The 252,680-nt window shown below is 42.1% G+C and overlaps 1 protein-coding gene across 11 annotated transcripts; it reads right to left on the bottom strand.

The window, feature by feature from the left end:
• Positions 1–17,522: 17,522 nt before the first annotated feature.
• On the bottom strand, positions 17,523–227,775 carry ACVR1 (activin A receptor type 1). Of its 11 annotated transcripts, none has more exons than XM_061608735.1 (12): positions 227,516–227,775; positions 152,882–153,040; positions 145,351–145,451; positions 65,698–65,771; positions 42,535–42,798; positions 40,834–41,051; positions 35,949–36,048; positions 32,650–32,796; positions 31,286–31,561; positions 26,993–27,190; positions 20,791–20,921; positions 17,523–19,332 (listed from the first exon to the last, which is right to left on the bottom strand). In XM_061608735.1, exons 4-12 carry the CDS (start codon positions 65,762–65,764, stop codon positions 19,198–19,200), a joined length of 1,536 nt encoding a protein of 511 aa, XP_061464719.1. In that variant the 5' UTR covers positions 65,765–65,771; positions 145,351–145,451; positions 152,882–153,040; positions 227,516–227,775; the 3' UTR covers positions 17,523–19,197. The 11 variants fall into 11 exon arrangements, with proteins under 11 accessions (XP_061464719.1, XP_061464722.1, XP_061464718.1 ...); XM_061608738.1 differs by having other exon boundaries at positions 227,562–227,775; XM_061608734.1 differs by lacking the exon at positions 152,882–153,040.
• Positions 227,776–252,680: the final 24,905 nt, after the last annotated feature.

The following is a 252,680-nucleotide window of genomic DNA, read 5'->3' as shown; positions in this document are numbered from 1 at the left end:
GTTCAAACAAACATCTTAGCTTTAGGTTAGAGTTTATTTTATTTTATTAAGACTATGCTCTCATCCCATATAACACAGTAAGATTTTTTTCTTAAACAGATTCTTACTGTTTGTTCTTCTTTTCCTGCTGTATGAAGACATGAGATTTGTGTTACTGTGACTGCAAAGTCACTTTCAAGAAAATCACATAATGGCTTTCTTCTTCTTCTTCTTCTTCTTCTTCTTCTTCTTCTTCTTCTTCTTCAACATCCCCTCCAAGGAGCTCTAGGTGGCAACCATAGTTCTCCACACAACAAGCCTGTGAGGTAGATTAGGATGAGAGGCAGTGACAGGCCCAATGTGATCCAGTGCGCTTCACGGCCAAGTGGGAATTTGAATCCAGGTCTCCCTGTTAAGAATACAAAACACTGTTATGTGAATGCTTTCGTAAAGCTTTCTCTGTTTAGGCTTCTGGAGGGATTCTTAGCTGTGCACCTAATCACCTGTGGCAACTATTCTCCAGACTGTTTTTATATATTAATATTACACTCGTTGGCAGAAAGTACACCTGCAGAATAGTGTAAAGGCTATTCATACATTACTCAGTAGCAAACCTGAGTATGCACATCTGATGGGGAATTCTATTGGTCTATCTGAATTCCCTGGCAAATGCAGTATATGTAGCTGTTGTTTGATTTCCTACCCCCAGTTTGTATTAGAATGCTCAAACCCATCTGTTACAGATAAGGGAACAACAGATTATAATTTGACTCTTGTCATACAGTTAGTTTAATTAGAAATCACAGGATCAACATGCCGAAGTCAACAATCACTGCCTTGATTTTTATGATTGTTTAAATGCAAATATAGAATTAGAGCACTCAACAATTCCAGATGTTCATTTTTTTAAAAAATCAATAATTGGCCCATTCAATTTAACATGATTTCCCTACAAATTCTCTTTTTAATCTTTGACACATCACTGCATGTGATCTTCAGAAATGACACACTTATATCCAGATGATGTCTGAGGTTGCATAGATCTGCTCTGATTTGGATCCAAGTTTTAAAGCATAAATCCATTGATCATTTCATCAGATCCTGCTAACGTATCACCACAAGTTTATTTTACACTGTTTTACAATGTAAATTGGCCACTGTAACATCAGTCTCAAAGGATCTCTGAACAACTTGTTCCCATCTCACTTTTCACATATTTAGAGGTTGTCAAAAACAATTTATTGCAGCCACTACTTAAACTATATTAAGCTCTTGGTAGCTCACTTGATATAACTAAACTTAATATCTCAACATTTTCGTATTTCTTAATAGTCCTGGTCCACTTTCCCTCCCTGTACCTGCTTGCTAGCAAAGGGCCCAGAATCCCATCCACAATGTGGCCCTCACTTACTGTGCCCCGGAATCCATGACTGCATCCGTCCCAAAATAGTGCTGGCTTTTCTTCCTCATCATATCATATCACAATGTATGACACTACATGCCCTTAAGGCCACTATATGTCTACACTGAGGCTGATGCAGATATCAACTGGGGAAAATATGTGAAGTGTGATTTCCAGTCAAGATGGCGCTCTAAAGCAGGAGTTTTTTACAAGCTCCGGTGCCTAAACTAATTTGTGTTGGTCCAATCTAGAGTTGAACTTATCCTTTTCTATTCTTTTTCATTATATTTTGGCTTTTTTGTTGGGAAGGGCTGTAGTGGTTGGAGTGCCGGACTAGGACCTCAGAAATGAGGATTCAGATCTGCACTTAGGCTGCAATCCAATACATATCTACTCAGAACTAAGCTCCATTGGGTTCAGTGAGACTTACTCCTAGGTAAATGTGTATTGGATTGCAGCCTTAGCCATGAAGTACACTGGGTGATCTTGGGCCAGTCACTGTTTTTCTGCCTAACCTACCTCGCAGGCTTGTTGTGAGAATAATATGGGGGAGACCAATACACCACTTTAAGCTTATTGAAGGAAAGGTGGGATATAAATGTAATCATAGAATCATAGAATAGTAGAGATGGAAGGGGCCTATAAGGCCATCAAGTCCAACCCCCTGTTCAATGCAGGAATCCAAATCAAAGCATTCCCAACAGATGGCTGTTCAACTGCCTCTTGAATGCCTCCAGTGTCGGAGAGCCCACTACCTCTCTAGGTAATTGATTCCATTGTCGTATGGCTCTAACAGTTAGGAAGTTTTTCCTGATGTCCAGTCGAAATCTGGCTTCCTGCAACTTGAGCCCATTATTCTGTGTCCTGCACTCTGGGATGAGTGAGAAGAGATCCCGGCCCTCCTCTATGTGCTACATGTGCGCATTGCTGCCATCAACCAAGATGGTGGCAGAGGCTTCAGCCCCTTAGGGAAACCTCGACCGCCATCTTGATTGATGGTAAACCTGCGCACGCAGTGCATGCAGCCACAAAAACAACACAGATAAAGGTAGGTGAAGCGGGGGAATGGCGGGCGGCTCTGAAGCTCCTGTCCTGCTATCTGCAGCAGCAATCCTGCCACAGATTGCGGAAGGGGAGCCCAGGGGCCCCTGTAGCCCCAGGGGCCTTCAGCCAGTGCCCACCTGGTCGCCCTTTAGAACCGGCCCTGTCTCCCATTATTCATCCTGGAAAACTATATCAAAATTATTTTTATTAATTTCAAAGCCTTTTTATTGGTCAATGTCATATGATGATGAAGACAGCCTTTGTGTTTCAAACTGAAGGTTATGTTCTATTTCTATTTTGGGTGCATTAACAGTTGAATCAAAAACTGCACTTTGATGTAAAATCAGACTGATTACAATATGTTGCTACTTAAGCAATGACTCTAGCTGTTGGAAAAAACAAACTTGGCCTGCCCAGAATTCATGTGTTCAGCCTGCTATGCTTAAACCACTCCACTTAAGGATGGGCATTGTCAATTAAAAACATAGAGCACGCATAGAATTTTGCTAGAACGTATTTCACCTCCTACTATTTTATCTTGTGCAAATTGAGACACTCCTCATGTCCATTGGAGACTACTCTGCAGAACAGTCAGTGCCATTATTCCACAATTGTTTTTGTAGTGTTTTTTAGTGTAAATTATGCAAAGTGTTGCTGTACTTCACATATTCACAGAAACAGAAGCAAAAGAAAATGTATTTACTATAGTAAACGTGACTAAAATTGCGAAGTAAATCAAACATATTTAAAGTGACTATTTGAACTATATCAACTGTCTTAATATTGTTGCTTCTTCCCTGTTAAAACAAGATCAGCACAGCACATGTCTTGTTTCTGTTATTTGGGCTGCTTACAGGTGTTGCCACCACTCACCATATTTTTCAGAGGCACGTTACCAAATTTTTCCAAGCTACACCGAAAGTGATAGAAATATCTGTTGGCTATAGGTATGCCCTTAAACCACAAGGGTTTTTTTTTGCCTCTTAGTGAATTCCTCTGCTTTTTAATCCAGGAGGTAAGAAATGAGATCATGTGCAAGTTTGCTGAGAATGGATTGATCATTTGCATGCTTATTGAGTTCAGTGGGATTTAGGATAGGTTAAACTGACCATGGGAGGAGGAGGAGGAGGAGGAGGAGGATGGAGGGATGGAGTGGGCAGGGGAGGAAAAGAAGGAAGAGGGGGAGAGGAGGAGGAAGGGAGAGGGAGGGGAGGAGACAGGCAGGCCTGATCATTTGCATGCTTATTTTCAGTGGGATGCTTAGGATAGGTAAAACTGACCATGGGGGAGGATGAGAAAGGGAGAGAGGGGAGGAGAAAGGGAGGGGATAGGGGATTGGAATGAGGGGGAGAGAAAAGGGTGTGGGAAGAGTGAAGGAAGGGGGAAGAGGGAGGAGAAGGAAGGAGGAGGGGAGAGGGAGGGGAGGAGATTAGGTGGGTGGGCACTGGGCAGAGGGAAAGCCCTTTTCCTTTCCAAAGGAAAACACTGTGAACAATAACATTGTTTTTCAGTGTTTCCCCCACCTTTTATTCTACAGCAGGCACATGTAGACTCCCAACCCAAATTTAAACCAAAGCTGTCACTGGCCACATCCACACCAGACCTTTATTCCACTTTCAGTCATGGCTTCCCCCAAAGAATCCTGGGAAGTGTAGTTAGTGAAGGGTGCTGAGAGTCGCTAGGAGATGCCTTTTCCCCCTAAGAGCTACAATCCCCGGAAGAGGGGCTTACTGTTAAATTACTCTGGCCACTGGAGGGAGTCTCCTAACAACTCTCAGCACTCTGCAAAAAATGACACTTCCCAGGAATCTTTGGGGAAGACCTGCCTGTTTAAAGTGGAATAAATGTGTGGCGTGGGTGTGGCCCCCTGATTAGCCCAGCCAAACAACTGTGAGTTTGGCTTTTGGAACACTGACAGTTGGTTCTTACTGAGCATGCTTGCGCTATCATAGAGTCCAATGTTAAATTTCTTAAATTAATTATAAATCAGCCATGCAGAATATGATTGTCAAAGTATGGGGCAAGGTCAGTAATAGAATTACTGTGAACATGGCTGATTTTTAATTAACTTCAACAAATTATGAAACCAATGACAGAAAAAAGTCCAACAGGGGTCTTGATTCCCCTCCCCCCTCATTTTACACTTTGAACTTTCAATTCTCTCTGACTGTTTTATGTATCACCATGAAAACTAGAGGGTTGTTAAGCAAGCGTTTCTGAGGAGAGGACTATAAGTTTTTTAAGGTTTGAAATGAGCTTATGAGAAGCAGCAGAATGGCATGGGGTTATTTTCTATTTAACATTGCAGAATGCGAAAAATCCCTGCTGGCTATAGTATACAGCCACTCTCATGGCTGTATAATGAAATGAATCATAATACAAGGAGTCATAATCAAGTACATAGCAAATTGATTAAGCAAACACCCTAAAACACTTTGGAAATGTAATGTTATTATACTGTTTGGTTTGTATCCAGTGGGTGTCCTTGCACAACCAACAGCTTTTAATCCAGCAGGAAGCATCTACTAACAGGAGGTGAGGAGGAGGCCACTTTTCCAATTCCCCTGCAGCCCCCAGTACCCCCCAAATATTTTTGAGAGGGTCTTTCCAGAACAGATTTTTTTGTAGGGGGGGCATTAAAAGAATTGGGACAAAGGGTCTCACTTTTCCTCCATTAGCAAATGCCTTCTCTGGAGCAACAGTGCTAGGAGGACTAATTGGATTCCTCCCTTTATATTTACTATCTTGAACCTAAGATAACTTAAGGGAAGAAAGATTTCCCTCATGGGAGGGCTGTTGCGAAAGTAAGGAGTCACCCCAGTCCAGGCAAAGGTCCACCTGATTTGGGGCAATTGTCCCACCTCCCAGCAGCCCCGTGTAATCTATCCCACATTGCTCAAGAGCCTCCAGAACCTTCAAGAGAGGGTCTGGATCAGACCAAGAATATTTATCTAAAAGATGAAATACAGAGTAAAAACTCAATGGAAATATACATGTTTACATTTCTCCCCACCAGACACCTTCCTGTTTTGTTTCCAATGTGCATTTTTGAAAGGAAGAAGTATAACAACATTAATCACCACTCTTTCAGTTTGCTGCTGTCAAAGCAATCTGTTCCAAATGTACATATTTCCCATGTAACCAGGTTGGTACCATGTAATTGACCTTTAACCTGATTACTAGAGAGTCTGATTTTACCAGTATCCACTGACATAGCAAAGGAGCACAGGTTGTCATTGTGTATCAAAGTTATTTTTCCTCACCGCCTTTCAGCTGTATCCATGTAATAATCAGTCAGCTACTATGACAGTTTAATGAATTTATCCTCTTTCGGATATAACAGACACAACTTTGCAGGTAGTTTACAGGCATATGTAAAATGTAAATGTACTGCCTTCGAGTCGATTCCGACTTATGGTGACCCTATGAACAGGGTTTTCACGGTAAGTGGTATTCAGAGATGCTTTACCATTGCCTTCCTCTGAGGCTGAGAGGCAGTGACTGGCCCAAGGTCACCCAGTGAGCTTCATGGCTGTGTGGGGATTCAAACCCTGGTCTCCCAGGATGTAGTCCAACACCTTAACCACTACACCACACTGGCTCTCAGAGGCATATAATGATGGTAAAAATGGTTGTTGCCCACTCTGAATCAGGAGCTTTTTTCTCTACAGCAGCCAAAATCCGAAACTGAGTCCTCTGAAAGTAGAGTTTAACTATATTCTTGTTCTAAAGCCTAGGAAATTGTGCTTAGTGTCTATGTATAGGTTTTGTTGGATGCAGAGTGGGCAACAACCATTTTTGACCATCACTATGTATCTCAAAACTACCTGCAAAGTTGCGTCTGTTAACTCCAAAAGAGGATAGATTCCATCGTACCTGACTGACTATAATTGCCACAGTACTACATGGTTTTACTCTGGAATTGCCAACAGTTAATGCAACTTTGTGGTGTTAGCAGAACTATGAAATTTGGAATGAAATTGAAAATGTGCAATGGAAAAAGGACTTGCTAAACAGGGTGAAACCCCAACATGCTTTCTGGGTTACTTAAAATGTATATTATGTAGTGGTTAGAGTGCTGGAAAAGAACACGGGAGACCAGAGTCAAATCCCAACTGAGGCATGAAGATCACTAGGTGACTTTGGGCCAGTCTCTATCTCTCGGCCTACTACCGTCCTCACAGGATTGTGAGGATAAAATGAAGAGGGGGAGAAGCATGTACACTGCTTTGAACTCCTTGGAGGAAAGGGAAGATATAAATGTAATAATAAAAACAAATGTGTCTATCAACATATGACACTGCCTTATACAGAGCTGCATCGTTGGTCCAACTAGCCCAGTGCTGTCTGCCCTGACTGGCAGAAGCTCTCCAGTTTTAAAAGATCTTCAAAAGCAGGACTAGGAAATACTTCTGCCTGAGATCCTGGGGGCTGAATCCTGTTTTCCTCTGTCGAATGCTAAATAGCACAGGGTGAACTCAGGTTTTAAGCTAGGTTTTGGCATGTACACAACTTAGGCAGAGTTTTCTGTAAAACTCATAAAAACCCTGACAATTTTATGGGGTCAATTTCTACCCCAAATTGACATCCATAGATCCTGGGGTACTAGATTGTCCCAGACAAAGCCATATGTGTTGTGTCAGGAGAAGGGCGCTTGCCTGAAAAGTCATATGGGGCAAGTTTTACTACCCTAATACATTAATTCTTAAACAGAAACTAAGAAATATATGCTTTTATGAAATATTTTTATACCCAAAGCTGAATTCAAATGTGTCTTAGAGCAGTGAAATATCCCAAAATAAAGCCATGTGCAGTGTATCACAAGGAGGACTCCTATCTGCTTCTCTGGGTTAGGTTTGCTTGAAAAACTGCATGGGACTTTAAAACACACACGCACACTCAAACACACACAATATAAATATATGTTAGCATAACATGGGATAAAAGAAAAAAGGGTGTTATTTGTAAGATTCAGTTGGTTTTCTTGGGAAATTTTATACCCTGGACACTTTTTGTTTACAGAAAGAAAACCATAAATGGTAAGTGACTAAAATTTGGAGACATTTATTGTCACTTGCACAGTAGTAAATACTTGGAAGGACTATACTATAGGTCTACTTCTGTGAATTAGGAAAGTATGCCCATTTGGCGGTGAGGGCTTAAAAGGGTCTAACATGCATGATATGTTTTTATGTACATTCCCAGGAGTGGCAAGATGCTTGGGAAGGTTGTTTATGTCCTGCCAAGAGTTTCTATCTATTTTTAAAAAGGTGTGCATGTGGCTGAAGTTAACATGGTCTATCAAGTGTCACCTAGTCTGTATCCTATCCTCACAGAACAGCAAAGGAAATGCACGATTGCCTGTAACACAATAATAAACACATGATCAGCAACAATCAACTGCCGCAGTTCATTGCACTTTGTAGCTCCTCCACCAATCAGGATGCTGGGCTGGACGTAATAGCATCCTTAGCAACTGTGCAGAGGAAGTGCCAGTCAGCAACCATCTTGGTTGTGTGGTGGGCTTCAGTTAGTTCTGCTGTGAGTTCTAAAGGAAAGGCCTCATAGCTATACTTTAGAAAACTCTCTCGTTTATTGACAATATTTTAAAATTGTGGGTGGGGACAGAAAATAGGAAATGAAAATATTAATATATTTGAAATAAATATGACGGACTTCCGGGAAGGGTGACTTCGCTTGTGCCTGCTTTTGGGACGGGCTCCCGCCTCAAAAGAAGCTTATTCAGATATAAATCAGTCAGAACATTTTTTTTTTTTGACTGATGAAATTTCTCCCGGGCAGGGAGAAACGTAGAGATCAACCTCAAAAGCCTGTTTTTGTTGGGAGGACTGGATTTCATTAATTTATGAGATAAGGTCCAGCCAACAATGCCGGACGGACTTCCGAACAAGCTGTATCTGCTTAAGCGATACATTTATCTTTTCTTTAAAGAGAGAACGGACTAACAGGCAAGCACCCTTCTTTCTATTATTTTTTTTACTTGGTTTAAATTGTTGCAGCAAAAGGAGATTTGTCAGATTGATTGGCTTTGGACAACTTCTGGGTGAGCTATAACTCTTCTCTGTTATTCACGAAATTAACAGCTTATCTCTGTTTCTGTCACAAAAAGCTGTCCTGGAAGTGCATTCTAAAGATATAAACAGAAGAGGGATTTCGATTCCTGATTTCTATTCCGAGGAATATTATATTGTCTGGGACTATTCTCTTTTTGGTCTATTTTATTTTGACGAATCTGCTTCTTCACGACGCCACTAACTGTTTTGATGCTGGGAACTAAATTTGTTTTGCATTCTTGAACATAGAGAGATAAGGCAGGTTGCTCTGTTTATACTGTGATGTCATCAAGCCTGGAATATTAACCCAATTGTTGCTGAAATAAGAAGTGGTTCTTCTTTATTTTTGTTTTGCTTTGTTTTCGTGGTTTTAAAAATGGCAATCAAGAAAGTGGCTGAGAATCTGGAAGTAACTATGTTTCAGAAAATAATGGATGAGATTGAGATAACGAAACAAACCCTGCGACAGGGTAGTAAGGAGTTGAAAATTGAACTGAGCAAAATGACGCAGGAGCTTAAAGAAATAGGGGATCCTGTGAGAGAGGAGAATGAGATCAGAGATGAGAAAAGAAAAAATAAAGGGAAGATACAAGCCCTGGAGATTGGAACAAATGTGGAATTGGAAAAAGATCTGGAGTTTATGGGTTTTAGAAATAAAATCTACTGTTTGGAATTTAACGTTATCTCTGAAGAAATTAATGAAGATATTAGAGATAAAGTTATCAATGGCTTGGATAATCTTCTGGACTGGAATGACGTGATGGAGCTTGATATAGAGAAAATCTATGGAATTAACTGCAGCCATGTGACAATGGAAAAACTCTTAAGAGATGAGCCAGTGCATTTTGTAAAAAAGAAGAACAGAGATATGACTTTACAACAGTATTTCAGCAACTTATTCAGAATGGATGGCAAGAAAATATTTGGGATAGAGGAAATTCCCATCAGACTCTTATTATATGACTATGGCTACAACAGCAAGATTATTATGGAATACTGATAATGGAAGATTGGACACTGAAATTACTGGACTTAACAGGACTATTGAAGATGGAAGATGGAACTAATAGGGATAATGGAATAATGGCTATTGAAATTATTGGACCTAACAGATTCTGATGAGATGGATTAATCGAAATGTTTATTTGGACTATGGTTATGACAATAAGATTATTATAATTATTAACGAGATGGATTAATTGACATGTTTATTTGGAGAAAAATTGATAGATATATTTCTTAAAGAATTGAAACCTCTCTTTGACTTTTTGTGGAAAGAATAAAGTAATGTTTATGAGATTTGATGATTAATTAAGATAACTACTGGAGGAAAGTGATTTTATAATATGATTTAAGAGACAGGATTGTTATATATTGTAGACCTATAACTGATTTGATATGTGACAAATGGGAAGTCAACATTTTATTTTTTTTGTTTAATCATTTTTGTTTTGTTTTGTTTTTTGTCTTTGAATGTTTTATGATTTTGTTTTCTATGTTTTATGAAAATTTGAATAAAAATTATTGTAAAAAAAAAAAAAGAAATAAATATGACAAGGTTAACTTCCAAAGCTTAATAAAATGCATTGTTTTAAATGGCAAGTCATTTAATAAATGCTCACAACTGCGTAAGTATTGAGTATAAAGGAACCTTCCCAAATAGATACAAGTCACTTATAAAAACACTCTAGGTAATATTCTGTCCCTCACTAAAGATATTATAGATACACTACAATCAAACTTTAGATTAAAGGCAGGATATAAATATTTTAAATAAATTGCACTCAACTCAAACAAGGTATTTTTAGCGTATTGAATACTTTTCCACATTGAAATGCATCATTGTACTTTTAAAGTAAATACCTCAGAAATTCAGCACAATAACAATGGCATTGTTAAACATCTAGCTTCTATATGGGAAGGGCCGTAGCCCAGTGGTAGAGCATCTGCTTTGCATACAGAAGATCCCAGGTTCAATCCTTGGCATCTCCAGGTAGGGCGGGATACTCCTGCCTCCAATCCAGGAGAACCACTGCCAGTTAGTATTGACGATACTGTGTGGATGACCCTGCAATTCTGTATTTATTACATTCACACTTTTAGGTGCATATTATGTTGTCCAAGGTTCTCGCTTAAAAAATTTAATGCTGTAGAAACTCTTGCAAAATGGAAGCAGGAAGCCTGAATTTTGGTCAAATCCTATATTAATGTACACTTCATACCACCCATTGCTTTAGAAAGTCAGGAATCCATGACCACCATCCATTCTGGGCATTCATCCCAATTCCCAGAAGATGCTTCTGCACTGCTGTGCAACTCAAGAGGCGTTTTTAAAATGCTGTCTCCTGATTGGTTGTTTGCAATCTTCTCTGTGTGAAAACTTCACTCCAAGATTTACAGCTCTGCCTATCTGCTCCAGCTTGCTTAGGGAATAAACCTTGGACTCTGGAGCCTAGAATGATATGTTTGACTGGCATCTTGAAAATAATGGTATATTGATTTTCCCTATGAGACACATTACTTATCAGTGTATTTGTTTTGGAAAGTTTCTGGTAGCCAGCTCATTTTATGCAAGCATGCTTTCCACATGCATGGGGAGGGATTTTGCAAGTGCCAATGCTGCAGAATGAACACAGAATGAGAGACAGAGTTTGACCACAAAACATTAGGTCAGCAGGAATGCTACGGTGCCTACCATAAATGAGATAGATCATAACTGGACATTCAAGTAAGACCAGGGCACTGTATAACCCAGAGGTGGGGAACCTATGGTTCTTCACATGTTTATGAACTACCACTCCCATCTGTCCCAGCCAGCATGACCAATGTTCAGGGATGGTGAACATCTGGAGACCCCCAGGTTCTCCACACCTGACATAACCCTTTATGAAAATGAGATGAAAGTATACCATAGATAATTAATGCCTATCATCTCAGTTAACAAATGACTAGCAGAAGCTATACAATGTATTAATTGCACTAACTATGCAATTAATCCAAGTGACCTCATTTAACAAGTTTAAATTATTATTATTTATTAAACTTCCATCCTGTCTTCCCTTCTAGAAGGAGCGCAGAGGGCAGCAAACAAAGGACAAAACACTAAAAACACCTCAAAAACAAAACATTTTAAAAATAAAACATCTTAAAAGCGTATTTTTAAAAAATCTTTAAAATATATATTAAAAAGCAATTACAAAACAGACACAGACTGGGATAAGGTCTCTACTTAAAAGGCTTGTTGAAAGAGGAAGGTCTTCAGTAGGCGCTGAAAAGATAACATGGTGCCTGTCTAATATTTAAGGGGAGGAAATTCCAAAGGGTTGGTGCCTCAACATAAAGTTCTGCTTCCTATGTTGTGTGGAGCGGACCTCCTGATAAGATGGTATCTGCAGGAGGCCTTCACCTGCAGAGTGCAGTGATCAACTGGGTATATAAAGGATAAAACTATATGTCAGATATCCTGGTCCCAAGCTATATAGGGGTTTGTACGCCAAAACCAGAACCTTGAACTTGACCTAGTAGCTAATGGGCAGCCAGTGCAAATTATTCAGCACCAAGATAGCATGTTGGCAATACCCTGCCCTAGTGAGCAGTCATGCAGCTGCATTTTGTACCAGCTGCAGCTTCTGGACCAACCTCAAGGGCCCCCCCACGTAGCACACATTACAGTAATCCAGCCTGGAGGTTACCAGTGCATGGATAACAGTGGTCAGGCTATCCCAGTCTGGAAACAGCCACAGCTGTTTTACCAGCTGAAGCTGGTAAAGGCACTCCTAGCCACTGAAGTTACCTGGGACTCTTAACTACAAAGATGGATCCAGGAGCACCCCCAGACTACGGACCTGCTCTTTCACAGGGAGTACAACTCCATCAAAAGCAGACAGCTGACCAATTATCCAGACTTGGTAACCACTTACCCATATTATTATTATTATTAAAGTATTAAGTAGTAGTGTTATTTGACTTGTAAACAGCACTGCGATTAGAACTGAAATTTGAAAGATAAGTTTTGGATGGAAGTTGCAATCGCCTTTAGAAATGAAAATAGGTTTGCATAATTAACGAACAAGGGCAACATACAAAGTGCACTATTTTATTATTCAAGGTGGATTTTGCTTGTTTCATTGACCCCCCCCCAACACATCTTGGTTCTAGACAATGAAATCTGGATTTTATGATTAGCATCAGGGATGTAGGCATCTGGGTTTTGAAGGGGTTCTTAGAGCCCCTTTTGGGGGAGGGGCCAGGCCCCAGCAGATCCCTGTATCTCCAGCATCCTATGAGCCAATCAGCTAGAAAAGGGAGACGAGTCTTCTACCATGCTTCTTTGTCCTTTCCTGTTGATTGGAGGCAATCAGAGAGAAAGGAGATGAGTCACCAATGAGAAGACTCTTTTCAGTAGCTAAGAAACTCCCCATTCTTACTGATTGGCTCCTAGGGAATCCGTTGTTGTGGGAGAAGGCATTAACAAGGATCTCATTCTCAACCCAGCAGCAAAAAAAAGGAGGGAGAGGCAGAAGATGGGTAGGTTTGTTCCAGCCCAAAGCCAGGAGGAGGAAAAGAAAGGAAAATGGGCAGGGGGGAAGTGTGTGTGTGATGGTGTTTCGCTTTCTCATTATGTTGTGTGTGTGTACGCGCACATAATGCATGGTAAGGTGAAATGCAAATGAGTATGCCTACAAATGTGTGTGTGGTGCAGACAACACCAGAAGAGGCAGGAATTTCAATGCTTACATTTCCTCATAAAACTCATTAGCTGAAATGTAGTTAGTCTTAGAATGGCAGCCAAGAAGGGGAATTCAGCAAAGTTCCTTACCTTATAGCATGATGATGAAAAACTACCTGAATGAGCTACACTTTTCTCTTTTTCTAAGATTCTAGGTATGTGTGGAAGGGACACAGGAAGATATAAGGGGTGGGGAAATCACTTCCTACCTTCTAGAAGATGACAAAAGTTCAAAAGGTTGCAAAATGTACAAAGTGCAAAATGAGTGCCTGGCCTGCTTAGAGTGTGTGAATCCCATCATTTTGGAAAACCCAGGCTTTGTCTTAACCCACAAAAAAGCCCCCAGAGAAAGTGGGGGAGGGGACAGCCTGTGCACACAGCCATTGTAAAAAAGCTTTTGTTTTACTTTATTGCTGTAGGGCTTTCTGAGTCAGTTATGTAGGCTTCAATGGAGTGTTAATTGCAAGCAAGCTTTTATTAGTTTCTACTTCAAAAAGCCAAGACAAGTTGTGGAGAGTGAGAGTTCTGTAACTGCAGAAGAGGCAGTGAATCCTGATGATAGCATCCCATCTGTATCATCAAGCATTTTGGTAGCAGGAGGAAATAAACATTTAGACACTGAATTCAGAATATCTCTGATGGCAAGAAAAGACAGTCAAATGGCGACAGTGATAGGGAAGCAGAAAGCAGTATTCAAGCTTGGCCAGATTATTCTATAATCTTAGAAAGTTGTAGAATTTTAGAAAGGGCATGGCTATGACTATCATGAAGGGACCTGGTACTAATGAATTTGCCACTACGCTACTGATTAGCTCTGACCAGCGATAACCCTCCTGACTGCCTGTAAGAATCTGAGCCTAACCACTTTTCACAGGGCTCTGCGTACGTGGTGGACTGCAAGGCAGCAATATAACACTTTTATCAGTTAATATACAGTAGCCAAAACTGAACATTGGCACTACTATATTGATGAAAAAATACTATAAAGCAGGAGTTCAAGAATCTACCTACCTGCTTAACATAGAATCATAGAGTTGGAAGGGGCCTATAAGACCATCGAGTCCAACCCCCTGCTCAATGCAGGAATCCAGCTTAAATCATAGCTGCCTCTTGAATGCCTCGTGTGTGTCTGTACACCCCCCCAAATGCATTTCAAGAACAATTCCTCTGCATCCCAGAGTCACTACTGATCCCCTGAAATGAGGAATTTCTTTGTTTGGGGGGGGGGGACTTGACAATCCACTCAAGGTATGGACAAAAAACATCACCAGCAAGGCTCCTAGGGTCATAGGAAAGGGCCTTCTACAGCCAGACTGTTGCTCCATCTAAGTCAAGTGTCATCTACTCTGACTGGCAGCGGCTTTCCCAGGTTTTCAGAGAGGAGTGCCTCAGTCCTCCCTAGAGATGCCAGAGATTGACCTAAAACGTTCTACACGCAAAGCATGTGCTCTGCCACCAAGTCATGCCTTTTCTCCTTTGGAAGTTTCCAGGCTAAGGTATTTATTACACTTTGAGATACTGCTTGAGCGGTCTAAGAATTCTACAGAATGGCATTTTAAAAAATGAACATGCAACTAACAGAACAAAATGCTACAGGGGGTGCCTAACTAGATTATACTATAATCTTAATAATTGTTGTACCTGTTATACATAGTATACATTTAACTTGAGAACTATGTCATACATGTAGCAGCAGGTTGTTTTAATTAAAAAAAAAACCTGCTAGCCAATCTTTCCCAATTCTGCCCCCCAAATTTAGCTTTTTATTTATTTATTTTACATCGCTGGTGTCAGGTTGAAATTGATGAAGAGTTATACTTCTCTTCCTTTCTCCTCTCCAGCTCAACTCATCAAAACTATTGTGGTCACGTACATATTTTGATTCAAATGTTCAACACCAAGGAACCAAACAGTTCAGCATTTGCAAAAACAGGCTGAAAGGTTACCTACTATATCAATGTGTGAAATGCAAGCTTCAGAGAGGTTTCAAAATCAGCAAGCCATTTTTGTGTTTTTCCCCCTCTGGGCTCCTTCCGGGAGGAAGGACGGGATGTAAATTTAATAGACAAATAAAACTGGTCCCAAAACTTAGTGACTTAATCTAGAATCTGAACATTATTTTCCTCACTTTCACAGGACTTTAAATTCTGTTTTTAAATCTGTTTTGCAATATGAGCAATTGTAATATCCATCTAGAGTAAATAGTACTGCAGGGAAAATTGCTTGACCAATTTTTTCCGCCACTGCTGTCATTTTGCAGCTTTTGAACATTGTGCTCTGGCAGAGTTTGCTTCATAGCAGTTTATTCATTTGTGATAAACTTTTTTAGTTTATTCCATGTATTGTTGCTATTTTCTAAGCATAAATCTATACAACCGAGGACTGTAATGTAACACACATTAACTATCACTAGGCAAATGTTCAGTCAATAGTCTGGTTTCAAGCTTTACTAAAATGTTGAAGGAAACACATGAAGGGGATGGTGGATATACAGTCAACTGAACAGTGGCTCCATCCCCTCTGTAAGTTTCCTCGCTTTCCAGCTCACAGAAGACTCCCGTTTGTCACAGTTTTTGTTGCCTTCCAGTTGGTAGAAGGCTGTTTCATACAACTACCATCCACAAGTTGGAAGGGAATGAAAACTGACAGAGGGGGCTAATATACCTGTAGAAGAGAACTAATATCACACCTCTATTGGGACTAATAGAAAGGGGGTGGGTGTTATATAGAAAACAAGGGCTTGTATCCCTCTGGGCCTACCCCAGCCAAGTCCATAGTTCAAAATGCCTTTGTGCCAGCCAATCCTATATGGCACAGACCTCCTTAAAAGCAACATATGCATGTTTACTTGAGAATAGTAAGTTTCTGTTCAAGTTAGCACAAGGTTACTATTCTGGTCTATGTCACTTTTCAATGTGTTCATGTGTCTGTTTTGTCCCATTTCTGCATTAATTTGCTATTTAAAAAAATACAAAGACAGGATTTTACCTGAATGTACACATTTCTAAATACTGAAATACACATTTTAACACATTTTATTATGATTTTTGACTGGAAAACTTTATTGCCAAATTTGGAGACGAGTGAAATCCGAAGGACGACTACATTCCGACACGCGTATTAGTCCAGGAAGTGTAGATCAGATCAGTTACATCGGAATTCAAAGAAACTGAGTTTCTCAAACATCCCTGATTCAATTAGGGCTTTACTCCCAAGTAACTGTACACAGCCTTAAGCTGACATGCTTTTTACTAGGATATGTGACATCAGATGGTGTACACTATACATACATATGAATGACAGTGCACAAAATAAAGGAGAATGAGTTGAAAATGTAACTGCTAACCTGGCCCACCACAGAATTAACCAGAATCAGGGTTTAATACAGTATTTCTGTTCACACACATTTTATTATTGCTGGAATCTTGAGAGCAATTGCATCTCTTCTAACCAGATCTGATTCTAACTCCTCCAACTCTGTCCTGCTGTGCCCATGCTGACTTCTTGGTGCTTCCTGTGTAGATACTACTATACCAGCAGTCTAGCAAACATTTTGTCTCGCTGCTATCCTAAAAACACGTAGCAGATCTAGTACTACTAAGCAGAAGCAGCAAACTTGTAGTATAGATGTTCCCAAATACCCACAACTCATTACAATTAAAAAAAATTATGTTCCTTGATAAGATCAGCAGAACATTAATAGAGTCTGTTAGAAGAGGAACTAATGATGGTGGTGAGAGATAATTTCTCCTTTCCCTCCCTTGATTTACTTATCAACATTTTTAGCAGAATGAAACTTATTTGGGCAAGCCATTCTCCTCTAAGAAAATACTAAACCATCTCAAACCCATGGAAATCTCGGGGACAAATACATCAAAAACAGTTTTCTTTCCCATATTTCTTTGGAACATGCGAGCAGATCGTATGATCATACAATTTTTCAGAACAGCAAATCATGGCATACCTACTCCATCTCAGGTGAGAAACTATGGGTTGTAACCAACATTAGTCATATGCAGAGTAGATCCATAGAAATTAATGGACACGACTAACTTAGATCTATTACATTCGGTCAGTCTACTCTAATTAGAACTCAGTTGAACCCCAATTTTTTTTTCTTTATTCAGTGACAGCAGCAGTGTTTCACAGAGCATAAGTACACAAATCAAAGCTCTTACACACTTTTCCCAGATGGGCTTTTGTTAAAGTGATTAGAAAGAGAATGGAGCAAAATGGAAGTTGCAACAATCCTGTCTTGTTTAAAACACTCAGTTCGAAATAAAGTTCAGTCAGCTTGTTTCATAACAGGCTTGGAGCATTGTGCTGGTTTTAATGGTTACACAGCAGCCACAGTTACATTCAGCATCCTTAGCTTTTACTATGAGGGTTCCATGGGGAGAACTACTATATAGTATAAGGCAAGGCAAGGCTGTACAGCACTGGGATCAAAACTCTTTACTCAGGAAATTCAAGATTTTTTTTAAAAAAGGTCAGAACAGCATGATCTGATTTGTTCATACATTATCACACAACAATTCATGTCCTAGTGAAGTTATAGCTCCAGCATGGACCCTCCCCAATCCCCAACGTCAGCATCACCTGTACAAAGGATCACACTCCGGTGTTCCTAAATGGCATTCTATCCACCACCACCTCTGCTCTGTTGACATTACATATGACTTGCAAAAAACAGCAAAGGGGCAGGGATAATAAGTGGATATATGCTGGTGATGCAGATTGTTCGGCATTTACCTTAAGCCATAAGAGGCACTAACAGAACTAGGGAACATTTTCTTCCATTGGACTTGAAAATATTCTTATTTCATTTATACAAATAACTGCTAAATACAAAAAGGAAATTAAAAAAATAGCTTCCCTCCCAGTAGAGTTTAAATGCATGTTGCGTATATATAAGAAGAAAAATGCACTTTCTCATAATAAGATTCATGATCAACCATTCTACCATTTTTCTCTGTTGCTCCCCTTTTCTAAATTAATAAGGTACTAGATGTGGCATCATTTGGATAATGGCTTTATATTTAGATATATATAATATATATTTATATATAAACGTTCTGCATATTTTGAACTGAAAAATATACATTACAGACCACACGCATATAAAATGTGAAGCACTTAAAAAAGGTGATTAAAATGTATAATTGATAATACAGAGGGAGGGAGAAGGGCCATTTCAGGTTATACCATGTTACAAAAAGTCTGTAAGAAATAAATGATAGAAGCCACATAAAAATAAGCTTTAACTATACGCACTTTCTTCAGTATTTTAAAACTGTTAAGTGCACTAGTAATAAATAAAATCTGTAGTTTCCTTATAAACAATAATTCCTAGTGTCCAGCATTATTGTAAACAGTACACATATGTAAAAGGCAGCTAAAAAAAAAGACAGTCAGTTACAGGTTCAGTTTCCCAAATTGGATTTCCTATTATTCAAAAAACACATATCAATGAGTACAGAGCCAATTATATTTTTGGCAAGTCATGTCTTTAAAATTAAACAGTAACAGTGCAAGTAAGGAATGCAAGGAATCCCTAGTGCAATAAAGAAGAGAAGCGCAGGCAATATTGCTGATTAGAATTGACCACTTCCATGTGTTTTGACTTGGGAGCAACAAGGAGACATTTTACTTTTTGTTTCTTTTTATGAAATAAGAAAGCCATTAAAAGCCATAGTTTTAATGCCCCAGTTTTGTCTTAGGACTTCTCTGTCTTCCTTCCATAGGCCACCATAAATTCAGCATTAAGTCTTTATAGATTGGCCATTTGCAAAATGCCACGGACAGTCATCAATTAAGGCTCATATGGGTCCATTTCCTTTCCAACAGTTGGCTAGGTAAACAACTTTGCCTATGTTTGAAGCCACTTGTGACTGAATCCTAGAATTCATCAAGCCATACATTTATGCTGGACACAAGCAGTGATGTCCTGTCAGCATCTTGTGTTGTTATCAACAGTCAGCTTTGAGTTTATCTAAGGAATTATCAATTTTGGTCAAGGTCTTTTTAATACGCAGAGCTGTTAATCTTGCTGATGGATTGTGATACCAGCATTCTTTCATCAACTTGGCAAGTGAAGTTAACGTCTGAAAAGAAAAAGACAAGAAATGTTTTGAAACATTGTCAATATTAGTATCATAGACTTCAAGCATCTATATAAGCTCAGTTCAGACACCACAGTCAATGAAGCTTAACAGTGATATGGCATCATTGTTGTGTATAGTTAGTCTTGGGAGAAAAATAATTTCTGTCCTCGGGGCAAGGATTAACTTCTGAGACCACGCCCCTCATGCCAGTAATAAATTATATACTTGTCTTTTAAGAATAGGTATGCTTTCTTTTTATTTTACTTATAAATAATTGTCACTTGGGATTGGGTGGGCTATAAGTTCCAGCAAATCATCATAGGACACCATTAGGAAGATTTTACCCTGGAGGGGTGGGAAGAAGGGATTTGCTTGTAAAAGCAAGGCAATCACTTTAAAAAATTGCACATCTCTGAAAGGCTTTAGAACTGGATTAACTTTTGACCTTCAGTTTTTATTAAGGTTAGCACAAAGCATGCAGCTGTTTTTTCAGGGTGCATATGCCCTCTTTAGGCATTCAGCCTGAGCACGGGAAGGCAAAAAGTGTGTAGGGAACCTGGGTCCCTTGTTCCACCCACTGCTTTCCTGCACTGAGTGCAAAGGTTTGAAGGTGGCTTCTATACATGTTTGGCTGAGCATGCTTAGAAGCTTCCTCCCAATCAAGAATCCCTACTGAACATACGAGTTCCCAATAGCAGGGCACTTTCTGAGCGTCTTCAGTGAAGCTGCCTTCAGACTCTCAGACTAAACACTATACTTATGCTGCCTTTGCACGTTAAGGCCTGAAGAGAGTGTCTTCCTCATTTCAATACAAAAGAGAGTATGAGTACAAAGCATATAAACAGGTAAAGGGGAACTGAACCCTCCCCATGGGCCATCACTGAAGCTCCTTTCTCTCACACAGCCTGGCTCTAATACCTCACGTGATTGTTGTGAGGAAAAAATGGAGAGGGAGGAGAACCATGGACGCCACCTGGAGCTCCCTGGAGGAAAGGTGGGATAGAAATGTAATAATAAATAAAGACTGAAAGTGAGTTTGGCTGGAGGAAGAAAGCCACGGGCAATGAACCACAGGGAGGAACTATGTAACATCTAGTTTATTCCACAGTCGAAACATGCAGAAGCTCGCACAGTGTTCTTCACCCAAACTTGCATCTTCCGATGTTGTTGGACTACAATTCCCATCATCCCTGACTGCTGGTTAAACTGGTTGGGGATAATGGGATTTGTAGTCCAATAACATCTGGGGCACCATAGCGGATGTTGTGTTTTTTTCCAAAAAAAATAAAAATAAAGATGATTGATAAGATACATTGTCCTCATGTACTCTGCTTATTCGGTTTTATTTGTTTGATACTGTAATCTGTTAAAAATTTAATTAAAAAAATTATATATATATATATTTAAAAAGATGATTTGTAAGAAATATGGCAGGATGTGAGGGACTGGGACACTTACAGGATCTGAAAACCATCTGTTGGGAATGTTTGGCCTTTGCTGATCCACACAGACTACTTTTCTCATGTCTTCGAAACTAGGGTCATTAGGCACTACATCATAAAATGGAGGTTTGTAGTCGTCGACAATGCCTATGATCAAAATGCAAAATACATTATGTAGCTGTATCACTGTATTTCAGAACCATCATTAGCATGACAAAGTTCAGTGTATTACTATATAGCACTAAGGCCTAGCCAATGCGAAGCATTTGTGACATCTCACCGATATTATGAAATGAAATCCTAATAGCACAATACAATCAAGGCAATCAGCCAGTCCTCCCTGTGGATTAAAAAGCAGTTCTTTACTCTGCAAAGAAAAATACATGTACAAAACGGAAACACAGTTAACAAACAAGGCTGCAGAGCCTTGGTAAATAATCTGAAGAGAGACAGAGGATAATTTTAGGCCATCGAAACCCAAACTAGCCAATGCAGCGCTTGCAGAAAGGCTGAGTGGAATAGTGTAGTACAGTCATTTAGAAAGCAAGAAAAAGAACCCCAGTTCTATGGCAAATTATCAGGCTGTACACTACTCTTTAAGCAGCTGGCATTCCAGAAAAGGGTATTTAAAACCATTTACCAAGTATTGGGAGAGTTTCACTGGTATGCTGGTGGCAACTATGAGATACATTTTGTACTACGTGCTTTAACCATAAGATTAAAGCAGGGCCCCTAAGAATATTGTCTAGTATATTGTTTAGCATATTGGATCTTTTATGTTACTGCCTTTCAGAACTTCACAACTCATTATATGCTCTATGTTAAAAACTATTTGCCAACCAAGTTCAACAAAGATACAATTTGTGCATTCAGGGATTTCTTTGTCCATTAATACTGGATCCTGAACGTTTTTGCCACCGAAAGAGTAATGTTCCTTCATATAGGGGAAAGAGAGGACACTAAGCTGTACTTCCCAATAAAACTTGGACATCTGGCAAGTCCACAAACACAAGATACTACCTGGGAATCAGATATACTGTTGCAAATACAGTCGGCACTGAGCTTTTGCATTAAAACAAATTCTGTGAATGTTAATAAAGTCCATTTTAATTATTCTACATGCCCTTCGCCTCCTTCACCAGCCTTTTAAATCTATTACTTTATTGAAGAGTCCTTTGGGGACAAGGGCACACCTATCTTTTTTTCCCTCCCCCCCCCAAACCTGCTGCAACATGGACCTTTAAGTCCACAGGATAGGATAGGCGATGTGCATAAATAAAATCCCCAAGGGCAGGAACCTGGCAAGTGCTATTGGTGACCCCTAGTGTCCCCAGCTGCAACTCCACCCAACATTGCAGCACACATACAATATGGATGAAGTTTCTGCCAGGTCAGTGAGGCCAGGTTTATCTATACAACATTCACATTCATCTGTCAGCTGTACTAGAGCACTGGATTCATGTCATTTCTCTCTATCTCTTTTTTGTAAAGTTCCCTTGTCCCTCCAATTCACCTACACATGCCAAAATCTTAGCTATCAAAAACTCTTTGCCTTCTTGTGACTTAGTAATATGTATTTTGCAACCCCTTTGAGAGAAGATTGTAGAAATGGAAGAGGTACTCTTTAAAACCAGGTGATATTCGGAAATTGATTTTCTGAATTTAGGTCTAGATTATCCAAATCTCTTTCTTTCTTTCTTGGACTGGCTACATTTTAAGCCCATTCTTGTGCATTCATGATGGCATCTAATTAGCTTCCAGCATTCATTCCTGCTTCCTAAGCAGTAAGACCTCCTAGTAATGGTGCTGTGCCAGAGGGAGAAGAGGCACCTTTGCAAAGATGAGAAGTGTCCAATTTTGCCAGGAGCTGGTGGGCTGCATCTGGCCTGCCAACCCACTGCCAGTTGCCATGGATTCATCTGCTACGAAAGACCTAGGCCACATCTGCACCATACATTTAAAGCATTATTATACCACTTTAACAGTGATGGCTTCTCCCAAAGAATCCTGGGAAATGGAGTTTGTGAAGGGTGTTGAGAGTTAGGAGTCGCCCTATTCCTCTCACAGAATTAAAGTTTCCACAGCTTCCTGGAAAAAGGGATTGATTGTTAAGCCACTCTGGGAATTGTAGCTCTATGATAGGAACAGGGGAATCCTAACAACTCTCAGCCCCATTAACAAACTAAAATTCCCAGGATGCACTGGGGCAAACCATAGCTGTTAAAGCAGTGTAACACTACTTTAAATGTATGGTGGGGATGTGGCACTGCATTTATACAACTGAATATTCCTACACATCTTATAATGTTTCCTGGTGACTGTATTACAGTAGAGAAAGCAGTTGTCTGGCTTTTACTCTAATATATATATATATTTTAAAAAATAATTAACAAAGCCAAAGCTTTAGGGATCCTAGGGGACTGCTTCTGGCTCCAGGCCTACTGAAGAAAGTCACCATAACCTATGATCTACACTGTCATAATACTGCCACTATGAACTCTTGACATACTTTCCTTCTATTTGACCAGAAGAAAATGCATTATTTTTAAAGACAAATGTCTTTGAACTCACAAAATACAATCTATAAAATCAGTAATGGTCAGAGAGTTTAAGGGGTCAATAATTTTGACCTAGATAAAACTTTCATACTTCTTGTGGGCAAATTGCTATTCCTTAAAATTGTCTCCGAAGATGTCCACCTGGCTTATGGATATCTCTAAATGTCAATCTTTCCCACTGCTCTGGACAACCTATTAATTAAATACAAAGCCAAGTTTAAGGGCAGGAGGACTGCAAGTTGAACCAGCACATTCTGGAGCCAAACCACCAAACCCCTGGGGTTGTGATTTTATGGAAGGGATGCTGCAATCCCTTCCATTAAAACAAAAACCCAAAGGGAGGAGGAAACTTCTTCCACCCCCAAAATTGGTGCAACAGGGAGAACATCAACCAGTCCCCTTCTCCCTCTGGGTTTTTGTTTTCATGGAAGATATGGCAGCTTCCCTTCCATAAAACAAGAACCACCTAGAAAGAGAGAGAGAGGCCAGGTGGGTGAGCAAGCCAATGGCTACTGCTGTCCTTCCTTCCTTCCTTCTCCCCTGCATGCTCTCTCACTTTCATTCTCTTTGGAGGCAAGGAGGTACAGTCCAATCCTAGCCATGGTGGCAGCACAGGAAGCCTCATCATTCAACTCTCACTCTGTTAAAATGAGACTGCTTTCCAGACTACTCCTAGCAGGAGGGAGTAGCCGAGATCTTTGATCATACTGCTTGCATTCAAATGGCTTTGGCCTCCTATCTTGTAGGAGAAGAGAAGAAAGACATCCTCACCCTTCACAGCTTCAAGCCCTGGTGCCCACTCTCTCCCTTGGACAACAAGAAGAGCGAGCTGCAGCTGCCACCTGGGCTAAAAGGTGCCATCTGAAGGTCCCAAAATCATAGCAGATTCTGCAACTTCCCCCATGCCACCAAATATATGGATCACCAAGGCACCACAAAGAGCTTCTGGGGTTCCTGCTTCAATTCATGCAGCATTGTACAGATTCTGCTTCACCTTGGACAATCCCTAAATCCCTCCAAGATACCCTGCCTTGGGCTCAGGAGTCAACTGAATCCAGTGCATGCTCCTACCTACAGTTCTTGGAAAACACTCTAAAAATCTCAGGGTTCTCTACAGCCAAATGACAGGTGAAACTGTGTTTCTTTGATTAAGTTAGGCACAAAGGAAGGCTGGCATTTAATGATTCAAAGAGGTCCCATGACAGTGTATAAGAGGGTGGAGATTCTCCCTTGTCCATTTCAAGAGAGGTTCTGGCAGGAACTTCCAAGTGCACTTTGCCCTAATTCTGCTCAATCCTTACTACTAGCTCACCTTCCCAGGGAAAACTAAATCTTTTAAAGCCAAGATGCTAGTAAGGGGCATGCAAAATGATGGCAGAATACCCAGTCTGGATCTACAACCTCCAATGTCAGCCTTAGAACTCCAGAGTTTCCCTCTATTTTTCTGGAAGAAAGTATGGTCTATCCTAGAAGATGTTCTGAAGGCCACCACCTTGCTGGAGCTAAGCAGGTTTGAATTTGGCCAATGCTTGGATGGGAGACCACTTGGGAACCATCTGTATGATGCTTGGGTTCCCTAATGAAAGAAAGCTAGGATAAAATGTAGGGAAAAAATAAATTGTGGCCATCTAGATTGACAGGTGCTCTGTCTACCATATATTCTCCATGGGCTTGGCTCAGCTCATTAATGCCATCCATTACTATCACGCTTGGTGCAGCGAGACTGCCATTGTCTCAGGAATGCCATGAGCTGCCTCATGTTCTTCTTTGCTCTCCTGTCTCCCATGTGTGCAGGGAAAATGCTAGATGGAAGTAGGTACCATATTGAATGGCAAATGGGCTTAGTGTGTTGGAGAGTCTGTTATTTCGACTGGCAGTAGGACTTTCTGATGGGGGGGAATCCACTGAAGTTACCATCATAGCTGATCAAACCAAAGAATGTGAAAGTTGCTCTGATCTTGCACGTCTTGTATTATTTCCAAAGTAAAAGGAAAAACTGACCTATCACATAATTTGAAAAAAGACAACTAACCATCACTCTCATTAGGAGAGAAAACAATTCAGCGTCCAGTTCCACAATACTTGGCTGACCTCAGACCTTGGGGCCGAATGCAGCCCTCGAAATCTCTCTACTCAGCCCTCAAACCTCTCTCCAGGACGTTCCCTCTCCCAAGGCTCCACTCCTCACCAGCCCTGCTCTGTGCTCACCTTAAGTGCTTTTGCCTGGCTGGAGCCAGTGTGGTGTAACAATTAGAGTGTTGAACTATGACCTGGGAGACCTGAGTCCAAATCCCCACTCATCCATGAAGTTCACTGAGTGCCCTTGGGCCAGTCATTTAACCTACCTCACAGGGTTGTTCTGATGATAAAATGAAGAGGGGAGAACCATGTACACCACTTAGAGCTCCTTAGAGGAAAGGTGGTATATGAATGTAACAAATAAATAAGCATGTCCTTGCACTATGATAATGCCGTGATGGAGGATGGAGAGATGTGAGTGGGTGCATAGAGATATATGACTTTGGTGTGGCTAGAATGCACTCTACTGTATAAAGGAAGAGTACATCCATTGCTCCACCCACTTTTGCCTCTGACTCCACCCACTTAATCATGTAAGAATGACATACATACTCCTTTTAAGTTTTCCAACAGGTGGTTGCTCTCATTGCTCTTAAACATTCTCACTCCCTCTTCCTTAGGATTCAGGACCTTAAACAGCTTTACTCTGAGAACTGCTATACCAAATAAGTAATTGAGATTGTGCTTACAATTGTACCAATGCAAAAATAAAAATAACACACATTGTTTAAAATGCCACTGACCCAATATTAGTGCTGATCCTGCCAAAAAGGCTTCTCCACAGCAAATCCATCTCAACTAATAGGAAGTGCAAGTAATTCACGAGTCATCGTATTCAGTCGCTCCACATCTCCACCTCATCATCCCCCTAACAGGGCATGCCTCAGTATGAAGGCAAAGGAGGACAAAACAATCCTTCTTAAACCATGTTGCAATCATCATGGGTTTCCATGAAATCCCAAGGCTGTTTTCTTACATTGCAGAGAACTCTTAACAGTGAAACATCATCAGGAAAAGTGTGTACTGGCTGGGGCTGACGGAAGTTACAGTCCTAAACATCTGGCTGGTACTAGGTTGGCTTTAGCTTTTCCCTTTACAAACATTGCTCCATCCTCCTGATCATTTAGGTTGCCCTTTTCTATACCTTGATTTGGCCCCATATCGAAGTGCCAATTAACTTAAAGAGATATTTTAAAGGCAAGTGGGAAATCTGGATAGCTCTGACCCACTTGGGCTAAGATGAGTTTTTTTTTCTGACCTGCGAGTTTCTTTACACTACTCTCACAAGTTTTAATGTGGTTGGAGATTGACATAATAAATAACATTGGAATTTTACTTGGAAATCCATCAAGCACCTGTTTCCACATACGCATAAAATTTGCAGTAGCATTTTTTGGCATGTCAAGAACAGTGGCAGTCCAAATCCTGTGAAGCAGGTTGGAATTCAGGCAATGTAAAGAACACATACATGGATAAAATACAATGAAATCACCTAGTACTAAGAAGGTACAAATAAATGCTTTTTCAATTTAGTGGCCTACAGATTAATGCAACCTATCCTAGAAATAAACATCTACTCACCGTTGCTAACCATACGCCTGGCTACTTCCCAAAGGACCAGTCCAAATGCCCAAATATCAACCCTTTTGTAAGAGTCAAAACAGTCCACTTGGATGGTTTCATCTAAGACTTCCGGGGCCATGTAGCGCTTGGTACCCACACGGGGGTTGTTCCCCACATCCAACTGATTGGTGCTTTGGGAGTGCATGACTGCGAGCCCTGAAACCACAGTGAAGAGTTGTGAAGTTAGTGTTGTTATTAAATCATGTCTGTAACACTTTTAGGGTGCAAAGCACAGCAGTTATTGAATTCATTTCTATAGTTACTTGGTAAGGTAGGTGATTGATATTCCTAGCTGAAAGAGAGAATGAAAAACAAGTCGTGTGTTGAGGTGGTGTTTTAAGTCCAAGTCTTTCAGCTCAAGGCAAACCCATCTTTTACTACTGTCATAAGTTTTTCAGCTAGAAAGCAAAGTTTACTGTCTAGAAAGTGATTATAGAACCACCAAAAAGCCTTATGGGACGATGGAAATATGAGAAAAAATTAAACAGTGCCCACCGCTAACGGCTGTTAGATGGGCAGGTACCAGGGAAAGGATCATCTCAGTGGTGGCCTCATGCCTTTGGAACTCCCTTCCTAGGGAAATACAAACAGCTTCATCATTGTTGATTTTTAAGAGAACTCTGAAGACATTGTCACTATTCCAGTTCACATTCATTGAATGTCCTCTCCAGGGAAGGCAGGGGGAGTTTTCACTACTGGTGGATTTTAATTTGATGGTTTAAAATTTTTATTTCTTAGTGCTCTGATGATGTTTTATGTTTTTAATTTTAAAATTCTGTAAACCACCTTGTGAGGGCATTGCACCCTGAAAGGAAGGTTAGAAATCTATTTTAACAACAACATTTCACATATTACAGGGTTCAGGAAAAGGGGTTTAGGAATGAGCTGCACTGAGAAGGACACAGCTGGCTGGGCTAAGATGGGAGGCTATCCTCTCTACCTCACAGCAGTGGTGGACTCAGCACAACGGATGTTTAGCAGGCTAAGGACAAAGGCAGTGCTCTATGTCTCCTGACTTGCTGTCAGCTACTCTATTACTGTCATTCTGAGGCACCTGTTGACAGTTGAAAACGACAACACAACAATAAGGCTTTTTAAAAGTCTTACATTCTCTCAAATTGGCATTTAGGTTTAACATATGAGCCATTAAAACCAAAAGTCCATCTAAGATTATAAAATGGCTTGTTTCTAGAGCAGGGGTGGTCAACATGGTGCCCCTCCAGATGTTGGTTGTAGTCCAACAACAACTGGAGAAGACCACATTGGTTATCATAGGAGGATGGGATACTGTCTTACACAGAGTCAGACTGTTGGGTCCATCTAGCTCAGAACTGTCTACACTGACTGGCAGTGGCTCTCTAGGGTTTCAGGCAGGAGCCCTATCTTGGAGACAGCAGGGATTGAACCTGGGACCTTCTGTGTATAGAATGGATGTTCTACCACTTGGCTATGGCCCTTTCCCTACACCTGTTCTAGAGGTTAGGAAGACCTTTGAAAAGCAGCTGTTCAAAAAAGCAGATGTAGTAAGTCCATGCAGCGGCAACATGACATCACCAGACTACTGTTTATGTCTGTCTTGAGTGTTATATGGTTGAAAAAATATGTTCTAGAGATTATGTGCTTCATAGCCATTATTATATTCACTATTGCAAGGGAAGGGGAAAAAATAAGTCTAACTCCTCAGATTCAAGGTTAGCTTTTGAGGAAATCAGTGCAACCAAAAATTGCTGTAAAGGCTAATGCAAAGCCAGAGGAGACTGCAGAAATGGGTCAAATGTTGCAGTGAGAATATATAAGGAAACCAACAACATCTTCCAAAAATAAATCCTAAGCACGGATGGGCACCAGAGAATAAACATCCTCAATAAAATAAATACAGTATGCAAACTACTCTACATGATTTGTATGTTGAGCTCCAAGCATTAAATGGCTTAATAATGAGATATATTACACTACAGTCCTTAAATAGTACCACTTTTAACTAAAGTAAACTAGCAACCACGGAAAAACGAACAGGTGCACAAGACAGTTTATAGCAAAGCGGAGCTCAGACAAATAGACCTTTCATGAGCCCATTAGTGAAATAAATATTGCTGGGCAACATGGACCACTTAAAGTGAAAACATGTTTACTTCAAATCTCAAATATGCCAGCTAAATCTTCATAGAGGGGAAGAATTGTACGTAATGACTAAGCAGTCCCATATAAGTTTCAAAAGAAGTGCTAAATCCATGCTTCATACACTATGTATCTGCAGATACATTTTCAGAAAGATACAATCCAGTACAGAACAGAGTGATCCAATCGACAGGCTATAGACGGGGCAATGACCCTGTAGCTCTCACAACATTCTGTACCTGGCAAAGCAGGCAGATAATAAACTCTTCTCTGAACTCAACACTTTGTGGCCAGTCTTTCTGGCAAGCATGTCACAATTCAAAAGAGCAAAATATCCGTAGTGGGGGTGTAACCTACTCCCAACCTACCACAGAAAGTACTTTGCCACTTTAGAGGGTAATTGTCCTTTTAAGTGTTGACACCAGTGACAAGCAACCTGTGGCCTTCCAGATTTTGATGGACTCCCATCAGCCCCAGCCAGACCAGCCAAAGCCAGGGATGATAGTCCAGCAATTTCTGAAGGGCCTCAGATTACCCATCCCTAGGTTACACTATTTCTTGCTTTCCAATTCATTGTCTATTTAAACATTTCTCTCTTGCCTGTTCTCACAAAGTGGTATACAAAACTATAGTCATTAAACACAAAAAAGTTAATGATTTGAGATCTACAACAGAATTTCCCAACCTTTGGGTTCTCAGATGTTGCTGGACTATAATTCCAATCATTGCTGACCATTGGCCATGCTAGCTGGGGCTGATGGGAATTGTAGTCTAATAACATCTGGGGACCCAAAGGTTGGGAAAGGCTGATCTACAATTACACACAGCCTCTCTTTGAACCTTCATATATAGTTGTCCTTAGCTGCTCATGGGATTGATTACCCAATGGGAACAGAGGTGGGGTCAAATGGAAGGGAGGTGTCACGCTGATGATGCAGACAGAGCTAAGGGATGTGCACAGCTGGAGGCTGCCTGTCCCAAGACAGTCCCAAACAGAGAAAGCAAAAGCAGACAGAGGGGTAGGGTTGAGGAAAGTGGGGCCAGAAAGGAGGGGGAGGGGAGATGGAGAAAGGACTATGAGGAAGGGAAGCAGAGGAGTGGAGACGAAGAAAGAAGCTGGGAGGTAGAAAGACATACCCGCAAGTTTTATATGTTACAATTTTTAAAAACAAACCAAAAGGTGAGATTACAGAGTGCAAATAATCTATCAGGGAAATTTTTCACGGTCATAATGTCCACAGGCTTATTCATTGTCTTAAAAGTGTCTGTCCAGAACAACATCTAAGGTTGTGGTGGTCTAGGAACACAGGGACTGAAATTCAGATGGGAGATAGAAGGGATTCCATGCTATATTTGATAGCACCGGTCTGCAGTGCCTATGCTGCCACTACCCCAAACCCCATGACAGTGGGGTGGTTTTGCTCATCATTTACTGATATTTTAAATTCTGTTTTTAATTTGTGGATAATTTATGGAAATCCGATGAGTCAGGGAACAGGCAGCAGTGCCGCCATGGGAGGGCAAAGCAGGAATGCAAGCTTGACAATCCGAGAGCCAGATTCAGTGGTCCCCCCTGCTTTTGCCTAGAAGCACCACAAAACCCTCATGCCTGTATCACAGTCTTGACCAATTTACACCTTAATTTCAGTAGCAGACAGTGTTGCAAAGGAAACAGACCCAAAGGAAACTGTAATCACAGTTGGATCCTTACACCAGAGCAGCACCCGGCCTCTAAGATGAATCCGAGGACCACCAAGTTAAGGTGATGACAGCTGTAACAGCTATTCCAGTTGCTATCTTAAATGAAAAAGGCCTTCATTTATTACTCCACTTTAGGACCTTCCCCTTCCAATTTTGGGTTAGTCTGACACATATTTCTCTAAAACCACAAGTAGTGGACATTTTTTACAGAGCTGTACAAATAACTTTAGAAAACAGTACATAAGATTTAGCAGACAGGAGTAAGGCTTAAAAATTATAAGCGCCCTCTAGAGGATGCTGACAACCTCCCCCCCCTTCAAATCAACTCCTAACTCACTCCAGAAAAAGAAAGGTCCTCAAGAATTGTGTTAGGTTACTTGAGGACTGCATATTTAAAATGCAGCGGAGGGGGGGGATAGGAAACCCACTTACCTAGGTCTGCTATGCAACACTGTCCATTCTTCTTAACCAGGATATTTTTACTCTTCAAGTCTCGGTGAGCAATGGCAGGTTTTCCTTGGGTACCAAATATTTCTATGTGCAAATGTGCAAGGCCGCTAGCTATAGACAAGACTATCCGTAGGCAGCTCACTGTGTCCAGTGTAGTAAGCTGTAGATAATCATACAAAGAACCCATCTCATGGTAGTGCGTTATTAGCCACAACTGAGTGCTGGAATTCCGAGAGGTCATGTCTGAGGCAATAAAGCCTGAAAGGAGAAAGGAAACAAATCTAAGGAAGGATCAGGTGACCTACCAGATGCTTCCTTCTCCCACTATCTAAACTTTCTATGGAATAAAGCCAGGCAAGATACAGGCTGCAGCTATTTTCCTCGGTGCCTATTTTTAAATACTAGCTTTTTTTTATCCCCAGTCTCAAAGGGCTAGAAGGAGAAGCTCTCCTCCATTCCCTATAAAGGACAAAGAACATACAAATTCATCACGGTGAACACTCTGAATCCAGGCTTACAAGGTCTCTTCTAAAGAACCCCACAGCAGTAGGGAACTTCAGGGAACATATGGCTCTCCAGGCCTCTCTATCGGGCTCTTGGGGCTCTCCCCAGGCTATAGCTCCTCCCAAGGCCAGTCCTCTCCAGAGCCTTGTCCAGTGCCCTCCTCAGTGCTGTCACCTAGCTGAACATGTCCTTACACTGTGATACTTTTTGCTTGCCTGGATGCATTTGCCTGTGAGAGAATATGGCTGGCAGGTGAAAAAGGTTCTGCATCCTTGATTAACTTGCATAAAGCAAGTAGAGCCTGCTTTTAGTCTACTAATAAATGCTTCATCATATTTGCAATGTAAATACTTGCTTATTTATGGAAGTAAACACTTGCTTACACACACACACACACACACACACACAGAGAGAGAGAGAGAGAGAGAATTACACAGAGATATTTAAAACATTTACATCATGGCACATGCATGGTTCAAGTGCGATTGTGCTCACGGGTATGGTATTTCTAATAGAAAATTGGACGTGTGTGGATATGTTACTACGGCAATCAAGTTTTTCTTGATTAAAATGGATAAAAACAAACTTGGTTAAAGAGACAAAGAAAGTCTTGCACCTCAGCAGGGGCGGGGAACCTGTGGCCCTTCCAATGTTGCTGAACTACAACTCCCAACATCCCTGGCCATTGGGTATGCTTGCTGGGGCTGATGGGAACTGTAATATAGCAACATCTGGAGGGCCAAAGGTTCCCCACACCTGTGCTACAGTGTTCAGTAGCACCTAAGTCTTTTTAATCCTCCCCCACCTATGTATGTACAAAAGGTCTAAGAAAGTATTCTTACCTAAAATGTTTTCATGCCTCAGCAACACAGTATTGTATAATTCTGTTTCCCTGAACCAGGACTTTTCATCTCTGGAAGAAAATATCTTTACAGCAACATTTTCTCCTTGCCACTGTCCTCTCCAGACCTCTCCGTATCGACCTTTCCCTAGAAAAATCAAACAGATACAAGGGATTTATGCAGTAATCTTCATTAAGCAAGAAGTAGGATGCTCCCCATCTAGACCAGAGCAGATGCGAAAATAAATCAACATTTACTCATAGTTCTGCCTGGTGGGCACTAGAAAAAGAGCCTCTGCCATATTGGCTCCTACTCTATTCCCTTCCAAGAGCTATACATCTCTGGCTCTTTCAGTTCAAAGTTTTAAATGACATTTTTAAATACCTGCTTTCCTTGGCTTTCAAATCAAAGGTTTCAGTGTATAGAGCCTGCCTGGGGATTTTATTGTTGTCTACTGTACAAGGTGGATTTAAACTGGCTGTATAATTGTGATTTCATGTTTGTCTACCAAAACTGTATGTTTGTTACTAATATAAGCTGCTTTGGGAAAGCTACAGTCTTGAAAGCTATCATAGAAATATCAGAAATAAATAGGAACAGCTGCCTTATACCGAGCCAAGTCAGACTACTGGTCCATCTAGCTCAATAATATCTACACTGACTGGCAGCAGCTCTCCAGGGTTTCAAAGTGGAGTCTCTCCTAGCCGTAGCCAGAGATGCCAGGAATTGAATCTGGGACCTTCTGCATGCAAAGCAAGTGCTCTATCATTGAGCTATGACCTTCAGCTGCATTTTCCATTTTAGTTTTTAGTTTTAGTAAGCAGGCATCAGCTTGGAGCACTGGAAACATTGAGATCACGGTTGTTCACTCCCAGCACCAGTTACTCCACCCCCAGCCACTGAACTCTGTAGCTCCTTCAAAGTGATGGTTGGCCTCTCTGTGGCTTCTCTTACAAGTCTCCTCCTTCTTCAAGCGCTGAGTTTTGAGGGATGGCCTTTACTTGGGAGAGCCTGGGTGGTGTGATGCAGCTTCCACTTCCTGATTATTGATCCAACTGTGCTCACTGGGATATCCAAACACTTGGATATTATTTTGTACCCTTTCCCTAATCTATGCATTTGTATTACATTCTCTCTCACTTCTGTAAAATGCGCTTTTTCTTCAGATCCACAGCCTGACCAATGATCCTTCAACAGTGGGTTTTTTATCCTGACAGTGTGACAGCAACTTTAATGGTTCACAGGTGGAGGCCAATGGTAAGGTAATTGTGTCCTCGATAGGGCAATTTCTTTCATCTGTGTAAACTGGGAGCTTCCACAGCACAGAGGTTGAATACTTAATCAAGCAACATGTTTCAGTTTTTTTATGTTTCTTACAAACATTTCCCAACATAAAACCAATGTCACCTTACAATAATTGATTTTGCGTTTCAGTGTTTCAAAATAAAATCATGCATAACAAAATTACAATGTACCATTTGTAATTCAGTAATATGAGAGCATTGGTCAGGGTCTGATTACTTTTGCAAGGCACTGTATATTTCAAGCAGTATCATACCACTTTAAATGGTCATGGCTTCCCCCAAAGAATCCTGGGAACTGTAGTTTGTTAAGGATGCTGAGAGTTGTTAGAAGTTCCCTCCTCCCCCCCCCGAGTTTCAATTCTAGAGTGATTTAACAATCGATCATTCTTCCCAGGAATTTTTAAGACAAGCCATGACTGTTAAAAGGAGTATGATACTGCTTTAAATATGTAGTGTAACTGGGGCCTTAAACACAAAAATAGTGGTGCCTATTTGCCATGTCAAAAAAAAAAATCAATTATGTCTAGCAAATGTGGGTAACACTGTACAAGGGAGTAGTACATGCACTGCATGCTAGGACCCTCAGTTCAACCTGAACAGCCCAATTCAAGTTTAATTCAGTGCAATGCCACCTGCTCTCTTTGGCAGCCACATATGACACAAGTTGGTCTCTCATTTCTTTATCCCATTTTTGGCACATGTTAATCAGCGACAGGTGTAATCCAGGGTAACTGGACACATGACACCTTTGAGGCTTTTGGTGATACATAGAAGGGACTTCCTGTCCAGAGATTCCACTTGCAATTCAATACAGGCTAACCATTTAACCAACTAGACTCTCTTTAAAAGAGACACTGCCTATCTTACTTGAAGACCCAGCTCCAAAACTCACACAAATGCAGTGGTGATTGTTATAAGGATAACAGATAATCATAAAAAGGTGAACACAACTAAAGATTGGCTGAGAACATTTAAGGATTATAGACATCTGACAACATATGGATTAATGAAAGCTTAAACTAGATTTAAATAGCTGCTTTATCTAATTGATGATATATTTTAGCCTGTAGTGTTTATTTTATCATTTAGTTGGTTGCTGTCATTTGGTATACTGTACCCTGCCCAGGTATCTGTACTGGGGAAGCACGGATTATACACATTTAAAAAAAAAGAAACCACAAAAATACACTGATAGTTCAACTGTACAATTTGCACAGGCTATATTTTTCATGGACTATTTAGTGGACAGATCAGTAAATTATCACTAGATTATCAAACAAATAATAAAATTAAAATAACACAATTGTTATTTCTAGTTAAAAACAAACTAAGCACATGATTTCAGAACTGCTCATCAGACTCAGAGAGAGCAAATTCCATATAGCTGAACACTGTGGAAGAGATGTAGGTGTAGGAAACACATATTGCCCCTCCCATGCGATCTGCCATATAAAAATATTACTAGAACGGCATCTGTCCTGTTTCTGTGTGATCTAGTTTTTAAAAAGATGTAATGACACCATGTTTTTCATTCATCTCCTATGTGGAAGCCCTTCAAACTATTGATCACTTTCCAATACAAATTTGTGTCTGTGTGTTTTACTATGATTTGGCTGCCTAACTTACACACTCCCAGAGTGGTTTAACAATCAATTTATCTTCTGGCACTGTGAGGGGAAGATGGCTCTCCTCTCAGCACCCTTCACAAACTACACTTCCCAGGATTCTGTGGGGGAAGCCATGACTGTTTAAAGTGGTATAACAGTTACTTTAAATGTATGGTGCAGATGCCTTAGTCTCAGCTCTTTTATATTCGTTCAGCATTTCCCACAGTCTCATTACTTAACTGTTTTACAATGCAACTCTATATATCAGAAGTAAGCCTTTTTGAGTTTAATGGGACTTGCTTCCCGATAAATTGCACCCTTATTCATGTAACATGCGCACAGAAGAATCCTCAAGTACTGTCCCCAGCAGAATAAGAAGGTTACTAACCTACACATTCCAGCAGCGTAATCTGCCGAGCCACTGTTCTTTGTACCAGGAAAGGAAGACCAGAGCCACTCCCCGATGTACAGGAATGGTCCAACAAATCCTGTGTAGAAATAATACCAAATATTTGGTACTAGAATTCAAATGAAGCAGGACATTCTATCACCTGTCTCTCTTCAATTTATTTAAGATATTTTTCTTGCATTTATACCCCACTTTTCTTCCATCACGGTATCTAAGGTGGCATATGAGTGGTTCCCGGTTGGTGTCCCATCCAGACACTGACCTGACCTGCTTAGCTTCCATACTTTGGGAGCCCATCTCCTAACAGAGGAGGCTGGAAATTACCAGTAGCATTTGCTGCTAGAATGAAAAAACAGTCAACACATGGCTTCCATACAGTAAAATAGATACATATTTTAATGGTTATGGTACTGTTAACTAATGATTTCAGATTAGTGCCCCTGACTTTCTATTTACAGTAGTCTTATTATTACGCAGGCTGCATTTCTACCTCTCCCGTTGCCTCCAATACTATACTGAATGATAATTTATTAGGGTTGTGTGTGCGTCAAATAACAAGGCCAATCACAGTGATTTGGGGTTCTTCCTTCCAAGTTGCATTGTGATGTTCATACTACACACTGTAAGTTGCATCAGGGCCCCCAAATGCCTCGTGTTGCTCTCTCACTCTATTTTGTATCTTACAGCTCTATGTTTCTCTATATATCTGTGTGAGCCATGGGCTTTGTAAGAAGTAAAGATGTCCAAAATGTATCCTGCAGAGCATTGAGTTCTAGGGGGAGGGGGTTGTTAAAGCACAGCAGTGGAGGATTTTCTACACCACAAAAAGGCAGTCTTCCTGCCAGTGAATGGGAGGCTAATATTTCTAAGCTTTCCAAAACAGTAAGTCACATCACTGCAATTATGGGAAAGTATACCCAGATTGGGTTTTTTAAAAAAATATAGTCATGCATCAGTCAAACTGGAATCCTATTTATTCCAGGTTACTTAAACATATGTACAGCTGTACATGCATTAAATGGAATGCATTCTAGCAGAAGCCCTTTTCAGCCATTACAATGCTGAATTTAAGCCACACATCATCTTCATTCACCAACTCATGGAGGTCAGCTATCTGCAGCAGGGAGCCTTCAGAACACATTTTCTTGGGTTCTAAAATATATGAAGAGCCCACAAGCACAGAAGTTGTCCGCTAAAGACCTTTACAGTTGGAAGGTGATGGAGACACATAGAGTAGGAGCCCGGCTAACACACTCCCCCACACACACTGCTGCCCCCTCATGTTTTCTTTAGCGTATTGTAAATCTTCCATTGCAATGCCTGAAGGCTTTTGTGAATGCTTAACTTGGAGATTACTGAAATGTAACCTCCTCTAACTGTCTATTCAGGTTTTAATGCAGAACATTTACCAACGTGGGAAACCACTCCTAACTCAGCACAATTTTATACAATATAAGCCACGAAAAAACCACAAACAAAATCTGATGTACCTTCTCAGTTGGGAATCTCATACTTTTATAGCTAGCTTATTGGAGCTTATGGAGAGGTGACTTCATAAAAAAAAAGAGAGAAGAGTGATATAAAGTTCAATGAATGCCATCTACCAGAGCAATTCAACTTGCCGGAGGAGGGCGGGAATGAAATTGGCGGAGACAGAGCTGGCAGAAGTGGCTGCCACATCCAGCTGTGGCTTAGAGGCCTCATGGAGGGGAGGAAGCTGGCTCTGCCAGCAGGGCACGGCGGGTGGAAACAAAAGACATGTTTCCTTCCGTTACCCCTTTTCCCGGCTTACTGGCTACCATGATGGAAGGCTGCGGGAGAAAACTGAATGGGACCTGGACACTGGGTAAGACCCCTCCAGCCCCTCCTCTGACATGCCCCTGGAATGCCCCTTTTGCAGGCCTTCCACTGGCTTCCACCAGCTCGCCTTACACTGAGCTGGGCATCTTGGGTGGACCTCCGGCTGAATCAGGATGAAGGACTTACACTCGCATAGCCCAGAGGTCTGCCATATCCAGCTCCCCTCAGCCCAGCGTAACTGCAAGTTCAATTGCGCCCTTAGTTAATAATTATATTTGTTTATATTATTATTATTAACCCTACCCCTGAGTAGAATTCATGTCAGAGTCCCCAAAAGAAGTGTTACTCTTCGATATCAAGCTTTTAATAAGATCTGATAAATAGTTATGTTTTGACTACTTTGTCCTATGCACGCTTACTGGGGAATAAGTCCCATTGAACTCAGTGTAACTTACATCTGAGATTAGGATTGCACTGTAAATGTTCCAGTTGTAAAAGCCGGAGAAGGTTACTGAAATTTAAATGTTCTCTAACTTTCTATTTTTTCTTAAGCAAGGAGTAGAAAACATTTCTTGAAGCTACCCACTGTTAGAATAATAACATTTTAAAAATAGTAACACACATACACATATACACGCACACGCACACACCCACACACTCATATATACACACACACATATATATACATATATACACATATACATACTCACACACACACACACACACACACATACTCACACACACACACACACACACACACACACACACACACACACACACACACACACACACATAAAGTTCTGCTATATGTCATGCTTTATGATTCAATTTCAATCATTCTGGTATGACCACAAGGTGGCAGCAAAACAATTTATTTGTTCTGTTTGAGAGCATATACCAAAGGAATTATGAGATCCTACTGATACTACCTTCAAATTATACAAGGCCGGGCCCTTGTGCCACCCCATTATTAACAGATATTCATACTATAAGATTCCACACACACTTCCTGCTTAACTCACTTCTAATAAAAGTACCAGAAGAGATGCAAGACTGAATAAACAACCAAAAGAACCCTCTAAGAGTACATTCCAATCAAGTTCAACTCGGAAACATAAGTATTTCACCATGATTTGAAGTCAGTTCATTAAATACTCGTCTGAGTTTGCTTCTAATCCATGCTCAAGCATCTGTTTCATGGAAATAAAATGTCTCATTCAGGATCCATCTTTACAAGAATACACACATGATGGCTATCCCAGGCCCGTAAACAAAATCAGGGCAATTCTTGCATTAATGTTTCCCCCACCCCCACCCCATTGGAGCATTTTTCCTCCTGGTTTGCTGTAAAGAGAAGTAAAACCACAGTTTGCCCAATACCAACCCACATTAACACTGGAAGTTCACCTGCACACTTACTTTAAAGTTTGTAGCCATTCTAGTTAGGGCAGAGCTGGGGAACCTGTAGTTCTCCAGATGTGGCTGGACCATAACTTCCATTAGCCTCGGGCACTGCCTTTGCTAGGTGGGGCTGGTGGAGCCCAATATCATGTGGAGGGTGACAGGTTCCCCATCCTTGACTTACTAGCCACTGACAAGTAAATTCCAATCAATAGGAGGCCTCCAGTCCCTTCTCACTGGAACCCAGCTCTTTGTACCATCCAGCCCAGAGTTTCCCAGCCTCCAAAATCCCCTCGGGTGCCCATTCCCTTTATAAACAGAACTCCTCTTAACAGGTTGTTTGCAAGATAAATTTTCCTTAAGTCCCACTTTTTCCATTGTTTCCTTCAAGCCTCTCTCTTCTTACACACACACCCCCTCTCTCTTAAGGGCTCTGCTTTGTCAGGAAGAAAAGGATTCTGCTGTGTTTGATGGTATGTGCATCTTGGAAGACTACTATGAAAAGCAAAGGAGCGGGGGTGCAAGAGTCCACTTGGAGAAGGGAGAAGTACTGTCACACCAGACATTCATTCCCCTCCACAAAAAAGTTATAGTAATTCCCTAGCCCTCGTTGAAAGCAGGTATAAGCCAGAGAGAGAGAGACACAGGCAGACGTAAAGAGAGAGCTGGTCAGTTGTAACCTGGGGCAGCTCAAGGCAAGTGTCACCCCAAGCAGCCTGGGATCCAGGACTCTTGAATTCCACAATGGTCTTATCTTCTCAGTGCTGCTCAAGGTAATACCGGCAAAGAGCATATGCACCACCCTAGCCGCTCTCACACGCACGCTTCTCACTGCTGCCATGATCACAAATGAATAAAGAGAGGAGGAAAAAAATGTAGTCCCTGAAGTAGACAAATCTTAACACAGATCATCAAAATCTTTTCACTGAGAGCTCAATTCAAATCTCCACTCATTCTCCCTCTGGCTTTACAAACTAGTGGGAAGTTGAATTCAGACCTCACCAATCCAAGGTCAGTATCACATGCACTTCATCAATCTGATGTCCTCACGTCTTACGATCAGACTTCCTCCCTCTGTCACATTTCTTCTGTAGGCATCCAATGAAGCTGAGTGTTAGAAGACTCAGGACAGACAAAAGAAAGTACTTCTTCACACAGCGCATAAGAAAACTACGGCATTTGCTTCTGTAAGATGCAGTCATGGCCACCATGGCTTTAAAAAGATGATTAGACAAATTCATAGAGGACAAACCTATATGGCTACTAGCCACGACCGATATTTTCTGCCTCCACTGCCTCAGGCAGTATGTCTCTGAATGCCACCTGCTGGGAATCAGAAGTGGGGAGAGCATTGTTGCTCTCAGCTCCTGCTTGTGGAATTCCCATAGGCACTGTGATGACAGGATGCTGCACTAGATGGACCTGTGGCCTGATCCAGCAAGACTCTTCTTATGTTGTTATGGGAGCACAGAAATTCCACAGAACATGGTAGTGGTGGGAACAGAATGTTTTGGTTTTTAAGAGAGTGGGCAAACTTATAAAAAGATAGCGGGAAAGGGAGACTAATATTCAATATTTCACAAATAACAATTTTGGCAGCCTGATCAGAAAGTAAAAAAGGGTAATGTTTTTATAGGAATAGCAACAGACAAGATTTACTTACTGCCAGGGTGCTGTCACCAACATTTGATGCTATGAGCCCCTCAATGGTTCCGTATTCTGCATCCCTTGAATTGAGCCTTTCCATATGGTACTGTTGCACTTTTCGGATGATGAGCACTGCTACTGCAGAAAATATCAGCAGCACCATAATTGGCGCTACTATAAAAATGATAAGTGTTTCCGTGGTATAACCCATGGCTTCCCCTTGAAGTGGGTGTCCTTCACAAGAGAAACAAAAATAGAAAGTTAGTCAAAGCTTAATACGGGGAACTTTGAGAAAAGTCCACTGAAGAGAGAGATCCAAGGGCAGTCAATACACACTTGTGCATATTTACTGTAAATCCGAAAAAACAACTGAAATGCAGTATTGAGCTGGCTCAGAATGACTCAGTGTGATAAACAGGGCTGGGAAGAAAAACGCCTAGGTACCTGGCCATCATGAAATGAAAAGCTAGAACCTAGAAGTGTGAAATATTTTTTTCTAGCTCTGGTGTTAACTCCAATATCCAGCAGTCCAATAGGCCAAATGGGAGCCAGAGTGCTGTAGCGGTTAGCATGTTGAATTGGGGCCTGGGGTCAAATCCCTGTTTGGTCATGAAACTCACTGAGTGACCTTGGGCCAGTCACTGTCTCTCAGCCTAACCTACCTCATAAAACTAGGAGGGAAATAACTGTTTTTGTATGCTACCTTGAGCTCCTTGGGATGTAAGTGTAATAATAAATAAAAATAAACCTAGCAGGAGCCCTGAAGTTTGCATGACCAGCTCTTCCTCGGGTACTCACATGCTGTGCTCTGACAGAAAACAATCCTTTACCTTCCTTCTTGTTTTTAATTATCTATTTATTTTCTTACATTTACATCCCACCTTTCTTCTGTCATAGAAGTCCACGTAGTTCCCAGGCGTCACCCATTCAGGCATTGACCAAGTCCAACCTGCTTAGCTTCAGCAAGGTGGTGGCCTCATGTACCTACAGACCATGCCCTGGGACCAAGCTTCTCTCCAACAACTAGACCCTGACGGTCCGACTTTTGAGTGCCTCACCTACTACATGACTGCCTCTTCTTACACATGTACCTCCTCTGGTTTGTTATTCCCTCCATTAACAGGTCTGACCACTCCCATCTTCAGATGCCAGATTGTTCTCCAATGATGCTGTTTAACTGTTTCCTGCAGTAGGAAGGAAGCCTTTTGTATCTGTGGCACCTCTCTACATGTGTTAAATCCCTCATTTTCCAGGGTGCTAAAAATGTGTGTGGAGCTTCCACAAGTACAAGAGCTTCCTGCTTCAGACAGTCACCCTCTAACTCAGGGGGAGATATCTAGCACACTCACCCCCTGCTACCCCCCTCACATGTTCACTTTCTCCTATTTGGAGTACCTGAAGACTGTTGCCTTAGTCCAGCACTAACTATGGGCCTGACGCTGTAGTTGGGATTCTGGAGCCACGTGTCCTTCCCACACATGGATTACAGTCCTAATTTTTCAAATCACTGCTGTTGGTCAATATGCTAAAACAGCTTGCTCACACACCACCAACCTTTCCTCCTTTTGCTTTCACATACTTCATTTCCAGAGGTCGTATCATGATTCAAGGCCACAGATTTCCACACAGTCCCCACATCTTAGATCTGGCAAATAATATGAAAACCCTGGCAAATAATATGAAGATTGGTTTAGAAACCATAGAATAAAACTTTCACCTTTCGTTGGCAGCTGTGCTGTGATGTTCATGTTACATAGGTTTCCCTGACAGCATTCAACCGCTTGATCAGGTGATGGAGGCGTTTTACAAGTCATTTTCCCCTGTTCGTAGACTTGGAAGCAACCCTTCTGATACACTTTAGCGCCATTATTGATGCTCAAAGAGGCAAAGCACTGGTGGCCTCTGCAACGGACACCATTCACACACGACGTCCCTTCACACACACAGTCATAGTTTATCAAAGTAGGTTTATGCTCTTCATCTGCATGGGGTGGGGGAAGAAGGAAAAGAAACACCATTTCATTAGGCCAGTTACACACTAACAAATACATTCTGGATTTTAAAAGAAGCAATAAATTTGGTTCAGTGACTCTGCCCACATTTTGTTCATCTTCCTCCCTCTGAGAGGAGCAGAATGAGAAGAAACTGCAAACTCATCAACGCGCTTACAAGGAGGATCAGTGTTTTCTGATGAGCTTACATTTTGAGTGTGCAAACTAAGCATTTGGGATTGGGAGTGTCCCTCTACATTCGGTGTTATTTCTACACAGACTTCTATCAAAAGTGAATGGACTTCAAATAGCAGAATTGTCACAAAGGCTTGATTTCCAAAACTTGCAGGTACATCAACCACTTTTAGAAAACTACAGAAGTTGGGAAGTGCACTCTGTAAAGTCTCAAGCAAAACAAGAAGGCCTCATCTCTCTGAAAGGCCCTCACCAGGAAAAATTGTATGGTCACACTCTTTAGAACAGAGTAGAGAATCTTTTTGGCTCCACAGGCTAGAACCTTATCAAGATCAGCTTCATGGGCCAAATTTGACAGGTGGGTGAAGTAGGCTACTTGTCAATCACTTGACATCACAATGATGCAAGATGTTTATAAGTCCCGAAATTGGGACTTCAATGCACCTTGCAAGGCACTGCTAAAACAGAGGGTTTTTCCTTAGTTTCCATGCAACCCCCTTCTTAAATCAGAAACGGTTTTGCATGGAATTCTGCTAAACTGAGCAAGTTTTAACCTCCACTCATCAGTTAATGAGCAGAGGATTAAATCCTGTTGCTTTAGCTGCACACCACTGTTCCCTGCTGGTAAAAGGCACACAAGCCAACAAAAGATTGACACCACCTTCCAACCATCAAATAATGTCATGAGTGCTATCATGGGATGAGCAGGAAGGCATAGTTGGTGGAAAATGGCCTCACAGGCCAACCTGAACCCCCTGGCAGGCTGAGATTGGAATATTGGCCAGAGGTTCCCCACCCCTTGCTTTAGGGGTTAAGGAAAATCCTAATGTTTTTATTCTGGTCTTCATTCAAGTAATTTTATGGTCATTTTTAAAATAATAGATACTGTTTTTACTGCTATTTTAATAATAATAATAATAATATTAAATTTATTAGTCGCCCATCTGGCTGGATGTCCAGCCACTCTGGGCGACATACAAGATAAAAACAATACATTAAAACGTTAACATTTAAAACCATAACAATAAAAACCTAACCCACCCCAAAAGCCTGCCTGAGGAGCCAGGTCTTCAAGGCCTGGCGGAAGCTCATCATAGAAGGGGCATGGCGGAGATCATTTGGGAGAGAGTTCCACAGGGTGGGGGCCACTATTGAAAAAGCCCTCTCTCTAGTCCTCACCAGTCTAGCTGTTTTAACCGGTGGGATCGGGAGAAGGTCTTCTGAGGCTGATCTTGTTGAGCGGCATCCCTGACGATGCTGGAGGCGCTCCTTCAGATAGACTGGGCTAAAACCGTATAGGGTTTTAAAGGTCAAAACCAACACTTCGAATTGGGCCCGGTAAACAACCGGTAGCCAGTGCAACTCCTTCAGCACTGGAGTGATGTGATCTTGCTGGCGGCTGCCTTTAATCAGACGAGCCGCCGCATTCTGTACCAGTTGCAGCTTCCGGACCGTTTTCAAGGGTAACCCCACGTAGAGCGCATTACAGTAATCTAGGCGAGAGGTGACCAGGGCATGTACTACCGGTGGGAGCAGATGGTTGGGAAGGTATTTTATAATATTGGAGTGATATCCAACTAAGTCAGAGCAGACCCACTGAAATCAATGAACTTAAGTAACTTAAGCCCATTGATTTCAATGAGTGGACCCTGAGTATGACTATTATTGGATATCACCCTCAAATTTTAATGTAATATTTTATTGATTTATTGGAACTTTCTCTGAGAGAGTATAAACTGTAAAAAGCTGACTAGAAACCCATTAAATAGTAATAAATAATACATAGCCACTCAGAATCTCTATCCTAGAAAGGTGTCAACTGTGCTAATGTAAAACCTAATTACCTAATTATATTAGGCCTTATTCTGTAGAATTCTAAAACACTGTCAATTCAGATGACATTCAAACTATATTTAGCAAAACCATTGTTTGTAAACTCACTTCAAACCATGGTTCCTGATTCTGGTTTGCCAACATGTCAGCTAAAGTATGCCACAGTTCTATATTCGCCCAGGCTCCATTTGTGCAAGTATACTCAAAACTCTAAAAGCCACCACAATCACCCCCTAGAGGAGATCCTCAGATCCTCTTCTATGCTCTCCCTTTCTACTCCATACCTTTCTGTAAGGGTAGTACCAGAAAACCCATCCTGGTAGGCTGGGCATGGAAAGAAGCCATTTTATCACTTAGCAGTGATTTTTGCAACAGGCCAAAGAGGCAGCAGCTGTCAGGTGTTACACAAGATAGAGCATGTGTGTGCAACAAATCTCTTTCCCAAAGGATAAACCAAGATCTTTTAAAAAAAAAATGTTTCAGGAGAAAAGAAGAAAGTTCACTAGTTTTTATACAAGCAAGCAGCTGGAATATATCTTGCAGAAGAGGATTTTTAAATAAAGAGTGCTTCAGAGTATGATACAGGAGGATTATTGTTTTTAAACCATATAGGGTTCATTACAAAGGACTTAAGACTCGCACAGAACAGAGAGAAGTAAGGAAATATCCATGTGGGGTTTTATCAGTTTAGCTCACCACAAGTCTAACCCTTGCATACCAGGCAGGTCCTCTAATTTAATAGAGATTAGTCAGAAACTCTATGGACTCTTGACCAGATTTTTATATATATATATACTTTTTAAAAAAATCAGTCTTGAGCTGATTAATATATTTACGTATTGAGAAAGTTTGTGAAGGTGCCTGAAAGGAACACTTTTCACTTAAAATTTCCAGGCAACAAGAGCTACTCTAAAATTATTAGTCTTATTATCTTTAGATCAGTTGTTAATTTTATTATTATTTAACCTATCATTATTAGATATATTTTTATACTGTTCCAATCCCTATTGTTAGCCACTCTGGGTTTCCCTTGGGAGAGAGAAGTTGAACACAGATATTAAATGAAATAAAAAATGACTGAAAAGCAAGACTGACCAAGTGCTTATGGCCACGATAACAAATTACCTTTAACAGTTATCCAGGACTTGTGGGCTCTAAATGTGCACGAGAGGTCAGAAAAATATAGTCCCATAAGTGCATGCCTTGTCATCTGAGTCATGGGCTTCCTGTGTGGGGTTTATATACCGGTGGTAGCTGCACTTGACTGCTGAGGTCCACCATATGGGATGGCTGGATGGGTGCTTTTTAATATTTTTTTAACATCCCTTTCAAGTCAATAGGGGATTTATTTTGGACCTAGGTCTGGGACTGTTGTAAAGTTGCACCATCTACAGGGTGTGACAACTGACTGGAGGGGTATTATACATGGCATGTGCTACCCATGACACCACCCCATTTTGGCAATTCTAATGGCATATCTTCACCAATAAAATGGCTCCACCAGCGAAGTGTTTTACTACTGTATCTGATGTGTCCCATCAGTATATTTTCCATGCCGACATCATATCTTGAGCTCAGCTGGCACAGTGAGGCTTCCACCAAATCCTACAGACCAGGGATGGAGGACCTGTGGCCTGGCGTCGTTGGCCTAGAACTCCTGTCATTCTTGACCATTGTGGCCATGCTGGCTGCAGCTGATAGGAACTGGAGACCAAAACCATCTGGAGGGCCAAAGGGCGGCCATCCCCACCAGATCTCAAGTACAGGATTTGCCCTAAAGCTCCAGCTGTCAAACCAACATCAATACCTCACAAGACCAGTTGCTACACCAACCACTCATATGTTTCTATTTTTTGTAATTTTTAAGAATACATTACAGTACTATATATTTCACACATTTAGAAAACACTATTGAGGACACTACTGGAAACAAAATAGCTATTCAGTACAATTATACTTTTACATAACAAGATTACTGAGCAACCTCTGGAAACAGTTAAAGAAAAGCTATTCAGTCATCTTGTTAGCAAAGCCGTACCATTTCCCCCCCACAATCTAGCTTTAATAGGAACCTTACTGGCTTAAACAGGAGGGGGAAAACAGCATATGGTCACTAAGCAAAACAAAATTAATTGCACAAAGCAGCATCTAAAAATAATTCACAGCAAGGACCATGATTTTCAGCTCCGGCATAAGTTTTATTTTTGAGGATACAGCCTGCAACTCCAACAGGGGAGTTCAGCTGCAATACCACCAATCATTCCAAAACACCTTCCATCCAGAGAAAGAGATTTGCCCATTTCATTACTGAAATCAGAGTATCTGCCCCAGGATGGGGACTAATTAGAACTCAATTCAGGAATTCATACTTTTATGGCTAAATTTCCAAATGGGAGCAGTGTGATCCAAGCCTTTTCATGATGACTGAATTCATGCGCAATGAATCAGATATAGTTATTGATATTTGGAAAGACTGAATATAGTCTATGTGAACCATAAAGCCAGGAAGATTCCGCCCAGTTTTTAATTCCCAATGCCAGCCTCTCAGCATCATTTCCTCATTCATATTATTTTATTTATCTTTATTCATTCATTGGATTTATGTCCCACACATCATCATATGCAATCCTGGGGCAGGTCATAACGATATAAAATACAATACAATACAGTCAAAAACAATTGAACCAATTTATTTGTCATGTAACTCTCAAGCAGCTTATCCAAAGGCCTGGAGGAAGAGAACTGTGTTCAGCTGGCATTGAAGAATGTACTGAGCTAGCCAAACTTTTTTTTGGGGGGGGGTGTTCTAAAGCAGGGGGCCATTGCCAAGAAGGCTCTCCAGCGGGCCAATTAATGTTGATTCTACCAAAAGGGCTTCTCCTGCTGACTTCAAAGAGCAGACAGGACAACATAGAGAAAGGAGATCTTTCAGGTAACAGGCTCTAAGCTGTTCAGGGCTTTGTACATCAAAACTAACACCCTGAAGTGGGCCCAGTGAAAAATAGCCAGCCAGTGCAGATCTTTAAGGGCTGGGGTTGCATGGTCCCACACAGACAATAACACTCTGGCTGCTGCTGCTGCATTGTTAACCAGCTGCAGCCTCTGGGCCTCTTCAAGAGCAGCCCCAGGGAGAGTGAATTACAGTACAGTAGGGCCCTGCTTTACAGCGCTTCGCTTTACAGTGTTCCGCTAATACAGCGGTTGTCAATTGCAGAAAGGCCCTGCTCCTATGGCGCTTGTTCTGCTTTTATGGCGGTTTTTGCTCATCGCGCGCCATTCTTGCATCATTTTCGCACAACGCGCACTATTATCTTCAATGCGTTCCGCTTTACAGCGGGGGTCCGGAACATAACCCAATGTATGAATGGGGCCCTATTGTAGTCTAAACAGGAAGTTACTAGATATGGAGCACTGTGGCCAAGCTATCCCTGCCCAAATACTGCCATTGCTAGCAAACTAGCTGGAGCTACCTGGGCCTCTAGTGATAAGAGTGATGGAGTACCCTTAGACCAGGGCTGGTTCTAAAGGGCGGCCAGGTTGGGCACTGGCCCAAGGGCCCCGGAGCTCCTGAGGGGGCCCTGAGGGGCCCTCCGCTCCTCTTCCGTGATCCGCGCCCCCCCACGCCCCCCACTTACCTGTCAGCCGGCTTTTTAGCATTGCCCTTAATGAAGATGGTGGCTGCAGCTTCCCTAAGGTAGTGAAGCTGCTGCCGCCACCTTAATTGATGGCAGAGATGTGCGCACGTAGCACGCACGTGTGCCATCAACAAAGATGGCGGCAGAGGCTTCATTCCCCTTAGGGAAACCGTGGCCGCCATCTTCATTAAGGGCAATGGTAAAGACTAGACAGGTAGGGGGGCCGTGGGAGGCCACGTGCGTGTGTACACGTGCGTGCACACCCACCCACCCACCCACTGGGGTCCAGGGAAAGCTGATGCCCAAGGGTCCCTGCATGCCTGGAGCAGGCTCTGCCTGATTCTTCAGGAGAGTACAACCCCAATCTATAACAGGCTTCTATTTTCTTGGACCCAGGAACCACCAGCTCATACACCTCCATCTTCTCAGGATTCAGCTTCAGTTTATTAGCACCTCATTCTGCCTACAGATGATTTATTACAGCAGCAGTCCACCTTATAGTAGCTGCAGGGATTGCATCTGAGTATGTAACGCACTTTATTTTCTCTCTCTCTCTCTCTCCGCACGCACACACGCGCACATATATACAGAGGGGGGCTGGCTTGAGGTCTGAAGGGGCCCCTGGGCAAAGTGCCCTGTGGTGGGGGCCCTGCCTCCATCACTGGGCCCTGACAGGCTTAAAACACTGTTGTCTTCACTGCCAGGTCTGAGCATTTTAATTTCTCACAATGCTCCGGAGCAAAGCAATATCAGGGGCATTGTGGGAAATTTAAAGAGTGGCTAAGGCAGGCAGCAGGAGTGAGCCTCTGCTACGGTGATGGGCCCCAGCGGCTGCTCAAGAAGGCTAGCTAGTCAAACCAGGCCCACTTATTCTACCCACCACTTAGTGGGTCTCAAAATGTCTACTGTTTTAATGGATGCCAGTAACCCAATCCTCTGGTCACTACAGCTGCTCAGCACAGAAAATACAGAAAACAACCCAATTCTACAACTCTCTTTGCCACACAGATGGAATTTAGAGAAGAGAAGGTTTCCTCAACATCAGGCAAGCTCAGTAAGAACCAACTGTCAGTGTTCTAAAAGCCAGACTCACAGCTGCTGGGCTTGGCTAATCAGGGGGCCAGACCCACACCAGACTTTGATTTCACTTGAGAGAGTCATGGCTTCCCCCAAAGAATCCTGGGAAGTGTAGCTTGTGAAGGGTCCTGAGAGGACACTCCTATTCCGCTGACAAAGCTCCAGTTGCCAGAGTGGTTTAATAGTCAGCCACTCTGACTGAAACTCTGTGAGGGGAAAAGGGCATCTCCTAGCAGCTCTCAGCACCCTTCACTAACTACACTTCCCAGAATTCTTTGGAAGAAGCCATGACTGTCTAAAGAGAAATAAAATCTGGTGTGGATGTGGCCAGGGAAAGCTTTGGTTTAAATTGGGGTGGGAGGCTACATGTGCCTGCTGTAGAATAAAAAGGTGGGGGAAATGCTGAAAAGCAATGATTCTGTTCACAATGTTTTCCTTTTGGAAAGGAAGAGGGCTTCCCCTCTGCCCAGTGCCCATCTACCCAATCTCCTCCCCTCCCTTCCCCTCCCCCAGGTAAGTTTCATTTATCCTAAACATGATTGCACAGAAATAAATCTCATTGAACTAAAAAAGCATAGGCAAATGGTCAGACCCACCCTCCCTTCTCCTCCCTCCTATCCCCTCCTTCTTGTCCCTTCCCTTGCCCCTCCCTCCCCATCCCCATCCCATTTTGATCCCCATCCCATTTTGATCCCCTCCCCCTCCTCCTCCTCCTCTCCCATCTTCCTCCTTCCCCCCTCCCCCAGTCAGTTTTACCTATCATAAGCATGATTGTATGGCAGTAAATCCCACTGAACTCAATAAGCATGCAAATGATCAAGCCTGCCCCCCTTCCTCCTTCCTCCCATCACCTCCCATTTGCCCCTTCCCTCCCCCTTCCTTTGCTCCTTCCCTTCCAATCCCCTCCTTCTCCCTCCCCCGCCTTCTGCTCCCCTCTCCCCTCCCTTTCCCCCCTCCCCCTCCCCCCCATGGTCAGTTTTACCTATCCTAATCATGATTCCATGGGCGTAAATCCCATTGAACTCAGTAAGCATGCAAATTATTCCCTCCTTCCCCTCTCCCTTCCTCCTCTCCTCCTCTCTTCCTTCTTCCTCCTCCCCTGCCCATCCAGGCCTCCCTCCCCCCCAGTCAGTTTTACCTATCCTAGGCATGATTCCATGGGAATAAATCCCACTGAATTCAATAAACATGCAAATTATCAAAACTGCCTTCCTCCTCCCCTCCCCATCCCCTGTGGTCAGTTTCACCTATCCTAAACATGATTGCAGGGGAATAAATCCCACTGAATTCAATAAGCATGCAAATGATCAATCCATTCTCAGCAAACCTGCACAGGATCCCATTTCTTACCTCCTGGATTAAAAAGCAGATAAATTCACTAATAGAGAAAAAACCTTGCAGTTTAAAAACGTACCTATAGCCAACAGATATTTCTATCAAACTTTTAAAAGCAGTGAAATTAGGCAGCTATAGTGAATGCACCAGGGGAGCAGGAGACCTCACCTCCTCTCTGCAATTGTATTGCCGTACACATTTGTCAAAATGCAAACACAATTTTTATTGGTCTTTCACAGTCTAATCCACTTCCTGTGTAGCTTGGAAAAATTTGGTAACATGTGCCTCTGAACATATGGTGAGTGGTGACAACACCTGCAATTAGCCCAAATAACAGAAACAAGACATGTGCTGTAGTCATCTTGGTTTAGCAGGAAGGAAGCAACATTATTAAGACAGTTGATATAGTTCAGATAGTCACTTTAAATATGTTTGATTTACTTTGCAATTTTAGTGACGTTTCCTATAGTAAATCATTCTCTTTTGCTTCTGTTTCTGTGAATATGTGAAGTACAGCAACAGTTTGCAACACTGAAAAAAAAGCTCCAAAAATAATTGTGGAATAATGGCACTGACTGTTCTGCAGAATAGTTTCCAATGGACATGAGGAGTGTCTCAGTTTGCACAAGATAAAACAGTGGGGGTGAAATATATTCTAGCAAAATTCTAGGTGTGCTAGAACCTGTGGGCTACAGGTATTCTTAAACTGCAAGGTTTTTGCCTATTGGTAAATCTATCACTCTGTCATCACTCCTGCCACTTCATGGCTCTCAGCTCCCCAGAAAAACAGGCTCTTCCAAGCATTGAGAGATCATATATGTGGCCCCAGCCATTTCCCCATTACAGATGTTGGTCATGGCCATGGCACAGCTGCCGGCCATAACAATAGGACCCTACCGCCAAGAGCCAACAGGAACCCACCCAGATCTATTAGTTTGCTATAGAGGCCGAGTCAAATGGGTATCCCACTCCTGCAGAGCTTTAGATGTTAAGCTTAGCAGATCATTGATGAGGTAGCAGTCAGTCCTTGACAATGGAACTATAGGCAGTTCCCTCCACATCCATGATCACCACAATCCCATCCAACAGACAAACAGTAAATCCAACATATGACCAGCTCAATGGACTAGACCAGATAACCACATAAATCAGTGCCACAAAATACTGAGCAGCTCTGCTGGATCAGACCAGCATTTGATCCTAGCCCAGCATCCTGTTCCCCTTAGCAGCCAATCAAATGCCAGAATGGGAAGATCACAAGTAGGACTTGATGGCAATGGTCTTAACAGAATATAACCATAGCAAACAATTAAATAATGAAATATTTTCTACTTTGCTCTTAGCCCTCAACACCTCACCTGCTCACCCACCCCACTACACCAAAAGTGCCAAAACATCTACCCAACAGAGGATCGATACGATCTTTCAAGAACAATCTTTTTATAACAAAAAAAAAATCACTTTTAAAAAATTCTATGTGAACTTTCACGGGATAGTTCTGATTCATTAGGGTGAATCTTCTTCTCTATACACATAAAGAAAGAGATGTGATGTTCCAGTTAAAGAGGGTGATGTTCAAATTAAAAGATACTTCTTTTACAGATTAAAGGGGCACAGTAGCCCTAATTGAAATTAGGCAGGACTTTCTACTTTGCTCTTCTGTTACTACATACCTGAGAACTCATCACTTTCAGTAAACACACAAAAATACAAGAGAGTTTGCCAAGACAGAAAACAAACATAAGTGAAAAGGCTAAATTTTCGAAGTATGTATGAATGTTACAAGCTGTGTCACAACATGACGGCTAGGGTAATGTGGTATTGCAGTGCCTGCTGAGTAATTTTGTATGACATTTATTAGTTCAGATGGTGGGTTGGAACAAGTTATGTGGCTGCTTGAGTTGTAGCATTCCATAGAGCAGTAATACAAAAAACACAAGTGGAAAGCCAGTAGCTTTTACAGTTTCCTGCCACCAAAGTTAAGAGACTTGTCCAGGTGTTGTTCTACAAAAAAAAAAAAAGGGGGGGGGGAGAAAAAGAAGGAATAATATATTTAACTTACCACCTAAACAACAGAGGTCAGAATATAGTACTACTTTTTTATACATGAAGATATTCATTTTTTTTACAAGTCTTCATTAGAACTCTAGAAATGTGAAATATCTTAATAACAAATCTGTACTGAAATAATCTATTATATAATAGCCATATTTGGGTGGTTCAATCTACCTGCATGTGAACAAACGTGAAATTAAATGGGGACACGCTACTAAGCCTTGACCTCTCCAGTATGTTATCTTTATCCCATTTACAGCTCTCCGTGAGTTTGAAGGTGAAGGTCCAAAGAGGTGAGCCCTCTTGTGGTCATGGAGGCTCCCTGCGTGATCTTGTATCCTAACTGTGCATGCTCCTGCATGAGTGGAAGGTGGCTCCCCGCTTCAGGCCTTCGCACTCTAATTTGTGAAGGGCTGTAAATAGGCAAAGATCATACGCGGGAGGGAGAGGGGCTTGGCAGCTCCTACACTTGCCCTCAAATGTGTTTTTACACACAAGTAGACTGAAGTACCAAATAGGCTGTTAGGGTAAACAAGTGCCTGCAAGAGTAAGAACAGGTTAAAAAGAGCTCTTCAATACTATAAATACATTTGAGGTTCTCAACAGGAGTTCACCCTGCCTAAGAGAACAGGAAAAGCCAGCAACACAGTCATAAAAGGATATTTTTGGACACCAATTTAATTTCTACTTTTGCCAGATTATAGTAACATATTATTACTGCTGCACAAATTTGAGTATGTTATTGTAATGTTAAATCTGTTTTTAATAATGTTTATATGGTTTTATTATTGCAGTCTTTACTTGGTTGTATATTGCTTCAGGACATTTCTTTCTTTCTTTTTTTACTGCGAAGTCATATATAAATTCAATAAACCTAGCCTAAATAAGTTGCAAGTGAAACCAAAGAAGTCTACAGAGAAGTATAATGTATTACGCAGGAGAGGCTACACTGATCGTTAGATATTTTGATGCCTTCCCATGGTACCTCAGTCCATATTTGTTTTATCCTGTCGTACAGAAATAGTGACACTGCAGAAAAGGGTACAGCACTGACCCCATCATTGAAAGTTAAAAACAGATCTGAAGAACCATTTTTGCTCTCAAGCAGTAGCAGATTTTTTTTAAAAATTGATGAAATATGCAAACAAGTAAGGGACTACATATAGTATTTTAAAAACTCTCCCCGTTAAATGCTAAGTTGAACCAGTCCAAAACTCTGTCTTGCAAGATCTGAAGAAGAGGATTGATATTTGCAAGTGCGAGGAAAAGAATGTCATAGGTATGGGGCAGTCATAGAAAGCTGCTCTTTACAGAACTTAAGAGGATGAATATTGCAAGAGCACCTAAGCCCATAATTTTAAGGCCCCAAAACAAAGGGCTCATTCACACGGGAGCTGAATTCCGTTTTAAAGATGAAGCTTTTTCCATCGCGAAGGCAGTTTAAAGATCACACTTTCCTTCCAATAGCTATTTTCCGTTCATACTGAAGGGAAAGAGTAAATCAAGCAGCTTCCTAATGACCACACCCTCTTAAGGTAAAACTATCGCTTCCTCTGATTACCTTGGCAACCAAGCATGCTCAGTTTGTTCCAGAGTAAGTTTCATAAAAAAAGAAAAAATCCTCAAGTTTGATTATTTGTATTTTCAGAATCCAGCAGAAATACAAATATTTATTTGAACAATGTTATGCTTTTTTGTACAAGTTGAGGGGAAAGAAAAAAACAGCACTATTTGCAGTAGGTTTGCAGAACGGGAGCTAGCAGGAAATGACATAACAAAGGAAGGAGTGGGGAGTGGGCGTGGACTCACAAAAGCATTGGAACTAAGTGTCTACAAGCCCCTAGAGATGGTTTTTCCTTCCCTTTTTGGATTAAAATTGGATTGATTTGCTGTGGATTAAAAGCTAAAAGCAGCAGAACGCCTTCCCTTTGCCTCCTACATCATGTGATTGCTGCGAATTAAACGGGCATGCAAGTAGAACCCATCTCACATTAAGTCGCCATGTGAACTGGCCCAAAATGTCAAGAAAGGAAGTGGGAAGGGGAACCCTACAAAAAGGGGAAGGGGAAGGAAACCCTACAAAATGTCACTAATCCAGCAGTCAATTTCCATCTTATTCTTAACACTATTGGCAATGGCACAACATGTTCCTCCATGTACCCAAAATGCACTTCTTAGAAAGCACTTGCACAAACCTAAGAGATCAAAGAAAAGACTAGGGCAATCTCCCTAATAGGTCAGTTTTCCAAGAAACTGACGTAGGCTCAAAAGCAATTCCTACTACATCTTGGAGCAATACAATCCCGTGAAATTTTACTTAAATGTTCATATTGATGCCACAAGAAGCATAGCTGTGTCCCTAATCAATAAGGATACTGGTGGGGAGGGAAGCAGGGCCACACTCTAGTTCCTGGACCAAATGCAGACATGTTGGAACTGGAGGAGGGGAAGTGGAGGAGCTCTTCCCATAGGAGCTGTTCAGCCCTACAAAGCACTTTATAAACAAAACATTCACACCTTAAGACATATGAACCCATTTCTTCAGGCTATTACTAACATATAGGTTTAATGTGAATAATAACATCTTTTATCCCCTAATAGTGGTCTTTGTCACATATTCACTCCTCTAAACTAGTTTGCCTGGAGTTGTCCCTGAAGTGTTTCTTGGCATCTTCTGTTATCAAGACTTTGGTTTCCCCCACCCACAGCATCCTTTACCATTGGCTATGCTGGCAGAGCTGATGGGAGTTGAAGCCAAATAGCAACCTGGGACCCACACTTGGGGAATTTTGCTTTAAAGAGTTGCAATTGTTTTTTTGGGGGGGGTGTTAATCCATAAAATAGTGACTCTTAATGAGGTCAAGTAATGCCTGGCCTTTCAAGCATCGAGAACCTATACAGATAACAGGAAGATTGTATAATGGGTTCCACGTTCTTGGACTGTCAAAGACTTTCACATGTTTGCCTCTGAATAAAGCAAGTCTGTACTGTACTCAAAGCAGAAATCTTATCACTAACTGAAAGGGAGGGGAGAAAGGAGACACAAAACTCAACACAAGAACTGAACGTCTCAAGACACAGCAAAACATAGAAGGGATGCTTGACTGACACTGATCCACATTTTCCATTTACTTTCCCCACTAACTTTAAGTACTAACCAACTGTTCACTGCTTCAGTTTTTTGGGACATGTTTTCCTCTCAGTTTTGTAGCTGAAAAAAATGGTGTTTGTCAGTGATCTATTTTTATACCTACACAGGCACACTGAGGCTGGATGACCTCATCTTCTCCCCCAAATGGTTCTCTTTCAGGAAAATCATTATAGCAGCAGTACTCAAGAGACCATAGCTATAATCCCCTCAAACCTGAGCCTAAATTTTGTCTGATAGAGTTTATATGATACTAGAACCGTCATTTACAGGAAAATTGAAAGAGGAATAATCTCATTCTTCAACTCTCTCAAAGCAAATAGCGATTACTCACTGTACATTTCAAAAAAAAATATTTAGAACATGAGTTTTTTTAAAAAATCCTCCTAAAAAAGTATCAGTGTTTTAATTTCCAAGTAATTAAACCACAAGACATAAAATCATTAACAATGATTTGAGTTTGTTTTTTAAAAAGTGTTTTATTTTTGTAACACATACAGTTCCTTCTGCTGAGGTCCATACAAAAAGATGCAGGAATTGGCCATAAAACCCTTTTATGTTTTTCAGCTTTTGGCCTTCCCACTTTAGCTGTTTAAAGCAGGAGGTAGAGAACTGCATCCTCTTTTTGAATTTGGCACCTTAATTTCTGTTGTTGTGCATGGTGACAGAAAAAGGTGTCAATTAAAAAAAAAAGTTCAATTCAAGCCACAGTTGCAAAGAAAAGAATCAGGAATCCTCTGACTCTTCCTTTTGAATTTGGCTCTTTACCAAGCTGTGGCTTTACCACCTGAGACGTGGGCATTGCTTTGCCAAAACAGCCTTGAGGGCTAATGGGGGCAGCCTGGTGGGGCTAATTAGGCTTGCAGGCCACAGGTTTCCCACTGCTGGTTTAAGGCAACATTTCTGAGGCTATACACAACTCCACTAACTGAATACCACTAGAGCCATAGGTACTATTCAGTGTATGATCATGACCATAAGCTTTGGAGCAAAGACACACTTTCCTTTTTCACAGAAAGAAGTAAAGTCTACGCTTCTCCATGATTTTTGAGCCTTACTGCCAGCATCTGAAAGCCAATGTGGTATAATAGTTAGGGTGTTGGACTACGACTTGGGAGACCAGGGTTCAAATCACCACTAGGCCATGAAGCTCACTGAGTATTCTTGGGCCAGTCACTGTCTCTCACAGGGTTGTTGTGAGGATAAAATGGGAGGGCAGAACCACATATACAATCTTGAGCTCCATAGAGGAAAGGTGGGATATAAATGTAAGAAATAAAATCTTCCAATTACAAATACAGAATCCATGAAATAATGTGATCGTAGCAGGGAGTTCCTCTAGAGAAGTTCATGTTACAATATAAAGTAACCCACTAAATCCATGATGAGGAAGTTCTGTGATCAGTGAAGCAGTGGTAATTTTTTGTAGCCTCTCTATCTGATGGAAGCAGAAAAGATTAGGAAAGTCTAGCAGAGATGATTGCTCAGAAAACCCATGCATCTCTCTCCTGACTCAAGTCAACAATTCCATACTTCTCCAAGGCTTCAAAAGGAAGGGAAAATCCTATCTCTACGCACTACTTAACACAAACCAAAACAGAATAGACAATAGCAACAGTATGTCATCTGTGTAGTTGTTCCTTCTTCACCAATTATTTTACTTGTTTAAACTATTTGGAGACCACCCTTAAATCCAATGGATTCCAAGGGGGTATAAAATAAACACAAGAATTAACAAACACAAAAACTAAAAAAAATAACATCCATCAAAAGATTTACAGATTGAGAAGACAGAACTATATTAAAAAAACTAAAAGCAGATTGAGTTTAGTAGATTAATACATGTGGCCATTTTAACGGTGTTACATTACACAGCAGAATTTCACTGTGTATACGGAAGCCAGAGGAAAGGCTATTGACAACAAAACCATAGCCTGCTGCACTATGAAGTGAACATACCCTTGGAGCAAAAGCAGGGAGATATTTCATTCAGAAATCGTAGCACATCTCAGTAAGAGTTTCAGCAACAGCTTTATAATAATCATACTTGGGAGCAACAATACATAAATAAGAAACTACACACTGCCAGCTTCTGCAAGTGGCCTTGTCAACAATTTACAACCACCATGGAAGTTCATTCTCATTTCCATTTTCCTCTCTTTAGATCTGGATTCAGTGTACCTACTCCTTCACCAACATCTCTATGTGAATACATGAATATAACACATACACATTATTATTTAATTTTAAAGAGCAGTTCAAAACATGAACAAGGGAAAAGACTATAATGAAGCATCAAACTGGAGCATGGGTCAGCAAAGAGGAAACATTTCCCCAAGGATTACTGCACACAGCCAGAGGCATCTTAGTGGGGGATTAATTTACTAATAGGCAAAAAATCTTGTGATTTAAGAATGTACCTATAGCCAGAGGTGCTCAGAGGCACATGTTACCAAATTACTTCATACTACACAGGAAGTGGATTAGACTGTGAAAGACCAATCCAGATTGTGTTTGCATTTTGACAAATTTGTAGGGCAGTACAATATCTCAGAGAGGTCAGGTCTCCTAATCCCCAGTGCATTCATTACAGCTGCCCAATTTCTCTGCTTTTAAAGTTTGATAGAAATATCTGTTGGCTATAGATACATTCTTAAAGTGCAAGGTTTTTTGCCTATTAGTGAATTTCTCTGCTTTTTAATCTTCGAGGTAAGAAATGGGATCCTGTTCAAGTTTGCTGAGAAGGGATTGATCATTTGCATGCTTATTGAATTCAGTGGGATTTACTCCCCTGCAATCATGCTTAGGATAGGTAAAACTGACGAGGGAGGGAGGGAGGGAGGGCTGGAGTAGGCAGAGGAAGAGGAAGAAGGAAGAGGAGAGGGGAGGGGAGGAAGAAGGGAAGAGGAAGGGAGACAAGAGCGGAAGGAGGGGAAAGGCAGGTCTGATAATTTGCATGCTTATTGAGTTCAATGGGATTCACTCCCATGCAATCATGCTTAGAATGGGTAAAACTGACCATGGGGGAGGAGGAGGGAGGGGGAGGGACAAGAGGAAGGGGATAGGAGGGAGGAGGAGGGGAGGGCAGGTTTGATCATTTGCATGCTTTTTCAGTTCAATGAGATCCTGTGCAATCATGCTTAGGATAGATGAAAATGACCTGGGGGAGGGGCAGGGAGGGGAGGAGGAGGGCAGGGAGGGGAGGAGATTGGGTAGATGGGCACAGGGAAGAGGGGAAGCCCCTTTCCTTTCCAAAATGAAAACACTGTGAACAGTATCATTCTTTTTCAGGGTTTCCCCCACCTTTCTATTCTACAGCAGGCACATGTAGTCTCCCATTCATTCATTCATTGGCAATCACTCGTGGCCGAGTAAGATTGTCTTCCAGGGTAAAGTCTTTAACAGTGGGTCCGTAAGTGACTGTAGAGGCCAATTCTGGATCCACACAGAAATTACTATGCTACCCCCATAGCTGGCATAGTTTCAGGTCCTTTTGAGAGCATGTTGGACGAACAGGAGAGACTAAGATCCTGTGGATTAAAGTCTCTCTCCAGCATCCCTTCTGAAAGTACGTGTTTTGTCCCCCACTTCTGATTAAACACTGCCAGCAGCATATCTACTTGGACTTTCAGCAGGCATACCATTCATTCATTTTCATTGGCGATCACTCATGGCAGAGTAAGATTGTCTTCAAGATAAGGTCTTTAATGGTGAGTCCGTAAGTGACTGTGGAGGCCAATTCTAGATCCACACAGCTTCCCACAGTGAGGAGATAGGTTTCCAGATGGAAGATGGTCACAATGAGGATTTGCTTGAAGTGCCTTCCACTTAGCTCGTTTGTCCCTTTCACCCTGTACTTGTGCTTCTTCAAAGTCCATAGCGCCTTTGGTAATAGTCAACCTCCAATTGGGGTGCTTATGAGCCAAAGCTTCCCAGATCTTGATGCTCATGTTACAATTTTGTAGATTATCTTTAAAAACATCTTTAAACCTCGTTTGCTGTCCACCGGTATTCCGTTTTCCATCCTTAAGTTGGGAGTAAAGTAGCCGCTTTGGAAGATGGTGATCAGGCATTTGAACCACATGGCCGGTCCAGCGAAGTTGATGTTGGAGGATCATTGTTTCAACACTGGTGGTCTTTGCTTCTTCCAATACGCTAACATTAGTCCGCCTATCTTCCCAAGTAATTTACAGAATTTTCCGGAGGCAGCGTTGGTGGAATCTTTCAAGAAGTTGGGAGTGGTGTTCATAGATGGTCCATGTTTCACAAGCATACAGTAAGGTCGGTAGTACAATGGCTTTGTAAATAAGCATTTTGGTCTCCCTGCGAATATCCCGATCCTCGAACACTCTACGCTTCATTCTGGAGAATGCGGCACTCGCAGAGCTCAGACGATGCTGAATTTCAGCGTCGAAGTCAGCTTTTACAGAGAGATGGCTGCCAAGATAAGAAAAGTGATCAACGTTCTCCAGCATCGCACCATTAAGCTGGATTGATGGTGCTACAGAGGGATTGGTTTGCACTTGCTGATGAAGCACTTTGGGTTTTTTGATGTTAAGTGAGAGGCCAAGCTTTTCACATGCTTCTGCAAAGGCATTTGGGATAGTTTGAAGATCTTCCTCTGAACGTGCGGAGACTACATTATCATCGGCATATTGAAGTTCTATGACAGAGGTTGTAATTACCTTACTTTTTGCTTTCAGCCTACTGAGATTTAAAAGCTTTTCATCTGTTCGATATGTGATTTTCACACCAGTGGGGAGTTTCCCCACAACAAGGTGTAGAATCATGGTGATGAAAGTAGCAAATAAGGTCAGAGCAATGACACATCCCTGTTTGACGCCTGATCCCACTTTGAATGGATCACTTTGAGAGCCATTGTTATCCAAAATTGTTGCTGTCATGTTGTCATGGAGGAGTTGCAAAATATTCACAAATTTATCAGGGCATCCAATTTTCAGAAGGATGGTCCAAGAGCAGTTCGATTTACAGTATCAAAGGTCTTAGTCAGATCAATAAATGCCATATACAGAGGTCGGTTTTGCTCCTTGCATTTTTCTTGAAGCTGTTGTGCAGTGAAGATCATGTCCACTGTCCCCCTGGAAGGGCGGAGACCATTTTGGGATTCAGGGAGGATGTCTTCTGAGATAGGTAGGAGGCGATTTGTGAGGATCCTTCCAAGGATTTTACCTTCGGTAGCTAGAAGAGAGATACCTTGGTAGTTCCCACAATCTGTTCCATCACCCTTCTTGAAAAGAGTGGTAATTATGACATCCGTAATGTCTTCCGGGATCTCCTCCCTCATCCAGATTTTTTCAATGAGTTTATGAAGTTGTTGTGTAAGTTCAGGCCCACCTTCTTTAAAGTCTTCAGCAGGAATCCCATCACGTCCACTAGCTTTGTTATTCTTCATTTGATTAATGGCTTTACTGACTTCATCCAAATTACGGGATACTGCAAGCTCATCTCTAATTCGTTGTTGCGGGATTTGCAAGAAGACCTCATCAGCCACAACAGAGTTACAGTTAAGGAGGTCGTAGTAATGCTCTTTCCAACGCAGTGCAATAGACTCTTTGTCCTTTAGAAGTTTGGTACCATCTATTGAATATTAGGGATTTGTACCATAATTTGTTGGTCCGTAGATGGCCTTTGTGGCATTAAAAAAGCCCCATGCATCATGAGCATCTGCCAAATGCTGGATTTCTTGAGCTTTCTTTATCCACCAGGCGTTCTTAAGTTCTCTAGTTCTTCTTTGGATCTCAGCCTTTGCACTGGCATACTTTTTTTCTTAGCAGCTCAGTTAATGTCTTTTTGCCATATCTGGAAGGCTTCCTTTTCTTGTCAATGATATGTTCAATCTCACTATCATTCTCATCAAACATCCTGATATTTCTTAATTTGGTATCCAATAGTTTGTACACATGCTGCAATAACGGAAGTCTTCAGTTTAATCCAGTGTTCCTCAACGTTTTCAGGGAGTTCTGTAGGTAGATGTTTCTTCAGAGTTGTTTGGAAGCAAGCTTGCTTAATAGGATCTTGAAGGGCGTGGATGTTCATTTTACGCCTTGGTTTTCTTCCTTGGAGCCTATGTTGAGGAACAATATTAATGGCCAGAGTGGATCGAATTAATCAGTGATCTGTCCAGCAGTCATCGGCACTCGTCATGGCCCTGGTGAGGAGTACATCACAACGATCTCTGGCATAGACAATCATGTAAACCAGGAGATGCCAGTGCTTCAACCGAGGGTGCTTCCACGATGTTTTAAATGTATCTTTCTGGTGAAAGAGTGTGTTTGCAATAACAAGATTATGCTCTGCACATTTAGTCAGAAGTAGAATTCCATTCAGGTTGCTGTTGCCAACTCCTCCTTCCCCAATGGTTTCTGACCATAAATCAAAATCACTCCCAACTCTTGCATTGAAATCACCCAGGAGGATAATTTTATCTCCTTAGGTATCTCTGATAAGATGGTGTCCAGCTGGGTATAAAAGTTTTCCTTGACGTCTTCATCAGCATCTAATGTTGGTGCATAAGCACTTAGAATAGTTGCCTGCTGGTTTTTAGTGAGTTTTAATCGGAGAGTTGAGAGTTGTTCATTAATGCCAGTAGGAACTTCTGACAAGAGTTTCACACGGTCATTTTTAATAGCAAAGCCTACTCCATGTATTTGTCATTCTTGTTCAGGCAGTCCTTTCCAGAAGAAGGTGTAACCTCATTTTTCTTCCTTCAATTGTTCCTCTCCTGCTCTTCAAGTTTCTTGGAGTGCTGCTGTGTCAATATTAAAACGTCTCAACTCCCTCACGATGATGGCAGTCCTGCGTTCAGCACGTTCACTATCTGTATTGTCCAGCAATGTCCATATATCCCAGTTCCAAAGTTCATTTGTCTTTTGCAACCACTAAGTGGTAACCCCACTGGTTGCAGTGATCCAGTCAGGGAGAGAGATGAGGCAGACTATGTTTAGAACACCTTTTCTAGCCCCCTCACCATACAGGGTGAGCAGAGTGGATCCTGAATAGGACTGCTCAGTCGTGGATACAGCTGCCGAACTACTCAACTGCCTCGGTCCTTGAGCCAGGATGACTGAGTCTGTATCCACCACCCATGTGCCAGTCCATGACTAAGGGCTTCTGGATTTCACAGTCCTGCCCCCGTTGCCATTTGCTGATCACCACGGGACTTCTGGTTTAGTTTGGCTGGAAGACGCCTGTGTGTGAATTTGTTTTGTGTGGGGAGATCGGTGCACGACGATCAACACACAATCTTGACAGAAAAAGGCTTTGATCCAATAGCATGAATACCACGACGATTGGAAGTCTTTTATCGGCTGCAGCCTTCATCCACCTTCACAGCTGTTGTAACATATACATTGTTATCCTCCGCTTGTTCTGCCATTGAGGACTTTCTTGGATCGTTCTTTGTCTGGTTCCTCTCCCTTGACCTTACTGCCATGGGTGACCCTGCTGGGAGTACATGACTCCCGACGACATCACTCACAGGGTTCACTGGAACACGCAATCCCACTCACCACTGCAAGGTGACGATCCAGCGAGTCTCCCACCCAAATTTAAACCAAAGCTGTCCCTGGCCACATCCACGCCAGACCTTTATTTCACTTTAGACAGTCATCGCTTCTCCCAAAGAATCCTGGGAAGTGTAGTTAGTGAAGGGTTATGAGAGTTGCTAGGAGATGCCCCGTTCCCCTTACAGAGCTTCAATCAGAGCTGCTCACTCTTAAACTACTCTGGCCACTGAAGCGGAAATAGGAGTCTCCTCTCAGCACACTTCACAAACTACAATTTCCAGGATTCTGTGGAAGAAGACATGGCTATCTAAAGTAAAATAAAGGTCTGGTGTGGGTGTGGCCACTTGATTAGCCAAGCCAAACAGCTGTGATTCTGACTTTTACAACATTGACAGTTGGTTCTTATTGAGCATGCTTCAGCTTATCACTGACTTCAATGCTAAATTTCTTTAATTAAAAATCAGCCAGGCATTTTTTAAACTTTTAAACTGCAGAAGATGAAGGTCAGAGAATGGGGCAAGGTCAGTAATAGGATTACAGGTGCTCTGTGAACAGGGCTGTTTTTTAATTAATTTTGACGAATTATGAGAAATCTGACAGAAAGAAGTCCTAAAGGGGTCTGGTCTTTTCTCTCTCTTTTTATACTTTGAACTCTTGATTCTCTCTGGCTCTTTTGTGTATCGCCATGGAAATTTAGAGGGTTGTTAAGCAAGCGTTTCTGAGTTCAGGACTATAAGTTTTGTCAGGTTTTGTTTTGAAATGAGCTTATGAGAAGCATCAGAAGTCACAGAAGGTCATAGACTCCATCTGCACTATGCACTTAAAGCAGACTTTAACAGTCATGGCTTCCCCCAAAGAATCCTGGAAACAGTCATTTGTTGTGATGAGAGGTGTTAGACCCTTGCTCCCCTCATAGAGCTACAATTCTCAGAGTGGCTTATCAATCAGTCCCACTTCCCAGGGAACTCTGGGAATTGTAGCTCTGTGAGGAGCATAGAGGTGTCCTAACACCTGTCATCACCATTAACAAATGACAGTTCCCAGGATTCTGTGGGGGAAGCCATGACTGTGAAAGTGGTATAATATTGCTTTAAATGTAGACTGCAGAAACGCAACCACACTCCATCTCAAAGTTCACCCAAAGGTCCCAGGGCAGGTTACAACAATTTAAAAATGCAACATTAAAAACAATTAAAAACACAAAATAGGATGGGTCCTAAAATATGTCTCAGGTGTCAAAGGCCAAGATAAAGAAGTATGTATTCAGCATTCACCAAAAACTATACAATGAAGTTGCCAGATGCACCTCTGGGGGGAGGAAGTTCCATAACTTAGGGCCTGCCGCAGAGAATGCCCTCTCCCAGGCCACCCCCCCCCAAGCTTCTGAGGATAGTGGAATCACCAAAAGGGCCCCCTCTGCTGATCTCAACACATGAGATGGTCTGCAGGGAAGGAGGCGGTCTTTCAGATAAGTAGGACCAAAGTCATTTAGGACTTTAAACACTAGGATAAGCATGTCAAATTGGGTCCGTAAATGAACTGGCATGCAAACGTATGCTACCCACTTCTCCCAAATTTACAACGCACACTCAAAGCCTGTATTCACACACACACACTTTGGAAATCAGGAGGAGAAGACATAAGAAGTACTCTAAAAAATAAATGCTGGCCTACTTCTGGTTTGATATTCTCCTCCCAAGAGCTTGCCTTCTTCATTGCCCCAAACTGTTTAATGAGTATAAGACATCCAAGAACGTATGCAATAACTTGGTGTATGTTCCCAGTGACTGGTGAACAGTCATAGCCCTTCTGTAACTTGCCAGCCACTAAAAATCATCAATGCAGGTTTTCTGTCCCCCGAGTACTTATTATTATTGCCCACCCTTCACCAACTAGGTCCCAAGGCAGGTTACAGAAATTTAAAATACAGTATTAAAAACCATTAAAACACATTACATTCACAGGTGTAAGGTGGGCCCTGAAAACATACATCTCAAATGCCAAAGGCCAGGTTAAAGAGATGCATCTTTAGCATTCACCAAAAACTGTATAGTGAAGATGCCAGGTGCACCTCTGTGTACTTACCTTCAATGCTGGGGGAAGGAAAACACACCATCACTAGTACAGGAATAATCGTAAGTCCATTTATCATCTTAGACCTAGATTAAAAAAAAATTCTTGCTTTAAAAATCAAATCAGAATTACTTAACCAACTGCATTCCCCAAGTTTAACACAGCCAACTGCCTAAATGTCAATCGCCAGTTGTGGGTTTACACTACTGTATTCATTCACCAAGTCCAGGCAGCTCCCCAACTGTTTAACAATTATTTCTTAGACTTTTAAGAGTTTTTGGAAGATGGCAGATTTTCCAAAGACAAAAAAATAAACAAAAGCTTCTTCCTGAAGAACTAGCTGCAATCAAAAATTGTTCACAAGTCATGAAGAGATTCTACATGTTCACAAATTTAAAATTCTTGGCTGTTTCAAGACAATCATACAACAGTTAACATGAACAGAGGCTTTCACAAACATGTTATGTTAGGGCTCCAACATGAATGAATGATCTGGGCTGAGGTTCTAAGCATGCCAACCTGGAGGGCCACAGGTTTGCCACCCTTGTTCTAAAAAGTTTAAAAGGGGGCATCCATCTCTGGCAGAGATGTCATTGCATAAAAGCAGTTCCAAATACTCTCACAAGTGTGAATACTTATGTTTCTGGACCAGTGACCTTAACAAAACCTGTGATATGGGAGGACAACCACCACCAATAACTATGAGAGCTAGCAATGTCCTTTAGGCACCATTTCGAAAAGACAAACTAATCAGTTCTGAACTTGATAGGGTTTGGCTCTGCACCCTTCCTCACTACAGGTCTAACTCAGTTATCACTGTAGTCAGTGATAAAAATCTCATAGTTTTAAAATACTGATAGACTGCAATTTAGATTGAGAAACGTGCTCACTCTCATTTCACATGAAATGGCTGAAGGCCATTATTACTGTTGCTGTTATGATTAATTATGATTAATTTCATTTATCGGTCACTTTAAACAAAAAGTCTTAAAGCAACTTGACAAAAATAAAATACAGTACATAAAAACAATTAAAACCATACAATACCTTGCAAAAGTAATCAGACCCCTGACCAATGCTCTCATATTGCTGTATTACAAATAGTACATTATTATTTCGTTCTGTATGATATTTTATTTTGAAACACTGAAACTCAAAATCAATTATTGTAAGGTGACATTGGTTTTATGTTGGGAAATGTTTGTAAGAAACATAAAAAACTGCATAAGTATTCAACCCCTGTGCTGTGGAAGCTCCTGGTTTACACATATGAAAGAAATTACCCTATCAAGTACACAGTTACCTTACCATTGGTCTCCATCAGGATAAAAACCCCACTGTTGGAGGATTATTGCTCAGGCTGTGGATCATGACACACCATCCCTACAGTGACGTATGGTGGTGGCAGCATCATGCTGTGGGGATGCTTCTCATCAGCAGGGACTGGGCATCTTCCTAAAACTGAAGGAAGAATGGATGGAGCAAAATACAGGGAAATACTGCAAGATAACCTGCTTCAGTCCACTAAAAAACTGACGCTTGGGAGGAAATTCACTTTTCAGCAGGACAATGACCCCAAGCACAAGGCCAAAGTAGCACTGGAGTGGCTCAAAAACAAAAAGGTGAATGTCCTACAGTGACCCAGTCAAAGTCCTGATCTCAATCCCATTGAAAATCTGTGGAGCTCTTTGAAAATTGCGGTCCACAAGCAATGTCCAACCAACTTGAATGACTTGGAGCGAATCTGGCAAGAAGAATTGGCCAAAATCCCTCCGACACTGTGTGCAAAGCTGGTGCATATCTACCCCAAAAGACTTAAAGCTGTTCTTGCAGCGAAAGGTGGCTCTACCAAATAGTAATGCATGGGGGTTGGATACTTATGCAAGCAACACGTTTCAGTTTTTTTATGTTTCTTGCAAACATTTCCCAACATAAAACCAGTATCACCTTAAAATAATTGATTTTCAGTTTCAGTGTTTCAAAATAAACACCTTACAGAACGAAATTACAATGTACCATTTGTAATTCAGTAATATGAGAGCATGCGTCAGGGGTCTGATTACTTTTGCAAGGCACTGTACATTTAAGGTAATGTTTGGTTTTATGGTGATTTTATTATCCTATTATTTATTTTACGTATGGTTTGTTTTTATGTACATCACTTAGAAATGCAAATGATTAAGTGGTATATAAATGTTTTAAAAAATAAATAAAATTAATGACAATATAAAATCCATAAAATTCTCATACACCAATACATTAATAAGGACCAGGTCCTCCCCATTGTCCTCAAACATTACCTCCATCTGAAAAGCTTCACACACATTCACTCTGTCAGCAATATAAAACCACGTGGAGGATAGGGGCAAAACAATATGGTGTTGTACAAGTTAGCTTCTACACTTCCAAAATTGCTTATGTGACATTAGCGCATTTTACCTCGGGGTGGTGGTTCTTGGCAAGAAAGGTGGCAAGACTACATCAGGCATGAACAAGTCTCACTCACCTTCACCAGCCACAACTCACTGTAATTATTTCAGAAAGCCACAGATGTCCAAGTAAAAACAAACAAACCAGCAGCAGCAGTTTAAATGTTTTTATAGCACAAGGGCAGATAGGCCTTAAATTTATATATATATTCTGTGAGGAAGAGGGGGATATAAATTTAATTAATAAATAAATTTTGTGTGTGTGTATAGCTCTTACACACACACACACACACACACACACACACACACACACACACACACACAGAGTCAGCAGACAGTGCTGAGCTAGGTGTACTAATGGTCTGATATGGTATAAGGCAATCTCCTATGTTCAGACTGCTTATCTTACTTCTATCTTCCCCTCAGTCCTGTAACACAAAGGAATTTTCTGTTTGTTTCTTCCTTCTCCACACACAGAGAGCAACCACTCTCCTAAGAAGCTAAGTGTTCAGACAAATAAAAAAAATTAAAATGGACCCCAGATGATGGTGCTTAGATCCAAGTGTTCTCTGTAGGTCGTATAACAGAAGGAACATCACACTATGAAAGTGGTTCCAGAGTTCTTTCATTGTTCTGAACACAAATTGGTGGATAAAGTGTTTTGAAAGAAGACAGTATGCTCCAAACTGTCCTTCTAACAGTAAAATTAAATATGTATCCATCCAAAAGGCAGGTATCAAGTGAGAAATAATCTCTTTGGTTAAATATTGCATGGCTTTGACTAGAGTGATTAACAGTCTTGATAAGGCATGCCATCTGTATCCTGTATTTCAAGCAACTGTTTAAAAGTGTAGCAATATATGAATTATTTGTATTAGAAATACTACACGCCAAAAAAAAAAAAAAAGCTACTTGCCAAACATGGAGTACAAGGAAAGAGATCAGGGGTTTCTGTGCAAAATGATCCCATGTAACAAAAGCCACATAAATATATTTGTGAAGGAGAGCATTATTTTCTTTTTAGAGATCTCACAATTGTTTTTGCCTGTTTAAAGGTGAGCAAGTTGGCTGCAACAATTTTTTGTTGTACACAATTAAACTGCACACATAATTAAAATCCTAGATAGAATGGGTAATAATGCCCAATGTTAATCATATTCAGAGCAAACCCATTGAAATCAATTAACTTATTAGTCCACTGATTTTCAATGTGTCTATTTTGAGGATCACAGGCACAGAAAGGCCATGTTTGCACACAATGTTAAGCCAAATCAAGGTCTGTTCTTGGCTATAGATCATCTTTAAGAAGGAGAGAGCTTAATGACAACCCTGCGTTTGGCGACACCCCAAGCCAAACTATGGTTTAGCTGCCAAACTGCAGGTCTAAAAAGACCTGGAGAAGTAAAGTAAGTGCGAGCTCCTCTCCACATTCATGCTGTCTCAGTAAGCTGTGTTTGCCTTACTGTGATGTGAAGCCAATGCATATAAGCTAACAGCAGCTCTTATACATCTGGTGAAATTATTTAATTATTAAATTTATATCCCGCCCTTCCTCCTAAAGGAGCCTAGGACAGCAAACAAAAACACTAAAAACTCTCTAAAACATCTTAAAAACAGGAGACTTTAAAACACACTAACACGAAACATCTTTGAAAACAGTTTTTTTAGAAACATCTAAAAAAGTAATTCCAACAGACAGACTGGGATAAAGATTCTACTTAAAAGGCTAATTGAAGGCACCGAAAAGATAACACAGATGGTGCCTGTCGAATATTTAAGGTGAGGGAATTCCAAAGTGTCAGTGCCACAACACGAAATGTCTGCTTCCTATGTTGTGCAGAAGAGATCTCCTGATAAGATGGTATCTGCAGGAGGCCTTCACCTGCACAGCATAGGGATCACCTGGGTATGTAAGAGGTAATACATTCTTTCAGGTATCTAGGTTCCAAGCTGCATAGGGCTTTGTACACCAAAACCAGATCCTTGAACTTGGCCCGGTAACTAATGGGCAGCCAGTGCAATTCATGTAACATGTTGGTGATACCCTGCTCCAGTGAGCAGTCACACCGCTGCAGCTTCTGGACCAACCTGAAGGGCACCCCTACATAGAACGCATTACAATAATCTAAACTGGAGGTTACCAGAGCATGGACAACAGGCTGTTCCAGTCCAGAAACAGCCACAGCTGTCTTACCAGCTGAAACTGGTAAAAGGCACTTCTAGCCATTGAGGTGACCTGGGCCTGTAGCGACAAAGATGGACTCAGGAACACTCGCAGACTACGAACTTGCTCTTTCAGAGGGAATATGACCCCATCCAAAGCTGCCAATTGATCATTTAGCCAAACTCGGGAACCACCAACTCAAAGTACCTCTATCTTGCTAGGATTCTGACTCAGTTTACTGGCCCTCATCCAGCCCACCATCAAGTCCAGGCACTGATCCAGGGCTTGCACAGCCTCTTCTGATTCAGATGTTACAAAAAATAGAGCTGTGTATCATCAGCATACTGCTGACACCTCACCCCAAATCTCCTGATGACCGCTCCCAAGGGCTTCATTTAGATGTTAAACAACATCAGGGACAAGATGGCACCCTGCAGCACTCCACAGCACAACTGCCAAGGGGCCAAAAGACAATCACCCAATGCTATTCTCTGAAAATGACCCTGGAGGTAGGATCAGAACTACTGTAAAACAGTGCCTCCAATACCCATCTCACAAAGTGGCTCAGAAAGCTATCATGGTCAGTGGTATCAAAAGCCACTGAGAGATCAAGGAAGAATAACATGGTGGCACTCCACCTGTCCTTCACCCGATAAAAGTCATCCATCAGGGCAACCAAGGCCGATTCAGTCCCATAACGAGGCCTGAACCAAGACTGGAATGGGTCAAGATAGTCTGCTTCATCCAAGAGTCTTTGCAATTGCTGTTCCACAACCTTCTCAATCACCTTCTCTAAAAAGGGGTTATTTGAGACCAGATGGCAGTTGTCACAAACCAATGTGTCCTTTTTCAGGAGTGGTCAGATCACCACCTCTTTTAGGGCAGCTGGGACCACTCCCTCCCACAAAGACACACTAACCACACCCTGGATCCCCTCAGCCATACCCCTTCAGCAAACTTTAATAAGCCAAGGAGGGCTTGGGTTATTAAATAACCCTCAGTGATGAGATACTGTGTAGACTTTGGGAGAAAAAAAGAATAAGAAGGAATTTGCAACATCATCTTGACTGAAATTAATATTCTCCTTCCAAGGGTTATGGGATAAAATATTTGTCTTATCAAGTAACTTTCTCTTAATTAAAACAAAATAAGTTCAAAAATTTCTTGCTTTGGTTCCAACAAGAATAACAGTAAACTAAAATCCTGATTTTTTTTTAAAAAAAGCAGAGTCTACCTCCTTTCTACTGTATGAAGTTCTCTAACACAAGCCAAGATGCTGCTTAGGCAGTTGAAAGCCCGCCAAGAAACTTTTGGAAGGGATGTCAAGATCTCTTGCTGGCTGCCATTTTGCTCAGAGAATGCAGGATCTGCTGTTAGACAGTTCATTCAAGCTGGTTAAAAATAAACCTTGAAAGAAATCCTATTGATTTTAAATACACATATCAACTCCACGCAAAGAGATGCCAAGAATTTCAGACAAAAAAAGCAAAGTTCCACTGCTGCTTTTCCAGTAGATAAAAATGGAAGCCCTCTGAAGAGATAATTGTTAAGGAATGGGAGATTAGAATTCTGAATGTTTACGAGAGGAAATGCTTCCCTCTGGACATCAGTTAATTGAGCAGCCTTTTGCTGCAGCAAGCTGGGGGAGGGAAGAGAAGGGTAAGGGGCTCAAGGAGGAGGAAGAAATGGCAATGATCCAAACTATGAAGCTTGACAAATAGTTCAGTACTGTTTTCTATTCAAATGACCCATCATTAATAGACACAACCTGTAGTGAAGGTGTCCCAACTCCAGCCAATAGGCTTACCTTCCCAACTTTGATTTCCTAACTAGCTTGCCACTTTTTAAGTTTAAAGATGAATACTTACAGCTTAAGGTAACCATGGCCATATGTATGCATGCACAATTCCCACTTACTCCATCCCAGGAAAGATTTATCGGCAGCTCAATAAGACAGTTACATCAAATGCACATGTTCAATTTCTTTCCCTACCTTACTATGGCCTCTTAATCAAAACTAGTTTTTCCAAATTTTCCAGTCTACAAAAACATTTACAGACCACTTGGGCACAGTGGAGGGAGGGGGGAATGAATGAATGAATTATTGTTTTGTTTGGATTATGTTATTCTTAATGCTGGTTAGGTATTATTTTATTGTTTAGTTTTTTAGATTCTGTATAATTTCTGTATCATTTTTTGCTTTGTACATCGCCTAGAGTGGCTGATGGCCAGCCAGATAGGCAATTAATAAATGTAATAAATAAATAAATAAATCTACACATTATAGTCAAGAATGATTTTATATCATAATCACTTTTCAAGTCCCTGAAATAGTGGCTTGGATCTAAACAAAGGAAGCTTCTGTTCATGGAAGCAGAGTTGTGCTCACAGAAGAGAGGAGGAGAGATCCTTCTGCGAATGCAACTCACCTTCCATTCATGGAGTGACAAGCCATATGGGTCATTCAGGACACATCCATTAGACAGCAACACTCTCCAAAATGGCAAAATACCCAGGTGCTCACCATCAGGAACCAGGAACGCTTCAGTTTTGGTATGATTTGGTACCTCGTCATGTTTCATGTGTGTGTTTTATATATCTGTATCTGTGCATACACACACACATGAAGACATAAAACATGCATGAATACATAAAAAGATTATCAAGTAATCTTCTGTGGCTATTATTGTGCTATTACCAAACATAAATCTCTAGTCTATTGCCTTTTATTTGTTGTATTATCTATACGCAGTCCAAACAAGCGGATATAAACCAATTCAGGCATGTCTGGATTATGGTAACTGAGCATGCTGTCCGACATTCTACCAATTACAGAGGAAGCAGTTCATTCCCTCACTGTGTTGGATTATAGGTCTGCATTGCCCCTTCCTACCTACCCACAAAAGATTGAGAAACCTTTTACATTTACTCTCTGCAACCTTTGCATAAAGCTGTCCATTTATTCTGCACTGCTAAAAATGTTTCCATTAGACACAGCAAGAACATACAATGAAGTGGACTCTTATCTAGTCCCAAAAAGCGGATGCAGTGCTGCAAGACTTTCTTCTTTTTGCTATAACAGACTAAAAATTGCTATCCTTCTGGAGATGATTAGAAAACTGTAAAATTGCATCTGTAAGAACTCTGAAAAAATTATAATCCCGATTTTCTAAACCCAAGCATTACCTCTGGAGTGAAAAATTCAATACTAACTATGTTCTACTGAAACTTCAAAGTGTGCATCAATATTTCCCAGACTGTGTTTTTAAAAAGAAGAAATGTCCAGACAAAATGCCTGTGCTCAATTTACTAACATCAAGGATAATTAGAAGGATGCATGTCTTGGAGGTTTCTACACTCTTGTTTAAAAAAGCTTCTCCTGAATTGCATATTTTTAAACTTCAGCAATTAAAATCTTTTAAAACAGCCTTCCCCAACCTGGTGCCCTCCAGACATTTTGGGCTACCACTCTCATCATCCTTGACCAACGGCCACACTGGCTAGGGCTGTTGAGAATTATACGCCAACAATGTCTGGAGGACACCAAGCTGGGGATGATTGTTTTAAAAGATTGACGTTAGTTCAAGGAATCATGACCTCTGGCTCAAAGGAACATAGGCACCTTTTACACCCACATCAGCCCTTGACGCCATGTAAAAAATCACTCTCAATCTTATTTTTTAATTGTGTGATTCCAGCAGTCTGTCTCTCAGTTTCATATATAGCAAGGTGAAGACAAAAATGCTTACCACCAAAGCCACATCCACACCATACATTTAAAGCACTCTTATACCTCTTTAACAGGCATGGCTTCCCCCAAAGAATCCTGGGATCTGTAATATGTTAAGGGTTCTGGGAATTGTAGCTCTGTGAGAAGTTTCTCGACAACTCTCAGCACCCTTAAACTACAGTTCCCAAGATTCTTTGATGGAAGTCGCGACTGTTAAAAGTGGGGAATGAGTGCATTAAATGTATGGTGTGGATGTCACCTACGTTCCATGCTGAGATTTGAACTAAGACCAAAGCTCAACGTTGACTATATTCTGAAAACTTCACATCAGGATGGGGGGGGGGGAGTCAGAGAAACCATGCTTACAGAACTCTGCCCCAGAGACATAACCTTCTTTAACTATAAAGATGATTCATTATTAACAGACTGGAAATTTTCACTCTAATAAGAGTATTAAATAGTACTCCTCCTGCATTAAAAATATGTCTGGGTCTTTGATACCAGTAGGAGCTTGTCCATTCATTATGTTTATGGCAGAGAACTTCCTCCTCCTCCCCTGAAAAAACATAGAGGCTTCTGAAGTATTCTCATCTTTCAAATTACATGTACCTCATGGTTCAAGACCCTGACATACTTGTGGGGTTAGGGGATGCTATAGGTAGTGGAGAGAGCTAAGTGACACTAAGCAGTTACTCATACAGAGTTCACAGGCATACGTAACTTGTAGTATTTAAAAGACTTCAGCCACAGGCATGGCAACTCATGTTAGTACAACTAACAGTGCAGACCTTAACATGTCTACTCAGAAAGAAATCCCATAGAGTTCCACGAGGCAGATAAGCGGGTACAGAGTGCAATCAATCAGATGTATGAACACAGGATAACTTCTAGAAGCCAGTTCATTAGATTCATGTTCGCTGGTGCGCATGTACCTACAGAGGCTTTCCCTCTCCCCCCCCGGCTAAAATTACGTTTGAAAGAAGCATGTTATTGTAGCCAATAAAATAGGCTGTGATGAGGTGCCCACATGCAAATGTGTCCACAGGCCTAAAACAGCTGACAACCCCTCTTAAAGAACAAAGTATGCTTGCACATACATGTTCAGTGAGCCCTTGTGGATGTATCCCAGAAATCTGCTTGGCTTCACTTCCTAAAGAGCAAGTAAACACACACAGTGTGGCAGAGAGAAGCAACCTGGGAAGGAGCTCTACTTCTGTAACATTCATATGACCATACAATGCTGGGTTCAGGGTACTGCTCCTGTGTAAAGAATTCATACTCTTGCTCATTCCTCATAAGTTTATTTCAGTGTGAGCCATCAGAAAGCATACAGTGAAGCTGAAGGAACTGTGCGATGCAAGCATGGCCTGTGTGTTGCTGGGTGAGGAACATGAAGATGGGGATCACTCAACCGAATACGCCTCCCCTGCCCCAGATGTTTTCCGCTTGGCCATGACATCGCTTAAGTGCGCGGCACTCTCTTGCTGCCTCCCCCTCAAATTTCAACAGCTCCTAAGCTGCAGCTCAATACACACAGAGAACACTTATGCCAGTTAGCTTCCACGCTGGCTGCAACTCATGCAGACAGACTAGCTCTTAAATCAACTCTTCCATTACCTTTTGTCCATTTTTATCAAGAGCCTGCACATCCCTTTCATCTGAAACACTTTGAGCCATAAGCCAACAGCAGCCTGCAGAGATGAAGGACATGCTGGTCTAACAACCAAGATACTTAAAATGTGTTAACAATGCATTGCATTCACACTTACAGAAGAACTGATGCCATAAATAGAAGGGCAGGAATATTTCTAGCTGATGGAATTTTTTCCCCTCCTCTTTCCAAGAAGTTACCAGTTGCTATCTGTGCATCTTGAACGTTCATGGAAGATAATCAACTGGAAGAACAGTTTTCCCCCTTTTTTTTACAAAAGAAAAAGAGAAGAGAAGGATGCATGGTACATTTTATCTTTGAGCTTGCAAAGCAGTGCTATAAAAAGGTGCAATACTAAGGAAAGAGGCAAGTGGAAATCCCAAGGACTGGCCAAAAGTCCCTGCTCTTCCCACGTGATTAAGGACAGCTATGCATTATAGAATATGGCTCCCCTCATTCCCGCAATATTATCAACCTCATATTGTCTTCCAATTTGGGTGGAGGGGAGGAAGGCAGGTAGAACATATGGCAGCCCCCACCAAATCTAATGGCTTCCAGATCATGTTGGACTCCAACTCCCATCACCTCTGACTCCGCAGGCTGGGGCTGATACGGAGTTGGAAGTCCAACAGCATCTAAAGGCCGCCAGCTTGGGGAAGGCTAGCATAAGGAGAAATGCAACCCCATTTTCTTAGATATAAGCTCTTTCCATCACTACCATCCCAATCATTATTTCAGAGGTTAATGCCGGATGGAAGATTTCAAAAATAAGAGAATGAAGTCATGGGATAATACTTGAGCTATTCTCCTTAGGAAGCCCTCTCTCCCTGATCTGTTCTCTATCTAAGCAATTTGTTACCAGCAAGTGCCCATCTCTGCATGATTCAGCCAGCTTACTACTTGTCAGGATGAAGTAGTCCTGGTTGCTTTCCCCCCTCAGCAGCTGTAGGGTTAAACAGATCCATTGCTAAGCCAGGAGAAAGCCAGAAAATGATGCCCTGTTTTTCTGTAACATCTGAACAGGGAGAGGTCTTATGTCTGAAATTCATACACTGTGGGTTTCCCTCCTTCTCCGCCCCCAATCCAACACTATGCTACAGGACAGCGGGTAGAATTCTCTTTCAGTTGTGCTGGGGGTGACGGGAGTGTTTATCTTATTGCTATGGGGAAAAAATTGGATAATTTGCAATGTGACTCAGATGCACAGCTGTTCATTAAACATATCCACCAAAAATACAAATATAGGCAGGGAATGACAGTATAATGTCCTAGGAAAAAAGCAGCAGGCTAATTGTACAAGAATGGGGGGGGGGAGAGAGAGAGAGAGAAAGTTAAAAAGGTTGCAGCAAGTCCCCAGAGAGTAGGCCATCTGCAAATATGATAGACTAAGCCAAGAATACATTTAGAAAATTTAAACCAAACACGGCAGAGCAGAGCAGAGCAGAGCAGAGCAGAGAGAGTGTGTGGGGTGTGTGTGGGTGTTCGTTCCCTGGCTGTCTCTCCCTACACCTGAAAATAGGTTGCTCTCTTTTTGCTTATTTGCAAGGAGAAGCTGATTTGTTCTTTTTATTGCAGAAAAAGCAAGAGGCCGAAGGAGACAGAGGGAGAACATTCCACCTAAAAGTTTGATTCTCATCATTTTTTAAAAAAATTAAGGCAGTTCCAATGAGGTACTCAATCTAGAAAGTCTGTAAGTATCCACTCAGATAGTTAATCTGACATAAGGAATTATTCTTGACCATGGTATCCTTCTGAGCAGACTTGGTGAGATGGGTATTGGAGGCACTCTTTTACAGTGGTTCCAATCCTATCTCCAGGATCTTTTTCACCATTAGGTGATTGTCTTTCAGCCCCCTGGCAGTTGTGCTGTGGAGTGCCGCAGGGTACCAGCTTTCCCCAAGACTGTTTAACATCTATATGAAGCCCTTGGGAGTGATCATCAGGAGATTTGGGGCAAGGTGTCAGCAGTAATGCACTGTAATGCACTCTATGTGAGGCTTCCCTTGAGGATGGTCTGTAAGATGCAGCTGGTGCAAAATGCAGCAGAGCAACTACTCGCTGGGGCACGGCATCGCCAACAGACTATTTTGCTGCTGAAAGAATGGCATTGGCTGCCCATTAGCTACTGGGTCAAGTTCAAGGTTCTGGTTTTGGTGTACAAAGCCCTATACAGCTTGAGACCAGGATATCTGAAAAATCATCTTATCCCTTATATACCCCTTATATATATATATCCCTTGATCATTGCACTCTGCAGGTGAAGGCCTCCTGCAGATACCATCTTATCAGGAGGTCCGCTCCACACAACATACGAAGCAGAACTTTAGTGTTGAGGCACCAACCCTTTGGAATTCCCGCCCCATAAATATTAGACAAGCATCATCTCTGTTATCTTTTCAGTACCTACTGAAGACCTTCCTCTTTCAACAAGCCTTTTAAGTAGAGACTTTATCCCAGTCTGCATCTTTGTTAGAATAATTTTAAGATGTTTTTAAAGCTTGTTTGTAAAGATGATTTGTTTTAATATATTTTTTACAGATGTTTTGTTTTAATATGTTTTGAAGTCTTTTGTTTTTAAGATGTTTTAGAGGATTTTTATTGTTTTTGTTTGCTGCTCTGGGCTCCTTCTAGGAGGAAAGGCAGGACATAAATTTAATAAATAATACTGTCATATTTACTTCCAGGAGACTCATTTTTTTAAACATCTACCATATAAAACAGTAAAGTTAAAATGCAAGCACTTAAAAAAACCAAGGAGGAATAAGCGTTCATGTCACAAGCATTTATATTGTGTTCTTTAATATTTCACATACTCTCAGTTCAGTAATCATAACAACAGTCCTGTAATGCAGGCTTTTATCATTGTCCTCATATTGCCCCCAGTACGTGATGAGATATGAACTAGGGATTTGCTCACAGCTTACACTCATCTTCTACACCAGGGGTGGGGAACCTTTTTTGCTCATGGGGTCAGATCTTTACCTGCCCGTACCTTGCAAATCAACTTTCACTGGTGGGTGGGGCAACCCACCTGTTAAGCACATGAACGTAAGAAAAACCTGCTGGATTAGGCCAATGGCCCATCTAGTCCAACATCCTGTTCTCACAGAGGCCAACCAGTTGCCCATGGAAAGCCCACAAGAAGGATCTGAGCACTCTCCACTCCTGTGGTTTCTAGCAATTGGCATTTGGAAGCATATTGCCTCCAACTATGGAGACAGAGCATAGCCATGAATGTGTCTAATCCTCTTTCAAAGTCATCCAAGTTGGTGGCCATCACTGTCTCTCGTGGGAGTGAATTCCATAGTTTTAACTATGCGCTATGTGAAGAAGTACTTTCTTTTGTCTGTCCTGAATCTTCCAACATTCAGCTTCATTGGATGTCCATGAACTCTAGTGTTATGAGAGGGGGGAAAAGGTTTCTCTATCTACTTTCTCCATGCCATGCATCACTTTATACACTTCTATCATGTCACCTCTTACCCATCTTTTCTCAAAACTAAAAAGCCCCAAATGTTGTAACCTTTCCTCATAGGGGAGTAGCTCCATTCCACTGTTCATTTTGGTTGCCCTTTTCTGAACCGTTTCTAGCTCTACAACATATTTTTTGAGGTGAGACAACAGTGTTCCAAAAACAGCCATTATTATGATATCAAATCATGGACAGGTGGGTTGTCCTGTCCACCTATCAAAATCCCTTGCCCTTTGCGAGCCTCCCTGCACTTCTTTCCATCCCAGACATCAGAGGTGGAAAGGAGAAGTGTGGGGTGGCTTCAGTCATGTTCCCGAAAACAGCCCTGTGGGCCAAATGGGGAGGCCAAGTCTGGCCCATGGGCCAAATGTTCCCCTCCCATTCTATACCTACTCTGACTTTAACCCACTTTATAAAACTGTTCCTATCTTGCACATCTATAAATCAATTGTTTGAATGGACACTTGTTTACATAATGCCATACAATGCATTACTTTAGTTTCAGTCTGGATGTAGACAAGCACTCAAAAAGACAACACATCTGCAAGCCACAAACTTTTGAAACTCACATGGTGCAAAGCTAGGCATGTTCATTCAGGAGGAAGGCTCTTTAAATTCAGTGAGCCTTATTCTCTAAAACGAGTTTAAGATTATAGCCTCAGTGTCCAATTAAAGTCTTGCTTCATTTGCTCTCAAGCTGCACCTCGCAGTTATTTGCATATGGTAGTTTTCTTATGAGATTCCACTTCCGTGTATATTCAGTCATAATGAACAAAAGCACACTAACCCTAGTGAGGCAGCCTTCCAAACCATGTGAAACAATTGTGTGGAAGGGGCACATACACTGGTCCGGCCACCACCCCAAACTTTCTCACACTTAATAGGATGGTCTTAATTAGGATTTTTTGTATGTTCAGCTTAACATCATGTGCAATCGGGCTTCCTGATCACTGCAAAGATTCTAAGCCATGTCTAAGCCATGCAAAAAAAAAAATCCCAATTAAGACCATCCTGTTGAACACGGAAAGATTAGGATGTTGGGGCGGGGCTGGAGTGAGCACTTCCTTGCCCCTTCCACACTTTACACAGCATCACACACTTGCCTTAATACGGCTACTAGTGTAACCCATCACATGTTCACATAAAAGATGCACGCATGCTAATTTTGTGTCCAGTGTACATGTAAATGGATGTGCATATCTGTCACACATCAGATAAGTGATACCCGAGAGGAAATCACTGTATAAAGTAACACTTAACAAACACAAACTAGTCCACAAATGTTACCCTACATTATTATTGGGTTAGCTGCTACTGCAAAGGTTTTGTTTGTTTTCAGTATAAAACTAAACCAGCTTGGGTGTATATGAAGTCAACAAGGCTGAAAGGGATTTAAAAAACAGGTGGGTGTTTTTTTTAAAAAAAAAAACAAATATATTTTGTAGACACTGTTAGCTATTCTGAGGGCCTTTTGGAGGGTCAAAATTATGGACTATAAGTATTACATGAATAATAATGTTATATAGGCTCTCTACTGATGAGCATTACTGCAAACTGAGAAGCTGCTCATCAGATATATTCTTAAAGTAAATACATTTTTACACCTATTTAAGCAGCTCGTATCTCTGATTAAGCAACTTTCACACTGTTCACAAGAATAGAGAGTCATAATTTTGAGCATACATTAAGTTCTAAGAAGAAAATATATATAGATGATCATTTTTACCACTCAGTAACTTAGAACACACTATACTAAACTACTTCAGTCAACTTTTTTTAAAAAATCAGTTAATCGTGGCCAATGTTATAATGCTTGAATGATGCACCTTTATAACTGGTTTCCAAAATCTAAAATGGAAATCAAAGGATTTGTTGCATTTTTATACCACCCATCCTCCAAGGAGCTCAGAACAGCGTACATTATTCTCTTCTTTCTCCCACCACTAATTTTACTCACAACAACCCTGTGAGGTAGGTTAGGTTGACAGATAACAAGTGGCCTAAGATCAACCAGCAAGTTTCATGGCAGAGTGAAAATTTGAACCTGGGTTTACCCAAGTGGTTGTAGTGCAATCACTACAACCCGCTGTACAGCACAAAGCATAACCACACTAAAGCAAGATGGCCCCAGGATGAGATGCCCACACAAAGTAGCACTAGTCAAGGAGTGACATGAGATAAAAATGAGGGTCATTGCTGGGGTTGTGATTATAAGATGCTAAGAGACCAGACATACCAGGGTACCTGCACATGCCATACACAATGCGGGGAGGAAGGTTAATCAGACACAGCATACAGTGTACTGTATTTTTTGGTTAATATCCATTCATCCATTTCCAAACCATTCATCCATTTCCAATCTTCACATGTATGAAATTTCAAGAATAAAAAGAATTACTTTCTCCTGTTCTACATGCAGTATAGTCATCTTTTGCAAGAAGTGAACCCAAATTACCTTGCCAGAAGAAAAGATTTCCTAGGGACAGAATTTCAGGAAAGTATAGAAGTGTTTTCCTTAGAGGTAAAATGGAGTCTTTTTTTAAAAGGGGGGGCGGTTACAAAGGAATAAAAGTAACCCCTTGTTGTCTTGTAAATGCCCCCACAATAACCTCAATTTTTTTTAAAAAAAAGACTCATTATTAAGATTGCCTTTTTATTTTATTTTTTTAAGGCAAAATTACAGTCAACTTGAAGTGGTGTTTTAAAAGTATTGACCTTTACTGTAATGTAAGGAATCCTTTCACAATCCATCAAAAGCTTTTAAAACCATGCAGCTACTTTGCTTCCTACAAAACCTATTAGCCTTTGATTGAGAAGTCATAAAAATTCTAGGTGGGTGAGGAGGCAGGCAGGGGGAAAAGACACCCCACACATACTTTATCAGAATGTTACTATTAAAATATGAATATAGTTGGCCATTTGACTGGTCAAAATAAATGGTCAAAATATTAAAACATTAATTTATTAGAACACAGACACTTTTTGTAATTGCAATGTTCAAAAGTTAGTTATTTGCTAGCAAACACATTCTAAACAACTATAATAAATTATTATTTAGAAAAATGGCATGCAAATAAAAATATATGCAAAAAACCCAAGAGATACACCAGGAATAGTCCACACACCTTATAAAAATTTGGAAATGAAAACACATACATGAACAAGAGATAGAACAGATAAAAGATGTGATATGAGCTGTAGTGCAGAGCAAAAAATTCCTCATGACTGCTTTTCTACTAGCTGACACTATGATGGAATTAAAAAGGTAGGCTACCAATGACACAACAGTATTCTTGGTTTCTCGAATAACTGACCACGTCCAAAGAATAGTCATCTGATGTTATTTAATCAGATAATTGACTAGCATGACTCACCTTTGATTACACGGAGAAACTTTGCATTCATTCCTACACTAAGAGTGTAATCCAACTCGTATTTATGCCAGGCTGAGGGGAGCTGGATATGGTGTGTCCCCTGGCGCAGCCGACAGGGTCTGGCTCTGCTGGCAGAAGTCCCTCCTCTACAGCGGAGCTGGGACCCTGTATCGTCAGCTGGGAGTCTGCCAGGGAAGCCCAGCCTAGCAGAAAGGGTGCTGGCATAAGCCAAAAAAGGGGGCATTCTGGGGGCATGTTGGAGGAGGAGCTGGGGCTGACTTATACAACACCCAACTCCCATTTGGAGCACTCCTGCAGGTCCCAATCCGGGCCAAAGTTGCACCAAGAAAAAGGTTAGTCTAAGAAAATAAATTCTAATGGAAGTCAATGGGGAGCGCTTACTCACTAGTAGGGGTATTCATGAGAGCCGGCTTTTTCTGTTTCCTGTTGCTTGCCATGACATGAAACTCCCTATTCTCCAGAGGCAGAGCTGGACAAATATATGAAATTTAACTTACTCAATATGACCCGGTGGGCAAAACTGCAAAGTACGCAAAGCCCTGTTCCCCTTTCAAAGAAAAGCCACTCGCCAAGGGACAAGATCTGTGATTTAAAGTGGATGGAGCTGAAAAACTCAACATCAAGCTTCCAGGCGCTTTGTTCCATGTTCGTGACATTTTCCCCCCCACCCCCATGGAGAGGCATCTTTGGACACAGGTTTTCCTTCTACCATTCCCCATCACATGAAGCAGTGTCTGCTTCCATTGGAACCTGTTCAACAGCTGTGATCACTGATCCATGACAGGGCCTTCTCAGTGGTGGTTCTTTGTGGAATACTGTCCTTGGTGAGGTACATCTGTCTCCCTCATTCACAACTTTCGGGAAGAACTTAAAAACACTCCTGTTTACCTGGCATTTATGGCTGAAATATACTGTTCCTGGCAACCTTGAAATTAGCTGTAAGGTTATGTGATTAAAATACCTAAACCTTTTAAAAATGATTTTAGATGTTCAAAAACATTTTTAATCGTATTGTTTTAACTTTTTTGTGTTTACCACCCTGAGCTCCTTTGGGTGGAAGGGCAAGGTATAAATTTACTAAATCATCATAGGCCATTTCCTGGCTACCCTTTCTTGTAAAGGTCATGCAAGTCGCCACAGGGCAGAGGGCCTCTTCTGTAGTTAGGCCATGACTGCGGCTCCCTCCCAAGGGAGAGCTGTCTGAAGTCTTTATTAGTATCTTTTTGCCCACCCCTGGTCTGACATCAAGCTTCTGGGACCTACTTAAACATAAGAAGAGACTGCTGGATCAGGCCAATGGCCCATCTAGTACAGCATCCTGTTCCCCCAGGGGCCAACCAGATACCCATGGGAAGCCCACAAGCAGAACATGAGCGGAAAAGCACTCCAAACTCCTACAGTTTCCACCACCTGGTATTCAGAAGCATGTTGCCTCTGATCATGGAGGCAGAGCACAGCCATCATGGTTAGTAGCCATTTATAGCCTTATCTTCCATGTATTTGGTATTTGTCTAATGCTCTTTTAAAGCCATCCAAGTTGGCTGCCATCACTGCCTCCTGTGGAAGCAAATTCCATAGCTTAAGCTGAATGAAGAAGTACTTTCCCTTCTTTTGTCTGTCCTGAAACTTTCAACATTCAGCTTCATTTGATATCCACAATTTTTAGTGTTATGAGAGGGAGAAAAACTTTATCCACGTTCTACATGCCATGCATAATTTTATACTTTCTTGTTGTTTAATAGAACCCAAAGGTCTATCAACAAGACCCAGCTACCAAAAAAACCCAAAAAACGTTTAGAATTACAGATCTCTGAATCCAGGAATTTATTGCAAGTACCAGAACTGAATCCACAGTCCCTCCACACAAAAATCTATTCCCAAGCTGCCTTCAGTCCAATAGCATAATTTAAGGTTGGGGGATTTCACACTGTGGTTGCTGTTAAACAACTGGGAGTCAGAAATCCTTGCCAATCAAATGCAAATCCCTTACAGATCTACCAGTAGGATCCTGTTCTACCTTCTGCTTACAGAAGGCAAAGTCCCTTTACTCAGACTTTTGGTGTGTAAAGTGATTTGTAGAAATTGCTGACAAGATTTTGGTCTTGGTGTGGCCTATGTGTATGTATAAATGGTATACTTTGATTTTATCTGCTCTTCTTATACCGATTTTTTTAAAGGGGGATTTTGTTGACCTACGTCTGACCACTGACTATACCAGAAAGGTGGCATACAAATTAAAAGATAAAACAAGTAAGGGATTTCTAAGGGGAAAACTCCAATGACACATTACCAAGGTGTTTCACATTATTTTGGCTGTGTAAAGAGACTGTGATAAAAATTTCCACCAGTGGGAATCCTTTGATTAAAAAGGCATGTCAAAGCAACCACTTGTGTAAAATATATGACGCAGAAGGGGATGACTCAGAAATCAATGTGCGCTTCTCATCCCCAGGACTCCAGAAGATCCCAGCACGCTTAGATAGTTCTCTCATTCCAAAGGAGCTGTATTGCCTCATCTTCCAAGGAAAGTTAATCAGGCCTTCCATTCAAAATGGAAGAGATCCATGGCCAGCTAAGGTGCTTCCTGTTGCACCTCAAAACAAGCTGGAAATTCTCATCTCTGACAAAAGAGATAGCTAGGAAAGAGAGCATGCCCTTCCTCTCCACTTCAGGAAACTGCCTGCTTCTTACTACAATAGCATTCCATTCACCATCAATCCTGCCTCACCAAAGTGCAACAGAAGCTAGTGTTATATTTAGTTTTAAAAGCTTACTACAATACTCATTTTTAAAAATCTATATTTAAACCTAGCATGTCTAAAAAATGCATGCTTTGTCTATTATTTTTCAGTGGTAGAGCACATACTTTGCATGTAAAATGTTGGCCACGTTCAATCCCTGGTGTCTCCAAATAGGGCTGGGAAAGACTCCTGCCTGAAAAGCTGCCAGTCAGTATCGATGGTACTGTGCTAGAAGGATCACAGTGTGACTCAGTGGCCTGATAGTACATCATGCTAAGCCATGCTGTCATAGCTTAGCATGAACACGCAAGCTATAGGACAGAAGACCTCAGCCACTCTCACCCAGTCTTCCCCAACCTGGTGATCTATAGATGACTCCAGCAGAAGGATGGATGGGATACAAGAATGAATAATGTTGTTGGACTCTAGCTCCCAGCCAGCATGGGTAATGGTCAGGTGTGATGGAAGTCTGAGTCTAACAGCATCTGGATGATGCCATTATGCCACAATGGCCCTCTTTAAGTGATCAGCTTTCCTTCATGTATATCTTTTCTACAAACAGGAAGATATTCAAAAGCAAAATACAAAAACATACCATGATATATTCTTTCTATACAGAAACTATAAAGAAATTAACCTGAAACTACAAAAGATGCAACTGTGAGGTAGGAGGTACAGGAAAAACAAATTTGCAACAAATTGGAAGCCCATTTATTGAAAATAGCAAGGAATAAGGCTTTTATTAAAATATATTGCTGTTTTACACTGTTTTAGTGAGGACAGTTCTTATTTAATCTATTGTTAAAATGTTATGACATAGAATTTTCACACCCTCTTTTTCTCACTTTCACTCTTTTTCAAAGCATTTTGAAACAGAATGCTTTCTACCTCACAATTGCATCCTTTGCAGTTTCAGGTTAATTTTTTTAATGGTTTCTGTATTGAAAGAATAAATCATGGTATGTTTTGCAGACATTTTATAATTATAACTCGGCAGAATTTCCATTTTAAAATTTGGATTTTATTTTCTCCTTTTTTAAAAAAATTGTAATTACAAGCAGCACCTGTTTTTTCCCAAATAAAAATGAAAAATGAACTTGAAACTGCAAAGGATGCAATTGTGAGATAGAAGAACAGACAAAACTCTTAAAAGTCATTTCACAGTCTTCCCTTCCTACCCCCCATTCTCTCCCACCCCCAAATAGAAATTACTTTCAGAAATCCATGCAGCTGCCTCCTTGTGCAGTTGGCACTGATCACTGCCAATCTGGGACTTATTTCCAGTGAAGACGGCATTGTTTTATTAGCTACTTAGGCAGTGCATGCACCATTAATGGAGTTTTTATCTCTCCGTTTCCCTGACAGGGCAGAACCAGCCAGTCTGACTCTGTTATTATCATCAGGAAAGCTTATTCCCCCCACTCCACACACATATGCACACTCACTATCTTTAATCCAAACAACATCTGGAATCATAGCAGTTATCTGATGGGGGGGAGTGAATGCTGCATTAGCTCCCAGAGAACAAAAACTTTTGCACATGCACAAGTGATTAGATAAAATGTTTCCAGCTAGCCAAGCAGGATGAAAGAAAGAAAGAAAGAAAGAAAGAAAGAAAGAAAGAAAGAAAGAAAGAAAGAAAGAAAGAAAGAAACAAAGAAAGAAAGAAAGAAAGAAAGAAAGAAAGAAAGAAAGAAAAAGAAAGAAAGAAAGAAAGAAAGAAAGAAAGAAAGAAAGAAAGAAAAAGACATTCACGTTTCCTTTTTTGCCTTATGCCTCTTGATAACAGTCTCAAAACACACATTATACAATCAGTGGTTCCCCCCCTCTCAAACTAATATCAAAGCTAGAAAAACAAAAACAAAGCAACACTTCCTCCTTCAACACCAGCAGTTGTCCAGGAGGGAGGAGCCATGGGGCTTTAAAGACTTGAGTAACATGCCAAGGACTTTAATAGGAGGAAATTAAAGAGCCCTTCATTGAAATAAAATTATTAACGTATACATTGATGAGAAAACAGTCTGGCGCCGAAGTAGCCCAGTAGACTTGTCCCACTGTAACAGACAGCTGTCTCCGGTGTCATTTAACCATGCTTTTGCTTGAATCAACTCCTCAGTGCCTCTCAAGAATCAATACAGAGAGAACCATGCAACACCCACATACATACCACCAAGAATCTTGATCATCATCTTGTGCTGTTCAACTTGCCAACTCATTTTCTGGGAAAAGAGCAGTCAAAAGCATACAAGCACACTGATCACTCTCTCAGAAAAAGGCAGGACACTTCCACAGCTACACCACAGCAAGATTTATACAGCCCAATCCCAAGCATGCTTACACAGTCCTACAGATTTCAATGGAACGCACAAGGCAGCAAGGGTATGGAAGATTGCAGCCTTTTAGGGCTGGATTATAAAACACAGCAATGAGACGTTTCACCAAAAAATTGTCCGAACACAAAAGGAAAATACAAAGGAACTTAAAATGTGCACTTAACCATTCTAAAAAAGTCCAGCCTCCATGAAGAGTTTCAGCCACACAAAGACATTAAGGCAAATCAACATTCAAGAAGCAACTTCAGAGCACTGAAGATTTTCTCCCCATTGTTCGATAGAAATACCTACAGTCTGAGCCACAGGCTCCACTGATCAGACACAGAGTAGCGCTTTAGATTAGAGCATCATGCCATGTTCTTAATGACAGGCTGCGTAACCCGATTCTCTCAGTGGGCGTCTGGAATAAGCATCCCCATCCCATTGTCCCACCCCATTGTGCCAGCTGTTTCTGACAGCCAAATTGCAAATAAAGCAATAAATGCTGTCAGAAAAGGAATTTTCATTTCTGTAACACACAGGCCTCCATGGACAAATTATACAGTTTATAGTCCTAGGCTACAGGAAACTGCCTTTATGTCAAGATGCTGCAAAACATAGTTTTTTTAAAAAAAAAAATCCAGTTGATAATTCCATCAAACAAGTGTGAATGACCAGAGCAGAAACAAGACATACATTTTCCAGAGTAAGAACCAAGCACTGACAAGGCTCATGTTGAGCTGCAAATCTTAATATTTACCATATTTCTGTTCCATCTTTTTTCCAATGGGATTCAAGATTGTGCATTTGAGCATAATTTTGTTTCATCTTCACAACTACCCTGTGAGGTTCATTAGATGAAGAGATTATGACTGGCCCGGGGTCATCTGTTAGCTTCATTGCTGAGCAAGCCCAACATCCTATACCACATTGCCTTTCTAACATAATAGCATAAAAGATGTAACTAACACAATCCTTATATAGGATTTAATTGTCTGAACTAATTGACTGTCTTAATGTACGGTGGTGAGATTATTATAACAAAATCCAAGCAGCAGAACATTTTATTAAGTTGGCGAAAGATACTCAATTACATGTTTGTGTACAGGCATAGTTGGACTTCACTTTTTCTAACTCATAAATCTCCAAGTGGTTGATGCATAGAACTGCCTTTGGTTGGCAATCACTCGTGGCTGAGTAAGATTGTCTTCCAAGATAACTTGGTTGGAAGACGCCTGTGCGTGAATTTGTTTTATGTGGGGAGATCAGTGCATGACGATCAACACACAATCTTGACAGAAAAAGACTTTGATCCAATGGCATGAGTACCACAACGATTGGAAGTCTTTTATCTGCTGCAGTCTTCATCCGCCTTCACAACCGTTGTAACATACACATTGTTATCCTCCGCCTGTTCTGCCGTTGAGGACATTCTTGGATAGTTCTTTGTCTGGTTCCTCTCCCTTGACCTTACCGCCATGGGTGACCCTGCTGAGAGCACATGACTCCCGACGGCATCACTCACAAGGTTCACTGGAACACGCAAGCCCACTCACCACTACAAGGTGACGATCCACCAATATAGGCTTGACTGCGACTGACATAATATGGTTTGAAAAGGTAAGTTTGTCTGTTAATTATAGGATTTAGGTTTTGTCTTGCTTGATGCAAGTGTTAAGAAAGTCCATCCTGGGTGTTAGAGGACCCCTGTATTTCCTAATTTTTCATGGTTTACTGTCTGCACTAAGAATTCAAAAATCCCAATGCCTTTAATAATGGTTTATTTCTATAGATGGTAATTAGAGGCAAATACTTTCTATTAACTGTGTGGGATGTTGTTGTTGTTATGTGCCTTCAAGTCGATTACGACTTATGGTGACCCTATGAACCAGTGACCTCCAAAAGCATCTGTCATGAACCACCCTGTTCAGGTCTGTGGCTTCTTTTATGGAATCAATCCATAGGGTGCTCTACAAGAATTCTATTACATGTCTAGAGTGGGCGGTGGAAGCAAGTGTTAAACTTACTTGACATAACATTCCTCAATCCATTCAAAAAATTTACTAGCAATCAAATGAAGAGCAGCTGTATATTTTATTGGGCTGAAATCAAGAACATGCTTTAGAGCTGCTATCTCTGGCAGGCAAGCCTACTGTAACAGTTTTCTGCAAACACAGTTCTGTATGTTCTGACAGATACAACATCGTCCAAAGTTCTATGCAAACTGACAACATAGCGCTATTCCATGATTCTGTGGACAGCCATCTGTTGGGTATGCTTTAACCTGGACTCTTGGATTGAGCAGGGGGTTGGACACAATGGCCCTATAGGCTCCTTCCAACTCTACGATTATCTGATAACTCAAAACAAATTATACAATAAACCCCTAAAATCAAGGCTTCTCTTGAGTCAAAACTACAAACTGCAGCAGCCTAAAATATTAAAATGGTGCCCCCCAATCATTATAATACTTCCTATTACCAAGGGTAAGCCTCCCTTCCAATTTATCTTCTTGTAGGACATGGTTCTTTCTAATTCACAAACCACCAATGCTAGGTGTGTATTAAGTGCCTATGCAAGCAAGGGATACAAAGGTACGATCTTGAAGCCATGGTGTACTTGTAACTACTGGGTCCGGTTCAAGGTTCTTGGACTTGGTCCAATCGTTAATATTACAACTTGGGTCCAGGTTACCTTAAGGACCACCTGAGCCCCTTTATATCTCAGCTCCATCACTGAGACTATCCGGAAGAGTGTGGTAAGTTGTCCCCCCTGTTACAAAGGCCCGACTGGTCTCAACCAGAAGCCGGTCATTTAATGCCGCCAGTCCCATGCTGTGGAACATTTTTCTGGCAAAGATTCAGTAGACATCTTCGCTTTTCACTTTCAGGCATCTCTTGAAGACTTGTTTTACACCAACAGGTCTGTGCAGTTGTTTAAAAAAATTCTTGAGTAGCCAGTCATTTGAATGCTTATTTTCTGTTGCTTTTAATGCTTATTTTCTGTTGCTTTTAATGGTTTTTTAAAAAAATGTTTTCATATTGCTGTACACCATCCTGATATTTCATGAGGGTGGTAGCTAAATATTATAATAAATAAACAAATAAAAATAGTGCTTACTGGCAACTCAGAACAATCAAAATATCAACTCAATGCTGCTCATTCAGTTAGGAGAGCTATTTGAACCATCCAGGAAAAAGTGATTTGAGCACAGTGGCAATTTCATGTTGTGATGACCAGAAAACAAAGGCAAAAGAACAGAAGTCTTCAGATTAGGAGATCTCAGATAAGAGATTCTAGGTGTTCCTCATTCTTAAACTGCCTTGAGCCATCATTCAGGGACGCTTAAGAAAAAGAAGTTGCGGCCAAATAATCTCAGAGCAGCAGCACTCTGAATGTGGCAGTTATGCCTGCCAAAGGTGTAACAGTGTTTCCTGCAGCACTCACATAAAGCATGAATTACAAATATGTACCCTTAAACATTCACGCATGCATGGTTGATAATTCCAATCTAAACTGGGATCCCACATACAGTGAGTGCCTTGCAAAAGTAATCAGACCCCTGACCAATGCTCTCATATTACTGAATTACAAATGGTACATTGTAATTTTGTTCTGTAAGATATTTTATTTTGAAACACTGAAACTCAAAATCAATTATTGTAAGGTGACATTGGTTTTATGTTGGGAAATGTTTGTAACATAAAAAACTGAAAAGTGTTGCTTGCATAAGTATTCAACCCTTGTGCTGTGGAAGCTCCCAGTTTACACAGATGAAAGAAATTGCCCTGTCAAGGACACAATTACCTTACCATTGGCCTCCACCTGTGAACCATTAAAGTTGCTGTTACATTGTCAAGATAAAAACCTCACTGTTGAAAGATCATTGGTCAGGCTGTGGATCTGAAGGAAAATGAAGATCAAAGAGCATTCTACGGAAGTGAGAGATAATGTATTACAAACGCACAGATCAGGAAAAGGCTACAAAATAACATCCAAGTGTTTGGATATCCCAGTGAGCACAGTTGGATCAATAATCAGGAAGTGGAAGCTGCATCACACCACCCAGGCACTGCCAAGAAGAGGCCGTCCCTGAAAACTCAGTGCTCGAAGAAGGAGGAGACTTGTAAGAGAAGCCACAGAGAGGCCAACAATCACTTTGAAGGAGCTACACAGTTCAGTGGCTGGGGGTGGAGTCATGGTGCATCAGGCAACCATATCAAGAGCTCTGCATAACACTGGCCTGTATGGGAGGGGGGCAAGAAAGAAGATGTTACTCAAAAAGTACCATCTGAACGTACGTCAGGAGTTTGCCAGAAAGCATGAGAGTGCCTCAGTTGCGATGTGGGAAAAGGTTTTTTGGTCAGATGAGACCAAGATAGAGCTTTTTGGCCAAAACTCAAAGCGGTATGTGTGGCGCAAACCTAACACTGCCCATGCCTCAAGACACACCATCCCTACAGTGAAGTTTGGCGGTGGCAGCATCATGCTGTGGGGATGCTTCTCATCAGCAGGGACTGGGCATCTTTCTAAAACTGAATGGAATACAGGGAAATACTGCAAGAGAATCTGCTTCAGTCCACTAAAAATCTGACGCTTGGGAGGAAATTCGTTTTTCAGCAGGATAGTGATCCCAAGCGCAAGCCAAAGCAACATTGCGTGGCTCAAGAACAAAAAGGTTAATGTCCTACAGTGACCCAGTCAAAGTCCTGATCTCAATCCCATTGAGAATCTGTGGCGCTCTTTGAAAATTGCAGTCCACAAGCAACGTCCAACCAACGTGAATGACCTGGAGAGAATCTGGCAAGAAGAATAGGCCAAAATCCCTCCGACACTGTGTGCAAAGCTGGTGCATATCTACCCCAAAAGACCTAAAGCTGTTCTTGCAGCAAAAGGTGGCTCTACCAAATATTAAAGTGTGGGGGTTGGATACTTATGCAAGCAACATGTTTCAGTTTTTTATATTTCTTACAAACATTTCCCAACATAAAACCAATGTCACTTTAAAATAATTGATTTTGAGTGTCAGTGTTTCAAAATAAAATATCATACTGAATGAAATTACAACGTACCATTTGTAATTCAGTAATATGAGAGCATGCGTCAGGGGTCTGATTACTTTTGCAAGGCACTGTACACTTTTTTTAAAAGGATGCTTGTCTCTGGTTCACACTTCGTGGTTGTGTGCAAGCTGCATGTACTTTGCTGTAAGGAACACAAGCATAAAATCAAAGAAGATGCCCTCCAGGTGGCCAGGCAAGATCTGCCAATGCAAACAGACTATGAAGATTAAAACACACTCACAAGCTCCAAATCCACATTGTTGTCTAAGCAACTCATAGCAACTCCACCAGATTCTCACATCACCTTAAAAATTTTTACAAGGAGCATGAACAACTAAAGGAAAGTACATATGTAGAAATTATGCCTCAAGTCAGATTTTCAGGTGAATTCTGGGACATCTGTTTTGAAACTTTGTTTCCAATCCCTCCTCACAAAAAATAATTCAGGAGGAATAATTATCTCTTTTACACAATATATTTCTTATTTTGGAAGAGATACTAGACAATAGAGTTTATAAGCAATACTCCCATCCTCTATTTTTGATCAACTCTGACAAACTTTCCATTAACTTTTACAGTGCAAGTTCAGAATCTAAACCTGTGTAGAGGATACAGCTGAAATAGATCTTGAAACATACTATAAAGAGGGTCTGTTATTTCAGACACAATGCGACTGACTCCTGCAGCCAGACTGAAGCAGGAAGAATATTCATGCATAGCAAAAAAAAAAAAAAAGTTTTGCATACTTCTTTAGAGGGCTCTACTGCACTACACATTTTAGCTGCGCAGTAGCCTAGTCAGGGGGACAGACAGCTGTGTTGAAACTTGATCCCATGACTCAGTTAAAGCTGTAACTCAGACAAGGCCTAAGGGCCTGTTCTCACCACCAGCCAGCAAGCACAATTAGAGAACACTGGTGTTATAACATGTTTTCTTTCTAGCAAGGATGCCTCAGCATGCTCCATGTCTGGATTATGGTTTTCAACCTGCTTTGTACAGTGCTGCTCCATAGCAGTTATCCCACCCAAAACACAAAGCTGTGATTAAGATGGAAGCACCCTGTTCATGCCACTGCACGATCAAATTTTTAATGTGGATTCAAAACAATCAGATTTCCTGCTGCCACCTCCTTCATTTACTGCTTTCTTTGATGTACTCCTGTGCTGTTAAGCCATCTTTGCAAAACAAACACCGGCATTTGCAAATGTGTAAAGATCACCCTTCCCATTTCTGCATTTTAGGAGCTGCCACACACTGTTCCAGCTCCACAAAACAGAAACACTAAAACTTTTTCTAAACACTCATTATATGTACAGATTCAACTATTCGACTATTAAACCCTTGACTTCCCCCTCCCCTACATACCGTTTGCAGTACCTATACAGTGCCACATCAGCAGCCATTCACAGGGTCCATGATCTAGCCTGTGGAGCCTCATATACAAAGCCATTTGTCATAATATCCCTAGTGTAAGATGGTACATTATTAGAACAGTTCTTGTTTACGTTGCCACATCACAGACGACTGTTCTGGGCTTGAAAGCATTTAACAGGGCAATACAACATTACTAGTAGCAACAGATTTCTGTTCACCAAGAACGCTAAGGCTATTATCTTACCACTTTCTTACAGGGAGCACTTGTGCCAACAGACGCCAAGCACCATGAAGAACACATGAGGGCTCCAACTGTGTCGGGTGCAGTGGTGTGCACAGCGGTCCAACTTCAATGTCCCCATGCATGCCATCCCTTCCTCTCTTGACTTTTTGCTTATTGAGCGGAGGGAGGCTTGGGAAGGAGTAGCTGCTAATCTGGGTGCCCAAGCATGACAGAATCTTGATGTCATATTACAGTTGCTCATAGGGGCTACGAGTGCCCTTTTTTTCTTTTTCTTTTTTATTGCTTTTAAAATGAACAAACAAACCCAACAACAGCCCAGGATATCATGCAAGTTACATACCCTATGTACTTACTACATTCAAATCTAAACAAAGGAGCAATCTCAGTTTTATTGCAGAAAGCTGGCAAGGTGAACCATTTCTAATATACCTGAATCAGGAAGTTTGCATTTAAGCTTGTTGGGTGGCCTTAGACAAGTCACTGAGCCTTAAGACTGTCATACTTAAAGTAGAGGATCACATACAATGCCTCAGGATTATTTCAAGGTTGAGTAAGTTGTAGCCCGCAAAAGAACACTCATTAATGCTATAGGATATTAGCTGTCATCCATGTTACAACAAGAGCAAAAACTAGAGTGTTTATTTTTTTTATTTTTTTTAAGGAGCCTCACCTCACTGCAGATCACCAACTTGGCATAACTAAAGACTTCTTTCAACTGTTTAACATTAAAAATCACCATGGTGTGTATCACATTTATTAGGTTTCCCATACTCTAATCCTTCCTAGCATGGCTGCACACAGCCAGTCCCTTCTTCCAGCTCGGGGGTGGGGGTGGGATCGGGCAAAATGTAATTTTATTGAGCAGACTGACCACAACTCAGAAAGAAGCCATAAAAATATTGAAAAGCTTCATAAAAAGGGAAGTTTATCGATCTTCACTGGAAAGTTTTCAGCTTTCCAACCCCAACATGAATGTCTAATAAGAGAGGATCCTCCTGATTCTAAGCATCAAAGCTGCAAGTACAAGCATACAGGGTGGAGCAAGAGAGCTTCTGTTCCGATTTAGAATTTTTAAAAAAACAAGTCAAGAAAGCTTGACCACCATGCTTTCCCCAGAGCAATTCCAGCTTTATTGGTTGAACCAGGGCAGATTCCTTGCTCAGCAGTGTGTGAAAATGCCATTCAGTGCCAGATTCTGCCGGATTAGCTGCATTTAGACTGACTGGTCTTCGAATCTGGCAGCCTAAAGCCAGAAAAACAAATAAGATGAGACTGACAGGCTATTTATTAGTCACCAATTAGTGGGTGGTAAAAAGAGAAAGAATATACTAGAGAGCAGGGGAATAACAAAGCACTGCCACCAATGCTTACTTAGGCCACCAATTTAAATAGCTCAAGCCAAAGGAGAGCTAGTTACTGCTCTTTCGGGTCCATTGTGCCTACCAACATTTCCAGCTGACAATCACTCCAAAAGCTCCATCTCAGATTCCTGTTCTGACCATAGGAGATAAGTCAACAGCCTGCTTTCCTCTCTTGACTTTATGAAGGGCAGCTCCCATTGCATCTGAACATAGCTCTTCCAGCCTCCATTATTAGCCTAGGCAAATCCATCTGGGCAGCTGGGATGGACCATAACCCAGACTGTGCATATGCTACAATCCTGGGAATGATAGACAAAAGGGTACTTCTTAATTATGTACAAGATGTAGTGATGGCCACCAACTTGCATGGATTTAGACAAATTCATGGAGAATAAGGCTATCACTATCCATGATGGCTATGCTCTTACCTCCACTGTCAGGCAGTATGCCTCTAAATACAAATTGCTGGTGAGCACAAGTGGAGAGAGCGCTGCTACCCATGTCCTGCCTGTGGGTTTCCCATAGGCATACGGCTGGCCTCTGAGAGAACAGGATGCTGGACTAGATGGCCCACTGGGCTGATGCAGCAAGGCTCCTCTTATGATCTTATGGGAGCACAGAACACCCACAGAACACAGTGGATGCAATAGAATTCAGCTCCCTATGAGCGTTTTGGTTGTTAAGAGAGTGGGCAATGCCTACTGCAAGCTTAGAAGCCAGAGAGATTGGGTGAGAGAGTTCCAGTGACATATATAACTTCCTGCTCACATGACTAGCAAAGCCAGAACAAGACAATACAAAGTGGGAATTGAGAGAAATTTGCATTTTTTATTTCATTTGAATAATTCATACATGCCACAGAAAGGCGCTCTTCTTGGTACAGAATTTCACATTTGTTTTATTTGGGTTTTAAGATTGAGGACACACAGCAGGGTATCAGGGGATCTAAAGTGGTACCCTCTGGATGTTGCTAGACTACAACTCTACAGCATCCTGACCACTGGACATGCAGGATGGAACTGAAAATAGCTGGAGTCCAGCAACATATGGGAGGGCAGCATGCTGGCTGCTCCTACTAAGAGTTAATTTGTACAGCACTGACTGTGATGATTTGGCAACCAATGAACTGATTATAACCACAGCAGGTCAGCAAGACTAACAAAGCAAGGTGGGCAGGCAAGCAGGCAGGCAGGCACCTTGCCTGCCTTTGTTGCCACCACCACTGCCGGCGGGATGGGCCGCTTCTGTACTAACAGGCCCGGGCTCAGCCAGCGGCACCTGGAGCCTTCTGCCCAAAGAGTCCTCTGTGAGGAGCGGCAGCAGCCATGGCAGCGGTGGAGACCAAGATCATCTACCATCTGGACGACCAGGAGACGCCGTACCTGGTGAAGCTGCTCATCCCAGCGGAGCGGGTGATGCTGGGCGACTTCAAGGTGCTCCTCAACCGGCCCAACTACAAGTTCTACTTCAAGTCTAGGGACAATGATTTCGGGCAAGAATCCGACAGTGTTGGTGAGCAAATCCTTTACAACAGCTGCTCAACATTTGAGGACTAAAATTCTTGGAGTGGTAGTGCTACATTTTAAGGACAGATTATCTCCAGGCCTGTAAAGAACCTTGTTTTTTTAACAATGTTAATATTTTGTAGTTTGAATTTTTGTACACTGTATTCTTTTCTGATGTGTATTTTGTATTTGTGTGTGTGTGTTTTTTTTGTGAGCCTCCTTGAGGGCCTTGGCCAAAAGGCGGCATTAGAAATAGAATGAATGAATGAAGATAGTTTTAGGGAAAAGATGTCATGGATTCTCAAGAATTTGGATTCAAGGGCCCTCTATGTGTGGAATTCTCTTATCTGCAGCTCTTGAAAACTCAGAGGGTACATCCATCAGAAAGCTAACCAGTCCCTCAAATGCAATATATGTTAGGAAACTTGGAGAAGCAGACCTGACTGCACCAATAGCAGGTTTAACCTGGTGCCCTACAGTTATTTTGGACTACAGCTTCCATCATCCCTGACCATTGGCCATAGCTGATTAGAGTTAGAATCCAACAACATCTGAAGGATACCAGGCTGAGAAGGGGTGTCTTACAGCCATGGCGGGGGGGGGGGTTCTTGTTGGATTAGCCAGATTGTCCATTCAGTAGTCAGCATTTTCTAGCCAGAACCACCTGGCATGTTGTAAAACTTTCACATGGCTTAAAGTAGTTCTTAATATCTGCACAACAAATATTCAGAGCATGATGATGCCATCACACCACAATCAGCCATACAAAAGTACTTTATGAAGCTGAAACAATCAACATGAATCCCCTATCCCAATGTTTTTCAAACAGTGGGCCATGGGCCATTTTCAGAAAGGTCTCAGTGCCCTACCTGCCCACTGCCTCCTCACTTACCTGTCCCACCCCCTAGCCATGCCATGGCATTTTGGTTGGACCACTACCAACACCAGCAACTCGTTGCATGCTAAGTAAAGGTGGTGAGGAGACAGACACATTCAGGGGTGGGTGGCAGGGAGGTAAGGCCTCCCTCTGCTGAGGAGAAAAAACCAGAGGAGGTATTGCAAGAAATTAGAAAGTAGGATTAAAAGGTTAATATTTATTATTATAACCACAAAATAAACAAACCAACATGGAGTAGAAAGGCAGGGTAAGAAAGGAAAACTGTTATAGGAGGAAGAAGTGGATATAAAATGAACAGAAATGTAAGAAACTGGCAGTTTGATAGTGATGGGAATAAGCTGGAACAACGGGAGAAGAAATTGCAGGAAATGAGTAAAAAACTTTGAGAGGCATTGCGGTTGAATGGGGGGGGGATATAAAAGAAAAATCCTTCACCACTTAGTCTTTGAATTAGCAAATTCTGCCTAAAATGAGAAAGCCGTGATAACACTTCAAGAGCAAATTCTGCACTTAGCTTAAGGAAAGCTGAGCTACAGAACTACTTGTTACCAGGCAAACACTGTAGCAAAGAATTTAGCAATTTCCAAAGACGGATAGGATATTGGTAGAAAATGAAGTCAGTAACTGCCAGCTGATTATGTTCAACTCTGCCTCCATCTGTCACCATTTTGTGACTGGCACTGCCCCTGCATCACCATTTTGTGACTAGTTCGTAATTTTCAGCAGTCTCAAGTGGGCCTGGGGGTAGAAAGTTTGAAAACCTCTGACCTATCTTATCCAAGGTGCCTGGTGGTGTATAATGCTGTACAGGCAAGATAACAATAAATTTAAGTTCAGAGGCAAAGTGGTAATATGCCACTGGGTATGTTTGCATATATCACAATAAACTAGTGTTTCTCTCTTACCATGGTTTATTATGGACAAGCAACATGTTAGCACATAATGCTTGATCTTCCTGCTTCACTTCTCCCCAGTGCATATAGGACAAACTAACCAGGAGCCTTTGGCTTCCTGTTACTTCTGGACCGGGGATTGTGATTTGTTTCTCCCCAATGAAGCTCCATCTGCAACATACATTTAATGCACTATTATACTGGTCACAGCTTCTCCCAAAGAATCCTGGGAACTGTAGTTTGTGAAGGGTTCTGAGCTCACAAAGCTATCATTCCCAGAGTTCCCTGGGAAGAGGGATTGATTGTTTAACCACTCTGGGAATGGTAGCTCTGAGGAGAAGAGGGGGTCTCCTAACAACTTTTAGCACCCTTTACAAGTGATAGTTCTCAGGATTCTTTGGGGGAAGCCTTGACTGTTTAAAGTGGTATAATAGTGCTTTAATGTATGGGGCAGATGAGAACACCAAGACATAATCACTAGTGAACCTTAAACCATGATTTGTTGTCGGTTCATGAATCACAGATTCCTAAAAAGAAACAAATACCAAATCCTAGTTCAGATGTTCTACTTGTGCCAGGGAGAGGAATAAAACAGGAGCAATTGAGCCATATGCACCAGCACACTGCTCACTCATGGCACACCACGATAAACCAGAAACCCTGGATTACAATTATACACAAAACACTGGAACTCGTATTACAGTTTGGGACTCCCATTTAAGTTCTGTAACTTTGGTGCCTTCTGACAGACAAGACATGCAAGGACTCAAGGGAAAGTCAGCTCTTCCAGAAATGCAGGAATTCCCATATCTGAGGAAGCCTGTTTAATACTTCGGCAGCCAACATATTAGACTCCCACCCAAATCATTCAACACAGAGAAACAGCACAGACAAAAATGACATCTTAGCGCTAATTCTCAGGGCTGATTCAGACATTTCTAACCTACTCGACATAGAGCAGCCCGGGTGTGTGTGTGTATGTGGAGAGAACAACCAAATGAGAATGCAATACCTGACTTGGCACATCCAAAGAATATATAAGCACTGCTTCCCAAGGGTAATCTACACAAACACAGCAATTGCAGCAGCCACTTAAATTGCTGTCACTGAGCAGCAGCTGTATTCATGGAGATCTCAGATATTGCTTCCTTCATGCCCCTTTGCCCCTTGGGCCACCCTGTGCAAGGCAGCTTACAAAACAGCCTCACACAGGGAATAAATCAAGCAACACCACACCAGTTGAAGAAGCAAGCCACAGATCCCACTGTGGTGAAGACAGGATCACAAATGAATTCAGAAAGATCACACCTATTCTCCCAAGAAGTCATTTAGGTTCAGGGAGGGGTTTAAGATGACTTCTGAGATGCCATGCCTCAAGACAGTTCCCATAAGCTTTGCAACTTTCCAGCACGAACTGAGTCAGCAGTAGATTTGCCTGACATCATCTTCCCTAAACACCTAGCACCTCAAAAAACACCAGCCATTTGATAGGATGAATATGAAGCTGTTAAATACATTTCTGCAAAAGTTCACACAGAAGAAACACATGCAGAACCAGGGAGACACATACAAACTGGCAAACAATTGGCTTTTTTTTGAGGTTACAGCCTGTACCTTAACAAAGCCCTCAATGACTCAGGCTCCAAATGTCCCTACAGACCTTCTGGGCTCTTGGTAGTTTCTCTGCCTTTAGAAGCTAGGTGTGTGCGTGTGACCCAGCAGAGGGCATTCTCTCTGGCAGCCCCTAAACTGTGGAATTCCCTTCCCACAGAGGTGAGTCTGGCACCTTCATTATGCAGCTTTCACAGACCTCTTTACCCTGCCTTTGACACTTGAGATACATATTGTTAGGACCCACTCTAGATCTGATTATAATTTGCTTTAAATCGTTTCTAATATTATATTTTACATTGATGTGACCCATCCTGGGACCTTGTGGTGAAGGGCAGGGAGAAAGAAGTAGTTGCTGTGATAAAAAAAAAAATCAATCTTGCATACCAAGGTCTCTCACAAAGAGGCAGCCTTAATTAATATTTTAGCCTCATCTATATGCTACTTGTCCAGATTTTAATTTCCCTGTGCTAAATAAGTGGCACCAAAAATTACAAACACGCAGTGTATATGCCTTTTTCTTTTTTTAAACTTAGCTGCAGTTTTATATAATTGGACTACATAACACATCTACTACTACTAGTCTCTAAAAGGTTCAACCAGCCCAGCAATTGCCAAACAGGTCTAAGAGTGATCTCAAGGGTTCTCAAGCCATTATCAGGGCCTACTGGAGAGGGAGAGGGGGAGAGAGCGGTTGCACTCAACTTCGTCCCACATGCAACACCGCATGTCAGATATGTTTCCCATAGCCATAAGGAGGAGATCCTTATTGCCCCAAAGATTCTAGTAGAAATACATTTGTGTTTCCCATCTGTGGGAAGTATTGGGGGGGAGGGGAAGTGACAAACACACAGCTAGAATAAAGGCAAGGCTGAGATTAACAGTAATAGCAGCAGCAACAGGAGATAAAGGAAGCTGGAAACATATTGGCATAAGGACTGAGGGAACAGGAAGGAGAATTTGGAGTGGGGGATGGGAACACAGCAGCTCACATACCTTTAGTGAGTTGGCATTTCAAATCCGGGTTACAATTTGGTTTGAAAAAATAGCCCCACTATTTTCACTGAAATAAATTAAGCATAATCTGTTTTATGTATTTATCTTATTCTTTAACAACAGAAGTGTTTCCTGCCCTTGGCTCCTTTGGGAGGAATGGTGGGATATATACATTTAATAACTAAGTGTAATAACTTTATTTATTAATAAAGAGCTTAACTTTGAAAGATAGTGCTATACATTTGTAAAAGGGGACCACAACCTAAGTAGTTTGGAAATCAGTTCTGTATGTCCAAGTTCATTCTCAGCAGTACTTAGCAGGACACAGAAGTACACTTCCTGTTCTCAAGAGTATGCTGGAGACGCGTGGGGTGTGTGTGAAATAGTTGGCTGTTCACTCTTTTCATAGGTTACCTAAGCATATCCTTGAGATTTCAAACAATGATTTCTGTTAGCTGCTTGGCATCGTCTCCCAGGTAAGTAAAAGGGTTGCATGTGGAGCAAGTTGCATCAGTGTAACACTTGGCCAGTGGTGGAGAGAGACAGAGAGGGTGTGATTTCCATGTTTATTGTGCTTCAAATCTTCTTCTTTTTTGTACACAGACATGTACTTCAGATTTCAGCTTGCATGTACGACTTAAGGAGAGCACTGCTGCATCAAACCAAAGGCTCATGCAGTCCAGCATTCTTGCTCTTGAATATCTATGGCAGCCTTCAAACAAGACATGTAAGAGCTGGCTCAAACTAATGATCAACTGGTATCTAGTCTTACTGGTAGCTAATAAGAGTTGTGTGCTCACGCAGGACGGTATTCAACAGAGTACTTTCGGTAACGTAGGGACTTTCGCTTGTACAAGAGAACTTCTCGTCCCTCTCCTCTCCCTGTACACATCCCACACCCTTCCCAAATCTGCTCCAGACACTTATGGAAAACCCCAAAACAGATTTAGAGGGGTGCACGGGGACAGGATAGAGAAAAGTCATTGCACTAGTGGAACTACTTCATTAGAAACTACTCATAACCAGACCAGAAAAAATCCTGGGCTGGAAGGCAGTTTGCAAAGAGCTCCATGTTGCTATGAATGTGCGCAGGAGCCCGTGGCTTTCCTAAAGCAACAGGACAGGCCCCTTGGTCACCCTGTAAACACAAAGTAAAAACAACAACACTCCAGTCCTAAAATTTCCTTGGAAGTTCTACCACACACACTTAAAAAAAAAAGGCATACATGTTTCACTTCCAACCCACAACTTTTAATCATTAATGCATTAATCATACAAGTAGATGAGAGGACAGGTGGCAAGCAGCCTTTTATCTTTTCAGTTAAATGGATGCTTCCCAAATCCATGTTTTGGCCATAAGCCTGTAGTGTCTCAACATATGCCACTTAAATGAAAGAGAAGGCTTAGATGTTCATGTGGCTGCACTTTGAAAACCAACTCCAATATAGCTTTGTCTGCTTATGTGCACTTCCTGGGAAGCAGTATATGCTGCCAAATTCCATCTTTTATACACTGAAGTGTCAACTCAAAGTGCCACCCCATACAGTTTTAAGAGAGTGTTCCAACTACATTTTATATGTATCAAGTTACTCTCAGAAGTTTATAATATACTATTACCATATAGTGGGAATCAGGGGTCTACAGAATTTAGCTCAGTTTACAATCCTAATTTGTGGATGCCACTGATCCTATTATTTCCTCAACCCCTCTAATTGGTCAAAAGAATTAGAGGTGTAGCCTACCATATTATACTAGACAGGCTCAGCCCCAAAGTACAGCACAGCAAAATTAGAAGACACCTTTCTGGAAGCATATGTTCTGGAAAAATGAGTTTCAAAATGAGAAACCTGCTTTAAAATCAATCTATCTTGATATACATAAAATATACTGGGCTTGAGTGCCACAGGCATAAAATCTTTTGGAATGCCAGGTAAGTGTTTTGAAGGGTGGAGTATAAATATTCTGAACTCTAACCTCAACACTCGATCACTGTAACATGTTTTATGTGGAGCTGCCCTTGCATCTGGTCCAGAAGTTGCAACTAGTGCAGAACGCAGTGGCCAGACTGCTTACAGGAGCAGACTGCTGGCAAGATGTTACCCTGCTGCTGAAAGAGCTGTTGTTGTTATGTGCCTTCAAGTCGATTACAACTTATGGTGACCCTATGAATCAGCGGCCTCCAACAGCATCTCTCATGAACCACCCTCTTCAGATCTTGTAAGTTCGGGTCTGTGGCTTCCTTTATGGAATCAGTCCATCTCTTGTTTGGTCTTCCTCTTGTTCTACTCCTTTCTGTTTTTCCCAGCATTGTTGTCTTTTCTACTGAATCATGTCTTCTCGTAATGTGTCCGAAGTATGATAACCTCAGTTTCATCATTTTAGCTTCTAGTGATAGTTCTGGTTTAATTTGTTCTAACACCCAATTATTTGGCTTTTTCGCAGTCCATGGTATGCGCAAAGTTCTCCTCCAACACCACATTTCAAATGAGTTGATTTTCTCTTAACTGCTTTTTTCACTGTCCAACTTTCATATCTATACATACAGATCTGGAATACCATGGTCTGAATGATCCTGACTTTGGTGTTCAGTGATACATCTTTGTATTTGAGGACCTTTTCTAGTTCTCTCATAGCTGCCCTCCCCAGTCCTAGCCTTCAGATTTCTTCAGTATTGTCTCCATTTTGGTTAATGACTGTGCCAAGGTATTGATAATCCTTGACCAGTTCAATGCCCTCATTGTCAACTGTAAAGTTACATAAATCTTCTGTTTTCATTATTCTTTATGTTCAGCTGCAGTCGTGCTTTTGTGCTTTCCTCTTTAGCTTTCATCAGCATTCGTTTCAAATCATTACTGGTTTCTGCTAGTAGTATGGTATCGTCTGCATATCTTAAATTATTGATATTTATCCCTCCAATTTTCACACCTCCTTCATCTTGATCCAATCCCAGTTTCCGTATGATATGTTCTGCATATAGATTAAACAAATAGGGTGATAAAATACATCCCTGTCTCACACCCTTTCCGATTGGGAACCAATTGGTTTCTCCATATTCTGTTCTTACAGTAGTCTCTTGTCCAGAGTGTCGGTTGCGCATAGATATGTGAAGGTCCAGGAGGAAAAAATGGGAAAATTTTGGGGGAAATGGTTTTTTCTGAAGCCTTTTTTTTCTGAAAAATTGGAAAAAAATAAAAAATGAAGAAAAATGGATTATGGAATGTTTTATTTTAGCATGATGAATAAAATGTTTCATTGAATCTTTGTCCCCCCTTTTTTTCAGTTCTTTTTATGGGACACTGAGGAGGACTAGCAGAGACATATATATTTTCTTTGTGATGGTTTCTTCTGTTTCTTTAATTGTTTTTTGCTTGCTCCTCATAAACTGGCAAAATGAAAGAGGTTCCTTACAGTTCAGGAGCCTGCAGATCCGTTTTTTTACCAAAAAAAGTAAAAATTTAAAGAAGTAAATTCAATTTATAATGTTTTAGTAAAATGTACGTTTAATATACCAAATGTGATAATTTTATGCCAAACCAACTTGTACATAATTACATTTTATGTCCCTGAAGTAACAGTGACTTTCAATCTGTAAAAAGTGTTAATACTGCATTTTTTCAATTTTTCCAAAAAATCCCATTTTTTCTGGAAAAAATGGGGGAAAGAACTGGTTTTTTTTCCATGGCTTCAAAATTTCTGGAAATTTTACATCTCTAGTTGCTCATCAGGACAATCAGATGTTGTGGCACCCCATTTAAAGCATGCCATAGTTTTTCATGATCTACACAATCAAAGACTTTGCTGTAATCTATAAAGCACAGGGCAATTTCCTTCTGAAATTCCTTGGTCCGTTCCATTATCCAACGTATGTTTGCAATATGATCTCTGGTGCCTCTTCCCTTTCTAAATCCAGCTTGGACGTCTGGCATTTCTCACTCCATATATGGTAAGAGCCTTTGCTGTAGAATCCTGAGCATTACTGAGCATTACTTGCATGGGATATTAAGGCAATAGTTCGATAATTACTGCATTCCCTGGGATCCCCTTTATTTGGAACTGGGATGTATATTGAACGCTTCCAGTCTGTGGGCCATTGTTTAGTTTTCCATATTTGTTAATAATTTTTTGTCAAACAATTTGTCAAAAAAAGAGCTGTACTGGTTGCCAATTTGCTACCAGGCAGGTTCAAGGTACATGTGTTAATTCACGAAGCCCTGAACAACTTGGGCCCAAAGGACCTTAAGGCCCACCTGACTCCCTATGTTCCATTTCAATCATTGAGATCTTCTGATGGGCCACTATCGGTGGTTCCCCACACCCCTGAGGTTTGGTTGGCCTTCACCGAGAACTGAGCCTTTCAACATGGCAGGCCCTGCTCTGCGGAACTCCTTATCAACAGAGGCTCAACAGGAACCAACCATTCTTTCTTTCAGGCATCTTTTGAAAACTGAACTTTTTAGACAGGACTTTTAACATGATTTTTTTCCTTCCAACTAATGCCGTATTTGTTGATGCATTTATTACTATTTTTAATTATGTTTTTATTGGTTTTTAATTTTTTATGTTTTTGTAAGTTGTAAGCTGCCTTGATGTACTCTTATGAAAGGGTGCCTTATAAATAGTTAAATAAATGAATAGATAAATCCGGAGTGCTAACCTTTGGCCCTCCAGATGTTGCTGAACAACAATTCCCATCATCTCTGACCGTGCTGGCTAGGGCTGATGGGAGTTGGAGTCCAACAACATCTAGATGGCTACAGATTAACCACCCCGTTCAAAATAAACAAACTGCATATATATATGCACACAGACAAAATCAAATGTTCTTAATATATATTTTTCAGTTTTGAGTTAAGAGACATCCTTTGAACTCTGGGGTATGTCTTGCAATCCCTTCCCCATGCAGACACACACACGGTCCAGCTAGCAAGGGTTGCTGAAACTGAAACAAGTGAAGCAGTGTGGGAAGAGGGTGTCACATCTTGCTGCTCTTTTTCAACTTGCTTCCCCAATGTCCTGGATGAGTGCTCTAGATGTGTACAGTACAAGTGCACAGTCACCAAGAACATAAAAGGCGTTCACAAAACGGTATCTGTAACAGGGAGAGTGCCGATCAACCACATAAGAGGAGCCCTGCTGGATCAGACCACTGGCCCATCTAGTCCATCTTGTTCTGACAGTGGCCATCCAGATGCCCATCGGAAGCCTGCAAGCAGGACCTGAGCACAACAGAGCTCTCCCTTCCTGTGGTTTCCAGCAACTAGCATGCAAAACCATGCTGCGTTCAACAATGGAGGCAGAGCACAACCATCAGCATTAGTAACCACCACTAATGATGTCACAAATAACCACAAGGTGTGTCTGATACTCCTACAGCAACAATTGCCTTGTCCCAGATTTTTTAAAGATATAGAGTATTTAGTGCTGGGGAAATGCAATATCACTACAAGGTAAGCACAACCCAAAGGAAGGTATCTTATTGTATTAACAACACTGAATGAATTAATTAAATTTCTATCCTTCCCTTCTTCACAGCAGCAGCCCAGAGCAGCTAACAAGAGACAAAACACTAAAATATATTTTAAAATATATTTTAAAAAATATTTTTAAATATCTTTAAAAGCAGTTTCAAAACAGACACAGGCTGGAATTAGGTCTCTACTTAAAAGGCTTGTTGAAAGAAGAAGGTCTTCAGTAGGCACTGAAAAGAAACCACAGATGGCACCTGTCTAATATTTAAGGGGAGGGAATTCCAAAGGGTGGGTGCCACATGTGGAACGGACCTCCTGACAGGGCTGTGGAGTCGGAAGCAATTTTGGGTGGAGTCGGAAGAAACGTACCGACTCCGGCTCCGGCTTCAAAATAAATTTTGATTGACAAATTTTTTAAAATATAAATTCAAAATGTCAAAGAAGCTTCCCATGAAGTCAGCTGTAGTTGAGCATTTCACCATAACTCAAGATGGAAAACATTTCGTGTGTCAGTGTATGACACAGGACCCAGATGAAGACAAATGCTGTGATGCCAAGATCAGCGCATATTCAGGCAGCAATAAAAATGCTCCTATGAGAGCTTCCAATTTAAAAAGACATTTACAGCCATTTCCAGCGCTGTGGAGTTGGAAGCAATTTTGGGTGGAGTCAGAGTCGGACAGTAGAAAAACAGGAGTCGGAGTAGAAGGTTTGATGTACCGACTCCACAGCCCTGCCTCCTGATAAGATGGTATCTGCAGGAGGCCCTCACCTGCAGAGCACAGTGATCATCTGGGTATATAAGGGGTAAGATGATCGTTCAGGTATCAGGTATCACAATTTATCTTTTCTCTACAAGCCTTGATGAGACGAACTCACAATCCTGTTCACATTCACCAAATTAAAGCAGAAGAAATTATTTGTGGCTTGTAGATTTTCTGTTATCAGTCACCAAAACATGGTGTCAACCTTAATTCATAGTCATCCTGTTCCTGGTCCAAATGTCCAAAGAATTTGGTCCTTGGGAATGTGGAAATCTACATGCTTTCTAGACATACTCTCCCTCATCTTCACAACTTTCAGAGAGCAAGCCTGGGGTGGGACAAGCAGTACACAGGTTTTTCAAAGAAACCTCAACCATAGTAGTAGAAAACAAGTAGAAAACTATTTAGGGATGGGATTCATTTACCAACATAGTTCCACAAACTGATAACTGCAGATGAGTTATGCATGGGAAGGGACAAATAAAGATGTTTAACTAGATACAAAAAAGGGGGGAGCAGACTTGTCAACGATCCAGACTATGCAAGACTCTCCCACTTATGTCATCATCAGAGTTAATCTAAGCTAATGAGATGACTGTTGGGAAAACAAGGCTAACCTGTGTTACTCAAGGTTGACTACTTGAGATGCACAGAAACAAACTAGGCTATGCCAAGTCTTCATTATACTTAAAGATTATCACTGTTCTTTAAATGTACAGATTTGCAATAAGATTACCAACAAATTTTTATAAACAGCAAAGCCATAACCAGTATACCTTGAACATTCTGGCAAGAAAGTAACATATATATGTTATAAATATGTACTGTAGCATTATTGTAGATCATAAGTCAACATGAAGTGCATTTGATGCAGTAGGCTATTGCCTCCGAAAGGTCATGCAGCATGCCACAGCAGACCAACCTATGAGTGGTTTAGCTTTCAGTGGCAAATATACATTAAATGCAGGTTACAACATGAAAAAAGATCTAACATGGAAGAAGAAAACAGACGTATGATGACTTCTTATTTTTCTATGAAGCAGGATCAGTTGTCACTGAGCAATTAATGTTAGCTGACAAATTGAAGAAAGGAAATTGTGCACCATCTCACACACACACACACAAAAGCCAAAATGAACTTCAAGGAACACGACAATATAAATTCTCAGAATGTGTGGATTGGCTATACAGACCAACACACTATTTTGCTAGTACAGACCAAAACAGAACGGGACCATGGAGTGGGCCATTTCATACTTCAGCATTTTCCATAGGATTCAGAAAGGGATCAAGGCAACCACCCAACTTCATCTTTGTGGCTTAAGGATTTCTTTAAAGCATGACCCAACGAAGAAAACAGACAAGTAAAAGATGCCAAAAAGAGGCCTAATTGTTTTTTTTAAAGAATGGATCTATGTTTTTCAAAGAATTAAATTAAAGCTTTTAATGTACACTACTCTTTAAAATGTTTCTCAACAGCAAGTGTACAAGTCATGTTCAGAGTAAAAACAGAAAATCTACTTTACCAAAGCAACTTGATATCAAGATATCAGATCTTTCAGCATCTCCCCAACACTTTATGGGCATAATCAGCATGCAGCTTAACAACAAAGCCCAGACCAAACACAATTTTTTTTAATTATCCAAATTATCCAAAACCTCTCCATTTGTATTTATGACTTTCCCAAGCTATTATTTCTCTTTTCCTGCAAGAGTTACACTGTAGAGGGAAGGGCTTCTACTTGGCAAGGTAATGAGTAACATCTGTAACCACAGTTGCCCTGTGGGCATCTGAAGATGAATCCCACATTCCTTCCTTTGATGCTGTTGAAGACTGCAGCCAGGAAAGGAGGGAGGGAACTAAAGAAAGTTTAGAGATTCCCTTTTCTTTCTGCCCCCTCCTCCTCTCCCTCCTACCTGCACCAGTAGCGGCTGCCTCCCAGAAGTGATTAAAAGATGTGCCCCCACCCCCCACATCTCCTCTTAAATTTCCGCCTCTAGAAGCAGAACTCGGATGTAATATTATTGGCTTTGGAAGCTTTTTCTCCACGGATTCTTAAAAGAAGCCCATTTACACAGACAGATATGTGAACAACAGCAGGTACTGCATGAACCACACAAATTCCGAATCCACGGTTTTGTGGTTTGGCTTTTATTTTACATATATAAAGATGGGGTTGTTGTTTTCCCCCCCAAACAAATGATGTAAGAGAGAAGAATGGAGAGGTAGGGGGCTAGTTAGAAACCGAGATCTCCCTTTTTTATTATTATTGTCGTCTCCAACACCGTTGCAGAGGCTCAGTCGGAGGCGGGTTTTGACCAGAGGGGGAAAGGAGAGAGAACGTGTTTTGGATGCGGAGGAGCGATAAGAGAGAGACGGGGGGGTGAGGGGGGAGATCCAAAGGGCGAGCTTCAGCTCAGTTAGGCAGATCCACTCACCTCTTCATAGCACCGGAGACGGAGACAAAGGCAAAGGAGGGGGGCGGTACGGGATCCCCAGACGCAGCTACAAGAGGAGGAGCAGGAACTTCCCGTCCATGGGTTTGCTGCAGCGGCCGCTATTGCTCCGGCTGTAGCTGGAAGCAGTGTTGGTGGCAGCGGCGGCAGCAGCAGCAGACGAAGCCGTCCCCGGAGTCCTGCGCTCTAATCACTGCGCTGCGCCCGGCCGCATCTTCCCAGCGCCCGGCCCCCTTCCGGCGGTGTCTGAGCTACCCGCAGCGGCGCCCTTGGGAGCCCAGAGAAGAACTTCCCGTCGAGGCGCGACAGGGAAAAGTTGGCAGCAAGACGAGCCAAGCGCAAAGTTCCAAAGAGGCAGCCAGGCGAGCCGAGGCAAGGCAGGCTCCGAGAGGCGGGGCTACTCAGCCGGGGATACGGCGGCAATGAGAGAAGGAGGAGGAAGTGGCTGCTCCCTGCTCTGCCAATGGGCGTCTGGAGCTGTAATTAACCGGGCAGCAGGCACATCATTTCCTCCCGGCTCAAATCCAGGCGCCAGCAGTGCGCCCAGTCTCGCCCCCTGCAGGGCAAAACGAGCACCACACCCTGCCCCAGCAACACGCACGACACAGACGTGACACGCCCACACATATCCACACACACGCAGATGCCCACGCACACACCTGTCTAGAAGCAACCGTAACCGGGTTCGTTTTCGTCAGGGATGCCAAAATGCACGCGCGCGCGCGGGAATACAAGCCACTTGTTCGTTATGATCACAATTTTCTACTTATAATGACAACGCACTATTAAACTATTCACCGATCGCTCCTCAAATGGGTTTTGAACACACACATCGGTTTAGCAACCAGTCGGAGAGGGGAAAGATCCCGAATTCAGGAATTATCGGATCAGGCTGCTAGGCCATCACATGAGACTTCTGTAGCAAAAGAGGCAATCACTCCCTTCAAAGCCTTTCTCCTCTCCATACACATGCCCATCTCACATTAACCTGATGTGGTTGCTCAGCAGTAGGAGAATAGCACACTGCACATGATCAGTCGTTATGTCTCACATTGTAGGGCTGCACTTTGCCACTAAAAATGCACCCTAAGTTCAAATAGATTCAAACTGATTCACTTAAAAAATATTTGGCTACAGGGAAGGGCCACAGCTCAGTGGCACAGCATCTGCCTTGCATGGAAAAGGTGCCAAGTTTGATCTCTGGCATCTCCAGGTAGGGGTGGAGACACTCCTGCCCAAAATACTGCAGAGCTGCCGCCAGTCAGTGTAGACAGTACTGAGCTAGACGGATCAATGGCCTGACTCAGTGTAAGGCAGCTTGGTAACTTCAAGATTGGATTACTGTAATGCGCTCTACGTAGGGCTGCCCTTGAAGACAGTTCGGAAGCTTCAGCTGGTGCAGAACGTGGCTGCCAGACTATTGACGAGGACCAGTCGGTCTTCGCATATAACACCTATTCTGGCGCATCTGCACTGGCTCCCTATTTGCTTCCGGGGGAGATTCAAGGTGCTGGTTTTGACCTATAAAGCCTTACATGGCGTGGGACCTCAATACCTTGTGGAACGCCTCTCTCGCTATGAACCTACCCGTTCACTTCGTTCAGAATCTAAGGCCCTCCTCCGGGTACCAGCTCTTCGGGAAGCCCGGAGGGTGGTTACTAGATCTAGGGCCTTTTCTGTGGTGGCCCCTGAGTTGTGGAACAGCCTCCCTGAAGAGGTACGCCTGGCGCCTACACTTCTATCTTTCCGGAGCCAGGTAAAGACCTTTTTATGCTCCCAGGCATTTTAATCTTTTAATTTTCTTAATCATTCTACTTTTAACATGTATCCTTCTTAATTTGTGTTGTATTTCGTTTTTGTTGTGCTTTCTGTTGTTTGTTTGTACATGTTTTTATGATTTTTTACTATGATATATTGTATTTTATCTTGTTTGTTCATCGCCCTGAGAGCTATTCTGCTAAGGGCGGTATATAAATTGAAATAATAAATAAATAAATAAATGTTCCTGTGTGTGTTATGTGCCTTCATGTCGATTACGACTTTATGGCGACCTTGTGAACCAGCGACCTCCAAGAGCATTTGTCATGAACCACCACCCTCTTCAGATCTTGTAAGTTCCGTTCTGTGGCTTCCTTTATGGAATCAATCCATCTCTTGTTTGGCCTTCCTCTTTTTCTATTCCCTTCTGTTTTTCCCAGCATTATTGTCTTTCCAAGTGAATTATGTCTTCTCATGATGTGTCCAGTTTCATCATTTTAGCTTCTAGTGATAGTTCTGGTTTAATTTGTTCTAACACCCAATTATAGGTATTTTTCTCAGTCCATGGTATATGCAAAGCTCTCCTCCAACACCACATTTCGAATGAGTTGATTTTTCTCTTGACCGCGTTTTTCACTGTCCAACTTTCACATCCATACATAGAGATTGGGAATACCATGGTCTGAATGATCCTGACTTTAGCATTCAGTGATACATCTTTGCATTTGAGGACCTTTTCTAGTTCTCTCATAGCTGCCCTCCCCAGTCTTAGGCTTCTTCTGATTTCTTCACTATTGTCTCCATTTTGGTTAACGACTGTGCCAAGGTATTGATAGTCTTTGAAAAGTTCAATGTCCTCATTGTCAACTTTAAAGTTACATAAATCTTCTGTTATAATGAGCTGCTAGATGGGCCAAGGGGTGTAACTTGGTATAAGGCACTTTCCTATACAGTAGAGCCCTGCTCTTCGGCGGCCCACTTTTCAGTATTCCGCTAATACGGCAGCTTTCAATTAGAGTAAGGCCCCACTCATACAGTGCTTGTTCTGCTTTTATGGCGTTTTTCGGGCGTCAGGTACCATTCTATTGAATGAGTTCCACTTTTTGGTGGGTTTTGCTTTTAGGCGGGGGTCTGGAATGTAACCCGCCATATGAGTGGGGCCCTACTGTATTCAGGGTTTTTTAGATCCATATTTTGGTTGAGGCTGTTCTCTTCAGGGTGTTTTAGATTTAGATACTTTTTAAGGAACAAGGGAGAAATAATAGTTAGCCCTACCAGTCTCATTATTTTTGACTGCAATAATATATTTACTTGCCTGGCAGCAAGCCTCATTGAACTCCGTAGGACTTACTTCTCGGTAGACATGTATAGGCTTACACTATAAACATTAAATGATTTTTAATTTTAAGATTTTTACTGATTCAACTCGAAGCATCAGCTTATTTGTACCATAGGGTATTTTTAGGAGGTACTTTATTAAAATTTGTTTAACAATCCCTGTTCTAGAATTTCTGTTCACATGAGTTAGGATTGTTCTTGAAAAAGGATTTTACCCTCAGATCCTTGGGCTACATTTTTTTCACAACAAACTTTCTATTATTATTCATGTCCTCACCTCTCTTTATTTCTTCCACATTCTTTGTATGTAAAAATGGTCCCAACCCCTCTTTTCTTTACTATTTTAAAGCCTATTTTCCTTTTAGTGGTGTGTCCAGCCCCTCTCCAACACATTCAAAAAACATGTTGGGTGAGTGTGTGGAACTGAAGTTAAAAACTAGTCACTCCTTTTATAATAACATAAGATTAGCCGTGCTATATTAGTCCAAGAATTTCTGTTTCTAAGGCTACTCATATACCTCTGGGAAACCTACAAGCAGGCATAAAGGCAATAGCCCTCCTCTGTTGTGCACTCCCAGCATTGGATATTCAGAGGTTTACTGCCTCTGAACATGGAGTCTCTGTTTTAAGCTAACATGGCTAACAGCTGTGATCTAGTCTAAGGCTGTGACCCTATTCACACTTACATAAAAATAAGCCCAATTGAACTCAGTGGGGTTTATCTGAGCAGACATGTATAAGATTTCACTCTTAGTGGCCATCACTACATCTTGTGTAATTGCATCCTAAGTGCTTTATTTTGCCTGTCCTGAATCTGCTGCCAATAATTGCAATCTCCCCAAGTTCTTCTGCTCTGAAAGACGATGACAAAAACGATCTCTTTACTAGACTGGCCAGATGTAAAAAAATACAAGGGTCCTGCATCTTGAATAGCTGACAAGCTACACATACTGAAATTCCCTCTTCTGTGCAGCTATTAAAGGTGCAGGAGCCCTGTCCTCATTTGCATCTGGTCACCCTAAGAACAGAAGAAGAGCCTGCTGGATCAGGCCAGTGGCACATCTGGTCCAGCATCCTGTTCTCACAGTGGCCAACCAGATGCCCCAATGGAAAGCCCGCAAGCAGCACTCTCCCCTCCTGTGACTTCCAGCAACTGGTATTCACAAGCATACAGCCTCCAACTATGGAGGCAAAACATAAACAATAATAGCCATCGTGCTAGTAGCCTTATCTACATTGAAGTGTCTAATCCTCTTTTAAAGCCATTCAAGTTGGTGGCCATCTCTGCCTCCTGCGGGAGCACATTCCATACTGAACTGTGCGCTGCGTGAAATACTTTGTCTGTCCTGAATATTCAACATTCAGCTTCATTGGATGTCCACAAGCTCTAGGGTTATGAGAGAGGAAGAAAAACTTTTCTCTATCCACTCTCTCCATGCCATGCATAATTTTATACACCTCTATAATGCCACCTCTTATTTTCTCTAAACTAAAAAGCCCCAAATACTGCAAGCTTTCATCATAGGGAAGTTGCTCCATCCCCTTGATCATTTTGGTTTACCTTTTTTGAACCTTTTCCAACTCTACAATATCCTTTTTGAGGTGAGGCGACCAGAACTGTACACAGATGCAGCCCCACCATAGATTTGTGTAACAGCATTATAGTATCAGCAGTTACTCTAAATAAAATGCATCATTTTATAAACATCTAATGCTCCCACCCAGGTCATCTTTTTTCTAAACCAGGAAGTCCCCCAAAGTGTTAACGTTTCCTTGGCTAGAAGTGTCTCAATGGCTTGATCATCTCCAGCGCTGACCTCTTCTGAACCTGATGTAATCCAATTTTATCAGTTTCACTGGGAAAGTGGCTCCAACTAGGAAATAGGAATACAGACCTAAGCAGTCAACTTCCCACTTTTGCCCCTCCCTTGTTAACATCTGTATTTCTACAACCAGGGCCAGCCCTAGGATAACAGGCAAGGAGTGCCTTCAGCGTGCGCCCCATCAGCTTGGCAGGCCCACTCAGGACCTGGTGCAGGTGTGATGTTGGTGGCCCTGCTGCTGCTCTTTACAAGGATCCATGCATGTGTGTACAAAGCTGGGGGCCACATGTGAGAATTATTGCATGCACAGACTGCATGTGAGAATTCTTGCCTACAGCTTCTCCTTGCCCTGGATCAAGCAGAATGAGAGATATGCTACTGCTGCTTCTTTTTCATTTACACATGGGGAATAGAGGTCAGGTTGTGTTTCTCCTGATTCCTCCAAATTCCAAACCCCTTCTGGCAGAGCTTCCTACTTCCTGGGGCTTAGTGTCACAGGTCTTCTGGTTCTGGCCTGCTGCTGGCCTTCTCCAGTACTCACTCAGGAAGGATTCCTCTCTTAAGGTCTGGCCTCACACCACTCATTTCCTTATGGTAACTGCCACAGAAAATTATTTTCCAGTGGTGCCTTGCCTCAAATCTTAGGCAGCATTCACTCATTCACTCTTTTCCCTGTTTAGCCTGGAGTTCTTTCTGTGACCAGACCAGACCGCCCACTCTGCCACAGAATCCCTGCTTCAAACCTTCCCTGTTCCTTCTCTGCTTACAACAAAGTCTGCCCCAGGCCAATTGCTCTGGTTACAGTCATAAGCTTGCTTGACCAATCTTATCTCCATTGCTGCCCCAGACATAAAGAAAGATTTTACCTTACTGTGATTGGTTTAGACTCCCTTACAGTTGGGCTGCAGTCAACTTTTAGCATCTCTTAGACTCAAATTAGCATCTATTCCAGGAGTTGCTTTCATTTTTTAAAAACAAGTTAGCTCTCTTAAAAAGAAAATTATGAAGCAAAATGTGCAGTTGCCCTTCTAAGTGATTTTTGTTAAATGAGCCAGCCTGCGTGCTCTTACCTGTTATTTTTGTTAGCCAAGAGGGAAGTCAGACCTGTGATTAATAAGTAAGTTGTTTAGACACTGGGCAATAGGAATCCCTGGGCCCCTAAAGAGCTGCTGCTTTGCCCCTGCTTTTAGTGCACTTTTCTTGCTTCTGCCGGTTTTTTTTCTTTTTCTTTTTTCTTTTTGTCCTTGGAATCTCAATAGTTTGCCCTTCCATTTTGCCCTAACAACCAGGTTGTATATTACCTGTGCTGGGTTCACGTGAGATCAAGTAATGCCAAGAAGTTATTTTCTGCAAATACTACTCTACAATAGGTATGGGTCAATGTTAAAAGCAAACTTTGCAAAGAGGCTTAGGCATGTCTCTTATTTTGCAGGGACTAAAGACCAGAGACTCATTAAAAATTCACTGTATAGTTACAGTACAATGGTTTACATGTTTACTCAGAAGTAAGCCTCTGTGCTTTTTTCCAGATGAGTGGGTACAGGATGGCAGCCTTGGTTTTAGTTTAGGGTTGGCAGGATTCTTGTGCCTTTAACAGCTTTATGGCATGCAGAAATTGAACAGGTCAAGTCTTTTCTATTATGGAAATACAATTATGGAAACAGCTTCATCATGACTACTTTCTAATTTTGTGTTATGCCATGCCCACAGCAGACATTTTGCAACAGGTGCCCCCAGCACTCTCTCAAAGTTGGAAATTTGCCTTCTTGTCCAAAAAAGGTTGGCAATCCCTGATCTATTCTTTTTCACAATTATGTAAAATATTTACTTTGTCATGGTCAGGAAGTGGTCCCAATATGTCACAATTACATGTTGAGATTCAGTGTCATCTTACACCCTAATATATCATTCCCTTTTTCAATTAAAACTAAACAAAATATCAAGAAGTCTGATGAGCAATGGGTCAGGGCAGGGGCCAATGGTATGCACAGAAACTGAAGCAGGGGACCCTTTGTTTTGTGGCGGCCTGGGGAAAATTGTCCCAGTTGCCTCTCCTCTGGGCAGCTCTGCAGTGTTACCACAGTATATGGCTGGTTTGTCACTGCAAAATATAACAGTGTAACAGACCAGATGTTATTTGCTGCTCTGCTTTAGTTTTAGAATCCCATTGATGTCTCTGTCATCATGTGGGTGGCTCTCAAAGGATGATTGTCATGGTCCAGGAGCTGTAGGCCTGTATTCTTTATTATGTTCAGCACACACCGAGATGACCTCCTACAGTTTATGGTTTAATTTTATTATTATTTATATAGTTCTTATAGTGTATATAGTATTTGAAGCGCTAACTGCTTGGTAACATTGCCTCAAAGTAAAGCTGTATTCCACTGATTTTTATCTCATGCAAATGACATCAAAGTTGAAATTGAAAAAGAAACATACTTTAAAGCTAATTGAAGGAAGATCATTTTTGTAATTAGTGCCCAAACAGCCCATAGAACCTTGAAAAAAAAAGATTTCAGACACTTGCTTTTTGCCACCCTAGCTCACTACAGACAGTACATTCAAAAAACACAGCCATTGAGCTCAGCTAGGTGCCCCCCTTAGCTCAGCACCCTGGGCAACCATCCAGCTCGTCCACCCCTAAAGCCAGCCCTGTCTACGGCACCACCAATGCATAGGAACAACTCTAATTTTTAAAGCTACCAATGGTGGATAAGGACTAATGCCACAGTAGTACTATGGGAAGGTTGCTCTGCAGAAATGGTTGTCTCTTGCATTTTATGGCTGTGAACATAATCATGTCCAGTGGTTTTTTTGCAGCGGCAGGGGTAATAAATGAAGTGCTGGTAGTCATACCTTCATAAAGGTGCAATGGGTGCCAGCACAAAATGGTTGACATGGACAGGGAAAAAAAAGAGGTGACAGTACTCCTGTACCAATGAGTACTGTCACAAAACAGAGAATCTTCTAAACCCCAATTATAAACTCACTAGGAATAGGGAGAAGGACAATGTCATAATTAGAAGGAGCGCTTCTGAGAATGTACAAACACAGGAGTAAAATGCCATTGTAAAAGGGGGATGGTATTTGTACCCAGTTTGAACCACAGAGTTGAAGGGAAAACTAGAGGGTCACCCAGGCCCTGTTCTAATACAGGATATTCTATATCCCCAAATTCATAAGAACATAAGAAGAGCTTGCTGGAGCAGGCCAATGGCCCTTACAGTAGCCAACCTGATGCCCATGGGAAGCCCAAAAGCAGGACCTGAGCACATCAGCACTCCCTCCTCCCATGATTCCCAGCAACTGGCATTAAAGGGTATACTGTCTTTGACCGTGGTGGTAGAACATAGCCATTGTGACTAGTAGCAGTTGTTATCCTTATCATCCATGAATTCTTAGGTCATGGGTTGGGGAACCTCAAGCCAAAGGGCCAAATGCAACCCCCCCCAAGCTTCTTTATTTGGCTCTTGGGATTCTCCATGGGCCACACACCCTCCCTAGCCTCACCCCCTCTCCTGAGGTACCTCCGTGAGTATTTTTGCCTGGATGGAATGTGTCTTTGAACTCTGATAATGACTTTGGTGCACTTGGGTGGAGCATGGAGAGGGGCATGTGAGCGTGTGTAGAAAATAGCCTACTGTACAAAGATATTTTTTACATTTGTTGCTCTGCCCACTTTTGCTTCTGGCCCTGCCCATCATCAACATGTGGCCCACATAAGGTTGCCCAGCAGCAATTGAGCCCCTTGGGCTGAAAAAGGTACTCAGGCCATCTCTGGTCTAAGTAGTCTGTATCCCTAGGTAGCTTGATGCATTGCATGGTGGGGCTCTGTTATAGTCCCAAAAACTTTGCTCATGTGTAGCCCAACTCTGCTTTCTAATATTTAATAAATTCCGCTGCTTCTGGTCCTGAGTTCAGCAACCATGGCATGGATTTAACTGGGGCAGGTATTGTATCATTCCAATATTATTCCATTTGCACCAGTTACCAATTTGTATCCTGTCCCAGTTCAAAGTTAGCTTTGAAAACTAGCAGTTTGGTACCAGGATATCTGACAGACCATGTCGTTCCATATTTATTTATCTAAGCTACTTATATGTCTCCTCTCAGTTTAAAAACTCACAGGGCAACTCATATAAACTCACATAAACCAATAAAACGATAAGCAATAAATGCAATAAAATTCACTGTTAAACCACAGAAACTAATAAGACACAGCAGAGCAATTTAAAAAACTAACAGACTAATGACCCATGGCTTAAAATTAATTACAGTGATATGCTGGTAGGCATGGGCTACCTAGTGCTGGAAAGGCATCAAATTTGGTAACGGGTAGGCCTCCCTGAGGAGGGCATTTCACATCCATGATAGAACCATCAACAAAGCCCTCTCTCCAGTCATCATTTGCCAAGACAGGCATGAGTACAAGGTTTGAGTATGCTTGTGCAGGAGATGTTCTTTTTGATATCTGAGTCTCAAGCAATTTAGGTTTGCCATGTGCTCAGGTCAATGTCTTAGACCCTACCTGTGAGCCTGTGGAGCAAATAGTAATACAAACCGGTGGGACCTGCAACAAAATGTTGCAGTGCTCCTCTACAGTGTCCCAGTTGGCTATGCTCTCCTCTATGATACTCCATTCCATACCCATTCCCACCCAGTTTTTCTGTTCTCTCCCAACCAACAGTCAATCATCTGTAGTCATTGAGCATGCCCAATACTTATTTGGCTGTCTGTAGGGGTAGGAAGGGTTCTTTCTCCCCTTCCCTTTCAGGTTTTCTCCTTGAAGACTTCTTTGTACTTCTGTAAACCTTGGGGTTCCCTCAACAAACCTCCTGATATCTCCCACTTGTGTGTGGATGGTACTGTTTTGACTGCATAAGGATGCACACATGTAGATGCTATTAGTTTGCATGATGAGAGCTGTTTGAGTGTTACTTTAATCAGAACAAAAAAGAACTATTGCCTTAATATTCCATGCAAGTAAAGTAATGCTCAAGATTCTACAACAAAGGCTCTTACCATATATGGAGCGAGAAATGCCAGACGTCCAAGCTGGATTTAGAAAGGGAAGAGGCACCAGAGATCACATCACAAACATATGTTGGATAATGGAACGGACCAAGGAATTTCAGAAGAAAATCACCCTGTGCTTTATAGATTACAGCAAAGCCTTTGACTGTGTAGATCATGAAAAACTATTGAATGCTTTAAAAGAAATGGGGGTGCCACAGCATCTGATTGTCCTGATGCGCAACCTATACTCTGCACAAGAGGCTGTTGTAAGGACAGAATATGAAGAAACTGACTGGTTCCCCATCGGAAAGGGTATGAGACAGGGGTGTATTTTATCACCCTATTTATTTAATCTATACGCAGAACATATCTTACGGAAAGCAGGATTGGACCAAGATGAAGGAGGTGTGAAAATTGGAGAGAGAAATATCAATAATTTAAGATATGCAGACGATACCATACTACTAGCAGAAACCAGTAATGATTTGAAACAAATGCTGATGAAAGTTAAAGAGGAAAGCACAAAAGCAGGACTGTAGCTGAACGTCAAAAAGACTAAAGTAATGACAACAGAAGATTTATGTAACTTTACAGTTGACAATGGGGACATTGAACTTGTCAAGGATTATCAATACCTCAGCACAGTCATTAACCAAAATGGAAACAATAGTCAAGAAATCAGAAGAAGGCTAGGACTGGGAGAGCAGCTGTGAGAGAACTAGAAAAGGTCCTCAAATGCAAAGATGTATCACTGAACACTGAAGTCTGGATCATTCAGACCATGGTATTTGAGATCTCTATGTATGGATGTGAAAGTTGGACAGTGAAAAAAGCGGTCAAGAGAAAAATCAACTCATTTGAAATGTGGTGTTGGAGGAGAGCTTTGCAGATACCATGGACTGCAAAAAAGACCAATAATTGGGTGTTAGAACAAATTAAACCAGAACTATCACTAGAAGCTAAAATGATGAAACTGAGGTTATCATACTTTGGACACATCATGAGAAGTCATGATTCACTAGAAGAGACAATAATGCTGGGAAAAACAGAAAGGAGTAGAAAAAGAGGAAGGCCAAACAAGAGATGGATTGATTCCATAAAGGAAGCCACAGACCTGAACTTACAAGATCTGAACAGGGTGGTTCGTGACAGATGCTCTTGGAGGTCACTGATTCATAGGGTCGCCATAAGTCGCAGTCGACTTGGAAGCACGTAACAACAACAACAAAACCTTGGGGTTCCCTCAACAAACCTGCTGATATCTCCCTCTTGTGTGTGGATGGTACTGTTTTGAGTGCATAAGGATGCACACACGTAGATAATAAGTTTGCTATTAGTTTGTATGATGAGAGCTGTTTGAGGGTTACTTTAATCAGAAAAAAAGGTCCAGAGGGGGAAAGGGGAGGGTTAGACTTCCTCTCCTCATGTGCTACAGCCCCAATCTAATTTGTTCCTTCCCCTGCAGCTGTTGTTATATTTTTTTAAAGGGGGGGAAATCCTAATTACAGGTCTCCCACATCGAGTTAGCTTTAGGCCCATTGAGATCCATGGGATTGAGACTTCCGGGAAGGGTGACTTAGCCTGTGCCTGCTTTTGAGACGGGCTCCTGCCTCAAAAGAAGCTTATTCAGATATATCAGTCAGTTTTTTCTTTTTTTTTTGACTGATTAAACTTCTCCCGGGTAGGGAGAAACGAAGAGATTAACCTCAAAGCCTATTTTTGTTGGGACGACCAGATCTCATTAATTTATGGGACGAGGTCCAGCCGACGAAGGTGGGACGGATTTTCAACAGCAAGCTCTATCTGTTAAAGCGAACGTTCATCTTATCTTCTAAGAGAGAACGCACTAACAGGCAAGCACCCTTCTTTCTATATTTTTCTTTTACTTGACTTAAATTGTTGCTGTTTAAAAGAGATTTGCCAGATTGATCAGTTTTTGACATCTCACTGGGGAGCCATAACTTCTCTCTGCTACGCACTAATTAATAGCTTATCTCTGTTTTTGTTGCAAAAAGCTGTCCTGGATTTGCATTCTAAAGATATACACAGAAGAGGGATTTCTATTCCAGATTTTTATTTTGAAAAATATTATACTGTTTTGAGACTACTCTCTTTTTGGTCTATTTTATTTTGACGAATCTGTTTCTTGACGATTGCCATTAATTGTTTCGATCCTGGGAACTGCATTTTGTTTACTTAACTATTGGAGAGATAAGGCTGTCTGCACTGTTTATACTGTGATGTCACCAAGTTTGGAGTATTAACCCAATTGTTGCTGAAATAAGAAGTGGTTTTCCTATATTTTTCTTTTAAAATGGCAATTAAGAAAGTGGCTGAAAATCTGGAAATAACTATGTTTCAGAAAATAATGGATGAGATTGAGATAACGAAAATTGAATTGAGTAAAATGAAGCAGGAGATTAAAGATATAAGGGTCCCTGTGAGAGAGGTGACCCTGGAAGGGGTCCCTGTGAGAGAGGAGACCCCGGAGATTGGAACAGGGGTCCCTGTGAGAGAGGAGACCCTGGAGACTGGAATAGGGGTCCCTGTGAGAGAGGAGATCCCGGAGATTGGAACCAACGTGGAACAGGAACAAGATTTGGAGTCTATGGACTTTAGAAATAAAATCTATTGTTTGGAACTCAATGTTATCTCTGAAGAAATGAATGAAGATTCTAGAGATAAAGTTATCAATGGCATGGATAATCTTCTGGACTGGAATGATGTGATGGAGCCCAATATAGAGAAAATCTATGGAATTAACTGCAGCCATGTGACAATGGAAAAACTTTTAAGAGATGACCCAGTGCATTTTGAAAAAAAGAACAGAGATATGATTTTACAGCAGTATTTCAGCAACCTATTCAGAATGGATGGCAAGAAAATATTTGGGATAGAGGTAATTCCCATCAGACTCTTACTATATGACTATGGCTTTGACAGCAAGATTATTATGGAATACTGATAATGGAAGATTGGATATTGAAATTACTGGACTTAACAAGACTACTGAAGATGGAAGATGGAAAATGGAACTAATAGAGATAATAGAACAATGGCTACTGAAATTATTGAACCTAACAGATTCTGATGTGATGGATTAATTGAAATGTTTATTTTGACTATGGTTATGACAATAAGATTATCATAATTAGTAATGAGATGGATTAATCGATATGCTTATCTGGAAAAAAAAAATTGATAGATATATTTCTTAAAGAATTGAAACCTCTCTTTGACTTTTTGTGGAAAGAATAAAGTAATGTTTATGAGATTTGATGATTAAGTAAGATAACTACTGGAGGAAAGTGATTTTATAATATGACTTAAGAGACAGGATTGTTATATATTATAGACTTATAACTGATTTGATCTTTGACAAATGGGAAGTCAATATTTTACTCTTTATTTTTTATTTTTGTTTTTTTTTTCTTTTTTTCTTTTTGTTTAACTATTTTTGATTTTGTTTTTTGTCTTTGAATGTTTTATGATTTTGTCTTGTATGTTTTATGAAAATCTGAATAAAAATTATTGAAAAAAAAAAAGAGATCCATGGGATTGAAGCAGAGAACTCCAAGCACTTCACTTTAATTGCATCGTGGATCAAGGTGATGGTGCCTCCAGAGGTCTGCACTTTAGTGCATTAGGGGATGGATGAATTGTCTTTGTGTGGCAAAGGGATGGCAGAATAATGTAAGTTGTGCGGCAAACATAGCCTTTCATTTGTATACACTTTCTTCCTATTTCAACCTTGGTGGTTTGCAGCGAATGGGGTGGAAGTTGGAAAAGCAAACAGGAGAGTCAAGGGGTGAGGGGCAGGAGGAAGAAGAGAAGAGACCATCTTTGAGCTGATGCTGGTTCTTGCATTTCTCCATGTCTGCTCCTGTCGCTCCATTTCTGACCCAAACTGCATGTTTACTTTCATACGGGTTTATGAAGGATGCAGCTGCTGTTGTTTTTTAAAATAATGTTCCATGAACCTTTCTTGTAAGAAAATTTAGCATAACAGAGATTTCTTTTTTCTTTTGGGGGGTACATATCAAGAGCGGATCACATAATTTATGAGGTACTTTTTAAGAGCGGCTTTTACTGTTACTCTGCTGAGTTGACACTTGAGGACCAATTTCATGACATCCATATCCCAGGAATATGAGCCATTTAGATGTTGATGTGAATTGTAAGCAGACATCCATTTCTCAGCAGGGAGGCTTTGTAACATTTGGAAACCCCATGCTAAAAGTGATGCAAATTTGCAGCTTTCAGCCCTTTAAAGATAATCCACTTTACAACTGCTTAATCAACTGCTTTCTTGTACCAAGAAGGTGTTACTGTTGTGGTTTGCATTACAAAAGGTAAGGTAATGGATATGGAGATACACAAGAAATACCATGCAAATCTGTCTTGGCAATCCTCATTGCTGAGGAAAATCACTAAAATATGGCTATTTGCATTGCACTGTATTTGGCTTGCACTGTGTTGTGCATTTATATAGTCTTGGCCATTTGGATGAAGTGAAGCAATGCACATCATTCTTCACTTGCTATCTTTACTTTGTGTGTCCTCAGATGCACCCTATGAAGTAAATAAAAAGAACAGGAAACCATGTCGGTCCATAAAAAAAAATCCAAAATACCTTTTTCAAGACCAAAATGTCACAAAATAGTGAGCAAGTTTTCAAGTTTGCCAGAGCTCTTCATCAGACTAGATGTTATGGAAAAGTTTGCTCAATACTTTGTCACGTTTTGGTTGACCCTAATGGAGTTATTGCCCAACTGTAGAACTACAAAGCATGGCAACATGTTTTGCAGATGGAGGTTCTGAAGCTGAGGGAGAAAATTCTCTTAACTCTCTCTTCCATCACACGTTCACTCACTGGATGTTTGATGGAAGTAAAGCTGGAGACAATCATCTAAGATCATAAGAAGAGATCAAGCCAATGGCCCATCTAGCCCAGCATCCTGTTCTCATAGTGGCCAACCAGATGCCCATGGGAAGCCCGCAAGCAGAGCCTCAGTACGCTCTCCCCACTCGTGATTTCCATAAACAGACAACATTGACCAACAATACTCCCAAATTTGCTACTTCACCATTAAATATTACATATATGTCTAATATAAACTCAAAATGTGGAGCGAGAATTCTTCATTGCTGCCTGGTCACCTATGGCAAAAGACTGGGCAAATGTTAAAACCTGGACCAGAAATGTTCCAGATTCTGGCACACTGAAGGACCAAAACTAGTGTCTGTAGGAGAATTATCTGAAGATTAATTTACTGCATTCACCTTGGTCTTTGCTGATCCTTGACACCTTTCATTATGAGTTTAATTTTATTTGGATTATTGATAGTATTTGGATTTTAATTTAATTGTATATTGTATTTGTATTGTAAAATATTTTGGAAGAATTTGGTAACATGTGCCTCTGAGCATATGGTGAGTGGTGGCAATACTTGCCATCTCCGAAGATAGAGACGTATATTTTTGTATGTTTGTTGGTGTTCTTACTTTGCTTCTTTCCTGTGTTACTAATGTTTCTACAGAGAATCTAATATAGAAAATTTTATTTCCCTCATTATTCATCCTAGAAATCTGTGTCAAATTTATTTTTAATAATTTCAACGCCTTTTTATTGGTCAGTGTCTTATGATGGTGAAGACAAAGACAGCCTTTTGTATTTCAAATCGTTGGTTATGTTCTATTTCTATTTTGAGTGCATTAACAGTTGAATCTGAAACTGCAGTATGATGTAAAATCAGACTGATTACAATATGTTGCTACTTCAGGAATGACTCTAGCTGTTGGAAAAAAGAGGATTTATTTATTTATTATACTTGTATACCGCCCCATAGCCGAAGCTCTCTGGTCGGTTTACAATAACTAAAAATAAATACAATTTAAAATACATCTTTTAAATAACAATTTAAAACACAATTAAAAAATTTAAAACAATATAAAACACATGCTAAAATGCCTGGGAGAAGAGGAAAGTCTTGACCTGGCACTGGAAAGATAACAGTGTTGGCGCCAGGCACACCTCGTCATGAATATCATTCCATAATTTGGGTGCCACCACTGAGAAGGCCCTCTCCCTTGTTGCCATTCTCCAAGCTTCCCTTGGAGTAGACACCCAGAGGAGGGCCTTTGATCTTGAACATAGTGTACAGGTAGGTTCGTATCGGGAGAGGCGTTTCATCAGGTATTGTGGTCTCAAGCCGTGTAAGGCTTTATAGGTCAAAACCAGCACCTTGAATCGAGCTTGGAAACATACAGTCAGCCAGTGCAAGCAGGCCAGAATCGGTTTTATATCTTTGGACCGTCTGGTCCCTGTTACCAATCTGGCTGCTGCATTTTGCACACACTGCAGTTTCCGAACCGTCTTCAAAGGCAGCCCCACGTAGAGTGAATTGCAGTAATCTAATTTAGAGGATGCAAGTTTTCAGCCTGCTATGTTCAAACCACTTCATTTAAGGCAAGGTGGGCATGGTCAATTAAAAACATAGAGCACACCTAGAATTTTGCTAGAATATATTTCACCTCCCACTGTTTTATCTTGTGCAAATTGAGACACTCCTGAGGTCCACTGGAGACTTTTCTGCAGACGTCAGTGACATTATTCCACAATTATGTTTGGAGTTTTTTTAATGTAAATTTTGCAAAGTGTTGCTGTACTTCACATATTCACAGAAACAGAAACAAAAGTAAATGTTTCCTATAGGAAACTTCACTAAAATTGCAAAGGAAATCAGACATATTTAAAGTGATCATCTGAACTATATCAACTGTCTTAATAATGTTGCTTCCTCCCTGTTAAAACAAGATCAGCACAGCACATGTCTTCTTTCTATTATTGGGGCTGATTGCAGGTGTTGACACCACTCACCATATGCTCAGAGGCACATTCACATACCAAATTCTTCCAAGCTACACAGCAAGTGGATTGGACTGTGAAAGACCAACCCAAATTGTGTTTGCATTTTTACAAATTTGTAGGGCAGTCCAATATATCAGAGAGGAGGTCAGGTCTTCTGCTCCCCTGGTGCATTCACTATAGCTGCCCAATTTCCCTGCTTTTTAAAGTTTGATAGAAAGATCTGTGGGCTATAGGTACATTCTTAAACCACAAGGTTTTTTGCCTATTAGTGAATTTCCCTGCTTTTTAATCTGGGAGGTAAGAAATGGGATTCTGTGCAAGCTTGCTCAGAATGGATTGATCATTTGCATGCTTATTGAGTTCAGTGGGATTTACTCCCCTGCAATCATGCTTGTGATAGGTGAAACTAACTACAGGGGATGGGGAGGGGAGGAGGAGGAGGAGGAGGAGGGAGGGGAGGAAAGGCAGAGGGGAGGACTGGGAGGGGAGCAGGCAGGAGGGGGAGGGGAGGAGAAGGACAGGCTTGATGATTTGCCTGTTTATTGAGTTCAGTGTGATTTACTCCCATGCAATCATGCTTAGAATAGGTCAAACTGACCGGGGTGAGGGACGGAGGGAGGGCTGGAGTGGGCAGAAGAGGAGGAAGAAGGAAAAGGGGGAGGAGGAACAGAGAGGAAGGGAGAGGGGAAGGAGGGGGAAAGCAGGTCTGATCATTTGCATGCTTATTGAGTTGAATGGGATTTACTCCTATGCAATCATGGTTAAGATAGGAAAAACAGACCATGGGGGAGGAGGGGGGGAGGGGAAGGGGAAGTAGCATATTGGAGGGGGGCAAAGAAGGGGGAGGTGAGGTTTGAGCATTTACATGCTTATAGAGTGCAATGGTATTTACCAGAGCCTGGAAAAGTTACTTTTTTGAACTACAACTCCCATCAGCCCAATCCAGTGGCCATGCTGGCTGGGGCTGATGGGAGTTGTAGTTCAAAAAAGTAACTTTTCCAAGCTCTGGCACTATTTACTTCCGTGCAATCATGCTTAAGATAGGTAAAACTGACCATGGGGAGGGGGAAGGGGAGGGGGAACACAAGGGGGGAGGGGCAAATGAAGGGAGAGGGAAGGGGCAAGAGGGAGAGGATAGGAGGGAGAAGGGTGGGTGGGTTTGATCTAGGGTTGCCAGGCTCAGGGCCTGAGAATGATTCTGTATCTTTAAGAGAAGAGAAAATTCAGCCAAGTACAGGTTTTCTTGCAACACTGTAATGGGAAAAACCACAAGGTGAAATTCTCCCTTCCCCCTGCACAACATTTAAATAAGACTTTAGAGAAGATTTACAGAAGACCTTTTGGAGGCTGGGCCTGGCAACCCTAGTTTGACCATTTGCATACTTTTTTAGTTCAGTGGGATTTATTTCTATACAATCATGTTTGAAAATGGAAATGGACTGCCCTCAAGTCGACCAAACTTATGGCGACCCTTTGAATAGGGTTTTCATGGTAAATGGTATTCAGAAGTAATTTTACCATTGCCTTCCTCTGAGGCTGAGAGGCAGTGACTGGCCCAAGGTCACCCAGTGAGCTTCATGGCTGTGTGGGGATTTGAACCCTGGTCTCCCAGGTCATAGTCCAACACTGACCTGGGAAAGGGGGAGAGATTGGGTGGGCAGGCACTGGGCAGAGGGAAAAACCATTTCCTTTCCAAAAGGAAAACATTGTGAACAGTGTCATTGCTTTTTAGCGTTTCCCACGCCTTTTTATTCTACAGCAGGCACATGTAGCCTCCCACCCAAATTTAAACCAAACCTGTCCCTGGCCACATCCACACCAGGCCTTTATTTCACTTTGGGCAGTCATGGCTTCTCTCAAAGAATCCTGGGAAGTGTAGTTAGTGAAGGGTGCTGAGAGTTGCTAGGACACGCCCTGTTCCCCTCACAGACCTTCAATCAGAGTGGCTGACTGTCATACCAGTCTGGCCACTGGAGCTCTGTCAGTGGAATAGCAGTCTCCTCTCAGCACCCTTCACAAGCCACATTTCCCAGGATTCTCTGAGGGAAGCCATGACTGTCTCATGTGAAATCAAAGTCTGGTGTGGGTGTGACCCCCTAATTAGCCAAGCCCAGCAGCTGTGAGGCTTTTAGAACTGAGGTTCTTACTGAGCATGCCCTGTGTTATCATAGGGTTCCAGCCAAAATTTCTTAAATTAATTAAAAATCAGCCAGGCATTTTTTAAACTTTTAAACTGCAGAAGATGAAGGTCAGAGTATGGGGCAAGGTCAGTATTAGGATTACAGGTACTCTGTGAACATGGCTAATTTTTAATGAATTTCAACAGATTATGAGAACTCTCAGAGGCAAAAGTCCAACAGGGCTCTGGGGTTTTTTTCTCTCTTTTTAGACTTTGAACTCTCTATTCTCTCTGACTGTTTTGTGTATCGTGATGAAAATTGAGAGAGTCGTTAAGCAAGCATTTCTGAGTTCAGAACTATATATTTTGTAAGGTTTTGTTTTGAAATGAGCTTATGGGAAGCATCAGAATGGCATGGGGGTATTTTCAATTTAACATTCCAGAATGTGAAAAATCAACACTGGCTATAGTATACAGCCACTCTCGTGGCTGTATAATATATTAGTTTGTATTGCTGTTGTGTGAGAGCCAGTGTGGTGTAGTGGTTAAGGTGTTGGACCAGGGTTCGAATTGCCACATAGCCATGAAGCTTACTGGGTGACCTTGGGCCAGTCACTGCCTCTCAGCCTCATGAGAACCCTATTCATAGGGTCGCCATAAGTCAGAATTAACTTGAAGGCAGTACATTTACATTTATTGCTGTTGTACACCGCCTGGAGATGGCAGGCAGTACAGTAAATATTTTTTAACAAATAAATCTGAAGAGTTTTGCAAGATTACAAGTGGGGGGGGGACAAGAAAGCTGTAGGTGTAGCTAACTTTATGTTTATGCTCATAATTAAGTCATTATTTAAATCTAATAAAATTGTCATCATTGTGAAACTCATTTCATTTTCCCTCCCTGTGGGGCCATATGCCCTGAGCCTACATTCACACAGGGAGAGAAAAGGAAACTTCTTCAACCTTAGTTAACCCTCAAGAAGATTAAAAGAAAATGAAAACACATACACACACTGCCATTTTAATGGCACATAAACACATGCAAAAATGGATTCTTTCAGTATAGTCTGAAACATGGCCATATAAAACAAAGAAAAACTCTGAAATCACGGGCGTAGTTTATGCCACAATGGCCCCTGCTTCACAGGCCCCTTTTTTTTTTGTAGAACAGGTCTGAATTCCTTGGGAATTCTTGTGATTTGTTTAAATTGTGTCATTCTTCTCCCACTGCCAGTGTATTGCATTGTATCAATCACCTTCTGTCTCTCCTCCCAGCAATCTCATCACCCGCTATTATCTTCTGACTGCCAAAGTAAGCACAAGCCTCCCAGCTGCACTCCAGAGGATGCAGGAAGGAAGGGCTGGCTAATGGAATGTTGGAACAGAGGAACGAGAGGCTCCTGAATGGCATCTTTTCTTCCTCCTTCCAGCCAACCTCTTAAATGACTGACAGGCACAATCTCCAGGCCTGCATTTGGGAATCCCACTTGCAGGCTCTTGGGCCTAGAAGCCATAAGGATGCAGTAATTGCCTCTCATGCCGCATATACACAACCATCACATCCCCGTAAAGTTGCCAGCTTTTCAACTGCCACTGTAGCTGATGCCTTTAACAGCAACAGCCCATCTGTGACTATAAGCCCTAAGACTGCAATCCAATACACACTTACCTGGGAGTACATCCCCTTGAACCCAGTGGAGCTTACTTATGAGTAGACATGTATTGGATTGCAGCCTAAGAGTAGGAAAGAGGTCAGGTGATACCTGGATGAGGACAAGCTGACGCCATGTGTCCATGTTTGTAAACACTGCATGTTATGTGTTCACATGAACATTTAGACCCATGGAACTGGCACTTTTACAAGTGCCACATAATGTTTGTTCCACACGTGCAAGGAATAGATTATTCAGTGTGGCAATACTTACACCCTGGAATGGCCTGCCCATTAATATCAGGCAGGTCCTTTTGCTGTGTTGGGTTATATTCAACTAAGTCCTACTCAGAGTAGACCCACTGGAATTAATGAACACAAGCTAGTCTTGCCTATTAACTTCAATGGATCTACTCAGAGTAGGACTAGCATTGAATACCACCCATTGTTGTCGGCACCTGCTAAAAACTTTTTTGTTTAGGCAAGTCTGCCCAGAAATATAAAGCTGATATGTATTTTAATACACAATTTTATTTTATAATGTGTATTTTTTTAAAAAAAAAACTGCTGGCTTTATATCTTGAAAAAAATTAGGTCAGCTTGTTTTTAACATCTGATTTGATCAGTATTTGTAATGTATATTTTATGTAAACCACTTCGAGGTTTTGATGATTAAGTGGCATATAAATCCTGTTAAATAAATATCTGTCACTTGCTAATTGCTGCCAGAGGCATGGCTTAATGGCTACAAACTCCCCTGGTATATTACAACACAGTTAGCAAAGATGGTATATTATTACTGTTATTTTACTTACGGTGCTATACACATACTCTTATTGATGGTATATCAACATCCCCTGTGTCACTCTAGTTCAGCCTTTCCCAACCAGTGTTCCTCCAGATGTTGTTGGACCACAACTCCCATCAGCCTCAGCCAGCATTGCCAATGGTCAGGAAGATGGGAGTTGTGGTCCAACAACATCTGGAGGCACACTGGTTGGGAAAGGCTGCTCTAGTTATTATTCCTGCCAGTTCCTACTGTAGCCTTTAGCTGTGGATATTTGCCCAACGGGAGTTATCGGTACTGCTGAGATTGTTCTCTGATTTTTCCTTCCTCCAAGCACTTCAGGGGAAAAGGGAGTGGAAAGGTTCAGTGGTAGAGCATCTGCTTTGCATGCGGAGGGTACCTGGTTCAATCCCCAACATCTCCAAGTAGGCCTGGGAATGTCCTCCATCTGAAACATGGACAGCAGCTGCCAGCCAATGTACACAATACTGAGCTACATGGGCCAATGCTCTGACTTGTTCTAAGGCAGCTTCCTATGTTCCTGTGTAGTCAGTATGGTGCAGTGGTTAGAAAATTAGAATTAGACCAGAACTGCTTGGGTTCAAAGCTATGGTCATCTAAGGTGACCCTGGGCCGGGCACAGAGCTTGGAAGATTACTTTTAAAAAGTAATAAATTACAGTTACAGTTACATAACCCAAAAAGCAGTAATTACCATTACAATCACAATTGCTCTGAAAGTAGCTGATTACTTTACTTTTTCTCAAAAGTAATCACTACAGTTACATCTTAGTTATACACACACACACAGAGGGTAGTAGAACCAGGGACAAGACAAGCAGGCAGAAAGAGTCACTGAGAGCCAATTTAATCTACACATGACATTAATCATATGGTTTGTCCTTGAGTGCACTTTTTTCTTTCAGAAATAGCCAGTGTGGGGGTCTGACATGGATTGGGGCCCTGGTGTGGCAGTGGAGGCATTTAGCCCTTTGAGTCCAGAACTGCATCACTCCTGCCCCTGCAGTTTGTTTGGGGGGAAGCTCCCATTCACCCCAGTGGGAGCACAAAGGCAAAACCAATTTTAGGCTGCATTCATTAGAACTGGAGTTTGCAAGTCGTAAGAAATAAATGTTCACGTAATTCTGCACTAGTCAGGCCTCAGTTGGAGCATTGCATCCAGTTCTGGGTGCTGATCTAGACAAATTGGAATGGGTTCAGAGGACAACAATGGAGATCATCAGGTGTTCGGAAAATAAGTTATATGATGAAAGTTTAAGTGAACTGGGTAGGTTTATTCTGGAAAAGGCTTGAGTGGGGGTATATGATGGTAGTCTTCAAGTAACTCCAGGGTTGCCACATAGAAGAGTACAAAGACCTCTGGGTTAGGACTGGATCTAATGGGCTTAAGTTACAGGAGGGTAGATTTTAGTTGAGGGGGAAATGTCCCAAAAAGATAAGAGTCGCTTAACAGTTGGACCATGTACCCAAGGTCAGCTCCCCTCCCCTTGCCTGGAGATCTTCAAATAGAAGTAGGTCAGCCATCTGTTGGGGATCTTCTCTCTCTGGCTTTCTTGCATCAAGTAGGGGCTGGACTAGATGACCTACAAGTCTCCCCTTCAATTTTGTGAGTTTTAAGTGCTTTGAACACTCAAAGCCACATAATAAATAGTAATTGAGCTTTAGACAGGAAAGAACCCATTGCCACACCACACACTTTAATATTAATAAAAAAATTGATACAAGCAAAGTTTTGGGGGTTTTGTTTCCTTTTGTACAATGATAAATTAGAAATTTACAATAGATGTAGATATTCTTCTATACAATCAACAAAGAAAAATAATATCAGTGTCCATTTACCTTAAAAAGTTTCAGGAATAAGCAATACTGTCCTTAATGGAACTCACATAAAACATGTGCCTCTGTCTCAAACACCTTAAGAAACCTGCAATATTGGAACAAGGAAAGGCAAACAAAAAAGTGGAGGAAAAGGGGAAACCATTCCAGAGCAGAAGAGAACTTCTGAGCAGGCAGGTTGAGAGAGCGGGGTGTGTGGAGGCAAGTGAGGGAGTGAGGGAGTGGGGGGCAGTAGGGTGACTGAGCGAGCAGGGGGGCGAGTGAGCAGGTGGGGACAGTAGAGCGAGTGAGGGAGTGAGCAAGTGAGGGGGCGAGCGAGTGGTGGGGTGGTAGAGCAAGTGAGCAAGTGGGAGGGAGAGGGCGGGGTGGTAGGGTGAGTGAGTGAGTGGGGGAGGGCAGGGGGCGAGTAAGGGAGTGAGCAAGTGGGGAGAGAGAGCAGGGGTGGGGGCAGTAGGGTGAGTGAGCGAGTTGGGGTGAGAGAATGGGGTGGGGGCGGTAGGACAAGTGAGCGAGTGGGCTTGCAGGTGGGGGGGAGGGAGGGCAAGCAGAGATCCACCATCCAGAGTCCAGAGATTACCTCTGAAAGCTGGAAAGGGTAACCCTAATTCACACACACACACACATCATCATCACTCACCTCCACAGCACTTCATCTCCATTCTGCTGCTGCCTCCTTCTCCTTCATCCTTGCCCTCCGGCTTTCTCCCTCCACCGTCTGTTTTTGAAGCAATTTTTTTCTCTCTCTCTCCGCTCCACAACAGTCTGACTCTTTACCTCCTCCCTCGTGGCCTCCTAACACAGAGCATGAGGGAAGAGCAATGCTGCGCAGAAGCCCAGTGTGAGGCACATGTCTTTCCTCCACCAATCAGAGGAGCAGAAGACTTCCCCTGCTCTCCCCCAAGTAACACTCAAAAGTAACACTGGAAATGTTACAGTTGCAGCTCAAAAGTAAGGAAATGACCACTTGTTCTATTACCAGCAAGATGTAACGAAGTTACCCTCTCGTTACTCAAAAACAGTAAAAAATTACAAGTAACTTGTTATTTGTAATGAGTTACTTCCAAGCTCTGGCGAGCCATTGTCTTTCAGTCTAACCTACCCCTTTCTAATTGCATTGTACCATATTTATGAAATTGCAATGTTACAGATGCTGTAAGCCACCCAAAGTGGTGTATTTACTGCAGAAGAGTGGGATATAAATGCTCTAATAATAAGAGAAATACAGCACGTGCACACACACACACACACATTTTGCTCCACAAGTAACTTTTTTGCTCTTGCAGTTTTAATGTGCATGAACAGCCAAGTTTAATTCATTGAATAAATTATATCTGAAGACATAATGATGATCAGTCTGGGCACAGAAGCGTCTCCGTGCGGCAGTTTTCAGCCTATATGAACTGAGTCACAGTTTGTGCAGATGAATAAGAGGCTCAGGATGGAAATGCTATCACCAGAATGCAAGATGACACAGCTATAATATCTAGGAGGTGTTCTTTAGAACTAGCTTGAAACGTATTGTGGCTGAGGTGGACTTTTTTAGTCCAGGGAACAGAACCTGCACTTACATCAGCCATTTGCACTGTGAGTGTCCCACATCAATTGCATACCAGCAAAGAGCATTACCCACCCACCCTTCTTTATATATAAAAAGAAAAGAAAACAAGACCATATAAGGTTGTGGTTGTCCTCCTGTTTGTTTCTTTATACATTCTGTATATCCCACAGTGCCAATCGAACACGGATTGTTTGTTCATCTCTGGTCCTTCTGGCTTAGTTTGTGCCCAAGCCCCCTCAAACTTGGCTAGGAAAAATATTTTCCTTGGCTACTGCTTCTGTCATCTGGCATTTAAACATGCACTTGATCTCTCTCCCCGGTAACTTCTCTAACAGCAAAGTCATTTAGGTTCCAAGGTTCCTTTTAAAACATATTATTAATGCCCCGTTGGCAAGCACAGCTGAACACTCCACAAATTAATTGCCATATTCACTTCAGACCTGTGCCAACAAAAAGAGCATTGAATTTAGTCCTATAGTAAAAAGTGAATTAACGCGTCCATGTTCTAATATTGCTCACGATCCACCAACTGCTGTCGGGCAGCATCTGTTCATTGCATTGGAGGCTCTGCTGGGCTTCTGTACAGTTAACGACAAATGGACGTTTGCTTGCTGTAGTAGTCTCTCCCCACCACCACCGCCAGTATACCACCACTTGAATGGGAATCTAAACCTAAACCAGTAATGGCAGTGGTGGCTGGTCCATTAGGGTGAATGGGACACTGCCCCACCAACCTCAGTCTACCCTTAGCCAGCCCTCATTTGCCTACCTCCTTACTTAACACCAGTCCAAGGCAAGGCACTACCTCCTTCCTCCTTAGCCTCAGTGTTGCCTTTGTAGAACTCAACAGGGAAGAAGATGGGGGATAAAGTTAGAATTGGTTGATTCTGCCTCTCTTTTGCTCTGGCTCTACCTACTGTCAGGCTTCCACCTTCCACCCCACCAGCCCCAATGGGCACCATCCACCACTGATTAATGGAAAACAAACAAATGCTTAACATGAGAAAAAAATCTGCGTGGGAAATGGTCATTTGTGAATATACCCTGGGACTGTGTTTGCACTTTACAACTAGCTTACAAACTATACTATGATATACCACTGAAGAATTTGCGTTTCAGTGGTGGTAGCTCTGTTTACGAATCCTAAACACCAATTGGATCAGAGGTGGGGACGGAGAGAGGGAAGATGCTAGCGGAACAGCCACATATCCAATTTGTGCTCATCAAGGAGAGGGGAGGAAAACACCCCAAAAATAGAATACAAAAATAGTGCAAAAATGACAGACGTACCCCAGTGCCCTTGGAAACTCAGCAAGTGCCCATCAACCAGGAACTGTGCCTGTGCCAGCATCAGTGCCTACATGCCACACACACACAGAGGGACACAATGAACAGGGACACACCCGCAGCACACACCTCTAACTTGCCACATATAGAACACAATAGACAATGTGACAGTGTCCTGTCCTTCCCAGGCTCCTTCAGGAGGAGAGACTCCCGAGCAGAAACACAAGTGAGGGCAGCACAAGGGCAGTATCCAGGGTCAGTCCAAAGTTGGAGTCCAGAGTCTACCTCAAAATCAAGGGGGTCAGGCAAAAATCAGGGTCAGAAGCCAAGCAGTCTGTAAACCACACAAGCAATCTTTAGACGGGTCGGGTACAGAACTGAAGTTCTGTTGTTCCAGCAGCCTTTCCAGCCTAGCACTGGAGTTTTTATGCTGGAGTTGCTGAACCATACTCCAAACCTCAGCTGACTCCTATTGATCATCTGTACCCAGGCCTTTACTCCTGAGGAGTATGGGCCTGTAGTCAGGCACTCCTCCGGATGGGCCAGGTCTCCATCTGGTGTTGGGCTTGGGAACTATTCAACCTCGATGTCAGAGGCCAAACTTGCCCTGGGTGCAGACAGGCCATCCTGGACCTCATCACAGAGCCTTAGCTCCTCATCCTCATATGGGGCCTGAGCCAGGGCTGGGTCCAAGACCAGAGCCTCCTGGTTTTCCTCCAACAAGGACTCCTCTGATAAGGACTCCCCTGGTTGGGAGACAGACAGTGCACTAGCTGCATCCACTTCATCAGCCCCAGTGGCGCAGCCAGCAAGGATCTTAGTATAACGAGTTCTCAGCCATCCCTACAAGCAGAAGTTCAAATCCCTTTATGCTTCTCACAACTATCTAGCAACCCATGTGACCAAGTCTCCTGTTCTATGATGCCTGATAGGTCAAGCCTTGCTGGGCAGTACCCCACCAGGACTAGTTGGCCCTCCTTAGCATCCACTCTCTCTTATCATCCATTCTCTCTCTCTTCTTCTCCATTCTCACCCCACCACAACTGAGTGCCTCCTATGCCCTAGCACAGTAGCACCCACAAGAATTATTGTGCACACTGAGAGGTCTGCCCCTTTCACAGTCTAGGGAACCTGAATGAGCACAGAGAGGGGAGACCATTGCTTGTGAGCTCATCAAGCTCCCCACCCCACCCAAGTCCCATTCTGAGACTAGCTGAAGCTAGATCAAACTAAGGTATGGGAAAGGGACCCTTATCTACCAACCTGTAGCAACAAAGATCCAATACATGTGGCAATGTCAAAGGCTTTATTGAACAGCATCTGGGATAGAGGAGATTCTGAAAAGGAAACTAGTCACTCCAGTAAGGTTTCTGGACAGATAGCAGGGGAGAAGGTACAAAGACTCATAAGGCACCAGCTCCAGATTAGGAACACTTTCACATGTGATGGAGGTTGTAAGGCATGAGTTGCCCATGTGGTGCCTGTGGGGGCACCTGTGCCCATAGAATAGTTCCCTGGTGCCTGCAGAGTCCTGTCCTTCTACTGTATCCAACAGAAGTTTCTTTCCAAGGATAACTGCAGTAGGGATGGAGTTCGCTATCTGATTTCATTGTTTTTCAATTCGTCAAATGGGCTGCCAGTTCCTAGTCACTATAAATTGTGTCCCACTAGTTATAACGATTTCCAGTTCTCCTTTTTTTCATTTTTTCAAAAAAATCAAGCAATTTTCTCAATTATTCCTTATGCTGCTGTATGTTTATATAATGTATACAGCAGCAGCACATTACAAAAATAATGTAAATAATTTCAGATTTTTAAAAAAATTAAGGTGTTGCTGACAGCCACGAGCACACATGAAGAGTGGGAGCCTGTTCTACAATGAGATGAACTTGCAGATTATCACAGAATTTGATACCAAATCCCATTTTGCAAATATTCTATACAGGAATACCCAGCATTAACGTACGCAATGGGTCCAGAGCGAGTACGTAAACCAAAAATGTACTTAAAGTGAAGCACTACCTTTATTCACTTATCGATGCATATACTGCACTGCAATCGTCATATATGGGCATAACTGATGTAAATAACGCATTTATAACTAAAATAAACACAGTAGGCCTTATTTTAAGAAAACGTTTGTAGTTGGAAACTGATTGGGCGGCAGCGTCATGCCGTTAAGCGTCCATTCTTGCGAAGCGACTGTACGTAAACAGGTGAATGGTGCTACTGTAAATATGTCCGTACTCGCGAGTGTCAGTAAAGTGAAGGTCCGTATAGCGGGGTATTTCTGTACCATCCCTAAACTGCAGTGGGGGGGTTGTGAGGGGTGAGTTTGTGGTGGGGTGTTACAGCTGGGGAGGAAAGAGTTAAGAGGGTGTGGGGAAAGACATGGGAGACAGCTGCAGCAGTTATCTAAAACTAGCTGTGCAGAGCACTCTGACCTGCTGGCAGCCCCCAGTGTTGGAATGAGTGGTGTTGCTGTTGGGTGTTTGTGCCTTGAGTCCTTAGGCAGAGGAACTGGTGGAGTTCTTGGGGGACAAGTGTTCTAGGCTATAATGCAATAACATTGGGGAAGCATTGCAGAACTAATAAAACAAAATAGTCTGTATAAAGCCACTGCTAATCCACTTTTATTGCATCGATGTCACATTTGATACACCCACACCCACACAGCCCAAAAAACACCAGCCTAGAGTGGTCACTAGTAGCCATATCCACACCCTAATAAACACATCAACTAGTGAATAAGTCCTGTTGAACTTTGCAGGAGTAAACCTACATGAAGTTGAATTGTGAATTAAGCCAGAGCAAGTGACTGCATCAGCCCCAAGTTTTGAATTTGGGTTCCATTGACCTACCCGCATAAGTTGTAATAAATATGAATAAAATAAAATAATGCTACATGCCCTTTGCTTGAGGGCTAGAGTGGAATACATGACAAAATAAATATTTTTGTTTCCCTAGCTGCTGGCAGGAAGTTTTATTCATTGACTAAGGTTTTGTTGTTGTTAAATAAAGTCTGAGGTCTGTTTACTGTGATGTTTTTGAACAGCTGGAAAAGAAAAGACAGAAAATGCTTGCGACTAATTTAATACTGGTCATGCCAAGAATAACCCGGCCATATATCAGACAACAGACAGAATGACCCAGTGAAGGGCGGAGCCTTCTGAGAAACTGCAGTGATGATTATACCTTAAACAAAGTGATGGAAAGAGGCTACATTTTAGCAAGTCTCCTTCATGCAGCACAATTATGAATTGTTGTAGACTTTCTTGGCTATCTACCTCCTTCCTTTTCTGCAAGTAGTAACAGCAGCAGCGATCTACCTGTCCTCTGCAGCCCATCTCTTTCTTTTGTAGAATCAAAGTTTTGCGGCTAATAAATTAAGGGCTGAATATCCTGCTCACTGTACCAAGCAGTCATTGTTGCTGCTCAGCTTTGAATGTTATTTGGGTAAGTTTGGACCAAAAGCAGGAATAGCAATTAACATCCATAAAACATGTCATTCGTGCTCGCTCGCTCCTCCAAGTCCTCAGCAGCAGCTGTTTTCAGGCAGTTTGGAGAGTCTGCTTGAAACAAGAAATGGATACAGCTCAACTCTGTGGCTTTTCCCACAGATTTATTTTATGTCTTGGAAAGTTAATAAGCACAATTAGCAAATGGAAATGGATTGTGAATAAGCAAGGTTGCATGACCAGTGCAAAATGGAGCATATCCTGTAAAAAAGAAGTCATTTCTGACTGTAAATTGTATTAGATGATCCTGATAAGAATTTCCCTTGCTGCTTTATCTCATGGCCTCCAAAAATGTTTTTGTACTGTGGGGCATCATTACAACATGCATTCATTCTGCATTCTTCATTGGTATGTCCCAGTATACGTCCTACGCAATGGCAGACCATTTGGTTTGATGACTTTCTAACAGAAGCTTTCTAAACTTCTTGTCTTCTACAAAAGAATAGTTTCAGCAGGTTGTACTAGTTTCTCAAGCTCAGCAGCTTGCTTGCCTGCTGACTGATTGATTAATTGATTGATTTCTGACATTAATATACTACTTTTCGCCAAAAAGCAGTTTCCAGGGCAATCAGCAAAACCAGACAAAGTCAAAAATATTTAAACAGTAAAGCAAATAAAATGTCACAAAATCAACATGACAACAATATTCCAGTTTCATACTACAGCACAATATTATCCCATGATCAACAGGGAGCTCGCTCCAGTCTGCCATGAGATACATTTTGACTAGGTAAAGGGGAAAAAAACTCCATAGGAGAATATGATTAGTGTGTATGAGACCTATTGCTATAAAATTAACATTAGCCTTGCTGGACCATTTGGAAAAACCTCAAAGTTGTAACCTTTCCTCATTGTGTGTGTGTGTGGGGTGGGGGTTCTCCAAGCCCTTGGCCAGGACAATATTGAAGAAGTCACATAACTTCTTTCAAATCAGGGCCCACAAGTGAATGTAAGGTTATTGCTCCATGTCCACCATGCAGCCAAGGAAGGCTACAAGGAAATGAAGAATACATCAGTTGTAGTCCTAAGTAATGCACAATTATATACCACAGCTGCACCTATGTTTCAGGAACATAGACTATAACAATCAAGGTACACTGATATTAGCAAAACTGCTAATGCTATAATAGGATCCAGTGCATACACAATGCACTTCTTTGGCTACATGCCTCCACTGGTTGTGTGACATAGTAACTACTTTTGCTGGTTGTGGCAAACTTGCTGCACTGAAACTTGTACAGGCTTGCCTAGAATTCAAGATGGCATTTTCACAACTTGGAGAAACAATCATTGCACCATCAGCATTCTGTGTCAAAGATGGCATAGTAGAATCATATCAACTGACACCTTGCCTTGACTCCTTTCAGCAGCACATTCATCATGCTCATTACCAAACCTTTGTTTAGAAAAACTTTCTGTCCCAGTTTCTACACATTTCTAGTCCAAATGGCTATGGATAGCAGAGGTACTTACCAAACAGTGGGTGACTGGAAAATCAGCACTGGCATTCGTTCTTGAACAGGTGTCCTACAGGTGTAATCAATCTTGTGCTTGCAGCAGAGATACATTTAAAATGCTTGCAGATAGCAGTTGCACTTGCAGATTGTGACTGTGGTGCAGTGGATGAAGACTTAAACCTGTATTTTTTGTGCTACTTTCTGGGTGAAAATTCCTCCTTCGAAAGTGCTATTTGTCCTGTTAGTAAAAACATACATGCATACAGGCTGTCTATATATTTTTACTAATGGGACAAATAGCAGCTTTGGGTGAAGGCAGGACAGGGAAAAACAATTAAATCCCTTGGTCTTAATCCTGATAGGATCCCCCTGTGGCTGTAAAACAAACTTTAAAGAGGCATTTTTTTATAATATGTAGCTTGGCTCCTTTGTCAGTAGCAGATGGCATGGTGGGGCACTGAGACTCAATCATGTTGCTGCTGCTTACTTCTGCTTCCTGGTAAGCAGCAGCGATGTGACCGACTAGAGGTCATGTGAGCACCAGTGCCCTACAACACTGTCTGTTATTGCCTTCTGGTATCTTTTGTAATAAACTGCACGCACGCACGCACGCACGCACGCGCACACGCGCACACACATGGGTTGCCAGGTCAGAAGCATCCCAAACCCTGAGATTTCAGGGGCAGCCCTTACGATGTCATAGGGGGTAGGCCCTAGTGATGTCATAGGGGTGGGCCCTAGTGATGTCATTAAGCATGATACATTACACATCAACCACAGTTGCTTGGAGCATACTACTCAAACAAAAAAAATTCTCCGACTGGAAATGAAAATAGAAATCTTAGCTAAATGAGGGTGTTTCCGGGTCCAGCTGAAGTGATGGGATAATTCCTTCTCACCTGCTTAGAGAGTCTGGGTCAGAAACATTTAATCTGGCCTACTTGCTTCTGACAAGAAGGGTTTAAGTACTCTCAGGCCAGGCCAGTCACCAGAAGGCCATTGTAGGAAGAAAGCCTAGTGTTGTGGAGATGTTAGATGGAAGCACTCAGGAGTAAAGATGGATGCCCCTGAAGGCTGCAATTCTAAACACACTTTCTTGTTGTTGTTATGTGCCTTCAAGTTGATTACGACTGTGAATCAGTGACCTCCAAGAGCATCTGTCGTGAACCACCCTGTTCAGATCTTGTAATTTCAGGTCTGTGGCTTCCTTTATGGAATCAATCCATCTCTTGTTTGGCCTTCCTCTTTTTCTACTCCCTTCTGTTTTTCCCAGCATTGTTGTCTCTTCTAGTGAATGAGGTCTTCTCATTATTTGTCCAAAGTATGATAATCTCAGTTTCATCATTTTAGCTTCTAGTGATAGTTCTGGTTTAATTTGTTCTAACACCCAATTATTTGTTTTTTTCACAGTCCAGGTATGTGCAAAGCTCTCCTCCAACACCATATTTCAAATGAGTTGATTTTTCTCTTATTCGCTTTTTTCACTGTCCAACTTTCACATCCATACACAGAAATCAGGAATACATTGGTATGAATGACCCTGACTTTGGTGTTCAGTGATACATCTTTGCATTTGAGGACCTTTTCTAGTTCTCTCATAGCTGCCCTCCACCTTCTGATTTCTTTACTATTGTATCCATTTTGGATAATGACTGTGCCAAGGTAATTATCCTTGACAAGTTCAATGTCCTCATTGTCAACTGTAAAGTTACATAAATCTTCTGTTGTCATTACTTTAGTCTTTTTGATGTTGAGCTGTAGTCCTACTTTTGTGCTTTCCTCTTTAACTCTCATCATCAAATCATTACTGGTTTCTGCTAATAGTATGGTATCGTCTGCATACCTTAAATTATTGATATTTCTCCCTCCAATTTTCACACCTCCTTCATCTTGGTCCAATCCCGCTTTCTGTATGGTATGTTCTGCATACAGATTAAACAAACAGGGTGATAAAATACACCCCTGTCTCACACCCTTTCCAACTGGAAACCAATTGGTTTCTCCATATTCTGTCCTTACAGTAGCCTCTTGTGCAGAGTATAAATTGCACATCAGGACAATCAGATGCTGTGGCACCCCCATTTCTTTTACAGCATACCATAGTTTTTCATGATCTACACAGTCAAAGGCTTTGCTGTAATCTATAAAGCACAGGTTCATTTTATTCTGAAATTCTTTGGTCCGTTCCATTATCCAATGCATGCTTGCGATATGATCTCTGGTACCTCTTCCCTTTCTAAATCCAGCTTGGACGTCTGGCATTTCTCGCTCCATATATGGTAAGAGCCTTTGTTGTAGAATCTTGAGCATTACTTTACTTGCATGGGATATTAAGGCAATAGTTCCATAATTAGTGCATTCCCTGGGATCCCCTTTCTTTGGAACTGGGATGTATATTGAACGCTTCCAGTTTGTGGGCCATTGTTTAGTTTTCCATATTTCTTGACAAATGTTTGTCAACATTTGGACAGATTCAGTCTCAGTAGCTTGTAGCAACTCTATTGGTGTGCCATCTGTTCCTGGTGATTTGTTTCTTCCAAGTATTTTAAGAGCAGCTTTCACCTTACATTCTAAAATTTCTGGTTCTTCATCATATGGTTCCTCCGTGAATGAATCTGTCAACACACTTACTAAGGGACTAAGCCCCACAGAACTGAACAGGACTTACTTCTGAGTAGATATGGTTAGGATTGTGCTGTTGGTAAGGTTTGACTAGGGATTCTCTGCAACAATATCCATATCAAAGCAGGGTTGGCAGCCCCCTTCCTGGAATGCCCTGCCTGCCTTTTAAGGTGGCTGCTCCAAACTTCTTTACAGACTTGACCCTTCACTGCAGAGAGAGGTTTGAGAAATGAGTAAGAGTTAAGAAGATGCTCTACTCTTTCCTGCCTGCTCTATAGGCTGCTATAAACTAACCTTGACAGCCAACCCAATTCCAGTGAGTAACAGCTGATAGAGAGAAAACACACATGGTTAGGTCTACCTTCACAGGCAGTAGATTGGGAACAACAGCAATTAAGCCACACTTCCCAGTATGTGATTTCTCTTTTACTACTATTGGGCAAGAAACAAACTATCATGCAAATAACAAGGTGCATCATCAGTGAGTTTAAGGGGGTTGAGCTGATCACATGGAACCACTGTTGTTGCTTCTATGGATGACAGGGAGTGAGGATAAAGTTTTATTTATTTATTTTATTTATTTTGTTCAATTTTTATACCGCCCAAAGCCCGAAGGCTCTCTGGGTGGTGCACAGCATAAAATTATTACAACTATAAAATACAATAAAATCACAATAAAAACATCAAAACATACATTTCAAACATTCAACATCCTAAAACATTATTAGCTACAAGTGAAATATGTTAAAATAAGTTCAAGTATTAAAAATATTAAGAATATTAAAATGCCTGGGAGAATAAAAAAGTTTTGACCTGGCGCCGGAAAGATAAAAGAGTGGGCGCCAGGCGCACCTCGTCGTGAAGACTGTTCCATAATTCGGGGGCCACCACTGAAAAGGCCCTAGATCTCATTGCAACCCTCCAAGCCTCTTTGTGGGTCGGAACTTGGAGGAGGGCCTTTGATGTTGAACGTAGTGAGCGGGTAGGTTCGTATCAGGAGAGGCGTTCCGCCAGGTACTGTGGTCCCGCACCGTGTAAGGCTTTATAAGTCAAAACTAGCACTTTGAATCTAGCCCGGAAACAAATACGCAGCCAGTGCAAACGCACCAGAACAGGTGTAATATGCGCGGACCACCTGGTCTTCGTCAGCAGTCTGGCTGCAGCGTTTTGCACTAGCTGAAGTTTCCGGACTGTCTTCAAAGGCAGCCCCACGTAGAGTGAATTGCAGTAATCCAGTCTAGAGGTTACCAGAGCGTGCACAACTGAGGCGAGGTCGTTGCCATCCAGATATGGGCGTAGCTGGGCTACCAACCAAAGATGGTAGAACGCATTCCGTGCCACCGAGGCTACCTGAGCCTCAAGGGACAGGAATGGATTGAAAAGAACCCCCAAGCTATGAACCTGTTCCTTCAGGGGGAGTGTAACCCCATCCAGAACAGGCTGAACATCTATCATCTGGGCCGAGAAGGTACTCACCAACAGCGTCTCAGTCTTGTCAGGATTGAGCCTCAGTTTGTTAGCTCTCATCCAATCCATTATCGCGGCCAGGCAACGGTTCAGCACATCAACAGCCTCACCTGAAGAAGATGAAAAGGAGAAAGAGAGTTGCGTGTCATCAGCGTTCTGGTGACAACGCACTCCAAAACTCCTGATGACTGCGCCCAGCGGCTTCATATAGATGTTAAAAAGCATGGGGGGCAAAACCGATCAATGTGGGACTCCACAATGGAGAGTCCAGGGTATCGAGTAATGCTCCCCAAGGCCTACCTTCTGGAGACGACCCGCCAAGTAGGAGCGGAGCCACTGCCAAGCAGTACCTCCAACTCCCAACTCCGCGAGTCTTCCCAGAAGGATACCATGGTCGATGGTATCAAAAGCAGCTGAGAGATCAAGGAGAATCAACAGAGTTACACTCCCTCTGTCCCTGTCCCAACATAGGTCGTCATACATGGCGACCAAGGCTGTTTCAGTGCCAAAACCGGGCCTGAAACTGGATTGAAATGGATCAAGATAATCGGTTTCATCCAAGAGCACCTGGAGCTGGCTGGCAACCACCCGTTCCAAGACCTTGCCCAAAAATGGAACGTTCGCAACCGGTCTGTAGTTGTTCAAATCATCTGGGTCCAAGGAGGGTTTCTTCAGGAGTGGTCTCACTACCGCCTCTTTTAAGCAGCTAGGGACCACTCCCTCTCTCAAGGAGGCATTTATAACCTCCCTGGCCCAGCCGGCTGTTCCATCCCTGGCAGCTTTCACAAGCCAAGAGGGGCAAGGATCTAGTACAGAAGTGGTTGCGCGCACTAGTCCAAGTACCTTGTCAACGTCCTCAAGCTGTACCAACTGAAATTCATCCAGTAAATGAGGACAAGACTGTGCTCCGGATACCTCATTAGGTTCAACTGTCATAACACTGGAGTCTAAGTCCCGGTGGATGCATAAAATTTTCTCTTGGAAGTGCCCAGCGAACTCATTACAGCGGGTTACCGATGAATCTTTAATATCCTGAGGGCTAGAATGTAGAAGCCCTCGGACAATTTTAAAGAGCTCCGCTGGACGGTTGAGAGATGATCTAATAGTGGCAGCAAAATAATGTTTTTTCACTGCCCTCACCACTTCTGTATACAATTTAGTAGAGGCACTTACCAAGGCATAGTTGCATCCGTCAGGAGTACGCCTCCATCTGCACTCAAGCCTCCTCCTCTCTTGCTTCATCGTTCTCAACTCTGGGGTATACCACGGAGCTGCATGAGCTCTGCATAGGAGAAGGCACGCAGGAGCGATCGTGTCTACAGCCCGGGTCATTTCCGTGTTCCACAGTTCGGCCAAGGCTTCGACAGGAGCGCCAGTCTTATCAGCGGGAAAATCCCCCAGAGCCCTTTGAAAACCTTGCGGATCCATTAGTCTCTGCGGTCGGACCAATTTAATAGGTCCCCCACCCTTGCAGAGGGAAAGGGTCGCTGTTAGCCTAAACTTCAGCAAGCGGTGATCTGTCCATGACAATGGAGTCGATGAAAAACTCCCCACCTCCAGATCACCATCTCCATGTCCGGTGGCGAAGATCAAATCAAGAGTATGCCCCGACACATGCGTCGGGCCAATGGCAAATTGAGACAGCCCCATGGTTGCCATGGAGGCCATGAAGTCCTGAGCCGCCCCAGATAAGGCAGCCTCGGCATGGATGTTAAAGTCTCCCAGTACCAATAGTCTGGGGGACTTCAACAGTACCTCCGAGACTACCTCTGTCAGCTCAGTTAGGGAAGCTGTTGGGCAGCAGGGTGGGCGGTACACCAACAAGATTCCCAGTCTGTCTCCTTGACCCAACACAAGGTGGAGGCACTCCAAACCAGTCGTCACCAGGACAGGGTGCTTGATGAGCGAGAGAGAGTTCCTATAGACCACAGCTACCCCACCTCCCCGACTCTTGGATCTACCACAGTGTTGAACCATATACCCAGGTGGGCAGAGCTGGGAAAGAGCAACGCCTCCCTGATCACCCACCCAGGTCTCGGTTACACATGCCAGGTCGGTGCCCTCATCCACAATTAAATCGTGGACGAGGGAGATTTTATTGTATACCGACCTGGCATTTAAAAGCAACACTTGGAGATCTGAGAGCTGGCTGATAGGACAACCAATAGTCCTGCGGTTGTGAGGAAAACCGGAACAAGGCACAGGCACAACTTGTCTGGGACGAGTTCCCCTTATCTGGCATGTTCTCCTCACAACGCCATACCTCCCATTACCCGTCACTACATTAATTGGGGCCCCGAAAGTCCCTCCGCTTGGGACACTGTCCTCTCTCCCAGGCACATAATAAAATACACGTAAATACACACTCACGCACTCAAATACACATTCAAGTCATTCACACACACATAGTCCACAGGTTCATTACACATAAACCCAAACTTACATATTCATATACCCATTCAAACTCATTCACGCTAATCACAGTCCACAATTAAAACAATAGCAACAAGTATTCGAGCACTCAGCACTCGCACGAGCAGGAACAGCAGCAGTCTGGTTTGGCCGGAATGGTAATATGGCCAAAATGATGGCAAACAACCGGAAGCTGCAGTACTAATAGCAGCAACGTCCGTAATCAGGCCGTCTATCCCACATAGGATAATAATAATAGCCCAAGTCACAACAACAATGGTGATGGCACACACCCCAAAAAGGAGCCACGGCCACAGCCAGACCCCGTCAGTCCACAACCAAGCAGCACAGCAGCAGCAATTTCAAATAGCAGCCGTGACGGTGACGCACACTCCGCTCCCACCAAGTCTTGTCGCCGCCGCCACAATTTTTGTTCTTAATTTCTTTCCTTTTCTTCTTCTCTTCCTCGGTTCCACTTCCAAGCCCGCAGAAAGCGCTGCCGCCAGCACAAACGCCAACGATGAAACAGGCACGACGATCCTCAGCTCAGGCCCACCGCACCCCGTCCGATGCCAGCCGCCTCGTCACACGAAAAGCGCCAAGGAGTAAACCGACACTGACAGGCCACAGCGGGCCAACAGAAGCAGACCAACCCCGGCGGGAGGCCCAAGCCGCGGCAAAGGACACAAAGCCAAGCACACTCGCCATCGCAGCAACAACAACCGGCAAGCGCAAAGCAGCAGGCACGGCAGCCGCCGAGAAGCACAGGCCGCGGCCGAACAACACAGGCCACACCAGGAGACCCAGCCACAGCGCCGCCGGCAAGAAGCGCAAGCCGCAGCCCAAAACGGCGGCAACAGAGGCCAGGAAACCGGAAACCCCAAACTCCACAATCCGCCACGCCGATAGAGACGGTGAGTCACAGTCTATCCCTGTCGACATTCTTATAGTTAATGTTCTTAATGCAAATGTCTGCAATAATGTGAAGAGCAGAGGATAATCAACCAGCTAACAGAGGGAAACGCTTACTTACTCCCTCCGAATCACTCCATAGATGTTCCAAGTGCTTAAAAAGATGTTCCAAGTGCGTAAAAAGTGCTGAAAATGCTCAAAAGTGCTCAAAGGTGCACAGAGATGTTAGGATGTTAAAATCTATTAATTGCAGGCGGTTAAAAGCGATTAAAATTGTAAGGGTGGCGGAACTCTCTCCGCAACGTCCTCTTACAATGCCACCATGACAGTTAAATTAAATGCAAATAGAAAAAGAAAAGACAGTGATGATTTCCTAAATGCAATACCATACCAACCACAACGAGATTCCTATGAGTAAGACAGAAAACTCAGAATCCCACAACCAGTCAGGGTTCCTAACCAAAGCTAAAAAAATTCTGGCAGCCAGTCAGCCAAGGTCATAGAAATCTCCATGCAGCACAACCCCACCCGGGGCTGCAGTTAGAGCAGAATGCTACGGCATGATTGCTGACATGAGTGAGACCCTATCAGCACATAATACCTATGCTCTGAAATTTGCACTGGTTGCCAAAAGAAATTGATCATTTAGTGTGGCAGTACCTACGCTTTAGAACTCCCTGCTTATTTATATTAGGCAGGTGCTTCATTGTATTCATTTTGGCACCTGCTAAAAACATTTTTGTTTAGGCAAGCCTACCCAGGTATGTAGAGGCTATTACGTTTTTCATCTGTTTTTAACTCATTGTTAGTTTTATTATTTTGAATGTTTTTAAACACCTCTCTAACTTTTTTTGCCAATAATTTTATTGTTTTAATTCCTTCTATAAACTGATTTGAGGGTTTTTTTTAACAATAAAGTGGTATATAAATGCTGTAAATAAAATACATAAATAAATTTCAGAGTCACTGTGGCCCTTTGGTCTCTTTCCACTTTTAGGAATAAAGGAATCTGCCTTATACCGAGTCAGGCCATTTGATACAATCTAGCTCAGTACTGATGACATGATTCCAGTCAATAGTCTTTTCCAGATATTGAATTTTGGACCTTCGCATACAAAGCATGATATGCCCTACCACTGAGCTACAGCCCTGTTTAAAATAGTATCTTTAAAAATTGTTCTTTTCAGTTCACTAATGAATGCACAGCATACTAGGACAGATCCACACCAGGCACATATCAAGACACAGTATGAAGAAATAATTATATAAGCATGAACGTCAAAGATTTTTATTATTTACACAACCTGTAAAGATAGTTATAATGCAATCCTATGTTTGTTTACTCAGAAGCAAGTCCCAATGTATTCAATGGGACTTATGCAGTCAGGGAAGGACTGCAATTCACTGATAAGGAACTTTAAGTTGTTTTGCAACTTTTTAATACTTTTTTATGGTTATTGGATTTTAAATGACTTTAATTCTTTTTGTGAGCTGCCTTGGTTTCCAACCATACCTCACAGGGTTGTTAGAAATATTCCATACACACACACACACACACACACACACACACACACACACAGGAGATGTAAAAATACATACACCCCATATAACAGTTTATTCTCAAAACCAGTCGGCCATTGCAGAACATTTTTTTAAAAGTATTAGTTTCCTGCCATAAAAAAGCAGTGACACCTAAGTAAGCCCATCCTAACTGCTTTTAAAAAAAAGAAGGATCAGAGTGAGAGAGAAAGATTTACAACATAGTCCTTTTCTATGTTCACTCAAAAGTCCCATTGATTTTCAGCACAATCCTAACCATGTCTACTCAAAAGTAAGTCCTACTGAATTCAATGGGGTTAACTCCCTGGTATGTGGAATTAGCATTGCAGCTTTACTTCCAGAAAAGCTTCATATCAGGAAGGTTTTCAAAACAGGTTATGAATAAGATAAATAAACTGCCCTCTTCAGCAGCCCTGTAAAATTTAAACTTGTTTGACTCCTTAATTAGAAATGTACTGCAGCATGTACACTTTTAAAACTTCTGTTCAAAAATTATTTGAAAGATAAAATGTATATGCCATTTTTGCAAGTAATTAAAAAACCTGCATGTACACTTTTATTATAATTATAACTAAAATTGTTTCCTGTGTATGCCCACCAAGATCCTGCTGTGATCTTCTGTTGTAGTGCAATCCTATGCACATTTACTCAGAAGCAAGTCCCAATCTTGTACAGAGAAAGTACTCTTTATGTTGCTGAAAGCTATATATTTACTGAATTCCTGATATGAGAAATGCAGGAAAAAGAAACTGTTCTCAGAACTTAAAATGGGGTTTAGATATTTCCTGGGGGTCAACAAATCTTATCAATCACAACCCTGACTTCACTTATTGGCTAAAAACCTGAAAGGGAGGGGATTAGAGCAGCCGGAACTAACATAAGTTGAAGGGGGGTGGCTGACATTTTGGTTTATATCTTTTGAACCAGACCACCTAGAAACTTTTTTTTAATGAAAGTTAAGAGTCCGAAGATTAAGGTGACTCACCTGGAGACCCGGAAGAGATCTCCCAAAACTGGAGTCTCCAGGCAAACCAGGAGACCTGGCAATTCTAACACATACGCAGAGAGGCAGTACTAGGCCTAATGCAGTGAGGGCATGCACTGAGGTAATACTAGTCCTAAAACAACATCAGTCTTCCAAAACAGCAATAGGCCCCCAAGCCTTATTAGAATCATAGAGTTAGAAGGGATTTCAGAGATCATCTACACCTGAAAGATCATCTCACCCCTTATACACCCAGTCAATCACTGCACTCAGTAGGTGAGGGCCTCCTGCAGATGCCATCTTAACAAGAGATCCATTCCGTACAATATAGGAATCAGGCCTTTACCATTGTGGCACCAACCCTTTGGAATTCCCTCCCCTTGGGTATTAGACAGGCACGATCTCTGTTGTCTTTTCAGAGCCTACTGAAGTCCTTCCTGTTTCAACAAGCCTTTTAAGTACAGACCTTTATCCCAGCCTGCATTTGTAGAGCCAGTGTGGTGTAGTGGTTAAGGTGTTGGATTACGACCTGGGAGACCAGGGTTCGAATCTCCACACAGCCATGAAGCTCACTGGGTGACCTTGGACCAGTCACTGCCTCTCAACCTCAGAGGAAGGCAATGGTAACCCCCCTCTGAATACTGCTTACCATGAAAACCTTATTCACAGGGTCGCCATAAGTCGGAATCGATTTGAAGGCAGTCCATTTCCATTTCAAGATGTTTTAAAGACGTTTTTATTCTTTTATCGCTTGTTGTTTGCCACCATGGGCTCCTTTTAGAGGAAGGGTGGCATATAAATTTATATAATAATGATAAATGGTCTAAACCCCTGCCAATGCAGAAAATCTACAGCTGCAGAATCTCTTGATATGCGGCCATCCAACCTTCACTTAAAAATCTCTAACAAAGGAGTGTGCCATTTGCCAAGGTGGTCTGTTCTATGATTGCACAGCGCATGCCACCAGGAAGTTCTTCCTAATGTTTAGTCAAAATACTGTTTTTTTGTAATTTGAATTCTTTGGTTTCAGTCATTTCCTTGGGAGCAACAGAAAACAAATTTGGTATTTGACAATCCTTCAAACATTTAAAGATGGCAATCTTATTCCCTCCAAATCATCTCTTCTCAACTCCTTCAACCTTTCCTCATGGGCCTTGATCTCCAGCCCCTCACCATTTGTGCTGTCCTCCTCTGGACACATTCCAGTTTGTTGATAGCTAACTTAAACGGTGGTCCTTCTTGCAAACCAACTGCAAAGATAAAAATATTAGTTGGAATCCAACTGATACTCTTGCGCTCACAGAAGAGCTTATGATCCATTCAGGGTGTCCGCTATCAGAAGAGGAGGGGAGGCTCTTCTTTTTTTTAACCATTTCCCCTTTCCCTCTGCATCCCCCAGCATGCCCCCCCTAATTAGCTTCAAAGAGTTGAGGAACAGTCCAGAACAGGGTGGAAGGTGGTGTAGAGAACTGCAAGGGGAAGGAAGAATCAGCAGAAATTGCTCCCTTTCCTCTTCCGATACCAGACGCCTCCTCTAGATCAAAAGCCCTTTTGTAAGTGTAAAGGCATTAATTAGATTCCACCCCTCTTTCTCTGACCCAATTCAAACTGTTCTTTAAATAATCAGTGAGCATGACTTTTAATCGGTAACCCTGGGAGTTAAAAGTATACCTGTTTTGTATGTTTGTTTTGAGGCTCTCAGGGTCTGATATGTTATTGTAATAGAGCAGTCTTCCCCAATCAGGTGCTCTTCAGATGGTTTGGATTACAAAACAGTCAGGGATGCTGGAAGTTCTAGGCCAAAATATCTGGAGGGCAGGCTAGGGGGAGCTGGAATAGGGAAAGAGAATATATTAAAGTATGACTCTCCTCCTAACAATGGTGCTTTTCTTTTATTAAACTGCAAGTATCTTCATGAAATTCTTCAAAAAGGCACTTCAAGGGAGGCTTTGGTAATACACACATTTATATAAATACAATAAATTAATCAATCAGTTAGTAGCTTAAAAGGAAAGTGCCTGATCCTCAAAAATTCTTCAGTCTGTTGGCATCTCTACTTATTTCTCCTCCAACCACACACCCTCCCACACAAGACATTCTTTTCAGCTCCCACCCAGGTAGGTTAGCGTGACCTGCCTTTCAGGGTAGCCTTCAGCCCATTAATTAGCATTCTTTGCTAGTTGCCAAGCCACTAGGCGGAACAACACGGTTTATGAGAAGCTGCTTTATATGAAATTAGACCATCAAGCCATCTAATCCAGACTCTTCAATCTCACCTGGCAATGGGTCTCAGACAAAGGTCTTTGTTAATCCTAGTCTCTGGTCAGCTCTGACTCAAAGTAATTCCTTGTGCCACAGTAACAGCTTTTCTCTCTTAATGTAATTTAGTTTCTGGACACAAAGCAAAACTTCACAGTTTATAATAGTTTGTATGGTGCATTAAAACACACACACATTTTATTTTTCATTAAGGAGACTGGAAATTTTAAGTAGGCAGAAAAGTAATTAGCCACACTGGCATTTTGCTAAGACACTTCCCACTAGTTTTATGAAAAGCAACATGGAATATTAAATAGCCACAGATGGTCAGGAACTGAATCCTATTTCTCATCTAAAAATGGTGCTTCCAAACTCCCATTCAGTGCTGAGTCAGAAGTCAAAGTGCCACTTAACTGATGACAGCTCATCAACTTCTCAATGGATCTCTTTGAGGGACTCCAACACTGGTAAGCTTGCGATATATTATTTTTAAATATATATAGTTCAAGGCCATTTAGGGTACAATCCTATGGTGGAAACCTGCAACCTTTTGGGCTATAGAATTTGGAGGAATCCCTGCTAAATGGGAGGAACACCAGATACACAGCTGCCTGCCATGACAGGTTTCTTCTCAGAACAATCCAGATACACCACTGGAAGAGTCTGCCAGCAGAACTGTTCCACTGGTGAAGATACACCACAGAATGGCTGGAACAAAGCTGTGGGTGGGATGTGGGTAGCATAGGGGAGAAGCACAATTCTACTCATTCATACCCCTTCATTTCACAACACAGACACCTCTTGACAGTGCAGCTTTACAGCAGTCCCACATGTAACATAATGTCCCCCAACTGCATGTTGCCATGACAGAGCATAGACTGAAGTGTAACTCAGCTCCCTGGATCTTATCCAATGATAATGATCTTATCCAATTTACTCTATTATTACAGACTGTGTTTCAGAAATACTTATTCATTCAGCTGCCATTCATAGTGTCTAGTATGACTCCTTCTAGAAGATGGGTGAGGAAACTGTGCCCGTCCAGATGTTGTTGGACTCCAGCTCCCATCATTCCTAACCATTGGCTATGCTGACTGGGGCTGATGGGAGTTGGAGTCCAACAACATCTGGAAGCCCAAACTTTCCACTCCTGTTGTAGCGCTAACAATACATATCAACAAACACTTTACATGTCTCTCTTCTATGCTCCATCCAGGCCAAGCAACACCTCCCAAACCAAAATTTGGTGCTAATGGCCCTAAAATCAGCTGACCACAGTTAAATCAGAGGAACAGAAAGGAACTGAAATCTAAACTAATAGATGCTATAGTTGCCAACAGCAACTATATTGAGTTAGAACTGAAGGATGCATAATTGTTTGTAGGTGGGTGGCTGGTTGTTGCTGAGTAATACACACTAAAGAGACAAAGGAGTACAGGCTAGATGGAATTATTATTATTATTTTGCTCTTTGCTCTATCTTTTCTCTCCCCCCCCCAATTATATTATTAGAGTTATATCAGTGTGTGTGTATGTGTGTTTTACAAAAAAAAATCGCTTTGGCAATCTAGAATAGATTCACCTCACACTGCGTAGGAGTACTTGTTACAAAGACTTCACCACCACCACCACCCAGTATAAGTGCATTGTATAATAGGGGTGGCCAACCTTTGGCATGGGTAGCACAATTGCTGCAGGCAGAAAAGGTGTGTGCCATTTTCAGACAGGAGTAGTAAGGGCGCCTTGTCTGTTAAAAGCTAAAATATTAATTAAGGCTCCTCAGAGGGGGTGGGAATGTCACACATTTATGTACAATTCTCTGGCAAGGCTCTAAACACAAGCCTGCAGAGGGTGCCTCCTTTTCTGAGGGAAGATAAGTTGGGGGGGGGAATATGGAAGTTAAGTTGTACTTAGGACGATAGTGCATAATTAATTATCTGCCTGAAAATGGGCTAATGGCTTGGTTGTAGTACACAGACAGGCCTGCACTTATGTCTGCCTCTCTTGGCCCTGTATCTGGGAGGGGGAGGGGAAGGACTGTAGCTCAGTGGTAGAGCATGTGCTTTACATGCAGAGTCCTAGGTTCAATCCCCAGGATCCCCAGGTAGGACTACTACCCTGGGCTCGTACTGGGAGGAAGGATGGGATATAAGTCAAATAATAAATAAATAAATAAATAAATAAAAAGAGTCCTATCTTAAAACCTGTAGCGCCACTGCCAATCAGTATAGATGACCCAAGATGGGCCAGTGGTCTGATTCAGAATAAGGCAGCTTCTTATGTTCCTATATTACAGGCAAAACCACTCCAAAATACAAGAAGACTCTTCTTATGTATTTTTATTTTAGTATTATATTTATATCCCACCTTTCTTCCAAAGAAGTCAAGGTGGCATACATGGTTCTCCACCTCTCCACTTTATCCTCACAACAACCCTGTGTTATGTTAGACAGACAGATAGTCACACCCAAGGTCACTTCATGGCTGCATTGGGATTTGAACCCTGTTCTCCCAGGTCCAACACACTAACCACTGCACTGTATTAGGTTACAATCAACAGCTTTGTATTTGTGTATTTTTTTCAAGTATTTGTAGTATCCTATTATTTGGTCCAAATACCATCTCCTTAAGTTCAAGGATTTAGAAACAACTATCATGATAGAATTCACAAAATAAATTAAAAATCAGCAGATCAGCAAGAGTTTTTAGTAGAGCAATAGAGTAAAAAACTAACAAACACTTCTAAAAGGCCTGGGCAAATATAAAAAGGCATTCCCCTGGTGTGGTGCAAACAGGCCATCATATTTGAAGCTACATGAGCCTCCCTAGGGAGAGCATTCCAAAGATCGTGAACAACCTATCCATGGCCACCATCCACCTCACCTTTGAAGGTAGGGAAGACCTGGAAAAGGTCTTCTGATGAATATATTAATACTTATCTAGGATTCATGCAACAAAAGACACTCAAGTCATATGCTGTCTGAGGATTTAAATGTAACCATCTTGACTGCACTGAGATTGAGTTTGTTAGCCCTCAACTAGTTCATTACTCTATAAATGCTACCTGAGATTATTCACATTTAAGTAAATAAATCTGATTTAAGTTAGTCAGATTTAAGGTCATTCCCATGCACTGTCATCCCCTTGTAAATCTGTTGGTAGGCTTGGGGGAGTGCAGGGAGGTACATGTTGGGGAAGGGGGCTCATCTTCTCTGCAGTCTCCTCAGCCTTCCAAACAGCTCATTTGGGAGAATGGTGTTTAGGGAGGGTCATCTCTGCGTGCCAGCCTCCCAATGTAAATTACACATGAGTGACTGGATGTGCAAGTGCAGGTGGGTATGGATGGCTCTGGCCATGCCCAGTGCCAGCCACACCCTCTGACACATGGCCCCTGACTAACCACCCACTGCTACATGGGGCTTTTGAGACAAAAATGTTGCCCAACCCTAGTGCATGAAGCATAGCCGAAGTGAACCAAGACATACCATGCTTGCATGCAAGAGCCAAATAAAAATGTTGTCTGTGGTGTAGTCTCCCTAAGAAAGGTTGTTCCATTATCTTTATAATAAGATTCTTATAATAAGTAAAAAGTTTATAGTAAGTTTTTACTGTTGGAAGAACTCTGAAGGAACCCCTCTGAAGGGGTTGCCAACCTTTTGCAGCCAGAGGGCACATTTGGAATTTTGCGAAAATACCCTGGGCGCCAGTCACAAAACTGTTGGAAGTGGGGCAAGAGCAACTCCTGTTTTGTTCTTTTGTTTATGTTCCAGAAGGGAGATAGAGTTAGGGTCCTCTAGATGGCTAGCTTGACTACCTTTACCTGTGATGCTCTAACTGACTTCCTTCCGTCGTTAGACTGATATGCTTAGGGAAGCTTATCCGCCCCTCCTCCTTCTGCCCTTACACTGTTCTCTTCTTCGACTGTCAGAGAGAGGAGACACCTTTGTCTCTGCTCTCTCTCTCCTGAGCCATGAGGGCGACCCCCACGTCTGGGTACTGCTCCTCCAACTTAGTTAGTTAGAAGTAGGTATGCCTTTCCAATCTACTATGTATTTCTATAAAGTAGCTTTTCTTATTTTACTTGGTCTTAAGTCTCAGTGATCTAAATGCAGGGTAAAAGCCTGCCACTTAGGTAAACACACACACTGGCACACACACATCTCAGACCGTTGACAATCTATGCTAATATCTATACAAATTTACATAACAAAAACATGGGGTGTGGCATAGCATAAAGTGGCTGCCATACCTGAAACAGCAGAAAAACAGACAGGATACAAAATGGTGCGGGCATCCATCCACCACCCCATCCATGAGGGAAAAGGCAACCTACATCAGCCACAGTCACTCACAGAGAGAAGCTTTTTGCACATCTCCTCTGCTCAAAACAAATAGGAGGATGGGTGTCTAGTCCTGGTATCCTATGATATGTGACACTGTTCAGTGTAGGAGAGGCTGAGCCAGTGCTTAACAGGAACTGAGCAGGAAGAGCAAACAGTCCCTTTTGCATTGTGGATTTTTGAGGGGATATTTGTTGAAATATTTTGCAAGAACCATAGGAGGTACTGGTGGGAACACTGGTACCCACGGGGGCTGCATTGGTAACTCCTGTCCTAACTCTTGCTGTTGGATGTTATCAACTAACAGAAGCGAGCAAACAGTTAGTAGGCCACACTCCTCCAAGTCCCTGACTTGTCCTTGTGTTCTTGATTTCTGCACGATTCCCTAAAAGGTTAGCCACCCATTGTTATCCTGCCTTGTCAGTCGTTCTATAAAGAAGGAATATCTAACAAGCCTTCTTTTAAACACAGTTGCATTGAGGAAACTTGCCTTTCATATTTCTTTTCATTTTATGCCATGAAAGGCACTGCTATGCTCATTAATTAGTACAGTGTGTGAACCCACAGGATGATCTACCATTGGCTGATGAACATTGATTTCTAAATTAATTTTTTAGTAACTTCTTGCAATATTTAGTAACTGCTTGCAAGAGTCAGAATTGCAACCTTGTGTTAAGGCAGCCAGGCCTAGCTTAGCTTGCAAGTGACAAAGCTGGACAGGAGCCCGCCAGCTTTGTATGGCTGCCCAAACAGACTCCCTGTTTACTGCCTGCCTGGTACTGCACAAATGGCATATGGTTGCCAAGCATCTGCCAGGCCACAATGCATGACTCACAGCCTGCAGTTGTCACGGAGGGGGTGGGCATCACAAGGTGTGCAGGCCTGTTTTTAAGAAACGCTATTTTTGTCTCTCATATATATATTTAATTTAATGTTATAAGTAAGTGAAGAAAATTAAGTAACTAACAGAAATTTACTGGTCCATACTTTTAACAAAGGGCCACAGCTTCGTTAGAGCATTGACTTTGCATTAAGATGATCCCTGGTTCAATTCCCTCCATCTCCAGTAGGGTTGCCAGGTTCAGGGTGTGAGACTGATCCTGTATCTTTAGGAGAAGAGAAAGTCAGCCAAGTGCAGGTGTTCCTGCAACACTGTAATGAGAAAAACCAATTGCTCGGCAGGGAGCAGAGGGGCCTCCTGTTCACTCTCTGACTTTCTGTTCTCCTAAAGATACAGGATCAGTCTCACGCCCTGAACCTGGCAACCCTAATCTCCAGGTAGGGCTAGTAGAGAGTCCTGCCCCAAACCCCAGAGAGCCACAGCGATCACTACGGACAATACTGAGTGAGATGGACCAGTAGTTTGACTCAGTATAAGGCAGCTTCCTATGTTCCAAATATAAAAAGGCAAATTCCTATGCTTCTCAGATACATAGCCAAATCTTATAAGAACAAAGCTTGCCTGATAAGAAGGCTTACTCTCTAGCAAAGACCAAGAGGACACAGATTTGTATACCATTTGTATGTGTTAATTTACATGTATAGATGCAAACTTAGGGGAGAAAGTCTGTAAGTAGGGACACAATAAATCTCACCTTAGTGGGGAAGCAACCAGAGCACCTGCAGTCTAATCACAGCCGGTCCATGACATTTTGCTGCCTGATGTAAAGGACAAGATGATGCCTCTCCCTATTGTCAGTCTGCCCTGGCTGCACCAAGGTAATTAATGGTGATATACAACAATTAACCAGCAGCTGCCTAAGCAGGGGCTTGGTTGTAAAACAGATAAGGCTTGAAGAGAGTGTGGATTAGCAAGGGTGGGGGCTGAGGGATCTCACTTCATGTGCCAGTTCATCTTCCAAAGGCAAGATCAGTAACACATCAAAGGTTCAATATTCCAACAAGGCAATCCAGGTTTCAAGACTCAACAGGGCCTGGCACAGCTGGTGAGGGCCTGGCACTGGTGTCTGACATTGCTTCCAGCAGAGGGCAAAAAGCCTCTCACTGCCTTGTACGTTCCCCTCCCTGGTTCAGGTGCTAGCAATCAGCCCTCCAACTCACAGGAGCTTGTAGCCTTAAATTGCCAGAACGCCTGCCATGCTCTGCTACTTGCAGGTGTCTTCGCTCTGCAGGGAGCAGAGGGGTCTCCTGTTCACTCTCTGAGTCTGAATGAAGGGCTCCAGCTGAGTTCTAAACCCCTTCCTGCAGTGGGAGGTCTGGAGCTGCATCTTGGGTGAGTCTACGGGCTCATCCAGATGACTGTAAAATGTGTGACGTGATCGCTTTGTGTTTTCATTATTTTTCGGTCGTCCATATGATGCCGCACGCTTTTGTGCATTTTCATGTGGTTAAATCCGCTCCTGCAATACCGCAAATCATGTGATTTGCGTTTTTAAACCGGGAATCATCCGCTGTACCTTCAGGCGCTCGGATGCAATACCGTGGACTTTACAGCTGTGGGAGTTTGATGGGTGGTTTTTGGGCGGTTTCCCATATCCCTTCCCTCATTCTCAGCCAATCACGTATTTCCACTGTTGCGCATGTCTGCGAATGTCCGGCGAAAGCCCGGGAAAAAGGAACCTATCAGAGCAATGGTGTGGTGTTGCCCCCCCCTGCAACTTCTACTGTGCAGATGCAAAAAAGAGCATTTGCGCAGAAGCAGCAACAATGGTTAATTTTTAGCCAGCCTGCAAAATGGGCAGCCGCTCAGGGTGAGATCTGCAATTGTGGTTGTTTGTAAACTTTTTCAAGCGAGAAAATATTTATCTTTGCCTAACCTCCACCTCCCACCCCTCACCCCCCGCATCAAATGCCCTTCTTGAACATATTGGTCTTTGCTTCCAGGCATCCAGAGTCCGGGGAGGGAGGGAGAAGAGAAATAGAGGCTTTCTTCTTGGATTACAGACACTCATGCACCCTTAGTCAATTTCGCTTTCCTGCCTGCAAGGCTACTCTCTTTGAGTCTTGTCAATTTCAACCACAGCCTGCAGGTTCTCGGCAGCCCAGCTGAGCTGAAAAGCATACAGTCGCTTTTGCAAAATATCACAAATACAAGCAAAAAACCCACAGGAATTATTGGCATATAAGTGGTTTGCTAGAGCGTCTCAGCCACCTGCAACCATAGAGATGTTGGGCTGGTGACCAGTAGGCATTACTGTCTCTAGTAGTTTTCCATGAAGCCTGCAAGTTTGAAGACGTAACTGTGGTTAAGGGGTGAGTTATGGCTATGCCAGTCTCGGAACGGACAGTGAAGGTCGTTGCTATGGTAGCCATCTGATAACAGCTGGGAAAGTTGTAACAGAGTCTATGTGAGTTGTTGCTCTTCTGAATTATGCCTCTGAGCTGAGAGGCTGTCTTTTGTGTTTATCTATGGAGAGAGATGGACCAGAAGGGGGGTGAGAAGAATCTCTAAATGTATTTACTCTTAAGCCTATGGCCCTAATGTCTTAATAAAGACTCTTAACATGCTCTGAAGATGTTTCTTGCTCAACTTAACTCCAACGTAATGTATGCTGTTTCACACAACAACGCACACAAGCCAACAGTGGTAGCAGAGGACGGCTGCGCTCCACAGCGCATTACACCGGAGTAAGTTGCTGGTCTGAAAGGCAGACGGAGTTCCAGAGAGGGCAGCTTGATTGATTGAACCAGACGGAGGTGAGCAACATGGCTGTAAACCTGTCTGGGGGAGGCTTGCCGATGGAACGACTTAATGAGAAGAATTTTGCCAGCTGGAAGCCGAGGATGCGGGCTTTGCTGATAACAGAGGATTTATGGGACGTGATTGAAGAAAAAACCCCGGCGGTACTGACCGTGGCCTGGAAGCGTCGAGACCAGAGGGCGCAGGCGTTTATAATCTTGGCTCTATCGGATTCTCAACTGATGTGTGTGAGAGATGAGCCGTCGGCTAAACAGATCTGGGACGTGTTGCAGGATTTGTCCCAGGAATGGCAGCGGAGGCAGGAGGCGCAGAGAGCCCAGCCGGTGGAGGCTGTCAGAAGCAAGGCGGAGAAATGTGCCGAACCGGAGCAGGCTGCCGAAAGCAGACAGGAAAACAAGCGGGAGCAGCAGCGGCTGAAGTCTTGTTTTGCCAGTGGGGCTCGTGGGCATCTCCGTAAAGATTGTGCAATCAAGCGAAACTCCAGGGACGGAGGCTTGAAGCAGGGAAGTGTGAACTTTGTTTGTAAACAGAAGTCTAAAGACTTGGAACAAATTAACTTTATTGTCGACAGCGGAGCAAGCCATATACTAATTAAAGACAGGAGTCTGTTTTACACGTCTACAGATGAGCAGGACTTTGTTTTACTTGCTGATGGATCACGGAAATCTGTGCAAGCTAAAGCTCTGATTAAATTTGACAAGCTTGGAATTATGACAAACTGTTTGTTCGTTCCGGACTTGGCTCATAATATTTTATCAGTGGGCAAACTGGTGAGTTGTCAATTTTCAGTCTGGTTTGATAAAGGAAAATGTTGGGTGCAAAGAGGAGAAAATGTTGTCTGTCAGGGTTTCATGACACAAGGGCAGTTTAAAATGACCGTGGGTGTGAAGTGTGCTGATGCCTTGAGTTTAATGGGGCGGAAAGGGAATGACCGCCAGAGCTGTAAGAAGACAGCTGTTAAAAGCACACAGCCACAGTATTCATGTAATGCAGTCAGGCTGATGCCTGAAAGAGTGCATCGCAGCCGAGTTTACAAGCCACAGGGTAAGAGACGTGGCAAACGTGCACCTAGAGCACAAGAGAATGCATGTTTCGGAGTTTGGTGTCCAGAGGCACAGCAGTTAATTCTGAGCAGAAGCATTAAAGTCTCAGAAAAGCCTTGGGATCAAAGAGAGACAGTCCTTCTTACAGGAACAAATGAAACACGAACACAATTTAATGAGCAACAGGGCAGGCAGGTGGACACTAAGAATTTGGGGCCTGTCACGCACTATTTAGGCACGGATATTGTGGGTGCAGAAGATGGAAGCATAACATTGAGTCAGGAAAGTAAAATAAATCAGATCATAGAAGAATGCAACATGACAGAATGCAATGTTGTGAAGACTCCAATGGTTGTGGCTTTCCAACAGAATGTGCAGGAGATGCCTTGTACAGATCCTGAGAAGTACAGGCGCATAATAGGGAAATTGCAATATTTGGTGAAGGTGTCTCGCCCAGACATATGTAATGCAGTCAGTATTTTAAGTCGGAAGGTAGAGCATCCTTCAGAGGCTGACTGGCAAGTGATTAAAAGGATAGTGCGTTATCTGAAAGGCACGAAGACAAAGGGTCTGGTTTTGTCAGGAGCAAAGACAGGAGGTCTTGAATGTTTTGTGGATGCAGATCATGCAGGGGAGCTGAGCAGTCGTAAGTCAACCTCTGGCATAGTTGTGATGTGGCACGGGTCATGCATTGACTGGAGCAGCAAGAAACAAAATGTGGTTGCAACATCAAGCGCAGAAGCCGAGTATGTGGCCCTGTCACAGGCCTGTAATGAGCTACAGTGGTTTGCAATGCTCATGCAGGAGATAGGCATTGATATGCAATTTCCAATTACTGTATATGAAGACAATCAGACCTGCATTAAGATAGCCACATCAGAAGCTCATACCAAGAGAACAAAACATATTAGTGTCAGATACTTTCACGTAAGGGATTGTGTGCAGCAGGGGTTTGTTAACCTAAAATTTTGTGACACTAACAACATGGTGGCTGACATAATGACCAAGCCTTTGTGTGAGGAGAAATTTGGCAAACTGGTGACAAGGCTTGGAATGAACCAAAGTTTGAGTGAATAAAGTTCTGAAATGTACTGCTATGTACTGAGATATACTTTTGAACTGTACTGAACTGAAAATGCAATGTACTGAAATGTATTGCAAGAGGTATTGTAGAAATGTATGACTGTATGACTATGTATTATGGAGATGTATTTCATGTGTATTTTGCAGTCTTAATAAAAAAAAGGAGGGCTGTTGGGCTGGTGACCAGTAGGCATTACTGTCTCTAGTAGTTTTCCATGAAGCCTGCAAGTTTGAAGACGTAACTGTGGTTAAGGGGTGAGTTATGGCTATGCCAGTCTCGGAACAGACAGTGAAGGTCGTTGCTATGGTAGCCATCTGATAACAGCTGGGAAAGTTGTAACAGAGTCTATGTGAGTTGTTGCTCTTCTGAATTATGCCTCTGAGCTGAGAGGCTGTCTTTTGTGTTTATCTATGGAGAGAGATGGACCAGAAGGGGGGTGAGAAGAATCTCTAAATGTATTTACTCTTAAGCCTATGGCCCTAATGTCTTAATAAAGACTCTTAACATGCTCTGAAGATGTTTCTTGCTCAACTTAACTCCAACGTAATGTATGCTGTTTCACACAACAACGCACACAAGCCAACAAGAGACTGGTGGTCTACCTTCCTAGACATGACACATTGTTACTTGCTGTTCTGGAGAAATAAGTGGAATTGCAATCGTGTATCTCCAGAAACGTTAAAGGTAGAAAAGCATACAGTCGGTTTTGCAAAATATCACAAATACAAACAAACAAAAATACAGGAATTATAGGCATATAAGTGGTTTGCATGTTTCTTTTATCAGAGGAAACACCGCAAAACCTGTGCTGGTCACTTCAGCTCAGATTGACACAGCAGCACACGGCAGCATTCCCCGCCCGAGCCAAGAGCGACCACCCGTGTGGGGCGCCGTTTGCTTCCCTCAGGGGCAGCATTCCTGCTGCCGAGCCGCATAATGGTCCAGGGCTGAACCCTGCAGTGAATGAGCCCAAGGGTTATGGGGGGGATTCACCCGGCAATTACAAGCACTGACCCCTTGCACTGCCCACAATCCCCCTGGATGGTCAGGGGCACCTGGAGACACCCCCCCATCCGGCGCTGCTCCAGAGTGGTGAGCGACAAGGTGAGCCACTACTACCAAACCATCAGGAAATTCAAACATTCGCACTCGTACGTTCAAGCGCATGCGCCTTGTTGTGCTTTGTTGCAAATGGGGAGAGGAGCATACGTCATATTTTTGCGGACCAATTGGCTGATAAGGGGGAGTGTTATGGGTAGAGCTGGGAAAAAGCAAGAAGAAGTACAGGTCCTCTCGCTGCGTGTGTGGGCACAAAAAAGGCATTTTTTTAAATTGGGAAAGAGCGAACAAACAGGCAAAGTGAGGACTGTCAGATGATGAACCGGATATGGAAAACGTGGATTATCCCGCTCCATTTGGATGACCCCTACCTGTTCCCTCTGGTGAGAGGGAAGATGGCCACCTAATAAGACTTACCTTTGGAGCTCCTCAGTTTGATCGTAAGAAACAACCTTACGCTTTATATTATCCTTGCCCCAGCCACCCAGTTGATGCTAAAAAAAAGCTGATATCTGTCTGGCGACGAGCCCAAGAATGTAAAAGACTCCCAAGCTTTGATGTTCCTGAATGGAGTGCTTTTTGATAAGCAAACCCCGCTAACTGCAGTACAGTCCCTATTTGTTTTGGCTATTTACGCTCTTTTATCATCTTTGTATTATCCTGACTGAGTGTGGGCTGGCCCATAAGTTTGCCCCAAGTTGTTCCCAGTTGGCAAGAGAATTGGAATTTACTCTTATATTTATATTCTGAACTTTAAAACCTGTTAATGATAAAGGCCACGGAAAGCTGAACGTAATCTACTGCGTCGCATCAACAGGATCAGCAGACTTAAAGTGGCAGGCTTGAGCTATTTTAATTAACTCTTGGGTTCCCAACTAGCAGCTCTCTAGGATCCTCTCACCACCAAATGTGATGGTACTTATTAGGGACAGATATAAACAACTTGGACTGGCTCCTGTACAGGAGGATATCTCAACAGTTAGCAGAAGACATGATCAACGCAAGATTACAGACTTCTATGGTGTAAGGCAGAATGCCCGGCTTGATACGAACCCCTTGGATGTGAGGCCGATAGAAGAAAATGGAATTTGTTTAGATTGGTCCTTGGGTCCATACTGCCCAATGGATCCCCTGATCGGGGATGCTATGAGGGCAGGTGAGTGCACCTTGGCAGAAGAACTGGAGCATGCCAACCGTACAATCACAGACTCTAAGCAGGAGTCTCAATTTGCCCAGCCACAATTATGTGGGAACTTTGTGAATACCTATTTATCCTGCCCTGTAGAGAATGTGAAAGTAAATAATATGGATAACAGCACTCTTCCCTCAGGTCAGCCCCCCCTGCCCTCACTTAATCAATCCTCAAAGCATACAGGAGTTTTTTACGAGGACTCTGAGCCTGATACGGTGGCCAAACTACTTAACGCGCATCTTGAGCTAATCAAAAATTTGTTTCTAAACTGGACGGATGATTTGACGCAAATCAAGAATCTACTCATCGAATGTATGACCCATCTGTCACTACTAACAGTTACTGCTCAGCCATGCTTGGGAGGATCCCTTCAGTCTCCTGCCAGTGATGTGTTTAACCCAGAGTTGGAATCCAAGCTTGGGATTAACAGGGATTCTAGTTCCCCGCGAGATCTTCACCTTTCAACGGAAAACCTGGCACGTGAAATACAACTGTCAGATGTAAGGAGCCCCAGCCTAGCAAGTTCTCACCATTCCCATACAAAGCATAAAAAGAAAGCCGTGATCTCCTTAAAAAAGGTCCTTAAATGGAAGAACATCAAGACTCAAACTAAGACACAAACAAACCAAAGTAAAAAAACGAAAAACATCAAAGTGCCTGGTAACTCCAGAAAGGGATCTAAAATGAATTTCAAAAAACTTTTCAAGGCATTGGACAAAGGAGAATGGACAAGTAGCATCGGCCACAGTACGACAAGTAACTAAAAATAATAGTAATAAAACTAAATTTAAGAAAATTGAATGAAAACAGACCCCCATGATGCGAAGCTTTGAAGCTATATGCCTAGATGAGATAGCATCAGTCCCCCCGGAGCACCTGACAAATACAAATCCATTAACTAGGGGTGCTGTCTCCCCAACTGGAGTTGAGGCTAGCAAGAACTCAGAGAACTCCAAGCTAATACCCACAGATAAAGTGAAGTGGCGCCTTCTTTTAGTGGACCAGATCTTAGTATTTTTCAACTATCCTAAACTACGTGGCTGGTTGTCACAGAGGAACCGTAAAAACCATCTATTGAAACTTTTACCTGCCACTGTCCAGTCCTCCCTGGATCTTGATTCCATTGAGAAGATTGAATATCTCTTCTATAATTCAATAACGGCTCGAGCCTTGGTGTCTTTTACCTCTACCTCTGCCATGAAGCTAGTTTATTCCCACAAGGTGGCGATCCAAAATAGAGGCATTGGGGTTAAAAGATACTTTAAAAACTATGCCCCCCCTTTTCCCTTGATCTTATATAGCCTGGAGAAACGCTCTGCACCCTCAATTACGATGGAGAAAGTTCCTATTGGAATGTTTGTTACTTGTCCTAGCCCTCCCCCAAATCTAACAACTGACAGCCCAGAGTCAGTTATTCCAGGGATAACACGCACAGTGAATAATGCAGTTCGGGCGAATTCTGCTCAGAATGTGACGGATTCTGCCACTGGGAACTATTGCCCTGAGGAAGTTTTACTTATAAACAGCTTTGGATCACTACCTGAACAGGAACAACGCGAAATTCTACACCGCTTGGCGGCTTTGAAAGATACTCTTATGAACTTGTTTAATCACAACTGTGAGGATAGGCAGAATGCTTCCTCCTGGCCAGTGTTTGACCCTAGGATTGCATTGAACACTGTACCAACTGAGAACTCACTGGAGCACAAAAAAAGGGTTTTGAGAACACATCAATACAGCTCCCCAGCTTGGAAACATTACACCCCTTCTAAACGCCACTCCATTATCCTGCCGGGCCAGCGAGTGCTAAGCCCTGAAATAATTGTAACACAGCCGACAGAAGGTACAAATTTATTACCTTCCCCTCAACCATCTTCAATCATGACAAAGGAGGGCCTACAGCATCTCTCAGCCTACCATGATTATGTAAATTCTGAGCCGAAACCTTTTGACTGGTTGGCTGCACAGTGTTTGGAACCCCACGAGTACAGTCCCCCAGCTCACAAACATAGCGCCTTGGCACCTTCTGTTCAACCTTCATCCATCTGCGCCTCTTCTGTAAATTGCTGTGTGCTGAGGGATCCATCAGATATACTCAATAAAATTGAAGAGACAGATTGACTATGTCCGCCCCTCGATCCTCACTCAGCAAAAAAACCCCAGAGGTCTGACCAAACACATGCACTGTCCTGGAAATTGGCTGGCTGGACAAACAAGGCCCGGGATCCAGAATTCCTGGATTTCATACAGGGACACAATATTTATTTATTATTATTAATTAAGCTTATAAACCGCCCGACTAGCAATAGCTCTCTGGGCGGTGAACAAAGTACAGTAAAATCATAATACAATACCACAGGACATAAAAACAATCAAAAATCAATTACAACAATTTGTATAAATTTAAGTTAAACTAAATTAAAATGCTTCAGTGAAAAGAAAGGTTTTCACTTGGCGCCGAAAAGAAAACAGCGTCGGTGCCAAGCGCACCTCCATGAGGAGACTGTTCCACAATTCGGGGGCCACCACTGAGAAGGCCCTAGATCTTGTCACCACCCTCCGGGCCTCCCTATGAGTCGGGGCCCGGAGAAGGGCCTTCGTTGTGGAACGTAGTGTACGGGCCGGTTCATATCGGGAGAGGCGTTCCAACAGGTATTGTGGCCCTGCACCGTATAAGGCTTTATAGGTTAATACCAACACTTTGAATCTAGCCCGGAAGCTTATTGGCAGCCAGTGCAAGTGAGCCAGAACAGGTGATATGTGCTCGGACCGCTTGGTCCTTGTTAGCAGTCTGGCTGCCACATTTTGCACTAGCTGTAGCTTCTGAACAGTCTTCAAAGGTAGCCCTACATAGAGCGCATTGCAGTAGTCTAAGTGTGAGGTTACTAGAGCATGTACCACTGATGTAAGGTCCTCTTTACTCAAATAGGGGCGTAGCTGGGCTACCAACCGAAGTTGGTAGAACGCATTCCTTGCCACTGAGGCTACTTGAGCCTCAAGTGAGAGGGAAGAGTCAAAAAGGACTCCCACACTACGAACCCGATCCTTTGGGGGGAGTGTAACCCCATCCAGGACAGGGTATATATCCACCATCCGATCAGAGAAACCATCCACCAACAGCATCTCAGTCTTGTCTGGATTGAGCTTCAGCTTGTTAACCCTCATCCAGTCCATTGTTGCGGCCAGGCATCGGTTCAGGGCATCGACAGCCTCACCTGAAGAAGATGAAAAGGAGTAGAGCTGCGTGTCATCAGCATACTGATGACAACGCACTCCAAAACTCCTGATGACCTCACCCAACGGCTTCATGTAGATATTAAAAAGCATGGGGGACAAGACTGATCCCCGCGGGACTCCATATGGGAGGACCCACGGTGTCGAGCAATGTTCCCCAAGCACTACCCTCTGGAGACGGTCCGCCAAGTAGGAGCGAAACCACTGCCAAGCAGTACCTCCGACTCCCAACTCCGCGAGCCTCCCCAGAAGGATACCATGGTCGATGGTATCAAAAGCCGCTGAGAGATCAAGGAGAATCAATAGAGTCACACTCCCTCTGTCTCTTTCCCGACATAGGTCATCATACAGGGCGACCAAGGCTGTCTCAGTACCAAAACCGGGCCTGAAACCCAACTGAAATGGATCTAGATAATCGGTTTCATCCAATAACCCCTGGAGCTGGTCAGCAACCACTCGTTCCAGGATCTTGCCCAAGAATGGGACATTCGCCAGTGGCCTATAGCTGTTAAAATTTTCTGGGTCCAAGGAGGGCTTTTTCAGAAGTGGTCTCACCACTGCCCCTTTTAGACAGCTAGGGACCACTCCCTCTCGTAAGGAGGCATTTATCACTTCCTTGGCCCAACCAGCTGTTCCATTCCTGCTAGATTTTATTAGCCAAGAGGGGCAAGGATCCAGTACCGAAGTGGTTGCACGTACCAGTCCAAGCACCTTGTCCACGTCCTCGAGCTGAACCGGCTGAAACTCATCCAATAAAACATGACAAGACTGTGCTCCAGACACCTCACTAGAATCAACTGCTATAACTTGGGAGTCTATGTCCCGACGGATGCATGAGATCTTATTCTGGAAGTGATCGGCAAACTCATTACAGCGGACCACCGATGAGTCTATCGTGTCCTGAGGGCCAGACTGAAGAAGCCCCCGGACAACCCTAAAGAGTTCCGCTGGTCGGCAGAGGGATGACTTAATAGTGGCAGCGAAATGTTGTTTTTTCGCTGCCCTCACTGCCCCTACATAGAGCTTGGTCGAAGCACTAACCAGCGCATAATTGCATCCGTCAGGAGTTCGCCTCCATTTCCGCTCAAGCCGCCTCCTATCTTGCTTCATCGCCCTCAACTCTGGAGTATAACAAGGAGCTGTATGAGCTCTACACAGGAGAGGGCACGCAGGAGCGATCGTGTCAACGACCCGGGTCATCTCCGCATTCCACAGATCAACCAGGGCTTCAACAGGAGCGCCAGTCCTATCAGCCGGAAAACCCCCCAGAGACCTTTGAAAACCTTCAGGATCCAGTAGTCTCCGTGGGCGGACCAATTTAATAGGTCCCCCACCCTTGCAGAGGGAAGAGGCTACTGAAAGTCTGAACTTCAACAAGCAGTGATCTGTCCATGACAAAGGGAGAGATGTAAAACTCCCCACATCCAGATCACTATCCCGATGTCCAGTAGCAAAAACAAGGTCTAGAGTATGCCCCAACACATGTGTTGGACCATTAACATATTGAGACAGCCCCATAGTTGTCATGGAAGCCATGAAGTCCTGAGCTGCCCCAGACAAAGTAGCCTCGGCATGGATGTTGACATCCCCCAGTACTAATAGTCTGGGAGATCTCAGCAATACCTCCGAGACCACTTCCGTCAGCTCAGTTAGGGAAGCCACTGGGCAGCAAGGTGGGCGGTACACCAAAAGCAATCCCAGCCTGTCCCTCTGGCCCAACACAAGGTGCAAACACTCCAGACCCGTATCATTTTCCTTCAAGAAACTTGGCTCAGAGATGAACTTTCCTTGACTGACTTTGTGGTGCATTCGCTTGTAGCGGCCCCTAGTATTGTGGGTGGCCGCCCAAAAGGAGGTTTATCCATCCTAGTTACAACCAAACTTGATACTTCCATCACAAGAATCGGGGACCTGGATAACACAGCGCTGGCTTTATTACTTAAATTTTCTTGTCTTACCTTGTTAATTAATTAATGTGTACATTCCTCCTCTTTACAAGACGGCTGAGATTGAAGATGCCTGGAAAAAGCTGGAGGGGTTTATTAGTAAACTCCTGAGTGACTATCCAGAAGCCCCGGCCTTAATAGCCGGAGACTTTAATGCTAGGACTGGTGCTAGTGATGAAAAGCTGTATTCGCATTACCAGCTCCTTCCGCCAAATATAGAATTGGAGCACCCTCTCCCCCTGAGACAATCTGAGGATCAGAAGTGTAATCTTGCTGGGTTACATCTAATACAGTTGACCAATTCCCTTGATTTAGTGATCCTGAATGGATCCACAAAGGGTGACACCAGGGGCGAATTTACATTTGTATCCAACTTGGGGGCTTCCACTATTGACTATTTCATAGTTTCTTATACACTTTTCAACAGGGTGTTCTATTGCGAGGTGGGGATGAGAGGTGACAGTGATCATTTACCACTGTTTCTGTCTCTCATGCTCGGAGTTCAAGCAGACTATTTGGAGTGCGAGCCTATGCTGAATTCGCTGGTAGAACACGGATTCCTACGTATGAAATGGTCCCCGAAACTGGGTGACACCATGCTAAAATTTCTCCAGTCTGAGGAAGCGTTTTGCCTGCGTGAATCTATACTAACCGCGCAGTCCCCAGACGTAGCCCTTGAGCTCTACCAGGAACTCGTCACCTCTATTCACCAACTCCTAACTCCAAAAATTACCAGAAGGCTTGGGACTTCTTATCCCAACTCTAAATCATGGTTTGACCATGAATGTGTCACTCTAAAGAAATTACTTCTGAGTAAATATCAAACTTATAGATCCCTAGATCTACCTCCCTTCCCGAGGAGTACCTTGAGCTTAAGAGAAGTTATAAAGCCCTAATTAAAACAAAAAAACAACATGCTAGGAGGGAAGATTGGAAAAACCTGATTAACGCAGCTAGAACAAGGAACTCATTCAATTTTTGGAGATTGGTGTCCGGGGGCGGACAATTTGCCGCTCCAAATGCGGATTTCCACATTCCACCTAATGTATGGGAATCCCATTTTAGGATGCTCTTCTCCACGCCCCTTACTAAAGGCTGTTCACAGGTGAAGACAAATAAGCCAGAAGTGCTCCCAAAATGGCCTACAGTTTCTGTTTCAGATATTGTTTCCCTTATTGACCAACTTAAAACGGGTAAGGCCCCAGGAAGCGATAATGTGCCCCCTGAACTACTCCAGGACAACATGGGCTGGTGGGCCCTGCTTCTGGCTGCTCTTTTTATGCACATAGATAGAACGACATGCATCCCTGAGGACTGGAGGTTGGCTATCGTAATCCCAATTTTCAAGAAAGGGAAACGCTCCAACCCTGCTAATTATCGCCCAGTCAGCTTACTCAGCATCATCAGTAAGCTTTATGCCTCCCACCTCCTTAATAAATTCCAGGAGTGGCTTGATACTGAAAAATTTTTAGATGAGGAACAAGCTGGCTTCAGGACAGGACGCTCCACCCTTGACCAGAGCCTGGTCTTACAGCACCTTGTGGAGAAATACATGTCTCCATCGGGGGGAACTCTGTATGCAGCATTTATTGATTTTAAATCTGCTTTCAATTTGATCCCCAGGAACAGACTATGGGAAAAACTGAGGGAATATAATATAGATAGGCGACTTCTCCTTCTGATCCAGGGCCTCTACGAGAGCACCTATTTAAAGGTCAGGTGCAACCGTGTGGGCCAGTTAACCGCCCCTATCCCGACAGACAATGGGGTAAAGCAGGGTTGCGTTCTTGCGCCATCATTGTTCAATTTTTATATTAATCCACTAATTAAACATCTTGCTGGGGAAAATGCTCACCCGCCTATATTGGCGGGAAGACCACTGTCGTCCCTTTTGTATGCGGATGATGCCGCTCTCCTGTCTTTAACATGCGTGGGTTTACATCGCCTTCTGAGAGCACTCAGTCTCTTTTGTGAGACAGAGTATCTTACAATTAACTACAACAAGTCCAAGGTCGTAGTATTTACCCATAAAAGACTTAAACATCGTTGGAGACTGAATAATCACCTGATTGAACAAGTCCCCTTTTTTAGATACTTGGGGATCACCTTTCACTCCTCGGGTTCTTGGAATTTCCATCTAAGAAACGCTGCTGCAAGTGCGCAGAGAAGCATTAGGGCGCTTCTCACTTTTTTCTTTTCTAAGGGGGGTCGATATATCCCTGCGGCAATGCTGGTCTTTAATTCTAAAATAGTACCTCAACTCCTATACGGCTGTATTGGAGGGGAGATATAAGAAAGTACCGCTAAAAGAATGGGTCTGTATTTGTGGTTCTGGAGCAATAGAAGGTGTAGAGCATGTCATATTACATTGCTCCTTTTATACAGACCTTCGCACTTTATTTATATCCCCTTGCCTTTTAAAAAGATTCAGACCTTTTGAAGATATCCAGGTGCATGTTTTACTTGACGACCGTGATCCACTCATTACGGATATGGTGGCGAGATTTTGTGTGGCGGCCATGGCACGCAGAAAGAGTTTGGCCCAAGCATTTTAACACTTGTTAAACTACTTGTTGTAACTATTTTGTACCTGATCTGGTCAATGTTTACAATTTTATTGTTTTAAATTTGCTGGTCTTGTACCGAAATAAACAAAACAAAACAAACCTGTTCCCTCTCCTGGGTTTGCTGTGCCAATCCACTGCTCCTCATCCTCCTCTGAGGACTCATCTGATGGAGGCATGACACCTATTGCCCTTCAGAAGCAGCTGAACATTACATCAACACTAGCAAGAAGACAGCATCCTCCACTCCTCCAAGAAGGGTAGCTTAAGAGTGGTGGTGGCACCTGACTCATCCAAAAGAAGCGAACAGCTCAGAAGGCTGAATCCACTGCCATCCTCACCCTCCCCAGGAAATGCCACCTGAGGCAGCTACCTCATTCTGTCAAATGGTAGGGCCTGGTTATGGGATGGAATCAGTCTTGGTTGCCCTGATGGATGACCTTTATCGGGAGAAGGATAGGAGGAATGCAACTGTGTTACTCTTACTTAATATTCACTAATAGGCAAAAAACCTTGCAGTTTAAGAATGTACCTATAGCCCACAGATATTTCTACCAAACTTTAAAAAGCAGGGAAATTGGGCAGCTATAGTGAATGCACCAGGGGAGCAGGAGACCTGAACTCCTCTCTGAGATATTGTACTGCCCTACAAAGTTGTCAAAATGCAAACACAATTTGGGTTGGTCTTTCACAGTCCAATCCACTTGCTGTGTAGCTTGGAAGAATTTGGTAACATGTGCCTCTGAGCATATGGTGAGTGGTGGCAACACCTGCCATCTCCAAAGATGGAAACTTATATTTTTGTATGTTTGTTGGTGTTCTTCTTACTTTGCTTCTTTCCTGTGTTACTGATGTTTCTACAGAGAATCTAAACTAGAAAATTTTATTTCCCTCATTATTCATCCTAGAAATCTGTGTCAAATTTATTTTTATTAATTTCAAAGCCTTTTTATTGGTCAATGTCATATGATGGTGAAGATAGCCTTTTTTGTTTCAAACTGGAGGTTATGGTCTATTTCTATTTTGGGTGCATTAACACTTGGACCTGAAACTGCAGTTTAATGTAAAATCAGACTGATTACAATATGCTGCTACTTTAGCAATGACTCTAGTTGTTGGAAAAAAGAGGATGCATGTTTTCAGCCTGCTATGTTTAAACCACTTTATTTAAGGCAAGGTGTTCAGGATCAATTAAAAACATAGAGCACACCTAGAATTTTGCTAGAATGTATTTCACCTCCCACTGTTTTATCTTGTGCAAATTGAGACACTTCTGAGGTCCACTGGAGACTAAAGAACATAAGAATATAAGAACATAAGAAGAGCCTGCTGGATCAGGCCAGTGGCCCATCTAGTCCAGCATCCTGTTCTCACAGTGGCCAACCAGGTGCCTGGGGGAAGCCCACAAGCAGGACCCGAGTGCAAGAACACTCTCCCCTCCTGAGGCTTCTGGCAACTGGTTTTCAGAAGCATGCTGCCTCTGACTAAGGTGGCAGAGCACAGCCATCACAGCTAGTAGCCATTGATAGCCCTGTCCTCCATGAATTTGTCTAATCTTCTTTTAAAGCCGTCCAAGCTGGTGGCCATTACTGCATCTTGTGGGAGCAAATTCCATAGTTTAACTATGCGCTGAGTAAAGAAGTACTTCCTTTTGTCTGTCCTGAATCTTCCAACATTCAGCTTCTTTGAATGTCCACGAGTTCTAGTATTATGAGAGAGGGAGAAGAACTTTTCTCTATCCACTTTCTCAATGCCATGCATAATTTTATACACTTCTATCATGTCTCCTCTGACCCGCCTTTTCTCTAAACTAAAAAGCCCCAAATGCTGCAACCTTTCCTCATAAGGGAGTCGCTCCATCCCCTTGATCATTCTGGTTGCCCTCTTCTGAACCTTTTCCAACTCTATAATATCCTTTTTGAGATGAGGCGACCAGAACTGTACACAGTATTCCAAATGCGCCCGCACCATACATTGATACAACGGCATGATGATATCGGCTGTTTTATTTTCAATACCTTTCCTAATTATCCCTAGCATGGAATTTGCCTTTTTCACAGCTGCCGCACACTGGGTCAACATTTTCATCGTGCTGTCCACTACAACCCCGAGGTCTCTCTCCTGGTCGGTCACCGCCAGTTCAGACCCCATAAGCGTATATGTGAAATTAAGATTGTTTGCTCCAATATGCATAATTTTACACTTGTTTATATTGAATTGCATTTGCCATTTTTCTGCCCATTCACTCAGTTTGGAGAGGTCTTTTTGGAGCTCTTCGCAATCCCTTTTTGTTTTAACAACCCTGAACAATTTAGTGTCATCAGCAAACTTGGCCACTTCACTATTTTGCAGAAGTCAGTGCCATTATTCCACAATTATGTTTGGAGGGTTTTTTTAGTAAAAATTTTGCAAAGTGTTGCTGTACTTCACATATTCATAGAAACAAAAGCAAAAGAAAATGATTTCCTATAGAAAACTTCACTAAAATTGCAAAGTAAATCAGACATATTCAAAGTGACCATCTGAACTATATCCACTGTCTTAATAATGTTGCTTCCTCCCGGCTAAAACAAGATCAGCACAGGACATATCTTCTTTCTATTATTTGGGCTGATTGCAGGTGTTGCCACCACTCACCATATGCTCAGAGGCACATGTTACCAAATTCTTCCAAGCTACGCAGCAAGTGGATTGGATTATGATAGACCAACCCAAATTGTGTTTGCATTTTGACAACTTTGTAGTGCAGTAGAATATCTCAGAGAGGAGTTCAGGTCTCCTGCTCCCCTGGTGCATTCACTATAGCTGCCCAATTCCCCTGCTTTTTAAAGTTTGGTAGAAATATCTGTGGGCTATAGGTACATTCTTAAACTGCAAGGGTTTTTGCCTATTAGTGAATTTCCCTGCTTTTTAATCCGGGAGGTAAGAAATGGGATCCTGTGCAAGTTTGCTGAGAATGGATTGATCATTTGCATGTTTATTGAGTTAAGTGGGATTTACACACACACACCAGGCAATCATGCTTAGGATAGGTGAAACTGACCACAGGGGATGGGGAAGGGAGGAGGGGGAGGAGGGAGGGGTGGAAAGGCAGAGGGGAGGACTGGGATGGGAGCAGGTAGGAGGGGGAGAGGAGAAGGACAGATGTGGTCGTTTGCATGTTTATTGAGTTCAGTGGGATTTACTCCCATGCAATCATGCTTAGGATAGGTAAAACTGACTGGGGGGTAGGGATGGAGGGATGGAGTGGGCAGGGGAGGTGGAAGAAGGAAGAGGGGAGGGGAGGAGGAAGGGAGAGGAAAGGGGAAGGAGGGAAAAGGCAGATCTGATCATTTGTATGATTATTGAGTTGAATCGGATAATCATGATTAGGATAGGTAAAACTGACCAGGCTGGGCTGGCAACGAAGACGTCTTCTGTATCTTACACAGTTGGGCAGGGGGAAGGGACAATTCTACCTTGTGGTTTTTCCCATTACAATGTTGCAAGAACACCGGCACTTGGCTGACTTTCTCTTCTCTGAACCTGGCAACCCTACCTCCCACCCAAATTTTATTTTATTTTATTTTATTTTTATTTTTATTTATTTATTACATTTATACCCCACCTTTCTTTTCATGATAGAAACCCAAGGTGGCTTACATATGGTTCCCAGGCGGTCTCCCATCCAGGCACTGACCAGACCTGACCCTGCTTAGCTTCAGCAGAGAGCTGGCTTTATGTGCCTTCAGACCATAGCCTGGGACTAAGCTGTCCCTTTAAGCTGTCCCTGGCCACATCCACACCAGGCCTCTATTACACTTTGGACAATCATTATTTATTTATCTATTTATTTAGTGTATTTATATACCGCCCCAAAGCCGAAGCTCTCTGGGCGGTTTACAATAACCAAAAACATTAAAAACAAATATACAAATTTAAAAACACATATTTTAAAAACAATTTAAAACAATTTATCATGGCTTCTCTCAAAGCCATGGCTCAAAGCCAATCATGGCTTCTCTCAAAGAATCCTGGGAAGTGTAGTTAGTGAAGGGTGCTGAGAGTTGCTAGGAGATGCCCTGTTCCTCTCACAGACCTTCAATCAGAGTGGCTGACTGTTAACCATTCTCTCAGGGGAATAGGAGTCTCCTCTCAGCACCCTTCACAAACTACACTTCCCAGGATTCTTTGAGGGAAGCCATGACTGTCTCAAGTGAAATCAAGTCTGGTGTGGGTGTGGCCCTCTTATTAGCCAAGCCCAGCAGCTGTGAGGCTTTTAGGACACTGACAGTTGGTCCTTACTGAGCATGCCCTGCGTTATAATAGGCTTCCAGCCAAAATTTCTTAAATTAATTAAAAATCAACCAGGCATTTTTTTAACTTTTAAACTGCAGTAGATGAAGGTCAGAGTATGGGGCAAGGTCAGTATTAGATTACAGATACTCTGTGAACATGGCTGATTTTTAATGAATTTCAACAGATTATGAGAACTCGCAGAAAAAAGTCCAAAAGGGCTCTGAGTTTTTTTTCTCTCTTTTTAGACTTTGAACTCTTGATTCTCTCTGACTGTTTTGTGTATCGCCATGAAAATTGAGAGGGTTGTTAAGGAAGCGTTTCTGAGTTCAGAACTATAAGTTTTGTAAGGTTTTGTTTTGAAATGAGCTTATGGGAAGCCTCAGAATGGCATGGGGGGATATTTTCCATCTAACATTGCAGAATGTGAAAAATCCCCGCTGACTATAGTATACAGCCACTCTCGTGGCTGTATAATCTTTTGATACCATTGACCATGATATCCTTCTAGTCCACTTGGTGAGATGGATTTTGGGGGTACTGTTTACAGTGGTTCTGATCCTATCTCCAGGATCGTTTTCAGAGAATAGCATTGGGTGATTGTCTTTGGCAGTTGTGCTGTGGAGTGCCGCAAGGTACCATCTTGTCCCCAATACTGTTTAACATCTATATGAAGCCCCTGGGAGTGGTAATCAGGAGATTTGGGGTGAGGTGTCAGCAGTACACCGATGATACCCAGTTCTATTTCTCCATAACATCTGAATTGGGAGAGGTACCGCCAGGGCCAAGAAGATGCCAGCATGGTTAACGAGCAAAGTCAAGGAAGCTCTTAGAGGCAAAAAGTCTTCCTTCAGAAAATGGAAGTCTTGTCCAAATGAAGAAAATAAAAAAGAACACAAACTCTGGCAAAAGAAATGCAAGAAGACAATAAGGGATGCTAAAAAAGAATTTGAGGAGCACATTGCTAAGAACATAAAAACCAACAACAAAAAATTCTATAAATACATTCAAAGCAGGAGACCATCTAGGGAGGCGATTAGACCTTTGGATGATATCAAAGGTGTACTAAAGAACGATAAAGAGATTGCAGAGAAGCTAAATGAATTCTTTGCATCTGTCTTCACAGTGGAAGATCTAGGGCAGATCCCTGAACCTGAACTAACATTTGCAGGAAGGGATTCTGAGGAACTGAGACAAATAGTGGTAACGAGAGAGGAAGTTCTAGGCTTAATGGACAATATAAAAACTGACAAATCACCAGGCCCGGATGGCATCCACCTGAGAGTTCTCAAAGAACTCAAATGTGAAATTGCTGATCTGCTAACTATAATATGTAACTTGTCCCTCGGGTCCTCCTCCGTGCCTGAGGACTGGAAAGTGGCAAATGTAACACCAATATTCAAAAAGGGATCCAGAGGGGATCCCGGAAATTACAGGCCAGTTAGCTTAACTTCTGTCCCTGGAAAACTGGTAGAAAGTATCATTAAAGCTAGATTAACTAAGCACATAGAAGAACAAGCCTTGCTGAAGCAGAGCCAGCATGGCTTCTGCAAGGGAAAGTCCTGTCTCAGTAACCTGTTAGAATTCTTTGAGAGTGTCAACAAGCATATAGATAGAGGTGATCCAGTGGACATAGTGTACTTAGACTTTCAAAAAGCGTTTGACAAGGTACCTCACCAAAGACTTCTGAGGAAGCTTAGCAGTCACGGAATAAGAGGAGAGGTCCTCTTGTGGATAAAGAATTGGTTAAGAAGCAGAAAGCAGAGAGTAGGAATAAACGGACAGTTCTCCCAATGGAGGGCTGTAGAAAGTGGAGTCCCTCAAGGATCAGTATTGGGACCTGTACTTTTCAACTTGTTCATTAATGACCTAGAATTAGGAGTGAGCAGTGAAGTGGCCAAGTTTGCTGACGATACTAAACTGTTCAGGGTTGTTATAACAAAAAGGGATTGCGAAGAGCTCCAAAAAGACCTCTGCAAACTGAGTGAATGGGCGGAAAAATGGCAAATGCAATTCAATATAAACAAGTGTAAAATTATGCATATTGGAGCAAAAAATCTTAATTTCACATATACGCTTATGGGGTCTGAACCGGCGGTGACCGACCAGGAGAGAGACCTCGGGGTTGTAGTGGACAGCACGATGAAAATGTTGACCCAGTGTGCGGCAGCTGTGAAAAAGGCAAATTCCATGCTAGGGATAATTAGGAAAGGTATTGAAAATAAAACAGCCGATATCATAATGCTGTTGTATAAATCTATGGTGCGGGCGCATTTGGAATACTGTGTACAGTTCTGGTCGCCTCATCTCAAAAAGGATTTTATAGAGTTGGAAAAGGTTCAGAAGAGGGCAACCAGAATGGTCAAGGGGATGGAGCGACTCCCTTACGAGGAAAGGTTGCAGCATTTGGGGCTTTTTAGTTTAGAGAAAAGGCGGATCAGAGGAGACATGATAGAAGTGTATAAAATTATGCATGGCCTTGAGAAAGTTGATAGAGAAAAGTTCTTCTCCCTCTCTCATAATACTAGAACTTGTGGACATTCAAAGAAGCTGAATGTTGGAAGATTCAGGACAGACTAAAGGAAGTACTTCTTTACTCAGCGCATAGTTAAACTATGGAATTTGCTCCCACAAGATGCAGTAATGGCCACCAGCTTGGATGGCTTTCAAAGAAGATTAGACAAATTCATGGAGGACAGGGCTATCAATGGCTACTAGCCATGATGGCTGTGGTCTGACACCCTAGTCAGAGGCAGCATGCTTCTGAAAACCAGCTGCCGGAAGCCTCAGGAGAGGAGAGTGTTCCTGCACTCGGGTCCTGCTTGTGGGCTTCCCCCAGGCACCTGGTTGGCCACTGTGAGAACAGGGTGCTGGACTAGATGAGCCACTGGCCTGATCCAACAGGCTCTTCTTATGTTCTTAAGCCCTGGACTGGTACCTGGACTCATTGGTGGACTGGATGAGGGCCAATCAACCTAGCCTGAATCCTAGCAAGATGGAGGTACTGTGGGCTGATGGTTCCAGAGTTCAGATAACTGGCCAGTTGCCTGCTTAGGATGGGGTTGTACTACCTCTGAAAGAGCAGGTTCATCGTCTGGAGGTGTTCCTGGATCCATCTTTGTTGCTAGAGGCCCAGGTGACCTCCGTGGATAGGAGTGCCGTTACTAGCTTTGGCTGGTAAGATAGCTGCAGCCATTTCTGGATCAGGATAGCCTGACCACTGTTGTCAATGCACTGGTAACCTCCAGGCTGGATTACTAATGCGCTCTATGTGGGGCTGCCCTTGAGGTTGGTCCGGAAGCTGCAGCTGGTGCAAAATGCAGTGGCACGACTGCTCACTGGGACAGGGTATCACCAACATGGTATCTCACTGCTGAAAAAATTGCACTGGCTGCCCATTAGCTACAGAGTCATGTTCAAAGTTCTGATTTTGGTGTACAAAACCCTATACAGTTTGGGACCAGGATACCTGAAAGATTGTCTTACCCCTTATATACCCATTCAGTCACTACACTCTGCAGGTGAGGGCGTTCTGCAGATACCATCTTATCAGGAGGTCCATTCTGCACAACATAGGCAGCAGACCTTTTGTGTTGTAGCACCTATCCTTTGGAATTACCTCCCCTTAAGTATTAGGCACCATCTCTGTCATCTTTTTAGTGCCTATTGAAGATCCTCTTTGAACCTTACCCCAGTCTGCATCTGTGTTGGAATTGCTTGTTAAGATGTTCTTAAAGCTTTTTTTAAAAAAGATGTTTTTAATATGTTTTAAAAGATGTTTTGTTTTAATATATTTTAAAGTCTGTTTGTAAAGATGTTTTAGAGTGTTTTTAGTGCTTTTGTTTGCCACCATGGGCTTTTACTGGGAGGAAGGGCGGGATATAGGTAGGTAGGTAGGGCCAGCCCTGTGTCTAATTAATGAAAGAGTTAATATATTTAAATCTCTCCCACTGAAATCACTGTTACTTTTACTGGGATCTTGCCCATGAAATTAAAGATTCAAACGTTAACATGCCATTCAACTTAATGGTATCAAACTGGTTTTCTTTTTATTTATGTATTTTAGGTTTCTGCAGCATAATAAAGACTCCACACTACAGAAGGAAAATATTGTAGCATTTTTCAATTGGCCACAAGATGGTGCACTTTGGCATGCCTCTTTTAAAATCAGGGAGGAATTCCCTGGCAATCAGAATATAATGTTAAATTAAAAATGTACTTGGCTTTTAAAAATCCTTTAAGTCTAAATGATTTAGTAGACTAAGAATGCAACGTAAGACAGAGAAAGAGTGGGAGATAAGGATTTCTGCCCAAATGACTTCTGTGTTTGTCAAATTATCTGCTGCCAAATACATAAATGTAGGCAACAGAACAATGAGAAGCCTATTCCTTATTTTATTTCTTACAGTTTTACAAGATCTAGCTCAGTGGGAACAGGCTGTTCAAGAACCAAATGCCTTGTTAGGATAGCAAGTTGTGCTTTATCCTGAGGGATTAATTTGATGTTTGATTTGTTCGTTTTAAAATAGTCTGCATAGGAAAAAGTAGTAAAAAAAGACATTTAAATTAAATTGTAACTGAAATCTTGTAAATTGCAGACTCCCAGAGGCAACAGTCCAGAAGTGTAGCATTGCTGTCCAGACTCTGATTTTAAAATGTGCATTACTTCAATTACAGTAATTTCCCTGAAGCAAATAAAAACCATCCAACCCCACATCCATCCTGAGCACCTTACTCAAAGCAAACTGTGTTGTGAAATGAACATACTATGTGGCTCCTCAGTATGACTAATGAAAGCAGCAGCCAGCAAGAAGGCCACTTCCTCCACCAGACATGAGGGATGGCTGTCCTGGGCGATCTTACCCCATAAGAGATGCCAAGCACTTTGCTTCCAGGAACTATGACTGTAGCAACAGAAAGCTGGCAGCTTGGTACCATGCCCTGCTTGTTGGCCTATGGTCACATGCCATTTTTCTTTCTGGGTCAGGAGATGCCACTCGCTTAAAAAAAAATCTGGGTACTGTTCTTCTCAGAGAAGACCAGTCAACATAAGACAGGACCAGCCTTATGATGAAGCAGCCCACTTTGACCAGCAGATTCCGGGATGTAGAATTTTGTGCCTCCACCTTTCATCCCTATGTGCCACAGGAGAGGGCATTTATATGTCATTTTTACTTTTCACTTCAGGTATGAAACTATCTAAGACCCATGGTGTAATAATGACCACAATTACGAATTTGACCATCACAGATTTCTATGTTGTAGACCATTCTTCCCCAACCTGATGCGCTCCAGATGTTGTTGGAATACAGCTCCCATCGTGCTGGCTGGGTCTGATGATAGTTGTAGTCTAAAACATCTGGAGGGTTGTGGAAGGCATTTGTTACGGAAGGCAACTGTAGACTCTCACATGATTTTGCTTCTGGTGTTCCAGGAACCCCACACAGTCATTCAGCCAGTATAGGGATGGATACATACAGGAGGGGACTGGGATTGTGCCTGCAGGTCCCAGCTCTGACTTTATGAATTCATCATTCTTTTTACACAGGGATATAAGCGTGCAGGCTCCCTAAATAAAAGGTATAGATCATGCATACAGAGCCTACATGCATTCAGATATTCTCACGCAGACAAGATGTAAACCAGAACTTCTTATGAACATATGTAGAATTTGCACCCACCCTCCTTTGTTCCTCTTTTTCTCTTCCATTTTTTGGCAGTTTTCTCACATTTTCTGCCACCTTATTTATTTAGGTTTTAAGGGTTCTTTGCCTTATTCGATTAGAATTGTATTTATTTTTAGTGTTGTTTTTATTGTTAAATCGCTTTAAGGTGTTTCATGGGAAGTGATTCATAAATGAAACAAAAAACAAAGGATTTAATTTTTAAAAAATCTCTCCCCCTTGCCCCCAGCCAGCCTTTAAAAAAAAATGGCAGAATTTAACTGCATAGGCAACTGGATTTAGCTTATACAGAAAGAATCACTCTGGATGCTTTCTTGTAAGTGAATTCCTATAGTGCAGGGGTTCCCAAACTGTGGGCCATGGACCACCAGTTGTCCACAAGCTTCACTCAGGTGGTTTGCGGCATCTCCACATTAAACATTCATATTGATTTTTAATTGTATTTTGTTTCTTTTATTTCTGATATTGTGTTTTACTGTAGTACAGTTTGAATTCTATTGAATGCAAATTGATACAATAAAATGTAATATAAGAAATGAAAGAAACAATAAAATACTATTAAAAATCATACAGCACCTAGCACAGCACATTATTATACAGCCACGAGAGTGGCTATACAGCACATTATTATACAGCCATGAGAGTACTATAGCCAGCGTGGATTTTTCACATTGCGCAATGTTAAATTGAAAATACCCCCATGCCATTCCGATGCTTCCCATAAGCTCATTTCAAAACAAAACCTTACAAAACGTATAGTCCTGAACTCAGAAATGCTTGCTTAACAACCCTCTCAATTTTCATGGTGATACACAAAACAGTCAGAGAGAACAGAGAGTTCAAAGTCTAAAAAGAGAGAGAAAACCCAGAGCCCTTTTTGACTTTTTTCTGTGAGTTTTCATAATCTGTTGAAATTCATTAAAAATCAGTCATGTTCACAGAGTACCTGTACTACTATTACTGACCTTGCCCCATACGCTGAGCTTCATCTTCTGCAGTTTAAAAGTTACAAAAAGTCTGGCTGATTTTTTATTAATTTAAGAAATTTTGCATTGAACTGAATTATAACATCGAGCATACACAGTAAGAACCAACTATCAGAGTTCTAAAAGCCAGACTCACAGCTGCTGGGCTTGGCTAATCAGGGGGCCACACCCACAAAAGAACTTTGATTTCACTTGAGAGAGTCATGGCTTCCCCCAAAGAATCCTGGGAAGTGTAGTTTGTGGTGGGGGCTGTAAGGAGACTGCTATTACCCTGACAGAGCTCCACTGGCCAGACTGGTTTAACAGTCAGCCACTCTGATTGAAAGTCTGTGAGGAGAACAGGGCATCTCCTAGCAACTCTCAGCACCCTTCACTAAGGTTGATATAGTTCAGATGCTCACTTTAAATATGTCTGATTTACTTTGCAATTTTATTGACGTTACCTATAGGAAATTATTTTCTTTCGTTTCTATTTCTGTGAATATGTGTAGTACAGCAACACTTTGCAAAATTTACACAAAAAAACTCCAAAAGTAATTTTGGAATAGTGGCACTGACTATTCTGCAGAATAGTCTCCAGTGGACATCAGGAGTGTCTCAGTTTGCACAAGATAAAACAGTGGGAGGAGAAATATGCTAGCAAAATTCTAGGTGTGCTCTATGTTTTTAATTGACCATGCCCACCTTGCCTTAAATGAAGTGGTTTAAACTAAGCAGGCTGAAAACATGCATCCTCTTTTTTCCAACAGCTAGAATCATTGCTGAAGTAGCAACATATCAGTCTGATCGTACATTAAACTGCAGCTTCAGATTCAACTGTTAATGTACCCAAAATAGAAATAGAACATAACCTTCAATTTGAAACACAAAAGGCTGTCTTCACCATCATATGACATTGACCAATAATAATAAAAAAAATTGACACAGATTTCTAGGATGAATAATGAGGGAAATAAAATTTTCTATATTAGATTCTCTGTAGAAACATTAGTAACACAAGAAAGAAGCAAAGTAAGAAGAACACCAACAAACATACAAAAATATAATTCTCCAACTTTGGAGATGGCAGATGTTCCCACCACTCACCATATGCTCAGAGGCACATGTTACCAAAATTTTCCAAGCTACACAGGAAGTGGATTGGACTGTGAAAGACCAACCCAAATTGTGTTTGTATTTTGACAACTTTGTAGGGCAGTACAGTATCTCAGAGAGGAGGTCAGGTGTTCTGCTCCCCAGGTGCATTCACTATAGCTGCCCAATTTCCCTGCTTTTAAAGTTTGATAGAAAGATCTGTGGACTATAGGTACATTCTTAAACCACAAGGTTTTTTGCCTATTAGTGAATAATTGCTACAATAGGCAGAAAAATCATTAAGTGGTCCACTAAGACTGTCAGCGATTTTCAAGTGGTCTGTGGGGAAAAAGTTTGGGAGCCACTACTATTGTGCAGGAGTGGGGAACCCTTGCCATTGGGAAGATGGAGGTAACATCTGGTTTCCCACCCCTAAACTACAATGTTCATGTTCCGGAAAGTTGGTCTTCCCTCAGACCACATATTGATCTCATGTTATCTCTTGAGTTCATTGGCTTCCCAGACTTTCATATGCATAATGTACAATTTTTTGAAGTCTCTTCTGCATGGCACCTTTTGATACCATTCTGAATCTTGTCAGGGCTTTCCCCATTAGCAACAGGATTAGAAATCTCTTTCAGAAGTTAACTGAATATATGGAGGGGGGGAAAGAGATAAAATCACAGCAGCATCAGTCCTTGTCACCAATCTGCATGCATTCAGTTTGAAGTTCTGCAGTGCTGAGAGCTGTTGGGAGAGACCCTATTCCACTCACAGAGCTACAGTTCTCAGAACAGTTTAACAATCAACCCCTCTTCCCAGGGAGTTCTGGGAATTGTAGCTCTGTGAGGGAAATAGGGGCTCTCTCAACAGCTCTCAGCATCCTTAACAAATGATAGTTACCAGAATTCTTGGGGGGGGGAGCCATAACTGTTTAAAGTGGGATGATGATAGATCTTTAAATGTATAGTGCAGATGGGACCAAAGTCTCTCTCACCCTCCAACAAGTTGGAGGAATAATGTTTGAAGCAAGGAGTGTTTTCTATTCATATAAGCTCCCCACATGATTTAGAACCCTGATCTTCTAGGGAGCCAACACCAGTGGAGAAGTGTTCCCTACTGTAGATATTTACCTCCAACTCACAGAGGGCAACAAAGACAGTTATGGGAGGGCAGCACTAGGTGCTTGTCCACACTCCCTCATGCAGTTTTAACCATGTGGGGGATTCGAATGCCTGGATAGTGCTTGAGTGTATAAGATTACAGTCTTAGTTTGGCTACAGCATTTTCACTTTCTGTTACCATTTGTCTGTTATGATTTTATTGCATTTTTTCTTAGTTTGATATAAGCTGCTTCGGGAGCTATCTTCAAAGGTGGGGAAGGCATTTCTAAATACACTGAAATAAAGTAAACAATCCTAGACTTGCTCTCCTGTGCTGTCCAGTTCTCTCTTTTTCCTAGCTGAGTTCTTAACAGAGAAGGATAACTACCAAATGCTCTGAAAATAGCTTTGAATTTTTCATATCCAAAGCCTCACTGTTGACCTATTGGAAAATATTCATGTAATATAATATGCTGGAATTGTTTTAAGTACAACTTTTATTTCTTACGCCAATAAATATTCTTGACTGGTTTAGGGACAGAAATGTTTCCTCCCTTGTCTTTATTGCTCAATTTATTATATATATGTAGGAAATTAACACCTGATAAAACCCTCATTCTGATGCTGAAGCAAGGAAATTTAGGATGCTTCCAGTGGAACTGTTTATTTATCCTGATTTGTTTACAGGGAGATTAGGCGACATTGGCTATTTAATTAGAATTCATCCTGATTTGTTTGAGGAAAGGTTTGATGATGTTGCCTCAAAGCAAGTGTTATCCCACTCTTTCCAGTGCATTTTCCCCATCACTTCCTTACTGCAAGAAGTCTGATATTTGGGGGAACCGGATTTGTTGTGCAAGACCTCCAAAACAATCACCAATAATTATGCAACCTGAATTTGCAGGTATAAGATTGAATCCCACCCAAACATAGCAAGAATCTGGAAGCTTCCATACTGTGAGCAGAGAGGCATTCTCTGGATGAATTTATGCAAATTTTCACAGGGAAAATAATGACACATGCCGTTTCCTTGATATGCTTCCACAATGAAGCTTGCTTATGAATATGCCCACCACAGAATCATATCTGTAATTCTCTACAGTATGAAGAAGATGAGCTTCCAATTGTTCCTCAGGACATGATTATGGTTAAATATAAACCTGACCACATGATGACACTTGAAAATAAAAGTTTCACCTCAGAAAAAGAATGAGAAAAGTCACCACAAACTGTACCCTCACCCCTGAATGAACACATCTGAAACTTTGCAGACTCCTCTGTTGTGTCATTTTCTAGAGTCCCAAACTCCTCAGAACTCAGAGCAGCAGCTGCTCTGTGCTTCACTTGAGAACAAAGGCTGCTTTCACCTTCCCTGTCTTCCCAGTAGACCAGAGAAGTCCTGCTCATCCTGAGGAGAAATATTTAACTCAGTTCACCATTCCCCACCCATTCCTTTTATCTTCTCTCAAGAAGCTGCCTCCATTGTGTCTTCCCCCTCCCCCTCCCATGAGTTTCTCATGTTTCAAATGTTAACTTCAGTTCACTGCATCGTCACATCATTTTTTGTAGAAAGATCCTCACAAACATTTGTCATCATTTTAGTGCAGTTTTCTCCTAATAGAGAAAGCCAGTGTGGTATAGTGGTTAGAGTGTTAAGACTAGGATCTGAAAGGCCAGGTTTCAAATCCCTATTCAGCCATGGAGCTTACTGGGTGACCTTGGGCCAGTTACTGCCTCTCAGTCTAACCTACCTCAAAGGTTTGTTGTGGGAATTAAATGAGGAGTGAGCGAACCATTAATGCCACCTTGAACTTCTTGGAGAAAAGGTGGGACATAAATAATAAATAAATAATATACACATTTCCACAAGCACTTTCCCTAATATAATGCATTTCTCTGTTATTTTCACCAATATGTGCATTGTTATGCACATTTCCCCCTAATATATGTTTTTGTAACTTTTTTTTTTGCATTGCAAAATTCAGAGTAGTGCAGATTTTGAAGGTCAGGTGCACTTCCATTCATGTACTGTTTCAGGAAGCAGAACGTTGGGTAAGCTCATGTTAAGATGCAGAGTAAACTGAATTTTCCCTCCATCCATGGGTAGCCATGACGCCCTTTGAGTCTTATAAAAGTCATAAGGAGGAGTCTGGGAGCTTGTCGGCTCTCAGCAGTCCCACCCTTCCCCACCTGCAGCTATGAATGAAAGGATCTGTCAATTTCAGTTCCCTCAGTCTTAAATTCTACTCTTTCCAGTCTTAAATTCCATTCTCCACATTTATGGAGCAATTTGCAATTAAAAAAAATTCAATGCGCGGTAGTCGTTACAAGGTCTGAGTTCCCCCCCTTCTTTTTCACAAACAGTAGTGGCGCTCCAGCAGGGGACTGTGAGGGGCGTATGAATCCTCGCCTCAGGTTTTTATCCAGGAATTCCTTCAGGGCCTCCCTCTCAATCTCTGTGAGAGAGTAGATTCTCCCCGATGGGATGCTGGCTCCTGGCACGAGATCAATCGCACAGTCGTAAGGGCGGTGGGGGGGGTAAAGTCTCTGCCTCTTTTTCATCAAACACATCTTTGAATTCTTCATACTTCGGCGGCAGGGTCACTTGCTCGATCTCTTGCACTGCCCCCGCTAAGGTATTCTTAATTCCTTCAGGTTGACAGTTCTCCTGGCAATACTGTGAGGTGAACCACACCACCGCCTCCTTCCAACTTATCTTGGGTTCATGCTTTGCTAGCCAGGGCATTCCCAGAATCACCTCAAAGTTCGAGAGATCTGACACGTATAGCGAAATGAACTCTTCATTCCCAGGGATTTGAAGTTTCACTTCCTCCGTGGCTTGTGTCACCCCTCCTGACTTCAGGGGTCTCCCATCGATGGTCTCCACGGCTAGGGGAGCGTCCAGTTTCCACCGGGAAATTCCATGACGCTTGACTAGCTTTGCATCAATAAAATTTGTGGAGGCTCCACTGTCAATTAAGGCAGTAGAGTTAAACACCACTCCTCTGGAAGTTGTAATCCGAATAGGCAACACCAACACCCCTTTTGAGGGAGGTTGGGTCGTTGGGGGGCCTTTATACAACGCTGCCCCCAGTCCACCGGCCTGCATGTGGACTGGGTGTTCTAGTTTCCCGACGGCTCGGCTTTCCCCCCTTTTAGTCCACAGTCTCTGGCCACATGGCCCGGCTTTGAACAATAAAAGCATAAACGTTCCCGGCGTCGTCTTTCCTTTTCTTCTTCCGACAGTCTTGGCCTGGCCCCTCCCTGTCCCTCAGTTTTATTACTTGCCATCCCTGCAGCGGGAAGGGTCTTGCTGCGGGATGCCGAGGCTATCTCGGGACCTCCTGCTTCCTTTCCAGGCGCCTCCCTTCCATCCGGTGATCTATCTGTAGGCATAGCCGGATGAGCCCTGGTAGGTCAGCGGGGGGGGGGGAGGTCCTGGCCAGCTCATCCAGGATTTCAGCATTTAATCCACTCCGGTACATAAACATCAGGGCGGCATCATTGTAACCAGTTTCCTGGGACAGAATTTTAAAAGCGTTAGTGTACTCGGAAACCGTCCCTTTAGCTTGCTTCAGAGCGCCTAGCTGCCGCGCTACTGTTTCAGCTCTTTGCGGGTCTTGGAACATCTCGGTCATCTCCTGTATAAATCCTCTGTACCTTCTTAAGACAGTATCCTTTCTCACGAGATACGGAGTCACCCATTTTGCAGCTTCTCCCTCCAGGAGGCTAATCACGAAGGCTACTTTAGCCCCATCGTCCGGAAATTCCGTGTGCCTGACATCCAGATATAACTCACACTGAGCCACGAAGGTTGCCAACTGATCACTTTGTCCCACGTATTTTGGGGGCAGTCCAATGGGAACTTTTACTGCGGCAGCTGGAGGGGCTGTTCGCATCTGGTCTATCGTGGCCTTCAAGGTTTGATTATCCGTCTTCAGCGCCTTGACTGCTGCTAGCAGGGCTTGAACATCCGTCTGCAAATCAGCTACCTTAGTCCTCAAGAGTTTCACTTCTTCCGTCTCAGAAGTGGGGTTCGTCCCCCCCGCTGCTCCCTTTGACATCTTGTCCCAGTCAAGTGAAGAGAGCGTTGAGGGTGATTTAGGTGGCTCTGTCAAGCTGTCAGGCCCAGGATGAGACTCAGGAACCAGACCAGAGGTTGTAAGTAATTCGTGTTTTATTAGGGTAATGTCCAAGCAAAGACTGCGTCTTCTCATGAAGCAATACAGGGATACAGGTCCTGCGGCATTGGGAGAAAGTTGACAGAGCAAGGGGCTGCTTCCCGCCTGTTCTTTAAGAAGGGGCCAAACGGGCGCGCAACCTTTCGCTCCTCCTTAACTGCTCCTCAGGTACTGCCCGCCTTCCCCCCCTTCCCTCCTGTCTTTCCAGCTGTCTACGTGTGCGTGGTGAGGGGGGAAGCATCGGCTCCTCTTCTTCTGAAGTTTCCGATTCCAGTATGGGGGATAGGGGAGGGGCTGATGGTAAACTGCCTGGTAAACTGTCTCGCCGCTTTTCTGCTGTGGGCAGCCCTCCCTCTTGCTCTGAGCTTCGGACAAGGGGAGGCATGAGAATGTCCAGGGAGGATTCTGAAACTTCAAAGCTCTCAGGCTCCCCGTTGCTAGGCGACCCTATCACTGGCATTTCCTCTGTTTCGTCTTCACTCCAAAGGGGAGAAGTTCCTCCCCCTCCCCTCTGCCATCTGTCTGAATCCTCTTCTGCCAACCCCCCGGGACCCCAGCTCTGCCTCTCGACAGCAGCCATTTTATTCACCTAGTATGTAGATTCAGTCTAAGCATTGAACAAGTGGCTCTTTGAAAATTTGTAATGGGATTTATTATTTGTTTATTTATTTATTTATTGTACTTATATACCACCCCATAGCCGAAGCTCTCTGGGTGGTTTACAGTAACTAAAAACATCAAAACAAATATACAAATTTAAAAACACATCTCTTAAAAACAATTTAAAACACAATTTAAAAATTTAAAACAATTTAAAACACATGCTAAAATGCCTGGGAGAAGAGGAAAGTCTTGACCTGGTGCCGAAAAGATAACAGTGTTGGTGCCAGGCGTACCTCATCAGGGAGATCATTCCATAATTTGGGGGCCATCACTGAGAAGGCCCTCTCCCTTGTTGCCAGACTCCCAGCTTCCCTCGGAGTAGGCACCCAGAGGAGAGCCTTTGATCTTGAATGTAGTGTACGGGTGGGTAAGTATCGGGAGAGGCGTTCCATCAGGTATTGTGGTCCCAAGCCGTGTAAGGCTTTATAGGTCAGATCGAGCTCGGAAACATACAGGCAGCCAATGCAAACGGACCAGAATCGGTTTTATATGTTCAGACCGTCTGGTCCTTGTTACCAATCTGGTCGCTGCATTTTGCACAAGCTGCAGTTTCCAAACCATCTTCAAAGGCAGCCCCACTTAGAGTGCATTGCAGTAATCTAATTTGGAGGTTACCAGAGCATGGACAACTGAAGCCAGGTTATCCCTGTCCAGATAGGGACGTTGTTGAGCCACCAACCGAAGTTGGTAGAAGGCACTCTGTGCCACCGAGCCAACTGAGCCTCAGGTGACAGAGATGCTCCTAGGAGAACTCCCAAGCTACAAACCTGCTCCTTCAGGGGAGAGTGCAACCCCATCCAGGACAGGTTGGACGTCCACCATCTGGTCAGAAGAACCACCCACTAGCAGCATCTCAGTCTTGTCTGGATTGAGCCTCAGTTTATTAGCCCTCATCCAGTCCATTGTTGCAGCCAGGCACCGGTTCAGCACATTGACAACCTCACCTGAAGAAGATGGAAAGCTTACTTGTATTTTGTCATCAGGGAAGCCGATTAGAAGTTCAGCTGAAGGTGTCCGACTTGCAAGTATAGAAGGAAAGAGAGAAAACCAACCCACAGCTTTGTTGGGGGTAGCCTGAGATGTTTCTGCCGCTCCAAGTGCCTGCACCACACTGTATTTTCATTGGAAGTTTTGTAATCACTGCTTTTTAATTATGTTATTTATTTACTTTTGTAATTGTATTGTTTTATGGATGTATTCCTGTATTGGTGTTTTTCTTGTAAGCAGCCTTGAGGGCCTTTTGGCCATAAGGCGGGGTATAAATAAATAAATATAAAAGGAGAAATAGAGCTGCGTGTCATCAGCATACTGATGGCAACACACTCCAAAGCTCCAGATGACCGCACCCAACGGTTTCATGTAGATGTTGAACAGCATGGGGGACAGAACTGACCCCTGTGGAACCCCATACTGGAGAGTCCAGGGTGCTGAGCAATGTTCCCCAAGCACCAGCTTCTGGAGCCGACCTACCAAGTAGGAGCGGAACCACCGCCATGCAGTCCCTCCCACTCCCATCTCAGCCAGTCTTCCCAGAAGGATACCATGGTCGATGGTATCGAAAGCTGCTGAGAGATCAAGAAGAATCAACAGAGTCACACTCCCCCTGTCTCTCTCCTGACAAAGGTCATCATACAGGGCGATCAAGGCTGTTTCTGTGCCAAAACCAGGCCTGAAACCTGATTGAAATGGATCCAGATAATCGGTCTCATCCAAGAGTGTCTGGAGCTGGCCTGCAACCACTCGTTCAAGGACCTTGCCCATGAATGGAACATTTGATACCAGGCCTATAGTTATTAAGATTTTCTGGGTCCAGGGAGGGTCTCTTCAGGAGTGGTCTCACTACTGCCTCTTTCAGGCAGCCAGGGACCACCCCCTCTCGCAGAGAGGCATTAATCACCTCCCTGGCCCAGCCGGCTGTTCCATCCCTGCTAGCTTTTATTAGCCAAGAAGGGCAAGGATCCAGCACAGAAGTGGTTGCACGAACCTGTCCAAGCACCTTGTCAACATCCTCAAGCTGTACCAACTGAAACTCATCCAAGAAATCGGGACAAGACTGTGCTCTAGATACCTCGCTTGATTCACCTGCTATAACACTGGAGTCTAAGTTCTGGCGGATGCTAAAGTTTTTATCCTGGAAGTGCCTAGCAAATTCATTTCAGTAGGGCCCCACTCATATGGCGGGTTACGTTCTGGACCCCCACTGTAAAGTGAAAACCGCTGTAAAGCAGAACTCATTGAATAGAATGGCATGCAGTGTGCGAAAACCGCCATAAAAGCGGAACAAGCGCCGTATGAGTGGGGCTTTAGTCTAATTGCGTCTAATTGAGACTGCTGCATTAGCAAAGCACCATAAAGTGAAGCAATGTAAAGCGGGGCCCTACTGTACAACGGGCCTCAGATGGTTCTACCATGTCCCTGGGGCCAGAATGTAATAGCCCCTGGACAATTCTGAAGAGCTCCGCTGGTCAACAAATTGATGATTTGATAGTGGCAGCAAAATATTGGTTTTTTGCTTCCCTTACTGCCCCTAAATCAGAGCTTGGAAAAGTTACTTTTTTAAACTACAACTCCCATCAGCCCCAGCCAGCATAGCCATTGGATTGGGCTGATGGGAGTTGTAGTTCAAAAAAGTAACTTTTCCAAGCTCTGCCCTAAATACAACTTACCATAGGCACTTACCAGTGTATAATTGCATCCACTAGGAGTTCGTCTCCATCTGCACTCAAGCCGTCTCCTATATTGTTTCATCGCTCTCAGCTCTGGGGTATACCATGAAGCCGTATGAGCTCTACACAGGAGAGGGCGCTCAGGAGGAATCATGTCAACTGCCCGGGTCATTTCTCTATTCCACAGTTCAACCATGGTTTTGACAGGAGCACCAGCCCTATCAGCCAGAAAACTCCCCAGAGCCCTTTGGAAACCATCCGGATCCATTAGTCTCTGGAGGCGGACCAACTTAATAGGTCCCCCACCCTTGCAGAGGGGAAAAGCCACTGTAAGTCTAAACTTTAGCAAGCAGTGATCTGTCCATGACAGAGGGACTGATGTAAGGCCCCCCACCTTCAGATCACCAACTCTATGTCCAGTTGCAAAAACCAAGTCTAGAGTATGCCCTGCTACATGTGTTGGGCCAATGGCATATTGGGACAGTTTCATGGTTGTCATGGAGACCATGAAATCCGGAGCCACCCCACATAAGGTGGCCTCGGCATGGATGTTGACATCCCCCAGAACCAACAGTCTGGGGGATCTCAACAGTACACCCGAGACTACCTCCATCAGCTCAGCTCTTTGAAAATTTGTAATGGGATTGCTGATAAGATGATTAGTAGTGGCACACAAGGTTTCTTAAAAGCCAGCTTGTCTGCCATTATCTTCCCTTGCAATGGGTAAAATCAGGAGAGCGTGGGTCTACATTCTCATATTATCTGCAGGAACAGATACAATGGTTCTAGCTGGAATTCTATGAACACCGAGAATGTATTAAGACTGCATCCAATAATCTACCACAATGGATAGGGATTCCTTGGCAGACAAATCCATGTGGAAAGGTTCCAATGAAAGTATGAAGTTTGAAAATTACTGCATTACACAAGGGTACCCAAGTAGGATTGCCAGGCTCAGGGCCTGAGAATGATTCTGTATCTTTAAGAGAAGAGACAATTCAGCCAAGTGCAACTTTTCTTGCAACACTGTGATGGGAAAAACCACAAGGTGAAATTCTCCCTTCGTACAGTGTTTCTTTTTTTGTATCAATAATTTTTATTCAAAGTTTCAAGAAACAAAACAGAACAAAACAAAACAAAACAAAAACAACAACAACAAATTAATAACTAGTACAATAAAATAAAATGTTGACTTCCGATTTGTCGCAGATCAGTTATAGACCTATAATATATAACAAACCTGTCTCTTAATATATTACAAAATCACTTTCCTCCAGTAGTTATCTTAATTAATCATCAAATCTCATTAACATTACTTTATTCTTTCCGCAAAAAGGCTTCCACTCCTTGAGAAATATATCCATCGATTTTTCTCCAAATAAACATGTCAATTAATCCATCTCATCAAGTCTGCTAGGTCCAGTAGTTTCAATAGCCATTCTCAGTGTTAATTCCATCTTCCATCTCCATCCTTGCACCCATAATAATCTTGCTGTCATAGTCATAGTCATATAATAAAAGTCTGATAGGAATTTCTTTCATCATAAATATTTCCTTGCCATCAATTCCAAATGTACCACTGAAATGTTGTTGAAAAGCTGCATCTCTGCTCCTCCTTTCCACAGAATGCACCATCACATCTCCCGAGAGTTTTTCCATTGTCACACATCTGGAATTAATTCTGTAAACTTTCTCCATTTCAAGTTCCATCAAATCCTTCCAGTCCAGGAATTTTTTTGAACCGTTGATATCTTTATCTCTAATCTCTTCACCAATTCCTTCAAGGACAGCCCTGAATTCCAAACAGTAATATTTATCTCCAGGATCCATCACAGCCATAAAAATCAAATCTTTTTCCAAGTCCATAGTCGATATATCTATTCCAATCTCCAGGGCTTGAACCTTTCCTTTAATTTTTCTTTCATCTTCTTTTATTTGTCCAGCCATATCTTTGGTCTCATCCACCTCCCCTCTCACAGAATCCTGAATTTCCTTCAGCTCCTGTCTCATTTTGCCAAATTCACTTTTCATCTCTTGTTTACTCTGTCTCAGCTCCTGTCTCACCAGCTTAATCTCATTCATTATTTTCTGAAACATATCTAGATAGAGAACCCCTTCCTGTACATCCAGGGTCTCAGCCACCTTCTTGATTGTCATTCTTAACTATTCCCAAGCAAAGAACAGTTTATTTTTTTTTCCAGTCACAAAGGAGTTAATCCTCCAAGCCTGCAGACATCACCCTCTAGACAGCACAAACCGCCTTATCTCTTATGTGTCCAAAAGTGCAAACCAAATTTGGTTCACAGCATCCAAAAAATTAGTGGCATAAAAAAGTAAGCAGATTCATCAAAAAAAAAAAAAAGTAAACCAGAAAAAATAGTCTCAAATGTCATAAAATCAGATTTCCTCTTTAGATTAGTTGCCCCTCATCCGTTTATATCTTTAAAATGCTCAATCCCATGCCAGCTTTTTGCAATAAAAAACAAAGATAGGCTATTTCGATTTTCTTCCTCCTTAATTCCGTGTATATGAGAGAAAGTTATAACTCACCCAGGGATTCTTTGTTGCTGATCCTATAACAAATCTATTTTACTGTAACGATAACAAAATGATAAGAGTAGATAGAAGGATGCTTGCATGTTAAATACGTTTTTCTTTAAAGAAAAAAAAAAGTCTTGCTTAATCAGTTTGAGCTTGTTTGAAGTTCCCTGGCTCCGTCCGATGTTGCTGGCAGGTCCTTCGTTCCTAATGAATTCAAGTCCCCCAACAAACACAACGAAGCTTGTGGATAATCTCTTAGTTTCTCCCTTGCCTGGGAGAAAGTTTTACCAGTCAAAAAAAAAAAAACCTTTTGGCTGGTTTTAAAACTGAAAAAGCTTCCTCTGAGACGAGAGCTCGCCTCAGAGACAGGCACAAGCTAAGCAATCCTTCCCGGAAGTCCCCTTCGTACAGTGTTTCTGAGCTTAGAATGACCTGCTTTGGTATGAAACCTATAGTAATGAAACAAATATAGAGCTGCATGTCAATTTGAAAAAAGGATATGTGCCCAAGTATTCTAACTGCCAGTACAAGTCCCTCATTTGAATGACCATCATATTATAATCTTTGGACATTATAGGAAACTGCCTTCTACCAAGTCGGATAATTGATCCATCTAATTAAGGATTGCCAGGCTCAGGGCCTGAGACTGATCCTGTATCTTTAGGAGAAGAGAAAGTCAGCCAAGTGCAGGTGTTCTTGCAACACTGTACTGGGAAAAACCACAAGGTGGAATTCTCCCTTCCCCCTGCACATCTTTTAAAGATACAGAAGACCTCTTGGAGGCTGGGCTTGGCAACCAAGAAGTCTTCTATATCTTTCAAAGTTGTGCAGGGGGAAGGGAGAATTCCACCTTGTGGTTTTTCCGATTACAGTGTTGCAAGAAAACCTGCACTTGGCTGAATTTTCTCTTCTCTTAAAGATACAGAATCATTCTCAGGCCCTGAGCCTGGCAACCCTAAGCCTAAGGTATCTTGCTGCCTGAGGTAGAACACCAAATGGCCTCCTCCCAGTCAACATAAACAGTGCCCAAGGTCAGTCAAGTTATTTTGGTACCCAAGTACCCACTGGTCTTTGTGTGTTGTTGTTTAACACCAGATCGGTACACAATAAGACCACTCTCATCCATGATTTGATTGTGGATGAAGGTGCCGATTTGGTGTGCATTACTGAGACATGGGTGGGTGAGCTTGGAGGAGTTGATCTGACCCAACTTTGCCCACCTGGATACTCAGTGCAACACCAGCACAGGCTGGAGGGATGGGGGGAAGGAGTTGCTGTGGTCTACAGAACTTCCATCTCTATCACCAGGAAACCACTCTGTCTTGGAGCTGGCTGTGAGGGCCTGCACCTGGTGTTGGGCCGAGGAGACAGAAAACTAGGGTTGCTGCTGGTATATCTTCCACCCTGCTGCCTGGCAGCTTCTCTGACTGAGCTGGCGGAGGCTGTCATGGCTGTGGTGTTGGAGGGGCCCAGAACGATAGTGCTGGGTGATTTCAATGTCCATGCTGAGGCTGCCTCTAGTGTTCTGGCTCGGGACTTCATGGCCTCCATGATGATCGTGGGGCTGTCTCAAGTTGTTACTGGCCCAACACATAGGGCAGGGCACACCCTCAACTTGGTTTTTGCTCCACATGGAGGAAGGGATGCTCTGGAGATGCGGGGGTGGATGTCACCCTATTGTCAGGGTCAGATCACTTCCTGGTGAAGTTTAGCTTATGGCTCCAATCCTTCCCTGCAGCGGGGGTGGACAGATTAAGATGGTCTGCGCCCAGAGACTAATGGAATCCACTGGATTCCTGAATGCCCTGGAGGAGTTCCCAGTAGATAGAGCAGGTGACCCTGTTGAAGCCCTTGTCACGCTGTGGAACAGCCAGGTGCGTCGGGCTCTTGACACAGTTGCCCCCGAGTGCCCTCTCTGGCACTGTGGAGCCCGGTACACCTTGGTGCACCAATCAGCTAAGGGCAATGAAACAGGCTAGAAGACGGCTAGAGCAGAAGTAGTGAAAGACGTGCTGTGAGGCTGATGGGGCATGAGTAAAACATCATAACTGTGCCTACTGTGTGGCGGTGAAGGCAGCAAAGAAGGCCCACTTCTCTGCTCCATCGCATCCTGAAGTAGCCATCCGATGGAGCTTTCCCATATTGTCAGGGGTCTGTTGACATCAACTCCAGGAAATGGAGTTTTAGACCATTTGGAGGACCACTGTGAATTGTATGCAAGGCACTTTGAGGGTAAAGTTGCTCACCTCCATAGCAGTCTTGATGCCCTAGCCACATCTACTGTAGTCCCCAATGAGGTGCTCAGTGCAACGTCTGCTGCAACTTCTTGGGAACGGTTTCAGTTGATGCAGCCTGATGACATAGGCAAGGTGCTTGAGATGATGCGGCCAGCAATGTGTCCTCTGGACCTTTGCCCTTCTTGGCTTATTAAAGCTTGCCAAGGGGGTCTGACCAAGTGGATCCAGGGTGTGGTCAATGCATCATTGCAGGAGGGAGTGGTTCCAGCCACCTTGAAAGAGGTGGTGATCCAACCACTCCTGAAAAAGCCCACCCTGGACCCATTGGTTTGTAACAACTACTGACCAGTTGCAAATACTCCCTTTTTAGGGAAGGTGATTGAGAGGGTTGTGGCGCAGCAATTGCAAGTAGTCTTGGATGAAACAGATTGTCTTGACCCATCCCAGTCTGGGTTCAGGCCTGGTTAGGGGACTGAATTGGCCTTGGTCGTTCTCATGGATGACCTTTATCAGGAGAAGGGCAGGGGGAGTGCGACCCTGTTATACTTGATCTCTCAGTGGTTTTTGATACCATTGACCATGGTATCCTTCTGGGCTGATGCTGAGATGGGTATTGGAGGCACTCTTTTACAGTGGTTCTGATCCTATCTCCAGGGTCGCTCTCAGAGAATAGCATTGGGTGACTGTCTTTCGGCCCCCTGGCAGTTGTGCTGTGGGGTGCCACAGGGTACCATCTTGTCCCCCATGCTATTTAACATCTATATGAAGCCCTTGGGAGCAGTCATCAGGAGTTTTGGGGCGAGGTGTCAGCAGTACACTGATGATACTCAGCTCTGTTTCTCCATAACATCTGAATCAGGAGAGGCCGTGCAAACCCTGGAGCGCTGCCTGGACTCAGTGGTGGGCTGGATCCTAGCAAGATGCAGGCACTGTGGGTTGGTGGTCCCCAAGTTCGGATAATTGGTCAGTTGCCTGCTTTGGATGGGGTCATACTCCCTCTGAAAGAGCAGGTCCGTAGTCTGGGGGTGCTCCTGTATCCATCTTTGTTGCTAGAGGCCCAGATGACCTCCATGGCTAGGGGTGCCTTTTACCAGCTTCGGCTGGTAAGACAGCTGCAGCTGCTCCTGGACTGGGATAGCCTGACCACTGTTGTCCACGCACTGGTAACCTCCAGGTTGGATTACTATAATGTGCTCTATGTGGGGCTGCCCTTGAGGTTGGTCTGGAAGCTGCAGCTGGTGCAAAATGTGGTGGCGAGACTGCTCACTGGGGCAGGGTATCACCAACATGTCACCCCACTGATGAAAGAATTGCACTAGCTGCCCATTTGCTACCGGGCCAAGTTCAAGCTTCTCGTTTGGTGTAGAAAGCCCTATACAGCTTGGGATCAGGATACCTGAAAGACCGTCTTACCCCTTATATACCCAGTCGATCACTGCGCTCTGCAGGTGAGGGCCTCCTGCAGATACCATCTTATCAGGAGGTTCGTTCTGCACAATATAGGACACGGACCTTTAGTGTGGCGGCACCTACCCTGTGGAATTCCCTCCCCTTAAATATTAGGCAGGCGCCATCTCTGCTATCTTTTCGGCACCTTTTGAAAACTTTCCTTTTTCAACAATCCTTTTAAGTTGAGACCTATCCCAGTCTGTGTCTGTGTTAGAATTGCTTGTTAATATGTGTTTTTTTAAAATAATATGTTTTAACCCTTTTTAAAAAGATGTTTTTAAACTTTTTTTAAAAGATGTTTTTAACATTGTTTTGTTTTAATGTATTTTAAAGTCTGCTTTTATTATGTTTTAAAGTGTTTTTAGAGTTTCTGTTTGCCTCCTTGGGCTCCTGCTGGGAGGAAGGGCAGGATATAAATTAAATAATAAATAAATAAAGTCAGAAAATCATACAAGTGCTCTCCTCCTCCCTGGAAGTAAAGATGCAGTGATAATGTAATGTAAATCCAGCAATTTGCTGCCCTTTCATTAAGTCTAGAATCAGCTGCCTGATGGTGCAATCCTAAGCCACCGCCCCCCCCCCAATATGCCAGCTGGGAGATGTTAGGATGTGACATCTCTCCGCCTTTTAGCTGAGCTGGCCTTAAGCCTGCATAAATGATTTATCTTGGTGTATCTACTTTTGCTGGCTGAGGGGAAGCCCAGCTGGTTGTCAGATGAACCATCAGAAGTTAGGCTGAATGGGGATAAGACACATGACAAAAGGGGGGACAAAAGGGTGAGGTGAGGGATAAAAAAATGTCATGCTACCTCTTAACTGCCTTCAGTCACCGTTCCAGTGAAATTAAACCACCAAATATGCAGGTGTACCTCAAAATCATCCCACAGGTGTCAATGGACACCTGTGGTGATCCAGTGGACATACTATACTTAGACTTTCAAAAAGCGTTTGACAAGGTACCTCACCAAAGGCTTCTGAGGAAGCTTAGCAGTCATGGAATAAGAGGAGAGGTCCTCTTGTGGATAAAGAAATTGGTTAAGAAGCAGAAAGCAGAGAGTAGGAATAAACGGACAGTTCTCCCAATGGAGGGCTGTAGAAAGTGGAGTCCCTCAAGGATTGGTATTGGGACCTGTACTTTTCAACTTGTTCATTAATGACCTAGAATTAGGAGTGAGCAGTGAAGTGGCCAAGTTTGCTGATGACACTAAATTGTTCAGGGTTGTTAAAACAAAAAGGGATTGCGAAGAGCTCAAAAAAGACCTCTCCAAACTGAGTGAATGGGCAGAAAAATGGCAAATGCAATTCAATATAAACAAGTGTAAAATTATGCATATTGGAGCAAAAACTCTTAATTTCACATATACGCTCATGGGGTCTGAACTGGCGGTGACCGACCAGGAGAGAGACCTCGGGGTTGTAGTGGACAGCACGATGAAAATGTCGACCCAGTGTGCGGCAGCTGTGAAAAAGGCAAATTCCATGCTAGCGATAATTAGGAAAGGTATTGAAAATAAAATAGCCGATATCATAATGCCATTGTATAAATCTATGGTGCGGCCGTATTTGGAATACTGTGTACAGTTCTGGTCGCCTCATCTCAAAAAGGATATTATAGAGTTGGAAAAGGTTCAGAAGAGGGCAACCAGAATGATCAAGGGGATGGAGCGACTCCCTTACGAGGAAAGGTTGCAGCATTTGGGGCTTTTTAGTTTAGAGAAAAGGCGGGTCAGAGGAGACATGATAGAAGTGTATAAAATTATGCATGGCCTTGAGAAAGTGGATAGAGAAAAGTTCTTCTCCCTCTCTCATAATACTCGAACTCGTGGACATTCAAAGAAGCTGAATGTTGGAAGATTCAGGACAGACAAAAGGAAGTACTTCTTTACTCAGCGCATAGTTAAACTATGGAATTTGCTCCCACAAGATGCAGTAATGGCCACCAGCTTGGACGGCTTTAAAAGAAGATTAGACAAATTCATGGAGGACAGGGCTATCAATGGCTACTAGCCATGATGGCTGTGCTCTGCCACCCTAGTCAGAGGCAGCATGCTTCTGAAAACCTGTTGCCGGAAGCCTCAGGAGGGGAGAGTGTTCTTGCACTCGGGTCCTGCTTGCGGGCTTCCCCCAGGCACCTGGTTGGCCACTGTGAGAACAGGATGCTGGACTAGATGGGCCACTGGCCTGATCCAGCAGGCTCTTCTTATGTTCTTATGTTCTTAATGGGAGGGCAGAAAATGAAAGTTTAACACTGGCCCCCACAACCTTGCCCCCATCAACCCCCGGCCAAGAGTAGTTAGGATACAGCCTTACTTACACAGGAGATGTGCTGGCATATCTGGCCCTGGTGCATCTGTCTGTCAGCCATTTCACTCTATCTGTTGCTGTACTCTTTGACCTTGGGTCGGCAGAGGTTGATGGACTACAACTCTCATCATTCCTGACCATTGACCATGCTATCTGGGGATGATGAAAGCTGCAGTCCAACAACATCTGGGCCCCCAAGGCTGAACAGTGGTCTAATGATAGGTTATCAGCTAAGTGGTCAGATTCAGTGATTGAACTCCTGAACTCCTGATTATCAGGTAGCAGATTTTTTGGGAGAGGGGATTATTTTTAACATAAGGATTTAGTAAAACCACAAGTGTCAAATGCCATCTTACAAGAGGCATTAGCCCTTTTATCACACACAGGAAAGAGTGCTTCTTCTAAGCTGGTAACTGATGAGCCATATGTGCTAATCATCTAAAAACAAGTAAGTTTTCAATAAAAACCAGGGGCATCACTAGGGCGGTGCAGCAGGTGTGGGCCACACCGGGTGACACCACCAGATGGGGGTGACACCCAGAGCCGCCCCCCCTAGGCACCACCTAGGCACCACCTAGAGACTTCACGTGGTGTGCCAGCTGCCTTCCTCGGCTATTAGAAGTTGGAAGCGGCAGCAGCGCACTCCCGGGCCCTGTCGTTTGGCCGTGCGCTCCTAGAGGCCGTGCGCGTGCTTGACCGCGCCCTCTCCCGAGCACGCAATCGCTTGGAGAAAGAAGGCGCTGCAGGCTGCACCGGGTGACACCAACCCTAGTGACGCCACTGATAAAAACACTTGTTTGTTTATATGCAGATTTAATAGATTAGAAGGTGTATTCAATGATAGTCATATTCAGAGAAGACTCACTGAAATTAATGAACATGTCTAAGGGCTCATCCAGACGACTGCAAAATGTGTGACACACCCGCTATGTGTGTTCATTATTTTTCAGCCGTCCAAATGACGTCTCGCAGTGTTACGCATTTTCGCGGGTTAAATCTGCTCCTTGCAATACCCGCAAAAATGTGATTTGCTGTTTAAAATCGGGAATCATCTACTGTGCCTTCAGGAGTTAGGATGCAATACCGCAGACTTTATAGCTGATGGGCGGTTCTTGGGCATTTCCCCTTGCCCCTTCTCCTCATTCCAGCCCATCACGTATCTGCACTTTTGTGCATGTGCAAGAATAAGCCTGGGAAAATTGAACCAATCATCACAATGGTGGGGTGCTGGGGGGGTGTCTGCAACTACTGCACAGATGCATTTTATTTTTTGCCAGCCTGCAAACTGGGCGGCCGCTCTGGGTGAGATCTGCAATGCACAGCAAGCGAGAAAGGGGGGGTGGTCGGTTTCAGCCTGCCTCTGAAAGCCTTGTCAATTTCATTCTACTTGCTGGGGTTTTTGCTTCAAATCAGAAAAGCATACATTCATTTAAGTGTAATATCGCAAATGCAAACAAGAAAAGGGCTTCTGGTCGGTTTCAAGCCTGCTCTGGAAAGCTTTGTCAATTTCATTCTCCATGGGAAGGAAAGGGAGAAGGGGGGGGTGACACGTTTCTTGCTTTTTTGGAGAAATAAGTGCATTGCCAGCGTGTGTATCTCCTTAAATATCAATAAAGGCAGAAAAACATACATTCGTTTAAGTGTAATATCGGAAATGCAAACAAGAAAAGGGCTTCTGGTCAGTTTCAAACCTGCTCCTGAAAGCTTTGTCAATTTCATTCTCTGTGGGAAGGCAGGCATGAAACCGACCAGCAGCCTTTCCTTCCCAGGCGAGAACTCCTTTACAGCCATATTGTGCTTCGTTGCAAAGGGGGAGAGGAGCATACGTAATTTTTTTGCTGACCAATTGGTTGATAGGGGAGGTTTTAGAGGCGGAGCTTGGAAAAAGCGAAAAGAATGTAGGGGTCTTACCGCTGCATATGCGGGTGCAAAAAAGCATTTTTTTTAATTGGGAAAGAGCGAACTAAAAGGCAAAGTGAGGACGATCAGATGACAAACCGAATATGGAAACCGTGGATTATCCCGGTCCATTTGGATAAGCCCTAAGTTAGGTCTATTGATTTCAGGAAGTATATTCTGAGTAGAATTTTGTTGCGCAGGGGGTTGGACTTGATGGCCTTATAGGCCCCTTCCAACTCTACTATTCTATGATTCTATGACTACAAACTTTCAGCTGAACTCCTAAACCCCACTTGCCAGTAAGCTTCATTCGATTAAACAGGACTTACTTCTGAGGAGATAAGTTTAGGATCACTGCCTTATTAATTAGCTAATTTATCCAAAACCAATTAACTAAAAATTCTTTAATGTGGTGACAGCCCTACATCATACAAGGTATCCAATGCACACTCTCATTGGAATGGAAGGAATATTTATCTGATATCACTTTGATGCCTTTCCCTTTTTAGCAAACATGTTCTGTTTTACCCATCCATGTGCTTAATCAGTAACAGAATAACACAGGTCAGTGGAATGCTGTCAGACTAACCTTCTCTGGGAACCTTGAGAACATCAAATATTTTTGCTGTGGAGTGTGGCCTGTGTGCTTTTGTTTTGCTCCCTGCTTTGATTATGAACCTCTGCAATAAATATAACACCCTCAGGGTGTCCTCCTGACATAACACATCTCTATGTCTTTAGACATGGAGTATAATTAGAATGTGATCTCAGAAATCCTTGCTAAGAGAACCTGAGGTAAACAGAAATGTGATTATTAACAGTATGTGCATGGCGATATATATGTAGGGATTTGTTTTTTAAATGTATGAAGTCAAAAGGTTATTAATGTTCATAACTGGGACGTTCAAGAAATAAAAACATGTTTATTTCTCACAACGGTTGTGTAAAGCAAGGGGCAGGAAAGAATGAGTTTTTAAAATTTAAATTCAACCTTAAATTTGAGCCAGTGGGTGGGTGGGAAATGCTCTTTCAGGAGACACACCTTTGTAACTTAACCTGTTTTTCCCCCAAACCACCCAGTGGGTGGACTCCATCAGGACTTAGTAAATAAACAGATATTATAACGGAACTGAAGGCTGAAAGGGTAAGTTTATCTCCCTTTTCCCCTGAAACATTCCAGGGTGTGTACACTTCAACACAAAAAGTTTGGCATACTCCAGGGGCTGTCAAAACCTTCCCTGACCCGAGGAGCAGATATTTTAACATCTGGGTTACTCTGAGAAAATAATGTATCTTTTGTAATATTTATGCTGCCCTGGAAGCAACTAACACTGAGTGGGGGTTTCTTTCCCAAAGCATTTGGACTGTCCAGAAGGTACTAAAGTTAATGGGACTGCTTAATACCACTTTAGATAATTAGGCTAAGTGTTCTGCAGAGACAAATTGAGCAATCTCTTCCTAAATTCATTGCTGGCTCAATGTTTGCTTCCATTGGGAGCCATTATGAACTGCTTACACACTGAAGGCCACCTTGTTATCCCATGGTGTATAACCCATTGTCAACCAGTAAGTCAGTTGCATCTGAATGGTATTTATCACTTTCAAGGAAGAGGGAGGTCTAGATGCCTACAAGTCAAGAATTTATCCGAAGAAAACTATGAGCCCATGAGTCACAACTGGGCTGTCATCGTATTCCTTAGTCATATGGACTTTCCACCTTATTTCTCACAATGGTTGTGTAAAGAAAGGGGCAGGAAAGAAAGGGCTTTTCAATCGTAACTATCAACTACACTTTTCTCTAGTAAGGGACAGCTGTTCAAAGTCAGCATAGCTGGGCATCCACCCTTGCCAAATCCTTGGAACACCCTGGTCTTGTTGCTCCTTTCTGCTTGATGTCGGTACTAGTTCATCTGCCTGCTCTGATCAATGAGAGGAGCAAGGAAAAAGAAGAGTGACCACTGCATATCTTGTCCTTATGGATGAGCAAAACTGTCTATTTCCAGTCCATGTTTTTACCCACAATTCCATTCTGCATTAATCTGGAGACTAGGCTCCTGGAAATTGTAGGCCATAATATCTGGAGGGATCCAGTTTGGGGAAGGCATTACTTCAGATAACCTGGCCACAGACTGTTAAAGTTGTTGTTGGTTTTTGTTTTTTTAAACAGCATTTTTGTATTGGGTCCAGAAAACAACTAAAACCTAGTGCAAACATCTAAGAATAAGTAATATGTTCTCTGCGCCTAGTGTTTGTTAAGAGTCTCTCCACATGTTGGACCAAAGGCCTCCCAATGGAGAACACATTACAGGGGGAGAGATAAAAAAATACCTCCACTTTAGCATTGCATCTTTTTAGCCTTAAGAATGTTACCTCAGTGTAAACCCAGAACAATGTTGTAACTGGCCAGCAGCTGGCTAAGCTCACATGACATCACCAGCCGCATCCCAGCAGAATGAATGCATGCAGGAAGCTGGCAAATTCAGCTGGCTGGGGAAGGGTGTACTTCAACTTCAGGAATAAACCCTGTATGATCTTGCAGACAGAAAAGGGAAGCAGGGAGGAACAGCCAGAAGGAGGGCACATAGAGCAAGGAAAGGGGAAGGAGTAGGCAGGATGAGTCACACAAGCATAGGGATGTACTCAAATTCCACCCAATTTGGATTTGGTACTGAATTTTCTTTTAATTCACTAATTCTCTATTGTTGCAGACTGGATTTTTATGTAGCAATTTTCCGTGGCTATTTTTGAAAATGGATTTTTAAAATAATAAAATCTGCCCCTAAAATAAATCTGCCTTGATATTAAGAATGATAATTTTATCGATATTTGTGTTCATTTATTGATATTTCCTTTCAAAATATTCATAGTGGTATTGAATTGATATCAATATTTTTGCAAGGGGAAAAAAAGATCAGTAAAAGCAGCAGCTAACAGACAAGAACAAACTTGGATCGATGCCAACCTGTTAGGTCAATGGAATGCTTTTGAACTTGCACCAGCCAATGGATCCCATCCCTACACAGGAAATGACAAGCTTGCAGGAGACAAACAGAGCCCAGAGAACTGGTGATTCTCCCCAGCCACTTAGAAGCATCCAAGGCATGAATGGTTGCTATGGTGGGGGGGTGCTGCAGAGCCAGCCTCCTGATATCGGCATCACTGCTGTGTACCTTGTCCTGGATATTTTATTTATTTATATTTTATATTTTAAATTTATTAATTAAATTTATCCTTCCTCCAAAGGAGCCCAGGGTGGTGAGGTGGGGCAGGGTAGCAGCAAGGTCAGGGCTCCATGGTGCACCAGCCTTTGCACCGGATTGGCTCCGCTGGTGTGCCCACACAGTCCAAACCTCATTGTTGTCCTACACCACTCATGTATGCAGCAGCAGAAGGGCAGCCCCATGGCACACCTGCCACTCCTAAACCAAAGCACTCCTTAGCCTCAGTGAGAGAGGGAATAGGAGTGTGAGCCTTCCCTCCCAGAGATTTTGCTTTGCTGTATTTTCCCAGAATGACAGAACTACTCTCCCAGGATTTTTGGTGTTTCCTTTCCGTCCATCCCTCCTTTTTGTGTAATGCCTGTAGGGGCTCTACTCTGCAGCAGCACAGAAAAGGTCACTGCCACCCACACACGGTGCAGCCTCATAGCTCTGCAGTACAAATAAAAGGATCCAGGCTGCCTTTTGCTAGAGGCAAGTCTCCTTGTGAAGTGTCCCTTTCGAAGCCCCTAGGACATGCCCAGCAACAGTGGAGAGTCTGAAACATATTCCCATGGCATTCTGGGGGGCATTTAACCATCAGGCCTGGTTGTCACTGTCATTGCTACCACTCTTCAGAGGTCTTTCTGTAACTGACTACTGCAAGATGCCACAGATCATAGCCATTTAAATTCTTAAGGCATATCGAATAGCTTAAAGAAAAGACACCACAGGATTCAGAAAATAGCTACGTATTCATAGGTTATTTCTGAGCGTGTGGGAGCAGCAGTAATTTATATTAAAATGTCATGGAACCAAATCAAACCTGTGCCTGATTGCCTCAGACATCTTAAAGCAAGCCCTTTCCCTAGACTTAGGTTTAAAACTGCATGTTTGTTGGAGCATGCATTTGCAGGACTACAGCTGGAAATGCAATTAGGGAACTACCAAAGACATAAAAACTAATACAGAGCCAGCAGTTTCTAACATCAAGATATGCCAAGAGAAAATAATAATTTCTTGCTTTCAAAGTCAGACCCAAAGAATGTATTTTGTGAAACACACTTTATGAAGCACCAGTGTCATATTAGCATTTCCTGCAGCAAACATAGATATTTAAAAATCCCGGTTGGACCATGGCACTTGTATATGAAGTTTAAAGATATGCATCTGCCACAGTTTACATGTTTGCTTCAATCAGTACTGGTGTCTGCTGAAACAATGATGCACCCATGGAAAACAGAGTGGTGCTGTTAGCCCAGAGGCAGGGCATAAGTCTAAGGGCCCTGTAGCCCAGGGGCACTCCAAAATGACCACCAGACAGGCAGTAGTGGTGGCAGGCAACACCACCAGGGCCCCTTCAAAACTGGCAGCACCTCTGGGCAAACACAACTCCCCCATCAAATGTGAAGCCACCCTCCTCAGGAAATATGCTTGAAGGACCAAATGGGACATTAAGCCTTGGGAACTGTAGGCACTAATTAGGTGCTAAATAGTAGTTGAAGATATATCTGGATTGAGTTAATAAATTGCTAATCCTGACCTAGGATACATGCAGATAAACAGATAATCAGCTAAAAATCAAGCTAAAGGAATTATACTAAATCTACTCCAAGGAAAAGATCATGTTTACATCAAATTAAACTAGCACATAGTAGCTAATCCTGACAGATCATATGCCATTTTCCCCCTTAAATTAAAGCTTTATGACAATATTCTTTTGGGCTGAGCGGAGTTATTTCTGCATCAGATATGAAAGAAATGAGGGAAGTGTGGCAGCAAAAGAAAAACAATAAAGATGGATCTGACCTCTTTCAGCCCTTGTAAAAGCTTCAAGTCTAACTCCTGCTTAGCAAAGATGTTTATGTTTTACTGAGACTGCTGAACCTTTTTTCAAAATAAAAGGAATGCATTTATTAAGGATACATGTATATCATCACCCCAGTGGAGATCATCTGTGGATGCTGTGTTTACATTCAGAGCTCAACAGGACTCATTTGTTTCACTTCTAGGGAGGGAGCAGGTTACATAGGAATTTATTAAAAATGCCCTCCATACCACCCTGTTACTGTGGGATAAAAGAAGAGGCAAGTTCTCAAGTGTATCCATGTCAGGAACTAGCTTTATTCAGCCTGTCCTTGAAGGGAGGTTTGCTTGCCTGAAAAGATTTCAGCCTCCCATAGGGACAAGGTATACCTGGAAATAGGGTGGCCGCTTACACTTTGCTGAAAAAGAGAAAATCACCAAGAAAGAGGCCAAAAAGGAGATGCAGATTTTCATTAAAAATTGCATCTTATATGTATTGATGCAAATTTAGAAATAATGATTATTTGTCCGTAATAGTGACTGTTGTCGTAAAGTAGAACACCAGGACACCCTACCTAGAAACCATTCTTGCTGGCAGGTTAGTGGTGCCTACCCCAATACCCATAAGATGCCAGTGCTAGTGATACAGATCAGAGAAATGGCACAAGTGCCTCTAAACCACACTGGCAGTCTCCACCACCACCAGCAATCAAAGAGAACAGGGGTGCTACTGCTTGCTACTTCACATGGTAAGCTGTGGGACATATGCTGCAAGAAACTTAATCTCCTTCTTATTTGCCAGAAGATCTCCAGAAAAGGTGGCGGCTGCTGTTTATTGCCTCACACAGCAGCAAGCAGATCATTTTATTTATTTATCATATATTTATATACTGCTGAATACAAAGAGAGGTGAGTATTCCGTGCTAGTCCTACTCAAAGCAGACCCATTGAGGTTAATAATAATCTCAATGGGTCCCCTCTGAGTAGACTTAGTAGAATACAACCCACAATCTCTAAATGGTTTACAAACAGGGTTGTATTCAGCTAAATCCTACTTAGATGAGACTCATTGAAATTCAGGAATCTAAGTTAGTCATGTCCATGAATGTCAATAGGTATACTCTGAATAGGACTAGCATTGAATACCACCCATAGCAAATACAATATGTGTATATATATATAACAATGAAGCTGGAACAAAAAACTTCAATACCAAATATAACAAAATTCCAGCAAAGCAAAAACATAGGAGCATATTTCGACAGCATTTTAAAGAGTCAGGGATCTCTTTTCACCCTCTCTCTTGTCAAGGCATATCCTGTCTCACAATATGCAGTACTTACCCCACTGACACATACACATTACACCCAGATTCTGTCTTACATCCACTCCCAACATATTTCCCTACTATATAAACACAAATCATTACAGTACATATTATTCATCCAATATCACTCATCCCATTGTACTCCCACACCTCAGCACACATCCAGTACGCACAAACAAACCATCCACCCAGCTGCTCCAATATCTCTCTCTCACAGTCAGCAAATCACTATCACCAATCACTCCATCCACTTTACTAAGAAGCTACTGCAAAGACACCAGGAGACAATGAAACCGCTCCCTGACCAAACTGTATTAAATATCGATATAAATTGCCACTCATCAATCACATAAAAGTCCTAGACAGCAATCTGGTTCTCACCCATTGATGGGAAAATAAGAAGCCTCTCATCATTGAGGGAAGTAGGAATATAGTCACTGTCAGGTCACCTCCACTTCCTCCTCTGTCCCTTACCAATGGAACTTCGTACAAAAAAGGGCTTTAGCTTGTTCTGTTAAGAAGCAAATGGTAGTCCTTTCTTCCTTGAGAGATTTGCTGACAGGAAAGGAAGCAAAGAAGTGTCTCTGTGTTTACACATTTCCAGGAGGATCACTGCAGGACAAGCAAGCAAATTTTTATGAGGTACTCCATTTCCTCTTCCAAAATCTTCTGGAAATGGAATCCGAATGAGCAGGGCTTGCTCCAGATTTGAGGCCTCCACAAAGTGTTCTCTGTTGGGTCTTCTCCCACAACAGCAGGCCCTTGGATGTGGGCTTACCTGATGGGCAGCTATGAACAGCCATTTAAAATTTTCCACAATACCCTCAACATAGCACTGGCATGATTATAATTCCCACAATGCTATTGAGTGATGCTACACTGGGGGAGGGGACTTACATGACAGCTCACAGACCTAGGCCAGTGCCAGTGAGTTGTGTGTGTGTGCTGAAGGGGCCCAGTCACTGCCCATGGGTGCTGGGGCTGGGGCATTACTGGGAGGAGGTACAGATGGCAAAAGTGATTCCTGGGGTAAACTCTGGAGGGAAATGCTTGCATAGATTTATCCTAAGCCAGGGTGAAGAATCTTTTTGGTGGTCCACGACTAGATTCCCTCAAGGTAATCTGATGGGGACCACATGCTGGCAGCGCATGGGGCAGGAGCTGGATGTGAGAAGAGCCCAAGCCAGCATCAGGAAGCGACAGAGACTAAAGGAGGCAGGGCCATGCCTTTCAATTCGTTCTCTTTCTACCACCTTCTTCACTCCCTCTTCCACTATTCCTTCTATCTCTTTCCATAAGAACATAAGAAGAGCCTGCTGGTTCAAGCCAATGGCCTATCTAGTCCAGCATCCTGTTCTCACAGTAGCCAACCAAATGCCTATGGGAAGCCCGCAAGCAGGACCTAAGCAGTGAGCACAAGAGTACTCTCCCCTTCTGCGGTTTCCAGCAACTGCTATTCAGAAGCCTCCAAATGTTTGCAGGCACAAATAGTATTGAAAGAGGGAATCACATGTGACTGTCCCGATAGTATTATGAGCACCAATCATCATGAATGATACTGCCTCTGACCATGGAGGCTGAGCATAGGTTTTCTGGCTAGTAGCCACTGATAGCCTTATCCTCCACGAATTTGTCCAATCCTCTTTTAAAGCCAGTCAAGTTGATGGCCATCACTTCCTCCCCTTTTTCACTCTCCTCTACCACTCCTCTTTTTCTCTGTCTGCCACCCCCTTCTCTTTTCCTCTGAGTTGGGGCTGATTCACATGGGAGAAGTTCAGATTAAAGACACAGCATTTCCCTTCGAGATAGATTTGCAAGGTTCACACTGCCTTCCAATCCACTGTTTTCCACTATCTTCCAATCCACTGTTTTCCATTCACATTTAGTATCGCTGTTTCCTTGTGGTCGCACCCCCAAATTTACATGTTTACTCCCTCCGGAGTATTGCTAATGGAGAAGGGGAGGGGGTTTTGTTTCATTGTTTCTGGCACACTGAAGCCTGGAGAGAGAGGGGGGCGCAACTGATATGAAAAACATTTTTCTGTCAGTTTCATTTCCTCCTGACATATTTATAGCAAAACCTTTTTTATTAAGTACTTTTAAAATGCAATTTTTAGTGGAAGAGTGTGTGCCTCTGTGTGTGTGTGGGCACATGTGCCTTTTTTTGCGCACACGCCTTCTGTCACATCGGTAATTGGGTGATACAACTATATTGGGGGGGTTCCATCAACCGTCATGCAGGGGACTGTTAAATAACACACACACACAAACACTCATGATGTGGTCCAAAGAAGAGACTATGGAACTGAGTTCTGAGAGGGGAGTGCGATCCCCATGACTGTTTGGGCTTCAAGGGTGAAGCTGGGAGAGTGCCTTGGCATGAAATTGACATGACACTGACTAGATCCCCCCTCTTATTCCTAGTAAAACCCTTTTTTCCTTTTCCTTTTTTAAAATTAGGTAGTTGGAGACAGGTTTTGTGTATGTGTGTGTCAAAGAGAAAGAGAGAGGGAGAGAAACAATGCTGTAATGAAAAGTAGCTGCCGCCGCCGCCCCCCACTTCACAGCCCAACATTCCCTTCCTTCCTGCAGCCGCTGTGCGGGAAAATCGCAGGGGTAGTTCAGCTTTGCTTTTGCAAAGCCTGAGGATGTTTGGGTGGAAAGGGTTCTAACCATGCCAAAGTTAAAAGAAAGAAAGAAAGAAAGAAAGAAAGAAAGAAAGAAAGAAAGAAAGAAAGAAAAAGAAAGAAAGAAAGAAAGAAAGAAAGAAAGAAAGAAAGAAAGAAAGAAAGAAAGAAAGAAAGAAAGAAAGAAAGAAAGAAAGAAAGAAAGAAAGAAAGAAAGAACAGGAGTGAAGGAAGGCAGTTTACTGGGTGAGAAATGTGCGGAAAAAAGGAGGGCTGCAGCAGTTCAGGAGCATCATTCAGAAGTTGCTTTTTGATCCTCCGGAAATAAAATGGAATTTATGGAGAGTTTAGTGGGTGGAGAAAGGGGAGTATCTGAAAGTTATGATCCACCCCCCAACAAAAAACTTTGGAGCAAAGCACCTACATAGGAGGAACGTAGCTAAGCGGCGATGGTTTTTCCTTCACTTTTCGCATTTCTAGAGGGTTGAGTTGATTTGGATTTAAAGGGAAAAGTTGTGACACACCTTCCCTGTGCCTGCAATGCCATGTAAACTCTGCGAATTAAACGGGGATGCAAGTAGCACCTATCTCACATTAAATTGCCATGTGAACCAGCCTCCCAATGGCTGCCAGGGAAGAGAGAAATTGCTTGTGCCAGAAGTGTGAACTGTTCGCCTGTAGAAGGCTTTCCTCCCTCCTCCTTCCTTTACTCCATCTGTTCCAGGTTTTCACCCTCTTCTTCCATTCCTGCTCTGCTTGTCTCCCTCTGGGCTCCTCCCAGTTGCATGAAATTAGGCTGAGGGCCTTATGCAGCCCTCAGTCACATGTTCCCCACCTCTACCCTAAGGGCAAGTGTGTTTTATTTTGACTTCCATTAGAGCAGCCTTCTCCAAATGGGTGGTCTGCTGATGCTTTGGACTATAACTCCCATCTGCCCCAGTCAGCATCTAGGGGGCACCATGTTGGGCAAGGCTGCATTAGAGGCATCTGTGACTTGTTGCTGCTGGTCTGCGTTGCCTTGTCTAGCATCCTAGATGAGCAGACCATAAGCTGCTTTTATTTACTTCACTGCTACTGCTCTTGAACCACTTCCTCCCCAGGGCAGAAAACTGAGTGGAGGGTGATCCCCCCGCAGCTACACTTTCCAACACTTAGTGTCCCCATTTACAAGATTTCTAAAATTCTTAATCAAGGTGCCAACTATGAGTTCAGTACGTAATTCAGATTGCAGAGTCATTGTCCTATTAAAATCAGCTCTTTTTTCCTTCCTGTTAAACAAACAAATGAATGTGTTTTTGGGTTGCAGAAAGAGTCCCTACCCTACCCTATAGGTCTTCATCACAAAGGAAGAACCTGCACAGGCTGGCTATTCTGTTTCCAATGTTGCTTGTATTAATTCACTGGGTGAAGCAGTTTATAAAAGTATTAGTCCTTTTGGCTTAGGTAAAGATTACAGAGGATGCTTGTATCTTCCCAAAGGATCTCCCATGTTGGACAGAGATTAATTTACTGTATTTTGCTAAGTTCTCTGCCTGCTGCAGTCCAATTAGAGTTCAAAAGGCAGGTTGCAGGCTTGTACTTTTAGCTGCAAAATGTTTAACAAGTGATTTTGCTATTGTATAGTTTCTTCATTGGATCCTAACATGTGTTGTATTAATTATACAGTACTGCATATTTGATGGCAATATAAATGACACTGGAGAAATGTAACCCACCTACATTAGATAGTAAAACCAATGTGGATTCTCCATCTTAGCATCATCATCATTGCAAGGTCCAGAGATTTTTAAAAGATAGACTGCCTGGCTGCACACTCTTTATAATCTAATAGACACAATGTAGAAGGCAAAAGTGATAGGGGAGAGGAAAACAAGCAAATTCAACCACTAATTCTTCATAGTTAAAGAAATGTTCTAACTCAGCAAATGCAACTGTATGAATTTGAGAGATGAAGCTGATGACTTGAGTGGTGTGGTGGACACACTGGGCATATGAATTCCTGAATACATGTCACAACATCCATTCCATAAGGAAGTTTTTTTGGTGGACTTAAATCAAATGATGGATAACTATTGAGAACTAAGTTTCAACCAAGGGCCCTCCAGACAGGTGTTTATTGCAGGTGTATTTTGCAACATGTTCTTGACACAATAATAGTGGTGGATTTATTCTGCTTTACTTTGTTTTGCAGTGCCTCCCCAGTGCTGCTACCACATTATTGCTGCTAGGAGGGGCTATATCGCAACAAAATGGAGACAAAAATAAGACCATTTTTGGTATATGTTGTGGGATTATAGCAGGACGTAATGAGATATACACTGTTTGAAAATGCAGCATTGTGCCTACCGTGCCCCCAAACGTTTGCAGGCACAAATAGTATTGAAAGCAGGAATAATATGTGACTGTTCTGATAGCATTATGAGCACAAATCATCATGAATACACAATAAAAAGGATGTCTGGAGGGGCCCCAAGAACAACCAAGTTTCAATTTTTATTTTGAAAGACTTTAATGGGTATGTTGTCACTTCTGTCAGTTTCCAAACTGATAGGTTTTGAGTTCATCTGCATGGCACTTGCAGTGTTCAAAGTGCTTTTTTACTCACTATCTCAGTAATCCTTACAACACCCATATAACTTTGGCCAGTATTATAATCCCCTTATTGCATTTGCAAGGTTGGGGACAAGAAAATAGTGATTTCTGCTACCTAATAATTTCATGTCTTACATGAGAGTGAACCCTTACATAAGAACTTCCTACTCACATTCAGCCAGTACAGGACACCAAGTTTCTGGTCAGCAAATATGCTGTAGTCGAGCACTACATTAACCATGATGCTGCATGAACTACATGACAACAGGCAAACTACCTAGGAGTTTTTACAATGTACAAGCTATAACTGAAATTGGTAGGCAAATCTCCATAACACTGGCAGAGACACATGAAGTGAATGGTTCACAAACAAGTGGCATTTCCTAAAATGGTTCTGCCAAGAGCCACAGGATCTTTAATCTAGTGCAAGTACAACTCTAATTTGGCTGCCATGTTCTACATATTCTGGGTTTATGTATATTGCCAACTATAGATCTGGATGACTGAAAGGCTATCCTCCAGTAAATTAGGCACATTTTAAGACCCTGTTATAAATCATGAAAGGTGCCTTTGAAAGAAGAAGAACCAGCCAGCTTTGTCCCACTTTTTCTCAGCAAGCACCAAAAGACAGCATTAGTCCAGCAGAGAAGTTGATTAAATGGCCATTGTAAATGAAGGTACAAGTTTCAGCTTCCTGCAACAGCATCATAGCCCTTCCTCTTGGCTGCTTCTCATGCTACATCACTCCATCTTTCGGCCCCTTGGCATGTAATTTATACATTCATTTAATGATGGGTAATTTATACTACCATTTATGTAACCTCTAAACTGAGCTAGAAAACTCTGATCTCTTTGTTCTTTTTTCAAAGCTAGGTCATAATTACAGCTCCCACTCAGAGAAGTTCCCACTTTGAGCAGGAAAAGCTGGCTTCTAGCACTTTTCTGAGAGTTTGGGTTTTGTTAGAAGAAAAATAAACCAGCAAGGGATAATTTTTATCTCTATTCCTCAATTCACTACTTCACAGAACATTTTGGTTCCTTCTATCATTTTACATGCATGCACTCCTTCCCAGATCATTCCATTACAGCAGCTAACATCTCCTTTATATTAGTGATGTGACCTTTCAGTTGGCCACTATTGCTGTGTTCTGACCATCATGCATTGTGACTTGTCTTATGCTCCTGTTTTCCATCTCTTTCAAACCTTATAATATTCAACCAACAAGAATCTCCTGCTATAAAGTAGGTTACCGTAATCTACAGTATCTGAAATCTCAAGCAGTGACTGGATATCTAGGAATCAGAAAAGAAGTTTCAGTAACTCAGGAATGGAAAAAAGCATCATGTGATGATTTTTCCTTGTTATTCTCCTGTGGGGAGTTTTTATTTTGAATGCTCCCCTCAAGCATATTTTACCAAAGTCTGAAGAAGGCTAGTTCTCTTGGATCATTCCTTGGAGTGGAGGGGGGAAGAGGGCATTTCTATGAAAGCATTGCCATAGGAGTACGATAAGAAAAAAAAAGCTATCAAATAGTCACTTTTACCATGTTCATGTAACTCTAGCCAGCATGTAGTTTTACTGATGGAATACCTTGACTATACCCCACCCTATATAGCCTTGCTAGCAATTGTCATTGCCACCTCCCCATCCTGTCTCCTCTCACACTCATATCTTTCCCTCTGAACCACTTCAAGAAGAACAGATGAAGAGGAAAGATTTTTTGGTGGAAATCTTTAACTCCTATAATAACAGGCAAATGGAACTAGGGCCTCCCTCTCTCCCTCATTTACATGTTTAGGAGATCATTTCAGACTTCGCTCTTTCACTAAAATCAGTGGGACTTAAGATGGCTTAACTTTGGCTGGATTGTCATTGGAATCACAATTGGCCTTGGTGGCTAGGAGAGCCTTTCACCAGGGTGGGCTGGGATGCTAGCTACAATCATTCCTGAACCAGGATAGCGTGACCACAGTAGCTCATGCATTGGTAACTTCAAGACTGGATTACTGCTATGCACTCTATGTGGAACATCCCTTGCAACTCATCCTCAACCTGCGGTTAGGCAGATGCTATAGCTGACAGGAATGACAGTCTGTCAGCATATTATATATTATATATATATTATATGGAGCCCTTAGGAAGGATCATCCGGGAATTCGGAATACATTACCATCAATATGCAGATGATACCCAACTTTATTATTCTTTCCCGCCAGATGTTTCAGATGCGGTTCGTCCCTTAAACCAATGCTTGGCTGCAATACAGCAATGGACTAACAAGAACAAACTGAAACTTAACCCAGAGAAGACGGAGGTTCTACTAATTGGACATAAACCCTCTCATGAATTTAAAAACGTGCTTATATTAGATGGGGTCCCACTCCCTCTGAAGTCCCAAGTTCGGAGTTTGGGTATTCTTTTAGATTCTGCTTTGACCCTTGAACCCCAAATTGCAACAGTATCCAGAAGTGCTTTCGCCCAATTAAAGCTAGTCCGCCAACTTCGTCCGTTTTTAGGAACGTCGGACTTGAGGCAAGTGACACAGGCTCTTGTGACCTCAAGATTGGACTATTGTAACGCTCTTTATATAGGACTATCTGCTAGATCGCTTCGTCCGCTTAAGTTGGTTCAGAGAGTGGCGGCCAGAATGCTGACCGGAGCTGGTCCACAAATGCATACTACACCTCTTCTTTATCAACTTCATTGGCTACCGATTTTATTTCGACACCAGTTTAAAATTTTGGTATTAGCTTTCAAGGCCCTACATGGATTAGCACCAATATATCTATCAAATCGTATTCTGGAATTTAAATCTCAACGACCGACAAGAGTACCCTTCGAACATTCTCTTATCATTCCATCTACCTTTATAATCCGCCGCTCCAATACTAGGAACAAAACTTTTTTGTGCATAGCTCCCATTTTATGGAATAACCTGCCACCAGAGATCCGATGTTCCTCCTTACTCACGGTCTTTCACCGTCAGTTAAAAACATTTTTGTTTCTTCAAGCTTTTAATGTTAACATTTAAATTGTTATAACTATTGTTTTATTGATTTTCTTAATTTTATCTTTTTAATTGTATATTGTTTTGTATTAGACATTGTCTTATTTGTTCGCTGCTCTGAATTCTAAGAACTAGGGCGGGATATAAAATGTTTAAATAAATAAATAAATAAATATTACAGCTCTTCTTGAAGATCTGTACTGGCGCTGATTTCAAGGTGTTACTATTGCTATAGAAAACCATTAATGGCTTGGGACCAGTTTACTTAAGGGATTACCTCACACATTGCCTATTCAATCCCTTCAGTGGCACATAATGTCTGTTTCACATGTGCAAGGAGTTACTCCTTTAGAGTGGCTGTACCTGTGCCCTGGAATGTCCTATTGACATTAAGCAAGTGACTTCGCTATATTGTTGTAGACACCTACTGAAAACGTTTCTGCTTCAGCAAGCCTATACACACATTATCTACAGTAGTTATATTTGTTTAAAATGTTTTATTGATTCTATCTTTGCTTTTAATTATGGTTTTCTGTTTTTAATTGGTTTTAGTTTTTAGTCATGTTTTATATATAAATGGACTTGTACACTTCTTACAGGATATTTCTTGTGCAAGCGGTTTATAAATTTTAGTTGGTAGAAGACACACTGAACCATAGATGCCACTTGTGCCTCTGTCAACAATGAATCAATGAGCACCCTCAAAATACAGCCCTAGTAGTTTGCTGGTATCACAGGCTCCCCCTACCTTAGAGGTGCACAACCCCCTCCAGAATAGGTTGAACACCACTCATCTGAGCAGATGAGCCACTCACTAATAGCACCTCCATCTTGTCTGGATTGTGCTTCAGGTTATTGGCCCAAATTCAGTCCATTACGGCAGGTTTAACACTTCCACTGCTTCACCTGAGCTCAATGAAAAAAAGAAATAGAGTTGTGTGTCATCTACATATTGATGATGCCACACTCTAAAGCATCAAATGACTTCACTCTGCAGTTTCATATACATCTTAAACAGTATGAGATATAGAATCCTGTAGGTCTCTGAAGCACAAATGCCACAGAGACAAGCAGAAATCCCCAGCACCATCTTCTGGGAACAGCATTCCAAGTACAAGCTGAACCAGTGACAAACATGCAACTCAGGCAGCCTCTCCAAAAAGATACCACAGCTGATGGTAATGTTGGAGAAATTGTTATTTTCCCCTGTGGGTTCTTTGCTGGGGGTCCCTTAAATAATAATCTCTGAGACAGGCTTAAAGCAAAAAGGTAGGCCTTTATTAAAAACAATAAAAACAAGCATATGCAAGGTCAGTCTCCCAAAAACATCCAAGAGAGACTGCAAAGAGGCACTGTGTGCAAGCTCCTTTTATAAAATACAATTTCAGCATGTGACAATCATTTAACAAATCCCCCAAATTCTTTTCTACGTAACATAAAATTTCTTCCCTCTTGAAATATTTCCAACCAACCAGATAACTTTATTAAAATGAATACATGTATATTCATACCTCCCATCTCCCATTGTGTTCATAGATGTCAACCTGTCCCCTTTTTCAGATCTCACCATTCTACTGCCATACATTACTGATGATCTTGTACTGTTCTGAAACCAGTATGTACCATTTACATTCCATTCTATCATGGCTCCTGACCAGTCAAGCTGGTCAAGGAAGATCTCTTAGGACATAACAGCATGTTCCTTGGGTGAAGTCATGATTACAAGCCAAATCTAGCTCTCCCTAGAGTGACTGGCAGTTTCTATATGAAATTCTGCTTATTACCACTTTGCTATAGAGAAAGATTAATTTAAATCACCATATTATAACCAAAAGCCACAGAATATGATACAAAGAATGATTAGGGAACACAGAAAAGGAAAAAGGGTAAATCTGAGCCAGCCACTCCTCCATAAAACACAGAGGGATGCAGGCTCTATAGTATGCGAGATCAGAAACCTAGCTTTCCAAGATCACATAGTAACCGATATGTTAATCAAGAGAACTAAATAAATGATCTGCGGTCACGCATTTAGCCGTTTGGCAAAGAAAGATGCTCAGGAATTCTATAACAGGGAGAGCTTAACCCTTTTTTTCTGCTTGGTACACTCAGGCCTGCTTTTAATGCCTGCTGTGTGTGACAAAGGGGAAAGAAATCCATTTTTCCTTCATTAATTTTCAAGGTACTAAATCGCTTGGGGCCAGGGCCCTTAAGGGGTTCTCCATCAGTATCAAAAGCCTCTAAGAGGTCCAGGAGAATCAACAGTCTCTTGCCTGCCAAAGCTTTTCCCCCTGTCACCAAAGTTCACCCCTGAGGGCGAGCAAGGAAGTTTCAATACCACAACTGATAGGTGGGAAATGGTAGGGGGAGCTTCTGATGCCGTCAAGAAGGATTAGTATTCATTACTTTGACCTCAACAGCCAAAGTGGCTAGGACTTCTATCTTTCTGTGGCTTACCACCTACCACTGATGATATATTGTGCCAACAAAGAATGAATGAGAAATGGGCACAGACACAGAGGTACTCGTGGACATTCAAAGAAGCTGAATGTTGGAAGATTCAGGACAGACAAAAGGAAGTACTTCTTTACTCAGCGCATAGTTAAACTATGGAATTTGCTCCCACAAGATGCAGTAATGGCCACCAGCTTGGACGGCTTTAAAAGAAGATTAGACAAATTCCTGGAGGACAGGGCTATCAATGGCTACTAGCCATGATGGCTGTGCTCTGCCACCCTAGTCAGAGGCAGCATGCTTCTGAGGGCCAGTTGCTGGAAGCCTCAGGAGGGGAGAGTGTTCTTGCACTCGGGTCCTGCTTGCGGGCTTCCCCCAGGCACCTGGTTGGCCACTGTGAGAACAGGATGCTGGACTAGATGGGCCACTGGCCTGATCCAGCAGGCTCTTCTTATGTTCTTATGTTCTTATGATAGGTGACAATTTACAAGTCACAGTGATAGGTGCAAGAGTGACAGTGGGAACTGACTAACCATATATTCTTTGACAGGATCCTTCTTCTAAAAGTGGAACAAAACATTATATTGGCAAACCATTATACATTTGCCAAGATAGAGGGAATGCAGAAGTGAGAAGCCCTGGCAGGGCAAGATTGGTGGATGGGTGGTGGGAAGGAATATGTAACCCTCCCATGTCTGCCTGTTCTCCCCTATTAATGCTCCCATTCAGTTCTGGAGCCCAGATGGGGGAGCTACCAGCAGGTGGGGTTAACCACCCCAGTCCAATCTGCCAATTTTCCCCTCCAAGTGTCAGCTGCCCCCTCCCCATTGGCCATAGAAGGGAAACACGGTCTTCATTAAAGTATCTGGTTCTATCCTTCTTATGCAGTAACTAAGCAGAGACATCTGGGTTTGTTTTCCTAAGCACAAACCAAAGTCATTTGAATGACTAAAATGCACAACACAGTTCCATTCTAAAAACAAGCCAAGGAAACCTTCTCCGTGAATAATGTGGTGTCTCTGTGGTTAGCAATTTTCATGTAAAATTGAGGTGCCTGGTTTATGAGGCTTGGCTGCAAAGGATATATTTATATGGGGGGGAATGCATCCTGTTCCTCAAGGGCCTCTCAGTACTGGAGTGGAAACCTTATACATTATACATTGCAGATGGGCTTCTGCCAGGCCCTTTCTCAGCAAAACCTATCGAATTTCTCCTGTCCCTGTTTCTTTGGTTGACTTCTACCCTGAGTTCTGTGAAACTCAAAAAGAAGTTCACTATTCTGTGACTTTCAGTTGGTCCAAATAACAGTGTTAAGCTACTGATGCTGTATTTTCCCTCCTACAGACCCACATAGCTGCCATTCATCTAATATTTTACTGTTATTCTTAGAAGTAGTTTCATTCTGTTTAGGATTAAACACAGGCCTACTTTGTATGCATATAGTAGGCACATGTTGCAAGAAAGAAGCGTGGTATCCATATTTCACATATGCACTCCTCAGGGTGATGAAGAGGTAGTATCCCATGGATTTGAGAAGGGTACTTACTATGTGAGGACACCTTGCAATGGGCCTACCCTGAGAGCAGGAAGTAGCAGGAGTCAGGAAAACCTAAACAACTGGATTTGGTTGTGATCAACAACTCAGCATAGCAGCTAGGACTTGCTGAGCAGGTAAAAAGAGGAAGACTGCATGCACACACCCTACATTTGAAGCACATTGAAAACACACCTATGTACAAACCATACATTTAAAGCACATTGAAAGCAGAGTGTTTTGCCCAAAGAATCCTGGGAACAGTAGTTTGTTAAGGGTGTGAGGAACTGTATCTTTGTGAGGGGTAAACTACGGTCCCTGGGATTCTTTGGGGCAAATAATGTGCTTTCAATTTGTGGTGTACACACAGCCAAAAGTTCCAACTAGTTCCCACTGAGCTTTGGAGGGAAACACACACAGGGAGGGGAAGGGCATTTCTGTTACAGACCAGGCATGTCTCTTTTAAAGAGACAGGCCATACATACTGTAATGTGAGTAGGAACTCAAGTGAATTAGAAGTAATTGTATGGGGGAATCAGTTGGGGGTGGGACCAATATAGGAAAATGAAAGTAGAGTTTTTGGTTATGCAGCAACACACTGTGAAGTAAAGATTGTTCCTTCTAACCAGCATTTGTGGTTCATTTCAAATCTTGCAAATATTATACATGAGAGTCATCTGGGTGTTGAATTATGTAAAAAGCAGGCACGAGAAGCTGTATATTGGCCAGGTATGTGTGCCCAAATTGAAGAATTGGTACTGTCATGTACCACATGTCACACCTTCAGAAATAAAAACCAAAAAGAACCAATGTTACTTCATGAAATTCCAGGAAGACCTTGGCAGAAGCTAGGAATGGACTTGTTTGAATTTGAAAGAAAGGACTATCTACTTTTGGTCGATTATTATTCAAAATATGTGGAAATATGTTTGCTTGAAGACACTACAAGTAGATCAGTAATTTTACACTGCAAATCTATATTTGCAAGACATGGTATACCTGAAGAGGTTGTCAGTGATAATGGCCCTCAGATTTGCTCTAGAGACTTTAAAATGTTTGCCAAAGATTGGGACTTTGTTCACACAACATCCAGTCCACTATTTCCTCAATCAAATGGAATGGCAGAAAGAGCGATCCAAACAGTAAAGAGGATTCTTAAGAAATCTAGTCTGACTAACGCAGATCCTTATCTTAGTTTATTGGATTACAGAAATACGCCTACAGTAGATACAGCCTCAACTGCACAACTTTTAATGGGGAGACATTTAAGAACCAGGTTGCCTACCTCAGCACCATTGTTACTACCTCAGCAGGTAAAAGGTGACATACAGACACATCTGAAGAGAAGACAAGAAAAACAGAAGCTTTACTTTGACAAAGGTTCAAAGCCTTTACCACCTTTGCAGGTTGGTGATTCTGTTAATGTTCGGCAAGATGGAGTGTGGAAACCAGCGAGAGTGACTGGACAAAACATGACTCCAAGATCATATTTGGTTCAGAGTGATGATTAAGCTGTCTACAGACGGAACAGAAGAGATCTTCAAAGCACTCCAAGTTGTGAACCAAAAATGGATGAGACTACTGAGACTGCAACTGCACCTCCATCAGAGGTAGACCTATCAGTCTCAAGACAACAAAAGTGGAACAGCTGTAGCACAAAGTGCCAGTGATATACCCGAAAAGATTTTGGACTCTGAGTTACCTGTTACTACATTAAGAGGCAGAGTGATCAGAAAACCAATTCAATATAGACAGTAGTTTCTATGTTTTTCTTTTTAAAAAAAAAGGGAGATGTAATGTGACTAGGAACTCAAGTGAATTAGAAGTAATTCTATGGGGGAATCAGTTGGGGGTGGACCAATATAGGAAAGCGAAAGTAGAGTTTTTGGTTATGGAGCAACACACTGTGAAGTAAAGTTTGTTCCTTCTAACCAGCATTTGTGGTTCATTTCAAATCTTGCAAATATTACACATACTACAAGGGAGACCAAATCACACCTGCAAAGCCACCCTGAATTGTGCTATTGCATACAGGTGCTAACTACAATTATTGGCAATGAAGGGACAGTACAGTGAGCTACCCACAAATCAGTGCTACTGATAGGATCAGTTTGCCACTTCTATTGACCAACAATAGTTGGCATGAACTGCAGGAGAGTTTGGGTTGTTGTTTCTTGCCTCTTTTGCTTTTCTTTAGTTTACCAAATAGCCATTATTAACAATATCCTCCAGGCTGCTCTAAATCACACCGTTGGCTAGAAAACAGACCTCAGCAACCAGTGTGCAAGGAAAATATAATCTTCCTGTCTGGTTCTCTCCCCCATGGATTTTGGGGTACAGTTTCCTGACTGCTACGGTAACAAACAATGCCTGCCATTCGGCTACTGAAATGTCTAGACTCAAAATCCTTAAAAACAATTTAAAACAACAAGCACAATGTACGTCATATCCCACATTTTTGTTACCCAAAAATCAGTAGATGGTGAAGTAGAGTATTTCCAGTTTTGGCATATCATTGTTCTAGATACTTTTAATAAATCAACTGTCATTTCAAGATCTTCCTCAGGGACAATTTCTTTGACGTACCCAGAAAAATTGCAACTGAATCTCTAGGAAGATTCCGACCAAGAATATTTCTGATCCCTGTCAAAACTGATCCCCAGAAGTAATGGGCAGTCCCACACAACTTGAAACATACTCACTTTAGGTGCTCCACACCTCCAACAATTGTCACTAAGATCGTGCTACATTTTTAAGTCATTTTAAATTGTGGTAACCCCTCCTGGGACATCAGAGTGAAGGGCGGGTAACAACAACAATAATAATACAAGGTAAAACTGACTAATCAGATCAGAGTAAGAGAAGGCAGGAAGAAGTTCTTGAAACTTGGAGTTTTTGTTCTGTATTGGAATAACAAAACATGGGATGAATAGACCCATACTCTTTGCTCGGGGATATTTAGTAATGTGCATGCATATTTGCATATTTGCATATTTGCTAATTTAACAAATTTCTTTTGATATGGTTATTGATGCAAAGTTATGTATTTTAATTGTGTTTAAGTATATATCTGTTAGAAATAATGTATTTATCAGTTAATTACTTATTAATATTTATGTTTTAATGCATTCAATTATCACTAACAATGATTAAAAAAAACCCTCTATGATTAAGAGTCAGGGTATAACCATCTTAAGCAAATAGTAAATTAATTAATACTTTAACAAGACATCAGGATTACAGCAGGGGGTACTAAAAAAGAAGAAGTCCCTCCTTTACACAGGGGAAAAATGGGAGGAAGGGAGTTCCTTGAGAAAATTGGGGTAGGGGCAGAGTCAGCAAACTCTAGATGCATAACTGAATTGTGCTGTTTTAAATCAGGTGTAACGTTGCAGATCAAATCCATAATGTGTGATCTTGGGGGTGATTTGAGTATAGCTGGCACGATACCAGTCCTGGGCAGCTAAAGCAAAAGGTATCTATTTCAAGTGAGTTCCAATCCAAACCCATTCTGAATATGTGAAGTTGGTCAATTTGGCATTTAGGACTATCCATGGCAGCAGAAAGGGCTATTACGCTTAAATGATAGTTGCAAAACCTCAGCGGGAGCTATCTTTCTAATGGGGCACTTTCTGTTTCGGGGACAGTTTCCCCACCACCATCACTCTTCGCAACGATGGCAACAAGCCCCTCAAGACACAGTGAAGAGCATGCTCAACTAGGCAGCTATCCACAAGGATCAAAAGTTTAAAAGTAGGAAATTAGCTGTAGAGTCTATAGAGTTGAATTTTCAGTAATTGGGGATGTGGCAGAGACTTACACTACCCAACCTTCAGCACATTCAAAGACAAGAAGCTAGAATAAGTCAGCAAGCAGACAAAAGTATAAGGCAAAGTTTCTTCACAGAGCAGGACTCCTCAGTAAATCCTCTCCCTCAGGCATGAGATACTATCTACAGATCTAGCCAGATTCCAACAGAGCCACAGCAACATAGTGGGTGATGAGTATCAGCAAAAGGCCTGGAGGTTCTTGAAATACTAATTGTTAACCCTGTTCACTAGCCCCAGAAGCCGTAGCGCTCACACAGTCTTTTTTACCATTGCTGTGTGACCAAGGGCAAGTGGCATTCCTATAACCTAAGGTATTATTTATGTACCTATTCCTTTTGTATCCCACCCTCAGGCTGGTGTACAATTGCTTCAGAACAATGAAATCTTTCTGCATCTTGAATATCATAAAGCTGTGGTTTGTCGTATTTTTCAATATTTTATCAGGAACATTTTGTGAGTATTTTCTTATTCAGGAGCATCACTATACCTGGGCTATGTCTCTTCTCCCTCTTATGAAGCATGGAGCAGCTCACCTCAGAATGATATAGATATTTCTTCATATGGTTTGCAAAGTCTGGAGATGTTATGTTTTAGAAGAGGCAGGAATAGACACAACCAGTCATGTTGCATGATACCAGTATTGAGCAATTAAATATTGTAACTTGTTCTTTTAACTGCAAGCATAATTATAAGTCATCCTAAACTCACTGCCCCAGTATGATCCGACTGTCTTCTGGACAGGTTGTTCTAACTGTGTCTCAATAATAAGCCCTAAGTCGTTTACTTTTAAAGCTGACTTACTGCTGAATGTTTCATAAAGTTAACCATTAACAGTAATGTTTTCCACTAAGGTATTGCGAAAATGTGTGGTATGCTTTTGTACATTTGGGTGGAAGTGCATAGATCCTGGTGTGATTTATTTAACTGGTTCGTATTGCATAACTTAGCTATAGCAAGCAGAGCAAAAGAACAGCCATGTTCAGCTTGAGCTCCTTCACAAGTAACACCCCTTCCTATGTTTAAGGTTCTCTAAATGAACAATCACATGTAAAAGGTATCTGTGAAGCCACTGGTTTATTTCTCAGAACCTCTGGTTTTTAATATTTTTCTTACATGTGCCTTTATACTGTAATAAATCTGTCTAAATTCTGTTACCAGCTTTCACTGACCACAGAGGGACTCAAACTGCAGATCTTCCAGGAGATGGGGTACAGCCCCTGACATTTGTACCACAGCAGCTCTTTGGAATGCTGCCTTTGTTTGCATGAATAGTTTTATGGGCTCCTCCTTACCTCACTCCATCCCTCCCCACTATGATTGGCCTCTGTGTTTTTGCTGTCCCCTGTATAAGTATCCCCTCATGTCAGCACACTTTCATCTTTGTGGCAACGCACTTCCATGGGCATCGGCCCTTGTGTGCTCTCATTAACCACCTCTGGCCTCTGCTAGAAAAAAACTCCTCCAGCACATGACATCTAGGTCCTTTCCATTTCAGGAAGCAAGTCCACATTCTGACTTCTCTGTTTTGATCCACTAGATGCTACATTTCATTTTTCACAACCCTTATTTTGCAAATTTGAATTAGGAAGAGGAAATTAAGTTCCAGGTTATCAGGACCGGCCCTAGGCATGCCGGGCCCCTTGGGCACCAGCCTGCCCCAGGCCCTGGCACATGCACACACACCCCACCTACCTACCTACCTGCCAGGTGGGTGTTGGAGTGGGAGGTCGGGCAGGCGAGCGAGTGGAGTGGGTGGGGGCAAGCGAACAAGTGGGGGGCAGGACAGCGGGTGAGGAAGCGAGTGGGGGATGGGACAGTGGGCGAGCGAGAGAGTGAGTGGGGGGAGCAGGCGAGTGAGCAGGCAGGGGGAGGGCCAGCGGGTGGGGGGAGGGTGAGCGAGGGAGCCGGCGGGGGTGGAGCACAAGTGGGCAGGCAGGCAGGTGGGCCAGTGAGCAGGCGGGCAGCTCCCTCTCTGTGATCTGTGGCAGGGAGGCTGCTGTGGAAGGGGAGTGCTACTCTCCCACCATAATGAGGGGTCCTTTAGGGGGCCCTGTGGGCCGCAAGGCCCTCAGCCAGGGCCCCACCTGGCCGCCCTTTGTAGCCTGCCCTGTTTACTGTGAAGTGAATGAAACAACCATGTGCCCATCTTGCAATAGGCAGAACCTCAGTCCACATATTGTTAACTTATATTTGGAGAGGGGCCACATTTAGGGTTATATGAATCCCTGTTTACATGGCCCTTCCAAGCATGGTAGCTGCTTGCTCATGCTGACAATGTGCAGCCATGAGTTTTAGTGTGACACTCGACATGCCCAGAGACATGCTAAAACTCTGGGCTTGCTGTTGCCATTTACAGCAACTGGGTTTCCATACACAGAAACATAGACAGCTGCCTTCTGTGGAGTCAGACCATTGGTCCATCTAGCTCAGAACTGTCTACACTGACTGGCAGCAGCTCTCCAGGGTTTCACACAGGAGTCTCTGCCAGCACTACCTGGAGATGTCAGGAACTCAACTTGGAACCTTCTGCATGCAAGGCAGATGCTCCCCACTGAGCTCTGATCCTTCCTCTAACATACAGTGTAGTGGTGAGATGCTGTCAGCATAAACAATTGGCCAGGAGCAATGTGTGAATGGAATTCCTAGAGGAATCATCATTTATTCACATTATTCCTTTGCAATGAGCATTCACAGACAATGGAACAAGCAGAAACACTACAGAAACCTGCTTTACATATTTACTTGCACATCCAACTTCAGCTACCCTCAGAGGAATAATGGATGCTTACAAGGCAACTGTATTTCACAAGGTTATTGGCTGAGACCACCAAAACACTGCACCCCAAAGCGAAAATGAAGTTTGCTTATTTATTAATTAATTTATTTGCTTTCTAGCTTTCTGTATCCCAGAAGCTTGCAACATTTTCCTTTGGCAGAACAGCAGACACTTCCACCATCCATCAGACATCTGAGCACAAAACAGACACATTAGTGCCAGTGAAACGGACATTGTGCTAAACACCCTATTTTTTAACAGCATTTGAATGGCTTTGCAATAATTAATGAACACATTTTCAAATGTGTGAAATAGAATGGCTGTTGCAACCTAGGGCGTTTAGTGTGTCTGCATGTGTGTCTGTGTGTGTGTGTTCAACATGTAAAACATTCTGCCTCAGCAGCTGGCTGTGCCCAGTACAGATGCCAACAGATGTTAGAAAGCAAGTGTTCTGCCATTTGTGAACATTCCGTTGAGCAAGATATGTTGGAAAAGCTGCATTCTGCTCAGGAGACCCAAGTTATAGGTTTCTGTTTAATATGCTGATGATAAGACTGTTAGTCCAAGGGGGAGATGAGATCTAAACAACTGTTAACCATTGGTACCGCAAGGGTATTAAGGAAATCCTCCAGCTATGCCAATTACTCTCTTAAAAGTCAGTCTGATGCCATGTGTTGCAATTCCCTTTTTCATACTAATAAGTATTTCTCACAGAGGCCTTGCTATTTCAAACATCCAAGATATCATGAGTTTTTTCACTGTGAACTTCCTTGTTGACACTAATTCTCTAGAGACATCTTTCCACAGCACATAAACTTCTCTGGAGTTCTCCAGTTTTTGTTACTATTCGGTTGAAACACTTTTATAGTTCAGTGCCAAACACCATCTTCCCCCATTTGGTACAGTTGTTTTCCATTGCTCAGTGTTTTACAGGAAGTTAGATTCATTCAGCTTCCCGGAAGGAGTGCTGGCTGGTGGTTGTCTCTGAGGGAGCTCTGCCTCAGAGGAAGCTTTTTTCAGTTAAAAGGCGGTCAAGAGGAATCTTTGACTGGCGTAAATGTTCTCCAAGATAAAGGGGAACCGAAGAGATTATCCATGAAACTTCGTTGAGCTGTAGATGGCTGGATTTGATCAGGAATCCCCTGAGATAAGAAGGCATATCTAGCAGCGGAAGACGGAGTCCGGATTTCCAACAAGCTGTGCTGAAAATAAGTGAGACTTTTTTTTTCTTTCAAAAAACGTTTTTAACGAGCGAGCCTCCTTCTGTCTAAATCTTATCATTTGACTTAAATTACTACCGTAAAAGAGACTTGTTTACGAATCAGCAATTCAGAAATCTGGGTGAGTCACACTTTTTTTCTTTTATATAAAGTTAAGGAAGAAGGAAGCAATTAAAAGAACTTGTTTTATTTTTTATGACAAAAAGCTGGCTTAAATTTGGAATTACAAAGATTAAAACGGATAAGAGGCAACTTATTAGATAAGATGATTTGATTATTTGAAGGAAATATATCTGAGACTATTTTTTTATTCCTTTTTTCTTGGATTATTTTTTTTTGAACGAATCTGCTGTTCGTGTATGTTACTAGCTGTTGGATGCTGAGAACTGGATTTGTTTTACATTCCTGAACGTGCTGGAGATAAGAACCGTGCTGGTTAGATCATATTAACAGGCCTGGAATATTAACTCTTTTATTGTTGGAGGAAAAAAAGAAACAGTTTGCCTCTAAGTTTGGGAACACTGACTAATAATAGAAAAGGGTTTTTTTTTTTTTACAAGAATGACAACCAGGAAAGCAGCTAAAGTTTTAGAGCGAAGAGGTTCAATTGATACACAAGAAGGGATAGACATGTTCCAGAAAATCATGGAGGGGATTAATGATTTTAAACAAGAGATGAAACAAGAGATGAAACAGGACAGACAAGTTTTTTTTCAATTAATTTTTATTCTAATTTTCAAAACCAAAATAATACAAAAAGAAAACAACATAAATCAATAACTAATACAATACAAAAAAAATACATATATATAAAAATATTGACTTCCGATTTGTCATAGTTCAGCTATAAATCTATAATATATAACAAACCTATCTCTTAATAGATTATAAAATCACCTTCCTCCAGCGGTTATCTTAGTTGGTTTCAAATCTCATTAACATCATATCATTTTAATATTCCACAAAAAGTCAAAGAGAAGTTTCCAATCCTTGAGATATATATCAATCAATTTTTTTTCTAAATAAACATGCCAATTAATCCAGCTCATCAAATCTACTAAATCCAGTAATTTCAAAACACTATAATTCAACTATAAATCTATAATATATAACAGACCTATCTCTTAATAGATTATAAAATCACCTTCCTCCAGCAGTTATCTTAGTTGGTTTCAAATCTCATTAACATCATATCATTTTAATCTTCCACAAAAAGTCAAAGAGAAGTTTCCAATCCTTGAGATATATGTCAATCATTTTTTTTTCTAAATAAACATGTCAATTAATCCAACTCATCAAATCTACTGAGTCCAGTAGTTTCAAATCGCTCTTCTGTCATTATTCATATTGGGTCCATCTTCCATCTTTACGCACCCAAAAATCTTGCTGTCATAGTCATATAATAAAAGTCTGATAGATAGGAATTTCCTCCATCACAGATATTTTCTTACCATCAAATCCAAATGTAACACTGAAGTATTGTTTCAAAGCCGCATCTCTGCTCCTCTTTTCCACATGATACACTAGTACATTTCTTGAAGGTTTTTCCATTGACACAAAACAGGGATTAATTCTATTAACTTTCTCCATTTCAAGTTCCATCAAATCCTTCCAGTCCAGGAATTTTTTTGAACCGATAATATCTTTATCTCCAATCTCTTCAATTCCTTCAGAGACAGCGCTGTATTCCAAACTGTAATATTTATCTCCAGGATCCGTCACAACCAGGAAATCCAAATCTTTTTTCATGTCCATATTTAAGCCAATCTCCATAGATTGAACCTTGCCTTTAATTTCTCTTTCATCCTTTTTTTGTTTTCCAGATCTATCTTTATTCTCCTTTCTCATAGAATCCTGAGTTTCTTTCAGCTCCTGTCTCATTTCATGAAATTCAGTTCTCCACGCTTGTCTATTATTTCTCAGTTCTTGTTTTATTGAGTTAATTCCATCCATTATTTTCTGAAGCATGTCTAGAAATAAAGTCCCTTCTTGTACATCCATGATCTTCTTAATTGCCATTCTTAAAACCAAAAGAACAAAACTCCTTCAATTTTCAATGTCCCAAGCAAAGAGCAGTTTATTTCTTTATCCAGTTACAAAGGAGTTAATCTTTCCAACCAACTAACGTCACACGCTAGACAGTCCTTATCTCTTAAATGTCCAGAAGTGCAAAAACAGCTTTTAGTTCACAGCGTTCAACTAGTAGCAGAGAGAATGAGCAGATTCGTCAACAACAACAAAAAAAGTAGATCAGAAAAAATAGTCCCTTATATATATTACACAAAAGTCTTGTAAATCAAAAAGATTTCTTATCTCTCCCAATCAGAAAGCTCTCATCCGTTGTAATCTTTAAAACGCAATTTTCCATGTCAGCTTTTTGCAATAAAAAAAAAAAAGATAAGCTATTTATATTTTCTTCCCCCTTAGTTCCATAAATAAAGAAGGAAAGTCTTACCTCATCTAGGTTATCTTAATTGCTGTTACTTTGACAAATCTCTTTAGCTATATAGATAAGAAAATGATAAATGTAGACAGGAGGTTTGCCTGCTAGTCCGTTAAAAAAAAATGGGTCACTTATCCAGCTGAGCTAGCATAAAATCCTCGCTCTGTCTGAACTGCTGGAAGACAGACAATTCTGACGAATTCCAGGCTCCAACAATCAAAACAAAACTATGTGGCAGATCTCACGCTTCTTCCTTATCCGGAAGAAATCATCCCCAGTCAGAAAAAACCCTTCTGACTGAATTTAAAACTGGATAAGTTTCATCCAAGATGGGAGCCCGTCTCAGAGGCAGCACAGGCGGAGGGATCCTCCTGGGAAGTTCAGGACAGACAAGTTTTTAAAGATGAATTTCGTAATATGAAAAAGGATTTTAAAGATTTGAAAGATCATATCAAAACAGAAGTGGATCAGATTAAAGATACAATTGGGCAACTAACACAGGACGTAAAAAATGTTAAAGACAAGGTGCAAACCTTGGAGAATAGAACAGATATTTTAAATGTGGAATTGGAAAAAAAATTGGACTATATTGCCGTTATGGAACTCAGAGATAAAGAACATTGCTTGAGATTCCGTGCAATTCCTGAGGAAACAGGTGAAGATATTAGAGAGAAAATTGCTAATGCCTTGGTAAAATCCTTGGATTGGGATGAAGACTGGATAGAATTTGAAATAGATAAAGTTTATAGAATTAATTCCAGATACGCAACAATGAAAAAAATCCCAAGAGATGTGCTTGTTTACTTTCTAAAAAAGTTGACCAGAGATATGGTTTTGCAACATCATTTTAACAATGTCTTCAAAATTGACGGTAAAGAAATACTGGTGATGAAGGAAATTCCTATTAGACTTCTACGTAAGAGAAAAGAATATGCTTTCTTCACAAAAAAACTCAAACAATGTAAAATTCAATTTAGATGGGATGTTCCAGAGGGAGTGATCTTTACATTTAGACAACAGAAGTATCGACTGGATACTGTTCAAAAAGCAAGGGATTTCTTGAGAAAAGCCTCAAAAGACATGGAAGAAGACAAATTCAAAGACATGGATATAATTCCTGGGAAACAAAGTCAACAGAAACAGGTAGAGGAAGAAAAGGATGATGATGAATTAAAGGGAGCAACAGGTACAGACTTTTCTAAAACACATGCCTAAAAATGGGTTACAATTTCTAACTTGGAATATAAATGGAGCTAATACGTCGCAGAAGAGAAAGTATTTTATTATTTGAAAAAATTAAAATTGGATATAATTTGTTTACAAGAAACTCATATTAAGAAGAAAGATTCTAAATATTTGATCTGTAAAAATTTGGGTGAAGAATTTATTTCGGCAGGATCTAAAAAAAATGGTATTGTTCTTTATATTAACTCACAGTTGTCTCCTAAATTGATATTATTGGATGATAGTGGCAGATTTGTGGGAGTCGAAATCACCATACAGGGTACAAAAATTTTGATAGTGGGCATTTATGCCCCTAATGAAGATAAAACAAGGTTTTATACAGGACTCATGGAAAAAATATCAGAGTTTGCATATGATCATTGGTGTGTCATGGGTGATTGGAATGGGGTAACTTCACCAAAAATGGATAGACTTTCTGAGAAAAATATTAAAGAGACACAGGGCAAACTGCCGAAGATCTGCTTTGAATTGATGGAAAATTTAGAATTGGTGGATGCTTGGAGATATATAAATGACAATGCAAAGGAATTTACTTACTTTTCAGAAAGACATAAAACATTTTCGAGGATTGATATGATTTGGATGTCTAAAAATTTAGTGAAAGACATTTCCAAGATGGATGTATTACCAAAAACTTTTTTGGATCATAACCCTGTGATATTGACTTTAAAAAAAAATAATCTTGGATTTAGATGGAGACTAAATGAATCTTTATTACAGAATGATAAAGTAGTGCAAGAATGTAAGAAGAAATTAAAAGAGTTTTTTGAACACAATTTATACAAAGGAACAGATGAAAATATTGTTTGGGATACAAGTAAAGCATTTATGAGGGGATATTTTATTAAATGTAATTCTGAACTAAAAAAGAAGAAACAACAGAAAATGCAATTAATTTTGGAAGAAATAAAACAGAAAGAGGAAGAATTGAAAAAGAATCCAACTAAAGTTTTCATTATAAATCAAATTAAAATGTTACAGAAACAAGTGTCAATGTTGACAGTTAGAGAAATTGAAAGGAATTTAAACTTTGCTAAACAAAGGACTTTTGAATTTGCAAATAAACCGGGGAAATGGTTGGCATATAAATTAAGAAAAGAACGACAAAAAAATCTCATTTTAAAGATACAAGAAGGAGAAGAGATGTTGACAGACAATGTAAAAATCCAAAAAGCTTTTCATCAATATTATTCAATGTAGTACAAATGTCAGGAAATTCCTTCTGAAAAAATAGAAGAGTATATATCTAGGCAGAATTTGCCTAAAATCACAGATTTCCAGAGACAAGCTATTAATGGTCCTATTACGTTAAGAGAAATATCTGATGCAATAAGTAAAATTAAACTAGAAAAGACACCAGGACCGGATGGATTATCGGCAGCGTATTATAAATGTTTGGAGGAGGAACTCTTGTTACCTTTACAATGTACAATGAATTCAATTTTGCAAGAGGGAAAGATACTGGATAGTTGGAAAAATGCTAATATAACATTAATAGCGAAAGAGGAGCAGGACCTAACTAAAACAAAAAATTATCGGCCAATATCTTTATTGAATAATGATTACAAAATTTTTACAATGATTTTGGCAGAAAGAATGAAAATAATATTGCAACAATTTATTCAGGAAGATCAAGTGGGGTTTTTACCTACGTGATAACGTCAGGAATGTTCTGAATGTGTTGGAATATCTAGAACAATGAAATGACATACAAGCAGCTTTGATTTTCTTGGATGCTGAGAAAGCATTTGATAATTTGAATTGGAAATTTATGTTTAAGGTTCTAGAGCAAATGGATTTTGGAGATAATTTTATAAAATGGATCAGATCGATTTATACATCACAGAAGGCACAGATAATTGTCAATGGGGATTTAACGGACTCATGTGAAATACAAAAGGGTACAAGACAGGGATGTCCACTGTCCCCTCTTTTATTTATTTTGGTTCTAGAAGTGCTGCTTAGAGACATAAGGCAAGACAAAAGGATTTCGGGAATAAAGATAAAAAAAGAGGAATATAAACTGAGAGCATTCGCTGACGACTTGATAATTGTATTAGAAAATCCCTTGGAAGGAATTAAAGTATTGATGGATAAATTAAAAGAATTTGGACCATTAGCAGGATTTAAGATCAATAAACAAAAAACAAAGATGTTGGTGAAGAATTTATCTTTAAGGGATCGAAAAGAGTTAATGGAGAAGACAGATTTTAAAATAGAAGAAAAGGTGAAATATTTAGGTATTATTATGACAAATAAAAATTCAAAGTTGTTTCATAATAATTATGAAAAATTATGGACAGAGATTAAGAAAGATTTGTTAAGATGGGATAAATTACAGTTGTCATTAATGGGTAGAATATCTGTAATAAAAATGAATGTATTGCCGAGAATGATGTTTCTATTTCAAACAATACCTGTCATATCCTCTGATTTACCTTTTAAACAATGGCAAAAAGATATTTCTAAATTTGTTTGGCAGGGGGAAAAACCAAGAGTTAAATTTAAATTATTACAAGACGCCAAAGAAAGAGGAGGACTGGGATTACCAAATTTGAGACTTTATTTTGCTGCTTGTTGCTTAGTCTGGATAAAGGAATGGATTGTATTGAGGAACAAAAGATTATTGGATTTGGAGGGCCACAACCTGAAGTGGGGATGGCATGGATATCTATGGTATGATAAAGTAAAAGTTAATGTGGATTTTAATAATCATTTTATAAGACGTCCTTTGTTGAAAATATGGAATAAATACAAAACAAGGTTTTTTTCGAAAATACCACTATGTGTTTCAAGTCAAGAAGCATTTTATAGAAGAGAAATGGCTGGAAAAGAGAAATGGTTAACTTACCAAGAATTATTAGAAAATGTGTATGGAGAATATATAATGAAAGAGAGAGAACAACTAATAAAGGAAGGATATAGTTCCCAATGGTTTGCCTATTTACAATTGTTAGAAAGATACAAATTGGATAAGAAAATGTATGGGTTTGAAATAAATAAATCTGATTTTGAAATAGGTTTGTGTACAAATGATGAATGTATAATTGCAAAAATGTATACATTTTTGTTGAAAATGGACATGGAAGAAGAACAAGTAAAAGAATGTATGGTCAAGGGGGCAAAAATTTTTGGTTATAATATACAAATGGATCAATGGGAAAATATGTGGAAAAAAGGTTTGAAATTTACATTATGCTATAATCTTAAAGAAAATTTTTATAAAATGATGTATCGTTGGTACATGACTCCAGAAAAGTTGTCAAAAATGTATAGTAATGTTTCTAATGTATGTTGGAAATGTAAACAACAAGAAGGATCTTTTTATCATATGTGGTGGTCGTGTAAACAGGCAAAATTATTTTGGGCACAGATAGGTAGGATGATGCAAAAAATCTTAAAGATAAATATTCAGTCAAAGCCAGAATTTTTTTTATTGGGTTTTATGGATAAACAAAAGGAAAAGAAATATGGAAGAATAATATTATATATAATTACGGCAGCAAGATTATTATATGCACAAAAGTGGAAAATGGAATCGATACCAACAATGGAAGAATGGCTATTGAAATTAATGGATTTAGTTGAGATGGACAAATTGACATGCCTTCTCAGAGAAAAAACGACAGATACATTTCTTAAGGAATGGAAGCCTCTTTTGGACTTTTTGTTGAAAGAAAAAAATGAAATGATGATAATGGGATTTGACGATTAATTAAGATAGACTATGGAAAAAAGTGAATTTCGTATGTTTTAGGGGACAGGTTTGATATATATTATATACTTATAGCTGATCTGTAACAAATCGGAAGTCAAGTTCTTCTTTTTATTTTTGTTGTATTGTTTTTGTTGTTTGATTTTGTTTGTGTTTGTTTTATGAAAATTTGAATAATAAAAATTATTACAAAAAAAAAAGGAAGTTAGATTCATTCACAGAGGAACCGTATGATGAAGAACCAGAAATTTTAGAATGTGAGGTGAAAGCTGCTCTTAAAATACTTGGAAGAAACAAATCACCAGGAAGAGATGGCATATCAGTAGAATTACTACAAGTTACTGAGACTGAATCTGTCCAAATTTTGAGAAAAAATTGTCAACAAATATGGAAAACTAAACAATGGCCCACAGACTGGAAACATTCAATATATATATATCCCAATTCCAAAGAAAGGGGATCCCAGGGAATGCAGTAATTATCAAACTATTGACTTAATATTCAATGCAAATAAAGTAATGCTCAAGATTCTATAACAATATTCCGTATATTCTTACCATATACGGAGTGAGAAATGCCAGATGTCCAAGCTGGATTTAGAAAAGGAAGAGGTACCAGAGATCATATCGCAAACATACGTTGGATAATGGAACAGACCAAGGAATTTCAGAAGGAAATCACCCTGTGCTTTATAGATTACAGCAAAGCCTTTCATTGTGTAGATCATGAAAAAATATGGAATGCTTTAAAAGAAATGGGGGTGCCACAGCATCTGATTGTCCTGATGTGCAACCTATACTCTGGACAAAAGGCTAGTGTAAGGACAATATGGAGAAACCGATTGGTTTCCAATCAGAAAGGGTGTGAGATGGGTGTGTTTTATCACCCTATTTGTTTAATCTATATGCAGAACATACCATATGGAAAGCGGAATTGGACCAAGATGAAGGAGGTGTGAAAACTGGAGGGAGAAATATCAATAATTTAAGATATGCAGACGATACCATACTATTAGCAGAAACCAGTAATGATTTGAAACGAATACTGTCGAAAGTTAAAGAGGAAAGCACAGAAGCACAACTACAGTTGAGCATCAAGAAGACTAAAGTAAGGACAACAGATGATTTATGTAACTTTAAAGTTGACAAGGACAGTGAACTTGCCAAGGATTATCAATATCTTGGAACAGTCATTAACCAAAATGGAGACAATAGTCATGAAATCAGAAGAAGGCTAGGACTGGGGAGGGCAGCTATGAGAGAACTAGAAAAGGTCCTCAAATGCAAAGATGTATCACCAAACACTAAAGTCGGGATCATTCAGACCATGGTATTTCCAATCTCTGTGTGGATGTGAAAGCTGGACAGTGAAAAAAGTGGATAAGAGAAAAATCAACTCATTTGAAATGTGGTGTTGGAGGAGAGCTTTGCGCATACCATAGACTGTGGAAAAAAAATAATTGGGTGTTAGAACAAATTAAACCAGAACTATCACTAGAAGCTAAAATGATGAAACTGAGGTTATCATACTTTGGACACATAATGAGAAGACATGATTCACTAGAAAAGAGAATAATGCTGGGAAAAACAGAAGGAGGTAGAAAAAGAGGAAGACCAAACAAGAGATGGATTGATTCCATAAAGGAAGCCACAGACCTGAATTTACAAGATCTGAACAGGGTGGTTTATAACAGATGCTATTGGAGGTCACTGATTCATAGGGTTGCCATAAGTCGACTTGAAGGCACATAACAATAACAAAAGGATCTCTGCATACGAACGTAAGAGTCCAGCATCCTGTTCCACAAAGTACCTACCCAGATGCCTCTGGGAAGCCCAAAAGCACGGCTTGAAAGTAAGAGCCATCTCCTGCTGTTGCTTCTCAGCAACAGGCATTCAGTGTGCCATACTGCCCCACATTGGGATGTTCTACTTGGCTATCATAAGAGATATATGAATTTGTCTAAATCTCTCTTAAAGCCATCTAAACTAGTGGCCATCAGACACCACCATATCTTTTGTCAGCAAATTAATTATGCATTATATGTAAAAAAAACCACTTTTCTTTGGCCTCAGTTTCTCTTTCATGGCAAGTGAGAAGCAGGGCTATGTTTATGATGCTGTTCTGTGCAAGCAACCTTGGAGAACAGGCAGAAGTTGGGTAAATAACTCAACATTTTGACAATTTCAATTTTTTAGAAGTAGCTTTTTTGTTTACATGGCTGCGTAGGTTAACCTTGGGAATAGATGGGTCTGGTGAGATCTTAGCCAACATGGTGCCCTCCAGATTTTGTTGGACTCCAACTCCCATTAGCATGGCCACTGGACATGGATAATAGCAGCTGTAGTCAAACAATGTCTGGAGAACACCACATTGGCTCCTCTGGATTTAGATGAAGGACCTTTCATGCTCTGAATAGTGCTTTGCCCAAATCCATGAGCTGCAGAATCAGAATAAATTATGCAAAATAAGGACAGCTATGTAAATCTGTCAAATCCGCATAACTCATATGGGTTGCTTGATTCATTTTGAGGAGGGCACAGAATCTGGATTAGCCTGGGAAGGCATTCTTATTTGGCGCATGGAGCTACAACTTAGATGGCTTTAAAAGGAATTTGACAAATTCATGGAGAAGGAGCCTATCAGTGGTTATTATTCATGGTGGCCATGCTACCTCCAATATCAGAGCCACTGCACCTTTGAATACCACTTGCTGGAGAACATGCATAGCAGAGGAGGCTTTCCAAAGACATCTGGTTGGCCATTGTGAGAAGCAAAGTGCAGGACTAGATTGGTCTTGGATCTTATGGCCTTGTGAGTACCCACATGATGAAGGGTATCAGCACAAATGCATATTTCCAGTGCTTTTTCGGGGTTAGCCATTATACAAGTGAAATGAAATGCCCAAGACATTTTAAATACCATTATTATTATTAATTACATTTATTTGTCACTATCTAAAGTGTCTCAAAGCAACTTACAATTGTAAAAAAAACACATACAAATACAAAGATTTAAAACACCAAAAGAATAAAACAACATTATTTACCAAAAGATTAACACCAAAACAGGCTAGGGTATCAGCATACTATATGATCCCAATTAGGAACCAAATGCCAAAATAAACAGGGATAGCTTTGCCTGGCATCCAAAAGTTAATAATGATGTCACCATGCATATCTCCCTGGGGAGAGCATTCCACAACTGGGGAGCCACTGCTGAAAAGGCCCGTTCTTCTGTTGCCACTCTGTGCACTTCCCTTGGAGGGGGCACACAAAGAAGACCCTCAGATGATGAACACAGGGTCTGGGTAAGTTAATGTGGGGAGAGGCAGTCGGTAATGTGTTGGGGTGCTGAGCCATATATTATTTATTTATTTATTTATTTCGATTTCTATACCGCCCACAGCCAAAAGGCTCTCAGGGCGGTACACAACGTAGAGTAAAATACAATAAAATTACAAAGGTCAGTAAAAAGCATAGATATTAAACAGTAAAACAGCCTGGTATAAATTGAAAGCTAAAAAATAAATTAAGTTAAAATGCCTGGGAGAATAAAAATGTTTTAACCTTGCGCCGAAAAGATAAAAGTGTAGGCGCCAGGCATACCTCATCGGGGAGACTGTTCCATAATTCGGGGGCCACTACTGAAAAGGCCCTGGATCTTGTTACAACCCTCCGAGCCTCTCTGTGGGTCGGGACTCGGAGGAGGGCCTTTGATGTTGAACGTAGTGAGCAGGTAGGTTCATATAGGGAGAGGCGTTCCGCTAGGTATTGTGGTCCCGCGCCATGTAAGGCTTTATAAGTCAAAACTAGCACTTTGAATTTAGCCCGGAAACAAATAGGTAGCCAGTGCAAACGGGCCAGGACAGGTGTTATATGTGCAGACCGCCTGGTCCTCGTCAACAGTCTAGCAGCTGCGTTTTGCTGTCTTCAAAGGCAGCCCCACGTAGAGCGCATTGCAGTAATCCAATCTAGAGGTTACCAGAGCATGCACAACTGAGGCGAGGTCGTCGTTGTCCGGATAGGGACGTAGCTGGGCTACCAAACAAAGGTGGTAGAACGCATTCCGTGCCACCGAGGCCACCTGAGCCTCGAGAGACAGGAATGGATCGAAAAGAACCCCCAAGCTATGAACCTGTTCCTTCAGGGGGAGTGTAACCCCATCCAGAACAGGTTGAACATTCACCATCTGGGCGGAGAAGGCACTCACCAACAGCGTCTCAGTCTTGTCAGGATTGAGCCTCAGTTTATTAGCTCTCATCCAGTCCATTATCGCGGCCAGGCAACGGTTCAGCACATTAACAGCCTCACCTGATGAAGATGAAAAGGAGAAATAGAGTTGCGTGTCATCAGCATACTCCTGATGACCGCACCCAGCGGCTTCATGTAGATGTTAAAAAGCATAGGGGACAGAACCGATCCCTGCGGGACTCCACAATGGAGAGTCCAGGGTATCGAACAATGCTCCCCAAGCACTACCTTCTGGAGGCGGTCCACCAAGTAGGAGCAGAGCCACTGCCAAGCAGTACCTCCAACTCCCAACTCCGTGAGTCTCCCCAGAAGGATACCATGGTCGATGGTATCAAAAGCAGCTGAGAGATCAAGGAGAATCAACAGAGTTACACTCCCCCTGTCCCTCTCCCGACATAGGTCATCATACAGGGCGACCAAGGCTGTTTCGGTGCCAAAACCGGGCCTAAAACCGGATTGAAACGGATCTAGATAATTGGTTTCATCGAAGAGCACCTGGAGCTGGCTGGCCACCACACGTTCTAAGACCTTGCCCAGGAATGGAACATTCGCTACCGGTCTATAGTTGTTCAAATTATCTGGATCCAGGGAAGGTTTCTTCAGGAGTGGTCTCACTACCGCCTCTTTCAAACAACTAGGGACCACTCCCTCTCTCAAGGAGGCATTTATCACTTCCCTGGCCCAGCTGGCTGTTCCAGTCCTGCCAGCTTTCACTAAGGCTTTATAGGTCAAAACCAGCACATTGAATTGAGCCTGGAAACGAACTGGCAGCCAATGCAGTCAGGATTAGTGTTATATATTCTTCAGACGTTCTGTTTATTTATTTATTTATTGTATTTGTATACCACTCCATAGCCGAAGCTCTCTGGGCAGTTTACAATAACTAAAAAACATTAAAAACAAATATACAAGTTTAAAACACATCTTTTAAAAACAATTTAAAACACACTTTTAAAAAATTTAAAACAATTTAAAAACAACCATCTGGTCACTGAATTCTTCACTAGCTACAGTTTCCAAACTGCAGTTAAAGGGCAGCAGTAATCTAGCCTGGTGCTCTTGTCCAACAAAATGGATCCTCCAGGTTACATCTAGTTGTACACTGCTGAATAGGTGAGAACAGTACTTAATATATATATATATATATATATATATGCACAGCATATGATGGCAGCTGCTCTTGGACATATTGAGCAGCTTACTTCATGAACCCACATCTCCCTGAGCACCAGAGACGCTGCAATGCCCAAAATCGACTTCTATCACAAATGAGACATACATTGCATTTTCCTCTATGACAAACATACCAAACTTAAAGGCACTAGGCTCAAATTCAAAGGAAATCGCAGTGGGTCATCTCATTTGCTTTTGTATATAAATAGCCTGGTTCTGTTCTGGGAAAGTCACCCTCGGAAGGGAAGCTTTCAAATATTTGTTATTAAATGAGTTAAGCAGGCAAGAATGAAACAACCCTGTTCCAAGGTACCTTGTGGGTTTGCATTAACGATGTGCATCAAGAAAGCTGCTTATATATAATTTGTCATCGCACTGGGAAACAAAATCCACATTCTGTCAATCAACTATGAAGTGCAAGAAGAAACCACTATTAATAATTCACAAAAGTTCATTCCAAGGGAAAGCTAGCAACACTTATCAAAAATCCATTGGCTTTAGTGGGAAGACTGTGATTGACATCAGTGGGCTTAGGGGTCACTTCACATGGGGGGAAAAACCAACGTGCAGTGATACTGAAATGGAATAAATTTAGAAAAGTGACATGTGGAAGAGAATGGGCCTTATGTGACAAGGCTGACAACTGCCTAGCAAATCCACACCTTCACCTTCTCTGTCTCCGATATGCACTCTTCATCTGCATTTTGAACAGAGCCAATTGAAGCAGCATCCTTTTTGAAGGCTGCTATAAATCACACATCTGGAGCTGAATGGCCAGTGCCTACACACATGGAACTAATAAGAAGCATAGTTTCCTCTTAACACAAAGTTGGAGAGTTAATCAACATTTAACCCATTATCCTCAAACGACTTGAGAGCAGAACTGGCTTCAGTTAATGATTCAGAATGTGTAGTTTGGAAATGGCAGCCTAAGGCTCAACCAACCAACTAACCCAAATTTATTTTGGGCTCTCACTGCCATATAACTCCTTTCCCCTAAATCTGTCCAAATAAATAAATAAAAGGGGCAACTAGAAATGGGAGAGAAATTCAATTCAGTTCACATTTAAAGTTAAATTGATCATTGACTAATAGGCAAAAAACCTTGCAGTTTAAGAACATACCTATAGCCCACAGATATTTCTATCAAACTTTAAAAAGCAGGGAAATTGGGCAGCTATAGTGAATGCACCAGGGGAGCAGGACACCTGACCTCCTCTCTGAGATGTTGTACTGCCCTACAAATTTGTCAAAATGCAAACACAATTTGGGTTGGTGTTTCACAGTCCAATCCACTTCCTGTGTAGCTTGGAAGAATTTGGTAACGTGCCTCTGAGTATATGCCATATCCAAAGATAATTATATTTTTGTATGATTGATTGATTTGATTTGAATATTTCTACTCCGCCTTCCGGCCAAAAGGCCCTCAAGGAGGCTTACAAAAAATATAAAAATACACCAATAAAACATCAATAATACATCAATAAAACATCAATAATACATCAATAAAACAATAAACAATAAAAACAATACAATTTGTAATACAATTCAAAGTATGTTTGTTGGTGTTCTTCTTACTTTGCTTCTTTCCTGTGTTACTAATGTTTCTACAGAGAATCTAAACTAGAACATTTTATTTCTCTCATTATTTATCCTAGAAATCTGTGTCAAATTTATTTTTATTAATTTCAAATCCTTGTTATTGGTCAATGTCATACGATGGTGAAGACAGCCTTTTGTGTTTCAAATTGGAGTTTTTGTTCTATTTCTATTTTGGGTGCATTAAAAGTTGAATCTGAGATTGTGAAAGACCAACCCAAATTGTGTTTGCATTTTGACAAATTTGTAGGGCAGTATCTGTCAGCTATAGTTCCGTTCTTAAACTGCAAGGTTTTTTGCCTATTAGTGAATTTCCCTGCTTTTTAATCTGGGAGGTAAGAAATGGGATCCTGTGCAAGTTTGCTGAGAATGGATCGATCATTTGCATGCTTATTGCCAGGCCCTGCCTCCAAGAGGTCTTCTGTATCTTCAAAAGTTGGTCAGGGGGAAGGGAGAATTCCACCTTGTGGTTTTTCCCATTACAGTGTTGCAAGTACACCTGCACTTGGCTGACTTTCTCTTCTAAAGATACAAGATCAGTCTCAGGCCCTGAAGCTGTCAACCCTAGTGTGGCATATGTAGTTCTGCACCTCCCCAATATATTCTCAGAACAGCCCTATGAGGTACTTTAGGCTGAGAAGGTGACTAGCCCAAAAGTCACCCAGTGAGTTTCATGGCTGAATGAGGATTTGAATCCAGGTCTCCCTGGCCCTAGCCCAGTACTCTTATCACTACACCACCTAGAAGTGGACATTCAAAGAAGCTGAATGTTGGAAGATTCAGGACAGACAAAAGGAAGTACTTCTTTACTCAGCGCATAGTTAAACTATGGAATTTGCTCCCACAAGATGCAGTAATGGCCACCAGCTTGGATGGCTTTAAAAGAAGATTAGACAAATTCAAGGAGGACGGGGCTATCAATGGCTACTAGCCGTGATGGCTGTGCTCTGCCACCCTAGTCAGAGGCAGCATGCTTCTGAAAACCAGTTGCCGGAAGCCTCAGGAGGGTAGAGTGTTCTTGCACTCGGGTCCTGCTTGCGGGCTTCCCCCAGACACCTGGTTGGCCACTGTGAGAACAGGATGCTGGACTAGATGGGCCACTGGCCTGATCCAGCAGGCTCTTCTTATGTTCTTATGTTCTTACAGTACCTCTATAAATCCAATATAAGTTACCCACTATACTTTTCTTCCTTGGCCTTTTAAAACCTATTGAAATCAATGGTAATGTAAATTCTGTTGTGTGCTCCATATTTCCTCCTAAAGGTCAAGAGAGAGAAATATAGCCAGAACTCTTTCAATAATTTAATGGCATAGGTCAGCATGGGGAGAAGGCAGAATAGTAGTGGCACAGAGATGGCACCGCCCAGAGAGCCTTTTTGGCATAGGGCAGTATATAAATAAAATAAAATAAATAAATAAATAAATAAAGGGTGGGGGTTACTTTGGTGGAATGCAGCACAAGCCTGCTGGTGTGTGCCCACCTGCTGCAGGATGGTGGTGCCACCAGCCCTGAACTTGCAGGCACCTTGCCCCATCCCCATTCAGTGAGTGGCAATTTATTTATTTATTTATTTATTTATTGCACTTGTATACCGCCCCATAGCCGAAGCTATCTGGGTGGTTTACAGCAACCAAAAACATTAAAACAAATATACAATTTAAAACACATATTTTAAAAACAATTTAAAACACAATTTAAAAATTTAAAACAATTTAAAACAATTTAAATGCTGCCATTACTGAGAGAGCACTGCTGTTGCAGAATCTGGGATCTACCCTGTGTTTTCCTAGAACCCCCACAGCCATCACCTACAGCCTTCTGCAAAAGACATATGTCTAGTATGAAAGAACATGGCGTCTCTAAGAAGTTGCTGAGCACAGGATTATCAGAACTGAAATGAGCTCACAGTCTTTCCACAGATAGATGTATTCCTACTTTCCACAAGTATTCTTAATTTCAGTTGTCAAATTTCCAAACGGGTATGTGCCCTTTTGTTGCTATTGTTAAACAACTGGAAGCCAGAAGCGCTTGCCAATTGACTACAAATCTCCCAGGGATCTACCAATAGATTACAGTCTATCTTCTGGCCATCCCTGCACTAAATCATTTGTATGGGCACAGGCCTACCTTGCAGGGTTGTTGTAGCATGGTTCAAATTAGTGCTTGCAAGAATGAAATGACAATAGCAGACGTAAGACTCTTCAAAACATTGCCAAAGAAGGCATTGTCAAAAAGGCAATGTCACCTTTCTACTGCGTATCTAGAAACTGAGAAGAAAAAAATGTGGATTTGGTCATCTCTGTGCAGCTCTTACCTTCTGTGTCAAGTGTCATGCATCAAAATTAGACACTCCTGATGGTCAAACGCATGATAATGGCTGCCTCCATTATAAACTGCTGTCAGAAGTAGCTGCATCACATGGTTTCATGGTAACACAAACTGCCTTGTAGGGTTGTAATGTTTATTTTATTTATTTATTATTTGATTTATATCCTACCGTTCCTCCGAGCAGGAGCCCAGGGTGGCAAATACTCTAGATCAGGATGGTTAGACTTCATGGTTAGACTAGATCAGGATCTAATACTCTAGATCAGGATGGTTAGACTTCAGGTTTTTGTTACTGAGTTTTTAAATTATTATTATTACAAAAACCACAAGACCCACCAACCAAAGCAAGCCACAAAATATATACACTTAGAGTTAAATAATTCTTAGCCCAGGAATTTGTTTTGAGTTCTAAAATTGAATGAAGCTCACAGTATTTCCACAAAAAAATCCACTCCTGATTAACCCCCTCCCCCATTTTCTTCTTTGCAGCAGTATAATGGTGGGGTGGTCATTTTCTTGTTTTCATTGTGAAACAGGAGTCTGAAATCATCACTGATCATCTGTGAGTCATCCTGAGAAACACCAATACATTTTGATCTACTTTCTGCATTTAAAGTACTATCCCAAAGCTAAACATTATGACATAGACCATAAAAAGAGATACTGATGATCACGTTTTGATACTGAGCTATAGAAATTTCCACTGAAAAACCATAAAAACCACAGTGCAGAGCTTTCCCAAATACCAGGAAAGGCTTTCCAGGGGACAGAGTATGTTACAGTGGAAGCAGCAGGCTGGACAGCCCAACTGATAAATAATTTCCCCCACATTTATACTTTGAGTGTAGTTTTGTGTATTAAAATGCATGATGTCCTGAAGAAAGAATCAGGTGTACCATGTTGGAAGAATCGTTTCAGTTCATACTCTTTTAAGCAGCTTGTTTTTGTTGCAGCCGCCCCCCCTCAAAATATTTTCATATATAAATATTCAATATATTTAGGTCTGCACTTTCACAGATTTATCTATGAGTAAGTCCTATTGATCTCTATAGGACTGTATAGACATGTATAGGATTGTTCCATGAAAGCCTACATCAAAAACCATACATACTCTAATAAAAGGCAATGAAAAATGCAATATTTTAATAGCTTAATTATGATAGTTACAGGGTGGTATTTTTTTTAAAAAAGTTGGTGCTTTGATTTTAGAAACTTAAGAATCTGCAGGAAAAATGAAAAGAGTAAACTACATTCCCGTTTCTGCCAAAACTCATTCTATTGAATGTATCCCTTGACAGGAAACAGTTTCAGGAAGTATAACAGACCCAGCATGCCTTGCCTTGTTGCCAGTAAAAGGGAATTGCTTCAATGGCGCATTTAATAAGTGTCATTGAAGCCATTTTCTTTCCCTGGCAGCAAATGTGTATATAACGGAGACTGTACACTCGTTGAATGTTACATGTGAATAACTGTACGAGTGTACAGCCCAACTACTTGTGTACCTGGGCACAGGGACTGTACACTCGTTGAATGTAAAGTGTGAACAGGGCCATTGTAAAGGGTATTCAGAGGTGGTTTTACCATTGCCTTCCTCTGCAGCTGAGAGGCAGTGACTGGCCCAAGGTCACACAGTGAGCTTCATGGCTGTGTGGGGATTTGAACCCTGGTCTCCCAGGTCGTAGTCCAACACTGACCGGGGAGGCTGAGAGGGGAGGGGAGGGGAGGGGAGGGGAGGGGAGGAGATTGGGTGGGTGGGCACTGGGCAGAAGGGAAGCCCCTTTCCAAAAGGAAAACATTGTGAACAGTATCATCGCTTTTTAGTGGTTCCCCCACCTTTTTATTCTACAGCAGGCACATGTAGCCTCCCATCCAAATTTAAAGCAAAGCTGTCCCTGGCCACATCCACACCAGGCCTTTATTTCACTTTGGACAGTCATGGCTTCTCTCAAAGAATCCTGGGAAGTGTAGTTAGTGAAGGGTGCTGAGAGTTGCTAGGACACGCCCTGTTCCCCTCACAGACCTTCAATCAGAGTGGCTGACTGTTAAACCAGCCTGGCCGCTGGAGCTCTGTCAGTGGAATAGGAGTCTCTTCTCAGTACCCTTCACAAACTACACTTCCCAGGATTCTCTGAGGGAAGCCATGACTATCTCACGTGAAATCAAAGTCTGTTGTGGGTGTGGCCCCCTGATTAGGCAAGCCAAGCAGTTGTGAGTCTGCCTTTAGAACTCTGTCAGTTGGTTCTCACTGAGCATGCCTGACGTTATCATAGGGTTCCAGCCAAAATTTATTAAATTAATTAAAAATCAGTCAGGCATTTTTTAAACTGCAGAAGATGATGGTCAGAGCATGGGGCAAGGTCAGTATTAGGATTACAGGTACTCTGTGAACATGGCTGATTTTTAATGAATTTCAACAGATTATGAGAACTCTCAGAGAAAAAAGTCCAAAAGGGCTCTGGAGTTCCCCCCCCCCTCTTTTTAGACTTTGAACTCTCTATTCTCTCTGACTGTTTTGTGTATCACCATGAAAATTGAGAAGGTTGTTAAGCAAGCGTTTCTGAGTTCAGGACTATAAGTTTTGTAAGGTTTTGTTTTGAAATGAGCTTATGGGAATCATCAGAATGGCATGGGGGGATATTTTCAATTTAACATTGCGGAATGTGAAAAATCCACACTGGCTATAGTATACAGCCACTCTTCGCACCTTTTGAAACAATGTAAGAACCAAAGCACAGCCATTCTTCAAAATTTGCACGTCTGAATTTTGTGATACAGTTCTCCAACCAACCAGAGTTTACAAAAATGCATTTATTAGGGGAAAATGTGCATAAAAATTTAGTGTATAACATCTGGGGGCTTCTGTCTATTAGTCTTCGGCCCTCATACCCTCAGTCAAGGCTGGGATAAGGTTTACTACACATTGCAAGGAGGGAGGATATGACACAGAAACAGCATGTTCAGCATCAGCCTATGTTTATTGCCCCTAGGGATTGGAAGATCTGTCAATTTTGGTTCTCCCAGTTTCTAATTTTTCCAATTTGGACCAAAATCACCCTAGAAAGCTTCTTGGCTACGCTGGGAAATTGAGGACCTAAGGCTATAGCCGTATTACCCTAATGGTTAATCCACCCCTGCCATACCCATGTTCTCATACTGTACTTTTCTCCGTCTTCCTGGTCCACATCATTGGCTGCCATTGGTGGTGGTTGTATGACCACATAGTGATAGGTCTCTAGCATTTATTTATTCGTTAATATCCTATCTACCAAGGTTCTCAAGGTGGCTTATGGCAGAAGTTAAAACACAACACATGCTACAAAGAAGGAAAATTTGACACTAGCCTATTTTTGGCAACAGTCCCACATGTATTGTAATACATAGCTCAGCATAAGAGTCTTGGGCTGCATACACACAATCTTTTTTCTAGATTCAATGGAGACTGAATAGTTTTTTTCTACATAGTCCACTCACAATATAGATCAGGAGTGGAGTACCTTTTTGGCTCCATCGGCCAAATCCTTTCAGGATCTGCCTCATGGGTGCCCACCTGCCAATCATATGACATCACTATGATGACAAATGATTGATAGGTGGGGGTGCCCACCTGTCAAAATCTTTTTTGCTTCCCTTAAGTCTCCATGATTGGGGACTTAAGGGGGGAGGGGACTTGCAAAAACCTTATCCGAGTCTCCCTGCACATCCTTTTTTACTTCTCCACAATCAGGGATTTAAAGAGGGAGGGGGAGACTTGGAAAAACCTCTCTTCCCTCCCCCTTTAAGTCCCAGATCATGCAGAATGAAAAGGAAAATGCAGAGAAATTTGGAAAATGCTTTAAGACAGCCCCCCACTCTCCCATTTGAGCAAACGGGAGCACAGGAGCTGTCTTAAAGCCATTGCAAAAGCCTCTTTGAGGACACTTTTTCTCAGGACTTTAATCAAAGAACACTTTTGCACAGGGTTTCAATCCCCACTCTGCTGGTGAGCGTAGTGCCTTGGCTGCACAATCTTGTTCCCTACTGGGAACTGGATTGCACAGCCAAGGCAGGATTAAACCCTGTCCTCCCACCCACCCACTGACATCACTAGTGACATCAGCAGGTGGGTGGGTGGGTGTGGTTTGGGTAAAATGGCCTCAGGGGCCAAATGGGACCCCTTGAAGGGCTATGATTGGCCTGGAGGTTCCCCACCCCGATCTCAATCTATTATATTTTTTTGCCCCTGAAAAGTGGAAATTGATTTCATTCAGAAAATTAAAGCTCATTGCAGATTGATTCTGCATTACTTTGTAGGCTGTCCATTTGAAAACAGATCAAAACAGATGTAGGCGGTCCTGGCAATGGAGGGTGGGTGGGTAACCAATGACATTATAGATGGGCATATACCAAGACCATAATCACTACTTCCTTCTTCATTCACTTAGGCCATGTGCAGGGAGGAAAAGGCATGGGGAGTTTTCAGATGTGTACCAAATAACCACATCCACCCTTTTGGATAGCAGGATCTAGAATGCATCTAGATTGAAAGCAGCATGTTGAGGATTAGCAGGAACTATTCTGGATTGAGAAAAAATATATTTTTCTACTACAAACAGGTTAGTATGTATGCAGCCTTACAAATGAGTCCCTTTGTTGGGAGTCCCTTAAGTTGACAATGAAAAAATCCACCTTCAAGTAGCTTACCAGTGCACAGTGCACACACATAAAACGTGGGGGTTCTTATTTTATGTATTTATTACTTCATTTAAAAATATTGATATATATGCTATTTATTAGGAAGCCTGATTTCATCTAAAAGAGTCCAAAAAGAAAATCTGTCTCTGTACTTTAAAGAAGACCTTCTCAGATCAGCTGATTATATAAGCAAACGATTCACTCTTTTTTTCCTTTCTTTTTGTGCCT

This window comes from Rhineura floridana, chromosome 2 (assembly GCF_030035675.1).
Source record: "Rhineura floridana isolate rRhiFlo1 chromosome 2, rRhiFlo1.hap2, whole genome shotgun sequence".
NCBI lineage: Eukaryota > Metazoa > Chordata > Lepidosauria > Squamata > Rhineuridae > Rhineura > Rhineura floridana.
This window is presented reverse-complemented; position numbering and strand designations above follow the sequence as displayed.

Bases quoted from the DNA above. Each gene is read 5' to 3' on its own strand.
- ACVR1 (XM_061608731.1), bottom strand. From the start codon at position 141,303: ATGCCAGTGCTGATTTTCCAGTCACCCACTGTTTG. The intron at 65,772-141,268 runs GTAAGTACCTCT...TTTTTAATCTAG, and splicing joins TTCCAGTCACCCACTGTTTG to GTCTAAGATGATAAATGGAC. The intron at 32,797-35,948 runs GTTAGTAACCTT...TGATTTTTCTAG, and splicing joins TACGCTGCTGGAATGTGTAG to GGAAAGGTCGATACGGAGAG.